This window comes from Leucopleurus acutus (assembly GCF_964270905.1).
Source record: "Leucopleurus acutus genome assembly, chromosome: 5".
Lineage (NCBI taxonomy): Eukaryota > Metazoa > Chordata > Mammalia > Artiodactyla > Delphinidae > Leucopleurus > Leucopleurus acutus.
The window spans coordinates 89,748,765-90,037,122 of NC_139147.1; the positions used below are offsets into that span (position 1 = coordinate 89,748,765).

The 288,358-nt window shown below is 38.6% G+C and overlaps 1 protein-coding gene and 1 pseudogene across 4 annotated transcripts; both read left to right on the forward strand.

The window, feature by feature from the left end:
- The first annotated feature begins 28,091 nt into the window (after positions 1-28,091).
- TBL1XR1 (TBL1X/Y related 1) lies at positions 28,092-214,867 on the forward strand. Of its 3 annotated transcripts, none has more exons than XM_082839045.1 (16): positions 28,092-28,230; positions 124,116-124,190; positions 172,930-173,032; positions 184,776-184,921; positions 187,022-187,244; positions 187,980-188,112; positions 188,479-188,620; positions 191,262-191,325; positions 191,424-191,521; positions 192,759-192,819; positions 201,281-201,402; positions 201,547-201,621; positions 205,138-205,265; positions 205,859-206,024; positions 209,022-209,123; positions 210,006-214,867. In XM_082839045.1, the coding sequence occupies exons 3-16, from the start codon at positions 172,975-172,977 to the stop codon at positions 210,030-210,032; spliced, it is 1,545 nt and encodes a 514-aa protein (XP_082695171.1). In that variant the 5' UTR covers positions 28,092-28,230; positions 124,116-124,190; positions 172,930-172,974; the 3' UTR covers positions 210,033-214,867. The 3 variants fall into 3 exon arrangements, with proteins under 3 accessions (XP_082695171.1, XP_082695173.1, XP_082695172.1); XM_082839046.1 differs by lacking the exon at positions 28,092-28,230 and adding an exon at positions 29,017-29,048; XM_082839047.1 differs by lacking the exon at positions 172,930-173,032.
- On the forward strand, positions 151,395-153,433 carry LOC309961870 (translationally-controlled tumor protein-like; annotated as a pseudogene). The gene has a single exon. The product of its transcript is annotated as a translationally-controlled tumor protein-like (transcript).
- Positions 214,868-288,358: the final 73,491 nt, after the last annotated feature.

The window sequence follows — 288,358 nt, forward strand, 5'->3', positions numbered from 1 at the left end:
TGCATACGTAATATATTACTACCTTTTCCGTGTTGACTGCAGCTCTAGTGGGTCAAAGGTGGTTACTTCCTCTACAAGACAGGGTTGTTATGGAAAGAGCATTCGCTGATTTCATGATTCTAATCTTGTCTCTGCTACTGACTAGTGTGATCTTGGGTAACAGATAAATGTTAAGTTCAGGGTTCAAAACAAATCTGACACACTCGATAGAATGTGCCCGACTTAAATGTGTGTCTATCTACACAATTGTAAGTATATGTTTATGTATGTGATATGTATCCATAAGCTATATATACAAAGTTCTTATACTATAGTCAAGCTAAGAATTTCAGAGTCCATAAACTAGACATATCACTCTTTTATAGGCCATCTAAAAATAGATATCTTTCGGGCTTCCCTGGTGGCGCAGTGGTTGAGAGTCCGCCTGCCGATGCAGGGAACACGGGTTCGTGCCCCGGTCCGGAAAGATCCCACATGCCGCGGAGCGTCTGGGCCCGTGAGCCATGGCCGCTGGGCCTGCGCGTCCGGAGCCTGGTGCTCCGCAGCGGGAGGGGCCACAGCAGTGAGAGGCCCATGTACCGCAAAAAAAAAAAAAAAAAAAATAGAGGGATGACAGCACAAGGTACTTTTCATAATCCCTGCTTCTTACTGCCTTAGGACTTTTCTGCTAGTTTTCTAGTGGTGAGTACGTCATGCTGAGGCACAAGGCAAATGGCTGGGCTGGGAATATGATTTGGTTATGTTGGCTCCGTGTTTTGAGAGTATATAGCTCTATATACCCTTAAGGTATCTGGTGTATTCCAGCCTCATGGTCCCAATAGTGGTAATAACTATTATTCATTCAGTGCTATTGTTTGTAAAAAATATTTTACATGCATTAACTCATTTACTCTTAATTTTATTGATGAGGAAATGAGGCACTGAAAGGTTAATTAACTTGCCTAAGTTACTCAGCTAGTGAGAGGCAGAGCCAGGACACAAACTTAAAACATTGATGCTAGAATCATACCCTTAACAATTCTCTGCACAGCCTCCTTGATAGGATGACTGCCAAGTTCCATGAGGAGAGAGGCTAGTACTCTTGTATTTTTATTGTATTCACAGAATCTGGTTCTGGGTATGTATTAAATAAATATACCTAAATAATGAATAAATGATATTGGTATTCTTCAAATCAGTTGCAAGGTATTTTGCAAATGATTTGTTTTGAATGATAAAGTGCCAAAACTTTGAAGTGTCAACTTAAAAAAAAAACATAGATTAGAATCAAGGTTGACTGGGAAGTGGTATTCTTTACTGATCTGCCTTTTTAAAAATTATTTATTTATTTATTTGGCTGCATTGGGTCTTTGTGGCATGTGAGATCTTTCGTTGTGGCAAGCAGGCTCTTTTTTGCGGTGCACAGGCTTCTCTCTAGTTTGTGATGTGCAGGCTCTAGAGCACGCAGGCTCACTAGTTGCAGCATACAGGCTTAGTTGCCCTGCAGCATGTGGGATCTTAGTTCCCCGGCCAGGGATCGAACCCACATCCCCTGCATTGGAAGGAAGATTCTTAACCACTGGACCATCAGGGAACTCCCTGATCTGACTTTTGATATTGTAATAAACAAGCTCAAATATCTCAGTGACCTAACACATTACAACATGTCCACTGTAGGCTGAGCAAGTTGGCAGGGCAGCTGTTCTCCACAGAATGCCTCAGTACACAGGCTGCTTCCATGTGCCCCACCATGCCAATGTAGGGCTCAGAAAAGAAGCTGCAAGGCCAAGCAGTATGCACCTCAGCCTGAAATGACATGTAAATGACCTGTCACTTCCACTCAGAACTTATTGACCAAAACTAGTTACACAGCCCCAACTAATCACATGGGATCTGATCAGTGTGTCTTCTGTGTTCCGAGCAGAAAACTGGATATAGGTAAGCCCTAGGGATGTCTTCCATAGAGAGAAAGGAGTGGGCATTTAGTAGGTGCTGGAATTTCTTATAACATTAGAAAGAGCTGTTAAAATGTACCTTACTGACCAGTTTTGCCTTAGGGGTAGGAGAGAAATAAGAAGTGTGATGGCATAATTAAAAAGGCACAGGGAGGGACTTCCCTGGTGGCACAGTGGTTAAGAGTCCGCCTGCCAATGCAGGGGACACGGGTTCAAGCCCTGGTCCGGGAAGATCCCATATGCCGCAGAGCAACTAAGCCCGTGAGCCACAACTACTGAGCCTGTGCTCTAGAGCCCCCAGCCTGCGCACCTAGAGCCGGTGCTCCACAGCAAGAGAAGCCACCGCAATGAGAAGCCCGCACACCGCAATAAAGAGTAGCCCCCGCTCGCTGCAACTAGAGAAAGCCCGCGCACAGCAACGAAGACCCGACACAGCCAAAAATTAATTAATTAATTAATTAATTAAAAAAGTTATTTTAAAAAGGCACAGGGAGAGGATGTTATCATGTCTCCTTTCTGCGCAGGAGTTGGAGAATTTGTACAGAGTTTGTCATATGCACATACAGAATGAAGAAAATTACCTAACCATATACAAACAAAACATTTTCAATGAGTTAAAGAGTTAAATGTTAAAAAAAAAAACTATAAACATATTTGCAAACATATAGGAGAGTGTCTTTATCTCCTTAGGCTAGAGAAGCCCATCTTAAGGAAGACAGTATAAAACCTATGGAGGAAAAAGACTGATTTTTAACTACAGGAAAACTAAAATTTCTCTTTGACAGAAGACGCTGCAAACCAAGTTGAAAGAAAGTCGACATACTAGGAGAATATATTTTCAACCAGTCCAACAGGAAAAAGAATGAACAATCAAAATATAAAAGGAATCCTAAACATAAACAAAAACAAAAAACAAAAAGAAAACAATGCATTGAAGAGGAAATACCACGTAACAATAATCTTTTGAAAAGATGCTTTCCTCACTAATAATCAAGAAAAAGAAAATTAAAACAGCAATGAGATACTTTTAACTCATGAGATTGGCAAAAATCAACATGATTAATAAGAGTCTCAGAAACATTGATAGAGTTATACCTTCCTTTATAATGTTAGTGGGAATATAGATGGTGATACCTTTCTGAAGGCTATTTGGCAGTAGTTATTACAATACACATTCCGTTCAACCCAGCAGTTCCACCTCTAGAATTTTATCCTGCAGAAATTTGTATGTACGCAAAAACGCATGGGCAAGACATTTGTTAAAACATTATGCAGAGTAGGTAAAAAAAGAAAACAACTTAGATGTTCAATAATATTGGAGGATGAAGTAAATTATAGTGTATCTATGTCATAGACTATTACACTTCACAGTAAAAAGAGTAAGACAAAAGTAATTAGAAATAGCAGGAAAAATAAAAGCAAAACTCCATAATAAAAGGTGTGATGTTAGTTTTTTGTAATACAGCATGATTTTGAGCAATTAGTAGACTGGAATAGGGAGAATTCATTGTAATATTGACTATCAACAGTGTGTGACGTTGGAATGGCAGAGCAGGAAATACATCACATTGTTTATCTCTGTAGTGCACAATATTTACAGTCATGATAATGTAAGTGCTGTTTATTACTTTTCATCTTTTAGAATCAACCTAGAAAGCAAAAGACCTAATTAAGGTTATTAAAGATTCAAAAATTTACCAAAAATTGTTACCAACCATAACAATGTTACAACAAAAGTTAACAGTGGCATAATATGGTTGGTGGAAGGGGCTGGGAAGCATGATGGCAAGGGTCAGTGTCTAACAACCTGTTTTTTTTTAATTTTTCTTGGAGTATAGTTGATTTACAATGTTGTGTTAGTTTCAGGTGTACAACAAAGTGAATCAGTTATATATATATAACTGATATATATACATCCATTCTTTTTCAGATTCTTTTCCTATATAGGTTATTAAGTTGGTAACATCCTTATCTCTCAGAGGAGGGAGTAACACTGTCAGGGCGAGTTTTGCTTGGCCTGAACAGTTTCAAATTTTTGTAGTGTGAATATACTCATATATTCTTTGTGCACTTAATAAATTTAAATTTTTTCATTCAATTTTTTAAGAAAAAGAAAACAAAGTGTGAGAATAATTTTTTGAAAGCCCTCAAAGATCTAATTTAAATATCTAGATATATCTGTGAGTGTATTTTTTATCCAATTAACTGGGAAAATCTTTCTATTTTTCACTTTAGTGTGCAGAGTAGAATCATTCTTACAATTCAATACAATTCAATTCTTACAATTCATTCTTACAATTCAATTCTTACAATTCAATTCAATTTTAAAAATGTTTCCTAGTATATTCATATAAGGAATTCAAAGTGTTCCTCTTTAATTTTCCCTTTTAGATCAATGTGTATTAAATAACATATTTGAAAGTTCTATTAATATTATAGTAATATAATACCAAATGAGAAAAATAGAGCAGAAACATCACCCTAAGGTGATTTTAAAAGCATTTAATTATCCAATGTAATTATTTCTTAAGCCCCAATTATAATACACTATTACGTTACTGAAATGCCAGCTGTCTTGGGTCACAGACAAAAGTGGTGGTATTAAGAAAAATGTACTCCTGGTCAACATCTGTTTACTGTTTAAAAACACCTTGCTTTCCTCCAAGTTCCTGAGCTATGTAGCTTCCAATCTCATGTTAAAATGAACGGGGAAGTTGAGGCATAAAAGTGTGTTAATAAGAGCTATTTCTACTCTGACTTATTATCTGTTCCCTCTGTATCTTCCCTAATCAGCAGGATGGTGCCTGCCGTATCCTTACACAAAGCATCGAAGAGCTTCTGCAGGGCCTTCCCTGGTGGCGCAGAGGTTGAGAGTCCGCCTGCCGATGCAGGGGAGACAGGTTCGTGTCCCGGTCCGGGAAGATCCCACATGCCGCGGAGCGGCTGGGTCCGTGAGCTATGGCCCCTGAGCCTGCGCGTCCAGAGCCTGTGCTCCGCAACGGGAGAGGCCACAACAGTGAGAGGCCCGCGTACCGCAAAGAAAAACAGCTTCTGCCTTCTAGAGTCTGGAGGCTGCTGGAACTCTGCTGACTTCAGAGTCTTGAGCCCCAGTGGGGTGAGATGACAAAGGCTGCCCATCACCATCAACAGAGGAAAAAGCCAATGATGGCTGCCTTCTCCCTTCTGCCTTCCAAATCTCTCACCAATGCATCTGATTGGCAGAGCCCAAACGGTATCTGAAACCCTCCTGGCAATGAAATATGCGAAATGTTGTTCTCGGGTTTCTAGACACTGCAAAACAGGAGAGATACGAGTGTAAAGGGGCCAGATACTCATGGACAATATCTGACCCATTTGTGTATTACCACATTAATATGAGTAGCCATGTTTGAGTAGAAGAAGCATTAAATGTGTATAGAGAAGACTGATACTGGTTGGAGAGAGTTGGACAGGAGGAAGGAAAAGGAGAGAAAGCTAGACCTAAAGATGGAATGGGGGGCTCCCCTGGTGGAGCAGTGGTTAAGAATCCGCCTGCCAATGCAGGTGACACAGGTTCGAGCCCTGGTCCGGGAAGATCCCACATGCCGCAGAGCAACTAAGCCCGCGAGCCACAACTACTGAGCCTGAGCTCTAGAGCCCACAAGCCACAACTACTGAGCCCACGTGCCACATCTACTGAAGACCGCGTGCTCTAGAGCCTGTGCTCCGCAACAAGAGAAGCCACGGCAATGAGAAGCCTGCGCACTGCAACGAAGAGTAGCCCCTTCTCGCCACAACTAGAGAAAGCCTGCATGCAACAACGAAGACCCAGCACAGCCAAAAATAATAAATAAATAAATTTATATTAAAAAAAAAAGATGGAATGGGTTAAAGTGATGTTTGCCAGAGATCTGCAGTGGTCCTTAACCAGGAAAGTTACATCATGAAAGCAGTCCTTTAGGGCAGTGATACTGCTGATATGCTAGAGAGGACTTGTGTGTGTGTGTGTGTGTGTGTGTGTGTGTGTGTGGTGTGGGAGTGGAGAGACTTGAAGTCAGGAAAACTTACTTGTCCTAAGGGGCACTTTGAAGAATCCACAAGTGAGAATACAGAGGCTACAGATTAGGATAAAAGTGGCAAGAATGGAGGCAAAAGGGCACATGTGAGAGACATGGTCTCTGTATCCAGAAAGAGAACCTTGTCCCCAAGAATATTCTAGTGTCCAGCAGCAGCAGCCCACCACGTCTGTGCCTCCAGCCCCTGTCTCCTGGGGAACTGCCAGCCCACAGCAACCTAACAGCCTCAGCAACCAGCGGATCAGCAGTCATCTTTTTCTAAGAAAGAATCCAGCTTTGCTCCTGCATTTTTATCTCCTTTTCGAATGCCTTTGGAGTAATTACACTAAATATAGAAATGAGGCAAGATGAGCCGAGGAGTTCCATCGTGTTCCTTCCCTCTCCCATCACCTAAGGGAGAACTTGCCTCAAATTCATCATTCTTACAACTCATGAACTGCACTTTCTACTCCAACTCCACTGGAACACTGCTTCTATCAGGCCAACCTGATCTGACCATTCCTTCATTCAGTCACGCACACACGCTTCAGTCAGCAACTATTCATCGAGTAGCTACTCTGTGTCGGCCCTGCTGAGGATTTAAAAGTTAAAATAACAACAACAATAAAAATTCCTGCATTATGGAGCATACATCCTAGTAGGGAGAGGCAAACAAGAAGTAAAGTATAGAGTATGTTAGAACCTAAGTGCAAAGAAGAGAAGTAGTGCAATGCCCACCATTATAGAATTCTTTTTTTTTTTTTTTTTTTTTTTGCTGCTGCCTTTCTAAACCGAGACTACTTTTCATGATTCAAAGTAAATTTTCTTTCTACTCTGTGCCTTGCCTAACCATTTCAGCCCACAACAGCCTCATCTTGTTCAATGCTTCTTATCATCTGCTCAAGTCTTTGGGTACTATTCATGCACACAACACTCCTCACTTTTGAAAAACATGTTCTAGGAAGAGATGTGGTTGTTCGTAAACATAGGAGCTTGAGAATTTTTCTTTTAAATGTTCAGTGTGATCGCATGACTTCTGTAGAAAGATGATACTGTTTTATAAGAGACTAATTGATGCATCTGAAATAATGAAGTAAAACTTGGAAGAAAAAGACATACTGACCTGTGTCGGAAATTGGAGGTTAGGCAATAAAAGGAAGGGGTGGGGTCCAGGCTGGACTGGAATAGATTTACAAGAAATGAAGAGGTCTTTGTAGTGAAGCCATGGGACAGCAGAAGAAAAAGGGTAGAAGGAATTTTTCTGGCGTAGAACATTTTAAGAGGAACACTGTAAGAGAAATATGTAAGAGAAAAAATATGAGGACATGGAAAAATAATAGGTAGGGACTTCCCTGGTGGTCCAGTGGTAGAGTATCCGCCTTACAATGCAAGTGATGCGGGTTCAATCCCTGGTGAGGGAACTAAGATCCCACATGCCGTGGGGCAACTAATCCAGCGTGCCACGACTACTGAGCTCTCGAGCCTCAACTAGAGCCCGCTTGCTGCAAACTACAGAGCCCACACACTCTGGAACCCATGCGCCACAACTAGAGAGAGAAAACCCTCATGCCACAGCTAGAAGCGCAAGCGTCACAATGAAAGAACCTGCATGCTGCAGCTAAGACCCGACGCAACCAAACATAAATAAAATAAATAAATAAATAAATAAATAATAAATAAATCTTAAAACAGAAAAAAAGAAAAAGAATAGGTGGAGCAGCATCTGAAGGAAAAATATGTGTTAATATAACTCTGTTCATGATAATGTCCTAAGAAGCTGAATATTTATAACCAGAGCAAGGCTAATCAGAGATATCCTCTGGACCAATAATCTTCAAGTTTGTCTGATAAGAAAAGTCCACTGCATGTTTTTCCAAATTATAAATTCCTAACTCTATCCCTAGATCAAATGAATTAGACTCTTCTAGGGAAATCACAAGGAATGTACATTTCTGTTTATTTTTATTTATTTATTTATGGCTGCACTGGGTCTTCGTTGCGCACGGGCTTTCTCTAGTTGCGGCGAGCGTGGGCTCCTCTTCGTTGTGGTGCATGGGCTTCTCACTGCAGTGACTTCTTTTGTTGCGGAGCACAGGCTCTAGGCGCTCAGGCTTCAGTAGTTGTGGCGCATGGGCTTAGTTGCTCCACGGCATGTGGGATCTTCCTGTACCAGGGCTCGAACCCATGTCCCCTGCAGTGGCAGGTGGATTCCTGATCACTGCACCACCAGAGAAATCACTATGTTTCTGTTTAATATGTATTCTAAGTGATTCATTTGATTTGGTAAGTTTGGAAAACACAGCTTGGCAAAGCCTGTGGCAGTGGGTATCAGATTTTACTATCTACAATACTTTTTGGTTGTCATTAGCTTTGAGAAGAACCGTAACTAACAATGGCCTAGATGTAGGATAATGCTGGCAAAGCTGGTATGCCAACTCTCTGCCAGTTTATACTGGAAAGCTATGGTAGGTGCTGTTGATTGGCCGACCAAGACTCGTTCTCAACTGCCCTGCCATTTTCACTATAAAGTCCGGAAGAGCAATGCACCTTCCCATGTACCCTTGCTACTAGGCAGGTCCATGTGACTCATATTGGCCAATTAGATATAAGTTGAGGTTTTCTGGGGGCTTCTGAAAATGCTTTTGTTTTCTTGGTATAACAGGCAGACATGAGGTACCACCCCACACTTTCTTCCTGGTCAAATTCAGGTATGATGCCTCTGTAGTCATAGCAGCCATTTTGGGATTGAAGGGAACGAGCAGGAAGGACAAGAGAGACAATGACCCTAACATTGTGGGTCCAGATTGCTTGTTGTGGTAAGGAAGGAGGAGGCGGAGAGAATTTCTATTTCTAAAAGCCATTTTTATTTATTTATTTATTTATTTATTTATTTATTTATTTTCCAGTACGCGGGCCTCTCACTGTTGTGGCCTTTCCCGTTGCGGAGCACAGGCTCCGGACGCGCAGGCTCAGAGGCCATGGCTCACAGGCCCAGCCGCTCCACGGCATGTGGGATCCTCCCGGACTGGGGCACGAACCCGTGTCCCCTGCATCGGCAGGCGGACTCTCAACCACTGCGCCACCAGGGAAGCCCATCTAAAAGCCATTTTAAAAGCTGGTTTTCTATTCCTTGCAACTGAAAACATTCCTAACTAAATCAAAGGAGAAGTGGGGTAAGCCCAGGCCTGAGGCAAGAAAAGACCCCCTCATCTTTAGAAACACACGTGCATGAAAGGGTGGGCTCACCTTCTCATTAGGGGATAGATGAGGACAAGAGTACAAGGATTGAAACCTAGAATCTGAGTCTGAGGGAGAGTTCTAGAAGGGAATAGAACAGAGAAAGTTGATAGTCATGCCTGGGCTATCCTAAATAATAGGATATTTGCCCAGGATTAGGCAAAACTAATTTGCCTTAAAAGGATATGTTGTAACTTCACATTCCCTCAACGAAATGCAAAATTGGCACAAGCAATGTATAGTGAGTAGTAAAGGGGGATGCAGCTATCAGGGCATCTGTCTCATTGTGCTAAAAGCAATGCATCTGATAAATTGGTAACTTGTTTTTCTGATAATTTCATCTGGTAAAGGGTAAAGGAAACAACCAGAAGAACTGCTACTTTGTATTTAATTCTAACCAAATTAAAAAAAAAAAGACAGAGAGAGAACTGTTTGTGGAATGGATGTGGAGTCTGAGGAGAAAGCACACAGGTCACCTTAGATGGTATGATACCCAACAATGTCAAAAGTGCTCTTAGACACCAGGAAATTAGATTTTAGGAAGTTGAAGGGAAAGATGAGTCAGATTCAATGCCTAAAACTCTAAAGGAAAGATTATTTTGAAAGTCTTTCAAAAATGAAATTTTCAAGTCAACAAATATTTAATGATCACCAGCAACATGGGACAGTCTGTACCAGTAGCTATAAAATTCTTACTCTCAAGGAATTAATTGTCCGTGGAGGGAGGAAAAGGAGACAAGCACTCAAATGCACAGCTACCATTTATTGAACATCTACTGTGAAAAACAATATGATTAAAAATTTATATATAATATGTAAAATATTTACAAATGTTTTGCAAGATAGATATTATCCTCAGTTAACAAAGAGACTAAATGTTTAGAAGGTTGAATAAATTGCTCAAAGCCTCACAGCTCATGAGGAAATGAGCCCAGCCCCCCTCCTCTTGCATTTATTGGATCAGCTTGATCCCAGGGGCCTCGTAAAGCAAAAGGAGCAAAAGGACACTCTGTTCCCTTCTACTTTCTCCCATGTATCTTCAAGAACACCAAGAGTTCATTGGCATGGATTTGGCCCCTAAAAGTAGACGCTTTTAGCAATTGACTGCAAAGGAGTAAAATTAGTTCCATCTTTGAAACTGGAATATCTGCTAAACTCCTTGTGGGAGAATTCATTCCTTGAGCGAAGACTTACCATTATCAATCCTTCTATATTGAAAAGCTTTCTCCTGAACTCTCAGGAGCGTAGGTAAATCAGCACTTAAAAAACAACTGCTTAGGGGCTTCCCTGGTGGCACAGTGGTTGAGAGTCCGCCTGCCAATGCGGGGGACACGGGTTTGTGCCCCGGTCTGGGAGGATCCCACATGCCGCGGAGCGGCTGGGCCCGTGAGCCATGGCCGCTGGGCCTGCGCGTCCGGAGCCTGTGCTCCGCAACGGGAGAGGCCACAACAGTGAGAGGCCCGCGTACCGCAAAAAAAACAAAAAAACAAAAAAACAGCTTAATGACAGAATATGTAAAAAAGATTTAGCATTCTAAGAGAAGTTATATATTTAAAAAAATAAATCGACTCTTTAATGTTGAAAATAACATATTGTGCAATGTGTTCAGAAGCCTAAAATGTTAAGATGTGGATAAAATTATAACATAAGAGTTCTACTCGAAACATTTAATGAATTATATAATAAATCATCGTTGACTAAATAAAACGGAAGACTTGACCAGTTGTATATTGATCAAGTTTGGCATATACATGTATCTTTTTTTTTTTAAATGTGAGTAAAACAAGCTAAACACTCACTTTCTTCACTTTAGCAGTTAATTCTTGACTGGATTATTGAAAAATTAAATTTACACTCCTATTATTTAGCTATGGAAGTTCAACTTACATGTTTTAATAAAAAAAAAATAAGAAAGCTAATGAGGCCACTAGAGGTGAGAAGTCTAGGAATTATGTCTGCAGAGGTTCACTGACTCTGCTTAAGAGGACAGCAACAAGAGGAAGGTTCAGCCAGAGAACTTCACTGAAGTGAAAGAGCCACACAACCAACCACACCCCCTATTTCCTGTATATTCCTGGAAGGGGAAAATATCCAATAAACTGAACATGGAGATTACATTACAACACTTTTAGTGTACACAACACCAGCTTTCCTGAAAGTTGGGGGAAAGTTGTCCACGTTTTTCTTTTAGTAGCCAAAAAGGACTATGTTTAGAAGTAAATGATGATGCAATTTGGTCCATTCACATCTCTCTATACGTAGAGAAATTAGAGAAAATCACAAAGCACATTTAATCAGTTATTTGCTTTGTACAGAGACATACATGTATAGAATTGTCAAAATCCCCTCATTGTTAGGTAAGGCCTGGAATGAAGTGGCAAAATTGGGGCTTAGCATCCAACCTGCTCCCTCTGGCCACACCCTGGGCCCTGGCCAGTGGGAGGTCCCAGTGGAGGAAGGTGTATCTAGTTCTAATTGGTCTACCCAGAAGAGATACAAAGACCTGGGTTTGCTGGCTGAGGCCCTCGATGGCCCTGGTCTCATGAGTAAGAAGGACAAAGGAAGTAACCCAGAAAGAGACTTTCTCATGCGGGCATAGGGATGATTGTATCAACTGGCCCTCCTGAGCTCTGTGCATCTGGACAGCGCGGATCTGAGGCTGCAGAGTATAGGGCCACATACTTGGTGCTTTGCTAGAGGGAGTGGGATGGACCTATTCCTGCACAAAACATGCACTTCTTTGCTAGAAGGTGTTTATATGACTGGCCTGGCTCTCAAAGAATATCACCTTATTTGTATGCTGAAAACGATAGACCCCTGGTCAATACTACTTTATGGCTCTAATGGGAAAAATACTCAATAACTTGCTCTCTTCCCACCTCCTTATAGTTGTTTTCTTCCCCCTTGACCCTAAGTACTCCTTGACCTAGAATCCCAGGGTGTTAGAAATTGAGAATCCTTTGAGACCAAACCCGGCCACCTCTTGCTTTCTGCATGATAGAACTGAAGCCACTTTGCCCTTTCTGCCCCCACTTAATTCTTCTGATATCCACTCATATTTTATATCATTTACAGCTTTTGGAAAATATGAGTTAGAAAAATTTGCTCACTGCAAATCTTGCTCTGCCTAGTCTCAACCCAAAACTAAGGAGTATGAGAAGAGAAAGAAAGAAAATGAGAAACCTACATGTTTTGAAATTTTAAAGCATTGATGACATTCATTATATTACTTGTATGCCATGCAAACCTTTTATTTCCTTAGTTTAAAACTTCTTTGAGAGTAGGGGCTGTGTCTTTTACATGATCTTTTAATATATATGGATTCTAGCACAGTATCATGAATGCCTAGGAGTATAATAAGTGTTATTTGTTGACGATGAGCCACTCTATCCCCTGGCCTCCTAGGAGGATCCCACATAATCATCCCAGACAGAAAAGAATCCATCCTGCTTTGAAAGACCTACAGGGAGTGAGAATCTAAACCTTCTTCCATAACTCATTTCAGTGTCTAATAAAGCTTAGTGTCTGCTGGAAGATTCTTCCCAAGAAGGTGGCATCTGGGAATGTTGCAGAGTAAATGCTGAACTTCTTCTAAGGCCTTGGAGGCAGTCATTTGAATGACTAGGAACTATCCTGGGGGAATGGGTGGGTGCTGGTGGGGAAGGTAGTCATATGAGGAAGAAAAAGGGCAGAGATTAGGTTTCTTTGCGGCTCAGAGGAAGTGGCATTGTTCACACTTGCTAGCAGAACTGCCCAGTGTTAAGGATTTGGGATGGGTAGAAGTCAGGAAGCTGTGGAGCTGGGGAGAGCTCTATGATGGAGGAAGGCAAGTCTGCCACTGGCTACCCAGCTGTTTACATCCCTCCCTGGAGCTGACTATGATGATAAAATTGCCATTAGTATTCCCCATTAATATTCCGTGGTCATCAGTGTTAGTTCCTGTTAACAGGAAAGGAATGTGCATACCCTAGCCATGCTACAAATGAGATGAATGCTTCCTTTGCAGTGTGTGTGTGTGCACACACACATGTGCAAATGAAAGGGTTTGTGGAGGTGCAAACCTGGAGTGACAGGAGGTGAATAAAAGAAGGATTAGAAGGACCCTAGCAACCTCTCAGGCCAAAGCAGACTCAAGCAAGTGATCCAAATCAGGGCTGAAAATCAAAGCAGATGCCCAAAGGAACTCAAATTCAGTGAAAGCCTAGGACAGGAAGTGGGAGGGCAGAGTTGGAGGCGGAATAAGGATTGAGGTGAGGAAGTGCAGGTCAGAGAAAGTAGGCCTGCTGAGATATCTGGCACTGGAAGGGATGAAACAGAACTGAGCCTCCAGGAAAATGGGTTGGCAAGATGGAGTTGAGAAGTAAGTTTCAGCCTAATGGTTGGGATACATGGCAGGGCTTCCATCCACCCTGTGCCCTGGGCTAGTGGAAGGGCTCAGGAGTGCTGTGAGTAGAGGACCTAGGCTGAAGGAAGGCATGTTGGTGGCCTGGCCTCCTCCCTGCCAGGGGCCTGGGATGAAATGCAACCGGATGAAGTAGGTGCCACTGGTTAGATCTGAGAAAGTATTTGGACTGGGAAAAACCAAGACAGTTTTCAAATTCTGTTGTGCCCTGATTGTCTGGAAGAGAGAACAAGGCCTGCATCTAGCTGGAAGCTTGTTTTGCGGTAGCTGAGACCGGGCAAGGTTGGGGCACACAAGGCCTGTGGAGGGAACTCGTACCTCAATGACAACCAAGTAATCAGTCACTTAGGAGAAGAATCTAAGTCAGTTTGGGTGAAAAGCGCCCTGGTCCACCGTGCCTTAGACAGTCCTTCTCAGGGTCCCCACAAACAGAGAAGGCAGCTGATTGGAGAACAGTAGGAAGCAGTGGAATTAAAACCCTAGGATAACACAAGAAGCCCTAAGTGGTATTAGGAGCTTGGAGAGGAAGTGTGGGTGGAAGGGTAAGTCATAACTAGTGGCTTGTAAGCCTTCTAAGGACTGTCAACCCCTTGGAACAGAACAAAAGCTCCATTCACTTGTTCCAGGCCCTGTTTCTTGTTAGCTCCCACAAGTCATTTTCTATAGCTCTGCAGGAACCTGATGTTAGTTTGCTCAAATTGTAAATGATTTATTTTATGAATGCTGAATAACAGAACCATGGTTAAAGGAAATAATCTTCACATATAAGAATCCTTGATCTGCTCCCTGAACACTTCTTTTCTTCCCTCCCTTGTGTGTGTGTGTGTGTGTGTGTGTGTGTGTGTGTGTGTGTGTGGTGTTGATTGGAACATCTGTTCTAGATATCAGCATCATCTTTAAAGCACACATTTTGAGGAGCTTTCAGGTCAAAAACTTGAATTCAAGTCCAAAACTGGCCAGAGCCCTAAATACCATTCCTACTTTTCTTGGCACTTTCCAATTTCTTTGGCAAATATCTGTGAAAAATAATGAAATACTGTTTAGTAAACATGTTGGTTATAGTGGGCCTTTTGTACACTTTTGCTTATGTGTTATTATGTACCTGTTTTACGTTAAATCAAGCTGGAGCATTTAACATATTTACCAAATGCAAACCTGATCTGAGACAATACTGGGGTTTCTATAACACTATATTAGCTCAAATATTTCCTCTATAAATCAGGGATACATTTATACCTATATATCTATAGATACAGATATATGAGATTATATGCTTTAGAAAACAATGTTTTACCACAAACTGATCGAGGCTTAAGAAATTGTGAGGGTGTGGGTATGGGTCTGACTTATTACTACTATCCTGATCTCATATTTTTAAAAGATTAGAGAGAAAGGAATCCTTTTTCTATATTTTGGGTGCATTTTGTAATCCTCTTATTTAAGCACTTCTCAAAGTTCTTGTCCTGCTACCCTAATGGTAGAATGTGTGCCCCTGTAGGCTGACTGGGGGAAGGATGGGGGCGGGGAGTCTGAGGGGGGGGCCCTACATTTGCTGCCTACAGATAAAAAGGTCTTTAGAATTTCTTTTATTTGAAAACTCCATAATTTCTCTTGGTTACGCTATAAAAATACCCCCCACACACAATACACCCATGAATAAACCAACCCTTCAGAACAGTATACTCTGTTGATCTAAAAGCATTGTTTCTCATGTTCCTACTAATTTATCAGATGGAAGAGTTTGGCATCATGCTTACGCATAGGTTTTGTTTTGTTTTGTTTTGTTCCTAGTCAATTCTGTAAGTGGTAAACTTGTACACAGCGTTCTAAAAGACTCCAAATGAAAAGCTGATCTACTGTTCCAGACGTATATAATAATAACACCTCACCTTGAGTGCTTCCTCTGTGCCTTGTACATTAATAAATAAAACAAGCATAATCTTTGCCATTAAGAAGTTCATGGTTTAGGGAACCCTCCTACACTGTTGGTGGGAATGTAAATTGGTACAGCCACTATGGAGAACAGTACAGAGTTTCCTTAAAAAAAACTAAAAATAGAGCTACCATATGACACAGCAACCCCACTCCTAGGCATATATCCAGAGAAAACCATAATTCAAAAAGATGCATGCAGCCTGATGTTCACTGCAGCACTATTTACAATAGCCAGGACATGGAAGCAACCTAAATGTCTATTGACAGAGGAATGGATAAAGAAGATGTGGTAGATATATACAATGAAATATTATTCAGCCATAAAAAACGAAATAGTGACATTTGCAGAGATGTGGATGGACCTAGGGACTGTCATACAGAGTGAAGTAAGAAAGAGAAAAACAAATATCGTATAATATTGCCTATATGTGAAATCTAGAAAAATGGTAGAGATGAACTTATTTGCAAAGCAGAAATAGAGGCACAGATATAGAGAACAAATTTATGGTTACCAAGGGGGGAAGGAGGGAGTGGGATGAATTGGGAGATTGGGACTGACATATATACACTACTATGTATAAAATAGATAACTAATGAGAACCTACTGTATAGCACAGGGAACTCTACTCAGTGCTCTGTGGTGACCTAAATGTGAAGGAAATCGAAAAAAGCATGGATATATGTACACATATGACTGATTCACTTTGCTGTACAGCAGGAAACTAACATAACGCTGTGAAGCAACTATACTCCAATAAAAATTAATTAAAAAAAAGTTCATGGTCCAGTGGACGAGACAGACTGTAAACCAAATAATTAGACAAATGCACATGAAATGGCCACTGTGATAAGCACTGTGAAGAAGCAGAGTCCTGTTAGAAAGAGATCATATGAATAATGGGGACATTTGATCTTGTCAGGGGTCAGGAAAGTCTTCCCAAGGAAGTGATGCTTGAATTGAGACCAGGGGGTAGGAGTGAAAGTGTGGGGTTAACTAGGAAGAGGGAGGGTGTGGAGGTTAGCACGGGGAGAGCAGGTGGCCCAGGCAGCTGTTACTGCAATGGCAAAGGCTTTGTGGTGGGAGGGAGCACAGTCCATGCACTGAACTGGAAAAACTCAGCGTGACCACAGCACAGCCCGGGGCAGAGGGGCACATGCAGGTGGGGCTTCAGAGAAGTTTGGGCATTAGAGGTTTTAAGCTGCTTCATGCAAACGTTTTGGAGGAAAGCCGGAAAGGAAGCAAAGACTAGGAGGTTATTGCAGATGAGAGCCACTGCTCCTTGGTCTAAGTACCAAATATATAGAGATATATAGAATTCATAGGATATAAAGGGATCTCTAAGATAAAATCTATTTCAAACCTTCCAAGTATTAATTTACCTAGACTACTCCAAGTAGATAATTATTTGTAATTTTAAACCTCCACAGAACATTTTCCTAAAATTTACTGTGGGGCAGTTCTCTTATTACTGTTTCTTGGTTAATTAGGCAGTCTAGTCGGCCTGCCTTGGTCAACACAGGAACCGTTGTCAGGGAGATTGCAATGGGCCACCCAGGCAAGGGGAAATGCAATGAATTCAGTAAGTGCTTCCTAGTGTTCCCTTTAAGCAGGTCCCAGGCAGGATTTGTGAACTAGGGGAAATTGTTTCTAAGACTTTTCTGCCCCAGCCAGTGGCCACTTTCAGACCTCTAAGCCACGGTGGACCAAAGCTTCTCAACTGGATGTTTCTCTTGACCCTTTCCCTCTCTCATTTTTTTCTTCCCAAACTTCATGTTCCTACTGAAAACTTTTCTGTCCTTTGCCCCATATCAATAACCTTTCCCTGTATTCCATTATACATAGTCTCTCTGACACTTTAAATTCATGTGAAGTGTATTGGAACGTTCTAATAATTATTTGGATGCCATGATCTCCTGTAAATTTTTAGGTTAAAAAAGAAAAGCGTTATAAGTTCCCTCCCCTTTTCCCACCTCCCTGCCTTAAAACTATGCCTTTGTGTTAAGAATAGCTCTAGTAAATAGCAGTTCAAGTTCAAGGTGGGAAGAGAAGAACTGTTTTGTGTCTAGCTATGAGACAGATAATTTGGGGCAGATGGTAGGACAATGAGCTGCTCCTCTAATAGCAAAATTTGTAAAGCTGCTTTTTTTACAGCTGAGCTTCCTTATTGCATATCTGGGCTCTTCAAAGGAGACATTATGACTGAAAGTCAAGTTTACTTAAAGGTACAGTTTCTTCCTGCTGAGGTCAGGCTCTTCTCAAAGACATTGGGACATTCCATTTTTGGGTACTGAGAGAAAAGTTTGCTGCTCCACTTTCTCTGAAACAGAGTAATACTGAGTATCATTGCTCTGCAATATTGTCTTGGGCATCAGTTCCCGAATGGAATGTGGCATGAAACATAAGTCTTGCAGAGTTGCTCATGTGTGCAGCTGTGCAGGGCATGATAATCCCCAGAGCAAACTTTGGGGTTGCCAAAAAGAGTTAGTCCTGTAGCACCCCAGTGGAACATACCTCACTCAGATTTCGAGATGCATCACCAGGGTCAGAACATTACGCCCTTTTCCTCATCACGGTGATCCTCCAGTTCCTTGGAGGGCCCTAGTTTGAGGTAAGTGGCCAGTTTTGGAGAGGGCAGGGTCAGACTCAGGTAAAATGGTGAGGTTTACCAATGATTTCTCTAGATCGGGAGTCTGCGAACTATAACCCGCAGACCAAATCCAGCAGCAGCCTGGAGCTAGGAATGGTTTATACTTTTTAAAATGTTGGAGGTAAAAACAAACAAACAAACAAAACAAAGAAGAACATGGCCCGCAAAGCCTAAAGTAGGTACTATCTAGCCCTTTACAGTAAAAGTTTGCCCCCCAGCTTCCGAGCCCGCCATGTCCCTTTCTCTGCCCTCACTCCTCTGTAGCTCCTTTCTGACTCCTCATTAGAAGGAAGCCTGGCCCAGCTCTCAGCTCCAGGTGTACTTACTCAAGAGAGCTAATCCGTCTGCCCAAAGGCAAACCCATTGACCTGGCTGCCTTTCTCCAGCTGGAGGGAGGACTGCAGTCTGCTTCTACTCCTTCTTTCCTCCTGCCCCCTTCCCCTGGCTTCCACCTCGTGCTATGGTCTGGAGCTACCCTTCCTCAGGCTGTGGTTGCCCCAGTTCTCAATGCCTGGGGGCAAGGGTTTCTGCCAGCCAGGAGCTTCTGGAGACCGAGGGTCTCATGCATCCCTCGCTAGAGTAGTGAAGAGGTCTGCTCCTTGAGACTTCCTCGGATTCTGACACCTGTGGTCCTAAGAGAGGCCTCCCAGGACCTCCGGGCTGGCTTGTGACCCAGAATGCTCTCTGGCTGCAGCAGTTCTCTCCCCACCCCCACCCCTGCCAGGCTCAGATCTGCTTGCTGTGTGGAGTAGTGGTTAAGGGTATGAACTCACCTGCCTAGATGAAAATCCAGCTCTGACATTTATAGCCAGGGAACCTCAGGCAAGTCACTTAACCAGCCTGTGATTTGGTTTCCTCATCTGTGGACAGGGGATAATAATAGTTCCTCATTCATCTGGCTGTGGCGAGGATTAATGTTAATCTGCATCAAATGGTTTTGAACAAAAGGCCTAACACATGGTAAGTACTCAATAACATGCTCGCTCTTACTACTATTTGATGTTCTGAGGTTAGCTGTGTCATGAGCTGGTCTTGGCCCAGGTCTCTACTTCCTCTGGCTGTAGCTCAAAGTGACTTCTGCTCTCAAAGTTAGTCAGGCCACCCCCGGGGGGTGGGGGGTGGGGGGAGGCAAGACTTCCAAACAGGTGAAATGTGTTTAAGAGGCTTCCCATAGCTCTTATTCTTTATACCTTTTATTATGCAGAATAATGACTAAAAATACCTTGCTTTTGAAAGGAGGTTGTGATCTACTTTCACAAACATTATTTCATTAGAGGCATGGGACAGCCCTGTGAAATAGCTGGCACGTGGTAGTCACCCACAGACGTTGACCGAGTGATGGAGATGGGCTGTGAGCCTGCCAGTTAGCAGGATGATGTGGTGTGGCCATGCAGAACTGGCCACTTCGGAGCAATCTTGTTAATGTGCTCCCTACTTTATTCATGAGGAAGCTGAGTTTCTGAGCTGCTTGTTGCTTTGTCTAAGATGACACACAACTCGGATAGAGCTGCATCTAGAACCCAGTTCCTCTGACCTCTACACTAGCCCCGTGGTTGTTATACCTATCACTAAATGTGTCTAAAATCAAGTTCATTTTATTTGATTCAATGATAACCTGGGTACTGGCATACACAGTCTTTCCTTTGTGTTGCTCAAGGAAGATCACATCAAAAGCTGTAGAAAGGGAGGGAGGTCCTGTGCCCCATGAGGAGTTCTCTGAGTCTCTGCAAAGGACAGTGACTTTCAAGAGTGTCGGAAGTAAGTGAGCACAGGTGCTCAGTGACTTCCCCTCTCTTATTGGAGGGGACTTGCCACGGGACACATAATTTCTCTCGCCCTTTGCCCCTGGGAGAGCACTTTCCCCTGTGGGGAAGGGCTGTGACTATTCAGTTCTGTCTGTGGCTGGGTGGGATAAGTTTAGGGGAAGGCAAGTATTAGGAAGCCCATTTAGTTGTATAGCTAAGCTTTGATCTCCAAAAAGTAGAAAAATAGAAGATCAAGAACTAAAATAAAGACATTTAACCAAATTTGAACACAATCTACCAAATGCGTTCCACAGAATGCTAGCTTTGCAAGATTTTGAAAGGTATGTCTTTAAAAAGGGGGTTCAAAGGGTTTATGAGATTTTCATACTGCAAGGTTTCTCAGTCTTTAACATGCTAACGAATATTGCAAATCTCTAGAAGGTGGATTTAACATGTGAGATTTCCCAGCCTTCTTTAATGTTGAACCTTTTACTCCCCAAAGTGCAGGCTATGTGCCCATGATGAGTGGAACACAATTTAAGAAATCTTAACATAAGGGCATTTGGCGTATTCTTATAAAGTGAAGTCTGCTCACTTTCCAGTGGCCATAATAAGGGCGTGTGTGTGTGTTCAGAACTGCAGAGCCAGCCACAGACATGAGAATGTGCACAGTTAATTTCTGTAAGAATTGTAGTCCCATCAGAGAAGAATAAAATACAAACAATTCAGAATAAAATGAAATAGTTTATAAATTGGTTGAATTCCGCTATGTGTGTCAGCAATCTAGCAGTAGGGGTACAAATACGAATCACTTGGAAGAAGTAGGTTCAGCCAGAATCTGTGAGCAGGAACGGTAGCAAGACCACTACCCACCTGAAGGCAAGAATTTGGGGTTCCCATTGGCGGCATTAAGGAGGGTTCAGTATGTCTTATCAGCTGTGAGAAATGCTACTCCGATGTCTGCATCTCCAGCCAGACCTCTCAGGACAATTAGCCACTTACCCTAACTCACCTGGGCCAGTAGAATTTTTTTATTTAAAGCATGTTTCTTTTAGCCTCAGTAAAGCATAAAGTTAAATAAAGAGATAAGTATATCAATACTTACTTAAAGCTTATGTACTTAAACTTTTTAAGTCTACTGAATTTTTTATTCTATGCTTAGAAATAACTTGTGCATATTTGTATTTGATGTTTTAAACATTTGTAATGTTTAAGACAATTTGACGTTTTAGGATGCCTGACAGGTTGTCCTTGTGATGCCAATTTAAACCATCTATGTGAGCTCTGTAATTGATTTCGATTTGTGATTTCCAGTGAAAAGATATGAGAATTTTATTAAATCTGTGTTTTTGTTATATTCAAAAGAACTTAAGATTCATCATATTTTATAATTAGTTTATCATATTTATGAGCATTACTTGTGATTCTTTTGTTTGTTGAGCAATGAAGTATTTTATCATTTATTTTATTTTATTTATTTGTATTTTTTGTCTGCATTGGGTCTTTGTTGCCGCGCGCCGGCTTTCTCTAGGTACCGCAAACGGGGGCTACTCTTTGTTGCAGTGCGCGGGCTTCTCATTGTGGTGGCTTCTCTTGTTGTGGCTCGCGGGCTCTAGAGCGCAGGCTCCATACTTGTGGTGCACGGGCTTAGTTGCTCCGCGGCATGTAGGATCTTCCCGGACCAGGGATCGAATCCATGTCCCCTGCATTGGCAGGTGGATTCTTAACCACTGCGCCACCAGGGCAGTCCAATGAAGTATTTTAAAAAGAAGATTGAGTACATTAAATGTATAAATGAAGTTTAATACTTCAAAGGAATTTAACCAGATTGTAAGCATTCACTTAAAAGAGAGACTTAGATATGGAGCTTGAAAGCTTAAAGGAAAACTAGGTTTTCAAATTTGTAATAAATAAAACTGAATTACAACATGTTGCCTTCTTTGCCCACAAAACCTGTCTTCGAGAACACGCCACACCCAAACTGCCACGTGGGAGCACTGGAGGTGGTGAGAGGTAGGGAGTGAGTGGGGCAAAGGTCTTCCTCGTGTAATCATTTCTTCCTTGTGTAGATGCACTAATAGCTCAGAGTGCAAGTGACTGAATACAGCTGGTTTATTATAACCACCGCATTCAATAAGCATTTTTTGAGATTCTGATCTAGCAGATGTGGGTCATATAAACGAGATTAAGATGTGGTTCCTCCCCTGAAGCAGTTTCTCCTTTTTTCCACTTTGCATTTCTCTCCTCTGTTCATGGAAGGACTTTGCAGCAACAAACACTTGCACTTTCTTGACTTGACCTGCTTAGTTGCACTCAGTGGAAAGGCAGACAAGGCTCTCAGACAGCCTTGAGTGCAAATTCTTGTTTTGCCATTTGCCACGTGAACATAGATAAGCTATTTGGTCTTGTTACTTTAGTTTCCTCATGAATCAAACTGAGATAACAGTATTATTTACCTCTACAGGTTTTCGAGAAAATTAGGGACAGCAAAGATAAAAGTGCTTGGTAACAAGCAATAAGCTTCAATAACTGGTAGCCATTAATATGACCTATGGTTTCTTTCCATCAATGTCCTTGCACAGACAGAATGTCACCTTATATCCACCCGTGATAAAATATGTTTAGGCTTCTGAGCCCATCAAGAGCAGGGGAGACATTTGGGGCAGGAGACAGCTGAAGGTAATAGAGAACTCTTCTTTACCTAGACTCACTCTCTAGCCACTTGTATCCAGAACTGTGATTTCAAATATCCTTACTTAACTGATGAGTCCCAACGTTATATTTTCAGCTCTGATACCTCCTCTGAACATCAGATAGGCATATCTGGCTCCGTATTTGACATCTTCACGGGGATGTCTGATTGTCACATCAAACTCTAAAACAAAACTCTTGATTTTTCCCTCATAAACTTTCTCCTCTCCCAGACTCTCCCATCTTGATAAATGGACAGTCCATTCTTCTACTTGCTTGGTCTAAAATCTCAGAATCATCTTTGAGTCTTGTGTTTCTCTCGCATGCCACAAATATATTTCCTGATCCTTGTACACAGAGTTTAGCTTCTTTTAACCAGCTCTTGCCACCATCCTCCATGCTGCCAACCTCTCACTGGGATTTCTGCACTAGCCCCTAACTGGTTGTCCCCTTTCCACTGTTGCACGATTGCACTTAACACTCTGCATAGTAAAACAGAAGTCGCGTCAAGTCACTTCTCCACTCGAAACCTTTCAATGGCTTTCCACCTCATGAAAAGAAAAAGGCCTTCACATGTGGTCCCTGGCTCCCTCTCCCGCCACGCCTTGGCTGACTTTGTGCCTGTCAACTGGCATCATTTTTATTCCTCGAATACAGCACGCTTGCTTTGGCCTCTGTTCTTGTGTATCTGACATTCCCTCTGCCTTCTTCTATTTGCCACTCATCCCCCAACTTCATTTTGTTTCCTGCTCACAGGTCACCTTAACTGAGCAGCCTCTTCTAAAAGCCCCATCTAAACTAACGCACGCTCCCAACCCTCTCCCCGCCCGCACGCTCCCAACCCTCTCCCCACCTTATTTTACTTAAGCCTGCTACCTGTCATTTACCTGACTTACTAGCAGCTAGGTATGGTCATATGCCCAAGTTCTGGCCAGTTAAGTACGAGTAGAAGTGATAAGAACAACTGCCAGGACGAGTCCTGAAAGAGAAGACATAAGTCCTCTATCTCTCCTTCTTTCTGGCCCAGTGGCTGGAATTTGAATGTGATTGCGGGAGCTAGAAAAGCCACCTTAGACCACTAGGTAGGAGATAACTTGTTGAGCTAGTAGAACAATCTGGGTCCTTGATACCTTCTCCGTTCTGGAATGCTTACATTTGAATGGCCATGTTAGAGAATAAGCTTTTATTTTGTTTAAGCCATTTTTTAATATTGCCTTTGTTACAGAAGTCAAATGATAGCCTAATGCAGACATATTTTTTGAAAGTCTGTCTGTCCTCCTAACCCCCACCTGACTGGACTAGACCATAAATTCCGTGCGAGTAGGGACTATGTTTGGTTTACTGTAAAAAGCTTCTTGAACAGTGCCTGGTATGCTAAGCATTCAGGAAAAGTTTGTTGAATGAATGAACAGCAAAACCATCAACATAATGTGAGGCCTTGAGCACTGCCTGAGGAAGACCATGGCTGGTCAGTATAAGTAAGTGATTGGTACAGCAGTATGCTCTGTGTGTGGCTGGTTTTCTATTCTGACTAATCACAAAGGCAGGATACAACCTGCTATTTCCATTATCTGAGAGGCATAAATACTTGCAAGATGGTTGTGTGTTGCTTTTGTAATTTAAATGAAGACTCCCAAGTAAAGTTCATTGTTGTAATGAAATCGGGTCACAGAGTCATGGAAAACTGTGACAAGGTTCACGCTGATGAGGAAAGGTCACACATCGCATGCTAAGCACAGATGGAGAAAAGGAGCTTGTGTGCTGAGATCTTGAGATGTGTGGCTGAGATGTGTATCAGTGTGGGTGGCAAAAGCTGATAGCTGGAAGAACCACAGACAAAGAATTGCACAAACGGAGTCAAAATGAAACAGAAACATGTCACAGGGTGCTAGCAAGACGCTTGGGGGTAAATGCTGCAGACATAAAGCCACTGATTTCATGGGTGAGTAACAATACGAAAAAGAGTTACAGTGCCAAGATAATATTTTTGGTATCAAATACCATTTTCATGCTATTAAGTTTGTTTTGAATATTTTAATTACATAGATCAGCTAATATATACAACTTAAAACATCACGGTGACTTTAAAAATATAGTAATGAGATCCTGAGGTCTGGGATTAAACCACCTTAATTTTAAAGTGTTCTATTTCCTGAGTGATAAAATTTGCAAAGGTATAGGCTATCTTGCCATACCACATAACCTGGGTGTAATATTACTGAAATAAAACAAGTCAAGATTTGTTTAGTCATTTTATAATACACATGTAACTTCTGGTAACAGTTACTGGTAAGAAGTTTCTCTTCCTTGAGAAGTTAGCTAGAAAGTTCAAGAGAACTTTCTTCATAATGTGCCTCTTTGCTTTAAAATTTCTTAGTAACAGTAATTTCTCCTTTCTAGAAACATATTAACATTTATATTCAAAACATAAGGACGGCTTTTAGATTAGGACAAAGTACTGGAAATTGGTTGTTACCTCGCTCTTGTGCCTAATTATTGCTTGCATTTTGGTGAGGCCTCTGATCTGGTATGCTGGATGTGTTGGAATGACTAGTGGGTGGAGTAACAATACATGTGACCTTTGTATGGTGGCTCTTTTATCTGAGTATTTCATGTTGAAGCCACAATGTCCTATCAGATAGGTTCTGGAGTATAGAAATCCAAGTGATCAAAATATGGCCTCCTTTAAAACCCCTTCGCTGAGAGAATCAAGGCTTTTCCACATTTGGTACTGTTTTTGTCCGAAGGGTGCTTCAAGTCTGTCTTCAGTGAACATAGCAGAGGAAGTTCACTTTACTGGAACAAGCTTATGGCACAGGTCCCCTTAGGTGACTTTTATTATGATATTCAAACGAAGTCAATTATGCACAGAAATACCTTGTAAACAAATGCATCGATTATTATTATCATTGTGATAATAACGATTTAGGAATTTCTGTTAGGAAAGGAGGGAGCTTGGTGTAGGGTATAAGAATTTCAGGCTAGAAGCCCGGGACCCCATGAAACTGAGGGAGGGAATGAGGTCATTTTGAAGGAAGATAAGTCTGGGGTCCCAGGTTTGGAGATGACCCTATTAAGAAACGGTGTAGTTGGGAAGTCGTCATTCACTGGATGAGTGGTTTGATTTTATAGTAGCTGCTGCCTGGACGGGACCCACGCACAGTGGTGGCACAATGAAACTTCATAACGCTAGGCCAGTAGATGTGTTTCATTGGGTGGCTCAGATAACGAACCCTAGCTGTACTGAGATAGCTTACTAATTGAAGAGAGGATTATGTTTAGTGACATTCATACGTATGTCACTAAAAATATTGAAAAATAAAAGAAGAAAGATATATTCTCAGTGCTTCTGGAAAGCATCTTTGCAAAGGTACTAGTTCTCCAGTAAATAAGCCTAAGCTTTAGAATCTTACTGAAATGCAAAACTAGCTCTCTTTGTGCTGTTTCCCTGTACACTCAACACAAGTGTTTTGGAAACCTGCAGTTATCTGAATTCCCATCAGGTGACATTGTTTAATCTAACATTCCCTCTTTCATATATGAAAATAGCTCTAAGGACAAACCACCGAGATGCTTTGAACTCTCTTTCTGGTGGTTCAGAGGGAGTTTCCAATCTCACTCCCTTTCCTCTGATGGTTTTCCTGCCCCTCCCCTCCCCCAAAGGTCTGGAAAGGCCTTCAGCTGCTCCTCCCCACCCCCCTCCAAGAGCTCATCAGGGGCAAGAGCCTTTGACCTTGGCCAAAAAAAGCACCTGTCTCATCACTGAGCTTATTAGGCCACCCGGAGTCCAGACGTGTAAAAGTTACTTCTAATGAACTTTTTTTTTGGTGTGAAAATTTAGGTCTCTGATATTGAGGGGAAAAGGCTATTGCTTCAAAATAATGACTACACCAATTTCCAAATATTGTTATGAAAGTACGAAAGTAAGAAAGCAGAACCCCTTACCTAAAATGGCTGCAAAAATTGTTATTTTACTTTGAGGACAGCAATAACTGAAAATAACAACAAAAAGGTTTCTCTGAGGCCAAATCTTAAAAGGGTAAGCTGCTTTCTTTACCCTAGGCTTATACAAAGGTCCGAGTAGGCTCCAAGACCTGCTTTTTGAGGACCTTGGATGAACACATTTGTTTCAAAAACTGTGAGGTACCTCCCTTTTTAAAAACAACCGGCTGCACTCATCATATTGTCACATTATCACTCATCTAAGTTGTACTCTATAAACCGCCTTGATGTGCTACACACATGCAAGAAGTATACAAAGTGGATATACTTCTACTGTCTTTGCTGCCGTTGAGGTATATATGTTTAGTAAACATTTAGTTACATTATTTTATTTTTGTGAAACGCGAACTGATCGACCAAACCTTTCAAACAGACCCACCAGACGATAAATACCACCATATGTTTAATTCACAGTACATTTGGGCATAAACACTTCAATTACAGCTTTGTGTTTAGTATCAAAACCCTTTTCTTGTGTTAGTGTGTTTTCTCCACAGATCCCGTGTTCTGGATTACACTTTGAATATCGCTTATTACAGATAAAGCACCTTTCCAGGTACGCTTCTGAGAAACATATGTATTTACGCACACAAAGGTGCGTGCAGATCTTTTCACAAACAAACGTCCATATGATGCCTGCACCGCGCTCCCCTCACATGCTCACCGCGTGCGTGTGGCCCACAGGCCGCGCCGCGCAGCCCGGGTGCCCGCGGAGCCAGGCCGTCCCCGAACACGCGGGAGCCCCGCCGGCCTACCCAGAAAAGCTAACCGGCGTTTCCCCACCCGAGGCAGCACAAGCCTTCCCGCCCCCACCGGGCCCGGGGCCGCGCAGCCAACACCCAGGATGCCCCGCACCCGGCCGCGCACGGCGGTGGGGGCGGGGCGGCCGGGCGACACCTCGGAGCGCCTGCGGGTCTGTCTTTCTTTTTAAAAGCCTGCGCCGCGCCCACCCAGCCCCCAGCGCCGCCGCGGCGGGCGGGCGGGAGGGAGAGGATCCGGGCCGGCAGTAACCCCCCCCCCCGCCGCGCCGCCGCCGCCGCCTCCTCCCCGCGTCCGCGGCGCCCCTCCCCCGCCGGCCCCTCCCCCGCGCACCCGCCCGCCCGCCCGGCGCAGGCCGCTTGGGTTTGTTTTGCTGCGCGGCCGCCGCCGCCGCCGCCGCCGCGGGCCTCGCGAGCTCATTTGTGCCTGGCTGGTCCCCATTCCTCTCTCCCCAGTGTTGAGTGTCTGAGCCGTTGGCTGCTCCGAACCGTTTGGCTCTTTCCCTTAGTAACAGCTTTTACCTTCTGCCTCAATTCCTCTCCCCGCTCGCGCCCTTCCCCCGCGCGCCGCCTCCCCCCGCCGCCGGCCGCGTGCGCCCCCGCCCCTCCCCCCGCGGCGGGAGCACCTCCGCTCGCCACCTGGGGACCCGCGCCGCGCTCCCCGCCCCCGCCCGCCCGGCGCCCATCCCCCGCGCCCTCCGCTCGCCGGGGTTATAATTGCCTCTCACCCCCCGGAGGGGTTATTTTGGGGGTGGTTGGAGGTGGCGGCGGCGGCGAGGAGGGGAATTTCCTTGTGTCTCCATTCCCGGGAGGGGGGAGCGGCGTCGGAGGCCACGGTTTCCAGGTAAGCGCCGGGGGCCGGACCCCGGGGTGGGGGCGGCCGCGGGCCCGGGCGGGGGGCGCGGGCGGAGGCGGCCGGGGGGCGCCGGGCCGCCGGGGGGGATGGGCGCAAGTGGAACATGCATTTTTCAACTTGGCCCTTCGGGGAGCTGGGGGTTTGGCGGGGGAGGGGAGGGGAGGGAAGGCATTTAGGGTGCCCCATCCCCCCTTTTTGCTCTCAGGCTTCTTTGAAATGCTCACGTGCCTGCCCACCCCCTACCCTTTCCTGGTCCCGGGGGATCCTCACCCTTATTATGTTGTCCCCGAAAATGTGCACCTCGGCCTTCTCCCCCCTTCCACCCTTCGTGCATTTACACCCCCATTTTGTGTGTGTGTGTGTGTGTGTGTGTGTGTGTGTGTGTGTATGTATGTATGTGCGGGAGGCTTTCAGGAAAGAATTTGCAGCAAATTGAATCAAGGAGCCATCATGAGGCCGACTCCTTTATAGCCTATTTTTAGCAGGGGAGAGGGATCTCTTCGGTGCACGTTATTTTGTTAAACCTCAGGCAGCAATGGAAATCCGCTCCCCTCCCGCGGCGCGGCCCCGGGCCCGGCGCGGCGACCCTGGCCGGCGTGCTGGGGGCTGCGGGCGGCTGTTGGGGCCGCGCGTCCCGGGCGGGGGCGGGGGCGCGGGCGCGGGCGGGGGAGGGGCGCGCGGCCGCGCTCCGGGACGTGTTTATTTGTAACTTAGTGCTTTTTATCGTCTTGAGGAGGTATTTGATAGAGCCTCTTTGAAGTTGGGTTCAGAAGTGTAGAATTGGCAAAGTTATTGCCAGCTTCCTGGTAAGTTTTGGGTGGCTCAGAGTCACATTATTTTCTGACAGTGTAAAGGCCACGTTGTGAGAGTGGTTTATCGGTAACTTCCTCTTTGCAACCGATGTCATTTTTTGAACTGAAGCAGACTTTTATAAGTGAAATATTAATCTGAAATGGCAGCTCGAGGGAAGACATGCGTGTGTTAGCGTGTTCAGTATTTTTGGAAGTTCCTAATTTGCTGGAACAGGCAGCACTTTGCAGTGGCAAGCGAAGATAAATTTAGGTTGTGAAAATGGTGTGTTTCATGTAAAATTTGGGTTGTAATGGCTCTTAAAAGACGCTCCCATTGTTAGGTTATCTAATAATATTCTCGGAAATAATTGGGTGATTACAAATGACAAAAGTGTTGGAACCTAGTTAAAAACTAGGTTTTTTCCTCAGTGTCTGGAGTTTACTTAAAACCGTGGACTCTGTGGGCACCAAGGTGAAGAGTTTTAGTACTTATGTGATTATAGTTGACAGAGGGAAGTTGACTTTTGGCTTTCTTGTTTTCTAAACAAGACCCTTATGCTGATCTCAATAAGCTTGTTAATAAAATTTGGTGGGTGAAATGTGGGTTATTTTTAGTCTGAATGGTTTGATTCTTCCTCCCCCATATAATTAAGTAATCGTTTCTCTTTCCCCCCCTTTTTTTCCCTAAAGACTCCTTTATCAGGTTGGATAATATAAGGCCCTGGTGGTGTTTTCATCTACTTACCTTAAAAAAAATTGTAATAAATATCCTGGTTACACGTTGAAGATAGAGTGAGTGACTTTTTGGTTTTCCCAGTGTGGTTTATTTTCATTTTTTGTTAAATAAGACCCATGCTGCATTGGTGTATTTTAGTAATCTTGACTTCCTGGAACTGTATGTTCTCACCATTTTAATAAGTTTGTAGTCTAGGGAAATAGGGCACCTTTGTCTCCATGAAAACAGCGTGTGTGCTGAGTTGTATCATGGGAATTCATGGCAAGCAAGCCTCGGGAATTATCCTTGAGCGCGTTCTAGAAATAGTTAGCGTTTACCTGTGGAGGAGGAACAGCAGAAAGAAAATATGCCTGAAAGTGGTTAGGCGAGTGATTCGTGTTTATACTTTTTGCTCTTAAATCGAGGTTTTCCTGCTTCTTTGGAATATGAATTTTTTCTCCCAGTCCTGTTATGCACCATGTGATATATGTAATCACAACCATTAAGTCCATAAGTAACTACTACTTTTTGTCACTTGAGTTGTTAGAATCAGACCTAGAGGGCAAAATACTAAACTGTATGGGGGATGAAAACAATATGTACGTGGAGAAAGTTTTTCTTACTGTTAAGGAACTTAATTAAGGTACTTGTTAATGGCATAAAAATTGTTGCAGAGCTCACCATCAGTTTATAAGATGTTTTTATTTCAACGTGTACCAGCTTTGGTTATTAATATGGGAGATACCCGTGGTAAATGGAATGGCCCTTTGTGAAGGTTGTAGTTTTTCACTGGTTGCTTCAAAGAGGCAAATATTTTAATACGTTTTTAGGCGTGTTTAGGAATCTTTGTTACCTGTGTTCACACCATAAGATTTATCATGATTACCATGATACATGCCTATCAAGAGAACGAGAAGTAACTGCTTCCTTTGTACTGGGAGAGTTTCAAGCTAATATGCAGAAAGGGCAGGAGCTTACTATAAACATAGGGGTTACTGATAAAAAGAGATGTGACTAATGGACTTTTTAAATGACAACCTGTTGAATGAATACATCTGTTCATATATAACAATGAAATATAAGTACGACCTTGTCAAATGAGTAGCTAATAAAGGAGTTCTTCTCCAATATACTACAGCAGTTATTACTACAAAGAATTTCTGATTTGACACATTTTGATGAAGAAATAATTTGTTGGGTTTGTTCATTTTCTGTGTTATTTGTATAAAAAGAATTGAGAAGAATGTGCATAGTAGTAAGTCGGGGAGAGAGAGTGGCAGAAATATTGGCACTGTTTGGGACTTTGTATTTTTCTAGTACATGGAATTTGACTCATTTCAAATGGTGTTTATAGTATAAGTCATTGACGTGCAAAAAGAGAAAGCAGCTAACATTGAGACATTATACATCCCCATAGTACAGAAGGGCTAGGACCCCAGGGCTGAGTAGTAAAGAATTGGTAAGAGTATAGTTTGGTTTGGAGACCCCATGGTGGGATCTCCTGCTCTATCACCAGTAGATACTTGAATTAAAAAAAAAGCCTGTGTGAGAGAGCTTATGCTGGAGAGGTTTGCTGTTTACCTCCTCTGGGATTGGACTCCCTAAGAGTACAGTTAACTGCCCTGTTTGCAAGAGTCCAAGGAAAGGGACTCAGCTTGGGCTATACTATAAGAAAGGTGTGAGGTGCTTTCTATGTCATTTATATCCCAGGCTAATACTGAGGTGGGTAGTGTTGGGCTCTTTTTGTGGATGATAAAACAGCAAGGTCAAGATAAGTTAATTCACTTGTTCAAGGCCACAAAAGGATCAAATGATGCACTAGGATTTAAACCTCGGTCTGTCTGAACTCTAGTCCATGTTCTTTCTAGATGACTGTAGCTGTGCCAGAGTTTCAGCTGTTTCATCAGTCTTTAGATACCCTTGCAAAAACTAGTGTTCCCAATCAAGTTTATAATTCTGTACTTGCGAACTGGGATCTCTACTAACTGGGTCAAGTGATTGCATGGATAAATGAAATTCATAGGGCTCAAATACCATTGGCTTAACTCTCTAGATCTGTTTAATAAGATGCCATCTTCTTGTCAACTGCTGTATTTCCTACCTTTAGATTCACAGCGGTGACGTAGCCTCTCCACACACTGCCAGCAGAAATAGGAAATGTGGTTCCATACCTACAATTAATTAAGAAGGAAAAGCAAATAAGAGTATCTCACGTATTTCTGAAAACTTGTGTAAGAAAAATCATAAAAGTCTGTTTGTGCAGCATACTGATTCTATCAGGGGCTCTCAAGATGAACTGCCCAGCTTCAAATTCAGGCACCATCCCTTACTAATTATGTCACCTTGGGGGAGTAACTCCGCTATGTCTCAGTTTTCTCCTCTGTGTAATGGGACGGTCAACTTCAAAGAGTTGAGAGGATTAAGAGAGTTGTATGTGTGATGCAGCTGGAGATTATCATACTAAGTGAAGTAAGTCAGAAAGAAAAAGACAAGTACCATATGATATCACTTATATGTGGAATCTGAAATGCAGTACAAGTGAACCTATCTACAAAACAGAAAGAGACTCACAGGCATAGAGAATAGACTTGTGGTTGCCAAGGTGGTGTGGGAGAGGGAGAGGGATGGACTGGGACTTTGGAGTTGGTAGATGCAAACTATTACATTTAGAATGGGTAAACAGCAAGGTCCTAATGTATAGCACAGGGAACTATAGATAATCCCCTGGGGGTAAACCATAATGGAAAAAGATACATATATTAAAAAAGAATGTATATATGTGTATAACTAAGTCACTTGCTCTACAGCAGAAATTATTAGCACAAGGCTGTAAATCAAACTATAATGAAAAAATTGTATGTGTAAGTTGCTGAGAACAGTAGCTGACAAACAAGCATCATGAAAATGTAAGTTGTTGAGGATGATAATGGGTTTGGATTTGAAGTTTGTTTCTTTGTATTACATTTTATTTGCTTGTTTTTTAAGTAGGGGCATAATGTCATAGAAAGTATTTGGCAGTTTTATTTCCTGAATTTTTGGGCAAAATAGTCGAAATAAGCTTGGCATAATTTATTTACTCCTGAAGTTGTGATTTAAGGCTTACTTGAAGAATTAGGTTGGGTTTTATTTCATTTTATTTTAAAAATTTTATTTATTTTTGGCTGCATTGGGTCTTCGTTGTTGTGCGTGGGCTTTCTCTAGTTGTGGAGAGGGGGGCTAACTCTTCGTTGCGCTGCGTGGGCTTCTCGTCGTAGTGGCTTGTCTTGTTGCGGAGCATGGGCTCTAGGCACGTGGGCTTCAGTAGTTGTGGCACGCTGGCTCAGTAGTTGTGGCTCACGGGCTTAGTTGCTCTGCGGCATGTGGGATCTTCCCGGACCAGGGCTCGAACCCGTGTCCCCAGCATTGGCAGGCAGATTCTTAACCACTGCGCCACCAGGAAAGCCCTAGGTTGGATTTTAACGCTAAGGGAAACAATACCAAGTTCCATAGTTGGTGTAGGTAGTGGTGGGTCTTTTGTGTGTCTTTGTTGCCGTTCTTCTGTCACTTGGGCTTGAAATTTTTAAATCTGCTCGCAGCATTTGAAAACATTTTTTAACTCTTTTTTTTTTTTTTTTTGTGGTACGCGGGCCTCTCACTGTTGTGGCCTCTCCCGCTGCGGAGCACAGGCTCCAAACGCGCAGGCTCAGCGGCCATGGCTCACGGGCCTAGTCACTCCGCAGCATGTGGGATCTTCCTGGACCGGGGCACGAACCGTGTCCCCTGCATCGGCAGGCTGACTCTCAACCACTGCACCACCAGGGAAGCCCTTTCGAACTCTTTTTAAGTAAAAAGTGATTTTATTGTTCGAGGCTGGATCTGGCAGTACCTAGGATCTGCTTTTTAAAATTGGAGTGGTTATTTTTTAAGTAGGTTATTGTTTTCTCCAGCCTCAACCTTTCATCTGTGTTCTTGTTCTACATTTTCAGCTGCTGTCAAGACAGTTCTGCTTGGAGGTGTGTTCCTCTGAAATATCTTTGAATCTTGTCTTATTTTCCCTTCCCATTTTTTATCGTTCTTAATTCACCAGTAATGTTAACGACTACTAGAGTTCTATGTGTCAGGATCACGAAGATGCTTTGATAGGTACTTGTGACAATCTAAGCGACTGGTATCCTTATTACTAACAGCGTGGAGACCAAGGCTCAGGTAGTAAGGTGTGTACAGAGGGGTTTAGGTCCAGTGTGTCTGACTTCTAGGCCAGTGTTCTTATTTATTTAAATATTTATTTGACTGCATTGGGTCTTAGTTGCGGCATGTGGGCTCTTCTGTTGCGGCGCACAGGCTTCTCTCTAGTTGTGGCACGCGCAGGCTCTAGAGCGCGCGCACGCACGCGTGAGGGCTTAGTTGTCCCTTGGCATGTGGGATCTTAGTTCCCCGACCGGGGATCGAACCCACGTCCCCTGCATTGGAAGGCAGGTTGTTAACCACTGGACCGCCAGGGAAGTCCCTAGGCCAGTGTTCTTAACTAGCAGTCCGTTTTCTCAGTGAGTGAAGGAGAGAGTGAATGAATGGTTTTAGGTTTCTGGGTTATTGCATTACTTTTCAAGTAGGTTGCTCGATATCTTCTTCTCCATTCTATCTTCTCTAATCACCAACAGTGTAATTTATTTAAATATTGGTTTCATGATGTCAGTTCGCCTGCAGAAGAACCCATAATGGCTTCCCTTTGCCAACTGGATGTAGTTCATATGCTTCAAGTCTGGCTTTTAAGGCTCCATTCTAACCCATTCAGCCATATTTCCTACTCTTCTCCAACTGGGATTCTTGCCTGTCTATCAAATACTGCAGTTTTGGCATACTCATTACTCCTCTGCCTTTGTGCATGCTGTTCCTTCCCTTTATCCTTTTAATAGCCTAGTTTCAGTCCCACTTTCATGAAGTTTTTTCGGGCCATCCTGACTCAGGATATTTCTTTGAGATTTCATCACATTTAATGAGTATCACAAACTCCATAATTATTTATTGTTTTGTGAGTATGTGTCACATTGCCTCAACCAAATGTTACATTTCTTGAAGGAAAGGGCCACTTTCCTTATAGTATGTAGCAAAACTCTTGAGTTTTGTATTATACTATCTTCGTAATAAAATGGATTGCTTCTACAAGGGCCCATGTTAAAATAAGAACAGTGACAGTCCTGTTTCATTCTTGTTGATGTGGCAAAAGCTCCTTTTTGAGTTAGACCTTCAAAGTTCAGTTGTACCGTAGTCACATTAATTTGAATTTTCATGTTGGCAGTGTTGACAAGGAAGGGGAAAAAAAAATCTAGTCAACATTTAGAGTGAAATGGAAATGGATAGTTTTATCCTCTTAATCCTGGAATAGTAGCCACAGTCCTGGTGAAAAACCTAGTCTAGTTGGGAATCATGTCTCACTAAATTGGCTTTATCTGGTTATATTTGTGTTAGTTGTTATGAAACTTAAGATTTCGGGTTTTATTTTTTTAATCCTCAGGCTTTTTTTGCTTGTTATTTTCTTAGTAGTATGTCTAAATAAGATAATGTTTTTAGCTCTCAGTATGTGTGACAGCATTCTGACCACATTGGAGTCCCATTTGAGCCGTTACTATGAATGTATTAACATGTATCTATCATGTAGTGTCAGTGGGTTTAGTCTACCACAAGAATGTTGTAACCATCTCTCTTCAATAGTTTGTTTTTTTGAGGGGGGGCACGTGGCACGGGGGATCTTAGTTCCCTGAGCAGGGATCGAACCTGTGCCACCTGCAGTGGAAGTGGGGAGTCTTAACCACTGGACCACCAGGGAAGTCCCTCTTTAATAGTTTTCTGTGGTAAAGATGTGCCAAACAACCTGGGTAATTTATTCTAAAGGCAGCTATTTCGGTATTATGTCCTTTTGAAATTTTTAATATTTAGAGTTTTAAAATATGAGGGTTTCAGTGTCAAACAATGAGTTGGATGTTACCCTGCTTTTTGAGAGCTTAGATTCATAACTCAGAAATAATACAATCAAACTATAAGGGTCATGCTGAAAGATCAAAAATTAAATTTCAGTATGCAGAAAGAGTGTCCAGATTAAGATATTTATGTGAAATGAACAGTTTGAGGAATGAATGAGGAAGAATATAAGTATTGAATGTTTAAACCTGGAAGTTTGCCACCTGTTTTCCTTTTATCGGAAGTTTCTTTCAGGAGGTAGAATTTAAAATACAGAAGAAAACGTGGGGGCCAAGGATCAGAGATGGTCATTAAGTGTCTTTTTTATATTCTTCTTTATGTGAAATTGTACTCTGGACTCTCAAACTTTTTTTTTAAACAAAGGAGATGTTTTAAATTTTTAACTACTTAAACAGAGTGAAGAATTTTTACTTTCTAAGAACTAGATATCAACCTACATCTTGGTATCTTTATTTGTCTGAGATCAAAGATGGTACCAGTGCTTTCCTCTCTTCCCTCCCTCCCTCCCTCCCGCATTGTGTCTTTTTTATCATACTGAATGATAGGCATCATAACTAGGTGATCAGCGACTTGATTGTTTTTTTTTTAAATTTTATTTTTTTATATAGTGGGTTCTTATTAGTTATCCATTTTATATACATCAGTGTGTACACGTCAATCCCAATCTCCCAATTCATCACACCACCACCACCACCCCCCGCCACTTTCCCCCCTTGGTGTCCATACATTTGTTCTCTGCATCTGTGTCTCAATTTCTGCCCTGCAAACCGGTTCATCTGTACCATTTTTCTAGGCTCCACATATATGCATTAATATACGATATTTGTTTTTCTGACTTACTTTACTCTGTATGACAGTCTCTAGATGCATCCACGTCTCAAAAAATGACCCAATTTCGTTCCTTTTTATGGCTGAGTAATAATCCATTGTACATATGTACCACATCTTTATCCATTTGTTTGTCGATGGGCATTTAGGTTGCTTCCATGACCTGGCTATTGTAAATAGTGCTGCAATGAACATTGGGGTGCATGTGTCTTTTTGAATTGTGGTTTTCTCTGGATATATGCTCAGTAGTGGGATTGCTGGGTCATATGGTAATTCTATTTTTAGTTTTTTAAGGAACCTCTATACTGTTTTCCATAGTGGCAGTATCAGTTTACATTCCCACCAACAGTGCAAGAGGATTCCCTTTTCTCCATACCCTCTCCAGCATTTGGTGTTTGTAGATTTTCTGATGATGCCCATTATAACTGGTGTGAGGTGATACCTCATTGTAGTTTTGATTTGTATTTCTCTAATAATTAGTGAGGTTGAGCAGCTTTTCATGCCCTCTTGGCCATCTGTGTGTCTTTTTTGGAGAAATGTCTATTTAGGTCTTCTGCCCAGTTTTGGACTGGGTTGTTTGGTTTTTTAATATTGAGCTGCATGAGCTGTTTATATATTTTGGAGATTAATCCTTTGTCCGTTGATTCGTTTGCAAATATTTTCTCCCATTCTGAGGATTGTCTTTTTGTCTTGTTTGTAGTTTCCTTTGCTGTGCAGAAACTTTTAAGTTTCATTAGGTCCCATGTGTTTATTTTTATTTCCATTACTCTAGGAGGTGGATCAAAAGAGATCTTGCTGTGATTTACGTCCAAGAGTGTTCTTCCTGTGTTTTTCTCTAAGAGTTTTAAAGAGTCCGGTCTTATATTTAGGTCTGTAATCCATTTTGAGTTTATTTTTGTGTATGGTGTTAGGGAGTGTTCTCATTTCATCCTTTTGCATGTAGCTGTCCAGTTCTCCCAGCACCACTTATTGAAGAGACTGTCTTTTCTCCATTGTATGTCCTTGCTTCTTTTGTCATAGATTAGTTGACCATAGGTGAGTGGGCAACGACTTGGTTGTTAAGTGGATGTTTGTTCTTACTGCTTATCTACTTGAATGGTGGCTAGCATTTTAATGTGAATTCAGTATTAAGAAAATGAATTTTTGCCATGATTTGCAAAGCCATAGTTACATGGGTAAGTCGTTTAGCTTCTAGAAATGTGTAAGAGGATCAGATGAAATGCTACCTAAAGTTTGCTCTTTCATTCTACCAGTACTTATACAGTCAGTTCCTGTATTAAAATTCTGAGATTTTTGTCATTTAATTTTGTGATTTGTTTTTTTTTTTTTTTGAGAGAGAGAGTTCTAAATTTTCTTAGCGTATTTAAGGCCTGAAAATCGACACCTTATAGAATAATAGTCAGGAACTACTTGACATTAGCGTAAGCAAACACCTCGTCAGAAAAGTTTTAGTTAATAGCATATTTTGGTGGTTACCTTCAACTGTTAATAGAACACAGCTTATGGGTTAGGAAGAAGTGTTTTATGCTTTCCCCTTAATTTAAAAGGGCTAATTGGGTAGACTGCATACTAATTTTGTTCTATTTCTATTTTGTGGCTATCAGATGTCATTAACTGACAGTGTAAGGCAATTGGGTCATCTGCTTTGGGTTTCTGAAGTAAGGTAATGGGAATAGATAATGAATGAATTTCCTTAATATTTTTTTCTTTTTCCATATAATTGTTCTTTTATGGGATAAAATTTATCATGTGTGAATTTTTAGATGCTGTTTGTAGTTATAGCGATTTTTTTGGGGCATCTTTTTATTTTAAAATGTAATACCCTATGTACTTAAAATTTTTTCACCCACTAAAGTGATGGATTTTCCCTAAATCACCTTTCTGTGTTTTCCTTAGTAAGCAATATACATTTGTGAGATCCTAGACTGGGGTTAGGAGTGAAGTCTGTTTCTGTATCAGGGAAATAGTTTTTTATTCTTGTGCAAAATCTCATAGACCCTCAAGGGGATTACTTCTTAGCCCTTGGACTTCCATATGTCCTGCCAGCAGAGGTCACCAGTTTTAACATCTGGTGAAAGATGTTTTGTGTGAATTGTTTCTTTACAGGTTTTGTTTAGATTTGATGTTTATGACTTTCTTGTTAGCATTTATGGGATCTTCTCAAAGGTACATTTAAATGAAAAAAAATGGAGGCAGAAGATCTTATATAGTCTTCTGCCATTTTAGCGCAAAAAGAGGGGGAGGAATGGAAAGGAGGACACACGGGATGGAGTGTGTGTGTGTTTGTGTATGTATGTTTATATGCTCAAGGTGACTCCAGGAAGATACACAGGAGACTAGTAACAGTGGTTTGGGGGGTGGGGTTGAGGTGGGGAGATCCTGTGGCCCGATGTGGGAAAAATTTATTTTCACATATAATCTTTTGAACTGTTTGAATCTTACTTTGTTAGTATTACCATTTCAAAAAAAGTAATGATTGTGAAAGAACAATCATTAAGAATTCTTAATCTTTCTAGTTCTTTCGCTTTGGATAGTCAAAAGAAGAGAGAAAACTATGTAAATTTCTCCCATGCTTTCCAGCCAGTTCTTAAAGAGCTGGCACTGTGTATATCTTTGCAAACACTTATTTTTATTTCTCAGATTTGTTGGCAGAATTAGAGCCACTGAATATGATTAAAACGTGTTGTTTCTGTGTCATGAGTGGCTCATCAGACCAGTGGAATTATTTAGTGATAGTGAACTGATGATTTTCGAGTTCTATGCAAGGTTGATAATTAGAAATGAACTCAATGCAAACTTTAAAAAGTGATGTTGGTTGTTCAGAAGTAAACAGGTGTTGCCTGATTTCAAAAGTGTTGTTTTGCCAAGGGTTTGGAAATTGGGTGAAAATGGGGGTTCTCGTAGTTTAGTAGTTAATTTTAATAATTATGGTAGTCTTTGGTGTAATGGGATTCGTGGAAATGTAGATTCTGATATTGCATGCATCCTAACATGACTTGTGAATTTGGATGTATGTGTTACTGACTTCAAGGAGACAGATATATTAGATTTTGATTCCATTTTGGGTTGCAATTGGTGTCACTTGTAATTGTGCACTTGTAACTTAAGTTTTCAGCTTAAGCTAGAACAACCTCCGGGAGAGAGAGCGCCTGTTTCTGTGCATCTAATTCTGCTGCACAGACCTGACGCTAGCCTTTCCTGAGGGCAGTGCCTCTCCAGTGATTAGAGGGCTAAGTAGGGTCTGTGTCTGACCTTTGGCAGTAAAGTCTTCCTGTAGGGTGTTACTGTGGCAAAGAGCTCAGCCTCTGGAGCCAGGCATACCTAATGTGAATCCTGTCACCTTATCAGTTGTATGGCTTTGGGAAATTGTGTAACCACTCCAGTTGGTTTCCACTCTGACAAATGGGAATTTTTCTCTGTAGAGCAGTTGTGAGGATTGAAATGTGAATGCATGTAAGGCAGTTGTCATAGGGCCAGCACATAGGAAGTACTCAATAAATGCTAGTACTTGGTGCTTTTGTTAGCTGCAGCAGCAACAGCTGAGGAGAGAGGCAGAAAAGTGACACTGCTCCTGCAAACTATCATGGCTTTCTGTGGCAACTGCAGAGAATGGGATGGTTAACATTCCCAATTCAGAGGGCTGCAACTGCATTTGACGACTGAGCTTTTGTTGCTCACTCTAAAATGAGGATGTGTGCTGTGGAGCTTTGCTGTGTCTCTGATACATATGTTGTTTTACAGTGATGTTTTGTGTTGAATTTGGTCACATCTTGATAAGACGTTTCAAGAAAAAAAAAGTTATTACCTTTAAAAAAAAACAGTCTTTTTGCTTTTCGGAATGGAATCGTACTTCCTTTTCTGCAGTTTCTGGGAGATCCAGCACTGTTCTGGCTCTCAGTGGACACTGCTTGGATGATCATTTCAAATACACATTCTGAAAATTTTGAATTGGACTTTCACTAAGAAATACATATGACATAACATAGGGTATGTATATGTGTAAAAATACTGAAGTAAGTTTTCAGGAAATTATGCTTATTTTAATATGTAGTACACACTCATTTTCTATACTCTTATTTATAAACATGCTTCTATAAACTTGTAAACTGATTCTGTTATTTTAGAGGTAATAATGATTTCATTATTCACTGGATTTAGAAAAGACTGGTTCAGAGGAGTGTGGTCTTTATGGATTTAGAATTAGTACTCAAAATTAAAAACAAAGTATTATTCTGAATGATAGCGCATAGGTAAGTTACATTTATTGGTGCTAATGTCTTTAGGTAGTATTCTGAGGCTCTGTTAGGATTCTGAAGTTCTTATGCCCCAAATTTTGTAAAGTATATGTACAAAGGATAAGGAATTTGGTTGCTAATAAATTTGAATATAAATGACTTTTTTGGAGGGGTAATCTGCAAACAGCTCTGGATTAAGAACCTTGGTTGTCTCTCATAAAGAGCAGTAATTATTAACAAAGGAATAACCATCATACTAAGTTTCTTATATCTCATTAGGAAAGAAATTTGGATAGTTGTTTTGTACTACTTAAGAACTGACATACATAACATATTGGCTGCCTGAAGTTACACGATTTGATTGAATATTAAGCATCTTTCTATGACATCTTTAAATTAACATCCTGGCCTATGTCCACTAGTCATCTGTTTCCAGCACAGACCTCTACTTGATTGTTATTTGTTGACTCTGTCTCAATAGGCAGGGCCTTCCTTGAGGACAGTTGCATTTCACCCATCTTTATCCTCAGCATCTGGTCCAATTCCTGGCATGCTGTAGACTTTGCATTCATATTGAGTTGAATCCTTGAGGCTCTCTGAATGAGGTACAGGTTTCCTAGTATAGACCCTTACTTCTTTGAGGTGATTCAAATATACAAAAGTAGAAAAGGGATCCCTCCATTTTCACAAATTCATTGACCCTTGGATTCATCATCTTACTGTAAGACTTGTGAGGGTCTGCTTGATAACCTAGCATCCTGTTTTTGGTGTCTGTAGAGACAATGAATATGTTCAAAACCTGGGTTAAAAGAAACAAAGACCTTGTCCTGACGTTAGCAATTAAACTTGATTTTGGGCTGTTGTGTGGACTTGTCCGTGTGTTCCTGATACTCATGCACTTCTTCTAGTGTATTCCCCCTTGGTCTTTTTTTTTCTCCTAATTACCTGATACTGATAATGCCTTTCTTGGTTGGCTCCTGGTTCTTGATCTTAGCATGTGTGTTCAGTCTGTGCATCTACTGGTGCTCTCTCCTTTGACCGTGGCCTTCCCTTAGGGCTTAGAGGAGATGCGCACTCCTTGCCCTTTGTCTCTTTAAACCAACCGTTGCTGTACAAGTGATTCTGTGGCCCAGATTGGGTCTTAATTCTGACCTCCTCTTCTCCTGATCTGTAGCTACCCACATGTTAGCATAGGGATATCCTATACTTTCTGGGTTTCTGCTATTGAGTGTAGGCTGGCAGTGGCGTTACATTTTCATTTAATGATATTAAATCATGATGAGACAGAGGTGGAAGATAGAGGAGGGTCAGAGCTGAGGCAACATCCTCTACTTCTAGCTACTGTTGAAAATATCCAGGATAATCTGAGATATTGGGTGTTTGGAGTGGAGGTTGGAGATAAGTGGTCTTAGTAGCTGTGATTCTGTTATCATTTGGCGCCTTCCAAAGTGGCACCCCCTTCCTCCTCCACCCCCAGCTTTATTGAGGTATAAAAGATGATCCTTTTGTCAGAAGGAGATAGTTGAGTTGCTTTCTGGAAACCAGGGAAGATAAGATTTTCAGTTTTTTTTTTTTTTTTTTTTTTGGTACGCGGGCCTCTCACTGTTGTGGCCTCTCCCGTTGGCGGAGCACAGGCTCCGGACATGCAGGCTCAGTGGCCATGGCTCACGGGCCCAGGCGCTCCCTGGCATGTGGGATCCTCCTGGACCGGGGCACGAACCCGCGTCCCCTGAATCAGCAGGCGGACTCCCAACCACTGCGCCACCAGGGAAGCCCGAGATTTTCAGTTTTAAACTTTGAACTACAGTGGTGTTTCAAGAAATATTTGTAGTCAATACATAAAAGTTTAAAATTCATCAGCAGATTTAAAAAATTACTAAGGATAGTACATTTAAAAGATTAACATTTTCACTTTCCTCTGAACGTTGTTGAAACTGGCAAGGTACTATTAAATGGAATGAACAGAGAATTTATCTTAGAATAAGCTTTTGCGTTTTTTTACCCTTTGCTTACTTGTCTGCCTGAGAGTACTTTTGTTTAAGTAGATAACTAATCTTTCATATCCCTACGCTCTTTGCTTGTTGTATTAGGTATGTTTTCTAATTTCTTCTCTACTTGGTTTGTTCCTTTTTTGGGATCATATACTCTTGTGAATAGCTGGCTGCCTTTTATCTAGTCTCATTTGCCTTTCTTGCATTTTCTTCATGTATGTTTTGCTAGTAGATAACATTGGTTGGTTGGTTCATTTGGTCTGACAAATAAATGTAGAAGTGACTTCCTATAAGTGAGAACTGGTAGTAACAGGAAAAGTTTTTGTTTTTTGTTTTTTGAGATTGTGCATAACAGCATACTAATGATCTTTGATAAATATTGTGATAAATACACATGGTATAATTTACAGGAATGCATATATGGTATTACAGAATGCATGGCAGAAACATTTGTACATACTATTTTGTAGGCATATGTAATAAGTGTTAGTTTCCTTCCCTTTTCTCTGTGGGTTTTCTATCACACTCAGTATAAAATACTAATGTTTTTCCTTAGCCTGTGAGGGTCCCAACCACCACTCTGCCCTTTGGCCACCTCACAAATCGTATCCTATTTCATGGCACCCTTCCCCTTGTTCACTGTGCCCAGCCATACAAGCTCCACACCCACAGAACAAGCTTGTTCCTGTCTCAGCGCCTTAATTGCTTTGCTCTTTGCCTCAGGCTTTGCCCTGAGATTGTCATATGGCTAATTCTTTTATGTCATTCAGATTTCAGTTCCAATGCCACCACCTCAGAGAGGTCACATAGAGGGGTCACAGTGAAGTAGCTGCCCAGTCTCTAGCCATTTTCTGTCACATAGCACTTATCTCTCTCTCTGATAGCCTTAATTGTTGATTTATTTTTTTTTAAAGTCACCTCTGTAATTTAACCTCCCTGAGAACAGGGATGGGCTCTGTCTTGTCACTCGGGACCTAAAACAGGACCTGGTAGGTGTTCAGTAAATATTTGAGTGAATTGTTTTCTCGGGGATGTTTTCATGACCAGCTGATAGGCTTAAATTAGTTTGTCCTTAGTAGAATACTGGAAATAATTCATTAAAAGGTCAGCATTTAGAGGAGTGTTGGAAGAGGCTTTACTATTGATACCTTGGTATCTACGTTTGGAAGCCCAGGGACATATGTGAGTGCTGTCCACTTTTCTTGGAGGAACATACTTACAGATGGTGTTTGAATCAGGAAAAAAAAATATAGATGGATAATTGATGAACCAATTTGAGTATGTGCATGTGTTAATAATAAATGTTAGATTTTAGTAGGTTAGTACTTCACTTTAACATACATATTTCATTCAAGAAAAATGATGAGGGCTAGATACCACCGTTTAAGATTTGTGCAGGTTCAGGAGATTTTGTAATTTACCTTTAGTTACATTTACCTGTGATTTTCTGTCTTGAGTAATCATGGTCAGCTTCCCAAGGTTGGTAGATGATTCAGAGCTCTTTTAGTTGTACGATAGATCCCCAGTTCAGATTAGCTTAAGCCAAAAACGGGAGATTTATTAGTATATGGAATCCAAAATGGATTGAATAACTCAATTATAAGGAAAAACATTTAGCCAGCTGGGCTTTAGGGGACAGCTAGAACCAGACCCATTTGAAAGCTACCAGAAATCTTTGCTAACAACCTTGCTTTTTTTGTTTGTTTGTAGATTCGTTTCATTTTCTTACAGTAGATTTGCTTTCTTTACCAGGAGGAAAATATAACTTGCCATTGCCAGTTTTTATCCTGTTTTCTCCTGCTGGAGAGTAAGGACTACCTCTTTCTCTTTTTCATTTGGAAAATTCTTGAAGCACTGGCAAGTTTGATTTGGGAAGGGGCCCACCACGGCCATAGGCCATATAAAAACTATGGCTGTCCCAAGTACTCGGTGGGAGTGGGGGGAATGAGAATTGAGTGAAGACGGGAGTTCTGGGCAGACAGCCTCTTCCCCTCCTGCCTCCCCCGCCTGTTTCACCCCTCACAAAATGTGTGTCCATTTATAGTTGGGGAGGTTGTGTCTTTAATCCACCATGGATTGTCAGATGAAATTTTCCTTTAACCAGAACTGGCACTTTTTTGGTTTTTTTGCTCTGTGGTTTCCAGCCTTTTCAAATACAGATCCATTTTTTTTAACGAAAAATTGAGGTCCCTCCTGTGGTAGCAATTGTAATTTTATGAACTCTGTCTCTGGCTAATATCGGTATTCAAATGAATTTGTTTTCTCAAAATGAGTTACATAGTAAACAACTTGATGCAGTTTATGTTGGCTTTGTTTTTAACATTACTTCTGCTAATTTAACAGCTAATAGAAGCCAGTATTTGAGGGCAGCTGTTAGAAAATTATCAACAGGTTAATTATACGTATTTAGGGGATATTTTAATCTCTGAGGAAGATAACCACCTTTATCCTAATCAGGTAGTTAAATAATTTTAACGTGTAACAACATTAACAAATTACATGTTCCCAACAGTTATTTTGAGCAATATTTCAGCAGTTCACTAAAATAAGAAAATGGTTAGCCATGTAGGAAAAGCCTTTTGTGACCCCAAAGATAGTCGTCTTTCTGGACTTCAGTTGCTTCATCTTTAAAACATTGAACCAGGTCTCTGAGGTCTCTTCTGGAGTTAATGCTCTTTGACCCTGTGATTGCACATATAATTTAAAAATTAGGTCTGTGTTCAGCCAACTTAAATGGAAAATGATCTCTTCAGGTCAATCATTACCTGAACAGCTTTTGCTAAAGAAAATACTTGCATTTCTCTGACACCCTCTCAATTTTGGAAAAGTTAGCTATAAAGAAAATATTTTTTAGATGTCTGAAGAAGAAACTTCTGTTGTTTAATCCAGTAGTCTTTGAGTTCAGGTGCATTTGTTACATCCGATTTCACTGTAGAGTAAATTAAAAGAAATAGCACCAAACACATTTTTGAGAATGATTTTTCTTTAATGCCCTTAATTGTGTGATTGCTGACTGTCAAAGCCAATAATTTTTCAGCAGTTCAGGTTTTACTTTGCTCTGTGTACTACACATTTTAGAAGTTGTACCAAAAGTATATGTCTTAAGTACTATGAGAAAATGCTGCTCACGTTCATAATTTTTTAAATACTAAAATAAGTTTCAAGTGTTGCCCATGTTAACTACTAACTGAGAATCTATGTATATTAAAATAATTTACAATGAAAATAGATATGTGAGTGGTATAACAAAAGGGGAGGACATATGTTAGGGCATAAAGATGCCAAACATGTTGATCTTTTCTGGCAAACAGTTTTGTTTATGTGTAGCACATGATTTGAAAGCTGGAGAGTGATGAGAATGCACAGGGTAGGTAAGTAGGGATCATATCATGAAATGACTTCTTTGCTGTGATAAGAATTTTGGACATTCTTCTGTGACAGGAAACTAGTGAAGGACTTTAAGCAGAACTGCAGGATTATATTTTATCCCTGGATATAGTGCACGAGGATAACATGACGGTTTCGGTGGGAAAGGGGCCTAGCTGTGGACTGAAGGGAGAAAGTTGAGCTGGTAGTGTTATTGGTGAGAGTGACACCACATATTTCTGAGAGTCTTGCAAACTGGTCCACATTTCTGAATTCTGGGGAAAAAAAAGGCAATTGGAAATTCAGGAGAGAATGGAGCATCCAGGTTTTCTTCTCTCTGGCTTGTTACTGCTCTTCTTTTTGTGGGGAGCAGGGGTATGAAGACTAGGGGCTTGTGGGGATGGGGGATTAATTTGATATCCAAACAGTTAATGGACAAAATAGGGACAATGCAAGGAGGAGGAAATTGCCCTTGTCATCATATCATAACTGAGGGATAACTAAATTAGGTACTTATTTGAGAATAATCACAAAAAAATAGGTTGGTATAGTACTACTAGTTCATGAAGAGTCTAGTGGGTGTAATTTTTATTGAATTCTAGGTTAGTGACATTTTCATATATTTTCAAAGCTTTTAAAAAGTTTATATTAGTATAAAAGTCATTAGACTCTCAACTTGATAACTAGAAAGTTAATCTGAATTAAATACTGTTTAACATTACATAAATGTTGTTTTTTAAAAAACTTATTATTTTGAAATAGTTTTAGGTGCACAGAAGAGTATGGGGCTGAGGTTATGGATACTTAGGGAAGAATACCACAGAGGTGATGTACCTGTCTTGTATCAGGGGTACATGTCAGTGTTTACATACAATAATGCTATCAATTGTTACTGGTGATGTTAACCTTGATCACTTGGTTAAGGTAATTATTACTGGTGATGTTAACCTTGGTCAAGACCGTTAACCTTTTATCTAGAATTGTTTAGACTGGCACTATCCAATTACATATACTGTGTACCACACATAATTTAAAGTTTTTAGTAACCACGTTGAAAAAAGTGATAAGAAACAAGTGAAATTAATTTTTAACAAATGTTTTATTAAACCTAATATAACTACATTATTATCATTTCAGCAGGTTTATTCATTATGAAATTACTGTTGTTCTGCTTTCCATACTCCATTCATTAGAAGTAAGTCACTGAGTTCAGTCCTCATTTGAAGTGTGAAGGACATTAAGTTCCACCTGCTAGAGGGGACGGTATCAAAGAATTTGTGGACATGTGTTGAAGTTACTACAGTTATTAAGAAATATTTTGGGGAGGTACTCCGAGGATGTGTAGCCTTTTTTTTCCTTAAAGTTTTGCCCAATAATTTTAGCATTCATCAGCGGGACATTGTTTGCAGCAGTGATTACTGTGGTGTTCTAATGGTGACTTTCTAATTCTCTCATACCTTCTACATGTGTTAATTGGATTTTTCTGTACAAATGTGTTCCTTTTCCCTCATTTATTTTTTCAATCGAGTATGTGCCTGTGGATCCGTAGATATTTATTTTGTTATTTGGGTTATAAATTAATATCATTTCTCTTTAATTTGTTGCTCAGCTTGTTCCAGCTTTGGCTACTGGGAACTCGTCCAGGCTGCCTCCTGCACCCTTTCAACATGACCCATCCTTTGTTTTTTTAATCACTTGCTTCCTGACATACAAGATGCTCCAGGTTCATCTTGTATTTTCCCTTTCCTAGCCCTGGGATCAGCCATTTCTCCAAGAAACCCTGGCTACCTTTTATTGGAATCACAACAAAATTTTATTCTAATTCTGGAAGTAATGTCTTTATACGGATCTTACAGAGTGTCAGTATTGGCTTGTGATTCTACAACAGATTTTTCTTATGGTTTCTGAACCACGTTTATTCATTCAGCAAACGTTTAAAAAGTGTTTATGTGCCAGCATTCTTACTGGGGATCCAGGGTCAAATAAGACATGGACATTGATCCCAAGGAGTCTAGATACGAGAAAGCAGATCTTTTTTTTTTCTCCTAACACATTTTATTGAGTGCCTCTTATGTGCCAGGTACTGTGCTACAAGTGAAAAGGAAATACTAAGAACTGGAGCAGGATAGTGTAGGTTTCTTTTAGGAACACATGGGAGGGATTTTTAACACAGTGTTGGGCCAGGTGGAATGTGGAACAAGTCTTGAAAAATGACTAGATATTAGCCAAATGTGGAATTGAGTGGAGAAGTAGGACAAGGGAAGCTATTCCAAGAGGAGGAAGAGCAGTGCCAAGACCACTGGGGTTGATGGTACGTGAGGTAGGGCCAGAGATCCCTGTGTGGGATGGTGGTGTTGGAGAAGATGAGAGCAAGTGGTGGCAGGATCCTGGTCATGAAGGTCTTGTGGGTGAGCCAAGCTTTGGAAAGTTGAGGGACCTTTTCAAGGAGTTTGAGTTGGAGGGTAATGTAATCAGATCATCCTGCTGGCACCTTGGAGGGTATGTTGGCTTTCTTGAGGGTCTTGCCATGATAGAGGTGTGAGGTGAAAGTCTTAACTAGGAACTGTGTTGGTAGTTCTAAGACTTCAGTGTGGGTCACCTGGAGAACTTGTTAAAACATGTTTTAATATCTCTCAGCCCCACCCGCAGTTTCTGATTCAGTAGGTCTGGGATGGGGCTGAGAATTCGCATTTCCTTGGACAAAGTAGTACTGATTATTTTCTATTCAACTGTAATAAGTTCAGTTCAGACTCTTGATACTTCTTAAGGATTAAAAATAACACAAAACTTTAAACCAGACTTATTTAGGGGGAATCTGTGACCATTATTTATTTTATGTGTTTATACAAGTATATCTCTGTGTGTATAGGAAGTGAAGCTGATAACTGCTTTGAAAGTGATTTGACTAGGTAATTTATTCACATTGTTCAAAATTCAAAAGTGTTCTTTTTCCTGTGCTTCTCCAGTCCTCCAAGCCACCAGTTACTCTCCTGGAACCAAGCAGTGTTATCAGTTTCCTCTGTATCCTTCCAGAGAAATACCATATATGTAAAAGCCAATAAGCGCATAATTTACACTCTCTTTGGTATTGTTTTAAACACAAATGGTAGGATACTAGTCACTTTGCTGTATTTTACTTTTTTCACTAATGTATTTTAGATCTCTCATCAACACCTGAAGAGCTCCCCTCCTTTTTTTTTTTTTTTTACATCTTGATTGGAGTATAATTGCTTTACAATGGTGTGCTAGTTTCTGCTTTATAACAAAGTGAATCAATTATACATACACATATGTTCCCATATCTCCTCCCTCTTGCATCGCCCTCCCTCCGACCCTCCCTATCCCACCCCTCTAGGTGGTCACAAAGCACCGAGCTGATCTCCCTGTGCTATGAGGCTGCTTCCCGCTAGCTAGCTATTTTACGTTTGGTATATATGTCAATGCCACACTCTCACTTTGTCACAGCTTACCCTTCCCCCCCCCATATCCTCAAATCCATTCTCTAGTAGGTCTGTGTCTTTATTCCCGTCTTACCCCTAGGTCTTCATGACTTTTTTTTTTTTTTTTTTTTTTTGCGGCACGCGGGCCTCTCACTGCTGTGGCCTCTCCCGCCGCGGAGCACAGGCTCCGGACGCGCAGGCCCAGCGGCCAAGGCTCACGGGCCCAGCCGCTCCGCGGCATGTGGGATCCTCCCGGACCTGGGCACGAACCCATGTCCCCTGCATCAGCAGGCGGACTCAACCACTGCGCCACCAGGGAAGCCCCGTGACATTTTTTTTCCCTTAGATTCCATATATATGTGTTAGCATACGGTATTTGTCTTTCTCTTTCTGACTTACTTCACTCTGTATGACAGACTCTGGGTGCATCCACCTCACTACAAATAACTCAATTTCGTTTCTTTTTATGGCTGAGTAATATTCCATTGTATATATGTGCCACATCTTCTTTATCCATTCGTCCGATGATGGACACTTAGGTTGTTTCCATCTCCTGGCTATTGTAAATAGACCTGCAATGAACATTTTGGTACATGACTCTTTTTGAATTATGGTTTTCTCAGGGTATATGCCCAGTAGTGGGATTGCTGGGTCATATCGTAGTTCTATTTGTAGTTTTTTAAGGAACCTCCATACTGTTCTCCATAGTGGCTGTACCAATTTACATTCCCATCAGCAGTGCAAGAGTGTTCCCTTTTCTCCACACCCTCTCCAGCATTTATTATTTCTAGATTTTTTGATGATGGCCATTCTGACTGGTGTGAGATGATATCTCATTGTAGTTTTGATTTGCATTTCTCTAATGATTAACGATGTTGAGCATTCTTTCATGTGTTTGTTGGCAATCTGTATATCTCCTTTGGAGAAATGTCTGTTTAGGTCTTCTGCCCATTTTTGGGTTGTGTTGTTTGTTACTGAGCTGTATGAGCTGCTTGTAAATTAATCCTTTGTCAGTTGCTTCATTTGCAAATATTTTCTCCCATTCTGAGGGTTGTCTTTTGCTCTTGTTTATGGTTTCCTTTTCTGTGCAAAAGCTTTGAAGTTTCATTAGGTCCCATTTGTTTATTTTTGTTTTTATTTCCATTTCTCTAGGAGGTGGGTCAGAAAGGATCTTGCTGTGATTTATGTCATAGAGTTCTGCCTATGTTTTCTCTAAGAGTTTGATAGTTTCTGGCCTTACATTTAGGTCTGTAATCCATTTTGAGTTTATTTTTGTGTATGGTGTTAAGGAGTGATCAAATCTCATACTTTTACATGTACCTGTCCAGTTTTCCCAGCACCACTTATTGAAGAGGCTGTCCTTTCTCCACTGTACATTCCTGCCTCCTTTATCAAAGATAAGGTGACCATATGTGCGTGGGTTTACCTCTGGGCTTTCTATCCTGTTCCATTGATCTATATTTCTGTTTTTGTGCCAGTACCATAGTGTCTTGATTACTGTAGCTTTGTACTGTAGCCTGAAGTCAGGGAGCCTGATTCCTCCAGCTCCATTTTTCGTTCTCAAGATTGCTTTGGCTATTTGGGGTCTTTTGTGTTTCCATACAAATTGTGAAATTTTTTGTTCTAGTTCTGTGAAAAATGCCCTTGGTGCTTTCATAGGGATTGCATTGAATCTGTAGATTGCTTTGGGTAGTAGAGTCATTTTCACAGTGTTGATTCTTCCAATCCAAGAACAAGGTATATCTCTCCATCTATTTGTATCATCTTTAATTTCTTTCATCAGTGTCTTATAATTTTCTGCATACAGGTCTTTTGTCTCCTTAGGTAGGTTTATTCCTAGATATTTTATTCTTTTTGTTGCAGTGGTAAATGGGAGTGTTTTCTTGATTTCACTTGCAGATTTTTCATCCTTAGTGTATAGAAATGCCAGAGATTTCTGTGCATTAATTTTGTATCCTGCTACTTTCTCAGATTCATTGATTAGCTCTAGTAGTTTTCTGGTAGCATCTTTAGGATTCTCTATGTATAGTATCATGTCATCTGCAAACAGTGACAGCTTTACTTCTTTTCCAATTTGGATTCCTTTTATTTCTTTTTCTTCTCTGATTGCTGTGGATAAAACTTGCAAAACAATGCTGAATAATAGTGGTGAGAGTAGGCAACCTTGTCTTGTTCCTGATCTTAGTGGAAATGGTTTCAGTTTTTCACCATTGAGGATGATGTTGGCTGTGGGTTTGTCATATATGGCCTTTATTATGTTGAGGAAAGTTCCCTGTATGCCTACTTTCTGCAGGGTTTTTACCATAAATGGGTGTTGAATTTTGTCAAAGCTTTCTTTGCATCTATTGAGATGATCATATGGTTTTTCTCCTTCAATTTGTTAATATGGTGTATCACGTTGATTGATTTGCGTATATTGAAGAATCCTTGCATTCCTGGAATAAACCCCACTTGATCATGGTGTATGATCCTTTTAATGTGCTGTTGGATTCTGGTTGCTAGTATTTTGTTGAGGATTTTTGCATCTATGTTCCTCAGTGATATTGGCCTGTAGTTTTCTTTCTTTGTGACATCCTTGTCTGGTTTTGGTATCAGGGTGATGGTGGCCTCGTAGAATGAGTTTGGGAGTGTTCCTCCCTCTGCTATATTTTGGAAGAGTTTGAGAAGGATGGGTGTTAGCTCTTCTCTAAATGTTTGATAGAATTCGCCTCTGAAGCCATCTGGTCCTGGGCTTTTGTTTGTTGGAAGATTTTTAATCACAGTTTCAATTTCAGTGCTTGTGATTGGTCTGTTCATATTTTCTATTTCTTCCTGATTCAGTCTTGGCAGGTTGTGCATTTCTAAGAATTTGTGCATTTCTTCCAGGTTGTCTTATTTTATTGGCATAGAGTTGCTTGTAGTAATCTCTCATGATCTTCTGTATTTCTGCAGTGTCAGTTGTTACTTCTCCTTTTTCATTTCTAATTCTATTGATTTGAGTCTTCTCCCTTTTTTTCTTGATGAGTCTGGCTAATGGTTTATCAATTTTGTTTATCTTCTCAAAGAAACAGCTTTTAGTTTTACTGATCTTTGCTATCGTTTCCTTCATTTGTTTTTCATTTATTTCTGATCTGATCTTTATGATTTCTTTCCTTCTGCTAACTTTGGGGATTTTTTGTTCTTCTTTCTCTAATTGCTTTACGTGCAAGATTAGGTTGTTTATTCGAGATGTTTCCTGTTTCTTAAGGTGTGATTGTATTGCTATAAACTTCCCTCTTAGAACTGCTTTTGCTGCATCCCATATGTTTTGGGTCGTCGTGTCTCCATTGTCATTTGTTTCTAGGTATTGTTTGATTTCCTCTTTGATTTCTTGAGTGATCACTTCGTTATTAAGTAGTGTATTGTTTAGCCTCCATGTGTTTGTATTTTTTACAGATCTTTTCCTGTAATTGATGTCTAGTCTCATAGCGTTGTGGTCAGAAAAGATACTTGATACAGTTTCAATTTTCTTAAATTTACCAAGGCTTGATTTGTGACCCAAGATATGATCTATTCTGGAGAATGTTCCATGAGCACTTGAGAAAAATGTGTATCCTGTTGTTTTTGGATGGAATGTCCTATAAATATCAATTAAGTCCATCTTGTTTAATGTATCATTTAAAGCTTGTGTTTCCTTATTTTCATTTTGGATGATCTGTCCATTGGTGAAAGTGGGGTGTTAAAGTCCCGTACTATGAATGTGTTACTGTCGATTTTCCCTTTTATGGCTGTTAGTATTTGCCTTATGTATTGAGGTGCTCCTATGTTGGGTGCATAAATATTTACAGTTGTTATATCTTCTTCTTGGATTGATCTTTTGTTCATTATGTAGTGTCCTTCTGTGTGTCTTCTAATATTCTTTATTTTAAAGTCTATTTTGTCTGATATGAGAATTGCTACTCCAGCTTTCTTTTGGTTTCCATTTGCATGAAATATCTTTTCCATCCCCTTACTTTCAGTCTGTATGTGTCTCTAGGTCTGAAGTGGGTCTCTTGTAGACAGCATATATATATGGGTCTTGTTTCTGTATCCATTCAGCCAGTCGGTGTCTTTTGGTGGGAGCATTTAATCCATTTACGTTTAAGGTAATTATCGATATATATGTTCCTATTCCCATTTTCTTAATTGTTTTGGGTTTGTTATTCTAGGTCTTTTCCTTCTCTTGTGTTTCTTGCTTAGAGAAATTCCTTTAGCATTTGTTGTAAAGCTGGTTTGGTGGTACTGAACTCTTTCAGCTTTTGCTTGTTTGTAAAGGTTTTAATTTCTCCATCAAATCTGAATGAGATCCTTGCTGGGTAGAGTAATCTTGGTTGTAGGTTTTTCTCCTTCATCACTTTAAATATGTCCTGCCAGTCCCTTCTGGCTTGCAGAGTTTGTGCTGAAAGATCAGCTGTTAACCTTATGGGGATTCCCTTGTGTGTTATTTGTTGCTTTTCTCTTGCTGCTTTTAGTATGTTTTCTTTGTATTTAATTTTTGACAGTTTGATTAATATGTGTCTTGGCGTGTTTCTCCTTGGATTTATCCTGTATGGGACTCTCTGTGCTTCCTAGACTTGATTAACTATTTCCTTTCCCATATTAGGGAAGTTTTCAACTATAATCTCTTCAGATATTTTCTCAGTCCGTGTCTCTTTCTCTTCTTCTGGAACCCCTATAATTCAAATGTTGGTGTGTTTAATGTTGTCCCAGGGGTCTCTGAGAGTGTCCTCAGTTCTTTTCATTCTTTTCTCTTTATTCTGCTCTGCAGTAGTTATTTCCACTATTTTATTTTCCAGGTCACTTATCCGTTCTTCTGCCTCCGTTATTCTGCTATTGATCCCATCTAGAGTATTTTTAATTTCATTTATTGTGTTGTTCATCGTTGCTTGTTTCATCTTTAGTTCTTCTAGGTCCTTGTTAAATGTTTCTTGCATTTTCTCTATTGTATTCCCAAGATTTTGGATCATCTTTACTATCATTGTTCTGAATTCTTTTTCAGGTAGACTTCCTATTTCCTCTTCATTTGTTAGGTCTGGTGCGTTTTTATTTTGCTCCTTCATCTGCTGTGTGTTTTCTGTCTTCTCATTTTGCTTATCTTACTGTGTTTGGGGTCTCCTTTTTGCAGGCTGCAGGTTCGTAGTTCCCGTTGTTTTTGGTGTCTGTTGCCAGTGGCTAAAGTTGGTTCAGTGGGTTGTGTAGGCTTCCTGGTGCACAGGACTAGTGCCTGTGTTCTGGTGGATGAGGCTGGATCTTGTCTTTCTGGTGGGCAGGTCCACGTCTGGTGGTGTGTTTTGGGGTGTCTGTGGCCTTATGATTTTAGGCAGCCTCTCTGCTAATGGGTTGTGTTGTGTTCCTGTCTCGCTAGTTGTTTGGCATAGGGTGTCCAGCACTGTAGCTTGCTGGTCATTGAGTGAAGCTGGGTGCTGGTGTTGAGATGGATATCTCTGGGAGATTTTTGCTGTTTGATATTATGTGGAGCTGGGAGGTCTCTTGTGGACCAGTGTCCTGAGTTTGGCTCTCCCACCTCAGAGGCACAGCACTGACTCCTGGCTGCGGCACCAAGAGCGTTTCATCCACATGGCTCAGAACAAAAGGGAGAAAAAGAAGAAAGAAAGAAGGAAATAGAGAGGGAAAGAGAGAGAGAAAGGAAGGAAGGAAGGGAGAAAGAAAAATAAAGTAAGCTAAAATAAAGTTATTAAAATAAAAAATAATTATTAAGAAAAAAAGTTTTTTTAAAAAGTAAAAACAAAACAAAAGAAAAAACGGATGGATAGAACCCTAGGACAAATGGTGAAAATAAAGCTATACAGACAAAATCTCACACAGAAGCATACACATACAGACTCGCAAGAGGAAAAGTGGAAAAAATAATAAATCTTGCTCTCAAAGTCCACCTCCTCAGTTTGGGATGATTAGCTGTCTGTTCATGTATTCCACAGGTGCAGGGGACATCAAGTTGTTTGTGGAGCTTTAATCTGCTGCTCCTGAGGCTGCTGGGAGAGATTTCCCTTTCTCTTCTTTGTTCGCACAGCTCCCGGGGCTCAGCTTTGGATTTGGCCCCGCCTCTGCATGTAGGTCGCTGTAGGGTGTCTGTTCTTCGCTCAGACAAGACGGGGTTAAAGGAGCAGTGGACTCGGGGGCTCTGGCTCACTCAGGCTGGGGGGAGGGAGGGGTTCGGATGCGGGGCGAGCGTGCGGCGGCAGAGGCCCGCGGGATATTGCACCAGCCTGAGGCACACCGTGCGTTCTCCCGGAGAAGTTGTCCCTGGATCCCGGGACCCTGGCAGTGGCGGGCTGCACAGGCTCCCCGGAAGGGGGGTGTGGATAGTGCCCTGTGCTTGCACACAGGCTTCTTGGTGGCGGCAGCAGCAGCCTTAGTGTCTCATGCCCGTCTCTGGGGTCCGAGCTGTTAGCCGTGGCTCGCACCCGTCTCTGGAGCTCCTTTAAGCAGCGCTCTTAATCCCCTCTCCTCGCGCACCAGGAAACAAAGAGGGAAGAAAAAGTCTCTTGCCTTTTCGGCAGGTACAGACTTTTCCTGGACTCCCTCCCAGCTAGCCGTGGTGCACTAGCCCCCTTCAGGCTGTGTTCACCCCGCCAGTCCTCTCCCTGCGATAGGACCGAAGCCCGAGCCTCGGCTCCCAGCCTCGCCCGCCCCGGCGGGTGAGCAGACAAGCCTCTCGGACTGGTGAGTGCCGGTCAGCACCGATCCTCTGTGCGGGAATATCTCCTCTTTGCCCTCCGCACCCCTGTTGCTGTGCTCTCCTCCGTGGCTCCGAAGCTTCCCCCCCACTGCCACCCGCAGTCTCCGCCCGCGAAGGGGCTTCTAGTGTGTGGGACCCTTTCCTCCTTCACAGTTCCCTCCCACTAGTGCGGGTCCCGTCCCTATCCTTTTGTCTCTGTTTATTCTTTTTTCTTTTGCCCTACCCAGGTACGTGGGGAGTTTCTTGCCTTTTGAGAGGTCTGAGGTCTTCGGCCAGCGTTCAGTAGGTGTTCTGTAGGAGTTGTTCCACGTGTAGATGTATTTCTGGTGTATCTGTGGGGAGGAAGGTGATCTCCGTGTTTTAGTCTTCCACCATCTTCCTCCGACCCCGACTTCTAGTGTTGGAGGGTCTCCTGCAGAGGCGGGAGTTGGCTCTGTCTCACCATGAGGACAAAGACACTGGCCTCCCCTCCTCTTTTTTAATGGTGGTAAGGTGTTTTATTGTATTAATATACCTTAATTTATTTAACTTGTTCCCACAGTTAATGGATATTTAGGTTGCTTCAGTCTGCTGCTATTACAAACAATGTTGCAGTAAATAACCTTGCTTTATCTGTCTTATGTATGTGAAGATATCTGTGTAATGCATTACTTGAACTGGAACTGCTGGGTCAAAGGATATGCGTGTCTGCAAGTGCTGTAGCTACTGCCAGACTTACTCCAGAGGCTGCCCCAGTTCACTCTGGTGCTCCCAATGTGAGTCTCTTTGCCCACACTCTTGTCAACATAGTGTTAACCAAATAAAACAGTTTTGCTTTTTCTAATATGATAGTAAAGATCGTATTTAATATACTTCTAATTTGTTTTTTACTTTGAGTGAAGTTGAGCATCTTTTTATATATCTGGGTAATTTTTTTGATGAACTGTTGTATTTTGGACTCCTCCACCATTTTTTTTTATTGTGGTATAAATTGCATAAGGTAGAGTACACACATTTTAAACTCAGTAAACTTTGTTTCAGTTGAGGTATAATTTCCTGTAAAATGAACAGATCTTAAGTGTACAGTTTTGATGGGTTCTGACAGCTTCATATGACCATATAACCAACTCATCCTAGATTTAGGGCATTTCCATCACCCAGGAAAAAGTTCCTTCAGGCTTCCTTTCCATTCAGTTTTCCTTTCTCCCTACCTCAGGCAGTCACTTTCTAATTTCTCTTACCATCAAATTAGTTGTGTCCATTAATTTTTAACATGTTATAAACCCATGTAACTACTAAGATCAAGATAGAGAACATTTCCTGCCATCCAGCAGGTTTCTTGTACTCCCCCTGTAGTCAGTTATCTCTCCCACCAAAGGGAAGTACTACACTGACCTGTGTCCATTATAGATTCATTTAGTAAATCTATGAGTCACCACTATGTTGTGTCAGTGTTTTTGGTTTTTCCTCATTGCTATGTATGGGAATATAACACTATTATTAATTTTATTTTGGATGGACAGATATTTGGTTTTTTCAACTTTGGGCTATTTGAATAAAACTGCGGTGAATATTCACATATATGTATTTTGGCAGATCTAAGTACTTAACGTTTTCTTGGTATATTAGAAATGTAATAGGTGGGCTATAAGTTAGTTTTAGATATATGTCTATTTAACTTTAGTAGATACTGTCAAACAGCTCCTCAAAGTGGTTGTACATTTACATTTCCAGTAACAATGTCTGAGAGTTCTGGTTGCCTGTATCTTTGCTAAAACTTAATATTTGTCCTTTTAGTTTCAGTCATTCCAGTGGTATCTTATTGTGATTATAATCTGAATTTCCATGGTGACAAATGATGTTGAGTGTCTTTTCATGTGCTTATTGTTGACACATGTTTTTTAACTGGGTGATGGGTCTTGGAGTGACTGGTAGGAGTTTTTTTTTTAATTTACTTATTTTATTTATTTTTGGCTGCGTTGGGTCTTCTTTGCTGCGCGCAGGCTTTCTCTAGTTGTGGCGAGCAGGGGCTACCCTTTGTTGCAGTGCGTGGGCTTCTCTTGTTGCAGAGCACGGGCTCTAGGTGCTCAGGCTCAGTAGTTGTGGTTCGCGGGCTCTAGAGCGCAGGCTGAGTAGTTGTGGCACACCCACTTAGCTGCTCTGCAGCATGTGGGATCTTCCTGGACCAGGGCTCGAACCTGTGTCCCCTGCATTGGCAGGTGGATTCTTAACCACTGTGCCACCAGGGAAGCCGAGGAGTTTTGTATATAGTGTGATAAGCCCATTGTGTTGAGTTTGCAAATACTTTTTATTGTTGGTTTGTAATGTGTCTTTTACTTTTGCTTGCCTGGCAGAAATCACAGGGGGCAGACTTTAAATAAAGCAGACTTTATTTTGATCAAAATTTTCATTGTTTCAAAATTGCCTCTCAGTTTTGTGGTATACTTTTGAAAAGCTTTCTTCATTATGAAGTTACCATATTTTTATGATTTTTTTTTTTTTCTGGTACGTGGGCCTCTCACTGTTGTGGCCTCTCCCGTTGAGGAGCACAGGCTCTGGACGCACAGGCTCAGCGGCCATGGCTCACGGGCCCAGCCGCTCCGTGGCATGTGAGATCTTCCCGGACTGGGGCACAAACCCGTATCCCCTGCATCGGCAGGCGGACTCACGACCACTGTGCCACGAAGGAAGCTCCTATTTTAATGATTTTAATGTGTCATCGGCTGTATGATATTTTGTTATTTTGTGTATCCCCATAAAATAGGAAAAATGCTGTTAAACTAAAATTTTTTTCTTTACCTCAGAATCTGTATCTTATAGTGTTTTTTTTGTGTTATATACTACTCTTCCAGTTAAATGAGAGGAAAATATACATGAAATAAATTGGTTAGAGTATTTCCCCTAATTTTTCACTTTTACAGTAGGACTTCCAAGTCACTTTTTGACTTACTAATGTTTCTCCATTGTCTTCAGTGCCACGAAGAGTGTTGGGGGGGGAGTGGTAGGAGTACTTCTTAAAAGAATCCAGAAAAGAACTAAAAACCATTGGTGCTTTGCTCTTAAGCTGATTTTGCAATTAGGTAGACCTAGTTTATTTTTTTATTTTAGCTTTAGGAACTGTTGTAAACATTTCTTATTCTCCAGCTCCTGCACCTCTTCACCTTAACTCTGATATGTAGGGCTTAAAAGAGTTGTCAACTATTGTTTCAGCTTCCCAAGTTGCTGACCTTCATTCTGCAAATGTTGATGCTGGTTGCGTAATTACAAGCAAGGACAGATATGACGTGATGCTAGCTGGCCAGCACTAGTTGTAAGCAAATCCTTATTTTAGACTCCATGTCTTACATTTAATGAGTACAGCATGAAATCAAAGAAATACATTTTTTCTAGATTGATCAGTTTGAATTATTATTTCCCTAAGTTAAAGAAATCAGAATGTTACTGAACCAATCGAAATTAGTTCAGTAACTAATTTTTTATGTATATACGTGAATATATAAAATTTAGTTCATGGAAGGCCAAGAAACCCACCAAACACCCTACTATATATGCTGCTGAACCATTTACTGCCTTCTGAATATTCACAGCCTTGGCCAGTGCTGCTTGGGGGAATCAGTCTGGTGCTCTGATGGTCATTTTACAATGATTACCTTTTATGTAGGATTATACATGTTTAGTGCTGAGGTCAGAGTCTCTGACTTGCATTTTACTAATTGAAAATGGAATTAACCGAAGTGGTTCATAAGGTACATAAAAATGTGAGGTAGATGCAGGAAATCATCTGTTTACCTACTGCTTATAGAAATCTTTCTTTAATAAGGGTTTTGGGAAAAAGAAAACTTAAAGGGCACATAGACCAGCTAAAATAACCACATGAAAAGTGAGAAAGACCAAGAACTGGCTTGGGTATCTGAGATAGTAGGTGGCAGAACTATCAGAAAAGTAGCAAAGCATAACTTAGTAACAGAAATGGAAAATTATGGTGTTAAACATTTATTGAATTTTAAAACCCAATGTGTTTGTGCACATTTATGTATATGATTGTTGTTTAACTGGGTTTGATTGTTTAGTACTTAATTATACATTTATAATTTTTTAAGCTTCTAGAGTATTATAGACTAGGTTTGTTTTATGATTTAGGACTGAGTTTAAAATTACAAAACCCAATAATTGAGAGCTTGATGAGAAAGGAGGATTTATTGGAAAGTATCTCATGAAATTTGGTGTGGGGATATGTTGTAGAATTGGGAACAGAGTGAGAAGGACTCAGTGGAAACTATTCTGGACATAATGTGATTCTTTCTCTCTGCAAACTAGATACTTCTACTTATCTGGTCCATAAATCAGCAAAACAAAGCTTCCAATAGCTCTTTAATTTATATTATTTGGCTAAGCTAGAGAAAAGCACTCCTACTTTTGTTCCTTCCCAATCCTTTTTTCTTTCTTAGATTAAGTAATGTTCTTGGATCACATGGAAATCTGACTCTAGCCATGCTCTTTACCACTACTTGATGTTATTAAGTTAAATTAGATAAAAATTCTGAGGTTAGATACATGAACATGGTGGTATCAGTGACCGGGACCCATTGATTACACTTCTGAAAAAAATAATTTAAATTGAAGTATAGTTGATTTACAATATTGTGTTAATATCTGCTGTACAGCAAAGTGACTCTGTTGAAAACTTTAAACATGGTAAATTTAGCATGTTAAAATTAAAACATGTGAAATTTTACTGAAATAAAATGTTGAGTCCTTGTGAAGATGTATATAACTAGTGTCTTTGAAACTCAGCAGCATAGCCACCTGGGTTTGGGGCTAGCATAGCTTGTCTTAAAAACATGAATGGTCATCATCAGTCTTTACCAAGCCCCATGTACCAGGTGGCTGCAGTAATGTTATTTGCTTAGAGAGGGCTTTCTTGGTGTCATAGAAATACTTCTCTTAGTATTTACTGCTGATTGTAATTATACATTTATTTGGGTTTCTTTTTCCCTTCCATCTGTTTCCCACTAGAATGTTAAGGGGTGACACCCCTTTAGTGCTTGGAAGGGGTATTATAAATGCTTATATTAAGAAAGAAGAGAGACTGGATATAAACTCATGGTATTAAAAATGTGATGAGGATTTTTTGTCTTCGTGTTTTCAAGTAATTTTGATTAGACTTGTCGTTTATGTTTGGGTAAATTATATACATTGACTTTTACGTAGTTTTTCTTTTTAATAACACATGCAATTCTCATAACAGTGTCAAATGTGCTCTATTTTCAAGTATAGGGTTTTTGTTTTCAAAAGTGATGCTTTAAATTGTGCTGTAAGTGGTAATTTACTTACCATTTTTGAAGGAATCTTTTTAACATTAGAGAATTGATATAATTTCAGGAAGCTTGTTCATGCAGTTCCTCAGCAGCAGGAATCAGGCCCAATGTTTTAAATCCATGATGGAAATGGATTTCTTCTTTTTTCCCATTGAGAAAATTCATCTGGTGCCACATAAGTAAAAAATACCCTTGTCACTACAGGAATTTAAAAAGAATTCTTCCTGTTCTTTTTACATTTTAGAACTGGAAGTCTTAAAATTCTAACAGGATATCTCTACATTGAGGCTTTTTTTTTTTTTTTTTTTTTTTGCTATCAGACAGTTTTATCGGAAACGTACTTTCCAAAAAGTCAACATTAGATTTAATGTTTTTAAGCAAACTTTTCATTTAACTACAACGTACATATGGAAAAGTACACAAGATTCATATTTGTTCTGAAAGAATTACATCCTTGCAGTTATAACCTAAATTTTAGTAAATATTGGATAAATGTTTTTTTCCACAATATTTTGTTTCATTTGTCACCATACAGTGCCAATAACACCTTTTTACTTTTTGCATGAAATTTTGCCTTCCCCTAAGTGGATTCACTTCAAAGTGTTCTTTCCTTTTTCCCTTGTACACTTGTTCTTTTTTTTTTTAATGAATATCTAATTTATTTATTCTTAACATCTTTATTGGAGTATAATTGCTTTACAATGGTGTGTTAGTTTCTGCTTTATAACAAAGTGAATTAGCTATACATATACATATATATACCCATATCCCCTCTCTAGTATCTCCCTCCCACCTGCCCTATCCCACCCCTCTATACACTGAGGCTTTTTGAAAGCTAATGATTTAAAAAATTTTTTTATACCTTTAGTTTTGCAGGTGAGGAGAGGTGTCCTCTTAGTGGCCTCAGTAGTTTAAATGTGGCCTATAGGATGGACATTCCTGTTTCTTGACTTATTGTATGTGTGTAGAAGAATATTTGTTTAGTATTACTGCAGCGAAGTGAGGTTAATTTTCTGGGTTTATATAACCTTAATGTTGTTAGTGGTTGCCCAGTGGTGCCACAGATGATTTCCCAGTCACAGCCACACCCAGGTCTGTTGGGTTCTTAGCTCCTCTTAGTTACTGCTTCTGAACTGTCTCCTAGAAGCAACACCACAGCAACATGCAGGATTTTCATTTCTTAATATACAATATGGAATTTAGGAATGTACCACTGCCACAGTTGTAACTTATTCTAAATTCCTATACTTGAACTGGAATTTGCAACAGGTTTTTCTTTAGAAATAATGTTATAAAAAGTATTTATAGTTCTCCAATGGTAAATATTATTTACTCCCTAGCCATATAAATCGTTTTACTGAAAACTGCCATAGTGGGAACTTAAAGTATATGAGAAAGATAGGTTGGAGTATTGAGGTTATGAACCAACTAGAACAAAATACCGAGTAAAGATAGTATTTATGACTTTTACAATAAATTCTTGAGGCATACTTTAGATATAATAAAAGGTATCCATTTGAAGTATTTATATAGTTCACTGAATTTTGACAAATAAGTATACCTGTAACCACCACAATTCAGGCCAAGGCTCATGTTCATTACAGAGAAAGTTCCCTGTTCCCAACTGCAGTCAGTCCCACTCTGCACCCTGATCTGCTTTCTAACACTACAGATTACTTTTGCTTCTTTTAAAATTTTATATAAATGGAATTCCATTCTGTTTCCTGGTAGGCATAATAAAAGATGTCCATACTTTAATCCACAGAACCTATGTATTTTTTTACCTTACATAGCAAAAGGGATTTTGCAGATGTAATTAAGGGCCCTGAGAAGTGGGGATTATCCTGGATTATATAGGTGAGTATAATCTAATTACTTGAGTCCTTAAAAACTAGTCTGAGAGATGACTACTGAAGAATGGTCACAGAGATACAATTTAGCAAAGTAGGCTTTGAAGATTGAGAAAGGGGGCCCTTGAACCAAGGAATGTGGGCTGCCTCTAGAAGCTGGAAAGGTCAAAGAAATCAATCTCCCCCTATAAGCCTCCATGGAGGAATGTGGCCCTACTCTTACATCTTAATTTGAGCCCAGTGAGACCTGTGTCAGATTTCTAACCTACAGAACTATAAGGTAATACTTTTGTGCTCTTTTAAGCTATTAAATTTGGGGTAATTTGTTACAGCAGCAGTAGAAAGTGGTACATACACTTTTCTTTTGTGCCTGCTTTTTTTGTTTTTTCTTTCTTCTCCTGTTTTAAGATTCATCATGTTGGGACTTCCCTGGCGGTCCAGTGGTTAGGAATCTGCTTCCACTGCAGGGGACACGGGTTCAATCCCTGGTCAGGGAACTAAGATCCCGCATGCCGCGTGGCGTGGCCAGGAAAGAAAACAAAGATTCATAGTGCTAATTGTCTCTACCAGTAATTAGTTCCTTTTTATTTCTTAGTACCATTCCATTCTATGGATGAACCACAATTTTTTATCCATTCACCTGTTGATTAACGTTTATATTGTTTCCAGTTTTGAACTATTAAAAGTAAAGCTACTGTGAATGAATATTTGTGGACAGGTCTTTGGACATAATGTTTTCACTTCTTTCCACCTAGGAGTGGGATTGCTAGGTCAAGTGGTAGTTTAATTTTACAAAGAACTGCCAAATTGTTTTCTAAAGTAGTCGTTCCAGTTCATATTCCTGCCAGTAGTTTCTCCACCTTGGAAGTTTTAGCCTTTTTTTTTTTTAATCTTAGCCATTCTAGTGGATGTTTTGTAGTATCTCCTTGTGTTTTAGTTTTCATTTCATTGATGACATTCATATATCTTTTATGAACTGTTTAAATATTTTGCTCATTATTTATTTGGGCTGTATGTCTTAACATAATTGTTAAAGTTTTTTTTTATGTGTTCTGGATATAAGTCCTTTGTCAGAATTACATAGAATACTTTTTCCAGTATATGGCTTGCTTTTTCATTCCTTTCATGTTCTTTTTTTTAAGAGTCAAAAGTTTTAAATTTTGGTTGTTTAGATTATAAATTTTTTGTTTTATGATTTGTGCTTTTTGTGTCCTAAAAAAATTTATCTTATGTCTTTTAGAAGTTTTAGAGTTTTTAGCTTTTACATGTAGATCTGTGATCAAACATTAAATCACTTTGATTTAATTTTTGTTTATGTTATGAGGTAAGCTCATTTTTTTCCCCCTACCATGTGAATACCCAGTTTTTTCAGTACCATTTGTTGAAAAAGACTATCCTTTGTCAAAAACCACCTTTTGGGAGGGTTGATTTCTTGTGATTTTCTATGTACCTGATCATACTGTCTGTGAATAAAGATAATTCATTCTTTCTGATTTGTATGCCTTTCATTTCTTACTTTATTTCAACTGGTTAGGGCCTCCAGTACATACAGTGTTACAGTTGGTGATACATGACATTCTTGCCTTGTTCCTAATTTTAACGTCAAACCATTTTGTCTTTCATCGTTGGGTATGATGTTAGCTACAGGCTTTCATAGATACTCTTTATCATTTTGAGGATGTTTTCTTCTATTCATAGTTTGCGGAGAATATTTATTGTGAATGGGTGTTGAATTTTATCAGAGGTTTTTGCTGTATCTACTGAGATGCTCATATGTGTTTTCTCCTTTATTATTTAATACTTACAAATGTTAAGATATCCTTGCTTGAATCCAGAGTCATGATGTACTATCCCTTTTTTATATTGTTGATTTGATTTCTTGATATTTTGTTAAGGATGTTTTCATCTGTGTTCACAAGGGACATTGACCTACAGTTTTTGTTTCTTTGCTACTCTCTTTGTCTGGTTCTGGTATTGGTGTAAAGCTAATTCCAGAAAATAAGTTGAGAAATGTTTGCCTTCTCTTTTTTTTCAAAGAGTTTGTGTAGGTTTGGTATTTTCTCTAAATGTTTGATACAGTTCACCAGAAAAGTCATCTGGGCCTTGTTTTCTTTGTGGGAAGGGTTTAAATTAACACATCAAATTTCTTTTATAGACATGGGGCAGTGTAAATTTTCTATCTCTTCTCCAGTTTTGGTAATTAGTGTTTTTCAAAATAATTTTTTCTTCTAATTGTAGAATTTATTACCTTAATATTTTTATTATCTTAATGAGTGTGGAATCTGTGGTTATATTACCCTTTTTATTTCTCATAATTAGCAATATGTCTTTCTTGATGAGGTTAGAGATGGCTATAAGTTTCATTGATTTATTCAAAAATAGACTTCTGTTTTCACTGTGTTTTCTCTCTTGTGTGTCTATTTCCTATTGCATTGATTTTGACTTTCTTTTTTTTCCCACTTACTAAATTTAACTTGCTCTTTTTCTAGCTTCTTAAGCTTATGTAAGTGACATCTAAGCTCAGTTCTTTTGTATCCAGTAATACAGAGCGATTTAGAGCTACAAATTTCCCTTTAAGTCCTGTTTTAGTTGCATCCCACAAATTATGATAAACTCCTTTCATTTTCATTTAATTCAAAATAACCTCTAATTTTCCTTGTGATTTTTTTTGACCCTTTGTAAGGTGTGTGTTCTGTTTTCAAATATTTGAGAACTTTGTACATGCCTCTCTTTTGTGATCAGAAAAACTGTGTGATTTAAATATTTTAGATTTATATCTGTTTTATAACTCTGATGTGGACTACCTTGGTGACGTTGTATTTGCGCTTAATGTGTTCTATTTTTGTCAGGGGGTGTTTCCTATAAATATCAGTTTGAGTTAGGTTGGTGAAGTGTTCAGATATTCTATATCTTACGATTTTTATGTTTAAAAATAAAACATTTGCAGAGAGGAGTGTTAACCTCCAGCTCTAAATGTGATCTATTCTCCTTTACGTTCTATCAGTTTGCATATATGTGTATATACAAATATATATATTTACAAGTTATGTTGCTAGGTGCACACATTTAAGTTTTTTATGTCTTTTTTGATGGGTTAACCATTTTCTCATTATGAAATGTTTGTCTTAGTCCTTGTCATGAAAGTACCATGTTTGATTTTAATGTAACCACTACAGTTTCTTTGTGGTTAATTTTTGCATGGTGTGTTTTCCATTCTTTTACTTTTGATCTGTCTATATTTTTATAAAGTGGGGTTTTTTTAAACAGCATATAGTTGTGTCTTTTAAAAAAATATTTGGGCTGACAATTTGTTTTTGAATCGGATTTAGATCATTTACATTTAGTGTAATTATTAATGTGGTTGAATTTAAGTATACTACCTTGGTATACGTTGCTTCTTTTTAAAAATTTGCTGCCTTGTTGATTTAGTCATTTTTAGCATTCCATTTTATTTCCATGTTGGCTTTTAGCTGCATCTTCGTTTACTTTTTTTTTTCACAGACTATGTTCAAGTAAAATTGTATCACTTTACATATAATGTTACTTACAATAGTCTGTTTCTCTCCGTTTTTGTACTATTTTTGCTCTATATTTTCTTCCCGTAGGTGTTATAAACTTGAGGATATATTATTATTTTTGCTTTAAACAGTTAATTACCTTTTAGAGGAATTTAAAAAATGAAACTTTTTTATATTAGCATGCATGTTTACCAATTCTGTCACTCTTCATTCTTTTGAGTGGATCACAGTTTTTATCTGTGTTGTTTTCTTTCTGCTTAAGAACTTTCTCTAATGTTTTTATCAGTCAGGACTGCTGGTGAGGAATTCTGTTAACTTTCGTTTGTCTAATAAAGTATCCTTTTTTTTTTTTTTTTTGCGGTACACGGGCCTCTCACTGTTGCGGCCTCTCCCGTTGCGGAGCACAGGCTCCAGACGTGCAGGCTCAGCGGCCACGGCTCATGGGTCCAGCCGCTCCGCGGCATGTGGGATCCTCCCGGACCGGGGCATGAACCCGTGTCCCCTGCATTGGCAGGTGGACTCCCAACCACTGCGCCACCAGGGAAGCCCCTATCCTTCATTTTTGAAGGGCATTTTCACTGGATATAGAATTATGTGTCATCACTGTTGTAGCTGAGTACCTAAAAAAAAAAGTCCATCCATTATCTTCTTTCTTGCATTATTTCTGATTTCTGATGGACAATCTACAGTTCTTTGTTCCTATGTATTTAATTTGTTATTTTTTTCTGGCTGCTTTTATGATTTTTCTTTTTAGCACTGATTTTTTAGTAGTTTGATTATAATATGTTCAATTTTCTGTTTATTATTTTGTAGTTTTAAAATTTTGCTTGGATTCTGCTAAGCTTCTTAGATTTCTAGATTTATACTTTAATAGAATTCAGAAAAACTTAAGATTTTTTTCTTTCCCACCTTACTTCTGCAACTTCAGTTATACCTTTGTTTGACTGCTTGCTATTGTCACACAGATTACTATGGCTTTTCTTTTTTTTAATGAAAAAAACCCCCTTAAATTCTTTTAAAAACTGAATTTAAATCTTACAGGATAATTGTGGCTTCTGATAGATGCTGGGTATTACTGCTTTCTCCTCAAATTTAAAAACTTTTATATTGCCCCTGTGAATTCATTCTGGCACTCTAGGGTGCCTCAGTGGCCTGTTTGGGAACTGTAGGCCTGTGGCTATATTCACAAGTTCTCTGAAGGTCTTGAGATACACTACTCATGTATATTAAGGGCCTGTTACTCTAGAATGTTTTATTATTGAAGACGCTCTTCCTTATATACCAATGTCCTTTTCATGAGGACTTATGATAGAAATATCTTTGTGGTGTCAGTAACAGGGACTGATACACAGTCTTTTTTTTAAAATTTAAATTACAGTCGTGAATTTTTTAGCAGTTTTAGCTTCTTTTTTTTCTTTTTCATTTGCTTCTAGAAACCTGGATTTTCCGTGGTAAAATGCACTGAATATAAAATTTACCATTTTAACCAATCTTAAGTGTAGAATTCAGTGGCATGAAGTACATTCACAGTGTTGTGAATCATCGCCATTATCCATTTCTAGAGCTTTTTCATTATCCCAGACAGAAACTCTGTACCCATTAAACAATACCTCCTCATTCCCCTCTTCTCCCAGCACCTGGTAACCTTTATTCTACTGTCTGTCTCTAAGAATTTGCCTATTCTAGGTATCTCATGTAAATTCAATCACAAAATATTTCTTCTTTTGTGTCTGGCTTATTTCACTTAGTATAATGTTAAGCGTTACAGCATATATCAGAATTTCACTTCTTTAAAAAAAAAATTGTCCCGCAGTTTTATTAAAATATAATTGACAGAGAACATTTTATAAATTTAAGGTATCTAACATAATGATTTGGTATATGTATCTATTGTGAAATGATTACTACGATAAGTTTAGTTAACATTTGTCTCCTCATACAATGTTACTTTTCCTCGTGATGAGAACTTTTTAAGATTTACCCTCTTAGCAGCTTTTAAATATGGAATATAGTGTTGTTGACTGTAGTCATCATGTTCTATGTTATATCCCCAGAACTTAATTTATCTTATGACTGGAAGCTTGTACCTTAGACTATCAGTAAAAAAGAATTTTATTTCTTTTTATGGCTGAATAATATTCTGTTGTTTATGTGTATACCATAATTTGTTTATCCACTCATTTGTTGATGAACACTTGGGTTGCTTTCTTTTGTTGGTTATTGTGAATATTGTATACAATTCTGTGAACATTGGTATACAAATATCTTGAGTCACTGATTTCAATTCCTTTTGAGTAGATACCCAGAATTGCTGGATCAAGTGGTAATTCTATGTTTAATATTTTGAGGAACTCTGTATTGTTTTCTCAGTGGCTGTACCATTTTACATTCTCAATGTACAAGTGTTCTAATTCATCCAAATCCTTTCCAACACTTGTTAGTTTCTGTCTTTTGAAACTTTTAACAGTATTTTTAATTGTGGCAAGGCATAACAAAAAATTTACTGTCTTAACCATCTTATGTATACTTTTCGGTCATGGTAAGTACATTCATGTGGTTGTGCAGTCAGTCTCCAGAACTCTTTTCATCCTGTGAAACTTAAAGTCTGTACTCATTGAACAACTCACTAATCCCCCCCTCCTCCTCCAGTCCCTCACATCCACTTGTTGTTTTTATGAACTTGACTACTCTAGATACCTCATAAATGGCATCATATGGTATTTGTCTTTTTGAGACTGGCTTCTTTCTTAATGTTCCTCAAGGTTAATGTGTTTAATAGTATGTATCAGAATTTCCTTCCTTTCTAAGGTTGATTATTACTCCATTGTATGTATAGACCACAGTTGGTTTATCCATTCATCCATCGATGGACACTTGGGTTGCTTCCACCTTTTGGCTGTGGTGAATTATGCTGTTAGGAACATGGATGTGCAGCTGTCTCTTCCAGACCCTGCTTTCAGGTTTTTTGGGTATATACCCAGAAGTGGAATTGCAGGGTCATATAGTAATTCAATTTTAATTTTTTGAGGAACTGCCATACTGTTTTCCATAGAAGCTGCACCATTTTACATACTCTCCAACAGTGCACAAAGGTTCCAATTTTTCCATCTCCTTGCCAGCACATATTTTCTGTGGGTGTGGGCTTTTTAATAATATCCATACTAATGGATGTGAGATGATATCATTGTTTTGATTTGCAGTTCCCTAGTGATCAGTGATGTTGAACATCTTTTCATATGCTTTGGTCTTTTGTACATCTTGTTTGGAGTAATGTCTATTCAAATCCTTTGCTTATTTTAAAATCAGTTTTTTGTTTTTTGTTTTTTTTTTACTGTTGAACTGTAGGAGTTTTTATATAGTATAGATATTAATCTCTTAATAGATATATAACTTGCAGATGTTTTCTTCTGTTCCCTAGGTTGCATTTTTTTTTTTTTTGAGGAACAATTTCTCTATTTTATTTTTTTATTATTTCTTTCTCTAGGTTACCTTTTAACTGTTGATTGTGTGCTTTGATGCACAGATTTGTTTTCTGTTTATTTGGTAATAGCTATCCCTAATGGGCATGTGGTGGTATCTTACCGTGGTTTTGATTTGGAATTGCCTAATACCTAATGATGTTGAGCATTTTTTCATGTGCTTATTGGTCATTTGTATATCGTCTTTGGGAAAGCTTAAGAATTTAACAAGTGTTTTTGTACTATAGCTTCATTACTACTTCCATTTATTTTTCTGTTCTTATTTGTGTTATACATTAGTGTTAAATTAAAAAATTTTTTTTTACATTGTTCTCTTCATTCTTCTGTGGCCCTCTTTTTTTTTTTGTGGCCACACCACACGTCATGTAGGATCTTAGTTCTCCGACCAGGGATAGAACCCATGTCTCCTGCATTGGAGGTGCAAGTCTTAACCACTGCACTGCCAGGGAAGGCCCCTGAATTATTTTTGAAACAATGTTTGATAAAATTCTGGGTAAGGTGTATGCTTGGTTGGTGAAGAATTTCTCTGTTGTATTAAATCTTGACCTTGTCATTATTCAGATATGAGGTACTGGGCGGATCAGTTTACCTTCTCTGGGTCCATAGCAGGTAGTAGTGTTACATGTGTTGGTTGTAAACCAGTCTTCAAGCGGGGTAGCATCAGCTGAATAGGAATGTGAGAGCAGGAATTGTGAAGAGCAAGAGCTAAATAGACCTTGAGGAGAGCTGTGTGGAAAACGGAAAAAGAGCAGGGGGAAATGGAAGCAGTATTAGTTCATTTTAGGGAGCAAAGTAAATGGGATATCAAACTCTGAGGAGGTTCTGTGAATGAGGACTAGAGAGATCTACATAGAAAAAAAGTAGAAATATATAGAACTTGGGGCCAGCTTTGCCTGAGTAGGTGAGGGAAATAAATATGGAGTAGAGTGGGGCTCAAATTAGTCAATCCTTTGGCTCTGGAGAAGCCTGAAAGAGAAGGATAGTGGTCTGGGAGTGAAAAGTAAGATGCCTAATCCAGAGTAAGATGCCTAATCCAGAGTGAGTATAGAAATTTAAAAGTCTGACTGCTGGGAGTATTTTTGGAAGAAGTTTTGCAATGCAGCCAGGCCAATTTGAGTAATGTAACAAAATTTTTAATTTGCTATAATTGTATTTAATTTATTTCTGAAATTCCCTCACAGTTATCCATTTGAATCAACTTGGAACAAATTGTACTTAGTGGTATTTAGGACGAAAGAGTATTTAGGACTACATATAGTGGGAAAACTCCCTTTACTCTTGGGTGGTGAAAAATTAATCTGAGATTTCACCATAGGTGAGGCAGGGAGTATACCACAGGTGTTCTGGAGTGCAGCTGGTTTCTCACTCAGCCTATTTACTACTTTACTATGTGAAACAACACCAACTAATACAATCTAATGCAAATGTTTTTAAAATATTGCTTCTGATACATACTGATAAAGTTATGCCATATTGGGATGTATATACATTAAAAAAATACTTGATGTGTAGAGATGGTGAAATCTGAAAACATGGCTTTACTGAGTCATAGATCTGGCTCTCTTACCAGTTTTGATTTTATTTGTACCATGGTGACACTGGGCAAGTGACCCAACTTTCTCTTCACCAGAGCTGCAATATCTATAAAATAAAGGAGTTGAACAACATCTTTAGTCAGCATTATATCTGATTCTGTGATCCTTTTTTGGGGGGGATTGGTTAATAGTTTTCCTGAGCTATCTTAGAAACAAGTATAATACATTATATATAACCTCATTCACCGGAGAGAATAGTTCTGAACAACCAGCTTACGTTCCAAACCTTTTATCAATGGTAGATTTGTATTTTATTTTAGATGGTGAGGTCAAATCTCATAGATTCTCAAAAGTTGTTCCAATTTGTGTCCTAATTTTTAAATGAAGGTAAAGTATAAAACTTTGTGACTGTTTCTCCTTATTTAGAAGTAATTCCCTCTACTTTATTCTGAGCCTATTTGGATTATGTCACAGAATCCTTAGATAACTGATTTCTGTTAGTTGCCTTCCGAATGGCATATGAATAAAGGCTTATACATGACTTATTCCACACAGTAACATCATTTTGGGGCCTGGAGATAGTCAGATAGAGCTAGAAATACTACCAACAGATGGGAAATATTTTTTTTTTCTAAAACGTTATTAAACTACATGACGGGAAAAGTGTTTGAGTACTTCAAAGGGACAAATGATTTTTTTTTGCTAGGTAACTCAGTTCATAGATGCTGAAAGAGCAGAAGAGAATCAGGGATGGGTACTGATCTGGTGACTTTTGGGCTCTGGATTTTGGCATGCACACAAGGCACCCTGTTATGAGCATTTCTTAGTAGCTGCATGTTCCAGTCATGGAGTCCTGTTTGGGCTCATTTTGCTTAGTTTTAAGGAATTGAGGACTTTCTAATCCCCTGCAAAGCGTCAACCCTTTGGACACTACACTTATTTGTTCCTTTTCTGTAATCTTGTAAACCTATTCTTCCCCCTCCCCCCCATAAAAAACCTTAATGCCAGTTATTTTTTTTTTAAAAAAATCTCCCTTACTGCTGGCTTTCTCAGTTTCTACAGAAAATGAATAGTCAGGTACATTTGGCTCTTGGTGACTTGGTATTGTCCTGGAAATAACGATTTTGACACTATCTTTTAATTTGATGTGTTTGCCCTTGCTGTAGAAGCAGGTAAGTGACAGAAAAAAAATTGGACTTCGTGGTTCAGCTTTAACTGTGAGTTAAATTGTGCAGTGTTCCATGTCTTATATTCTCAAAGTAGGTAATCAACTATGATAGAAATACACATATATCTACTTTAACATTAGTTTACATTGGCATTTCCTCAGTTATTTTAGAAGAATTTTAGAGCAGAGGTCGGCATACTGTTTCTGTAAAGAGCCAGGGAGTAAATATTTTAGGTAGCTACTCAAGTCTGCTTGTTGTAGTGGGAAGGCAGCCATAGACAATATGTAAATGAATGGGCATGGCCTGTGTTCCAGTACAATTTTATTTATGATAGACACTGAGATTTGAAGTTCATGTAATTTTTAATATTGTCCCCCACCCCCATTTAAAAATGTAAAAACTATTCTTAGCTTGTGGCTTGTACTAAAGCAGGTTGGATTTGGCCCATTAGCCATAGCTTGCCAACTCCTGCTTTAGAAGAATGATGATAAATTTGTTTCAGTCACTGTCTTGAATTTGTATAATATAAAAGAGCAAAGTCTAAGCTTTCAAATCTGAGAAACCAGATATCAGCAGATGACCTAACAATCTAATCTTTCAGTTTTCTTATGTGTAAAATAGGAATAATACAAGTATTGTAAATCATAGTTCTTTATAATAAACACAACTCACCCTGGCTATTGTAAGCAGAACAGGGAATTATTAAAGAATATTGGGTAGCTCACAGAATAAGGAATTATTAAAGAATATTGGGGAGTGCTAGAGATATGGACTTTAGTCCAAGCCTCTGGGAACATTTCCCAAAACCATAGTGCAGGACTAGGTTTGAGAAAGCTACTGTTGCTGACCACTAAATGCCAGGTACTTAACTTGATTGCAGATGGTACTACTGTTGGCTGTGGTGCTTTTTCAGTGACAGGAACTCTATATTGTAACCACTGGAAAATGGCTGCCACCACCATCAAAAGTCAAATGTATCTGTTGCCTTGGGCTTGAGCAAAAATGGAAGTTCTACTCGTTGCTTACTTCCAAATCAAAGTCTCTTGGAGATTTATGTAATACAGAATAATGTGCTATGTCCTTAGCTGTAAAGGAGGCTGGAAATTTTAACTTCTATTTTCTACATTAGAGATTATATGAGCAAATTAGAAATTACATTAATATATTAGGCAGTAGGTCATAAAATTTGTAGAAATACCCACAAATTAAAGTGTGTTGAAATTTTTAGTAGTGATGAATATGATGGATGTCCACACTAGTAGATACATAACTGTCCCTATTAGTATGTATACCTCCTTTTTGTATTTAGACATCAAACAACTATAATAAGCTCTCACCTAAAAACTATAATTTATGAAAGGTTTGTGTTCTAAGTTGGTATGTGAATTGGTTTTCTAGAACCTAAAACGGATTCTCCCTTCAAAATAAGAAGGTTATAAATAATGGACTTGTTTCCAGGGTAGTCAGCATAAGGTTGTTTACAAAAGCCAAGTGTCTATTTCACAGAGATAAGTTCCTTCATGATGGAAAGATCCTGAGTGTTATCAGCTTGCTACCAGGTGGCTCTTTGTCCACAGTGAAATATGGTACTGTTTGGTGTGGAGGTGAGAGGGACTCAGTTGCTGCTCATGGTAGATTGTATTATTCTAAACAATTTGATTCCCTTCTTTACTGGGCTTCTCTCTGTGGGGTCCCTACCTATGGGAGGAGTACTTCCTTCTTTCCATTGACATCAAGCTTGGCCATGGGACTTGACCAAAGTCAATGGAAGATGAGACGTGATATAGGTCATGTCTAAGAAGAAGCTTTGGAAGCCATTGCATGAATTTATTTTGCTCATTTTCCTCTGCCACAAGAAAAACAGGTGCCAGATAAAGGCTTTTTCTTTTGCCAGGATTCCAGAATGAAGAAGATACCTGTAACCAACCCAAAGTCAACATAACAAAAATGAGAAATATATTTTTGTTCTAGTAAAACAGTAGTGCTCAAAGTGCTATATGTTGAGCCCAAGACCCTTTAAGGGTTACAACTATTCTAATAATAATACTGAGTTCCTTTTTCATTGTGTTGACAATTGCACTATGGTTCATAAGCTATGGTGGGAAAAACTGCTGGTGCCTTAGGAAAAATCAGTGCAGTTGCTTCAAACGGTGCTCTTTGTCACCATATATTTATAGTAAACAAAAAATATTATACCTGAGAATGTACTTGATGAAGCAATGAAACTTACTAATTTTAAAAAATCTTGATCTTGAGTACACATCTTTTTACAGGTCTTTTTACATGAAGCAGGAAGTGTTGATGAAGCACTTCTGCATGCTGAAATATGGTGGTTGTCACACGGAAGAGCACTTGTGATTATTTGAGTTATGAGCTGAACTAGCCTCTTTATGGAATATAATTTTCACTTGAAACAGTGATTCACTAGGGTTATTTTGACATGAGCATTTGACAGACATTTTGTCAGCTGAAGTGAGCCTTTACTTCAAGGAAAGCAACTGGCAGTATTTGTTGCCAGGGATAAAATCTGAGGTTTCAAGTGTAAATTAAAATTTTAGAAAATTATCAGGCAGTGTGTGCTTGACAGCTTCCCAGTACTTAGGCTTTTTCTGCTGAGCTTGGTAGTGATAGTAGTGAATGCAATTTTTTTTTTTAATTTGATGTTGTATAATGAAATGCCAACATTTGGGAGCTATACCAAACTCAGTGGACCAGTATTTATGATTGACTGATGAATGATGTTGCAAAATTATACATGGACAAAAGATTGATTCATGTTGCCAGACTGATGGATTTTAATGCAACAGTACAAAAGTTAATTGATAAGATTCTGTATTTCAGTGAACCTTTTAAAAATATATTTTTTAATTGACATATCGTTGATTTATAATGTTGTGTTAGTTTCTTCAGTGAACCTTAAGACACTGTTGCTTGTTGAGTTTTGATATAGAATCAAAGAATAATATTCATAGATATTCAAACAAGCCATCAAATATTCCTCCCTTTTCCAACTACACATCTGTGAATTTGTATTTTTTTTTTTTCATGTATTTCAACCAAAACAACATATTGCAGCTGACTGGATGCAGAGGCAGATATGGTAATCTGATGTCTTCTGTTAAGGCAGACCTTAAAGAGATTTTTAAAAATACAACACTTCTTAAAACTTTATTGTTTTGTTTTTTTTGAAAATGTAGCTTATTTTAAAATAAAAATTTTATTTGTGTTTACATGTAGTTGGTTTATTATTTTAAAATTAATAAATACACATTTTAAATATTGTTTAATTTCTAATGTAGTAAATATTGTTAAAGCTCATGTAAACAGAAGTTCGAGAGCCTCGTTGTTTTTTTTTTAAATTAATTTTTATTGGAGTATGGTTGCTTTACAATGTTGTTAGTCTCCACTGTACGACAAAATGAATCAGGCATACACATACAGTCCCTGAGCTATACAGTATGTTCCCATCAGTTGTCTATTTTATACATAGTTATCAATAATGTATATGTGTCAATCCCAGTCTCCCAGTTCCTCCCACTCTACCCCTTTCCCCCTTGGTATCCATACATTTATTCTCTGCGTCTATGCCTCCATTTCTGCTTTGCATATAAGATCACCTATACCATTTTTCTAGATTCCACATATATGCATTATTATATGATATTTGCTTTAGTCTTTCTGACTTATTTCACTCTGTATGACAGATAGCCTCAATTTTTAAGAGTATAAAGAGCTTATCAGCCCCAAATATTTAAGAACCACTGTTGTGAACTATTAAGGGTTTTAGGATTGTTTGTTACTATATCATAACCTAGTGAAAGGTGGTACATTGGCAGGGTAGCTAAGTCAACCTTTTTGTGAAGTGCAAGTTGGTACAATTTCTTGAGCCTCTTTTGTGATGGTGGCTGTTTTTTGTGAGGCCATTGATTAGGCATTGAAGTTGCTGGTGAAAGTTGTTGACTGACTTCCAAGGAATGGATTATCTTGCCTCATGATTCCACATGTTTATGGAAGTCTCCGCCACAGCTAGGACTTTTGGCGAGCCTTTGCATAGGACAGAAATATTTTCACACTTCGTTAATTCTAACAGGTCCATCTATGTATATCTTCCTTAAATTATTGTCCATACCTGTGTCTTTTGAGGACCTGAGCTTGGTAGTGATAGTAGTGAATGCAATTCACTACTAGCAACATGATTGCACCCCCCCCTTTTTTTTTTTTTTGCGGTACGCGGGCCTCTCACTGTTGTGGCCTCTCCGTTGCGGAACACAGGCTCCGGACGTGCAGGCTCAGCGGCCATGGCTCACGGACCCAGCCGCTCCGCGGCATGTGGGATCTTCCCGGACCGGGGCACGAACCCGTCCCCTGCCTCGGCAGGCGGACTCTCAACCACTGCGCCACCAGGGAAGCCCAGTTGCTCCCCTTTTAAGAATGGATATGAACCTCACTCTGTTTCCCTTTATTGACAGTGTGGATCATGAGATGTACTGCCCAGTGGGAGGATTTCTCTTTCTAACTTTCCTTAACAGTTACTCCAGATGGAGCAGTAGGATAGACAGAATCAATTTCTGGGTGATACCAGCATGTCGTGCAGAGTCATGTAATCCAGGGTCATATATTTTCTTTCTCAGCTAGCTAGTCTTGGAGGATCCTCCATATCGTGATAGGCCTTGTGTGAGGAGGAAGTTGCAGTGCATCAGGAATGGACACACCGAAAATGTGAGCTATCTGCTCGTGCTTCACAACCCAGCCTGAATCCTGCTCTGCATGTGTCATAACCGCTTGATGATGGAGTGTTTCTGTCACATCAGCTTTGACTTGGTAGATCAGATGATGACAGTTCCCGACGGGCAACTCAGGTTTTATAGTTACCTGTGGCCATGTGTTCATTCTCTACCAGTACAAAAGGTACAAGAATTATTTTCAAAAGAGCGTCTTAGTTTGATAAAGAAAGTATGACTTTGCCCTAAGAACTCTTAGGGGGTCTTTCCTGTGATTTTCCTAGAGGCATTTGCCAATAGTTCCTTATGGCATTGATACGCTGACCCTTGGAACACCATTGCAGTCAGAGGGTCATTATGGTCAAGTGACAGAGCTACTTGAACTGCAACCTGGATTGGCTAGGACATTTTCTCTTCCTCTGGGATAAACTTAAAACTGCTGGATTTCAGGTCATTCAGTAAATAGAGCAGCACACACAAATTGGTATATGTTGTTTTCAGTATCCAAAGCGGGCCCAGCAAGCTTTCTGCTGCTTTCTTTGTTATAGGAGGTACAAGGTAATGACCTGCTTTTTATTTTGAGGGAATATCCAGAGTTGCCACTCTCCACTGGCTCCTAGAACTTCAGAGTGGTGGCCGGACACTGTATTTTCTTGGGACTTATTTTCTGCCTTCTGGCATACCTGTCTTTTTAAGGCATGTAGAGTATTGCTGTTTCTTCCTCACAAGGTCCTTTTGGCTTCAGTTTATCAGTGTAGTGGACCAGTGTGATGCCGAATGGTGTCATTAGATAACTAAGGTCCTATGAAAGTAGAAACTTGACTTAACCTGAGGCAATATAGTGAATATGTACTGCTGTCCAAGTGAAGTGAAAGCAAATTGTAGAGACAGAGACACCATTTGCTAGAACTCTAGCTTTATACCAGGTACTGCACTAAAGAGATCAAATTTGGATTACCAACTTTGCTTGTAGTCATTAAGTTTAAAATACTGTTCTTCTCTAAGGACATTTGTGTGTTCTGCACTAGACAAACAGTTTTACTAAGTGAATATCTGCTAGGGATTCCAACCCTTGTTGCTTTTGATTCTTGTATAATTCCCCCAGGAATGCAGTTTTTGATTGGCGGGAGAGCTCCAGGGGTTGCTCTGTGATTTTTCCTGATATGATACTACCCCACTACTCCACCTGTCCTGGCATAAGTGTGGACTTTTGTAAGTTGGTAGCTGAGATCACCCTTTTCAGCTGTATGTTCAATACCTGGAGAAATAAGCCTAAGATGGGAGGATTGATCCACTCTCTGATAAATGGACTTGCGCCAAAACTTCATGTATTATTTGGCTACTGTAATCTTTCATTCTGACACGTATGTCACGATGGTGCTATCTGGGTACTCAGGATTAGTTTAAGAGTTAGATTTTATAGTCCCGTAAAGGTTGGGGTATTTCTCTTTCCCAAGTGTATGGCTACTCTGATAAGTGGCTGTTGATCTTTTGTGGAAAGCCAAGAGAAAAATCACAGTGCTAGTGATGCAGTCACAGAGCCTGTTTTGAAGGGTACTTTGCCTTACCCTTATTTGAGAGGCTCTGGGACTGGGAACTTGGAGTGGCTGTGGCTTATGCTCCCTTGGTCAAGCCTAGCTGTATGCTGTATCTAGAGTTGTTTGTATAGATTAGGGATCAGCAAACCTTTTCTGTAGGGGGCCACGTACTAAGTATCTTAGGCTTTGTATGCTGGACAGCCTGTGACAAAACTACCTAACACAGCTATTGTAGTGCTAAAGTAGCCATAGATACTACATAAGTAAATGGATGTGTCTATGTTCCCAGAAAACTTTACTTACAAAAGCATTGTGGGTCAAATTTGGACTGTAGCTTTTAGTTTCTGTACCTCTGGTACAAATGATATAGGATTATGGTGCGATTTCCTAATATCATGATCTTAGGGACTTTGCAAGATTCTTGCAGATAAATCAGTTTGATAACCACTACGTTTCTGTTTCTTTAACGTTGCTTGATGTTATAATTAGGCAGTTAACAAAATCAGACTATGCATTTTGATCTTGCAAGATCTAGGAGCAGGGGTTGGCAGACTATGGTCTGCAGGTCGAATGTGGCCTACACTTGTTTTTGTATGACCCACAGCTAAAAATGTTTTTCACATTTTAAAGTAATTGGGAAAAAAATCAAAAGAGTGATACTATTTCATGACAAGTGAAAATTATATGAAATTCAAAATTTCATATATAAGGATTTATTGGAACACAGCCACATTAATTTATGTATAGTTTCTGGCTGCTCTCACTTCACAACAGCAGTTTGGTAGTTGTGACAGAGACCTTCCATGACCTTAAAAAAATGACTCTTTGGCCCTTTACTGAAAACGTTTGCTGATTGCTGCTCTAGAGTTTGGAGAAGAATTCTTTTATGTTGTACTTAGTAACTGCCTTGTTTTTTGTCAGTGCTTTGAGTCAAGAATTTACACTGTGAATGTCACTTTCTTTTTTTTTTTTGAACTCTCCAACGCTATTAGAAGCAATAGTCCTACTTTGTTTTCCTTGTATGTCTGCGTCATTCCCTTCGTAGTTTTGTACTACTGCTTTCACTTAGTCCCCAAAGCCTTCTTCATTACAGACGAACACAGTTGATAATTTAATTTTGTCATAGCCTGAATGAACTATCAGAGACAGTCTTATATAGTTGTGTGTACACTGCATTCAGACCCAACCAGATTAGATAACATTCTCAGATTCCCATTACCTTGAAGGTTTGCTCATATACCTACCTCACAGAGTGATTGTAGGAATTTAATGCTATAAATAATATTAGGCAATATTTTATTGAATTTTTACCATGTGCAAGGTTATCCATGAGTAGTAAAGTGCTTAATTAACTGTGTGCTATGTAAGCATTCAATAAAGGTTGGCTGATACATATATTTTTAAAATATTTATTTATTTTTGCTGTGCCGGGCCTTAGTTGCGGCACATGGGATCTTCGTTGCTGCATGCGAGCTCTTAGTTTTGGCATGCATGCGCATGCGGGATCTAGTTCCCCGACCAGGGATTGAACCCGGGTTCCCTGCATTGGGAGCGCAGAGTCTTACGGACCACCAGGGAAGTCCCGAGCTGATATTTATTTTTAATTCGAAATAAATTACCCCCCCTCCATACTTCATGTATTATAAGAAACTTCATTAACCATTAAAATATTTTTAAAAATCACGTTAAGTTTAAGTTGGAGTGATTGACGTAACTTAATTTTTTGGCTTATAATATTGCTCCTTAAAAAAAAAAACTTGTAGATAAATACAGTCAGTTCTCATTATTCACAGTAGTTAAGTTTATAAAGTTGTTGTGAACACTGAATTAGCAAATATTGAACTGTTGCTTCCTAAGGGAAATACAGAGTTAGGTTCCTGTGAGCCTCTGGTCACAACAGTTTTGTCAGTGGATCAATAATAACTTTGTTTTGTGTGTTTGTTTAAAAGACACCTTATTGAATATATATTGTTGATTCATTAGCATTCACTCATGGGCAACAGCCCTCTAACTCCTGCATGAATGAAGCCCGTCTACCACATGATTTCTCCATAAGGCACATCAGGCTGCCTTGTGCTTAGGAACACTAGACAGCTTTTCAGCACTATGCTGGGGATATTTTAAATAGCAAAATCACCAACAAAAAGCACCAAAATACAAAAACGTGGCACTAAATGGACCACACAGAGAACATTTGTTTACTGAATGAGAGCTGAAACAATAAGGCAGAGTGCTGGGCACGTGCACTATAGGCAACTCAAATTTTTTGCTCTTCTGTACATGTCTGAAGCTTGCAGAAGTGTCACAAGTATTAATTTGGGGGTTGTATATAACTTTTAGCAAGTAGGCAGATCTCACAAATATGAAATCAGTGAATAATGAGGATTGACTGTATCTCCCCAGATGCTACAATTTATCTTTTTTTTTTTTTTTTCCTGGTATGTGGGCCTCTCACTGCTGCGGCCTCTCCCGTTGCGGAGCACAGGCTCCAGACGCGCAGGCCATGGCTCAAGGGCCCAGCCGCTCCGCGGCATGTGGGATCTTCCCGGACCGGGGCACGAACCCGTGTCCCCTGCATTGGCAGGTGGACTCCCAACCACTGCGCCACCAGGGAAGCCCTATAATTTATCTTTTATTTGTTTTAATTTTGGGTTTTTATCATTTGCTTTCAAACCTTATTTATTTATCTATTTAAAATTTATTTTTTGCTGTGTTGGGTCTTCCTTTCTGTGCTAGGGCTTTCTCTAGTTGCGGCAAGCGGGGGCCACTCTTCATCACGGTGCGCGGGCCTCTCACTGTTGCGGCCTCTCTTGTTGCAGAGTACAGGCTCCAGACGCGCAGGCTCAGTTGTTGTGGCTCACGGGCCTAGTTGCTCCATGGCATGTGGGATCTTCCCAGACCAGGGCTCGAACCCGTGTCCCCTGCATTGGCAGGCAGATTCTCAACCACTGTGCCACCAGGGAAGCCCATGAACCTTATTTATTTTTTAATTGTGGTAAAATACACATAACGTAATAGTTTGATTGCACTTGAAGGTACTTAACTAATCTCCAGCACGCTTTTCATTTTTATACCCAGTAAACAACAGCTCTCTATTTCCCCTTCTCTCTAGCCTCTGGCAACCACCCTTCTACTTTCTGTTTCTATGTGTTTGATTACACTAGATACCTCTCCTAAGTGGCACTATATGATATTTGTCTTTTTGTGACTGGCTTCTTTCACTTAGCATAATGTCTTCGAGGTTCATCCATGTTGTAGTATGTGTCAGAATTTTCTTCCTTTTTAAGGCTGAATAATATTCCATTGTATGTATGTAGAACACATTTTGATTATCCATTCATTCGTCAGCACTCACTTTGATTGCTTCCATCTTTTGGCTGTTGTGAATAATGCTGCTATGAACATGGGTGTGCATATATCTCTTTAAGACCCTGCTTTTTAAAACGAGTTTATCTTTGATATGTCATGCATACGTATGAAAATGAGTGAACCAACTAAACAGAACAGATGTATATTATAAAGTGACAGGTGAAAGTTCTCAGTTTGACCTCATTCTATTCACTAGAGACAGCTGAAGAGTTTGGTGTGTATTCTTTCAAATGTGTTTTTGTGCACAGTTAAGGACTATTTTTTATATATATATATATATATATATATAAAATATATATTTGGGATGACAATGCATGATAACCTAATATTTTTAGAGTAAAAATTGCAGTTTGGAACTACTTAGTTCTGTGCCTCCTTTTTTCTTATGATTTTAGAAATCGAAAGAGTTGCTAATTGTTTAACTGTTTTTTACTATGTAATATTTATGAGGAGGAAGATACAATACTGTCTTATTAAACGTTTGCTGTTAAAGGAGAATCTCCCACTGTCAGTGATAGGCACATCCTCTTTTATTTTCTTATTCATTTGTTATTTCTAGATCATACTCACCTGCCACTGTTTCTTCCATCTCATGTTGTGTTTTATTGGATTCCTTTTTTGCTTTGGTGCTGTATCTTTTGATTTTTTTCATAAGTTAAATTTAAGTTCTTGAATGTCTGAAAATGTCTTTATTTTGACTCTTGATGGAGAATCTGACTTGTGAGAGCAGTGCTCTCCAACTTTTTTCATACCATAATATGTATATAGAAAATGATAATATTTGTATGGTGAGTGAAATTGTTTGCAGCAGAGGCCTCTGGCTGTGCAGGTTACCTGGTAACCCATTTATTTGTAACACACATGTTGGTAAAGGTCTATAGGAATCTGGTTTCAAAATATCTTTCCCTTAGAATTTGGAGGATACTGCTCTGTTATCTTATAGCATCCTGTATTTTTGATGAGAAGATGAATGTTAGAGTGATTCTAGTTTCTGGATGCTTTCTTAGCATTCTGAAATTTTTCCAGCATGATCCTGGATATGGGTCTTTTTTTCTTTTTCTTTCTTTCTTTTTTTTTTTTTTTACACTTATTTTTGTTGCGTTGTATGTCTTTCCAGTTTGATGACCAAATCTTGCTTTAGCTCTTGGAAAGTTTAATATGTCCCCCTTTTTGGATTAATTTCCCTCCACTTTTAGATGTCTTATGTAAGTGGATGTTGGGCCCCTTAGATCTCTTTTTTTTAAAATAAATTTATTTATTTATTGGCTGCGTTGGGTCTTTGTTGCTGCGTGTGGGCTTTCTCTAGTTGCAGTGAGCAAGGGCTACTCTTCATTGTGATGCGCGGGCTTCTCATTGTGGTGGCTTCTCTTGTTGCAGAGCATGGAGGGCTCTAGGCACACGGGCTTCAGTAGTTGTGGCACGCGGGCTCAGGAGTTGTGGCTCGCGGGCTTTAGAGCGCAGGCTCAGTAGTTGTGGCTCATGGGCTTAGTTGCTCTGAGGCACGTGGGATCTTGCTGGACCAGGGCTCGAACCCATATTCCCTGCATTAGCAGGCAGATTCTTAACCACTGCACCACCAGGAAGTCCCGCCGGGCCCCTTACATCTTAATTCACATTTTCTTTTTTCTTACAGTTTGCAACTTTGTGTGTGTGTGTGTCTGTCTGTCTGTCTGTGTGTGTCTGTATCTGTGTTTTCATTTACCTTGAAAATAAGGTAAATTTCCCTTCCCTTTAAGGGAAAATCACTTCAACCTTATAGTATAGGTAAATAATTTGGTGTTTAGTCATGCCTGTCCGTGTGTACCCTGACCCCCGCATTTTTGTTCTCTCTGTTCATCTTGTTCCTCTTTTATGCTGTTAGGTTTCCCCAAGTGTTTGATGGATCATGGTTAATATTGGCAATTGAATTGTGTCTGCCTCAGTGTGTAGTTCTTTCTCTACCAGGCCTCTGTCTTGAATGGTAGTTTTGGTATGATGGATTCTTAGGTATGGACCAGCAGACAAGACCTCCTAGGGAGGGTGGTGGGTGAGGAGTGGGTGAGGCAGCACCCTTCTCACCTGGATGACTGTGGTGTCCTTAAGTACTGTAGGGGTAGTACTTGGATAGATGTCACTCAAATGGTATTGAGATTGCTCCCTCTCTCCCTCTTCTTTTCCTTGCTTTTCCCCTCCTCCCTCTTTATTTCTCTCTTTGTGTTTGATGTTCCCACCATCTTGCTGCTCTCCTTTTCTCTCAGGTCTCGCTGCGTTCACAGGAAGCCTAATCTAGGCAGAAATTCCTGCTTTATAGAGATCAGCTCCCTGGCTTTATCTTAAAGGCAGAAGCTGCCACCACCTGTATCTCTGTTCATAAAGTGAAGGGGGGGAAGGGGGATTGTGTGTCTAGAGTAAGGTAATGCAGCACCCTGCTGAAGTACCCTAATTGTTTCCTCCTCTTGGTCGTTGTGATTAATTTGATTATAACTTGAACTTCTCTATTCTCTAGCATGTCCTTGGAAAGACTTTGGTGTCTTACATGTGGTTTCATCCTTTTTTCCTCTTTTAATCCACTCTTTCTACTTTCTGTCCCCCCAGAATTCTTTAAAATTTGTGATTATCGAGTGACGTCTTTTCTTGTTCTACAACAGTGCTATCATTTCATTTTAATTTGTATCTTTTTCCTGCCATTTCAATGGGACCTTGGGATGGAGGAAAGAGAGGTGGATACGTTTATTCAGTCCACTGCCTTGTACTGTAATTGACTAATTTATGACTGATTTTTAAAAGGTAGATAAGTTCTTAAACACATCTCTCTCTTAATGTGCATGACTTTTGTGCCTTAGAAGATTTACTAAATCATCTTTTTCCCCCAGTAATAAAGGACATTTTAATTTTCAGTCTAAGTCATAATGTTCATTGCTGTTCTTTGGGCATATGGCCTCTTGTAGAAGAAAACATGCATAACCACAGTGACATTGCTGGCCATCACCTTCTGAATGCTTGTGTGTGTGTGTGTGTGTGTGTGTGTGTATAAGGTTATAAATGTGAGTGAAGTCATCATCTTTTTTAAAGAAACAATATAAATTGGAGAATATCCAGTTACTCATGAAAATGGTCAGAAAACTGATAAAATTATGTTGTTACCTCTAGTGAAGCATAGCAAAGCAGGGAAACATTTTTGAAAATGATTTAGTAAAAGTCTACGGGAAGAGAGTAAAAGAATAACTAAAACATTTTTGTTCTTTGCCATCTTGTATGGATGTGCAGTGTAGTTTAGCGTACACTTTGCGGGAGGGGAAAAATATGGTACTTGTGTCCCAAATACTACCTTTTCACTTAACACCGTGTAACCCTCCCCCACCCTCCCCTTTTTTTGGTAGTGTCTAGGATATTGGGTGACGGATTTTACTGCCCAAATGTTTTTAAACATCAGGCTTTTGATGAAAAATTGAGAAGATGTGTCAGTGCATACAACTGTAATAAAGACAATGCTCATGTCCATGGCTTTCAGAATTTTTTGGTCTGTGGTCCACAGTAAGACATACATTTACATTGCTGCCTTGTATGTGTGTGTAACATTGGAATTAGCGTTTCATTAAACACTATTTACCCTTGATGTGATGTACTCATATTGTCTATTTCATTAACAAAAAGAGTATGACCCATTAACCTTATTTCATGATCTACTAATGGTTGTGACCTGCAGTTTGATAAACCCCTGATTTAGATCCTGGTCTGTAGGAATAGTGAGAAAATGGAGGGATTTGGATTCAGGTAAACCTAGGGGGTTCTAGCTTAATGGTTTTGGGTAATTTCCTTCTTTGAATCCGTCTTTGAAACTGTAAAGGGGAATAATAGTATCTTGTTACGTTGATTGTGAGAATTAGAAATAAATGCAAAGTGCCTAGCAGTGCTAGGAATGATGTAGATAGTTAATAATTGGAAGGTTTATTATTCTTTATTTTTATTGCATGCCATCTATCTTATTAAGTAGGCACTGAGATTCAAACGTTCTTGCTCTTAGGGAGTTAGGTAACATTTTATTGATATAGAGACCTAACCGTCCTACAGAGTGAGAAGGATGTTACTAGGGCTTCCCTGGTGGCGCACTGGTTAAGAATCCGCCTGCCAATGCAGAGGACACGGGTTTGAGCCCTGGTCTGGGAGGATCCCATGTACCGTGGAATAACTAAGCCCGTGCACCACAACTACTGAGCCTGCGCTCTAGAGCCCGCGAACCACAACTACTGAACCCACGTGCCACAACTACTGAAGCCCGCGTGCCTAGAGCCCATGCTCTGCCATAAGAGAAGCCACTGCAGTGAGAAGCCTGTGCACTGCAACAAAGAGTAGCCCCCGCTCGCCACAACTAGAGAAAGCCTGCACGCAGCAATGAGGACCCAATGCAGCCAAAAATAAATGAATAAATAAATAAATAAAAGTTTTTTAAAAAAAAGAGGTATAGTAAACTAAAGGAGGAAGTCAATGTTGGGAAATTACAGGCATGCCTCCCTACCCACCACCCCCACTTTTCCCCCAAGGAACAGGGTCTCTCAAATTAGTTCCAGGTAAATGGGGTTTTTTACTTCAAGGATACATAAGGGAGGTAAGGAAAACAGTTGTATTAAAGCTGCAAAGCCAGGCGTTTCAGAGACTTGCAGTGCTGTTTTGACCATAATGGATTGTTTTCATTTTCTGACTTCATGGATTATTGGCACATCTTCTAGAATATAATAGTCTTAGGGACTGAATTCTCATGTTTCCCTACAGTAGCAGCAACCCTGGGCCTCCAAGTCCAGTATTCTACCATTATGACTCAGTTTTGTCTCCCACTAGATCAGCTTCTCCTCTACTGTTCTTTATGATTTCTGCTGTGGTGTGACTTTGGACCTTCGTCACACTCTTGGTTTCTTGACTCCTGTTTTTTTTTTTTTTTTTTTTGGTTGTAAGCAACATAAATAGATTTTAGGTAATTGAAGCAAAAAAGAGGAAAGATATGTGGTAGTTGAATGAAGCAACGAAAAACTGAAGAGCAAGAGATCTAGGTCATAGGAATCAATGAGCTGGCTTGGCAGTAATTAGTGATCTGCAGTTATTTTCTATGTAGTTTTTCTCTCTTCACATTCAGAGATCTAGGAGAGAATCTGATTTACCTAGCCTGAGTGATTTCCATTCTTTGGCCAGGGGAGAAGAAGACACGCTGAATGAAAATCCAACCAAGACTCCGTGTAGTAGAAGCTGTATTGTGTTTTAAAAGCAAAATTGGAGTGTTGTTCCAGAAGGAGACTGGACGTTGGCAGTCAAAAACAACAGATGTCCAATACAGTGTTACTGTGTGTGTGTGTTTGTGGAGGGGTATATATATATATATATATATATATATTATTCAGCCTCCAGAGAGAAGATGTGTCCGGTTCTTAATCATTATCATGTATAGAGTATGTTTACTGGGCATGCTGTGTGGTTTGAAAAAATGAACAGAACTTTGGGAAGGTAGGTGACTCGGCCTTAGGGCATATATTTTGAAGCTGAGAGGAGAGAGAGAATAAGCAAGATAATGTCATCCCTGGGATTGCAGATTCATTTATCTTAAGCTGTCAAATTATATGATCATATTTACCTTTCAGAAAGTTTACTCAGGAGGCCTTGTAAAGGTTGGAGTGAGGGCTAAGGGCTGTTTAAACAGATAGAGGTAGCAAGACCAGTGAGAAAGCTGTCTGGTTAGTTGAAATGCACATTTATAAGGCCCTCTGTGATCTGATTTAATTTTCCACCATTTATCCTTTGCTTACTACTGTCTAGCCATACTTTTGCTCAAATCAAACTTGTTCTTACCTCAGAGCCTGTACACTTTATTGGAATTCTCCCACCTTTGGTTAGCACTTGCTTGGATTCAGCTTATATTCCCTTCCTCCTCTCCTGGCTATCGTTTCTAATCTCGACACCTCTTATGGCATTTCGCTATCAGATTATTCTGTTTTATTTTTTTCATCACAGTTATTACATTCTGTTTCTTTCTTTCTTTCTTTCTTTCTTTTTTTTAACCTGTTCGGCTAATAGTGGCAGTTAGTCAAGGTTTGATTGCTAAAGAAGACTCAAGGGACCTGAAATGATGGTGCTAATCTGTGGTTTATTGCTGAAAAAGGATGTAGTACAGCAACTGCATTGGAGTAAGGTTATACATCACAACCACAGCTTGCCTCACAGTAATGGACCTGAAGAAGCTGAGTGTGAACTGCAAGTGTCCTGCCTCTGTAGGATCATACCGGACATGCTTTCTCTCTCAGCTCAGGATCACTGAGGTGTGCATGAAATACCCTGCAACCAGGGAGCCCACAGTGGAGTCTTAGCTGGGACTTCTTATGTCCTGCTGGCAACAAAGGCGTGTCTGTGCTCTGTAACCCCAATGGCAGAGCTCTCTGGAGTCTCACCAAAACCAGGTGTAAACCATCAGTCTCACTGTTAACAATAAACATTGCTGACCAGCTGGTACAAACAGTCCAAAGCTCATTGGACCCATAGTTTCAAATCAGCACTATTAATCAGTATGTTTTATGCTTTGACCAGGCATGGGTGCCATGTAAGAGACTTATCTGAGGAATATACTCAGGCCGGTTCCAGGCCTGCTGGAATTAACCCTCAGAATGCTTTTTGTTTATATGTTTACTTATCTTTCTCTTCCACTAGAATATAAAGGCCAGTAGAGCAGGAATCTGTGTTGGAAAATGTCAATGATTTCCTTCAAGTGTTTAAGATTTGACAGTGGATTTTCAGAATGACCAAAAGTATCTTTTCCATTTAGTTTTTTTTTTTTCCCCTTAAACTTTTAAATTTGGGACCTTAGTGTTTTGGCAAGGACCAGGCACTTTATGCAGGGTTGAGGTCAGGAAGCAATGAGTGATAAGAAGGAATGGGTATAGAAGTGAGTGTGATTGTCTTCCCCTTCTGTTATTCCTTCATCTTTCCCTAACCACGCCCTTAAGGGTCTTCATGTCTAGGCAAATAAGGTAGTTTCCCTTTTTTGTTTGTTGCTATGTGTCTTAGAGAGTTAGATACAAAAAATTTGAACTGTCTCCTATGAAAAGAATTACAGCATATTTACGGGCAGGGGAGGCAATAATAAATAGGTGCCTTTTTTTTTTTTGGAATGCCTTTTATTCACCAGACATTGTACCAAGGTTTGTTGTTGTTTGATTTTTTTTAAAACATTCATTATCTCTAATCTTTATGAGAATACTACAACGTGGGTAGTAATATCCCTATTTTATAAGGCTCAAAAGTTAAGTACTATGCTCAAGGCTGTTCTTAGTAATTACTTGGCAGAGATAGATTTGGACCTAGATCATTGGGGCTCCAAAACCAGAGTTCTCCTCATTGTATGATGTAGTAGGAAGTAGAAGGTAGCAAGAACCTTATAGTGAATGCTTACTACCATAACCTTTCAACATATGCTGGGAATATAGATTTTAAAAAATTCAAAGTTCTGCCCCTTACAGCTTGCTGATTCCATATTAAACATAATTTCTGGGGGGCTCTACCATCTGTTTCTGTTTCCTTTTATAGTTACATATTTAGAACTGTCTCATCTATCTTATTTGGATTCATGTCAGATATGTTGAGGTTGGACATTCCTGATTTGCTAAGTTCTCTTTATCATATTCTCTGAAACTTAGTTTCACATTGCTATTGTATCACTGACCTCGCAATAAGCTACAGTAATTTGATTTCCCAGTACATCTAAATCCAAAATACTGTGGCCTTTTCTTTTTAAAACATTTCTAGATAGTCTTTCTCTGAGAAGTGATGAATAATTGTTTTAATCTAGACTCTGATAATCTCTTTGTGGGTTCCTAATTTTGCTTCCCTTTCAGGTAATTATTTTTTAGCTTCATCGTTCTGAACATGTAAACATTTTATACATGGCTCAAAGTTTAAAATTTACAAAAGTATATACATGGAAAGATCTTCCCTCAACCACTTGGTTCTCCTCCCTGGAGCAGCCAGTGTTATTTTCTTATACGTCTTTCCAGAGATGATGTTATATACAAACAAATAATATGCTTTCTCTCAACTTTCTTTCCCCTGAAATACTGTGTATTATACACACAGTTTTGCCTTTTTTTCCCCCTTCCTCTTTTTTGCCTAACAGTATATCCTGGTGATCAGGACCTTATCAGTACCTGAGGCGTTTCTTCATTCTCTTTTTTTGACTGAATAATATTTCAGTATTACCAAGCCCCTGTTGATGGACAGTAGGTTGTTTCATTTCTTTTGCTAATTCTGCAGTGAGTAACTTTGTACATAGGTTATTTTGCATATATGCAAGCATATTTTGAATAAATTCTCCACAGTGGGATTTTAGTGTCAAAGGATATGTGCATTTTTTTTTTTTTCCCCCGGTACGCGGGCCTCTCGCTGTTGCGGCCTCTCCCGTTGCGGAGCGCAGGCTCAGCGACCATGGCCCACGGGCCCAGCCACTCCGCGGCACGTGGGATCTTCCCAGACCGGGGCACGAACCCCCGTGTCCCCTGCATCGGCAGGCGGACTCTCAACCACTGCGCCACCAGGGAAGCCCGGATATGTGCATTTTTAAGTTTCACTGCCACATTGTCTTCATGGAGGTTGTAGTAGTGGACACTCCTACCAGCATTGTTTACGTGTAAAGCTACAGAAGTGTTATAGCCCTTTTTATCTTTACCAAACTGGTAACTGAATAGTACTGTCTTGTATTTTTTTTAAAGATATGCTTCTTATTATAAAATACATAATAAAAGGACACAAAATATAGCTTGCTGAATTTCACAAATTGGGCACACTCATGTAATCACTAACCCCAGTCATTGCTCCATCCCCAGCCTCTGGAAAGGTAAACATTATCCTGACTTATATTATTAACTCATTATTTTCATACTTCATTTAAATCATACAGTATGTGTACTTATTTATGGTTTGCTCAGCATTGTATCTGAGGTTTAACCAGGTTGTATCAGAAGTTCTTGGTGAACTCTTAATTACATTTCTCTTACAAGAAGAGAATCTTTTCATGTTTCAAGCTTTAAATTTTTACGAGCATCTTTTCATGTTTCAGGCTTTAAAGTTTTTATTTTCTGTAAGCTATTTATTTCCTGTATCCTGAATGGAGGATCATTTTCTTATGGATGACTTTATATGTAAAGGAAGTTAATTCTTTATCTGGGATATGAGTTGTAACTGTTTCCTTCAGTTAGTCATGCCTTTTGATTTTGCATATGATGGTTTCTACGTGAAGATTTTTAAAAATTATGTAACTGAATTAATTTTTGTTGCCATTAAACTTTTCCCTCCATAATATTCCTTACTTGTTTTCTTCAGTAAGCCTACTCACTGTCATTTGAACATCACAGAACTTTTATTAAACCACACCTTAATATTAATAAAAATGAAAGTGCAATAAGGAAATGAAAAGTGATAACTCTGAAAGTGATATTTGAATCAGATATAAATGGAGTTACTGAAGAATAGAATGTTGGCACTGTTCAGGAGACTCTAGATTTGCAGTCAGAGGAACTTAATGAAAGCAAACTTACGTATAAATGAGGAAAGTGGTTGTGCTGAAATGGGTGATGTCCAGAGGAAGGGATGCTGGCAAAAACTTCACACTGATGGGACTCTTTTGACATTGAAAGTGCAAGGGATAAAATGTTAGAAGCTGGTCACAATTTAGAAAGGAATATGACAATTACCCAAGATTTATAGAAGGTGCTCCCTCTGTACTGTAAGTTATACCATTAGATGAGACAAGTGCTGTTCAAACTACTGGATAAGTTTATTTATAAGCAAATAAAGCACTTTAGTTCACAGTGGTTCTCATTTCTTAAATTACAGTGTACAAAATGAATATTAGTTTTACTATATTTTTATCTTCTTATATATTTATAACTGACAGTTTTTACTCTTTTGACAGTTTTTAAGGTCATGGAACAATTTCCCCCATTAAGTTTACTTGGCTTTGTTTCATCTAACATGGTCATTTTTATGGTCCCACACCACTGTACAAAATGAGGACTGCCTGTGTGTGGGTTTTTTTAAAAATTAATTATGCATTTATTTATTTTTGGCTGCGTTGGGTCTTCGTTGCTGCGCGTGGCCATTCTCTAGTTGCGGAGAGTGGGGGCTACTTCTCGTTGCGGTGAGCGGGCTTCTCATTGCGGTGGCTTCTCTTTTTTTAAAAATTATTTATTTATTTTTGGCTGCATCAGGTTTTCGTTGCTGCGCGTGGGCTTTCTTTAGTTGCGGCGAGCGGGGGCTGCTCTTCATTGCGGTGCACGGGGCTTCTCATTGCAGTGGCTTCTCTTGTTGTGGCGCATGGGCTCTAGGTGGGCAGGCTTCAGTAGTTGTGGCACATGGGCTCAGTAGTTGTGGCTCACAGGCTCTAGAGCGCAGGCTCAGTAGTCGTGGCGCACGGGTTTAGTTGCTCCGCGGCATGTGGGATCTTCCCGGACCAGGGCTCAAACCCATGTACCCTGCATCGGCAGGCGGATTCTTAACCACTGTGCCACCAGGGAATCCTCTTCTGTGTGTGTTTAAACAATACTTCTTCCTCTCCCTCTAAAACTCCTTAAATTGACCTGATATTTTTCAGAAAGTGATCCCTTCATTGTCTGTTCTGACCTGGGAGTCCATCATAGATTAAATAGGATTCCAAATATGGTATGTTTGTTTTTCTTGCACTTAGGACTTGAGTTGTTGAAGCTGCTCTGGATTGCATTTCTTCCCTAAATTGCCAAATGTAGATACTAACAGCCTTATGTACTTATATGAAGAAGAGTATGTGAGATCATGAAAGATACAGTGGTTTTGTGTATTTCTTGAGCACCTGTCATTTACTAGGTTCTGTGTTAGTTATTGGGGTATGAATAAAATTCGGTTCTCTTTTTTTCTTGAAGGAACTCATAGTCTACTAAAGTTGGGCAAACAGATGGAGGATAATATAATGGAGTTATGTAGAAAAGTGGGAGAATTATAGTTCATGATACTGAAAATTCAGATAACAGAACATTATAAAAGTGTTGCTGAATTCTTTGCTGTTTTCTGTGTTGTTCTCTGATGTTGGAGATACCACAAGAACGATTCTTGTTTGCAAGGAAATTGGTGGGAACTGTGTATACAAGTTGAGCCTCTTTATATAGGTCAGGTGGCAGCATATCTAATATATGCCGTAACTGATGTATTTTTGATATAAATAATATAGAAATACTTGTACTTGGGCAGCAGGTACATACTGATTGTAATCTGTCTTTGGCATATTAATCTTGAAAGCAAATATCCTGATTTTGGATTGTGCATGCATTTTATGAGCCGAGTAGGTTAATTGACCAACTCGAGGGTTATACTGTAAGTTTCTGTTGGAGCTAGGTTTTGAGCCTCCGGTCCAATGTTCTTATTCCTACTCTTGTGCCTAAATTATTAAGTATTATAATTTAGCATTATGTATGGTCATTTGAAAAGTGTTTGGTTTTCAATTCCTTACTCTGTAAAAGCTTGACCTACTATGCCTTCCTTTTTTTTCCAGAGATGAAATCAAAGATATTGATTCTGATTATTTTCTGAACACATTTTTATTCAGTATTTTTGGAGAGCCTGTGCTAAGAACTGAGGGATATGAAAATGTCTAGCTGTTGGCTACCATGAATTTTAGTTTAATAGATGACATAAGTCTTGAATACAAATAGCTAACCAAATAATACAATATAGGCTGGCAGTCATTATCTTATGGGTGGTACAAGTGAGGACTTGGGTTCAAAGGAGTAAGCAGTTATTTACAGCCAGGGGAATCAAAGACTTCATGGATGCAGAATAGCTGATCAAAGACTTGAAAGATACTTCATGGGCATGTTAATAGAAGCATGTACCAATTGTTTGGTAAATGATGTTTGACAAATGTTCATCAGATCATAAATATTACCAATTTTTGTTCTCAGTAGAATATTGTTAATATGATTCAGGATCATATAGTATAGTAGGTCTCAAAGTATGGTCCCTGGCAGCATCAACATCTTTTGATAACTTGTTAGAAATGTAAATCCTTGGTCCCATCCTAGACCTAGAAGAAAGTTGGGGGTGAGGAAGGAGGAACCAGCAGTCTGTGCTTTAACAGTATTTTCTTGTTTTGAGAGAACCAGGCATTTATAGTCCATTTTTATCTTTGGAAAAAATGCAGTATCTGTATCAGCTTTATTTGATAGAACTTACTTTTTTGTACATGATCTTCCTCTAGAAGCTACTAATGATGATTAATCACCCATTCTGTAACTTTGATTAAAAGTCATTGCTCTCCACGGACTTCCCTGGTGGCTCAGTGGAAGAATCCACCTGCCAGTGCAGGGGATACGGGTGCAAGCCCTGGTCCGGGAAGATCCCACATGCTGCGGAGCAACTAAGCCTGTGTACCACAACTACTGAGCCTGTGGTCTAGAGCCCGTGAGCCACAACTACTGAGCCTGTGTCCCACAACTACTGAAGCCTGCACACTGCACGCTTAGAGCCTGTGCTCTGCAGCAAGAGAAGCCACCGCCATGAGAAGTCCGTGCACCGCAAGGAAGAGTAGCCCCCGCTCGCGACAACTAGAGAAAGCCTGTGCACAGCAACGAAGACCCAACGCAGCCAAAATTAAATAAATAAATAGATTAAAAAAAAGAGTCATTGCTCTCCAACTTAACTATTTGATTATAAAATCTCTGTCACTTTGAAGGGTAATTTTTTTTCTTAAAAATTTGAAAATCTAGAAATTGAAGAAGTTAGCTGTTTTAATTGTCTGTCAGTGGTAAGTATAAAGAAAATTGCTAGCACATCTCGGCACATCAAGATATACTGGCTGCTTTATTCCCATCTAGAATTTAAAAATGAGTTATTGTAGTCATTGGTAAAACATATAGAAACATGTCCTGATAAAAGTTTTTCATTTTTATGAAATCTTTTAATGACACCTGTCAATTTTACACTAAATAATTTTTTGAAATTTTCTAATAATTATTTCAAATGAAATGGTAATAATTGAGGAACTGCCAGAATTTTCTGAAGTGGCTGCATTTTACATTCCCACCAGCAGTGTATGAGGGTTACTGTTTCTCCACATCCTCAGTAACCATTATTGTTTTTTTGTTGATGTTGATACGCATCCTAGTGGGTGTAAAGTGGTATCTCATTGTGATTTTGATTTGCATTTCCGTGATGGCTAATGATGTTGAACATATTTTCATTAGCCATTTGTATACCTTCTTTGGTGGAATATCTATTCAGATACTTTGCCTGTTTTTAATTTAAATTGGGTTGCTTGCCTTTTTATTTTTGAGTTGTAGTATTTCTTTACATATTCTAGACACAAGTCCCTAATCATTTGCTTTGCAAAAGTTACCTTCCATTCTGTGGGCTGTCTTTTCACTTTTCTTAATTGTGTCCTTTGGAGCAAAAAAGTTTTAAATTTTCTTGATAGCAGTTAATCTTTTTTTTTTTTTCCTTTTGTTGCTTGTGCTTTAGGTGTCATCCATAAGAAACCATTGCTTAAATCCAGAGTCACCTAGGTTCTGATCCATTTTTAACTAATCTTTTATATGGTATGAAGTAGGGTTTCAGCTTCATTCTTTTGCATGTAGATGTTCAGTTGTCCCAGCACCCATTTGTTACAATGACAGATTTTTATGAATTTAAAAAAAATTTTTATTTTATATTGGAGTATAGTTGATTAACAATGTTGTGTTAGTTTCAGGTGTGTACAGCAGAGTGATTCAGTTATACATATACATGTATCTATTCTTACTCAAATTCTTTTCCCATTTAGGTTATTACAGAATATTGAGCAGATTTTTGTGAATTTTTATCTATACTTCCTAGATCTTATTAGCAGTTGAAGAGATTTTTACTATTCCCACCCTGTTGTCTAAAATAAGAATAATTTTACTAAGTATTAAAGAAAAAATGCTGTGAGTAAAAGCACTGTGTTCCATCTTAGGAGTCATATTTTTAGAAGGACACAAACTGGGAGCAGCTTTTGTAATTGTTATGTCACAGTTTTTCAAAATGGGAATTAACAACGTTTGGCAATGAGACTGAGAGAAAGTCCTTCCATTCAGTACCTAAAGATTTTCATTTGGAGCAGAGTTAAGATTGTTTTATGCAGCGCTACAGGCCCTAAATAGAAGTTACAGGTAGATACATTTGAATGCTAGAGAGGAAAGAACTTTGAAACAATGAGATCTGTCTAATAACTTAGTAAAATGGACACCCAGGAGCTCAAGCAGAGGTTGAGTCATTTTGTCATTAAATTGACAGAATGGATTTCTGCACAGAACAAAGGTTGTTGAAGGGTTTCCATTTTTCTATTCTACTTTGCTTTCATATTTGTGAAGGGTTTTTCTCTTCAGGGTTCATCCTCTTCCAGACTTCTGTCAAATAGCAAAATGAGGGTGAGTTAAAATAGGAGGTTAATGTTTTGAAGGATTAAATGACAGAAGCACTGTACTCCAGTTTTTGATCGGCTGATATTATGCATTATCCTGAAAATTGGTCTCCTTCTTGAGCTAATTCTTTTCATTTTTGGCTTCTCTAATCCTGTTGGAAAACGCAGTGAACAGTGAGGATGAGGCACTGTAGCAAGAGGGAAAAATTGGTGAGAACTAAAAATTAAAGCATTAGTCTAACATCACATCTGTGAATGGTTGTGATTTGTCAACTGTTGATTGAAGAAAGTTTGCACGGATTTCAGGAAACTGTAGATTGTGATAGTGTAAATGGAATTTCATTGTTATCCTTTGGGGAAAGTCTAAAAGCTACCTTTCCTGATTCAGGAATTTATGCTATTATTTTGTAAATGATCCATTAGAAGAGAGTATAGTTAAAAGGAGAACATGTACTAGTACCTATTGTACTTTTGTGATAGGTGTATTTGAATCCTATGTTTTAAGGTGTGGAAGAAACCTGATTGTTATATAAGCTGATTGACGCAAATGAATTTAAATACCTGGCTTTTAGGCAGAATGATTTAAGGACCTTTTAGTGATAAAACTCTCAAACTGTGTTACTCAAAATAGAATTAGGAACTTGAAAAAATTAGGTGTCTTTATTTCTTTGAAGTGAGATTTTTGGAAGGGTTTTTAAAATAGGGGAAAACTTTTGAGCTCAGCCTGTTCCATGTTTTAAACATTTATCTTGTTTGCTCATTTTATAGGCTTTTCCTTATTTGAAAGACTATGCCAAAATCTCATTTTGAGCACAGCGTGGATCTTGGTTGGTAACAATTGGCTTAAAATAAAAGCTTTCTTTCTGTGATGTTGGTACATGCATGCCTCAATGCAAAGTAAAGATTTTATATGACTATTTAAGACTTAAATTTAAAATTTTTGTTAATTGTGTATTCTTTTATGCTTAAGAAAGTAAGAATACTGTTTTTAATGTATATGAGTTTTCTCCTGAACTACTTACACATTAAAAAAAAAAACCTGTTAAAGTATACTGTCAAGATTTTCATTTCCTTTGCCTGCTTTTGAATGGACCACCTAAAGGTTCCTACTGTTCACAGGTCTCTCTCTGTGACCCCACCAGAAGTTAGTAAAAGCCTTCACTTTTTCTCAGTTAATAGATATAAAACATATGTGTGCAATACAGGGTAGAATGTGGAGGAAGTATTACACAACGTGATGTTTTCCTGTGGTTGCCTTTTGCTTAGCCCTATTAGCTAAATTTATTAGAGAGGGATTCATTGTATTAAAGAGTACCCTGCATTCAAGTAGAAGTATTGTATTGCAATTTGAGAAACACTGTTGGAATTGGAAGATGAAGACATTGTGGATGCTAATTATTTGGTATTTGCAAAAGAGCTTGAAAAGACTGATACCTGACCACCAGTTTTTTCTGCATGTATGTGATGTGTGCTTTGATTCAAGCTACCACCACTTATTTAAAGAGCCTGTTGCTCTTTGCAACAGCCTATTTAGCTCTGTTAGACAGGAGCCATTGATCCAAAAGCTCTGCTTTTCCTCAAACTTGACTGTAATAGCGATATGAAAGCTAGCCCAGCAAAATTGAATTTCCAACAATGCGGCTTCACTGTTGGTGGACTTGCAGTATTTTAGGTTCTAACATTTCAGGTCAGAGGTCATGTCTTCTTCAAGTGCACAAGAGTTCAAATTAGAATGTATAGAGCCAAATTTGACATCAGTGTTAGAGGCTGATCTCATGATAATATTAAGGGATTTGGATTAGTACTTAGAAGTTTTCAAGGGATATGCTGAACTTTTTGAAGTTCTTCTCTCCATTCTGTCATCTCACCTCTTCTTTTACCCCAACTTGGAGTGATACTCTTATCTGCAGTTGTAGGTGCTTTGACACAAGCTTACAGTGTTCACCACATGTCTTGTATAGCAGTTATGTCTTCACATGTCTTACTTTAGAGGAGGAAATTTTTGAATTGTTGTATACCCTGTAACACCTAATAGAGTCTACTTTACTTAATAGACACAATATTGTGGAATAAGTAAATTTGACAGTAGTGCTCAGAAGCAGAATTTTGGTGAATATGTCAACATTGTATAGATATATTGTAATTTACGTATATCTTCTCTTAATAGAATAAAAGTTCGCTTATTAACACTACTGTAGTTTTTCAACACGCTTCGTGGTTTTGACTTCACATTGATTAATTAGGGTGCTGGAATTAGCCTCATTTCTTCATCTGTGGGATAGGGGATGAGGGTGGTTCTTGTAATTACTTCAAACCCTATCTTATTCTAGGTTTCTAGTAATCTGTGCTTCTTAATTAGTTGCAACTTCCATTGATTTTACTTCTTTAGCTAAGAAAAATCTTGCAAAATCTAAAAGTAGTCCCATATGAAGGCCTCTGCCAAAACCAGGCTTGCCTTCCTTACACCTCACAGAAACAGGTTCAGTGAGGTTGTGGTTTCCTCTCCCATGTGCCAAAGAGAGACTTGAGTTCAGAGCCAATGATGAAATGGCTACATCATCCTGTTAGGCCATGAAATGTATGTGAATCACCAGATAAGACCCTTTTTATCAAGGAGTTTAGAATTTAAAGAGAAAATGCATCAGATTGTGACGTTTTTCTGGAGGAGGTAGGCTGTAGAAGGGAAGGAAGAGATTGACATATGGGAAGATTTCTCAGTGAAGGGTTTTGTTTTTAAACTTTTATTATGAAAAATGTCAAAATACATAAGAGAATAATGGCCAATCTTTTGCATCTGTATCAGGGATCAGCAAACGAAGGCCTGCTTTTTGTAAATAAAGTTTTGTTGGAACATAACCAAGTCCATTTGTTTTTATTATTGTTTGTAGGCTGTCTTTGTGTTACAATGGCAGCATTGAGTAGTTGCGACAGACTATGGCCTCCAAAGCCTAAAATATGTGTTATTTGGTCCTTCACAGAGAATGTTTGAATATGCCTACCCATTCCTCTCTCAATAATATCTTTTTTCAACATTTCTGTAAATTTGAACTGTCACATACCTTCCAAATAGATTTACCAGTTTTGGACATTTTTGCACATTTGCTTTATATTATTATTCATCATCTCTTTTATCATTTTTATTTATCTCATTATTCTTATTTTAGCTGAGCCATTTGAGAGTAAGTCCTAAATATCATGATTTTTTACCTTTCAATACCTGTGTGTATCTCTTTTTTAAAAAAATAAACAAATTTATTTATTTATTTATTTATTTATTTATTTATTTATTTATTTATTTATTTATGGCTGCGTTGGGTCTTCGTTGCTGCACCCGCTTTCTCTAGTTGCGGGGACTGGGAGCTACTCTTGGTTGTAGTGTGCAGCCTTCTCATCGCAGTGGTTTCTTTTGTTGTAGAGCACGTGCTCTAGGCACACGGGCTTCAGTAGTTGTGGCACGCGGGCCCAGTAGTTGTGGCACACAGGCTCACTAGTTATGGCGCATGGGCCTAGTTGCTCCATGGCATGTGGGATCCTCCTGGACCAGGGCTGAAACCCGTGTCCCCTGCATTGGCAGTCGGATTCTTAACCACTGCGCCAGCAGGGAAACTCTTGTGTGTATCTCTTAAGAACAAGGACATTCTCTTGTTATAAGTAACCTCAATGCGGTGATCTAATTTAGGGATATTGATGCAGTATTCATACAATACTATTATTTAATGTATTTCATATTCAAATTTTGCTAATTTTCCCAATGGTCTTGCTAACCATCGTTTTGCCCTGATGTAGGATCCAATCCAAGAGCACACATTGACTAATCTTTAATCTGGCCGCAGGCTTTCTTTGTGTCTTACTACATTGACATGACAGTTTTGAAGAATGTTCCTCAGTTTGAATTTGCTTCCTCAGGAACAGGATCAGATTATGTTTACTGTGGTTTTAAAGAAAAGGATGGAATCCTATAACAAGAAAAAGCTATAGATTATAATTGCAAGAATTCTGGCCCAAGAATCAAGAATGAGCCTGAGGTCTAGTTACAAAGAAAATTGCTTATCCGTTGTGTGTGTGTCTGTGTCTGTGTCTGTGTGTGTGGTGAGAAGGAAGAAAAAAAGAAGTATACTATATTTGAAGAGCATATACTTCGGAGGTGGTGACATAGTTCTTAATAGCAGCTGTTTGTGGAGTAACTATTATGAATAATTGTTTGAACATAAGCAAATTACTTAACATCTTAGGGCCATTTGTAAAATGTGGCAAATATATTCCTGCCTTTTCAAGTTGTTTTGGGGAGTAAATGAGATAACACATGCAAAGTAAAAAGGTGCTACATTGTGTGATACTGATTTAAATGTAGTAGGTTTGGAAAAGAGGGAAATTAATATGAGTTAGAGCTGTCAAAAAGAAACTTGAATAGAGAAGATTGCACTTGAACTGTGATCTGAAGGATGGGTTGACTTTGGATAAAATATCGTGGAGAATCCACTGGAAATTTTTAAGGGTAAAGCAATATCGTCAGATTAGTGTGGGAAATAAGATTAGAGTGATCAGATTGCAAGAACAGATAAACCTTGATTTTTAAAAAAAAATTATTTATTTTTGGCTTCGTTGGGTCTTCGTTGCCACGTGTGGGTTTTCTCTGGTTGCGTTGAGCGGGGGCTACTCTGTTGCGGTGCGCAGGCTTCTCATTGCGGTGGCTTCTCTTTTTGCGGAGCACAGGCTCTAGGCCCATGGGCTTCAGTAGTTGGAGCATGTAGGCTCAGTAGTTGTGACTCGCCGTCTCTACAGTGCAGGCTCAGTAGTCGTGGCGCACGGGCTTAGTTGCTCCGCGGCATGTGGGATCTTCCCGGACCAGGGCTTGAACCCGTGTCCCCTGCATTGGCAGGCAGATTCTTAACCCCTGCGCCACCAGGTGAGTCCAGACCTTGAATTTTGAGTATGAAGATCTGGATTATATTCCAGCCTTCGTCATTGGCTAGTTGTTTGAATTGGGGTAAATTACTTAAGCTCTCTGGACTGTATTTTCCAGCCCTATAACATGACTTGTAATTGCCAGAGTTCTGCAGAGAGGAGAAACATCACTGGTAGTTTGGAGTATTAAGGAAAGATTTTTAGCAGGAAGGAATTGAGCTTAGTCTCAAAAAATGGTTAGGCTCTGGATAGAATGAGAAGGAAAGGGAAAGCCATTAGAATAAGCATACTAAATTAAAGAAGGCACCATTGAAATTAAACCTACTCTATCACAGGTTAAGAAGGGATGCATGTTGGACAGTAATGAGAAACTAAGTTTCAATTCTAGGCTCTATAAGTGGGATCTTTATGATTAGGTATAGCATTTAGAGTTGTGGAGTAGGAAAATGGCCCTCTCAGTTATTTGAATAAAGTTTGGTGAGACACGTATTGCAATATAACTAGATTCACTTTATGCAGCATTTTGGAATGATGGTTTGTGGATAGTTTGATGAGGGAGCCTAAGGGCTTTTTGTTGGAGAGGAGGATACCTCAACTCTCTTCTTCCAGAAATTAGGTGTTAGAGATACCAAGATTTAGTGGAAGGAAAGGGCAACGACAGCACTGCAAATAAAATGACCTTGAAGAAAATGCGTGACATTGAAATATAGGCCTAAGGAGTTTTTGGAGTGTTTCTGTGTATCAGTTGATTTTGGAGCTTCTGTTGATCTTGCAGGAACAATGAATGGTTTTGGAAGTATAGCCGATTAACAACGTTGTGATAGTTTCAGGTGCACAGCAAAAGTTTTCATCCATACGTATACATGTATCCATTCTCCCGCAAACTCCCCTCCCATCCAGGCTGCCACATAACATTGAGCAGCGCTCCCTGTGTTATACAGTAGGTCCTTGTTGGTTATCTGTTTTAAATACAGCAGTGTGGACGTGTGGATCCCAGTCCTCGTATATTATAGTGTACTCATTTTGTGTGTATGTTCTCTTCTGCTAGAATATAAACTGCAGGGAGTTTTCTTTACTGCTCTGTACTTATCATTTGAAATGATGCCTGGCATATAGTAGGCACTCAATACATAGTAATCAAATGAATGAAGAAATATGGTATTTCACAGCATAATGTGTAATTAATCCTAATAATAATTATGAATTAAGCCCAAAAAATGAGAATTCACAAAAGGATTCTTTTAAAGTTTCCCTAAAGTCTTTCTACTTACTCCCTTTCTTGTTCCCCCTTTGTTTATGGGCTTTGCTTTGGTCAGTGAAAGGGGAATATGACAGGTCACATTTTAATTTCGTCTAGGAATCCCGTTATGCCTTTGGATAAAAATATGTTGACCAGGTTTTTAGCCTTAATTGGAAAGGACACTTAACATCCTTTAATAGAATAAAGCCAGCAATTTAAAAGTTTATATTATACTAATGATCATCTAAAATTTAAAACATATTTGGTAAAACTCCATACTAAAGATTTTCTACCTAAAAATTATATTAAATCTCGTTAAATTACCAAGTTACCAGTGATCGGGGTGTGCAAAAGGCAAGAGTAGTTAATGTTTGTTATTTGCATAAAGGAAGTTTTATTTCCTGTCTTTGGATGACCTAGAAAATCAGAAATTTCAGTGCTTTTTAAAAAAAAAAAATACCGTGGAAGTAATGAATGCATGTAATAAAATAAAAAATAAAAGGGGGAGAGGACTTCTTTACTAGCGCTATCCTCAGGAGACAACGATGTTAAGAACTTTTGTTTTGGTTCTTTCGGTGGTTGCCATTATTCATTCATTCATATTTTTTGCGGTACGCGGGCCTCTCACTGTTGTGGCCTCTCCCGTTGCAGAGCACAGGCTCCGGACGTGCAGGCTCAGCGGCCATGGCTCACGGGACCAGCCGCTCCACGGCATGTGGGATCTTCCTGGACCGGGGCAGAACCCGCGTCCCCTGCGTCGGCAGGCGGACTCTCAACCACTGCGCCACCAGGGAAACCCCTATACATTTATTTTTGTCTTTCTTGATCTGTGAGCTTTATATGCAATTTATTGTCTTCAACTTTTAAATGAAATGTCCTTGATAACGTCGTAGTGAAATGTGTTCTTTGAATAATGCCTTGGGGAGAGAAAGTTGTTGTAGATTGACAGAAAGAGAACATGAGAATGTACAATAATAAGAGGTTTATCAGGCAGGAGAAATATTGGGAACTGTCGAGGAAAAACATTACTGAGGTTTTCTTTCCTCACACACACAATACTTCTGACACTGCTGATCACCAAACGTGTGGTAGTTTTTTCCACACCAGTTCTCTGCAACACCAGCTGAGTGTCCTACAATTCATTTCAGTTCTGACACTGTACCTGGAGTTAGCATCATCTCACAAGTTAAGGGGTCAGTCCCACAGACTGCCCCCATTTCAGACGCCAGACACAAGTCCTAGGTTGTTGCTTCTGACCAACTGGCTATAAATTGGGGTTCCCATGACCCCCTTCCTGGGTTTGATAATTTGCTAGAATGGCTCATAGAACTTAGGAAACCACTCATTGACGTTTACCGGTGTATTATAAAAGGATTTGACAGAGGATACAGATGAACATCCAGATGGAAGAGATGCATAGGGCAAGGTATCGGGGAAGAGGTGAAGAGCTTCCATGCCCTCTACAGGTGCACCACGTTCCTAGTACCTTCATGCATTCAGCAGTCCAGTAGCTCTCTGAATCCCATCCTTTTGAGGATTTTATGGAGGCTTCATCATGCAGGCATGGTCAGTCCTTAACTCAGTCACCAGTCTCTCTCCCCTTGCTGGAGGATAACAGGGTGGAGTGGAAAGTTCCAAGCTTCTAATCATGGCTTGGCCTTTTTCGTGACCAGCCCCATCCTGAAGTTATCTGGGAGCTCACTTTCTCCTCATTAGGACAAAAGACATTCCTATCACCCAGCAAATTCCCAGGAATTTAGGACCTCTGTCAGAAATCAAGATCTAACATCAAATATTAGAACGAAAGATATTCCCAGTGCTCTTATCATTAGGAAATTACAAGGATTTTAGGAGTTCTGTGCCAGGAACTGAGAGCAGATATATGTATGCATTTTTTTCTATTATTTCACAGTATCAAATGGATCAAATGAGCTGTAAGGTCATTCTAGATATACTTTGAATGAAAGTCTGGTGTTTCTCTGTGTTCTCCTTGTATACTTAACGTCAGTCTAGGAATACATATCTGGATGTAATTGGACTTCAGGGAGATGCAGTGTCTGCCAAGTCATTCTTTGTGCACAGAATTCCTTGGGGACTTGGGAGTTTGAAGCAGTTCTAGAAGTTTACTTTTGCATGTGTAGTATGGTTATAACTAGGCTGTTCTTTAACCCTTTACAATGTAAAGTCCATGGTGCTTAAATAGGCTCTGAATAAATGTTGAAGGACATTGAGAGTTTGAAGAGATAAGTGATTTTGAAAGAATAGATGTTTTATATTGGCTTGGAATGGAAAAAGTTTCTTAGAATGTGGCTGAACGGTATTCATGGCCTGAGTATTCATCATGTCCTGAATTTCTGACCAAGAACAATGGATAAAGGAAGTGAGGAAATGAAAAAAAAAAAGTCAAAATTTATATACCTTTAAGAGATGTATAAAAGGCCATTGGTCCTAGATGACTTATTATTTTAAAATTTATTTTATTGAAGTATAGTTGATTACAATGTTTTGTTTATTTCTGCTATATAGCAAAGTAGACTTTGTTTCCTACCTTGCATGGTCTAAAAAAGCAAATTGATGGGGTCATAAAGTTCAGTGGTTCTTGGTTGACATTCATCTTATACTAGCGAACCCATTCTGCTCTTCAGTACTGCTTTTCTGTCCTTTGAACGAAATAGCCAGTTTTGCTCTATATTTCTCCCAGTCATTGACACGGAAATCAAGCAGAATTTATTAAAGCTCCAAGTGGGATTTGCTGACTTCTTTCAATTCAGAAAATTAGTCTCTTACTAGTGGCATTCGAAGTTAGAGTGAATCATACTGTTAAAATCATTATTACTATACTAGATAAGATGCATATTAATGGAATTTATAGAGCGCATTAAATTGGCCAGGGTAGCAGACATCAGAAAAACTGAGAGCTTACACTGCCTGTAGGGAACTTCCTGGAATGGGAAACTACAAGTTATTTCCTATTCATGTTTGTAAATTATTATTGATGTTATATCTAGAAAGAAAATAATTTTAGACTTCACAGATATTCAGTAATCTGTATGACATTCAAAAACAAAATAAAGGTACTATTTTTTTTTGTGCGGTACGCGGGCCTCTCACTGTCGCGGCCTCTCCCGTTGCGGAGCACAGGCTCCGGACGTACAGGCTCAGCGGCCATGGCTCACGGGCCCAGCCGCTCCGTGGCATGTGGGATCTTCCCGGACCGGGCCACGAACCCGTGTCCCCTGCCTCGGCAGGCGGACTCCCAACCACTGCGCCACCAGGGAAGCCCAAAGGTACTATTTTAAAATACTGTTTAATTATGGAGAAGGCTTAATGGAAGCCTTATTAAACTTACCCATTATTTGCTATCACTTTCTGAAAGTTGCAATTCCCTGGAATTAAGTGTTGCTGTTTTAGGTAGTAGCCTCATTGCTTCTTAGCTACTGTTTGGAAGCCAGGGAGCAGGAATAAAAATGTTAGACTGATACTTCTTTAAAATGTGGACATTTGATTAATCCAATACCCACTGTAGATAATTGATAGTGATGTTAATTAAAAATGGGTATTATTTCTTAGGGGCCAAAATCTTGACCACCCCTGCTTCCTTGTTTGATAATCCTCTTTTTTTTCCTCTCATTTTATATCCAATATTTAATCCAGAAGTGATACCCCATTTTCAGAATGCCAATAGCAGTCTGTTTAAAAAAAAAAAAAGAGTTCCATTTTTGTTTTTATAAAATAAACTGTGCATAGCATTCATGAAAGCACGAAGTTTTCTGCATATTTAGATTGAGTGTATTGACTGATAGTTTATTCCAGCAAATATCTTCCATTAAAGGACAACTCAGTGTGTTTCATCACACACAAAATCTAGTAAAATAACAGTACTGTCATTAATTAAGTGCTTTTTATATCTCAGGTGCTGTTACATGCCGGATACGCATTCTCTTTTTTAGTTCTCATAACAACACCCCTATGTAGTTTTACAGATGAGAAGACAGATTTAGAGAGGTTGAATAACCAGCCTCATGTATCGTACTTAGTAAGTGGTAGAGTCACAGTATTTTTGCAGTTCTATTCTAGTTCTGTGGGTAGTTTCTTTTGCCTTAAATCCAAGAATTTGGTGAAGAATGGGTGAAGCTGGGAAATAGAAGACAGTGTGAATATTTATTGAATGAATGCACTAATGTAGTTGAATAATGGTAAAGAACTAGACATTTGTTTTTTATAATCGTGTATTGTAAAGAAATGGCTTGGCATGGGGTTATTAAATACATCTGGGAAGGAGTAGGGAATTTGGTGTGGTTAGAAGAGAGCAAGGACATAAAATATTCAAATCACTCTGAGAGGGGAAAGCAAGAAGTAAAAATGATAGGTATGAGATAGGGATATAATTTCATAGTGGCCACGGATAAACCTAGAAGTTTTGAAAATGCCTAGACAGCTTCATTATAGTAAACACGTAAAGAACATCCATATTCTTTCAGATTTTATTTCCTCCAATGTTAGAATGCCAGTAGAGCAAATTTGTCTACCTTCCTTGTCTTTCTTTCCAGGATCTTGGGGTTAGAAACTGATGATGAAAGGAGTCCCTGCCTATTCTGTGCAGTTTTTGTCTGTAGAACAACGAAGGGAAAAATAGCAAACCTTAGACCTTTGTCAGCGATTCATTCACTTTAAGCTGTTGGTAATTCTTTTTATGCAGTTGTCCTTTGCCTTCCCAGTTCCTCTAATCTGGCCTAAAGTGATCAACGGGCTCAAAATCAAACCGTGAACCCTAAAAAGAACAAAACTAGGAAATGCCTTTTAAGACTAGCCATTATATTTTAAAATTTGCATCTGCATTTGTAACAGAGTGGCACTGCATTGAGATGGTTTTAAAATGGTTTGCTAAGATGTGATAGTTATGATCATGTGTTTGGGTAATACAGTATTTTAGAGCGAAGTGTGGTTGTTAAATAATTGGTCATAGTTCTTATTTTTTAGCCTTGGAACAAAAATTATATTTCCAGGATTCTGAATTTCACATATGGTGTTCATTAGACTAACATTTGTCTTCGTTCTTCCTGAAATTGATTTTGTGAGGGAGTGAAAAACAATACAGTGATGTTATTGTCATAGATTATGGTACCTGTGCAGATAAGGTCTTCATTTTAATCACCAACTCCCTTTTGTGAGAGGGGTACATTTTACCATATTTGCCATGCTTTGTTCTAAGCATTTTTCAAGATAACATATTGTGTATTGAAAGGAGACAGGCATATAAAATAAGTATCCACAGTGGTGGTAGAGCTTAGGTGGGATGTAGGTGATCTAAAATTTAGCTAGAGGTTACAGCATATCCAAAGTCATGAGGGTGTGGGAGGTTTAAGGAACTGAAAACATATTTGTGAAGTAACACCCTAGAGATAGAAAGTAATGGTGTTTGCTGATTGGTTAAGCTGTAGGAGATGAAGGAGGAGGAGGAGCCATATTTCTAGCTTGAGTGACTGGAGGATGGAGCCATACACAGAGGGAGAGAATATAAGAAGAGGAACAAGTTTGGGGTGGGAGGTGAATTAAGTTTATATATAATAAGTTTGAAACGCTTTGGGGACATCTAGGGAGAGAGTGATGTCCAGTTGGCTTCAGGTAACTGAAAGTACTATTTTAAACAAATTTTAAAAAAATAGAGAGGCAAGAAGTTGCTATTTTTTTTATCCCATTGTCCTTAGTGGAAGGAATTTCATCAGGCTCATTGCCTCCATTGAAAAATGGCTGCTGCTTCAGGAGGCATTCTGTTAAATAATAAAGCAGAAGGAAGTGCTGCATCTGTTGTTTATTTTCAGGAAAGCAAACGCCTCCCTAGCCTCTTCCCTTGCCTTGATGGCTGCCCTCCCCAACCCCTGTTTTTTAACTTCTGAATACACATAGCATTTCAAGAACTAGTTAGTTGTATGAAATATTCTAGGTCAAAAGTATTTGGAAGCTGGGTAGGTGTGGGTGGCAAAAAAGTTGTATTTATTGGTGGGTGGACTTACACTGTCCCATGGTGGGGGTACCTGAGGTCCATACTGTACTTGACTCCATCCTATCTGCAGCAATAAGAATTTGGATATAGATCTCTTCCTCCTAAGTAAAGTGATACTTTCATTACAAATTATTTGTCGTGTTGGAGTAAGAAAACTCTTTTTGGAAACAAAGGTTTTGAAAATGGACTCGGGACATCTAGAGGAGGAGAGTGATAAGAGTTTAACCCCTCATCTGATGTCCCTTATTCTTCTGCTTATTAGTGTCGATCTTGGTCTAATAACTTCTTTGAGCCCCAGTTAGCTTGTTTCTGAAACAGAGATAGTGATACCTACTGTACAAGTTGGTTATGAGATTTAAATGATACTGAGTGCATAAGCAGTGCAGAGTTCAGTATTCATTTTGTTACTTCTGGTAAGAAATATTGAACCTCTGGGCCTCAATTTCTTTATAAACTAGACTGCTTTACTTTCTTTAACCTTCATATCATCAAAAATAAATGCTCTATGTTATTTAGAAGATACTTTTAATTTTTATTTTTATTTTTTTTTTGGCTGCACCATGAAGCTTATGGGATCTTAGTTTCCTGTCCTGGCCTGTGGTAGTGAAAGCACCGAGTCCTAACTACTTGTTCTCCAGGGAATTCCCTATAAGGTATTTTTTAGTCAGTTTGGTTTTATGTCTGTGTTGCCTTTATTTTTGAGAAATCAGAGAGCCTGTTTTTTTTTTGTGAGCCTAGTTCTTACTTTTTAAAAGACATCAAAGGATTTTACAGTTCAACCCAGTCATTGCTTATATAGGAGCTGAATTAGTCCCATAGAAGCTTTAAGTTACAGGCCCAAGACCACTGACATCCTAGAGGCAGAGTAGGGATAAGGACCCAGGTGTGTTGTGAGGAAAGGATTCACCGAACCTTCGTCTTTCTGTGGATAAATGACCTTGGTTTAATTTTTAGCTGTGTTTCATGTGACACATAAAGGTGGAATGTCAGCAATATTACCAGCCAATGTGGAGCATGGCAGAATGGTCCCTGACTTGTGAGTTGCATCTGGAGTGGGAGTGAATACCTGGTAGGAGGATGTGGTACATTCTTCTAACTGAGCATGTCCCTTGATGGGTTGGGTCCCCTGGAAGCTATACCCATGAGACTCTTAAAAGATGGTATTGGTTCCTCTGTGGAGCTTAAGGTTTCCAAGCCAGGGTGGCTTCCACACCCCTCTATGAATTCTTGCACCCTTTTACCTGAGCAGTCACGTGGTGGTGGTAGGAGGGAGAAGTGCAAAGACAGCAGCTCCTGGATTGCATGTTCTGCTGTCTGATACCCTGATAGGCTTTCCTGTCCTACAGCCTGCTGAGTGAACAGGTTACAGCTGTGGCCGGCTCCTCAGGGTAGTTCTTTTCATCTGATTGGTTAGCCTTGACTTGAGATCAAGAGGCCGTGAACAATCACAACAGATTTTCATCCTCTTTGATTTTCCTCAAAATATTCTTTAAACAATTTCTGGCTTATTTCCCTTCTTACGAGGAAGAGGTAAGATCTTGTTGCCACTCCACAAATCTTACCAGCACTACCATCCCTGTCGCTGGAATCTAGAATTACATTTTAGGTATGGTAGTGGGTACAAGCTATAGAGATACTCTTATTTTTTCCAGGATTTTACAGTTGAAGTTATTGTTGTTCTACTAAAGAATATGGAACACAGTGGGAGGAGGGTGAACAAGACCAGAGACCCTTAAGCATTTGAGGACACCTTGGTTTACATCCACAGTTGTGTTTAGTTCTTTTTCCCTAGTTAAGTATTTTAAGGTGATGATGGGTAGGTAAGTGTATAAAGTACTAGGCACAGTATAGCATTTGGTGGATATTAAAAAATTGAGTCTTCTTTCTAAACTGTAGTAGGACTTAAGTGACCAGGCATTCCGTTTCAGTGACATTTTTCTGTTTTCAGTATCCTGTGCCTTGAATAAATTTGAAGCTCTTTGATGTTAACTTTGTAAGAATGCCTGTATGAAAGATAATTTGCCTGAACAGACTCTGGGCAGCAGTTACGAAGGTTCTCTCATTTAGCGTATCTTTTCTTTTGCATTTGATAACTTTTATGATGGCCACCATAATATTATAATGCTAAATATTTAAATAAACCTGTCACTTATGATGCCTAATATCTATCCTAGGAATTATAGCTTCATAATACATAGTAGATGTAGGTAAGAACAAACATTTCAGAGAAAAAATTAGAGTAATTGAAATATAAATGACCTATTTTGTGAATATGGAGGTTCTGTTTCCAGCACTAAGCTGACAGCATCAAGATAAGGCACATCTTCATACATGATTGCCTGAATACAAAACATAGAACGTACAGTAGCTTCCTGAGGATCTCGCCACCTCTCGATTGAAATACAAACCAGTTCTGACCATCCTACTGCTACTGCAGTGTGGGCACCAGCTCCTCCTTCCCCCAGAAAACTCCTAATTCTCTCCACCCTATTTGGACTTTTTCATCTTTTAAAAAATGTGTTTTGTGTTTTTTTGTTGTTTGCTTTTTGTTTTTTATTTATTTTATATATTTTTAAATTTGTTTTTTGCTGCACCATGGCATGCGGGATCTTAGTTCCCCTACCAGGGATGGAACCTGTGCCCCCTGCAGTGGGAGCGTAGATTCATAACCTCTGGACCACCAGGGAATTCCCTTTTTCATTTTCCATAGCATTTATCACCTTTTACATAACAATTTTAAATTCTGCTGGAATTTGAACTTTGTGAGGGCAAGGATCTTTATTTACTGATGTACTATAGTAATTTTGTTCCATTGTTAATATTATGGATATCTAGTATAGATGTTAATATTAATGTCAACAATATATGGTAGAGATGTTAATAAAACTTTTCTTCCCTTTCTTTCTCCCCTCCCCCTCTCTTCCATTCTCTCCACAGTTCTGTTGTCTATTGCAGGATACATCTTAGAGTCAGCTTAAAAAAAAACAACAAAAAAACCCAAAACCTACTGTTTAACTTGGTTTAGAGATAACCATGGGTTTTAAATTACATTGCATCCTGGTCTTCTGAAGGAGAATCTGGCTTTCTTCTCAGTTTGCCTTTTCTTGAGTAACTGATGCATCTCTAATGGAGAGAGTTCATTTATAGCATGTGGATCCTTTGCTGTTGACGGAATTTTTAGTTGCTTTGGTATTAGAGAAGTGGGAGAAGATAAGAAAATTGACATTTTGTTTTAAATATAATTCTGTCTATAGATAATTTTATGAACTTGTTTTTAAAAAAATAATTACAAATACACAATTTACTTGTTTCTTTCCCAGATTTATCTGTGAATTATATTATGATTTAGGAGTGTTAGAAAATGTGAAAACATCTTTTGCAGTAACAGTTTAGTTCACATTATAGAAGTGATTTTTGGTGTCCAGTTATCACTAACCGTGTCAAAAAAGTAAAATAGAAGATCATTTTCTCTTAATTAAAAATATGCAAAATAATTCTTCTTACTCACTACTTGGTGAACATTAGCTACTTTGGCAAAACTTATGGCCAACATTTTTTCTTGCTTCCATGTGCTCTGGCCAAGAGAGTTCATTTCCAGGACCACTTTGATATTTCTGTGCCTTCATTGTTCTCTTTCTTTGTTGTTGTTTTTTTTTAAATATTTCCCATTGCTATTTTTATCTCATGGTAAGTCATAAAAGTCATAAAGGTTTTTTATTTAGAACCGAAATTTTTAATCTTTCAGTACTATTCTTAACCCTTTTTTTTTACACTCTACAAGCAGTTATAAGTAGCTGATATTTATTAGTATTATTTCTGTGTGAAAACATCTTTAGAGATTTAATAGGATTGGTGCTCTCTTGTTTTTAAATCATAGTTGTTGTTTTTTTCTTACAGTAACCCAAACTATGTTCATACTTGCTGTGAAGCTCTCTAGTGCTCACACAGTCTCAGCAGAGTGTAGTCTTGTAGAATAGCCTCATTCTGCAGATGAGGACGCTGAGGACTTGCTCATGGTTGTAAGGGTGTGACGTGAAGGACTTGTGTTTTTAAGCAGCAAGAGTAGAAATCTTTCGTTCTTTCCATTCTGCCTCCACTGCCCTTTAAGTCTGAAGATGGCAGAGAAATCACTGGAGTTTTAATACTCTTCCTTTCTGATTGAACTTCATTATTATGTATAGTGCCATATAAGATAATATGTTTGAATGCATTGGAAAATTACCTTCCCATAGAATGGTTACACAGTTTTAGTGGAGAATGCTTGAGTAATTTATTTTTGCTAGGTCTGTTTACTTTATTTGATTAAAAAAATTTTTTTTTTTAATTTTGTTTAACCTAAAAGTGTTATGCTCTGTCCTCGATCAGTAGAATTTTGGATGGTCTTGGGCATTACTTCAGGGGCAAAAAGTGTTGCCTGTAGCCCTTTTTTTTGTATGGGTGTTTTCAATAGTTTTTGTGTAAACAGAAATACCCATTCATTTCTATATTGCCCGTGACTGCTTTGCACTATAATAGCAGAGTTGAGTGGTTGTGAGAGACTTGTGTGGTCCGCAAAACCAAAAATATTTACTTTCTGGCCATAGTGTCAACCTCTGTACCATTGCATGACAGTGAGTGGAAAGTCAGGTGGAACCTTTGTAGTATTCATATAGTCTCCGTTGGTGCTTTATTGTAATTTGGGTGGTGGGAGGGAGAGGAGTAGTGTTTTGTATTGAAGTAAATAAATTGAATTACCTAAGAAAGGTGGTCTTCTGTCTTTTCATGACCCCCTTGGAGAGAGTGAGTGTGAAAAGTGTGTATGTGTGTCCCTATTCCTGTGTTTGTGTGTCCTGAGTGGATCAGGCAGACAACACAGTGTATTTGCTGGTTTAAATGTTTCATTTTAAATTTGGTGAAATTGAAAGCAGTTTGGCAGACCAGCATCAGATGGGAATTAGGCATATTTTAGAATTATGTAATTTATTTTATAATATACTCAGAATGAATTATGTTAAAAGACAGCCCTGATTTCTTAAAGGAGTGTATTTCTGACTGCCATTCTGATAGAAACATGGTAGTTAAATGAGCAATTTGTTTTAACTTACTGAAGGCAAAACATTTGTTGGTACTGTCTAGATTATACCTTAAGCTATATGTAAGGAAATACTCTTAAGACACAGAAGAGTGACTCTTCTGAATCTGAGTAGAGATAGAAATGTAATATTTTAAAATTCTGAACCTAACATCTAATTTAATGTAAATATATTTTTTCTTTTTGTGTCTAGAGTACTTCAGAATGACAGTTTCATTTCAGTAATTATCTGCTGGCATGTTCTTAATTTTTTAAAGAAGTTAAGAAGCATATTCCTTTCTATTAAAAACTGAAAGTTGAAGACTTCGTTTTGAAGAGGCTCTGCTTCAGTGTGTGTTCTTTGTCACTCCGTGTGGTCACACTGATTAGATAACTGTCATGTTCATGCACACTGCAAATCTGTTGTAATTTAAGACTATTATCCATCATTACACTTTTTTGTGTGTGCATATAGTAATGCTCTTATATCAGCTCACAGAAGACAAAGCTGGACTCTACAGTCATATAGCACACAGCATAGCAGAATATGAATGGGCAGTTGGTGTACTGCACAGAAGTTCGAGCCAAGGGGACAAGTGGGTGCTGACATTCAGGCCACACTGTCAGCCAAGCCATTTCCCTGTTATTGGGACTGTGTCTTCTCAGAGGAAAGGCCTCTTTACTTATATGTATTATTTTTAAATGATTTGAATTCTGTGCCAGGCACTGTTTAGCATCTTATAAATATTAAGTTTTTCTATTCTCATAACAGTTTATTTTACAGATGAGGAAACTGAGGCACTGAGAGGTTGAGTACCTTGGCTTAGATCATCTAGCTGTAATTTCAGAGCTGTGTGATGCCACAGTTCAGGCTCTAAACTCTCTGTACTGTAATATGCCTTCTCTTTTTTTCTAATTTGTCCTGCTGGTGTCTAATTTGCACAAAGGTGCTGCAGAGGTTATTGGTGGCCCTGATAGCATACTTGAATGCGTTGGAAGGAATTGGACAGGGCACACATACAACCCTGTATCATATCGCACTGTAATAACTTCCTTGCTGAGTGATAATTCAGGTTTTGCTTAAAAATTTCCATTGATTTGTAGAACAGTTTTTCATTAGAGTGAGCAGAAAAAATATCTTTCTATAATGTCTATCTACTACTTAGCATTGTGTGACACAAAGCTGAGTCTCATTTGGTCTTTCTGTGTCTCTTTATCTAAATGTAGGTATCAGCAATGTTCCTTTTGTGCCTTGTTAAAGGATGATTCCTGTTTTGTGGTCTGTCTGGCTCTCTTTCTGTTTGAGATGTCCTCATTATTATTGTCCTTCCTTTCCTAATTCATTTTTGGGGAGAAGGATTGAGTTTATCATTTATCTTTTGTTTCTTTTGTTAATCTTAAAATCAAATTAATAAAACTTTTACTCAATGTAGTATGTTTCCCACTCCAGTTCTGAGAATGAGAGGACTCACTCTGCAGTGCTAGTGTTATTGAAAGAAGTGATCCCTCTGTGCTTTCCCCCTCCCACCCACAGCCCCATAGATTAATAATTAGACTCTGACTAGTAAAACTCCCCATCCTGCCCTTTCCTGCCACGTAGTCCAGTGGTTCTCAACCCCACTGGAATCATCTGTGGGAGCTTTTAAATTCAACGGATGTGCAGATTCTACCTTAGACCAACTAAATCCAAGTGAAGGACCCACTATGTCACAGGTTAGAATCTGGAAAGGTATTTCTGTAGGACAGAGTTAATCAAAGACCCAACATCCCTGACAAAACTGTTCTCGTTTCTTCTGGGAATGGATTGTTCAGCAGAATTTTTGTGTTGTCTTAGCCTAATTAACTATTCAAATGTTTTGGTATCTTGAATCAATTATTCAACCCTTGGGAAGAGTAAATAATCTAATAAGATTTGGAATTATGTCAATTTTTTCTTCTAACTTGTTAAGCGCCAGGGTACCTACCTGTGTGGTCTTAGGCAAATTTGGAATACGGAAAGTTTAGGTTTTTTTTTCAGTCCCCTTATTTCTTAGATCCTTATGCTATTTCTGTTGCCTCCTTTTACCTTTTACTTGTTTCTTCCTCCCAAACTACTTAAAAAAAAAAAAAAGATTTAGTTCCTATCAGCTTTGCCTTAAGAAAAAAGCAATGTCAGATCTGTCATATTTCTAAGGCATCTTAAGTTATAAGTTGCACCATTAATTTAGTAACAATTTTTTTTGGGGGGGGAGGAAAAAAGAAATTAGTTACAGTTACACAGTGTTGATGTTCTCACCTTTTAAAAAAGTAAATGATAATATTATATTTATTCATACATCTAAAAATTCTTTTTAATTGGAGTATAGTTGCTTTACAATGTTGTGTTAGTTTCTGCTGTACAACAAAGTGAATCAACTATATGTATACGTATACCCCCCCCTCTTGAACCTCCCCCCCGCCCCACCATCCTCACCTATCTAGGTCATCACAGAGTACCTAGCTGAGCTCCCTGTGCTGTACAGCACGTTCCCACTAGCTATCTGTTTTACACATGGTAGTGTATATATGTCAATCCTAATCTCCCAATTTGTCCCACCTTCCCCTTCCCCCACTGTGTCAACATGTCTGTTCTCTACATCTGTGTGTCTATTCTTGCCCTGCTAATAGGTTCATCTATACCATTTTTCTAGATTCCACATGTATGTGTTAATATACGATATTTGTTTTTCTCTTTCTGACTTCACTCTGTATGACAGACTCTAGGTCCATCCACATCTCTACAAATGATCCAATTTCATTCCTTTTTATGGCTGAGTAATATTCCATTTCATACATTTTTATATCACCTTTCTAGCATCACAACTTAAGTTTGAGTCTGAGCCTTTTCTCATATTCAAGTTCTCTACCATTGAAAGTTAGTGAACTGGAAGCCTTTGATGGGTGGATGTTAGTACCTAAAAATAAATTTTACTTTTAATAACACTTGAAACTGCCCAAACCAACCTTTAATTTAAAAATCTCTGTGGCTTTGTATGAGAGAGTTTATTGTTTTTAATTGCATTGCTTACTTCCTGACAGGCAAATTTTGGGGTCCTTGATAGTTTTTTGTCTTTTTCTGCACAATAGTGTTTTTTTGGTATAAAGTTAATATAAAATTCAACCACATGTGATACTACCAGTGAAACTAACTCAACTGAAGTAATAATTGGATGACTAGACACCAGTGCATGTTTAAATTTTTCTTTGTGTGGGTTTGTGGTCTTGTGTATTTTTTAGTTTTAGAAAATTTGGGATCATAATATACAACTTTTAAATTCGTTTTCTCTAAACCACTTAAATAACAAAGCGAAGTGAAAATCAGAGTCAGTGATGGCAGAGTTGTGTTTGACCTGACTGTTCTGCCTCTGAGCCTGATCTCAGGGTCAGTTTTCTTAAGATAACCCTCTGTCCTAGCTCCTTCCCCCTTTTCACTCACCTCATCTTTTGGCTGCCCGGAATATTATCTGTGTATATGATTCCGTGGGAAATGAGAATAGGGTGAGGAGAGTGCGGGATATAATGCTTTAGAGCTTTGATGAATGTGTAGTATGTTACTTGAGATTGCCATGTTGTAGAAGGCAACTAACAAAGTCATTCTGGGTGAAATGGATCAGTGGAATTGAGAAGATTCATTTGAAACTTTGATTTACAAATATATTCCTTATAAAAAAGTTCCAGTTGGAGGTAATCACCATTTATTTATTGCGCTTTGAATCTTGTGCTAAGCAATTTAATTTGAACTTTATCAGTGACTTTTCTTTTGCCCAGAAGTTCACTTAACAAAAACCTTTCTAAGCAGGTTAATTATGATAGCATTGTTATGTTTTTCTCTTAATTCTTGAGATGATTTCCGCCAATTCTCCAAATTTAAAAAATTCATTTGTAACTTGTGTTCCTTAGGGATACCAGGTACACATTCTTGACTTTGTTACTGACCACTAGGTTCTAGATTAGATTCTATCTCTACTATAAATTATAAGCAAATATTTTTTTGTTTGAACTTTTTTCTAGGGAAGGGGCTCATAATCCATTAGCTTTTTTTTTCTCTTGCATTTTTTTTTTATACAGCAGGTTCTTATTAGGTATCTATTTTATACATATTAATGTATACCCGTCAATCCCAATCTCCCAATTCATCCCACCAACACCAGCCACCACCCGCTTTCCCCCCTTGGTGTCCATACATTTGTTCTCTACATCTGTGTGTCTATTTCTGCCTTGCAAACTGGTTTGTCTATACCATTTTTCTAGATTCCACATACATGTGTTAATATACAATATTTGTTTTTCTCTTTGTGGCTTAATTCACTCTGTATGACAGTCTCTAGGTCCATCCACGTCTCTACAGATGACCCAATTTAGTTCCTTTTTACGGTTGAGTAATATTCCACTGTATATATGTATCACATCTTCTTTATCCATTCGTCTGTCGATGGACTTTTAGGTTGCTTCCATGACCTGGCTATTGTGAATAGTGCTGCATTGAACATTGGGGTGCATGTGTCTTTTTGAATTATGGTTTTCTCTGGGTATATGCCCAGTAGTAGGATTGATGGGTCCAAGGGTGATTCTATTTTTAATTTTTTAAGGAACCTCCGTACTGTTCTCCATAGTGGCTGTATCAATTTACATTCCCACCAACAGTGCAAGAGAGTTCCCTTTCTTCCACACCCTCTCCAGCATTTGTTGTTTGTAGATTTTCTGATGACACCCATTCTAACTGGTGTGAAGTGATAACCTCATTGTAGTTTTGATTTGCGTTCCTCTAATAATTAAGTGATGTTGAGTATCTTTTCATGTGCCTCTTGGCTATCTGTATGTCTTCTTTGGAGAAATGTCTGTTTAGGTCTTCTGCCCATTTTTTTTTTTTGCGGTACGCAGGCCTCTCAGTGCTGTGGCCTCTCCCGTTGCGGAGCACAGGCTCTGGACGCGCAGGCCCAGCAGCCACGGCCCACGGGCCCAGCCGCTCCGCGGCATGTGGGATCCTCCCGGACCGGGGCACGAACCCGCATCCCCTGCATCGGCAGGCAGACTCTCAACCACTGCGCCACCAGGGAAGCCCCCTTCTGCCCATTTTTTGATTGGGTTGTTTGTTTTTTTAATATTGAGCTGCATGAGCTGTTTATATATTTTGGAGATTAATTCTTTGTCTATTGATTTGTTTGCAAACATTTTCTCCCATTCTGAGGGTTGTCTTTTCATCTTGTTTATAGTTTCCTTTGCTGTGCAAAAGCTTTGAAATTTCATTAGGTCCCATTTGTTTATTTTTGTTTTTATTTCCATTACTCTAGGAGGTGGGTCAAGAAAGATCTTGCTGTGATTTACGTCAAAGAGTGTTCTTCCTGTGTTTTCCTCTAAGAGTTTTATAGTGTCAGGTCTTACGTTTAGATCTTTAATCCATTTTGAGTTTATTTTTGTGCATCGTGTGAGGGAGTGTTCTAATTTCATTCTTTTACATGTAGCTGTCCCGTTTTCCCAGCATCACTTATTGAAGAGACTGTCTTTTCTCCATTGTATATCATTGCCTCCTTTGTCATAGATTAGTTGACCATAGGTGCATGGGATTATCTCTGGGCTTTCTGTCTTTTCCATTGATCTATATTTCTGTTTTTGTGTGAGTACCATATTGTCTTGATTACTGTAGCTCTGTAGTGTAGTCTGAAGTCAGGGCATCTGATTCCTCCAGCTCTGCTTTTTTCCCCCTTAGGATTGTTTTGGCTATTTGGGGTCTTTTGTGTCTCCATACAAATTTTAAGATTTTTTGTTCTAAGTCTGTAAAAAAATGCAATTGGTACTTTGATAGGGATTGCATTGAATCTGTAGATTGCTTTGGGTAGTATAGTCATTTTCACAATATTGATTCTTCCAGTCCAATCCATTAGCTTTTAAAAGAGATCTGTAAATCAAGTAAATTTGCCTTTGGAGACTGCAGGGTAGTATGTTTGAAGATCAGTCAAAATATACTGTTGTGCTGTTTTATAGGATTTTTGTATCTTAAAAAAATCCTAATTATGTATAGGTGGTAGATTTAGGATGATGTCTGCTGAGATAGCAGTGTCAGTTTCTTTACTGAAAGATTAATACTTCATTTATTTTAGATAAAATGTTCTGAAATACAGATTCTAAAAGCAAAGCGTTTTGTTTGGAGACAGAACCAAAGTCTACAAACATTTATTTCATCACAAGAAGTAAAGCACATAGGTTTAGTTTATGTAGTACACCAAGTAGTTGTTCGCTGTACACATTTTATAATGTGACTTATCATAGAGTTTTTTTTTTTTAATGGCAAAAGATCAACCTTTATTGGCCACTTTCTGGAAGTGATATTAAAATTATTGGTATAGCCAGGCTCTCCTAAGTATTTTAAAAAAACAAAACAAGATTCACTGTTGAGTTCCTCCTTATCATTTTGATTTATTTGTGTTGTAATTCAGTATCTACTGTGTTTTATTCTCGAATATGTATGTACCTATTCCCACACATTTAGATACTATATCATTTTATCAATAAATGTATCTCAAGAACTGTGTATGCTCAGGGCACTGTTCTTCTGTGGTGGGACAGCAAGATGAGCAGATTAGCCCCTGGCCTGGGGAGGTCTGATAGGGGAGGCATGGTGAGAGAATAAGGCATGTCAGAGCTGTGGTTAAGAGAGACTGGTCTTTCTCTCTCAGTGGGTAAGTAATCAAGGGAGGAAGCTGATTTGGGCTGAACCTTGGAAGAGCAGGTAGACTGGATTTGTGGGCAGAGCCACAGTAGAAGGACATTTCTGGCAGAGGAATGAGCAGTGTCATGGCAGCCTAAGAGTGCAGAGAACAGAGAGGGTGATATGCTGCAGTGAGAGTACAGGAGGTTGAGCAAGTGAGATTATAAAGGCAGTTGTTAAGGATACACATGGTTTTGGTTTTTGGACAATTTGAATCACTTTAGTACAAATAGCTTTAATATATATTCTATTGAATTATCTTAAATCACCTTAGATTTTTATAATTCCTTTGTAGAATATATAATTTTATCTTTTAAAATTCAGACACTCATTTTATAAAGCTGAAGAATTGTGATGTATGCTTTAGAAATGTACTGCACAATGGCCAGGGCATAGGTAAATGGGTCGACTAGGAAAACATTAATACAGAAACCAAAATACAGCCCTGCATACGTTTTTTAAAGTTTCCTGGGAATTCCTTGGCGGTCCAGTGGTTAGGACTCCGCATTTCCACTGCAGGGGGCATGGCTTCTATCCTTGGTTGGGGAACTAAGATCTGCAAGCCACATGGTGTGGCTGGGGGGAAAAAAAATGCTCAGTTTTTCAGATTTTATTGTATGTGCAAATGGGCAGACCTGTTGATACACCATTTTCCACAGATTTATTCACCCTTCAGATCCTAGAATCAGATATTTAACCCCTTCAATATTTATTAAACCACCTTTGTGGCCTTTTCCCATAAGGAGCTGTAGTCTAATAGGAAACGCTGAATGAGTGAATGAATGAATGAGGAAAAGAAGGGAAGAGAAAATACGTTTAGAGAAAACTGAGATTAGAGACCTCTGTGAGAGTGATGAGAGAAGAACTCACCACAAAAAAGTAAGAGGAGAGAACCAGGGAGAGGAGGTTAAAGAAAGACTAGCAACTGGAGTGATCTGATTTAATATTTCCCTAAGGTACATGTGTGTAAGTTTGTGTATGTTGTGTGTGTACACACAACAATAGTAGTGAAAACAAATATCCATTGAGGTACAGTGTGCAGTTCATTTGAGATTTTAAAAATTAAATATAATTAGTATTTAATATTGCGGTTAATTTGTACTCTCATTTGGCTGTGATGTCAGAGAGTCATGTATAACATGTGGTACATAACGGTATTCAAAAGAGTTGGGGGTTCCGTAGGGCAACAGTGGCACTCCCATTCATTCATTCTATTTCTGGGAATTGCCATGCATTTGAGCTTATTAATGTATGTTTGCTTGTGTTTGATGATACAGATTTGTGGATTATATTATCCAGTTTTAACCAAACCCCACAAAACAGACTAATAATATAAACATTCCTGCAAAGAAACTGAATATAAGAAACATGAATAAGAATAGGAAACAAGAAAATGGTAGAGCTGTTACTTAAACTATTAGAATAAGCTTTTCATCTGCCATGATATAATTATTTTAGAAGATGGCTGAAAAAATTGGAGATTCTCAAGAAAGATATTTGACAGACAGGCATACGTTCACTATTAGTACTGATGAGACTTACTCTGAGACTAAATTGTGGCTTGAGATAGTAGTTAATAAGGATATAAAATCATCATGATTAAGAAGACATTTAAAAGTTTAGGACATAGAATGTTATAAACAAGATTGTATCATCGTAAATATGTAAATAATTTATCTTTATTTTTTACTTCGGTTTTGTGTGTTTTAAAATGTATAAAATTCAGTAGCATATGTTAATTATTTATAAATAATTAGAATGAATGTATGCCAAACTACATAGCTTAGAGCTCAAAAATTCATGAAGAGTTTATAGTAAAATAATGGGTGTTCATAATAAATGACCCTGAGTTAGACAGAGCCTGGCAGTAATCTAGTTTTTATTTGAGCTCAATCATGATGTCTATAGGACATTTCCTCAATAGGTGCTAGAAAATACCAACTAGCTCATAAATGGTTTGTGCCAGAAAGCCTTGGTGCTCACTTACCTGTCTTGAACCCCAAAAGGCTGGTGGAATATCGTATGTTGATATAGCTGTCTATAATTCCAGTTATAAGTGTGTGGTGTGTTTAATAAGTATTATTTTAATTCCTAGGAATTAAAATAGGAATTATTTTAATTCCTATTATTTAATTCCTACAGCTCAACTGTCTGAAAGTTACATAGCAGCACTGAAGTTATTTAGTGTGGCCTTGGAGTTGGTAATGAGCACAAATGAGGGTTCTAGTCAATTAAAGATAAAATCAGAGAGGAGCAAATTTCAAGGGATTAAATTCTTTCTGTATTTATTCAGTGTATTTGCTTAGTTATCTTTTTAGTGTTACTGACTTAATTCACCTTTTTGGTGTACGAAGAAAAGCTCTTGCATTTCTTTGTTTGGCATCAGCTTGTACTCCTGCAGAAAAATGCACTCTACGCTTGCACACGGTGGGAGTTGCCCTGGTCAGTGTTCCGAGTCGCTACTCTGACAGCGTTGTGAAAAACCACTTGTATATTTGCAAAAAAGATTCTTGGAAAATAATGTGCTGTGACTCAGCAATTGAGAAGACTGGGTAAACTCCGTAGAATATAAATTCTGAAGAGATAAGGTTTAATAAGTTTTGATTGAAATTGTTTCAAAACCAATTAGGTATTTCTCTTTATTGTATTAAACAATATATAGCATATAAGTTTATACCATTCTTTACAGCTCCTGATGATAGATTATGAACCTGCTATACTGGGCCCTATTGCAGTAGTATTTGTATGAGTTGAGTTGAATGGGGGTGAGTGCCTCCTTTATGCAAATTCATCTCTTTTGAGTCTCATTCTGTTCATTGTGTCAACCTTTTAGGAATGTTGTAAAGATTCAGTGCCTCACATACTACACGCTCAAAACTTGCTGCTGTTTATGACAGCAGTTGCTTAGGAGGAGAAAGATACTCACTGGTTGGGACCTTAAAGACATAAATAGTATTTCATACATGTAAAATTTGGTATGGGAAATCTTTTAAACTGGATTTGTTTTAAGACACACTGAATATTTTACTTTCCTTTTTCTTAGCATCAGCAACAGCAATTTGTGATTGGCAGTACCAGACATTCAGTTGTACATCCCCACATCAATGCACTGCCAATGGTAAGAATTCCAACTACTCTTTTTGTCAGAGCTTGTTTTTAATTTCTGTTTTTATTATTCTCTTATTTTTAAGAATCTGTTAAGAATTTTGAAAGTTTTTCACAGTTTGACAAAATACATGTGTTCTCAAACTGAAGAAATGTTTTTAAAAAAACGTAATTTTTAAGGTACTTAAAATAATGTTTGATTATTTGGTGTTTTTTTTAAAAAGGCAAAACCTCTAATTTGAAGATTTCTATTATCTTGGCTATGGTTATCAGAATGAAAAGTGTTACTATACAGTTAAGATCTTATATTTTAACATGTGGACTGTATTTTGTGAATAAAATTTTCTCATTAAACTTAAGTTAGAGTGGCAGTAATGGCTCTTGTGTTTTTGTCCATCATCTTACTAAAATAATCATATTGGATTTCTCCTAATATTTATAGTTAATGGGCAGTTAAATGGCTAAAATACTACCTGTCTTTAGTTAGTGGGTAATTTTCAGGAGAACCATTCTTATTTACTTAACAAGGTCATTTAGAATCCTTTCTCTGTGGAATGAAAATGTCCACTATGTTATATAGCAGCAAGACCACTGGACTCTGTGGGAATTGGGGGTTGCTCTCTGCTGCATATGTCTTGGATGACTTTTGGCAAGTACTCTTGTAAAATTTGGTGATAGAATTGGACTAAATTTCTAATGTTTATTCTAGCTATAGGCTAAGTGATCTCATCACTGTTTATTAGAATTCAGAATGGTTTTTTACCTTACAAAAAGTAATTCCTTATATAAATGGTATGGCCCTGTATTTGGGGCATCAATAAATAGCAGGAGAATGAGTTTTTATTTTTTTTTGTTTTGTTAAAGAATTAATTGCTTAACAACAGTGTTTCCTATAGTGCATTATCAAAAATTTTAATTATTTTTACTTAAATTTTTATTTTAAATATTAAATCAGGGAGCTATAGAAGCTAAGGTTTATAGAATTTGGTGGGAAATTATAGATGCATCAGTCTAAAATAAAAAGTAGTAAAAATTAACTAGAACCAGGATGAGTGAGTGAGATGGGAAAGTTATCTGTGAAAATATTCCTAGGAAATGATTCATTTTAAAGATGAACTTGTCAGTATGTCAGTAAGATTTCCTCTGCCTAAACTATCTTCTGAATTCTTACTGCTGAAAAGAAAACGACCTCTCCCCCTCTCCAGCCTCCTTTTCTTCTCCCTTCCTCCTTCCCCCCAGTAGTTAATGGGGAATGTTGGGGAAAATAAGGATTTTTGTTCTGGCTTTACCTAGCATGAAGGATGACACCGTTCTTCATTATTATATGAAAATACTTTCTGGGTTCTTTATGGTACCTGGGTGACTCATTAACCATCATTAAATCTTTTGTTTCTTCTGGAGCACTACACTTCCTCACGTAAGCAGCTCATCTTAGGCATTTTGAGTATCTGGCTTTTTTGAAGTTCACGTTTGAAACCTGTGCATTTTTCTTGGTTGTTGGAGTCTTAGCTATTTGTGGCACGTTTCCCCTGAGAAGTGAGTTGCACAGGCCTGTTGGGTGTCTGAGAGCCACATGCCATGCCACTGGCTCTCTCTTCTAAGTGCCTGTCCTCAGGTGACTTTGTAATGTGCCACTCACATAGCCTGCGTGTCGTTTTGTTTTGTTTGAGGAGCAGCTTGTAGACTGTATTTTAAATCAGATTATCTCAAACACATTTGCCATCACAAATGTTTATGTTAGTGTTAATTCTGTATACGTGTTAGCGTGAAAGATGAAGAAGGTCAAGATTACACAAATTTGCTTATAGTCTAGCTGTGGACATCAAAGCCATTTCTACACATTTGTAAGATGTGCTAGTAAGTTTATAGATACTGGGTTCAAAATGGTGGTTTTCCCATGAGCCTGAGCAATGTAGTAGTGTTCGGGGTTAAATCTATGCTGTGTACTATCTCACGTGTTTTTCTCTGGAAATGCCATAAAGGAGTGCTTTGTGAAAAGTCACTTCTGCCACCCCCCACACCCACTTCAACTTTGGTTTTCATATAAGAACCATGAATATTCTTTTTTTTGCCTCACTCTTCATTTGCCTAAGTGCAAGTTATTTTAACTCCCATAGCACCTTAAGTCACCATGATTTACAGCTACTTTTCAGTATAAATGTTTCATGCTACTTTCTGTAATTATCTTATTGCATTAATAGAACCCAGTGACCAGTAGGTGTATATTATTATTCAGTGTGAAAAATTTTAGATGTACGCTAGAGAGAATGGCATGATGAACTCTCACCCAGCTGCAGCATCACCAGCTTTGCTTCCTGTAACCGCTTTGCTCCCATGTTGTTATGCCTCTTTCTTCCCCACCCCCACCCCCATTTATTTTGGAGCCAATACATATGTCACATGATTACATTAATAAATATTTCAGTAGGTATCGATGGAAGATGTGAAATTTTTTTTTTTTTTTGGCGGTACGCGGGCCTCTCACTGTTGTGGCCTCTCCCGTTGCGGAGCACAGGCTCCGGATGCGCAGGCTCAGCGGCCATGGCCCACGGGCCCAGCCGCTCCGCGGCACGTGGGATCTTCCCAGACCGGGGCACGAACCCGCGTCCCCCGCATCAGCAGGCGGACTCTCAACCACTGTGCCACCAGGGAAGCCCGATGTGGGCTTTTTAAAAGTATATACTACAGTACCATTATCTTAAAAATTGACAGTAATTTTTTTATTTGAAAAGGCATTTAAATATACTTTAAAAAATTATAGTAGAAAACACATAATGTAAAATTTACCATGTTAACCATTTTTAAGTGTACAGTTAGTACACTTAAGTGTAGTGTTAACTGTATTCACATTGTTGTACAACAGATCTCTAAACATTTTTTATCTTGCAAAACTCTTTACTCTTTGAACAAAATCTCCTATTTCTTCCTCTCCTCAGCCGCTGTCAACAATCACTTTACATTTTGTTTTCATGAGTTTGACGTCTTTAAGTATCTTATATAAGTGGAATTATACTGTATTTGTCTTTTGTGACTGGCTTATTTAACTTAGAGTAATGTTCTCTAGGTTTGTCGGTGTTGTATCTTATGACAGGATTTTCTGCTCTTTAAAAGGTGGAATTTTTGTACATATATATCATTTTCTTTATTCATCTATCAGTGAACATTTGGGTTACTTCCAACTTTGGCTATGGTGACGAATGCTGCAGTGAACATGAAAGTGCAAATATCTCTTTAAGATCCTGCTTTCAATTCTTTTGGATAAATATCTAGAAGGGAGATTGCTGGGTCATATGATAATTCTAGTTTTAATTTTTTGAGGAAGCTCCATACGCTTTTCCAAAGTGGCTGCACCATTTTACATTCCCAACACTAATGCACAGGGTTCTGATTTCTCTACATTCTTGCCAGTACCTGTTATTTTCTGTGAGAGTTTTTGGCTGTTGTGAGGGTTGGTTTGTTTCATTTTGGGGTAGTGAGCACTCTAATAATGGGTGTGAGGTGATGACAGTAATTTCTTAATATCACCATATATCCTTTTAGTTTGAGCTTTTACAGATTGACAGCAAAGTCCATACATGACATTTGGTTGCTACGTACAGCTTATGCTTTACCTCTTTATTATATTTTCCTTTTTATTTGTCTTGCAGGGTTTCCTCGTTCTGTATTTTGTTAATTGCATCCCTGTAGTAAAATGCCTCTCTTTCCCTTGAACTTTTTAATTTAAAAGATTAATCTAATTCAGGTTTTTTTTTTTTTTGCATTATTTTGGGGTGGGGGTAGGATGGCAGAATATTTTTTAGGTGGTACTAAGTAATTCCATGAAGAGGCATATAATATTTGCTTGTCTCTATTTGTGATATTAGGTGACCATTGATGATCATTGCCTAGATCATCTCTCATTATTTATTATCTGTAATATTTCTGTAAAGAGAAACTTCCTTCATCAGATATTTGGTTACCGGAAAGGCATACCAAATTCTTGGTTTGCACCAATACCAAATTCTTGATTCTTCCCTTTATTTACCAATTTTCTACATCTGTAACTCTATTTCTGTTTCAAAGATAAGTTTATTTTCCAATTTTCAGAGTGCTAAGTTGTTTCCTAGAATGCTGGGAAAAGTAGACCAACAAAGACTTTTTAAAAAGTGTCTCTGTGAGCTTGGGGATTTAAATATTTGATATGTTATTGCATTGTAGTTTTTATTCTTATTCTTAGGATACTCAGATTGTCTTGGCCAAAGGAGCCTTTTTAAATTGACTTCTGAATGTTTTTGACACAACTCTAGTAGTCTCTGCTAGCGTCCTTGCTTTTTGACATAACAAGATGTTCCTGAGCTCATCTTGCACATGTTCTTCCTTAGTCCCCAAATCAGCTGTGTCTCCAGAAAGTCCAGTTCCTTTTAGTGAAAGCAGTATGTAGAGCCACAGTCTAGTGCTAAGGGTATTCGTTGTTTCTGGATGTCTGGTATGTCTGTGATATATCTGATAAAAATGTTGGATTTTAATTTTTCAAACTTAAATTCTTTGATTTCAATATTTCTGTCCTTTCTCATGCTGAAAAATCTTTTTCTAATGGTATTTATATAAACTTGTTTCTTTTGTATATTTATATTATGTATAATGTTATATATATTTAACATATAAATGTATAAAACAATATATTATTTAAAGGTATAAAATACAGAATATGTAAGATGTAAATATATAAAATAAATATGAAATTATTGTACATAATATAATTTGTATCTTTATAAATATATTTTTATATATTTAAACCAGTACCACCAATATGATTACTGAAAACTGCTTTTTCTTTGGCGCATGACCCACTTGGGGTTTACATTCACAGTATTTTGAAGTACTCAAAGTAAATCCACTTGTATGATTTTTCTACCAACTTAGTACAGAATCAGGTCCATTTGTTTCATTGTATTTTTAATTTTTAGGATTTTAAAATATTGATTTAATCTTATAATTTTATAGAAAACATTGATATTACTTCAAAGTGAAGTATGTACTTAGTTTCTTCTTCCCCTTATAGGTAACCAAGTTTAACTAGGTTGCTACTTTTAAAAATAAGCAAACCTATGTGTATATATATACACTGAACATTTTGGAGATCACCTTATAGTAGTGTATAGAGTTAGTCCTCATTCTTTTTAATAGCTGTGGAGTAGTCCATTACATAGATGTAGCTTAGCTGTTTCACGAATGGCACTTTTAGGTATGAGCATAAATGTTCATGTAATTTTGAGGCAGTTTGCCAAATTCTTTTCTGTAGGTTTTATGCCATCTTATATTTTTTCCAGTAATGTATGAGGGTGTCTGTTTTCCCACTTGTAAACAGTGTATAGTCAGAACTTTTTGGATATATACATATTTAATCTGATAGTTGAGAAATGGTGTCTCAATGTAGCTCTAATTTGCATCTTATGTGTTTTAGAACAATTTGTATGTTTTTTTTCTTTGAACTGTTCCAAAGATAGATTCTCATTTTCAAGAAATGTCTATCAACTTTGTTGACCAATCCCTTTAGGCCTCCTCTTTTCTCTTGTTCTAATTCTACAGTTATACCACAGCTTCTAAAACTTAATTTGGTTTAACAACAAGATTTTCCTGCTAAGAATAGAACCTCGCTGACCAGTTGTTTTAGGTTTGATTTCCGTGGAATCAGACCCTCGATTATAACCATTTTATTTGAAAGCTGAACCCAGGAAGTTCCTGTGGGGAAATGAGAAAAGGAAGATAAGGAGGCCAGTACAAGATGCCTTTGAGTAAGTTAATATGTTAGGCAGTTGGGACTCACATCTTGTGGGGACCTCTGGGAGCCAGTATGTAGAACATGCCTCTCAGCTCTTCCACTCATGGGTCAAGAAAGTTGGGGTACTTTGTCCACCAACTCTATTCCTTATTGGTTGAGTTATGCTTTGGGAAGGGCAGGGCATCAGCTCCTTAGAACTTCCCCTCTGACCTAACTGTGGCCAGAGATGACCTTCAGGTGTTTGCAGTAAGAAGCTGCCTAGTTCCTAAGGAAAACTGAGTGATCAGGGGTTATGGGCTGGACACTGCCAGCCTCTGTTGCATCGATGAATATTCTAGTCTACTGGCAACTATATTTCTCAGTGTAAATTAGTAAATCATTCTTCTCATTCATAAATTGCTCTAGTGTATTTTGTTAACATCTGTTCTCCTAGAACTTGATTATCCCAAGAGAACAGATAAAAGTAAATTATGGCTTGCCAGACTGAGGATAAGACCCCAGAGTTGTAACCCTACCAAGGGGTAACTCCCAGGAAGCAGTGTGGTGCGTACTGAGGAGCTAGTGATCTGTTCCCTTTTACTCTCCACTTCTCAAGCGTGTCATCTGTAAAATAATTTGTTTTGTTCACTGTAGAGAAGTTCATTGTCATTATTTATCATCTGTCTTTCACTGTCCTGTACTTTTGAAGTGGTATTACTAAATGTGAAGCATGAATGGCACTGCCATATAGACAAGATTGTGTGAAGTATTTTATTTTGGTTGAGAATTTATGCCTCTGGAGAACTAATTTTCAAGTCAATAGTAAGAGGGTTACATTGAAAAGCTCTCTTAGTTTTGGGGATTTCTTTTTTTTTTTTTCCTTTTAATGGATGGAGCTGAAAATAGCTACAGGCTGAATTTCTTTCAGAGGGGTCTATGCCTTTGCTTATGTCTGAGCAAGTATACCTTTGAAAATGTATGGTTTATTTTCTATTAAAAACAAAACAAATGATAAGCTGAAAAGAGCAGAGCACGTGCACATTGGAGTTGTAGTTAACTGAATGCCTTCATCTTTACCATTGGATGTTTGTTGTGTGATGTGAGGCTGATACAACTGTCTAAAATGGAACCTGAGTGACTGTGGTTTCATTTGGAAGGCAAAGAAGGTGTGGATTCTTTCATGGATTTAATCCTTAAATTAAATGTGATAGTAGAACTTGTTATGGTGAGTTGATGTTGCTATTTAAAAATTGATCTTCATGCTTCAGATAACTTGGTGTCTGTTCTACAAGTTCTTAATATAGGCACCATGCAACCAGAAATAAAATGTACCTCTCTTTTTGTCTCAGGGAACCCAAAATAAAGTGAGCAAGGACTTCCACCTACATAGAGGGATGAATATTTAATGGAACAATGTTAAAACAAGAGGTGTCCTGTCATTGATTATTTTCTGGCTTTATTTTTTTAAGTTTTTGCAACTTCTCACACTGACCTCACTTTGTTAAATTCAGTCTTAATAGGGTCTGACACATTTAAGATTGAGCTGCCTTGTCTCATATTAGCAGTGTAGCCAAATTTGAAACTACAGGCCATATTTCATAGGTGTATTGAAGCCATTTGGGGTTGTCTTCTCCTTGCTTTCTTTCATCAATCCATCCATCTTCCCAGGGGATAGTATTGCTTTTTAAAAAAATTTGAGTTTTAAGTTTTTGCTCCAAAGAAAAACTAACATACTGAAGTTTGGTGTGTAAAAGACAGGAGTTTCCAAATTTAACTGTTTGTTTGCTTCTTCATGTTCTGTCCTTTTCTGTAAGCCAGTTAATTTCAGTCATATCTTTTGATTTTTCTCTTGGTTCTTTTTAACAGAGTTCCTTCATAATGCCTATTTTTTTCTCCTACACTATGATTACTATTTCTTCCTGTAAGGAGGATCTTTTTTTTAAAAAATGCTAACGTTCTTATTTATATATATATATATATGTTAAGGACCATCTTGATTTGACATTCATTTCCAGTCAGAGTTTAATGGAATCATTTTGAGTTCATTGTAATATGATATTTTAAAAAAATGATTTAGAGCATAAGGGTTTATGAGTTTAGAACAGAGTACATAGAAACATATTAAATGTGTAGGAGACACCAAGAGACATTTTCATTAGTTTAAAGTTTTTTGATATATGAAAAAGTAAATTAAAATCAGACAAAAAATGGAAAGATGAGTGAGTGTTCTGAGAGAGAGAGAGTAGATATCTTATTTAAATGTCTCTGTAACTCTGTGAGGCTGTTAATATTTCTGTTTTATAGATGAGGAGACCATCATTCTTGTTTATAATCACCTAGATAATAAATTGTAGAGTCTGAAGTCTGAATCAAGTCTGTTTCCACAGTTCTGTCCTCTCTTCTGAGAATGCGTATGTATTTCTGTTCTCATATGGAAATGATAGGAACTGTGACATGATGGAACTGGGGTGGGACTCTGGGTTCTTACAGAGATTGGTTATTGCCCTTTGTTTTACCTGAGGAACAATTAAGGAATGAAACTGTTGTAGAGTCCATTTTAAAAAAATTATATCCATGAAAAATAAACAGGGGTTTCAGTATTTGCAGATTTACTTAAGCTTTTTGTTATTTTCATTCAGAGGAGGGATTCAATATTTTGGCTGAAATTTCAGAAGCTAAATAAGTCACAGCAAAGCATCTGAATTGAATATTGTGTACTTTTAAAACATTTTGTGTATCCTTCACCAGTCTTTTTTTTCTTTGTGGTACTACGTGGGCCTCTCACTGTTGTGGCCTCTCCCGTTGCGGAGCACAGGCTCTGGACGCGCAGGCTCAGCGGCCATGGCTCACGGGCCCAGCCCTCCGCGGCATGTGGGATCTTCCCGGACCGGGGCACGAACCCGCGTCCCCTGCATCGGCAAGCGGACTCTCAACCACTGCGCCACCAGGGAGGCCCCTTTCACCAGTCTTTTAATTCATTTAATTGAGAAATGTATTTGTTTTATAAAGTCTTTTAATGTATTTCTTACATACTTTGCCCTCAGTTGTGGATAGGATAGAATAAACATTGTCTTTCATAAAAGTAAATATTCAATACTTGTTAATTCATTTATTTTGAAATATACGTAAGCCATTTTTTTTTCTTTTACTGCAGTTCTACCCATGGTAGAGATGGAACTTTATTTCAAAACCAGGCTTTCTCTCATTTGTCCTCCTGCCTGTACCATGGCAGATCTCATAACCATCAGTGGCATACATTTTTGTGTGTGTATATATAAGGCAGATAAGTCATCAAGACACCTTGGGCCTTGTTTGCCTTTGCCTCACTTTCCCCTCCCCTCCCACCCCACAGCTGCACCTGCACTGGGTAGTGTTGTGGCCACTCTAGGTGTAGCTGTTGAGCACTTGAAATAACGACTGGTTATAACTCAGATGTACTGTAAATATAAAATGCATGCTGGATTTTGAGGACAGTTTTTTAAAAAAGTGAAATCTCAATCTTGTACGGATTTCAAGAAATTATAATATTTGGATATATTGGATTAAATAAAAATACATTATTAGAATCAGTTGCCACCTATTTCTTTTTAAGTTTTACATGTGGCTACTAGAAACTTAAAATTAAATATGTGGTCTGCATTGTATGTCTATTGACAGTGTTGTTCTATACCTTGCTGGTCATAGCTACCAGACCTAAAGATTCTCCTTGTCTGCCAGAAACAAGTAATTAGAGCGATAAAGAACTTAAGATCTGGGGAAACTGGACTGACCCTCAGAGTTCCTAAAATAGATCATGGGACTACATTACAAAGCTAAGTAGGTTGTCATTATTTATAAAATGAGAACCCAAGGCTTAGAGAAGTGATGCCAGATCACATACTTTGTTACAGTAGAGCACCAGGACTTGAACCAGACCCCCTAATTTGTAGTCCAGCTTTCTTTTAAATTCTGTGTTAATACAAACTGTATAGAATTTGAATATTCTTCAAAGGTGAATCATGAGTGCTTTCACAGGACCTCAAGAGGAGACAGAATAATAAAGATTAAGGCATCTTGGCTAGAGATCTCTAGGGTTTTTTTCCCACTATAGTTAAGAGTTAAAGGTACAAACTGTGAGGAAATTTTTCTTTTATTAAAATTAGATTTTTATTCTCATCTGTTTGTGTTAATCTCTTATTCAGGAAGATCAATATTTGCTCTCCTTTGTCTACACTTATTTTCTTGTCAAATCACTTTTCCCCTAGATTTTTCAGTTATACAGTTTCCGTTTGGTTCTTTTTATACTTTCTACTTCTGAGAAGTTCTGTCTTTACCATCATTTCAAGTGCCTACCTTTAGCCCATGGAGGATGGATAAAACAGCTGCCTTAACATCTTTGTTTGATATTTCTCACATCTAGATCATCTCAAGATTGGCATCTGTTACTGTCTTTTTCTTTGGGAATTAGATTTTCTTGATTCTTTGTATGTTGAGTAGTTTTTTATTGTATCCTCTCAGGAGATGATGATGATGATGATGATTTTTTTGTCTGTTTGAAAACAGACATGTTCACTGGAAGTTCTGTTTGTGTCATGGACAGTGGTTCCACTGTGAGTTCAGTGTTCAAAGCCTTTGCTCCGCTGCTTTGGGTGTACTCCTCACGTGCATCCCTCAGTGTTAGTGTGGGATGCTGGCGGTGGCTCAGATCTTCAGTTCTCAAAGCCTTTGCCTTTTTGAGTGTGTTCTGTATCCACATCCTGGGATGAACTTGGGACCTGGGTTGATGCGTATACAGAATTACAGGATCCAGCTCCCAGAGGCCTCTTTTTCCTGGTTTAGTTTGTCTCTTTTGAATCAGGGGGACTGGCTCAATCAGGGTCTCGAGGGGAAAAAACATGAGAAAGGAGGTATGTCAATTACAGTCTTGAATAAGTGTGTTCTTAAGCATAGTAGGGGGTTATAATTCCAAAAAATGGGGTAGTGACTCCTATAGGACAAATCCTCCCACAAATAGTGACTGCAATCTCTGGACAATATATGAAAAAAAAAAAAAAGTGAGAGGACACTGTAGAGCAAACAGAAACAAGAAGAAACTGGTCTGGAGTGGTATCTTAAAAGAAGGGAATGGCCTTGGGTGAGCTTCCCATTGCGGTGGTGTTTTGTCAGAGGGCAGGCTCCTGTTGGCTGGTTTGCAGTCTTACTGGCTTGAGGAGCCACACAGTTCAGAACTACCACAGCGGCTGCAGAGCAGTGGAGCCCAACAGGAGGAAGAGGGGGAAGCCTAAGGAAGGAAAGAACCACAGAGGTCGAGTACCGAATTCTGTGTTTAAACTGTCAAATACGGGGGCTGACCCCTAAACTGGAAACAGTCCAGGTATCTATCAACAAGAGAATAGATACACAAGCTGTGCTGTATTTGTATCACAGAGTACTATTGATCAGTAGAAAGGAGCAAACTATTGGTACCTGAAGCAATTTTGACTAATCTCTGAAACATTATGCTGAATGAATGTAGCCTTAACATAAAACAGGACATAATGTATGGTTCCGTTTATAAGATGTACTAAAAACAGGCAAATATCTATTGTGTATTGGGGTGGAGGGTGCAGAGCTAGTCAGTGTTGGGGCGAAAAGTCATTGGCAGGGTTTAGAAATGGATGAATGGGTGCTGGGGACAGGGATTATGTAGGGAAAGATATGTGGGAACTTTCTAGGGTGATGGTAGTATCCTATGTCCTGTTAGGGATTAGAGTTACTTGAGTTTACGCATTTGTCAAAACTCATTGAATGGTACACCTTGTAAGTATCCATTGTATTTTGTTTGCATGAAATTTTTACTTTAAGAGAAAAACCATACTAAATACTTTATTATAGTTAATGATAGGCAATAATGAAGTTATATATGGGGGAAGTTTACTGATATCTGTAACTTTTTTTGGAATGCTTAAAAAATTAAGATTAATTAATAATTGTGGTAAAACAAGTAGAAGGAAGTGTTAATTTTAAAGTCTTGGTGATAGCCATGTGAATATTCTTTGTACAGTGCTTTCAGTTTTTCTGAATGTGTGAAATTTGCAAAATGAAACATTATATTGAATAAAAGATACTACTAGGCAGTATAAACTAGTTTCCTGCTGTTAGTATGTTGTTTTTAGTGGCTTTCATAAAAATTGATATTTCTCTGAATTTCAAAAATAGGTTAAAGAGTTTATCATTGACAATTTTCTGCCTATGCACTAAGCTCTGAACTGTTTAGGATGTAGAAAGATATAGAAGTAGAAATAAGCAACTAAAGTGGGAAAGCAAACATCCACACAATAATTTGATTACTTCAGAGTGATATAGCAAAATCTTACTAAGATCTTTTATAATACATAAATTCTGAGGGAATGGATACATAATTAGAGTGTGATCAGAGTTAAATGTAATTAGTGGGAGATGCAATCCCTGGGGTTGCTTATTTTGAACAAGTTTTGAAAATGCTATTAGAGGAAATTATTAGATTCCCTTTCCATTCTTTTAATTGGCCAATTGTGGTTTATAAAGTATGGTTTAGGACACATTTTTTACTGTGTTGTATTCATCCTTCAGAAGAGGAATGCTACATGATTTTTATGCTAAAATTGTTAGATTGAATGATGAGAATTTATTTTAAAAAATAATCTGTATTTTAGGAATATGGTAATTGTATGTTAATAAGCTGTTCTATTAAAAAGCAAATGATCATTGTTCCAGCATTTTGTAATTTTATAAAGTTTTGAGAGATAAGTATAGTGTTATTAAAAACAAATGACATAATATCCAGTATTAAGGATAACCATTCTAAAATACTGTTTTGTTTTTGTTTTTGTTTTTTTTTTGCGGTACGCGGGCCTCTCACTGTTGTGGTCTCTCCAGTTGCGGAGCACAGGCTCCGGACGCGCAGGCTCAGCGGCCATGGTTCACGGGCCCAGCCGCTCCGCGGCATGTGGGATCTTCCCGGACCGGGGCCTGAACCCGTGTCCCCTGCATCGGCAGGCGGACTCTCAACCACTGCGCCACCAGGGAAGCCCAATACTATTTCATTTTTTATCCTAATTTACTCTTCAGAAATCTATTATGATAGACTGAATTTTTTAGATGTATATATCGGAATAAATTATAAGTGGATAAAGATGAGAGAAAACTGAAACATTAAACTATAAATTGTAATTATGAAATGTGAGATTTTTTAGCCATTAATTTGATTATCTCAATTTCTTTTTATTGGCAGTTTTTTTCTTCCCCAAGCCTGATATGAGAACTTTGAACAAAACTAGGCAGTTATTAAATACATTTTAGAAAATAAAAAGTTATATGTAATTAATTGATGTTTAAATGGCTTGATAATTTCTAGTGAGCAGAAATTAGACAGGTTTGGACTTATTTTTGGTCTTTTGTGTTTTTATTTTTCCAATTATATTGCAATAATAAAAAGAACGACCATTTCTATTAAAACTTTCTCAAAGCAAATGTGCTGCAAAAAAACCCCAAACAAACAAAAAGCAACTGTGCTGCTGTTTTGTGTGCAGCATCTAGCCATTTATAACTGTTTCTAGAATTTTGTATTATTGATCTCTAAATGAGGCGTTTTGGTCTTTGGGAAAATTGTACTGTATGCTGACTTATGTAAGTGGTAGGAAGAGTAACAAATGTGCTTATGTTCTACAAATTGAAATTTAGTGAGGAACAATCCAGTGGGCTTCTTGCCACATACCAACTAGTTATTTAAACATCAAATTCTCCTTTAACTGCTAATCTTGGTACCAACACCTTTCCAAAGGAGAATAATACTTTACCCAGTACAGTCAACCAGTCCTGAATTTTTGAGGAGCTGGTTTACATCTGTTTGATTTTGGCTAAAAACAATACTGCTTATAGTAATCATTAGTAATTGTATTTTTATAAGTAAATAAGCATAATGTTTAAGTGTCTCTGAAAAAGTCATGGGGGGAAGGGGAAGTGAGGTAGTTGGAGTAATTGCTGAAAACAGCTTAGGCTCAAAATAGCACCCTAAAGTATGCTTCATATATCATACTGATTTCTACTGTGTGCAGCTAAGTGTAAGGTTATTTTAGTCAACTCATTAGGGCTGTAAATCAAAATACCCAGATTAAAATCGAAAATATATTTCATGTGAGGGAAAATTTTGTTTCCCAGATTTTTTTGTCTCAGAGATACATGGATATCACAACTATTTTAAGACTAGCCAAGAACAAATTTCATTACCATCAAGACAGCTTTATTTTTGTCTTTGTTTCTGCCAGCCAGAGAGAAATTTTATTAGTGATTCTGAATAACGTATTAGGTATTATATTGCCAGGGTGAAATGTTCAAGTGAATAATTAATGGAATTGTGTGTATGCCAATTTATTTTATAATCACTATGTAATTTGCATAAAGTAAGCTGTAAAAACAAGTTTTTTTCATTAACTGTTTCATTTTATCTTTAAATCCTTTAAAAGATATAGATTACATCCTTTAAAAGAGATTTTTGATAGATTTTTTTTTTTTTTTTGCGGTACGCGGGCCTCTCACTGTTGTGGCCTCTCCCGTTGCGGAGCACAGGTGCCGGACGCGCAGGCTCAGCAGCCATGGCTCACGGGCCCAGCCGCTCCGCAGCATGTGGGATCTTCCCGGGGCACGAACCCGTGTCCCCTGCATTGGCAGGGGGACTCTCAACCACTGCGCCACCAGGGAAGCCCTTGATAGATTCTTGATAGTAGAGATATGTTTTTGTAGAGATAAGTTTATTGGTTCTCATATACCTAGAGTTTTAAAAGTCTGCCAGGTGAAAATCATAGCATTCACATAAATAAAAAAATAAAGTATAACATCAGCTGATCTATGAACTTAAAACTGAATTTATTAGACCCTGGATGATTAGCTAGGACCAATCAGTTAATTACCTATATTTAGGAAATTGCAGTTAGGAAACCACAAGTTTTTGAGGCACCAGAGCCTTTCTATTATTTGTTACTTATAGAAGCTTGATTTCTTTCAGTATAGAAAACTTAAACAAAAAATACTCTTCTCTTTTTATATTTCTTTGTGTCACCAGTGGAAAAAAATGTCAGTTATTTCAAATTACCTTGTTGTCAGAAGAAGCCAGGTTCTATTTTGAGAGCTAACCAGGAAAGAAATTATTATGCTTAGGGAAAATACTCTCATTAACAAAGAAGGATATCATAGCATAATTATTGTTTTATTGCAACTAAAAGTAATTGTTTAATTTACTCTAATCATTTTTTGTGTCATTTTACTCTTTGTTCAGTTACTTAATTGTGGAAAGTTATGAGGCATTTTATCACCTAAAGTAATTACTAGCCCAAAGGTGTTCCTGTACTGTTTCCAAGATTTACTTGGGCAGTCTGGCTGCTGAATAGGTTTTTTGAGGTGATAATTTGGTCACTCACTGCTAATCTAGTTTAGATGATAATGTTACTTACTAAGGCTGGTATATTGTAAAAACCTTTCTGGTAGTTAAAAGTTATGAAATAATTGCTTTTTGCAGTTCAATATTTGTGAAAATTGTTTTCATCCCTGTTCCACCTGCTGTTTGCAATGTTAACTTTACTGTTAACAAAAATCCTGCATTTTATTGCTTCTTCCTAAATTCATCTGTAGAATCCCTCAATGTTAAAGCTAGAGGAGCCCTTTCAGATTATCTAATTCAGCACCCTCATTTTACAGATGAGGAAACTGAGGGCTTGGACTAGAACAGAGGTCTCCTGACTCAGTCCAGGACTCTTTCTATTACATCATGCTGCCTGATGTTTGTTTATGGAACTCGGCAACATCACGTACAGGGTGAGCTTTTTTTTCCCCCCCCCCCAAATGAACACACAAAGTAATAGCTACTCATCAGCTGCTCTTCATCATTCTTAACTTTCATTTTCCTTTTTTACCCATACCTATTTTAATCCATAATATATAGCCCAATTACTCATGACTTTATTTTGCTGCTACTTCTTCTTGGCATTTGACCATTATTATTTTTTTTTATTTTTTTTTATTTTTTGCGGTACGTGGGCCTCTCACTGTTGTGGCCTCTCCTGTTGCGGAGCACAGGCTCCGGATGCGCAGGCTCAGCGGCCATGGCTCACGGGCCCAGCCGCTCCACAGCATGTGGGATCTTCCCGGACCGGGGCACGAACCCGCGTTCCCTGCATCGGCAGGCGGACTCTCAACCACTGCGCCACCAGGGAAGCCCTTGACCATTATTTTTAAGAGCTAAACTCTTAGTAACAAGGTTTCTTACCAGTAACCACGGTAGCCTTACCAGGCACTATAGCAACAGTAGATTAAAATTCATAACAGGAACAATTTATGGAATCTTAGGTTTAGATTTAAGAAGTGAAATATAAGTAGGTAAGTACAAGAGTGTGTATATGAGATCTAAGAGCAGATGTGGTACCAAATATGAAAGCAATTTTTTGGTGAAATAACAAAATGCCAAGAAATATTAGCCAACAGTGTGGCATGATTGCAGTAAAATGCCTTGTCCTGTGAACTCATGGCTTTAAACACAATTGTGTTTTAGATTATTGAATTATTTTCTGTATTGATGCGCATATTGTCCCATTTTTGGCTAGTGAGAGCCTCTTCAGGTTGGTTCCTATGTCCTTTAGATAAGACCTTAGTTTTAGGTAGCTGTCTTGCTTTTTGGTTTGACAAGGTATTACAGGTTTGTATGGTTTTCAAAGGTAACTCAAGGTCTTTTAAGTTCTTGTAATTAAGTTCAAGATTTATAAGTTTCTTTAGGACCAAAGTATCATCTCCACTCTTCCATTTTTATAAAAGTTTTTTATAAACACTGTCCATCATTAATTTTGCTTTTTATGGAATTAGGAAAAGACAAAATGTTTCAGCTTAGACAAAATTAACATGCTTCTCTTGTATATATTTTTAAAAATCTCTTGTTTCATGTCACTGAAATAACCATAACGTTAACCTCTAGAATTTTAGGGTAAACTAAAGCACTAATGCTGAACTATGAATGCTGGATAAGTTTGTTGGATTGGTAGAATACTGCCATCATAGTCACACCTTAATCACTTACATATGTATTATATATATGTGTTACTGCAATTCTTTGACTGTTTAGCTATTTATCAGCCATTTTAAAGGGTCCCTACCCACCTGCCAGTTAACTAATTGTGTTTTGTGTTTCAGGTGAACTAAATCAGAGGTCCAGAAATATTACGTGACAGTAGTTTTTCTGAAAATATATCTGTGGGGAGAACGATTGTAGGATGTTTTACATGAATTGTGCTTTGATTATATTTCTTATGCATGAGAGCTATATTTTATGACTTATGAAGATGTATATATATATATATATTTTATAGCTATTATGTGTTGAGTGCTAGAATATAAAGTACAGGCTGCCTTTTTTTTTCTTTTTTTTTTTTTTTACGGTACGCGGGCCTCTCACTGTTGTGGCCTCTCCCTTTGCAGAGCACAGGCTCCGGACGCGCAGGCTCAGTGGCCATGGCTCACGGGCCTAGCCGCTGCGCAGCATGTGGGATCTTCCTGGACTGGGGCTCGAACCCGCGTCCCCTGCATCGGCAGGCGGACTCCCAACCACTGCGCCACCAGGGAAGCCCCAGGCTGCCTTTTAAATGCTTTAATTTGGTAGTGACTAAAAAATCAAATATGCACAATAAAAGGTGATATAATAACCATGTTAACATGTAAATTATAAATTGGCTTTCCATGCACTCCTACCTACCTGTGAGGTTCGTAGATTAGATTTTATTTCTATTTTTCAGAATGAGAAACTGGGGCTCAGGGAGGTTAAATGTCTTGATGTCAAAAACAGTAGCATTTGAAAGAAAATAGCAACATTCTGATTTCTAACCTAACAGTTGTTTTTTAACTACTGACCAGTTTTGAAAAGGGTTTTTTTTTTTTTTAAAGAAACAAAAAAACAAAAAACTATGCTTTAGGGTACAGGTGGAAAGGAGGAAGCATCTTTTTCAAGGTTGGCGTTTGAATAGGCTTCATAAGGAGATGACATTTGAAGAATAGAAAAATTTCACCACTTAGTTGGAACAAAGAGCTTAAAAAGCAGAAATGTGGGAATTGGGGGGATGTTAGAATGATACAAATATATTCACCTGAAGGTAGAGTACATTCAAGGAAGGTGCTGTACAGGTAGATGGATACTTTGAGACCATATGGAGAAGGAGAACTTAAATGCTTCAATAACAATTTAGAGTAAATGTGGAAGCTAATAGATACCGATGAATACATATGACATAATCAGGGTTATGTTTTATGCATAGATTTTAGAAGACAGTATGAAAAAACCTAGGAGACATTGAAGTTATTGTAGTAATACAGGTGGTAGGTACTGCAGAAAGGAAGGCATGGTTGAAAGTGGCGTTGTATAGGTAAGAGAAGATGGAATCCAAAGGATTGCAGGTAAAAGCTGAGGTAGAAAATTGAATCCAATATAATACTAAAATTTAAAGTGTTGGTGAATGATGGAATTAGTGATAGTTACAGGCAAGAGGAGAAACACGTTTGGGAGTATAGGGCATAAATTGCCGCTAATAATGCCGAGTGATGATATCTGAAAGGATGTAGATATTTGCACATCAGTCAGCTGGAACTGGAATGTTTGGAATGGGAAAGATGAGGGGACGTGTGTTAGAGAGTGGCACGCAATGGGAGAGTTGGTGGTTTTGTAATTCTTCAGAGTGGATGAGATCCTTAGTTGGGGTAGTAGAGTGAAGATCAGAGGACTAAAAAAGAAGTCAGCTGTACACATGTAGGGCAGGAAGAAAAATCAGTAAAAGAGATAGAAGAGGACAGAATCAGAAAGTCAAATGCTGGAAGTTTAAAGATTTTTTATTTCAGTCTTCTCAAATGCTGGAAATGGCAAGGAGTATTAAGTAATGAAAGAGTATGAAGACCTGTTGAATTTCGAGTTGATTAGTAAAGTTATTTAGAGTCCATAAAATTTTAACAGTAACAAATGTTTTTCTTCTTTATATGTGTACATGTATTCTTTTACTTAAATGTGTGGATATGCTTATACTTCTTGTTGTGTACTTTTTTCTTTTGCTCCCTCCTCCATCAGTTTATTGTTTTTTGATGACTTTATAATCCATGAATATTATGAATGTACCATGATCTTGTTTTGATACTCTCCTTTAATGGGCATTCACTGTATTTCCTCCCCCCGCCAACCTTTGCCACTAAAAAAGTGTTCTTAAACATCCTTAAGAACTTGTGCTTTTATTTCTCTGTGTTGTAGAGTATATGTATTAGTTGAACTACGTGACATTGCAGCTGTGTGACCATTGTAACAAACAAACAAAAAAAGGGAAATTCTTATGTTCCAGTCTAGTGTTTTTACTTTTACTAAAAAGTTGCCAGATTGTTTTCCAAAGGGTTTTTTTTTCACATTTCCTCTTGCACTATGTGACCTATCCCCACATTCCTGCCAGAAATAAACATTCTAGATCTTTTAAATTTTTACCGATTTTAATGAGTATAATTTTACTCCATGTTACTTTGATATGTATTTTCTTGATATCTAGTGGATCTTTATGTACTCAGATATAGCTGTCTTTTCTTGTATAGTATTTGAGTTTCCAGTCTTGGTTAAAAAGATTTTTTTCCTGCTCTCTAGATTGGACATGTAGCTTCGATGTTTCTTTAAGATGTGTTGATATAGGTGAAGTATCTGTGTATATGTACACACATACACATATATACACAAACATACACATTTATGTGCTTTAAATATTTTGGAATTAAGTTTTGTCTAGAGTAAAACATGTGGGCTCACTTTTATTTCCTTTCAGATGGATAGTTACTTGTGACAGCTCAAGTCTGCACAATAATGCAGCCTCTTCCTTTGTTCAGATCTTTGTATTTTTCAATTGACTATTATGTTTGGTCACATAAATCTGTGCCTTTCTTGTTAGTTTCTTTTGTAAATATTTAATAGTTTTTTGCTCTTGTAAGTGGAATATTTATTTTCTCATCTGTATAGGTGCTTACTACTGGAGCAGAAAAAAGCTATTGTTTTTGTTAGCCACTGTATTAAATTCCTTTACAAAGGGCTAGTGATTTTACTAGTTAAATAGTATATGTAGGAGACCCAACAAATTACAGATTCAATGTTAGAGACTATTTTTTCTCTTTCGTATCTTTTTCTACTACTTCCTCAGAGAGGCAGCACAAGATAATAGGATGAATAAAAATAAAGATTTTTGACTTGAGCAAAAAATCAAGGAAGTTCTAATAACTTTTACCAAAGAATTAAAGCCATCTGAGATTGAGGGGCTTTTAGTGAGATAGGGCCCCTAAGAGAAGTTAAAATGTTTGAAAATCCATGATGGCAAATCTGATAAGGAAGTGAAAAACCTAATAAAATGATTGTCAAATAGCTCAGAGGTTGCAGAATGGTTTTAGACACAACATGGTTCGGGATTTACATAAGTTACAGTGCTTGAGTTGGAATTGGTAAGACTACCTGAGTTAAATGTCACAGTTCTTGAAATGTCTGATCAGTAGGTTTGCATGAAAATGGAGGGAATGCAGATACAGTTAAGGAGGATGATGTGGGATTGGAGGACACTGAGAAGCATGAGTAACGTGACGTTATCTTGAAAATCTGTTCAATTAGAAACTGAGTAGAGAGGGCAGACAGCAGAAGCAAGAAGAACTACAGTTCTTCGGCCTGTGGAAGGAAAACCACATTCACAGAAAGATAGAAAAAATGAAAAGGCAGAGGACTTTGTACCAGTTGAAAGAACAAGGTAAAACCCCAGAAAAACAACTAAATGAAGTGGACATAGGCAACCTTCCAGGAAAGAATTCAGAATAATGATAGTGAAGATGATCCATGACCTTGGAAAAAGAATGGAGGCAAAGATCGAGAAGATGCAAGAAATGTTTTACAAAGGCCTAGAAGAATTAAGGAACAAACACCTAGAAGAATTAAAGAACAAACAAACAGAGATGAACAATACAATAATTGAAATGAAAACTACACTAGAAGGAATCAATAGCAGAATAACTGACGCAGAAGAATGGATAAGTGACCTGGAAGACACAGTGGTGGAATTCACTGCCGTGGAACAAAGTAAAGAAAAAAGAATGAAAAGAAATTAAGACAGCCTACGAGACCTCTGGGCCAACATTAAATGCAGCAACATTCGCATTATAGGGGTCCCAGAAGGAGAATAGAGAGAGAAAGGACCCGAGAAAATATTTGAAGAGATTAGAGTTGAAAACTTCCCTAAAATGGGAAAGCAAATAGCCACCCAAGTCCAGGAAGCACAGAGAGTCCCAGGCAGGATAAACCCAAGGAGAAACACATAATAATCAAATTGACAAAAATTAAAGACAAATTATTGAAAGCAACAAGGGAAAAATGACAGATAACAGACAAGGGGACTTCCATAAGGTTAACAGCTGATTTCTCAGCAGAAACTCTACAAGCCAGAAGGGTTATATTTAAAGTGATGAAAGGGAGGAACCTAACACCAAGATTACTCTACCCAGCAAGGATCTCATTCAGATTCGACAGAGAAATCAAAAGCTTTACAGACAAGCAAAAGATAAAAGAATTCAGCACCACCAAACCAGCTCTACAACAAATGCTAAAGGAACTTCTCTAAGTGGGAAACACAAGAGAAAAAAAGGATCTACAAAAATAAACCCAAAACAATTAGGAAAATGGTAATAAGAACATACATATCAATCATTGCCTTAAACGTGAATGGATTAAATGCTCCAACCAAAAGACACAGGCTCATAGAATGGATACAAAATGGATATATGCTGTCTGCAAGAGACCCATTTCAGACCTAGGGACACATACAGACTGAAAGGGGATGGAAAAAGATATTCCATGCAAATGGAAATCAAAAGAAAGCTGGAGTGGCAGTACTCGTATCAGGTAAGATAGACTTTGAAATAAAGAATGTTACAAGAGACAAGGAAGGACACTACATAATGATCAAGGGACCAATCTGAGAAGAAGATATAACAATTATATATGCACCTGACTTAGTAGCACCTCAATGCATAAGGCAACTGCTAACAGCTATAAAAGAGGAAATCAACAGTAACACAGTAATAGTGAGGGACTTAAACACCTCACTTACACCAATGGACAGATCATCCAGACAGAAAATTAATAAGGAAACACAAGCTTTAAATGACACAACAGACCAGATAGATTTAATTGATACTTATAGGATATTCCATACGAAAACAGCGGATTACACTTTCTTCTCAAATGCACATGGAACATTATCCAGGATTGATCCCGTCTTGGGTCACAAATCAAGCCTTGGTAAATTTAGGAAAATTAAAAGCAAATGAAGCATCTTTTCTGACCAAAACGCCATGAGGTTAGAAATCAATTACAGGGGAAAAAAACATCACAAACACATGGAGGCTAAACAACATGTTACTAAATAACCAAGAGATCACTGAAGAAATCAAAGAGGAAATCAAAAAATACCTAGAGACAAATGACAATGAAAACACGATGATCCAAAACCTATGGGATGCAGCAAAAACAGTTCTAAGAGGGAAGTTTATAGCAATACAAGCCATCTCAAGAAACAAGAAAAATCTCAAACAATCTAACCCTACACCTAAAGGAACTAGAGAAAGAAGAACAAACAAAACCCAAAGTTAGTAGAAGGAAAGAAATCTTAAAAATCAGAGCAGAAATAAATGGAATAGAAACAAAGAAAACAATAGCAAAGATCAATGAAAATAAAACCTGGTTCTTTGAGAAGATAAACAAAATTGATGAACCATTAGCCAGACTCATCAAGAAAAAGAGGGAGAGGACTCAAATCAATAAAATTAGAAATGAAAAAGGAGAAGTTACAAAGGACATAGCAGAAATACAAAGCATCCTGAGAGATTACTACAAGCAACTCTATGCCAATAAAATGGACAACGTGGAAGAAATGCACAAATTGTTAGAAAGGTATAACCTTCCGAGACTGAACCAGGAAGAAATAGAAAATATGAACAGACCAATTACAAGTAATGAAATTGAAACGGTGATTAAAAATCTTCCAGCAAACAGAAGTCCAGGACCAGATGGCTTCACAGGTAAATTCTGTCAAACATTTAGAGAAGAGCTAACATGAATCCTTCTCAATCTCTTCCAAAAAATTGCAGAGGAAGGAACACTCCCAAACTCTATTCTATGAAGCCACCATCACCCTGATACCAAAATAAGACACACATACTACAAAAAAAAATTACAGACCACTATCACTGATGAATATAGACGCAAAAATCCTCAACAGAATACTAGCAAACAGAATCCAACAACACATTAAAAGGATCATACCAAAAAGAAAAAAAAAAGGATCATACACCATGATTAAGTGGGGTTTATCCCAGGGATGCAAGGATTCTTCGATGTATGCAAATCAATCAATGTGATACACCATATTAACAAATAGAAGAATAAAAACCATATGTTCATCTCAATAGATGCAGGAAAAGCTTTTGACAAAATTCATCACCCATTTATGATAAAAACTCTCCAGAAGTGGCCATAGAGGGGACCTACCTCAACATAATAAAGGTCATATACAACAGACCCACAACAAATGTGATTCTCAGTGGTGAAAAACTGAAAGCATTTCCTCTAAGATCAGGAGCAAGACAAGGATGTCCACTCTTGCCACTATTATTCAATATAGTTTTGGAAGTCCTAGCTACGGCAATCAGAGAAGAAAAAGAAAAGGAATACAAATTGGAAAAGAAGAAGTAAAACTCACTGTTTGCAGATGACATGATATTATACATAGAGAATCCTAAAGATGTTATCAGAAAACTATTAGAGCTAATCAGTGAATTTGGTAAAGTTGCAGGATACAAAATTAATGCACAGAAATCTCTTGCATTCCTATACACTAACAGCGAAAGATCAGAAAGAGAATTTAAGGAAACAATCCCATTCACCACTGCAACAAAAAGAATAAAATACCTAGAAATAAACCTACCTAAGAAGGTAAAAGATCTGTACTCAGAAAACTATAAGACACTGATGAAAGAAATCAAAGATGACACAAACAGATGGAGAGGTATACCATGTTCTTGGATTGGAAGAATCAATATTGTGAAAATGACTATACTATCCAAAGCAATCTACAGATTCAGTGCAATCCCTATCAAATTACCAGTGGCATTTTTTATAGAACTGGAACAAAAAAATCTTAAAATTTGTATGGAGCCACAAAAGACCCGGAATAGCCAAAGCAGTCTTCAGGGAAAAAAACAGAGCTGGAGGAATCAGACTCCCTGACTTCAGACTATACTACAAAGCTATAGTAATCAAGACAATATGGTACTGGCACAAAAACAGAAATACAGATCAATGGAACAGGATAGAAAGCCCTGAGATAAACCCACGCACCTGTGGTCTACTAATCTATGACAAAGGAGGCAAGGCTATACAATGGAGAAAAGACAGTCTCTTCAGTAAGTGGTTCTGGGAAAACTGGACAGCTACATGTAAAAGGATGAAATGAGAACACTCCCTAACACCATACACAAAAATAAACTCAAAATGGATTAAAGACCTAAATGTAAGACTGGACACTATAAAACTCTTAGAGGAAACATAGGAAGAACACTCTTTGACATAAATCACAGTAAGATTTTTTTTGATCCACCTCCTTGATTAATGGAACTTAAAACAAAATAAACAATTGGGACCTAATGAAACTTAAAAACTTTTGCAAAGCAAAGGAAACTACAAACAAGACAAAAAGGCAACCGTCAGAATGGGAGTAAATATTTGTAAATGAATTAATGGACAGAGTATTAATCTGCAAAATATATAAATAGCTCACGCAGCTGAACATTAAATAACAAACAACCCAATCCAAAAATGGGCAGAAGACCTAAATAGACATTTCTCCAAAGAAGGCATACAGATGGCCAAGAAGCACATGAAAAGCTGCTCAGCATCCCTAATTATTAGAGAAATGCAAATGAAAACTACAATGAGGTATCACCTCACACCAGTTAGAATGGGCATCATCAGAAAATCTACAAACAACAAATGCTGGAGAGGGTGTAGAGAATAGGGAACCCTCTTGCACTGTTTGTGGGAATGCAAATTGATACAGAGCCACTATGAAGAACAGTATGGAGGTTCCTTAAAAAAGTAAAAATAGAATTACCGTATGATCCAGCAATCCCACTACTCGGCATATATCCAGAGAAAACCATAATTCAAAAAGACACATGCACCCCAATGTTCATCGCAGCACTGTCTACAATAGCCAGGTCATGGAAGCAACCTAAATGTCCGTTGACATTTGAATGGGTAAAGATGTGGTACATATATACAATGGAATATTACTCAGCCATAAAAAGGAATGAAATTGTAGAGATGTGGATGGATCTAGAGACTGTTGTACAGAGTGAAGTACGTCAGAAAGAGAGAAACAGATATTGTATATTAACGCATATATGTGGAACCTGGAAAAATGGTACAAATGAACCGGTTTGCAGGACAGAAATAGAGACACAGATGTAGAGAAGAAACGTATGGACACCAAGGGGGGAAAGTGGCAGGGGGGTGGTGGTGGGATGAATTGGGAGATTGGGATTGACATGTACACACTGATATGTGTAAAAGAGATAACTAATAAGAATTTTAAAAATTCAGAAAAATAAGTGTAAAAAAAAGAAACTGAGTAGATCAAAGATATAAGGAGTTTACAATGAAAAAGAGGATGTGTGTGTCTTTTTTGTTTACAGTTACAGGATTTAAAGATAAAGAAGTTTTTGAAGTGTGTAGTGTGATGTCGGCATGGTTTGTATGACCCGAGGAACTTGTTAAGATCGACATGCCTGGGCTGTACTTCTGACTTGCTGACCCTGAATTAAGAGTTTTCCAAGCTGTCACAAAGTTTATGACATTACTTTGAAGAAGCTGCCACAGGTGATTTTGATATACCACACTAAGCAAGAGTCACTAGTAGGCTAGAAACTGGAATGTGGCCTTTTTCTTTCTTCCACCCCTTTCTCCAAAAAAAAAAAAAAAAAAAATGGAGATACAAGTTATTGAAGTTGAGAGGGTAATAGAGATCAATATAGGGGTGGATGAGAAGGAACATTGAGTTGTAGTCCTCACTGAAGATTATCTTTTGGTCTTTTTAAATACTACTGACTAGTGGAAAAAAAAAACATTATTCATTTATTTTCAACAAATAATAATTGGGTGCCTGTTATGAATCGGGCTATATTTCAGGCATAATCAGTGACTATTAAGGATTAAGTGTGTCCTTTCCCATAGCTTGCATTTTTTTTTAGCTTGCATTTTTTAATAGACATAAATAAGCTGTCATTCCTAGAGTATTTAATTGCGTCACCACAGTGTTTGAAATATCTAACCTATCCCACACATTGTATGATCCAGTATGGTTTCTTTAGCATAGTGGTCTATGTAAATAAAAAATTAATTTTGTAATGAATGTTTTCATTTGCTGCTATTACCTCTAACTGCTTTTTTATTGTTGCAAGTATTGACCTGAAAGTTTCCTTTACCACTAATATAAGGAGGGACAGAAAAAAGAGGTGAACCCATTTCCATTACATAATGGAAAGGAGGAGCATTCTTTCAGTTCTGGCAGTCTTGAGTTTCAGCACAATATGCTTCTTAAATACAGAACAATTGAAAGGAAAATAATTCCAGACTCTTACCTACTGGCTGTGAATAGGTTGAAAACCTTTCCTATATTAGATAACCCTGTGATAACTGATCGAGTACCCAGAAACTGAGAAAAGTGATGGAGATTCTTCTTTGTTTCATCTTCTCACTCTTCCTCTCCAAACCCAAATCTCTGTATAAGTTTTGATAATAGCAGATGCTCTGTGCTCATGTCTGTTTTGCAGTCACTATTTTCATGGGTTCAGTTTTGTATACTGCTCATATCTAGTACTGTAGCCATCCATTTTAGGTTTTTTTAAACCAGTTTTTTAAGGAGAAAATGAGTGTATATTTACATGTAAATGTTTTGAGGTTTTAATTAGTAGGGGCAACCTAAACCAGGAGGAGAAAAAAATCTCTTGTTCCCTTCAGCTCTAAAGCCTATGATTCTTAATATTTTATATATTATAGGTTGTATCAGTTAACAGTTATTTTATACCAGCAGGCCCAAAGAAAATAGTACTTTTTTCCTGATTTGTGTTATATTTATTATAATTTATGTTTTGGGCTTTTAGGTCAGTAGAGTACTTATAAAATGCTGAGAAACCTTTCAGGAGAGTGAAAATAGGTATGATTTGTGGGAACAATTCTTAAAAATTTATATGACAGTTCAAATGCTCATTGTTTCTAACTTATATATTCATTTTCATTATAACATATTTTATATGTAACATTTTTATCATAACAATTACTTTTTATAACTATATAGGTATTTTAATTGAGGTTGAGTGTTTTTGAGATCAGTGGCCTAAACAGAACGTCGTATTTTTTTGAAAGAATGTTTCTTTTTCCTTTTGTTCAGAGAATTGTATAAGAAAATTCTGCTCCAAAAAGCAGTTTTTAGTTACATAATTGAGATTAAAAACAAAGATTAACTTTTCCTCTGCCCCTGAAGCACACCGTGCTCACTCTGAGCTCCAGGCTCCTACTAAGCTAGTGCCGCCATCATCTCCACCAGTCCCCATTATGATTATCTACCGGGACCTCATGAGCCGTGATGAGATGTTCTCCGACATCTACAAGATCCGGGAGGTTGCTGACAGGCTCTGTCTGGAGGTGGAGGGAGATGATGGTCAGTAGGACAGAGGGTGACATTGATGACTCGCTTATTGGTGGAAATGCCTCTGCTGAAGGACCCAAGGGTGAAGGTACTGAACACAGTAATCACTGGTGTCGATATTGTCATGAACCATCACTTGCGGAAAACCAGCTTCAAAAAAGAAGCCTACAAGGAGTACATCAAAGATTACATGAAGTCAGCCAAAGGGAAACTTGGAGGACAGGGACCAGAAAGAGTAAAAAACCTTTTATGACAGGGGCTGCAGAACAAATCAAACACATCCTTGCTAATTTCAAAAACTGTCAGTTCTTTATTGGTGAAAACGTGAATCTAGATGGCATGGTAGCTCTGCTGGACTATTGTGAGGATGTGTGACCCCACATATGATTTTCTTTAAGGATGATCTAGAAATGAGAAAATATTAACAAATTTGGCAGTTACTTTGGATCTGTCACCTGTCATCATAACTGGCTGGCTGCTCCTTTTCATCCACACGACACCAGGACTTAGAGAAATGGGACTGATGTCATCTTGAGCTCTTCGTTAGTTTTGACGGTGATTTATTTGGAGCTGAGGCATTGCTTTCGAGAAAAAATACGTCATGTAGTTTGTCTAAAAATAAAATGCATTTAAACTAAAAAAAAAAGATTAAATATCTGATTGTAATCAAGGGGTTTTACTATACTAGTAAGAAAACTTACTACTAATTCCTTGATGTTTTTGAAGTAAACTGATTCTGAAGTTGTCTCTGGGTGTAGACAGTATTCTCTTTTCCCTAAATGTGTTTCCTTCTCCAAAAAAGAGGTGAGGTTGAGAGCAATGAGAAGAAAAGCACTTTCACTCGCTCAGTTGTTTTGTGTGTGTGTGCAGTTTTTTTTTTTTTAAACTATTGAGCACCTAGCATGCCTTTGCATCATATTGAAGGAAAAAGGCTATTCTAATACCTGTACTTGAGAAGCAGAAAATTGATCAGCAATTTGATCGTCTGGTGAAAACCCTTGGAATATGTCTAGATGAATTTATACCAAGTCATCTTATCTGGAGTTGTTTACTATCCAGAGAAAGAGTCAAGCCCAGGATTTCATATTCAAATCAGGATCAGAAAACTAGGATACATGTTGAGTATGAAATAAGCCATTGTATTGTCTCTGCACTCACTACCCTCATCCTTATAGATTTCCTTATCCTTCCCATTCATTACTGTGGAGAAAAGGCTAGGCTTCATATGTTGCAGTGGTCTAGAAAAGATGAAAGGCTTATGAGAAACTGGAAGAGGTAAATAAAGAGAATTAAAATTTTTCTTTTGCCTTCCAAATGACATTTTCAGATGGTTACTTTTAAACAGAATCCAAACAAGGTCTGCACACTGCTTTTGGTTGCTAAATTTCAGTCTCTTCCACCTGTTGGTAGAAAAAAATTTGTCCTGTCAAATTCCCCACATTCTGGATTTGGCTAATCACATCATTGTGGTATTACTAATACATTCTACTGTCCTCCTGTAACTTTTGTAAAGTGCTAGTTGAGGTATGATTAAATTCACTTTTAATTCTTTGATCACGAAGTCTTTTCTTCCTTCTGCCTCACACCATGGGGCATACACCATCTGGTTGTATCACTTTCGGTGGTGTTGATGTTGATTGGTGGATTTAGTTGTTGTTAGTCTGATCTATCCGTTATAAAGTTCCACATCAGATATTCCCCTGGTGGTCTTAGTGTCCATTAATGATTGTTGCCTAGATTCTTTATTTTCTTAGGGATAGAAAATTGTTGTTTTAATTATATCATTGTTTTTTCATTGATTAGCTGGAATTCTGTGAAGAAGGACTCTTCCTTGTCAAGTATTGGGATACTGAAATAGAACTTGCACAGCAAAAGCAGGGTATGTGCTTGGGTTGTTTTAGTTGTCAGTTTTTAGACTGATGAGTTGGTGGTGCCCTCTCAAGGTGACCAGTGCTGTGAAGTTTATTTTTAATTTTTGTAATCTCATGGATTAAGAACTATTTTTGAGGTGTTTTAATCCATTGCGGTTCCTGTCTCCTTTTGACGTGACACATGTGGCCTTCGGTTGTTTCCTTGCTTTCTTGCATGGCAAGATGTTCCGGGTTTTCTGCTTCAGCCCTGAAATTGGTCTTTCCTCCAAAGCATTCCTATTTTTATGAGAAGTGTTTATTTAGAGACTACAATGAAAGCATGGAGTGCTTTTTACTACTAGGTTGTTATTAATTGCTGCTAGGCCTTTTTGGAACAAGGAAATGCATATTTAGTAAGAGAAATAAATCACAAATTCCTGCTTATATTTCAATTCAAATTTAAGATTACTATAGGATTTTAAAGCTTGATTTGTGTTGTGTGAATTTTATTGAAAATACATCTGTATTATAAACATGAAAATAATTTTAATTTTTTGTATGCAGTTCCATCAGATAAGTGATTTTTATAAAAGTAAAACGACCAAACTTACTTATTATCAAGAGAAATTGTTCCTTGAGATAATGTGACACATTCATCCTCTGCCTTCTCATCCTCCCTAGCATATTGCTATATATCTTTCAGGTGTAGCCAGCTTGAGGAGTACAGACAGTACTATACCATGAAGAGAAAATGAAAAGATTTTTACTGCTTCTCTATTCGTATATATTTTTTTCCTTTCTGAAAATTTTGATTTGTAATGGATTTAACATAATTTCTTATTTGTTTTATATATATTTATAAAAATATTCAAATTAGTAATGCTAAAGAATTACTATAATAAGACTATAGAAAGAAGTTTAAACTTTCTTTGTGATTCTTTTTTGTCCCTAGGTTATATCCTCTAGGGATATATGCAGTCAAAATACTACTTTAAAGTATGTTAGTTTTCTTTATGATTATAAATAATTTCACTGGTTTACAAAAATAAAGATTTATTTTCCAAATATTTTGCATGTAGATAATGTGGCTTGGATGTGCCTCTGTTCTGTGTCTTCTCATTTGGGGATCCAGGCTTTCAGAGCAGGCGCCATGTAGAACATGCTCATTCATGTGGCAGAAGAAAAGAGTAAGAGCACTGGCAGATACTTTTTTTTTTTTTTTAAGATTTTTTTGATGTGGACCACTTTTAAAGTCTTTATTGAATTTGTTACAATATTGTTTCTGTTTTGGTGTTTTGGCCATGAGGCATGTGGGATCTTAGCTCCCCAGCCAGGGATCGAACCCGCACCTCCTGCATTGGAAGGCAGAGTCTTAACCACTGAACTGCCAGGGAAGTCCCTGGCAGATACTTTTAATACCTCTTAAAACTGTGATTGGACAGCTCATCTACTCAGTTTCCGTTGGCCAAATTATGTCACATAGCCAGGGTCCAAGGGTTATGGTGGGGATGAATAACTATTGCAGGAAAAGAGAAGAGTGATTAAATTCTGAACAGTAATACATTTGACGACATAAAGTTACTTAAATTATTCCATGCATGTTGATGCCATCATAGTTAACATAATTAGTGTTGGTCTGAATTTTGTTTTAAAGGGATTTTATCTGATAGCCAAGCTAGAGAGATAACTGAAGGTCAGGGGAAAAGGCTTTTTTGTTAGCCTTCGTTTATAGCTGCCATCTACACTTTTGGAGGGGTAAAATGATGGCATCTTTGTTTACTAATCCTGGGCTTTCTCTGCTTAATGACTGTTATAGGTTGAATTGTGTCTTCTGAAATTCATTAGTTGAAGTGCAAACCCCCAGTACCTCAGACTATAACCTTATTTGGAAATGGGGTCTTTACAGAGATAATTATGTTAAAATTATTAGAGCAGGCTCTAATCCAATATGACTGTTGTCCTTATAAAAATAGGAAATTTGGACACAGACACACAGGAAAAACAGTGTGAAGAGCCACAGGGAGATATGGCAAGGTGGCTAGAGTAATACATCCAAGGAGCCAAGGAAGCTAGGAGAGACCCTTCCTCAGCACCTTCAGAAGGAGCCCTGCCAACACCTTGATGTTTGGACTTCTGACTTCCAAAACTGTAAGGCAGTAAATTTCTGCTGTACGCCACCTTATCTGTGGTACTTTGTTATGGCAGCACTAGGAAACTAGTACAGTGATGTAGTTTGACAATGCTGTCCAGTTTGGCTTGATTGTAAGGGTATTGAAGAAATATAAGCTATACCTTTAGATTACTATATCAGAAGGGACTTTATTGTCAGGCTAAAGAATTTTGGACTTTGCTAAAGGTGTGCCTTAAAATAGAAGTTTGGCAGTCAAGGCTAGAAGAAACTAGCTTGAGAGTAGTTTATTCTTTTAACCTTTATAGTTTAATAATGGAGTAGTTTGCTGCTGAGGAGATGAAAGAGGAAGGATGCTCTGTTTAAAGTACCTTCAAATCTGTTGTCCTTTCAAGCTCTGAAAAGGTGCAACATAGTTGAGTTAGTTCTCTCTAAGCTGGAGTTCTTTGTTTAACTGCATACCACTAAATTTTATAGTTGATTTGTTAGGGGAGTTTTGAAACTTAAGTGTATGAGTTGAATTATGTCCCCTCAAAGATATGTTGAAGTTGTAACCCCTGGTACTTGTGAATGTGACCTTATCTGGAAATAAGATTTTTGCAGATGTAATTAAGATGAGGTCATTAGGGTGGGTCCTTTTTCCACTGTGACTGATGTTCTTATAAAAAGAGGGAAATTTGAACACGCACCTGGGAAAAGGGCATGTGGTATGTGAAGACACAGACACAGTGGGAAGATGGCCATGCGAAGATGGAGACAGGGATTGGGTTGCCACAGGTCAAGGAATGGCTGGGGCTACTACCCAAAACTGGAAGAGGCAAGGGAAGATATCAGAGTGCTTTCAGTTGGGTAAACAGGACTTCCCAAACTTTGCTCTGCCCTGTATTCACCTGGAAATCTTTTAAAAATATTGCTATCTGGCTCCCACCTCCAGAGATTGTGGTTTAATAAGTATGGGATGCTACATGGACAGCAGGCTTTTTAAAAGTTCCCCAGATGATTTAATGTGCAGCAAAGTTTGAAGAACCATGGGGCTAAACCTTCTAGCTTAGTCAGATATTCTCCCAGGTCCCTCTGCGCATGCAGTTTTGTGTTCATTTAGTTTTGATTAGCCTCTAAGTAATACACTTCCCCCTCCCCCCACCAAATTTGATTGTGCCTTGGCCTGTCATGATTTTTTTTTTAATGTTGTATTCTATTCTGTTCTTGCCAGCTGGTTAGGCATGTGATTATATTCATCTTCATATATGATGAATTATTTATAAAGTTGTTCTAAGATGTCTATTTGTATTAAAACATCAAATACATTTAAAATTTTTCTAAGTCATATATGTATATCTGCTTCTGAAGGTTGAATTATATTAGTGTTACATAAGTTGCAAGTAAATGAAAAAATAACTTAAATTTGTGTTGAAATAGACTTGTATTTCATGAATTATACAAGTAGTATAATTATTCAAATCATTATTAACCATTTCCTACAAGATTATATTAGGAATGATAAATTGAAGGACCTGAAAACATCCACCTCCTCGAATATTTCTTTCTGTCTTCAGGTCTCCCACTTCATATCATTTTTTTTCACGTTGTTAGATCACAAAGTGAGTAACATCCAACATCTATAGATATATTCTGGGTTAGTAATTTCTCCATGAGAAATTAAAAAAATTTTGTCCATGTGGTAGTCTAAAAATAAAATAATATACATAAGACATTTTAGATCATCTGGGTGGCCACTTTGTAACAAAGTAAGACCATTTGTGTTTATTTTAATCCTGTAGTAGACATTGTACATAAAGTACCTTGGTATTTTATTTTTTTTAATTTTCTTTTTTAATTTTGGCTGAGTTGGGTCTTTGTTGCTGCGCGTGGGCTTTCTCTAGTTGCGGCGAGCAGGGACTACTCTTTCATTGCAGTGCACAGGCCTCTCATTGCAGTGGCTTCTCTAGTTGCAGAGCATGGGCTCTAGGTGCGCGGGCTTCAGTAGTTGTGGCTCACGGGCTCTAGAGCGCAGGCGCTCAGTAGTTGTGGTGCACGGGCTTAGTTGCTCTGCAGCATGTGGGATCTTCCCGAACCCCAGGGCTTGAATGTGTGTCCCCTGTATTGGCAGGCAGATTCTTAACCACTGCGCCACCAAGGAAGCCCAGTACCTTGGTATTGATAGGTAGTTTTTTTTTTTCATTTTATAGTTGGAAGTGCTTTCAGATGAGGACCATGCCTAGTGTTTTTATTTATATTTATATGTTAGTAACAATAAAATATACAAACCAACTCTTGGGACTAATGTGTTATTTTGTTTTCTTATAGAAGGTACTTGGTACTACTCAAATTTGAGAAACACTGAGTTAAGGTAATGTAATTTATGCATTTGTTATAAGTTCCTTGGAAAGCAGGACATCAAGCCATTATTATTCATTGACATTTTGTTACATCAGATTGTTAAGGTTGTCATCTACCTAACTTTAAGGGATGAAATGTATTTGTTGGCTGTGTTGGTTGGAGACCTAGTGTAAAAAACCTAGAGTACAACTACCGATTGAGGAGGGCAGGGGCTCAGCTGGTTTTAGATTGTAGGGGGTCAGAGGTGGGGCTCAGGGGGAAGCTGGAGGGAGTTGTCAAGGCAGAGAGTTTCATTGGTAGAGTAGTGCTGAGTACTGGAGTGCTAAGTATTAGAGTGCTCGGAAAGGAGACTAGTCTGGGGAAAGGATGATGGGAGATCCTGGGGACAGCTGTGTTTACCCAGCAATTCTGCCTGGGCCTAGGTTTCTCTACCTGGCAAAAGGGTGGTAATAGCTTATATACAATATCAAAAAGAAGGGAAACCCGATTAACTTAGGCTTGAATTTCTTCTGATATATCCACGGCAGTTATTGATATGGTTAGGAGTAGCAAAATGAGTGTGGATTAGTTACTTGCCATTATTAAACACAGATGTGCCTCTGTTTCCTGGATCTCCACTCCCCACATCTCCTCTGCGTCTTTCTTTTGTGTCCTCACAGTGCAGAGAGGCAGGTATGGAATTTGTACCATGTATAGCCTGGAAATCTGACTATAAATAATTGCAGATTTGTTGCTCAGCTAGCTGTCTCCTTTTATTTCTCATGTAGCTAACAGATGGAGTATATGATTTAATTGATTCTGTAGTGCCAAGGCCCTGCATTATTTGTTTCCATGTATATGGTGAAGAAGGCTGCCATTGTTTGCAGTGTTGAATGTATTCTCTTTAGGAAACAAAGGCTGCAAGACAGAGACCAGCTTCATGTTTCAGTTGTTGGGGAAAGGATTGAAGCCCTTTGGAACCTACCACTTAACACAGATGTGAGGCTGGGCAGACATGCAGGATAGTGGGAATCCACACCATTGGAGGAGAAACTGTCACGGGGGCAGTGCTCCTTTACCACAGCCTCCACACCGTTTCACTGCTTTTTGTGAAGGAATTTGATAAAAATATGGGATGCAGCCTGGAATTTGGCTGTGAAGACTATTCTGTACAATATCATTCTTTGTATTAATAGATTTCTGTATTGCAGCATTCAGGGCCTAGAACAGTGCCAGGCTTATATTAGCACTCAGTAAATGTTTGTTGAATGAAGGACAGAGAAACTGAATTTCAGTCAGATTATTGAAATTTACACACAAGCGGGTGTATCTGGAAAGAAGTTCACTTATAGGTGTAGTCTCAGAAAATGTATAATTTTCACTCCTCCATATTTTAGTTAATAGATTCCATATGTTTTATCAAAACTAGAACTTTTACATGAAGATGTTTATGGATTTTAAGTACCTTTTTTGTTTATTAGGTATAAATTTACAGGATACCTAATGTAATTCCAATATGAACATAACAGAAATCATACCACTCATGATTTAGGTCATATTATAGTATGAACAATATTGTGGCATAAGAGGTCTATTTCCCCAGGGAAACTCTTGAATTTTTCCAGAAAACATTAGCACCAATATTGCCAAGAGGGAATCAGTTTTTATACTAGCAGGTCTAAAACATTTTAGACATAGTACCTCATTACATTCTTAATTTATTAATGACTCTAGAAAAATTTTCTTTAAATGGGTTATAGCTATCAATATATGCTGCATCAGAAATTAACACTGTGAAGTTTTATAGTACTAATGCATTTTAACATAACAGTAACAAACCTATCTATAACATGTTAACACACATAATATGTTTTACGGAAAATGATTTCCAAGACAAAAAATTTCCATGAGAAGAGTGGCGTTGTTTTAAATATTTGGAAGTCCCTGTTTAATCTCTGGTTTAATAGAAGACATCTGGGTTCTCACATTCACATGTTGAGATACATTGTTACAGTGGAAATTTAATGGCCTTTCGAGGATAGATGTAATTTTTTTTAATCAAAATAAAAATTCATTTTTCAAATAAATTTGGATGTTCTTTGCTACTACACCAAATCTCAACAAGTGGATAGTTTCTTAAGGGTTAGGTGCAGTGCAAGTTCTGAAGGTGTATCAATGAACATTTTGTATTCTGTTATATTAAAATCCATTAGTCTCTCTTGAACTTTGAATGGATTGTTTTCCTCATGCATAACCTTATGCTAGTCATTGGGAAAATATTTGTTCACTGAGTTATACAGATCTTCCAAATGTTCATTACACAATAGAAAAAACCAGAGTCATTAACATCCCCACTGATCTCATCACAGAAATTTTGGAGTAGTATCAGGAAGCTCTCAAGCTCATGGTGGCTGATAAATTTTCCAAATCCTAATTATCTCTTAAAAGCTTAAGTTTTATTCTTGCCAACAAATATTGTTAGTTGTTTTCTTAAAAGTGACAGATTCACTTTGTTTATTTGCAAGAAAATGTCTGCCAAATTCTCAATCTGAAAAACCATACTTTGTGAGTTGTTTGAAGTAAAAATGGTGTTCCATGAAAAAAGTAGCTAGTTCAGCTTGCAATTCAGACATTTTCACAGTGCTTTTCTTTGAGACAACCATCATTTTAGTATGCAACAGAAATACTGTATGTGTACTTTTTGTTACAGAGGATATTGAAAAGGTGTATTTCAGGGTTAAGATTTTAATAAAGTGTTTTTCCTCCTTCATCAAGGAACCTCTCAGTGAAGAATTTTTGTGAGTTTTTTTTTAAGTGCCTGGTGGTGAATAGTATAATGACTACTAATACTGTAAGGTGTTAGTGCCTTGATTCCTACTAAGGTGTAAGCAGTTTACCAACTATTGGTTTGTAATATCAGTGTAAACATAAATTCAATGAAAAAAGCATATTTTATAACAGTATTTTATATTACTGTGAAAATAATTTTGATCTTTAGGACCCCTTAAAAAGTCTTGGGACCCCAGGGGTCTACAGACCTCATTTCTGTACTAAATAAAATAATCAAACTTTGTCATGGGCATGACAAAGATAATGAATCTGGGTTTTAGTTTTGAGCACTTTGAATAGTGTTAGCCGTTGAAGTACATGTACTATGAAACAGAAAGAAGCATCTTTTAATGAGATACTATTAAAAGTCTGTCCTTGCAGCTATAAAGTCTATATAACCTGACTAGGTAGAGTACTTACAAAGGATGGACACGGGAGACCCTTCTCCCCGTGTGGTTATGGAGTGATGTACTTGATTTGTTTCTCTGTTGTGTTTTTTGTCTGTCTGTTTTTTAAACAGAAAATCTTACAGGATAGTTCTACTATTTTCTCTTACCCTGTGAAATTGACCTATGAGGTTTTCATGGTGGAATCCCTTCTCACTCCACCTTTTTCAATAAAACTTTGGAAGCCTACCTCAATTCATATGTATCAGCAATTTCTACTCCATTTTCTTTTGCCTTTTGTCTTCAAGATTTACTCATAGCTGGGTTGTGTGTGTGTTGTGGGGGGTGTGTGTGTATCAGTCTGCTGATTTTAACCTTGGTTTTACATCATCTTCTCTTGATTTGAACAAGCATGTATTGCCCATTGGGATGAATGTGATCTCTTTACATCTTTTTCCCATACTTGGACACCTGATCTATATTAATCATACATCTCTGCTACCAGAACAATCTTCTGCACATTTTTACTACTGCTCTCCCAAAGAATTTACCACGTATCGGTATAACCAGTCCGTGGACACTTGTTTTGATTCACTTAGGGCTTAGTAGTCTTAGTTTTTATCTACTTAGTCTTTTTTTCTTTTGAGGAACCAAAGAATATCTATTCCTTATTCAATAAATTGTTTCATAAATACTGTTATAGGTAGTATTTGTTTACATCTCTATGAGTTTGTTACACCTGGTACCTTATTCTGTTTACTTTGCCGGCGATATCTCAGATTTAAGCCAAGTATCCATTCATTCAGGTGACTGTCGTCTTAAAGTTTTAGCTGCATTCCAGTCTTACAGGTCCTTGTAACATTTCTGTTCCAAAGCCAGAATAGTAAGTTTTTAAACTGAGCAAATCCTGTTACCATTCTTATATTGGTTCCCATTCCCACAAACTCAGAGCTTTTCTTGCTACTGGGAGGGGACTAGGGTCTTGATTTTTATTTTCTTACCTGACTTTTCATTTCCAGACTTTTCCTTCCCAGACTGACTGGGAATGACTAATTACTGCTCAATAGTTGAAAAAGATAGACCAGAACTATGGCCTATCTTCTGTTTCCTTAGTGTTTTAATTTCTTGTCCTTCTTTATTCCCCTGTCAGCATACCTTGACTATAATTTATTCAGTCATTTAACACGTTAATTGAGTCCATCCTTGAATCATATAGTTTATGAATCATATAGTTTTATATTTTAAAGGGATTTTAGAAGACATCTGTGTGAACGACCACTTTTTTATATGTTTGGGAAGTTGAAATCCACACTTGTGGACTGTGAAGCAGCTCATCAGAGGCTTTTTGGGTATAAAAAGAAAGAGAGCTGTAGCGAGTGTCAGTTGAACTTTAAAGTTGACTCATCACATAATGCATGCTAGTTTACTCTTCTCAGTCTAGAGAGCTTTGCTGAGACTCTTAAAATTGCTTAATTGGGATTCAAAGTTAGTGTTCCCTGTCATCAAATCAACGACACATGTTCTGTAAAAACAGTTCATTGTTTTGTGAAAACCACAAGGTATTATGGGCTAAACAAAAATGGGTGATGGTTTGGAATTTACACACAGGCCAGAGTTTGTAAACCCCTGATATAGATCACAGTTGAATCAAATGATTGACATTAGAAGTCTCAGTTGCTAATGAAAAATTGGTTTGATATACCATTTGCCTATGCTTTTATATAAGTCAGTATTTATAAAGGATAGCTGGTCCTAATAAGCATTATGCATAATAAGTTCTTAAATATTTCTTAATGAGGTGGACTCATTTATTTTCCCTTTTCCTAATTCCTGGAGATGTCCATCTGAGGTCTGACAGTTTTAAAAATCCTCTCATGCACTTGTAAGCCTATTAAAAAATTCTTTATTAAAAATCACTATGTGATCTGGTACTCTCTTAGCCGGCAAGATTTACATGTAATACTCTGTGTACTTGTACTGACTCAAATCATTGAAGTTTAAAAGTGAAAGAGACTACTGTCTGCTTCACTTTCCTCATTTTCTAGATGAGGAAACAGGCCCAGAAGATTTGTCTAAAATCATACAGGATACCTGAGATCTTATTTGTCTCTCATGTTATCTTTAATTTACACGAGAGCTCTGGATTCCAATGGAAAAGGAAAGGAAAAGCAATTTAGAAGTTTATCCCTTCTCAGTTATGCTTTAAATTCTTAAGATTCACCAACTTTGTTGACCATTAATCTGATAATAAAACGAATAAAGCAACAACAACCAAAAGAAAAAATTCTAACAGCACAAAAATTGCCTACAACTACAGCCATACTTCAGAGATACTGCAGGTTCGGTCAGACCACTATAATAAAACGAGTCACGTGAATTTTTTGGTTTCCCGGTGCATATAAAATTTACCTTTATACAATACCTTAGCCTCCATTAAGTGTGTGATAATAGCATTATGTCTTAACAGATACATACCTTAATTTAAAAAATACTTTATTGCTAATAAATACCATCATTTTGACAATGCAGGGTTGCCACAGACCTTCAGTTTGTTAAAAAAAAAAAAAAAAACCCAAAACACTTCAGGACAATAAAACGAGGTATGCCTGTGTTAAAAAAAATAAGAAATCAACTTTTATGTAAAATATACATATTGCCAGGTACACTCTTAGTAAAATTATCTGAAAGATGCTCATGTGCCCAAATTGGAAGGTAAGAGTCAGTGCTAGTGCTTGCTAGTTTCCCTTCCCAAACTATCTTGTCTACCTATTTTTTTAAAATTGTATTTGTTTCTCTTGGGTGGGGGTGGGTACTATAGACTTTTTCACTAGGACATTATATTCTCATTATTAAAGATACCCTTAAAAAACTTACATAAAAAATGAGATACAGAACTAATTAGTTTAAAAGGATATTTTCTCCTTTTTAATAGTATGAGTAAAAATTATCTCATAAGATTGGGTCTTTAAAAATAATAGTTTAAATTCAGCATTTATCCTAATGTCAAGAGTGGTAGAATTTTTGTTTGTTTTAAGGAAATGCACTACTGTGCTTCTCTTTGGACTTAATGTTACAGGCATCCATGAAAAGACATCCTTAAAATGTCTGACACATAAACCATGGTTGTAGTCCAGGGCTAATGCTCTATGAAATGTATGTCTGCTGTTGTCATTAATGCTTTAAGAAATCAGTCAAATGATTTGGTTTTATTGTACTGGGTTTTATATTTTGTTTTAAATTTGGTTAGTATTAAAATACGCTGAAATACATATTTCAGTTAGAGCTTAATGTTTTTTTCTTGAGATTATGTGTTTCTAAATCCTGATTTGTTGCATTTTATGATTTACAGAAGTAAGTTTTGTAAACATGATTTCATTTAGTCTAATACAATTTTGTGAAATCTTAATTTAACATTGCAAAAGTTCAGAATGTACCTTATACACATTTTAAGCTATATTGTGAAAGACTTCAGAACTAAGTCTCAGAATACACCTTCCTTCGTTGTACCATAGTTTTTGTACACAAAAGTGTTATTACCTAACATTAGTAGGATTTTAATTACTGTTTTTAAGGTAGTGGGGAATTAAGCATAATGCAGTTTTTTTGTGCTGTTCATGAGAGTGTTGCATGGGGAGTGGGTGGAGGAGACAAGCGGGTACTGTGGGGAAGAGGATTATGAAGTGTTAATGCATCCTGTTAATGTCGTCATCTTTGACAATTACAGGACAGGATAGGTTCCTAAAGACAGGGGCAAATTCTCAGAAAGGCAGAGCCTAGCAATCGTGAACTTAACATTGGTAATTTTAAAGTTCTCCAGTGAATGATCAGAGTTTTACAGAATTTGTGATGATAGGTATGTATCAGTTTACTAGGGCTACCATAACACAGTACCCCAGACTGGGTGGCTTATAAAACAACAGAATTTTACTTCCTCGCAGTTCTGGAAGCTGGGCATCCAAGATCAAGGTGCCGGCAGGTTTGGTGTCTCCTGAAGCCTCTCCTTGACTTGCAGGCGGCCGCCTTCTCCTTGCCTCCTCACAGGGCCTTTCCTCGGTGCACATGCATTCCTCGTGTCTCTTCCTCCTCTTAAAAGGACAACAGTCACGTTGAGTTATATTCACATTATTAAAGGTTTACCCTAATGGCTTCATTTTAACATAATCACCTCTTAAAAGACCCCATCTCCAAATAAAGTCATATTCTAAGATACTGGAGGTTGGCCTTCAACGTATGAATTCTAGAGGGGTACAGTTCAGCCGTGAGATGGTAATAACCACCAGTAACTTAGCTAATGGATAAATTGATTTAATTTGTTTCCTCACTCTATTTCATTTCCCTTCCATACACTTTGTTTTGTTGTTGTTAGTTGTCCTAGTTTGGTATTTTTGCAGTGTGTCATGGTTTTAACAAGACAATTTGACAATTTCCTATGATGACCCATGGAGATAGCATGGCAGTGGATGAACTGTTACTTTACTTCACAGGCAGATTGAGAATTTATATACAACAAATTTTGATACATGATTCTTTGTGAGTTTAGAAGCTGTTATTTAGCAGGGTATTATAAGCAGTTTGTTTGTGACTGTAGTGGTGGCTGACCATTTAGGACTGCCAGTCATATCAAGGTCCATGTAAGCTGTGTAGTGATAACCTGTGCCGTACATATATCCTTGGCAACATATGTCATGGCTTGGAATTAGCAACTTCCTAGGACCTCCTAGTGCTAAGAATTTTGATTCTTTTTATAGTTATTACATTCTTTTACATTATACATTCCATACTTTTTTTTTTCTTCTCTGAGGAGAGTCAGTATAGTATTTGAGTAACATTTCTGAATGCCCAGATCTGTATATAGACGTGTAATTCTCATGTGTCGGTGCTATTGCGTTAAAATGAGGAATATAACACTGAAGAGGAAATTATATAATGTGTATGTGACCTAGCCCCATACATAGCATGAAGCAGCTACTCAATAAATGCAAATAGTCTCCTGTTTCATTTTCCTTATCAAATTAATGAGAAGCAGTGTACACACAGATGGGAGCAAAGGCAACTTGGTGTGCTGCAGACATTTTGAATTAAAAGGAAAATTAGTTCTTCCAACACTGTGCCTATTACAGAAACCTGTAAGCCACCCACATTTTACATCCTTCACCTGTCTGCACCCCCAGCCTCAGGGTGTATGCTTTCATAATTTTCTGTATTTTTTCTTATCTAAGTTGGAGTTAATTGTTCTCTATCTTCCCAGCAAGATCTGGTCCTGGCATTGGGTAGCCATGTCTCTAGCACCTGTCATAGTGCCTTACACATTGGAAGTGCTCATCCAGTTTTAAACGAGTGAATAAAATAAATCTGTCAGAAAAGTAGTGCTTTAGTGCATTTTCCCCCCATAGGCTTTGTTAATTCATCACCATTGTAGTGTTTACTTTTCACTTGTCATTGCCCCATCCTCACAAATGTGTCTAGTCAGCATTTGTTTGGGTTGGTTTGTCACCCCAAAGTAATACAAGTAACTGGAAGTTTGACCTTCCTGTATGAAGGGAACAGAACCAGAGGTACCCCTTTCCATGAGCAGTGAATCGTAATATTATACTCTGGAGCATTTCTGCTGGGACCTCTAGTTTAACACATATAAAGTGTGACTCCCCAGAGGCCTGTGCTCTCTAGGCAGTCCGTTTCTATAGTAAGTCTTTTCACTTTCTAGTCTGGAAGCAACTGGGAATTTTTGGATTCCCACCCCCCTCTCCACTCCTTATCTCTCCAAATATAGTCTGTCACTGACTTTAGTCACTTTCTTGTTTTAAAACATTTCTTGGGTTGTCTGCTCTCTTTAGGTTGCAACTGACAAATCTTCACTGGATTATACAGTAAAATTCATTTTTGACTTCTTCAAAATACTGTGGTAGATTAACTTCAGATAGTATTTGATCCAGTTGCACAATAGATATTCAATGTCATCAAGGACACAGTTTCTCTTGTCTCTGCTCTGCCCTCCTTCTCTTTCTCTCTGATAGCTCTGTTCTAACCTCAGTGATGCACATTCATCCCAGGCTTCACAGAGTGCCCTTGTTGCCTGCCCACTCCTGTGAAAGGAGGAGGTTGACTTTCATAGAAACCAGCACACGTCTTCTAATGTTTCACTTACTGGGAGTGATTGAGTTGGGACACGTGGGGTATGGTGTGAGTCTGTGGAGGAGGAATGTCAGCCCTAAACCAAAGATATGATTTGCTGGTTGGCTTAAGCAAATAAATGCCTTCCTTTGGACCAGGAGGTCCATCCCATTTAAACCACAGGGCTGAGAATGGAATAGGTCTCCAAATGGAAGGCAGTAGTAGTAAAGTAGTACTGTCTTTCGCAGATAGTGTCAGTGAATGCTACAAGAGGCAAGCCACAGTTTTCTTCATCTTGCGAATTATGGTCACCCCATGTCTCAGCTGCTGAGTTCCAGAGAAGCCTGAGTCATTCTTTCTGCTAGATGGACTCCCAACATATCAATCACCTTGGGCCCCTGTGGGTCATTAATGTTTATTTGGAAGGGTATCCCAACATGTCCAGGGTTACATTGTTTGATAATTATTTGTCAATATTAAAACAACTGTTATTTTAACATCAGAGTTCTTTTAGCAGCTTTTAACATTGTTGCTCTTTTTTTCAACTATTAGACAGCTATGGCCAGTAGTTGTAGATACTGTATTTAAAGATACAGTTTCTCTTTTGTCACCAATCTTGATAATATTGAGTATTATTTTTAACTGTTTGCTAATGTTATGGCCAACATGTTTTTGTTGTTGCTGTTGTTGTTTATTATTGGTTAAGTTGAACATTTTCCTTATGTTTCAGCTTGAGGGGTCCTGAATTGGTTGTCTTTTGAGTGGATCTAATTTGTTGGTATTCATTAAGAATCACAATAGCTATTTAGCTATTCCCTTTGTCCGGTAATTTACTTGTAGGGACTTTTCCTGATCTAGAGGACTATTCATAAATGTACACCTACCAAAAAGAAATGGAAGAAAAGCAACTTTAAGCATAAATAGTCTTATAGGAGTCTTAGAATAGTGAAAATTTAGAATCATCTAAATGTTGAACAAAGCAAAAGTGAAACTAATGTGTCTGTTATGGGATACTATGCCACCACTGTACATTTTGGACTAAATTATTTTTGTAAGATAAAGAAATTTTGATCGTGCATTTGATTTTGGATAATGCAAAGGTTTTCAGACCTCTAAATAGTGTGTTGTAAGCAGGAGATTTAAGAATATCTTTATTGGGTTTTTTCTTCTCTGTCCATAAGTTTTACTGTTTTTTCAATCTTGTAAATTTAAAATAATGTGATTTAGGATAATAGTTGGGCTCTGGTATGCTCCAGAAATGGTATCAGAAAAGAATATAGTATCTGTCCTATTTGAGGCCAAAGGCAGAAATGTGCTAGATGTGTAGAAGAACAAACGAGGAGATGGTTAATACTTGGAGCAGTTATTATCCAGTTTGTGAATGCTGAACTCAGTTTTGTGGTGCTGAAAATGCCGTACATATTCAGTTGAAGGAATCGTAGCTGAATTGCATCAGCAGTCCTGTTTTTATAATATTTGCTAGATTGTTGTCTATAAAGTCTTGAAGTAAAATATTTCATACTAAACATTTAAAATATTAAGTGTGCTTTTAAATATAAACACTTGGCTAAATATTGGTTAAGATTGTAATTTTTGGTTTTACTTCTGGCTACTTTAATATAGCTGTGGGTCTTGAATTAAGTAATTGATTGCCTGTAACTGATAGAAGTTTTGAATAAAAGCTTTTATGATTTTACAAGCTGTTTCTGAGACTTAGGAAAGTACAAAGGTATTTAATTTTTTTTTTTTTTTAGAACTCAGTCATTTACTATTTAAGGATGAATAGGTATGATCCAGCAGAATATACAAATAAAATGCTTTGTGATTTTAGGACGTTTTGGTTTATTTTGGATATCTTGTTTAAGAGTCCATCAGCTCCTTGAGGGCAGGACTTATTTTACACATAGTAACCTCTACCAGGCGTGACATTGAGGGCTGGACCTCTTTGGTATAGGGTAAAGATTGGTTGAGTGTCTCACTGTTGTTTTGTGACCTTGTTTAAGGGTAGTTGTTCTGAAAGCTACCACGATGGAGGAAGTACAGTGGTAAGGTTTTTATGTGCACCCTGAAAATCGGTGATAGCTGGTATGAGTATCTGGTCTTCACCTGGGGCAGATGAAGACTACATCATATTATAGATGTATAAACAAATCAAAATGGACCAGTTCTGCAAAGCTATGGTGAGTCCATTAATGAAAGTGGTGGCATTTTCTTTAATTTTGCTCTCTGGCATACAGGTTTTTTAAGGTGTTTTGAAAGTGAATACGGGAGTTTTCAAGCAGGGAATGTCTTAATGTTTGTTTGTTCAGTGGAGTATAATTGCTTTACAGGGTTGTGTTAGTTTCTGAAATGTTGTCTAATTTCCTGTTCTTTTCAGGTGACCTTTTGATGTTAGAATTTAAACAGACCAGTTTCATAGGAAAGCATATTCTAGAATTAAATGTCTTTGAAAGTGGATAAACTCAGGTCTTTACAAAGTCTATGTAATTTTATTGCTACTGTGACTGAAACTTTTAATGCAGGATTGCATTGACTTTGCTGGGGTTTTTTTTTTTCTCTTTTCAAGGACACATTTGTTTGTATGTTTCTCTTCACTGAAAAACTGTCAATTCTGCAAGGCTTGGGACAACTTTATTTCGTCTATCTATTCCTAGCACTTAGCACAGTGCTTTTGTCCATCCTAGGGATATACTTGGTATAAGGGAAAACAATAATGTTCTTTCTCTCCAGGAATATAAGAGCTAGCTGAAGCAGGACTAGAGCTAGAATAACTCTTTTGAAATTTGAACAGTTTACCCTTTTCCCTTTAAAAAAAAATTTGGTTCTGTAACTTTTGGTTACAGAAACTAATCTGGTACCATGATCAATGTAATAAACCCATTCGTAGCAATTTTAACAGATAAGAACTTTCCTGTTCTTCTTGTTTAGTGTTTCTTGTTGACTTTAAAAAATATACCACCAATAATATGTATTTCTTATGGGAATTTTTATAGATAATAATCTATATCATTTTGACTTGTGTTTTTCTTTGCCCTGGAATATATTAGGTGATGCAGAAGCACCCATGATCACTGCTTTAAGTTGGGACATTTTGGTGACCTTTGCTTACTGGAACCAGGCCTTGTTGAAAATTTTTACATAGGTACTTCAGTGCCATTATTCATTATTTGAATATTGGACTGAATGATATATTAGAGAAAAAGAATACTTACTCTGTTTTCTTTACCAGTCTTTTACTAGAATTCCACTTAACCAATCTCATTTTGGGAAATCCTCTTCATCAAGCAGTGACTCATTGTTCCCCTGACAAACAGATACCTATGATTGGTCAAGTTGTGATTTAATTTCTTATAATGATAAAATGGGTGGTGTGGTTTTATTTTTTAAATCATTCAGTCAACAGGCTTTCAAAATTGACTATTGAGTACCTACTACGTGTGCCGAGCACATTATTACACATTACTGTGGGTCAGGATAGAATTGAGCAAGATGTCCTCCAGAGCACAGATCATCTGCTGTGCCACAGGGACATCTAGACAAGGAGTCTTGAGCCACAATTATAGGAGTATTTACCTTTATCATTCTGTTAAGTGTGATGCATATGTGTATCACATTCAGGTGATTAATTATAGTATTTGAGTTAAATCGGGGCGGGGGTGAGGTGCATTTTTCTTCACATGAAGGTGGTCATTACTTTTCCTCCATGGTTTCTCATCTCAGTAAATGAAGTACTACTCATCCAGATGTCCTAAAAGATTCTTCCCTTTTCCTGAACTCTGTGTCCAGTCAATCACCCTTGAGTCTGCTTCCTAAATATCTTTGGAATCCTAGTATTTCTCTTCAGCTCTAATGCCACAGTCCAGGTTTTTAGGTTACTCCAGCACCCTCCTAACTTGGCTACCTTTCCTTCTAGTCTGTTCTTCGTATTAGAATTCTGGATGATCTTTTTAAAATGTAAATGTGGTCATTCCCCCTCCCTGCTTAAAACCTTTTAGGGCATTAATTTTCTCTTAAGTGATGGTTTCAAGGCCCCTCTCAAGCCTTGCTTCATGTTTTCTTCCTTTTTCTTCCCCCAGCCCTTCCACCGACTGTTGCTGCTCACTGGATTGCTTCTGTTCCTTGCCTTCCTCCCCAAATATTCATGTTCTCATTCTCCTCCCATCTATCCTTCAGGTCTGCTGTTGGGCTCTGAACAGGAAAAGTTTGCTGACCTTTTCTTTAAATCCCTTCTGTGACATGAGAACGGATAAATATAATTAGGACATATTTAAGTTATGTTTCAGTTTCCTTCTTTCCCTCCTTCTGAGAATATCATTTGAGTTTTCAGAACTGTACGCTAGTACTGGAGATGTATTTCCAGACTACTAAGATTGGTTAGGGCTTCCTCTGTGTATTTCCAAGGGGGAATTGTTATTACCTCCTTGTTTGTCTTTCTTTTTTTCTGAGATAAGCTCGATAAGTGTTTAGTCACCAGGTTTTCCATAATTTACAGCAGTAGCAGTTCCTGTCACATAGTAGCCTGCTCAAGTGCTTATTAATTTGTGATTTTTAAATATACTCTTAACCCTGCATCGTAAGAGGTTCATGATGCGGCAGAACAATCAGCATAGGCCAATGATTAGTTACCCTTTTATACTGAATAGATGTCAGTATATCCTTTTTTTAAACAAGGGACCAAGAAGCTATAGTCTGTGGGCCAAATCTGGCCCACTAACCTTTTATAAGGACCACAAGCTAAAAAAGGTTTTTAAATAAGTGCTGAAAAAGAAATCAAAAGAAAAATATTTTATGACACAACAGTGTCACATGAAATTCAGATTTTAGTGTTGCTAAATGAAGTTTTATTGGAACATGGTTTCTGGTTTTGCACTACAACTGCAGATTGAGTAGTTGTAACAGTGACTATATGACTGCCAAAGCCTAACGTATTTACTGTTGGGCTCTGTACAGGAAAAGTTTGCTGACCTTTTCTTTAAATCCCTTCTGTGACATGAGAATGGATAAATATAATTAGGACATATTTAAGTTATGTCTCAGTTTCCTTCTTTCCCTCCTTCTGAGAATATCATTTGAGTTTTCAGAACTGTACTCTAACCTCTCTGCCGTATGCATTCCTAGAGCTTTTTGAAACTTGAACATTGCAGATTAGATGTTGAGAAGTTAGAGACTTCACATTCTACTGAATTACGTAGACAAAACCAGCATGGATGGCTCATCCCTCTTCCAGTAGTCTAAAATCAGTCTTTTCCTAAATAATATTCTGATTCTTAAAATATACTGTTTTTTTTACAGTTAAGGAGAAAAAAGGAATGACTTTTTATGCTATTTGATATAATCATTAAAATATGATGCCAAAGGCCCTTTTGTAAATTTTGAATCATTTTTGCCAATATGTTGCAGAAAAAGAGACCCAGCCGTGTTTTGGTTGTATAATCTATTACTAATTATTGGAAGTAACTATATTTGTTAGGGTTTATTAATAGGCAATATCTAACCTTCATTTTACATTATTTAATAAAATCATGTGGTTTTTACAACATTGTTTACATTTTGTTTAAAATATTTTATTGAGAAAATACTTAATTAACTTTGTTTTATTTTTAGGGTTATATCCTGTGTTGTGACCTCATGGTTTAAGTGGGAATAAAGATGAGTATAAGCAGTGATGAGGTCAACTTCTTGGTATATAGATACTTGCAAGAGTCAGGTGAGTACTTTCATAAAGTAAATAGGCCTCAAATTATTTTAATATTCTCAAAATAACTTTTTATGCATTTGAAATTTGTACCAGTCCAAACTGTTGAACTTTGTATGTTTCCTTAATGTCTGGACTGCCATTTTAAAGCTATGTGTTACTGCATGGTTTAACTCTCTGACTCTTTCAAATATGTTGGAATCATCTCAGGCAAATATTTGTAACAAGTGGTTTGGCTTTCACTGTTCAAAGACCATTTTTGTAATTTGTAATGAAGTGAGATTATTGCACACGGTTGGTAGGAACATACAAATTCTCAGATACCATCAATTTGATAATGTATATTCAGAATCCTCAGCTTAATGTTACTGGTCCTGATTGCAGTTAGCATTTCAAAAGGTAAATTAGCCATATTTTTTCGTAATACTTTCATAAGTGTCATCCCAATTGATTAAATGTGTCTTTGACCTGAATTTTACTAATGTATTTCATTGGGGGGTGATTAGTAAATATAAATCATTGAAAGTCATTTGTAGTCAGTATTAAGTCAGTGATCTCCCAGTTTTCTAGATAGATTAAGAGGTGTTGTCATAAAACAGAAGGAAAACTATGAGGGAAGATGTGGGATGGATTAAGGGGAAAAAATGTAAAAGTAGAAGAGGGAAAAACTTGGGTTGGATGGGACATAGGATGGTGGAAAAGATGGACTGCAGTGGTAAGTTAGGTTGTTAACATGAGATTGAATCATTTGGTGGTTGAAAAAATGCTGGAGAGGTTGAATTTTAGAAATTATAGTTTAAAGTTATTGAGATGTTTAGTAAGGTACGGTTTGGTATAAAAAGATAATTTTGGTAGTCACTTTTGAGAGGGGATGGAAGGAATAGAGTAGAATGTTGAGCCTTCAATTTTGGTTTGAAACTCTAGTTATTTTTCTTATAGGGCTTAGTTAGTTGTTCTTTCTTAGGCAGAGAATGTAAACAAGGCCTTAGATCTTAGATTCTGCTTGTTGAGATATTCCCAGCTTCGCTCCAGTTCTGAGCTTTTCTCTTGGGCATGGGATTTTCTATTCCCAAGCACCATCACTTCTCCTCTCTGGCTTGGAACAGCTGAGAAAATTATGTCCAACAATGGTAGGGAGGGAAAAAGGGAGAAGAAAGTAAAGTAACCAAGAATGCAGAATAACTTGTTATGAAGCTTTGAAATTAATAGATCTTGTTTTGCTTTGTTTTATTTTCAATTGGTATACTGGTATTGAAGGCATATCCAAGGAGGACATCCATAGAATATTTTGCATAAGATATAATGATTAATAAAGTGGAAAAGGTAGTGATTTAATGACTGTTACATATGTAACATGTATGCTCATGTTTGGATATTGTTATATAGTACTTTGGACCATTTGGAAAGAATTTGTTGAGTCAAAATGAACTCTGGTTTTTCTGCCTTTGAATCTGACCACCAGTTAAGCTAGAGCTTTGAAGCCTTAGACACTAAAGCAAAAAACAGTGTGAAACATTAGTACATGGGAAGTATATTGTAATGGCTTGTAGATACGTTGCAAAGGCAGCTATTTAGGTTCAACCATATGAAACTACTGTTTCTGGAGGTGAGAAGCAGTTGTAATGCTCAGCAGCATCCTGTGGTTCAGCCTACGCTGAGGTGAAGTAGGGGAAGGTGAAGTTAGAGAGATGAATGAACGCTCAAAGCTTATTTCCAAACAGAAACCCACAGGTTGATGTTTTATGTCGCTATAAGAAAATACAGCAAGTGAAAGGGACAGTAAAATAATACTCTGGATTAATTTCTGAAAGAGTGTCCAGTGATTAAATATTATGAAAAGTCTTAAAGTTGCTTATGTTCTCAGAGGAAATGCTTCTAAATTTCATGTTTTAAGGTATTTTATATTGCAGTAAACATAAAGCAAGAATAATATTTTTTCACAAAAAGCTTTGTATGGTAGACTGATATTTATCGTATTAAGTCTGTATAAATGTTAACTGTGTTCCTAGTTGTGCTTTGTGTATTCTTTAGAAAACTTTATACTTTACAGTCGTACTGGTGATGAAGTATGATGTTAAGCCACATCTCTAAAAATGTGAACACCAGTCCCTTTATAAAATTGGTAACTTCCTGTTTACATTATGTTTTATAGGGGAAAATCAGGCTACACTGATGACATTTTTTTTTAAATACAGAAGTGACTTTATTATGGGTTTACATTGTAAAATAAAATTGTCTTCCAGAAAATTAAAATATAAAACAACTTGATAATAGTACATGGTTGCTAATTATTTACAAACTCACTTTAAAAACTCAAAATCGAAGATTGTGCCATTTTTCCCTAAATCTAATTCTAGATCTTGAAATCTTTGATTATGTTGAAACTGTTTTCTCCTGCATGAACTATTAATACAGAGTTTTCTCATTCAAATGTAATTTGTTCAGGAAAGGTCACAACATAAATTTGCTTTATAAGCTTGAATGTATAGTACACACATTGGAAAAGCACATGTTTGTTATTCTCAACACTCAGAACTCTGTGTTAGGCAGTGGTTTCCATCAGATTTGCTCTGGCAGTTGTTTCTTAAAAGTCTTTAATTTTTTTGTTTTCTCCACACAGAGGGAGAAATGACACCCCCCTACCCCCTCATATCTCTGCTTCAGAAAGACTCTGAAACTGCAACAACCAAAATGACAAACTACTGAGGAAAAAAGCCCACTCAAATTGATAGGTCCCAAATTCCTTAACTCAGCTATTGCAGACTAATTTTAGGTGTGAATAGCTCATAAGTGTATTCTTTCATGCCAAATAATGTCCGATTTATGATTGTTAAAAACATAATTGCTGTAAACGTGGGCAGTACGCAGCCTTCGTATAGGTTCTGATAGGAATAATTGAGTAAATTTCCCATTTTGCCTTATTAAATTACACATTATCTTATATTGCGTAATGTGGTGAATCTGGTGCTCATTTGAAAAGGAAGGAGGTACTTTTCAGACGAGCTTGTGTTTTGAAGACTGCTGGGGAACGGAATGAGAAGTCAGCATAGTGGTACTTCCAGTTTCCTTTTCTGGCCCCGCCACAGAAAGGATGGACGCAGTAAGAAGGTCAGAGATAGAGGGTGTGTTCCAGGGAGAGGGAAGGGGACCTGGTAACACTGATGACATTTTGACTTTGCTCTGCTGGTGGGTTGACATGCTCCAGGTGGTTCTTAGGCACTAATAAGTTTGAAAGCCACTGGTCTGTGTTAGTTGTAGGACAGTTAGAACTTGACAAGAAAGTGTTGCATGTCCACAATATCTTGAAAGAAAAATTATATTTAGTAAGTATTTGAGCTAAAGTAGAAAGCCTGAAATGTACATACTGAGGTTTGGAGTGTGAGAGTATCTCCTAAAGAGGGAGCTGCCCCTAAAGTGGTGTATTTTTATTTGTAGGCAAGGTTTAGCAAGAACGATGAGGCATGTTTATGACATAAAGGATACCGTGAGACATTCATTTGAAATTAATTCCAGAGATAAGAGATAGGAAAGAGTTTAAGAAACATCCGTCAACTCAGGACAGGTTTCAGATAGAGCTCGGAATCTAACCCATCTTAACACTTGCCACTTGTGATTCTGATCTCTAATTATACATTAAAATGGCCACTTTCGTAGTGGATTGTAGTTTTTGGAATCACCTAGTCCAGTAATTCCTTCTCTGGGTTGCTTTGGGGATTCAGTATTTATTTATCACCGTAACTTACAAGAATTTCATACTCTTACGGAGAATTAGTTGTTAAATAGCTAAGAAAAAATGTCAATTACTTTCAGGCCATAGTTATTTCACTTGAAAGATTTAAAACAATGCAGAAGAAAGAATCTTAATATTGCTACCTTCCCTCTAAAAGAGTACTGAATCGGATTAGGAGATAGGAAGAAAAGAAGTATTTACAGCAAAGAAAGTATCTGTGCCAAGACATTCAAAGGGCTGGTTTGTAAAGACCTGCCACAAAGGAAAGTAAAATTTCCTTCCTGCTTGTCTCATTATCTGAAAAGTTCTCAGAAAGTCTAAAAACACCTTATGAAAGTCTTGTTCTTTTTTGATAAATGTGTGATTTAGAAATAATGTTTTCAGTAAGAGCTTCTCATATTCTCTGCAGTGTTTAATGTTGACTGGACTGTGGTATCCATCTCCAGAGGAAATAAAATCACTTAAATTGTTTTAATCTTAAATACTTTATACTGTGTGCTAAATCTTCTATTACGAATATTATCAGCACTAGAAAATATTACCTGTTAAAAGTACTCCCCCGCCCCCAGATACATAACTTCTCAGAGCTCCCCATTTTCTCATTCATAAAATTTGTTACTTGTTGGAAAGGGACTATAGTGTGATAGCCTCAAATGTTTTATAAACTTCTGTTTGAAATAAACCATCCTTCTCTATTCATTAAAATTAATTAAGAGGAAAGTTTATTTATTGTGGGATGGTTTTACTGTGTTGGAACTTTTGTCTTTCTTATTTTTATCTCTAGAAAGTTCACCCTAAACATATTACTTCGGTCATCATCATTTTGCACTATTATGAACTAGACTTTTCATATTTAACACATTTCCTGGGGAATAAAATTTGTTATTCTTTTTTTCTTTTGAGATGACTTGGAAATTGAGTGTATTAGACATGTAGTACTGTAAGTAATGATGGATTTGATTCAGTATGCTCCCTTTAATTAGCATTCACCCAAGGCCATTAATAATTTGACTGCCCTAACAACTCCTATCTAGCAACCATATGCAGAATGAGTACTAAGTGATACATACTATAGTTAGTTGTATATAACAGAACCTGATGCAGTGTTAATTTTAGAAGAGCTAAGCTGGTTTGCATCTGTTAAATTTTCCTTCCCCCCATCTGCTCCCCCTTTGTATCACTTGACTCTCCTGTAGTTATTCACAGGTTTTTTTTTTTCCTAAAGAAATTGTTCCTGGCAATTATTTGTGAACTTTGTGGCACCCGTCTTTCTTGTTGCTTTGTTTAAGATGAAATTTTATTTTGCTTAAATTATGTATTTGGTTTAGGGGAGAATTCTGGATTCTAGATTTAACTGTCATCTGTTACATGTTTAGGAACTCAGTAACATATTTATGGTGAACTTGAATGTTGAATGCTATGAAACGGTTGCATCTTATGATTGAAAACTAACTGGAAAATGCAAAAACAACATGTGCTTGTTACTGAGTAATTTTCTAGATTGTGATTCTGAGTACTGTTATTTTTAAAAATCCTCATGTTTTTAGAACTAAGATTCATCTTGCCATGTAGTCTCCATTTATAAGAAGGTGATGATGTATGTAGGCTTAAAGCATTTGCTTCATGAAAGATCGTCTTGTCTCTACTGCACCCCGCTTCTCTCCACTGTTTCCTAATCGTTTCAAAGGGATATTGTGTCTCCTAGGAAATAGGCCATGTACCACACCACTTCTTCTGACATGATGCTTACTTAAAATGTTATATTTGCTTCTTTTAAGATCACACATCAAACACACACTTAATTTGGAAATCTAAACATGATCATAGTGGGCACAAACTAATCTGAATGTTTATATATAACATTAAGGTTCTGACTTACAACACCAAAGAGCCCATTCATTTGTCTTTTTCATTTAGTGACTTTGTATTAACCCGGACAACGGGCAGTAAAATATCAGCAATAAAATGACAGTGTGGTTTCTCTTGACTCAGAACTGGGCTAGATAAACATTCCTTCCTACATATGCCCTGCTGGTGCCATTTATAAACAGATTTTTACAGCAGCGGGATGGAGTTAGGTTAAACTGGCTATCAGTAATGTGCCTCTAGCCGTGAAGAATGGGAGTGAGGGGAGCTCAGCATCTGGTATATCCACCGTGAGTCTTTCTTTCAGTTTTTATGAGTAGATGGTCAGTTACAAGAGTGTAAGTAGGTATATAGTTTTGCTTTATAATACAATAAAATATGCGGTAACATTGATTTGACACACGGAGTTGTTTTACACATGACTCCTTAGCAACAAACAGCAAGCAGTTGTCATAAATGCTGGTAATTACTCTACTTTTATACTTCCAAATCAGTTTTTCTCCTCTTTTTTGTAAGCTATTTTTCTGCTGATAAAGGAAATTCCTATTACACATTCCTACTGACATACTTGTTAAAAGACAAAGGTCCTTTAATAGTTGCCAAACAGAGAACTTGTTCAATCTTGATAGTAATCTTTTTGTTTTTTTTAGGAATAGCCAGCGTAGCAAGGGTATAAGGAAACATATAAATTGCTGATGGCATTATAAATTTGTACAATTTTTTGGAAAAGCAATTTGGCAATCATGAACTTCCTTTAAAATGTTGATGTCCCCTTCTACTTTTGAGGGACTCCATCCTAAGGAGAAAAACATATATATATATATATATATATATATATATATATATATAGCAAAAGCCTATACACATAGATATTTGAGGTAAGAGTCTTTTTAAATAGTGAATATTGGGAAACTCCAAATGACCAGCCATAGGATGAATAATTTACTAGCTACATTTATTGGCTGAATATTATGATAATAAAATTATTTCGGAAAATATAATTCATATCAAATGTTCATAGTTATATATATACTTTAAGGGCACAAAACTGTATAGCCAGTGTATTGTGCTGGAAAGAAGGAAATAAAACTTTTTTTTTTTTTTTTTTGCGGTACGCGGGCCTCTCACTATTGCGGCCTCTCCCATTGTGGAGCACAGGCTCCGGACGCGCAGGCTTAGCCGCCATGGGTCACGGGCCCAGCCGCTCCGCGGCATGTGGGATCTTCCCGGACCGGGGCACGAACCCGTATCCCCTGAATCGGTAGGCGGACTCCCAACCACTGCGCCACCAGGGAAGCCTGGAAATAAAAACTTTTAACAGTTGTATTTGAGTTTTGGTATTGTAATTTTTTCTTCTTCTTCTTCCCTTTTTTTTAAGTGCTAGGTCTAACTCTTCAACATACAAGGTCCCCTATAGCATTTTTTCCTCTACTTCTTTTTACCTTTTCTAAAACCTTTAAGCATTTAAGTAGGGAATTTTTTATAGTAAACAAAGCTCTGGGTCTGTAGGAAAGAATTGGAAACAGATTTGGGGGCAAGGGAGTGTTATGGTGATGGAAGCAGGGATATAACTTTCTGGGCTTTTCTGACCAGAAGCTTAAAAAGGACCTTGGATAAATCAGATTTTGCTTCCAGACCAGGGCACTGTGCTGTGATAGTAATTAAGCTTTGCATTTCCCCGCCCCCCCCCGACACCCCCTTGTTCAGACACCCTACACCATAACCGTGTTCAAGGCCCCGTTTCATGGTCCTGTATTCTCAATTTGCGAAGGAGACAGGCTCTAGAGGACTTGACTTCCCTTTGAGAATATAATCCCTGTCATGCCAAGGGAAAGCACTCCTGAAACAAGCAATATGTAGAAAATGGTTGTCTTGTGACCTCATTTCTTACATGGGAACAGTGCATGGTCTCAAGGGTAACTCCACATAGACCCCCTACCACTGCTGGTCTTTATCACTGAATGTAACTGAATTACTGTATACTGAACTTTGTGGTTTTCAGCCTTACTCCTCTCTGGAATTCCTTTTCTACCTTCCAAATCTTAATCACGCTAGTGAATGTGTAGAATATTTGATTACAATATCTTTATACAGAGTATTATTTATATCATTTGCTTCTACCCCTGGAAACAGGGGATGCTGTATTAGGCAAGCAGGCTAGACTTCAGCATTTCACAGATTTAAGTTGATCCTTTTTGCCTTTTACCATGTAGATCAAAAGTTGTCCCTGAAAAAGTATTGCCTGCATATATATTTACAGATAAGTGCAAATAAATACATTTTGGCATAACCCTGGTTCAGGTTTTAGTTTCTCAAGGGAGATTTAAGTTGTATGTTTTTCCTAGATGCATAGATTTCCTGATGTGCTAAGATAAATTACAGTAGAATTGCATTCTGACTTAACAAATGTTTTTTGAGCACTGGTATAATTAGGTGACATCTAGTTTCCCAGAACTGAAAGATTACTAGACATAAACCCCATCCTCAGGCAGCCCAGTCTGTTAGTCATATACATACACACAACCCGTATAGATGCTATACCTATACAAGTTATAGGGTTAGCATAGAAGAGAATGATCAGCCCTGGAGCAGCAGAAGGAAGGACTTCACCTCTATTCACGTAGGTGAAAAGAGCACAGGAACGCATAAGGCCCAAAGGCATGCGATAGCACAGTATATTCTAGGTGTTACCTTGTAGTTGGCAGTCACTTGAATTTAATGTGCATTGGGAAGAGTGGGAGGGTGGAATTGGGGAGATGAGCCTGGAGAGATGGGTAGGGTCAAGATTACAAAAGTAACTGTGTGCCACACTTAGGAGTTTGGCCTTGATTATGAAGACCAAAAGGATCATTGAAAGTATTCAGGAAAGGAGTGGTATGATCAGTTTTTTTGGTTTGTTTTTAAACATACTTTGTTTTTTTAAAATTTATTTATTTATTTTTGGCTGTGTTGGGTCTTCGTTGCTGCACGTGGGCTTTCTCTAGTTGCGGCAAGCAGGGGCTACTCTTCTTTGCGGTGCGTGGGCTTCTCATTGCGGTGGCTTCTCTTGTTGCAGAGCACGGGCTCTAGGCACGCGGGCTTCAGTAGTTGTGGCTCACAGGCTCTAGAGCGCAGGCTCAGTAGTTGTGGCGCACGGGCTTAGTTGCTCCGCGGCATGTGGGATCTTCCCGGACCAGGGATCGAACCCGTGTCTCCTTCATTGGCAGGTGGATTCTTAACCACTGCTCCACCAGGGAAGCCCAGCATGATCAGTTTTTGTTTTACAAGTAGTAGTCTGGCTATGGTGTAGCAAGCGTACTGGACTGGGGAACAGAGGAAAGGAACTTATGACAGCAGTAGTCCAGGCAGAGGATGATGGGGGAATAAATTCCACATTCTGGCACAAAAGGAAAGCTGATGACAGGGACCAGAGAGGGAGGATTGATAGGATTTGGCAAAATGGTGGAATGCCAGGGGCTGAGGTGGAAGTTAGGATGACCTTCAGGTATAGCAAAGTAAGGTGAGAAATTTCTAAGGAAAAAGAAGTTTTAGGGAGGGGAAGAAGAAGAGTAGTTTTTTTTGTTTGTTTTTTTTTTTGTTTTGCGGTACGTGGGCCTCTCACTGCTGTGGCCTCTCCCGCTGCGGAGCGCAGGCTCAGCGGCCATGGCTCAAGGGCCCAGCCGCTCCGCGGCATGTGGGATCTTCCCGGACCGGGGTACGAACCCATGTCCCCTGCATCGGCAGGCGGACTCTCAACCACTGCGCCACCAGGGAAGCCCAGAAGAGTAGTTTTGAACATAATGATTTTAAGGTGTCGTGTAATGCTGTAACTAGAAATAAAAAGTTATAGCTGAGTTCAGCACGTATTTACAGCAGAGCATTTAAGTATGGACCTTCTTTAGAGTAAACATTAGCAATAAGGGCCAAAACTGTGCTAATGGCCGCTTTAGGGTTGTTTTCTTGCTATTTGAGAACATTCTAAGCACATACGTAATAACTTGAGATGGCAGTGAGCACCTGACCTCACAAAAAAAATTGGGGATATAGGCAACATTCCAGCCAAAAATTGACATCGTTCTACCTGCAACTCTTAGGATATTCTTTGACATAAGTTTGGACTCTACCATCTAATTAAACAGGGTTAAGTGTAATTCATGATTATTTAAATTGTCCTTAGGAGTTGGAGTACAGAAATCATAGACTCTGCTACAATTTAGAAGGCTTATGAAGATCAAAATAACTTGCTAACAAAGTGTCTTAATGTTTCATGCACTACTGATGCCACTTTCTAATACCCTGAGATGAAACAAGAACAGTGATGCAGTCTTTTATTTTCTGTCAATAAACAGGAGCTCGCTCTGCCTTAACTTTATCCTTGACCGTATTCTAACTGTTCAGTAGGACTGGGAGAACGCCGTGGTGACGGCCATGGTCCCTGAATGAATCCTTATTGTCTATGTAACTGTTTTCACACCTGCTAATTCAGATAATAAAGTAATAAAAGTATATGTGTGTGCATGGTATAGGCCCTCTGTAAGTGATATCATCTATCTTGAAGTCTTTTTAAATCCCTAAGCCACTAGGCTGTTTAGCTTTATTTTTCTATTTATGATCTACTGCAGAATTTATTTGGGGAGGGATATGAAATTGAGAACAGGAGTCTCCAACCTCACTGCTCATGGATTTCACTGCTGTATCTCTCACCCTTTCTCCCCATCCTTCCCAGTCTTTTTTCTCAGCTTCCTATCCTGGTGATCTGGAGTCTACTCACGCTCAAGTAGTTGTGGGTTTCCTGACAGGGACAATGCAAAATGGTGCATTTTTTATTTGTATGTTTCTTAGCCTTCCTTGTGAGCTCAGGTTAAGTTGCAGACTGTACATGCGTTTAATAATGATCTTGTCTGTGGGCGAAATCAAGAAGTCAAAATTCAAGTCTTAAAGGTAACATCTTTTTACTTCTCACTATGGGTATTTACAGGAATGGTTAGGTGTCCCAAAGAGGTAAGGAAGGAGCACCCCTAAGGAAAATCAACCTTGGTGTACTTTGGCTCTCTATTAACCAATTAAAGTTTCTCCTAGCCACATGCTATTTGTGAGCCCACAGTATTTTATTATAGACTGTTCGTAAGTGCCAGAAGGAGCCTGAGAGTGGGAGCACAAAATGGAAAAAGACGTGGACTAATTAAGCACTAAACAGCTAGGATAGACAGGCTAGATAACACATTATATGGATTAAATTAGTTTAACCAAGACCGAATAAGCCCATGTTCGTTTACTTTATTTAGTATGAAACTTTCTTAACATTCTGTACAGATGTAGAATTGAATTATTTAAAATACATTAATGACAGTTACTATTTAATGATAAGCTCTGCAGAGGATGATAATGTTGGTAAAGAAAATAACCACCCTTGGGCCTATCAGTTTACTAGAATTTTACTTTTGAATTAGGACTTGACTTTAGTTAAAAAAAAAATCAAGGCCAGCGTAAAGAGATTTTTGTTATGTGAATGTTTTGGTTTATGTATTTCAAATTAAAATTAAAGAATTGTTGGACAATCAAATTGGATTTTCACTTGCCAACTCTTCATTTTCTAAAGCTTTCATTTAGATGGGTTATTACTAAGTAGCAAAGCATTAGTAACATTTTTTTTAACACTTAATCATACATACAATGAAATTTAAGCATACAAATTATTCTTTATTAAATTTCAGTTTTCATTCCTTATATTAGTTTGCTTTTAATTTCCTAGGTAGTTTTTAAAAATAACCTGCAAAGTATTGAATTTATAAGGTGTGTGATGATTTATATGTAGAAATTTAAATATACTACAGAAATATTAAATGTCAGTATACCTTGGGCTGAATTATCTTGAGTGAAACAGTTGAGTCACATGGTCTACAAAGGCCTTTTTCCAGTTTTAAAGTTTGATACTATATTTGTTGAGGAAAATTATGTGCCACCATTATGTAATTAAGGTGAAAAGGAAAATACCTAAAGGTTAACTTGTTTGGATTTTGATACTTATTTTGTTTAAAAACATATTTAACCTTAGCTAACAGTCTGGGATTTCAGATGGGTGGAATGTGATTTTGAAAGACTGTAGATGTCTTTCATTTGTGTCACATAGCATGTTGCCACTTGGAGAATAAATTGTTATACCTTTTCTTTTGCTTTCAGGATTTTCTCATTCAGCGTTCACCTTTGGTATAGAAAGCCATATCAGTCAGTCTAACATAAATGGTGCCCTCGTCCCGCCTGCTGCATTGATTTCTATCATCCAGAAAGGTCTCCAGTATGTAGAGGCAGAAGTTAGTATTAATGAGGTAAGGAAGACTTAGCTCAAATACCGATTCTTACTCCTAAATGTTTCCTTCAGTATCCGGTATCTTGCTTACTCATTCATTATCTGACTTCAGCTTCACCAGGTAAACAAGATTGAAGGGCATTATTCCTAATGTGGTGGTCAGGTCATACAGCCAAGGCCTGTTGGCTCCCAACTGTAAGAGCCATTATCTTACTTCTCTTTACATGGTTTTTATAAGTATACAGTAAGAAATAATTTTCTTTAAAATAAGAAAATTGTGCTGTGGCATACTGAGAGCATAATTGATTGAGAAATTAGAAATTCTCAGGTTATTTGGTTATAACTGATTTTGGAAGGAAGTTTATAATTAAAGACAACTCTTGCTACTGTTACCTAGGTCTGTATGGTATAGGCAGTTTAACTCATGTGTCAGCCAGCTATGACCCATGAGCCAAATCCTGTCTTGCTCGTTTCTGTAAAGTTTGCCTGGGACGCAGCCATGCTCCTTCATTTTCATAGGACCTGGCTGCTTTTGTGCCACAGTGGCAGCATTGAGCGGCTGTGACAGAGACCTTATGGTCTGCAAAGCCCAGGACATTTACTCTCTAGTCTTATACAGAAAGAGTTTGCAAGCCCTGGTGTAGGTGAAAATCCTCACATGTGGTCAGGATTTATGACAAGTGGAGCTTTTTTGCCTTATTTTCATTTCAGAGATTAACATATCCCCCTTTCCTTTTGCAGATATTTTAAAAACTGAAGCATCCATGGTTTCTACGTCACTATTTATTACTATAATTATATAGTCTGTTAAATTGATTATTTTTTCGTTTCCTCATGTCTATAACTGAAAAATCCACTAATACTAAATCAAAAGTGTCCTCATTGTCTTTTAGCACTTTCTCTCCCAACAGTATCCTTTACTGCAGAGGATGATAAACAATTTGTACCAGTGGCCAGAGATGAAGTCTCATTTTTTCTGAAAATTTTTAATGTAGCTGTATTGGTTTTAATATTTTTAAGTTACTTATAAGTTTAAATACTTTCTCCTACTCCTCAAGTACTCCATTACAATTGGCAGTTCAGAAAGATGTGCTGTGTTTTGTAACTCGGAGCACCCCATCACACTGCTGTAGATTATCAATAGTGCATGTTCACTAGCTTAAGTGAGCCAGGCTTCACATGTGCATATTCCTATCTAATATGCACTGTTTCTATTTCTGACTTGCTCTGTATCTGTGTCTCTTCTTGTGCTTGCTGAAGAACTCATTTTGAACTTCCGAATATCAGTGAGAGGAGCTTTGGAAAATTATAGCAACTTGATAAAATTAAAGAGCATTAGCCTGTGAGTTATGGCGGTACTTCTCAAATGTTAGTGTGCATAAGACTCCCCCAGAGAGCTTGTTAAAACAGGGATTCCCAAGCCCTTCAGAGATTTTGATTCTGTAGGTTTGAATCTACATTTATAACAAGTTACCAGGCGATGGTGGGAGTGTTGGTCTTTTGATTGTGCTTTCAATAGCACCAGTTAACAGATTCCAGCTGCCATTGACTAGCTGTGGAACTGCAAGTCTTTAACCTTGTGGTGCTCATATTTCAACATTAGTAAAATGAGATGCTTGTATAACATAATATCTGATGTATATTTCTGTTTTAATATTTTAATCAAATCACAAGAAACTTTTGAGTTCAACAAAACTATTTTAAAAGTTTTTAGTTGTAAAGAAGTATTGAATATTTACCAAAATGTGGCACCAAGTCTCTTATCATTGTATGAACTATTCCATATTGCTTTTGACTAACAGAACTTTGGAATACAATTAATAAGCCTTTTTTATCATACAGACCTACTTTTTTTATTCCTTTGAAAATTTCAGCTTTAGTCTGTGCAGCATTTAACAATATGAACTCTGTGAGGAGGATTTAAGCAGCTGTTTGCGGTGCATCTTGTAGATTCCTTCTTCCCTCCTGATTCCTTTCCTTCTTACATGCATTCAGAAAATTATCTGAAAGTATTTTTTCTTGGAATGAAGATTTCCATTTCTGCTGTTGACTTCTATGAATACAAATTACTCTAAATGTGTTACCTTTGATTTTTCTTCTCACAATTTTTCAAATCCAGGATGGTACCTTGTTTGATGGTCGACCAATAGAGTCTCTGTCACTGATAGATGCCGTAATGCCTGATGTAGTACAAACAAGACAACAAGCTTACAGAGATAAACTTGCACAGCAACAAGCAGCAGCTGCTGCAGCTGCCGCAGCTGCAACAAACCAACAAGGATCTGCAAAAAATGGAGAAAACACGGCAAATGGGGAGGAGAATGGAGCACATACTATAGCAAGTGAGCTGAGAGAAGAATTTTTTTAAGTTCCTTTGCAGAAAAGATACTTGCTTTATGGGGGTGCCTCATTTTAGCTGAAATAACATTATCTATTTCATTTTTGCAACTTGTTCCCCTAACTTGTATCACACAATTCAGATTTTTAAATGCCTAAAGCTCCATAAAGCTAGATTTACTTTCATGGATTTTATTTTCTTTTTTAAATATTTAGAAACAACTTTTCTATTGTTAAGTGAATTTCATATCTGCATTTCATTTCTAAATATAATCTGTAACACTAGTCATTAACAAAAACAATGAAGCTTTGACATGGAGATATAAAGGCAACCGTGATGTTATATGAATGATACCAGCAGCCCCTACTGGCAGAAACTCAGAGCAGTGTTGGCATGGATTATACTTAATTCAAAACATTTTCTCATTTTAGCTATGTTTGGGTCTAACCTCCTTTCACAGTCTTCCTCTGTTCCTGCTCCCTGCGAACCCCATCTCTGAACACAAACTTAGATGCACATCTCTTTTTGAAAAAAGTATGTTCATACTTAACTAAAGATAGGAATTTGTTTTTCAAGTGATAAATACTGTGTAGTCATTTTCGCCATTACCTTACATAGTGGAAGAAAAAAATTACACTATATTATGAAGGAAGTATTTGCTAGTTAAGAATTCTTTTTTTTCTCCAGGATGTTGTAATATTACCTAACTGGAATTTTCCATTTATTTCTCATGATGCAGATAATCATACTGATATGATGGAAGTGGATGGGGATGTTGAAATCCCTCCTAATAAAGCAGTTGTGTTACGGGGCCATGAATCTGAAGTTTTCATCTGTGCCTGGAACCCCGTTAGTGATCTCTTGGCATCAGGGTACGTTTCTCAGAGTGAAACTAAAATGGATTTCTAAAAGTATCGGACTGAAATATTACATATTTTATAAATACATTACGTACATTTTCAGGTTTTTTTGTTGCTTATTTGTGGTCATTTTGCCTCTGTAAACCTTTATTTCTTCATAAAGTAATCTTACAAGTTTTAATCTTAAAAGTTACTACCTCAGGAGTGTTTGCCACCCCGCCCCCCAAATGGAGACTGAGAAAAACACTGGAAATGGAAATCCATCCCTGATAATCTAGTTTTTATTTGCCTTATTAATATAGAATGTAAATTTGTTGCCTTGATTCTGGAATACTTGAGAATATCATGAGGATTTAAAATATGTTGCATACTTTATAGGTCTGGAGACTCAACAGCAAGAATATGGAATCTTAGTGAAAATAGCACTAGTGGCTCCACACAGTTAGTACTTAGACATTGTATACGAGAAGGAGGGCAAGATGTCCCAAGCAACAAGGATGTGACGTCTCTAGATTGGAATGTGAGTATCACTGTACTGTCCATGATGGATGTAGTTACTAATATACTTAACCTCTCTGAGCCTCAGACTAATCACAGGGTATGTCAGTTTGTTCAGATATTTTTGGATTTCACCAATAAGAACAACAGACTAGAAGTCCCCACCCCCAAATGTGTTAAAAACAAAGACTGGCCTTGAGCACTCAGACCAAGGTTCATCTTCCAGCTCTTCAGTTTATTTAGCTGTAGAACCTTTGTATAACTGGTGGCCGGTCACTCTGTACTGCATTTTCATCACATGTAAAGTAGAAGTGTAATGGTCCTATGTAAATGGTGTAATAGATGAAAACCAATAACAGGCACATATACTGAGTTCTTAACTATTGAGTCCTTTGTTGGGGGTATAAGAGAAATCTATATAATAAAAACATTCTTGTTTTCTCATTTTGCTGTGAACTGATGAAAACTTCATCACCAGCTGCCTTTTAGGAACCATTTGTCTAGATTACAAGCTTTATCCTAGCTGTAGGAATCTTATAATTCTCTGATTCAACATCTTTGACTACTCTGACTTACCAGGAAGTTTGATTTCATTATTGATAAAGCTACACCCTTTCAGTTTCAAATACATGATTAACAGCTTTGTTTGTTTCCATTCCCATGATTACTTTGTGGAAATTAGCATTTTTAAAGTTTCTATACCTTTTCCTTTATTCCATGTTGCCTTTTTTCTTCCTTCTAACTTTGCATCCATTTTTTAACAACCCCCCACTGCACCACCTACACCCCCCCCCCCTCCGGCCCCGCCGCCAATTCTAAGAAGGCTCTTAGACTACATCAGTGTTACCAAGAATTTTAGGGGTCAGCTGTCCTTTCCTTAGCAAGTGGACACCCTTCTCTGGCCTCTGTTTAACAACTTTTTGTGGGGCTTTCCAAAGAATCTTCCAAATCTCATTCCAGGAAATGAGATCTGTCTTTAAAAATGATTACACTAGCTAAAGTTCTCAGTTTCTATGAAGTTTTTCCAGATTTCATAGGTAAGGTTTTTTAGTGTTCTTAGTTCTAAATTTCCAGCAGTGTATTTATCCTTCCCCTCCTATAAAGTTGAGAATTCTAAAAATGAAAAGAGGTTTAGCACATTTCAGTATTATTTGATTGTAGGGTCAGAACTAAGAATTATCTTCTTAATATGGGACCTTACTGTATCGTAGGTCAAAGGCGTTACAGCCTTCTTAAGCTGTTTGGCTCAGAGACCGCGTTAACTTAATAAAATTTATACTTTTACACTGAAAAGGATGGTTAACAAATGGTTTGTTGAGCTTGGTGGTTCTGAACTGCAAGTTAAAGTTTTTAAAAGTGTGAACTTTTCAAAGATTTATTATTCACTATGAACTTAAATCTTCTGCTAAAAGGGGAAAATGTTACTATTGATTAATGGCTCATTTCCATGATTAAAGCAAAAGCCTGTGAGATATCTGATCTTCAAAGTATTCTTTTCCTACCTTAGCGGTCCGTGATGTAAAACATTTGGGGACCATTAGTTTAAAGGAAACTTTCCATTGTGCAGAGTCTGGAAATAAGCTTTTGCTGTTGGCTTCGACATTGCTCCCTCTTCCTGAGATAGAACTAGAGGGGATTTCCAAATCCTAGCAAAACTGAGTCTACAACCCCTAGAACCAGCATTTGTTTGTCACTTACTTGTACAGCTAGATGGCTTGAGAGGTCTGGAAAAGGTGATCTTGTTTTCAGTGCCCTGCCAAAAAGCATCAAAAAGTACTGAGTAAGGCAGGATTTCATTCTGTCTCTCCAGTAGTGTTTAATCATCCCAGCAGTAGTCTGTGTAACCTACTCTGTAACTTGCATTTCCATAGAATAAGTTAGGTCTTATCAAATCCTTCTGTTGTACCATTATTCAAGGCACAGTAGAGGAATATAAGGTTAGAGAAAATGGTATGGATTTCTTCTCATAGTAGAGTAGTTCCTGACAGTTGGTACTCACTTCATTAACTGTAAAGTCAGCATACACTCTTCTGGCTGTTTTTCTTGTGTTGCTATTTTTATTGGTAAGGATTTCATATTGGGAAAAAATTAACAAAGGAAAGAAACATTTAGTGATACTTAAGAATCTGATCATCTGAAACAACAGTATTGTTTGGAACACACACACACACACACACACACACACAGAGTTTAGACAGTAAACGATTTAGAGGGAGGATCATATAAAAACTTCTAATCGTAATGAAATATTGTGGAAGATTTTGCTTTTTACTTTTATAAAATCATCATAAGATTATGATTTTGATGTCCTTCCCAATCCACCTCCCCACCCCCATCTTTAGTCATGGTGCACTTATGAGAATGCAGTAGACCTTAGCATACATAAGAGTGATGTTGATTCTGCTCCAGAGCAGTTCCTGCCATTCTTGAGATTTGGGTATGAGGCTTGCACACTGACTGAATGCTGCCAAAATACTGGCTTCACAGCAATGAAGGGTGTTTTGTAGGCCTTTTATGGCACTTCCAAATAGACAAAGCTGAAGATTTTGAAGCAGAGAATGTCACAGATCTGCTGTACTTAGGATTTAAACATAATATATTTTAATAAAAATTAAACACCCTTTCTGGATTATATAATTGAAAGAAATGTGTTTCTCTGACAGAGTGAAGGTACACTTCTAGCAACTGGTTCCTACGATGGGTTTGCCAGAATATGGACTAAAGATGGTAAATGAAGCTTTTTTTTTTATCTTTCTTTTGTTGTTATTGTTGATCTAAGTTATAAAGCTTAAAGTAATTTTAATGTTTTTCCTTTTGAATATTAGGTAACCTTGCTAGCACCTTGGGGCAGCATAAAGGCCCTATATTTGCATTAAAATGGAATAAGAAAGGGAATTTCATCCTAAGTGCTGGAGTAGACAAGGTAAAAAGAACATTTAACTTCTGTAAAGGTTAATTTGTTAAAGAGTATAATTGAAAGTAATGTTTTTCTCTATTAATCACATAAACAAGAAAACATTCATATTTGGTAAATTCATATATAAATTCATGATGGAATAGTAATGCTTTCTTAGATTTTCTGTCAACTCATTCCTGAATCTGCTCATTCAGATGCCTTTTATTCTTTATCTGTGTGACCACTCCTCATTTTTTGGGAATTTGAGCCATAATGAATGTCATACATCCTATACTTTTTGCCTCCCTTCTACAGTTTCTAGTTAATCTCATCAGTGAGTATGGCTCTGGAGAGATTTCATGGGAAATCGTAGAGCCAGTCTGTTAGCTGAACTCCTAATGTTTAATTGAAAATGTAAGAAATGCCGGATCTTTCCAGCTCTTTTCACCTAACAAGAGTGGTAAATATGGATAGGTTGAAATCATGGCCTTCTTTCCCTTCATTTTCTTAAGTTACTGCCTTTACCACACCTCCCAAAATGAATACAGATTTAAGATTATTCTAATACAGGAAAGTACACACTCAAAGTTAACTGTATATTGTCAAAAAGGGAAGTAGAAAAAAAAGGAAGAAAAATGAAGGAGGCCAAGAATGGGAGGGAAGCACCCTATTAATAGTTATTGCCAGTCTACAATATTTTATGACCCCAAAGTTATGAAATTAGTGATGGGAGGGTATTAAAGGAATTGTGAATATATCTATTCAGATTTATATGTCATACTTTGATGTAATGTAAAAGACATTGTTTTACTTATTGTCAGAATCCAAGCTGCCGTTATAGGTAAATGTGGGTGTTAAAAATCTTAATATTGGGAATTAACTGATTAACTTTATTAACCAAAAATTTGCCTCCTTATAGCTAAGCAGCTATAAAAATCTTACATTAAATACACTATTGCAGTGGAGTTTCTTAAGCAATCTAATATAATGTCTGGTACTTTCTAGACAACAGTAATTGTTATTTGAAGTAAGTTGACTGATAAAAAGTCACCAGGGAAAAATTAAACAGCTTAATAGTCATCCCTCTCCTCCCCTTCCCCCGAAGTGGAATATAGCCTCGTTGTACTAAAGGTAAATGTTAAAAAATTAAATTAAATGCACTGTGACATTTCATATTGCTTTAATATAATTAGGCATCTAATTTATGCATCTATGATAAACTCTTTCTAGCTTCTTAGCAGTATATTTTTCTTTTCTATCTCAGACTACAATTATTTGGGATGCACATACTGGTGAAGCCAAACAACAATTTCCTTTTCATTCAGGTAAATCTTCACAATTTACATGAGAATTAGAACTTTCTTCTATTTTTCTAATTAAACTTTTAATAGTGTATAATTCATCTAAAATCTTGAAATATCCAGTATCAGTCTTGTTACTAGTCCTTTGAGGAGTTGATGTTCTTTGACTTTCAGATAGTTAATTGTCAGAGGATCTTCAAACGTTTTCTGTGAAATGTACCATAAAAAAAGCATTTGCAGCCTGGTGCAATTAGAGTTGGTAATATTTAATGGTAAGAACATAGATTTTTGAGTCAGGAGGTCAAGGTGTGAATGTCGATTCCACCCCACTTGACAAGCTTTAAGATTGAGCAAGTCATTGAACCTTTCTGAGCCTTACTTTCTCTATCTGAAAATGAGGGATAAAAACAATACCATTTGTTAAGAGCATAAGACATATATATGAAAATACTGCATAAACTCCTACAAGTTTAGATATTGTCATTTTTCATTTTGGATTTATGTACCTAAATCAGTCCACCTGCTTACCTAAAATAAAAATTATTAGGCTTTCCTGGTAGTGTTGGAACTTTGGTGCTTTAGATGTTTTTCTCTTTTAAGAAATTGATACTTAAACCAGATAAATATGATCCCCAGAATAGTGTGCTTCTTTCTCCATGATATACGGCCATGCAACAGGGCATACATCCTGATGTGTAGAGACACCTGGATTTTAGTACCTACACTCTTGTGCAGCCTAGAACTTTTATGCCTACTTTCAGGGAGGTTCCTGAGGACAGGAACTGATGTTGAACTGGACCAAGATGCCTAATAACTATTAGAACAGTAGTTTTAGTACTACCTGATTTAATTGCATTTTGCAAGATTTTGTTGTGGTTGGATAGAGTTTTGCATCGGCGCCTGACTTAAGTAACTCTGGTTATTGTCAAATCTTTGGTAACATACTTTTTACAAACAGCCAATGACACAGTGTTACCATTAAAATTGAAATATACAGCTTCTGGCGTTTTGCTTTTTTGTATTTCTCTATTTAGTGTGATTAAGCAAGCCAAATAAGGTACAAAAATGATTTTTCAGTAGTATCTGAGTAACAATTTTGCAAGTATTATGTTAAACATTTCAGCTTGATTAACACTTACCACATTAATAAGCATTTACACGTCAGTTTTTGTTTACCTGTTTTAATCCAGTTTTGCCTTTGCTTCTAGTCCTCACCCAGACAGAGTTCTCTTAGCCCTCTGACTGTTCTGCCTAAAGTTTCTCCTACATCCTAGGAGTGATGGAAAATTGAAATCAGTGTGTGTGTGTGGCACTGTTACTAGCTGCTATATAATGTGTACCACCTTTGTGTTGGAGATGATGCTCTTTATATACACGATCCCGTTTAGTCTTGGCTACAGCCCAATGAGGTAGATGGTGTTGAAGTCATTTTACAAACAAATAACCTTTTTACCCATGGTATTCTTTCCTGTCATGCTTTTTTGGTTTTTTAAACGGCTTTATTGAGGTATAATTGGTGTAAAATCATCTATACATATTTACATTGCACAGTGTAATATATTTTGACATGTATACACACACACACACACACCACTGAAACCATCACCACACTCAAGACAGTACATCTGTTAGCTTCAGAAGTTTCCTCCTACCCCCCTGAAATCATTCCCTTCCCCTTCCCCTTCCCCAGGTAGCCACTGATGGTCTTTCTGTCACCAGAAACTAGTTTACATTATATAAATAGAATCGCACAGTATGTATTCTTTTTGTGTCTGGTTTCTTTCACTCTGCATAATTATTTTGCATTTCTTTTGATTTATGAGTAGTATTCTGTTATGTTGATATACCAGTTTGTTTATCCATTTACCTGTTGAAGCAAATTTGAGTTGTTTCCAGGTTTTAGCTATTACAAATAAAACTGCTGTCAACATTCCTGTGCTTATCTTTTTATGAACTTGTGTTTTCATTTCTCTGTGTAAAGACCTAGGAAAGTTATGGCTAGATATATGGTAGGTCTGTGTTTAACTTGTTAATGCCCAACTGTTTTCCAAAGTTTATGTTTTCCAAACTGGTTTACATTCTCAACAGCAGAGGGTATTCCAGTCCCTCCATTTCCTTGCCAGCACTTGGTATGTGGTCAGTCTTTTTCATTGTAGCCACCCTAATGAGCGTGTAGTCGTATCTCACTGTGGTTTTCATTTTCATTTCCTAATGACTAATGATGTTGAGCATCTTGTCATGGTTTAATTTACCATCTGTATGTCTCCTTTGGTGAAGTATCTGTTCAAATCTTTGGATTTTTAATTTAACTTTGTTGTTTTCTTATTGAGTCTTGTGAACTCTTTATATATTCTGGATACAAGTCTGATCGAGTATTTACAAATATTGTCTCATAGTCTGTGGATTGTCTCTGCATTGTTTTGGCAGTGTGCCTCAAAGATCAGATATTATTAACGTTGATGAAGTCCTTAATTTATTAATTTGTTCTTTTATGTATCGTGCTTTCAGTATCAATCTAACATGCTCTTTTTCTTTTTGCTTAATGTAGAAGTTGGGGTCACTGATTTGAGACCTTTCTGCTTTTCTAATGGGGATATTCAGTGCTATAAATTACTTCTAACTACTACTTAGTGACATCTCACAATTTTTCAAGTGTGTTTTCATTCAGTTCAAAATACTTTCTGGAGTAATTTTGATTCCTTCTTTGACCCATGGGTTATTTAGAAGTGTGTTAATTTCTGAGTATTTGGAAAAATTTTAAAGATCTTTGTAATATTGCTTTCTAATTTAATTCCATTGTTCTCATAAATGTCATTTAGGTCAAGTTGTTTGATAATGTTCAAATCTTTTATGGCCTTTAGTGATTATTCTGTGTACTAAGACCATCTGTTACTGAGAGAGGGGTATAGAAATCATCAACAATAATTGGAAAATATAGTAATTTCTGTTTTCTTTGAAGCTCTGTCAATTTCTGCTGTATGTGTTTTTTTTTTTTTTTTTTTTTTTTTTGCGTTACGCGGGCCTCTCCCTGTTGTGGCCTCCCGCTATTGTGGCCTCTCGCATTGCGGAGCACAGGCTCCGGACGCGCAGTCTCAGCGGCCATGGCCCACGGGCCCAGCCGCTCCGCGGCATGTGGGATCTTCCCAGACCGGGGCACGAACCCGTGTCCCCTGCATCGGCAGGCGAACTCTCAATCACTGCGCCACCAGGGAAGCCCGCTTTATGTGTTTTGAAACAATGTTATTAGGGGCATGAACGTTTAGGAATGTTGCAACCTTATGTTGAATTGACCCTTTTATCGTTTTGTTAGTGGCCCTCTTTTTTTTTTCCATTTTATTTTTTGTGCTCTGAAATCTACTTTGTCTCATATTAATGTAGCCCTTCCAGTTTTCTTTTGGTTAGTGTTGGCATGGTATATATTTCTCCATGCTTTTACTTTTAATCTATTAATTTTGTTATATTTGGTGTATGTTTTATGTAGGCATCATATATTGCTTGTTCATTCAGTATCAGCATCTGCCTTTTAATGGCAATATTTAGGCTATTTACATTTAATGTGATTATTGATAATGATTGCATTTAAATTAATCATATTTCTATTTATCTCATCTTCTTTTGCTATTTTTCCGCTTCCATTTGGATTAATTGAATATTTGTGTGATTACAGTTTTCCTCCTTTGGTGGGTTATTAACTGTAAATCTTTTATTATAATGGTTGCCTTGGGATTTATAGTACACATCTTTAACTTACCACCATCTATCTTCAAGTGATATTTTAAAGGGGTTAAATAATAAAATTTTTTACCCATAGTTACCATTTCCAGCTCTTCATTCCTTTGCACAGATACATAGTTTCATCTGGTGTCATTTATTTCCTGCTTGAACTGCTTTAACATTCCTTATAGTGTAAATCTTATGTTGATGAATTCTTTTGTAGGTATTAAGAAGTCTTCATTACTGAAAGATATTTTTGTTGGGTATAGAATTCTGGGGTTGACAGGGTTTTTTTCTTTCAGTACTTTAAAGAAAAGGTTGCTCTGTCCCCTTCTTATTTACACTGTTTCAATTTGAACTTGCTACCATTTTTATCCTTATTATTCTTGTCTTGTTTTCTCTGGCTGCTTTTAAGATTTTTCTCCTTATAACTGATTTTGTGCAATTTGCATATGTTGTGCCTTGGTTTAGTTTTCCTTATGTTTTTTGTCCTTGGAGCTTCTTGGATTTCTTCGTTCATAGTTTTCATCAAATTAGAAATTTTTTTGACCATTATTCTTTAAAAAATATTCTACCTCCTCCCCACATTTATTTTTAACTTGAAATTCTGATTATGTTTATTAGTCTGCTTGATGTCCCGTAATACACTGATGCGCCGTTCATTTTTTTATCCAGTCTTTTTTTTTTCATAATCTCTGCTGTTTTCAAGCTCACACATCTTTTCTTCTGCAGCATCTAATCTAGAGTTTATTCCATCCAGTACGTTTTTTATCTCACATGTTTCAGTTTTAATCTCTAGAAGTTTGATTTAGGTCTTTTTTACATCTTCCATGTTGCTACTTAACTATTTGAACAAACCATATATAGTTGCAAGTGCTTTAATGTCTAGGTCAGTTTTTATGATTTGATTTTTCTCTTCATTTTGGTCATATTTTCCTGCATCTTTGCATGCCTTGTTACTTTTGATTGGAAATGAGGCATTTTGAATTTTATGTCGTTAGTTGCTGGATATTTCTGTATTCTTATAAGTATTTGTGAATTTATTCTGGGACGTAGTTAAATTACTTGGAAATGGTTTGATCCTTTTGGGTCATGCTTGTAAGATTTGTTAAATGGCAGTGAAACAGTGCTCGGCGTACGGCTATTTATTTCCTGGTAATGAGGCAAGAACCTAGATGTACTCTGACCAGTGTTCCATGAATCAAAAGGTTTTCTAGTCTGGTGGATTTAGACAGTGTTCCCAATCTTGAGTATCAGGCATTGTTTCTTCTAATTCTTTTGAGTGGTTCTTTCCCAGGTCTCAGCTAGTATCTTCAGATACTTGTGCTGATTAGTACTCAGCTAACTGTGTGAATAGGGCCCACTTCAGGTCTTCAGAATTCTTTCTCTGTCTGCATAGCTCTGTCCCTTCTAGTTTTGGGAATTCTAGCTGCCTTCAGTTTTCCACATTTTGAGCTTTATCTCTTCCGCTCAGGAATTTCATTAATCTCTTCCTAGGGAGATTCCTCTTCCCTGTGCCAAGATCTGGACATTTTTCCAGATCATATGTTTGAGCAGTTATAGAGGCACACTGTTGGTTGATTTCCCTTCTCTCAGGAACCACGGTCCTTTATTGCCTGGTGCCCAGAGTTCTGAACTATTATTTCATATATTCTGTAATTTTTTTGGTTGTTTTGGGCAGGAGGTAAATTTGGTCCGTTACTCCATCTTGATCAGGAATGAAAGTCTACCATGCTTTTTAAATTACCATATTTTAATTCCTGTACTGTATTTTTGTCCATATACACTCTTACATAAAGCATAAATCATGATTATAGATGAGTTAACCACTTCATATTCATTAGGATGGCTATAAAACGTAACAGTGTTCACGATGATGCGGAGAAATTAGAATCCTTGTACTTTGCTAGTAGGTATGTAAAATAGTACAGTCGTTGTGGAAAACAGTATTGACAGTTCCTCAAAAAGTTAAATAGGGTTACCATATGACCCAGCAATTCTACTCCTAGGTAATTGAATTGAACGCAGGGACTTGAACGAATTCATGTCCGTCAATGTTCATAGCAGCATTTTTCACAGTAGCCAAAGGGTAGGAACAACCCACTGTCCATTAGCAGATGAGTGGAAAAACAGAATGGGTCTCTATATACAATAGATTATTATTCAGCCATAAAAAGGAATGAAGTTCTGATACATGCTACAACACCAGAGAATTTGTACATGTTATGCTAAGTGAAATAAACCAGACATAAAAGGACAAAGAGACATAAAAGGACATAAAAGGACAAAGAGTATGATTCTACATGAGTAGAATCTAGAATCATTCTAGAGTATGATTCTAGATATTTCAAGAGTATGAAATGTCTAGAATAGGCAAATTCATAGAGACGAATGTAAAGATTCAAGGTTACAGAGGCTGGGAGGAGGGGGAAATGGAGAGTTACTGCTTAATGGTTACAGAGTTTCTGTTTGGGGTGATGAAGAACTTTTTTTTTTTTTTTTTGCGGTGTGTGGGCCTCTCACTGTTGTGGCCTCTCCCGTTGCGGAGCACAGGCTCCGGACGCGCAGGCTCAGTGGCCATGGCTCACGGACCCAGCCGCTCCGCGGCATGTGGGATCCTTCTGGACTGGGGCACGAACCCGTGTCCCCTGCATCGGCAGGCGGACTCCCAACCACTGCGCCACCAGGGAAGCCCCCGCATGTGTCTTTTTGAATTATGGTTTTCTCTGGGTATCTGCCCAGTAGAGGGATTGCTGGGTCATATGGTAGTTCTATTTTTAGTTTTTTAAGGAACCTCCATACTGTTTTCCATAGTGGCTGTATCAGTTTACATTCCCACCAACAGTGCAAGAGGGTTCCCTTTTCTCCACACCCTCTCCAGCATTTGTTGTTTGTAGATTTTTTGATGATGCCCATTCTGAATGGTGTGAGGTGATACCTCATTTTTAAATTTTAGGAATAAATATAAAGTAATGAGGTACGGGTTCTTAGATTATACCAGTCTGTTATCATTGTATCTTATGAGCCAGGCATATCACAGAAGTATTAATCACATAACTCATATGGCACCACTCCCCAGCTTCCTCCACTTATCTTTACCTGGTTATACAGTTTGTTTTTGTTTTGTTCTGAACCTGTTGGTATATTTGTTTGAATGCTGTTTCAAATTTTCTCAGCCTCCTATTTAACATTTTGCAGATGACTCTACCAAATTAACACCCTGGTGGAGCATGACAGATACTTGGCTTTCTTCATAGCATTTTGTTATACTTTTTTCTAAAGCTTATTTTTTGTTGTTGTTTTTTGCGGTACGCGGGCCTCTCACTGTTGTGGCCTCTCCCGTTGCGGAGCACAGGCTCCGGACGCGCAGGCTCAGCAGCCACGGCTCACGGGAAGGAGCCGAGAAAGGGAGCAGTTGCTGGTGAAGAAGGTCCAGGCTCAACCTGATCCAGGCAGGGCTCTGGAGTGTTTGTTGCACCTCAGGGTTTTCCTCATCTTGAGCCAAGGGTGCTTGGTTTTTGAATCTCACCTTCCCCCCCCAGCTACCTACTGCCTACTCTAAATCCAGTGTTTTTGATATGCTTCTATTGCTTAACCCAGTTACTTGCTACATTACCTTAATCTGCATTGCTAATTATAGAGAGGCTTTGCACTTTGCACCAGGGGAAAATGAAAGGAAAGAATCTTTAATCATATCAGATCTAAAATAAGTATTAAATGCCAGCCAGCTTTTGGGCCTCTGAGGTTTTAAATTCAATGATGTAGATTTTAAGAGGTATTTGACAAGAATCACTTAGAAGAAAAATGTATTTGCAAATCATGCAATATTCCATTTATCAGTTGAGTAGACAGTGGAAATGATACTTATTCAGTGTAACGTTTGTCTAACTTGTAATTTACATAGTATTTTCCATGCACATAATCTAACTTGATTTTCACAATATTCTTGGGTACTAAGCTTAAAGGTTTTATCCCCATTTTTAAATTATTTTTTATTTTTTTAATTTTTATAAATTTATTTATTTATTATTTATGGCTGTGTTGGGTCTTCGTTGCTGCCCACGGCCTTTTTTTTTTCCTAGTTGTGGCGAGCGGTGGCTACTCTTTGATGTGGTGCACGGGCTTCTCATTGCGGTGGCTTCTCTTGCGGAGCACAGGCTCTAGGCGCACGGGCTCAGTAGTTGTGGCGCACGGGCTTAGTTGCTCCGTGGCATGTGGGATCTCCCCGGACGGGATCGAACCAGTGTCCCCTGCATTGGCAGGCAGATTCTTAACCACTGTGCCACCAGGAAAGTCCCCCCATTTTTTTCAGAAGAGAAAAATAGCATGAGAGGTGACTTGCATAGGGCCCACTAGTTAGGGAGTAGCAAAACAAGGCTTCTTATCCATTGAACATTCACAGAATTTCAGAAACAAGAGGAAGTGTAGCATCACATTTAATTTTATCATTTTGCAAATGAGGAGCCAAGAATCCAGTGCTAGTAATTTACAGGGCAAGCTCTCAGGAACCCTCATCTCCTGGTGACCAGACCAGTGTACTTTCTATTAGGCTGTGTCTCACATGGAGACAACCAAACTGAAATGTATTAATATTTGTAATATTTAAGTACCATAATTTTAAAAATTCTATTAATACCATAAAAAGTATAAAGTAAAATATTTTAAGTTCCTATTAATAGCATACTTAATGTCTAACCATGGTTTAAAACTAAAGCTCCTAGGTTTCAGTACATGTGGAATGAATGCAAACCTTGCCTGTTTTTCTTTTCAGCGCCAGCATTGGATGTTGATTGGCAGAGCAACAACACCTTTGCTTCTTGTAGTACAGATATGTGCATTCATGTCTGTAAGTTAGGACAAGACAGACCTATTAAAACATTCCAGGGACACACGGTGAGAAACCTTTTTTTTCCCTCCTTTAAAGTGATTATGATGAATAAGTAATGTTTCAGAGTGGTTTTGAAGTATGCATGTTTAATACCCAAAAAACAACCAAGTCTATGAAATGAAAATGTGAATGTTCACTGTTATTTTTAGAATGAAGTAAATGCTATCAAATGGGACCCAACTGGCAATCTCCTGGCATCCTGTTCTGATGACATGACTTTAAAGGTAATTCAGATAGTGGGGAGAAGTGGGGTTGAGGAGTTACACACTGTGGCTGCTCTGGCTGTTTTAAGATTGTTTAGAATGTCTCTCTTATAGTTGGGAATTATGATACTGAGGTTTGTGCTATTACAAATTGTCTTCACTATTAGGGAGTCATATATTGGTACAATTAAAGGTTATTTGCACATGTAAGGATCTGATTCATAGGTAGCAAAGATCTTTGTAGGATTCATGGATTTGACTGAAATTCTGAGAATTGTGTTAATTGGATTTTGCTGTGGTGTGAGTATATATCACCCTTTCTGGGAAACTGATATATAGTAGATATATAGCTTAGTTGGTGAGTGAGTATAGCTGACATGTCAGTACTCACATCTCAATATGAATTTATGTTTTTCTTGTTGCATAACTAAAAGCAAAAACTAACACCTAGCACCTATGCATATGACATACCAAAATTAAAGAAGAAAGGCAGTTTGAGATGAAGAACAACATAATACTAATCTTAAAAATTAACGAAGCTTGCACCCTGTGCTTCACCATGTTAACTATATGAAAAGAATTTATCTTTGACTTTACAGTGCCAGTGACTGCAGACGTGATGACCCTTATAGATAGGATAATCATGAAGGAAAACTGCTTTTCCTCTTCCCATGAACAGACTAAATGTAACCTTGGTAACCTGGTGGTTTTTTCCCTTAAATACCTGCTGTGTTTTTAGTTAGATAGTTTTTTCAAGCCTGGACTCCTTTGTAAACATTGCTGGTAAAACTGCTTTTCTTCACGCTCTTGTTTGTGGGATTACTTTGCGTGCACATGCATTATGCTTATAAAATGAAAAACTTCTGGAACAGAGTATGGCACATACGAGGAAATGAAAGAAGGCCGGTGGCTATAGAGAGCCTACTGTCAGGGACTGAGTTGCAGCTAGAGAGAGAAGTTTAAATTAGAAAGTATTAGAGAGCTTTTTTTAGTTCTAAGAATAATAAAAGGTCATAGAATTTTAAAGCAGAAGCTAGAAGGATGGATAATGTCTAGTGAAGCCATATTTTGAGAACAAGGAACAGCAGATGAGTGAGAAGATTATCTCCAGCTTGGACAGTGCCTTTGAGTCATGCAAGTGGAGGTGCCAGGTTGGTCTGATGCTCAGAGAACAATTCTAAGCCTGACATAAAAAATTTGGGAATTCTCAGTAGGTGGGTGGTCATTCAAAGGCATGGGCATGGACAAAATTGTGTAGGTAGAAATGTACAGAGTAAAAGAAGAGGAAAGCTTAAAAAAGTCTTAAGAAACTCTAGCATTTAGCAGCTCAAGAGGAATGAGACTCCAAAAGGAAATTGGAATGACCTCTGGAAACTGTGTAAAGAGAAGAGTACTTCAAGGGAGGTGATGGATGGGAGTGGTCAGTGTTATCAGTGCTGTCGAAAGCTCACATGAAGTATCAATATGTTTTGGAAACGTACCTTTTGGATTTATTTACATGGAGTTATATATACCTAGGATACAAAACATGATGTTATTGCTTCATTATCTCATTAGTTTCATTGCAGAAGTGTGAAGCACAGCTAATTTTTGTTTCTTTGTCGGTACTTGGGTTTGGTGTGTGTGTGTTTGTATTTGGCAAGGTTTCCCCCCATGTCTTTACTGAATGATTTTGTTAGAAATACTGTTGGTGTAGGTTTCTCTTAATTTTTGCTCAAAAATAATATGAATTATTTTTTAACCTCTATACACAGGCATGTTTTCAACTCTAGAAAGGCGTATTCTCTACTCACCATTTTAACTTTACTGCTTTGTTACTTTTCACGGTTTCTTGTATGTGAATCATTTACAATTTCTGAATTTTATATGGGAAGAATACTTGACATGAGATCTACCCTTAACAGATTTTTAAGTGCACAAAACAAGTGTTACCGTCCTAAGCACAACGCAGTGAGGCAGATCTCCAGAGCTGAGAGTTTATGCTTGTTTACTAGCAGCCCCTCCCTGTGACCCCACCACCTCTGCCAACCACCATTCTTTTTTTTTTTCTTTTCCATTAATGTTTTTTTTTTCCTTTTTACACCCATAATTTATTTTTTATTTTTGTAACATCTTTATTGGAGTATAATTGCTTTACAGTGAATGGTGTGTTAGTTTCTGTCCTTTATGGTTTACTATAGGATACTGAATACAGTTTCCTGTGCTATACTATAGGACCTTGCTGTTTATCCCCACCATTCTTTTCTTTGCTTTTATGAGTTGGACTCTTAGATACATCATGTAAATGGAATCATACAACATTCGTCCTTACAATTTATCCATGTTGTCACATATTGCAGGATTTCCCCATATGTTAAGGCTGAATAATACTCCATTGTATATATATGCATTTTCTTCATCCATTCATCCATTGATGGGCACTTAGGATGTTTCCATATCTTGGCTTTTATGAATAATGCTGCAGTGAACAAGGGCATACAGATGCCTCCTCAAGATCCTGATTTCGAATTTTTTTTTTTTAATAAATACCCAGAAGTGGAATTGCTGATCATATATAGTGGTAGTTGATAAAATTTGGGGGAGCACCTCCATACTATTATTCATAGTGGCTACACCATTTTGCAATCATTTATCAATAGTTTACAAGGTTTCCAATTTCTCCACAACCTTGACAACATTTTTAAAAATTTTAATAGCCATCCTAACAGTTGTGAAGTGGTATCTCATAGTTTTGATTTTCATTTCACTGATGATCAGTGACATTGGGCATCTCTTCATACACCACCCATTGGCCATTTGTGTATCTTCTCTGGAGAAATGTCTATTTAAGTCCTTTGTCCATTTCTAAATTGGGTTATTGGGGTTTTTGCTGTTGAGTTGTAGGGTTTCTTTACATATTTTGGAAATTAACTCCTTATTGGATATATGGTTTGCAGTATTTTCTCTCATTCCATGGTTTGCCTTTTTACTTTATTGTTCCTTTGCTGCGCAGAAACTTTTAAATTGTATGTAGTACCGCTTGCTTTTTTTTTTTTTTTTTTTTGCTTTCATTGCCTATGCTTTGGTGTCAACATGAATCATATTATATTTATCTGTATGTTGCTTATCTATTTTCTCTTCCTGATTGCAAAATAGTTCCTGATTCTAAATTCTAAGAGGAATTTGTAATGTAGATCTTTTATTTTAAAGGACAGCATAAAAACTAATGCCTTAAACATTGTAGGATCATTAACTGAGGAACTTACTGAATGTTGGAGTTTGTACCATCTGAAGCTATCAAAAGTAATCTTAGAACTACAGTTAATTGAATCCTGAAGCCTCACAATAGTGAATATTTAGAAAGGACTTGAAGCTAATTTGTCATTTTTAAAAGATAAATATTAAATATATTCTACATTTTAATTTATTTGTATGTATTCTCTTGATCTCTATAATTATTGTTCTGGTGTACCGCTATATTTTGGACTGGCAAGATAACATTATAAAAGTACCCTTTGTATGGAAAAATAATTACATACCTTTTTCCTTTTTGCTTAGATATGGAGTATGAAACAAGACAACTGTGTCCATGATTTGCAAGCACATAATAAAGAAATTTATACTATCAAGTGGAGTCCAACAGGGCCAGGGACAAATAATCCAAATGCCAACCTCATGTTAGCAAGGTAACATTTCTGTTTTGCTTTTCCTTTATGAGTCTTTTACAAAGAAAACCTCTTATAAATATGACAGAAAATTAGGAAAAATTCCATGAAATGGGAATGTATCCTATAAGGAATATTTTTTTTTAATGGGAACCTTTAGACACAGAGTTTTATTATTATTTCAGGTCATAATGGATGTTTGTATCTGGAGATAGCAAATAATTTACTGATAATATCAAATATTGATTAAAACCCAAGTAATTGAGGCATAATGCAATAAAGTTTTTTCAGCATTTAAATAAAATAAGTTAAAAACATATTTAATGTAGCATTTCAAAACCGTGGGTCAATATAAAGGAGTTATTTAAAGAGAAAAGGAATACAGTGAATTAGCTCATTTATGTTTTCCAGTTTACAGACTTGGAGATGCCCTTAATGAAGCTGTCACGTCTCCGATTAGCTTTGTTTCCAGAACACTTTCTTCCTAACAGCACCGTCTGCTTCTCATGAGGAATTCATGGCTAGCTATTAGGAGTGGCTGAATATTGTAGATTGGGGGTGGGGCTGAGAGTATTTCATTACTTATAAAATCTTTTTTTTTTCTCCCTTGTCAGTGCATCCTTTGATTCTACTGTTAGATTATGGGATGTAGACCGAGGAATTTGCATCCATACTCTGACAAAACACCAAGAGCCTGTGTACAGTGTAGCTTTCAGTCCTGATGGCAGGTATCTGGCGAGTGGTTCTTTTGACAAATGTGTGCACATCTGGAACACACAGGTATGTCCAAGTTATTTAAATAATCAAGTATTCTTATATAAGAATATAAGAAGCATTTGTCTAAACAAAATTTTTTTTTTTTTTAGTTTTGGTTGTCATCCCTTTTGTGTCATTAATTCAGTTCGTTTTTATATGAGCACTTTTTGGGGGGAATTTACAGCTAAGTAAAGATCGAAACCAGCTGAAGTGAGATTTTCATAATATGGACCAAAATTTAGAGTCTCTGTTTTATTTTTTCCAACAGTTTTGCAGACATGAAATGTGAGAGTTTAAGATGCATTTATTTAGATAAATGATACCATTTCTTTTTGTTCTAAAAGAATTGTCTTCAGAGAAGGTATATATGAGCAGTTTAAAAAATGTGTTAAAGGACAAGGTTTTATGATTGAGCACATAATTTATCAGAAACGAACTTAAAACTATGTACCATCTTTTTAGGGACAATGCTACAGAGATCCTTTCTTGAAAATGGAGAAAACAGTTTTGTTGCTTTCATTATTTTAATCTTTTCAGTGTCTTAGTTTTTACATGCCAAATACTTTTTCTTTAATATCAGTCATGTGACTCTCCCTGCCCCACCCCCTGTTCAAAAATCAGATCTTTACTGCTTGTATTATATGCACAGTAAGTTATTGTGGGTTATTTCTCTTTGTGTTGCTGATCACCATAGTTGGTCAGCCTATTTTGCATAAATCATCATTTTCCTATATTATTTTTGATTAAGTTATACATTCAAATGGTCTCCAACACCCTCCCCCCATTATAAAAAGGTATACACTGAGAAGTTTTGCTCCCATTTTTTTCTTGATCCTCTACAGATAACTTTTTTTATCGGTTTCTCTTTCATTCTTCTTGAGGTTTTTTTGTAAATAAAAGCATTATGATTCTTTCATTTTATACTCCCACTGTTTTATTTTTTCATTTATATTATACTACCTTAGAATTGGTTTTTATATATGGTGTGAGGTATAGTTCTAATTCTGTCTTTCTTTATGGATCACCAGTTTTCTTGGCACTATTTACTGTCCCTTCACTGTTTCAGAATGTCACTTCTTTCATATACTACGTTCTTATATGTTTTGTTCATAGATTCTCTTGTATTCCATTGATTGATACATTTGTATGTACCTGCATTATTAGTTTAATTTTAGTGACTGTAACTTTGTTATTCCCCCTCATTAAGTCTTTTTCTTTTTCCTTCAGTAAAGTTTTATAATTTCTTCATAAAGATCTTTTTTACAAAATGTATTCTGAGATGCCTTATGGATTTTATTGTTACTGTGTTTAGCATGTTTTAAAAAATAATATTCCTTTTACTTGTGGTTGTCATGTTTGGAACATTATGTATTTTGGCATGTTGATGTTGACTCCATCAAACCTGCTGAGCCCTCTCATTGCTTCTAATTACTTACCGGCTTGCAGGATCTTAGTTCCCCGACCAGGGATTGAACCCATGCCCCCTGCAGTGGAAGCACAGAGTCCTAACCACTGGGCCATCAGGGGATTCCCAATCTTTCTGTTTTGATTGAAAAGCAGAGGCTTTATAGATAATCTGCCGGTTGTATACATTTTCCATCACTCATTCACTCCATTTTGAGTAAATTAATTTAAAATAAAATTTGGGTATAGAACTGTAGAGTTCTAAGGGAAGATACTGCTAGACTTCTAAGGGCATTTGAGTAACCATACTGTTTTGTTGTATCACTATTGTGTATCAAAATGTCATTTTACTTTTTTTCTTTTAAGTTTGAAAATAGCTTTCAGTGCAGGAGAAAGTAATTGTCTTTTTGTCAATATGTACATCTATTTTTTTCTTTCATTACTTGGATGATATGTTATCTAAGCATTTGACAGTTAAATTGTTACAGTCTGGTCAGAACACAGGTTTGAGTAGATGCTGAGGATCCTTTGGCTTTTGTTAATGTGATAGCTCTGGCTTGTTGACCATGCTGTTTCGGTTCAATTATAGCCTGATTCAAGCTTAGAGGTTGGTAAGTACTATTGAAAGACTGTCAGTTTTTAACCCCAAAACTGACAATCCTGTAGATTTTACTCTCTGTACAACAGCCTATCTTAGATCTCGTTGGTGCCACTCCATTCTCTTCTAATTAACTGTAGATACTTAAGGCCTCCTGTACTCGTGCTTTTTCATTAATCTCTTAAATTGTGAGAAATTTTAGGTAGGAGGAAAAGAACAGTTGAGACTTCCCATTGTGATCTTCTAGCTTAGTGATTAGCTTAGGGCTGGCTGTCTCAGGTTATGTCTTGGTTCCATGTTGTGTTTAGGTAGTTCTGCTCCTTCCAGTTTGAGTTTTTTAGTTCACCATGAAGCTGTGAGATACTTTTCTGGTTTGTCAGGACAGAACACCGGAAGCATATTTTTCATTATTTTTCATTTCTCACAGCAGAACCTCTGACCTTTGCCCTGTTTAATAACTGGTTTCCTAGGAGAATACATTTTTGTACTAAGTTTCAGTTATTGAATGGCAGCTGAATGATTTTGGTTTCCATTGCCGAAGGAATAAAATAATTGAGTTATATTTATGAGTCAGCTAAATTGATGATGAAATTGGTAGTGTTCCTGGTTGTACTTTGTTTTCTTTTAACTTAAAAAATCTTTCAATAATAATGTACATATGCTCTTTTAGCTTCTTTTATAATTCTCCTAGCTTAGGGGCACTTCTAGGGTCAAAATTCTCCTAGCTTAGGGGCACTTCTAGGGTCAAAGCACTTCTTAGCTAAGAATGGTTATCAGTACTGGAGAAGCCGCGCGCGCTTGTGTGTGTGTGTGTGATCTGTTGAGAGCAGGCTAGTGCTGTCTGTTTGTAAAAGGATCATCATTTTACATTTCTGGTATTTCAGAACTTGTTTATTTGGAAGTTGAAGCTAAATCCTACATTGGATTGCTAGAAATAAAGCCATATAATATTTTTACCTCAGTATTTGAACATATATAATAATATATTATTTTTAAGATTCCACTTCTCATTATTTTAGACAGGTGCTCTAGTTCACAGCTATAGGGGAACAGGTGGAATTTTTGAAGTTTGTTGGAATGCAGCAGGAGACAAGGTTGGAGCCAGTGCATCAGATGGTTCAGTAAGTATATAATGAAGTGTTTCCAAAGGGTGTGTGTGTGTGTGTGTGTGTGTGTGTGTGTGTGTAAGAAAGAGAGAAAGCATAGTGAATAAATGTGGCTTGTTGTGGTAGTGACTACAAAAGTGTTCTTTTTAAAAAATAAATTTTATGATATGGGTATTGACCTTTTTTACTGAAGGCTCTATACTTTTTATGTTCATTTCATTCAGATAATGTAAACAGAATTTAGGCTATCTTTGCCAGAAGAGTGCCTTGATAATCAAGAAATGGACAGTTATTTTTAGTGTAAAACTTCATCACTGAAATTAAGTGTAGCACTGTGAGAGAGATTTGAATTTTTAATGCCTATTTTTGCCTTCTCTTCCTTGCAGAAGAGTGTTGGTGGCCCAGGGAAGGGGAAATAGAGGCAGTTGGGTCTGCATTGAGGAATGTGTGATACCAAGAGAGTTTCAGGATGAGGTTGGCCATGTATTCACAGAAATACTAGTTATGGCTTCTAAAGTTCTGAAAGCCAAGGGAAGATGGAAAGGGGATAGCTATTAGCTGTTTACTGAAGCAATAGCTTAATGTAATCTGTAGTATCTTTCATTAAGATCCAAGAGATAGAAAATGGTCTATTTTGAGTATATTTTTCTACTTTTTAATTAACAGAGAGTAAATCTTCAGCATGTTAGCCATGGTTCTTCCTCTGTAGTATTAACCCATGGTTGTTAACTCCATCTGCTTTCAGCCAATTTATCTGATTTCTGTTGGTGCCCATTGCTATGATTACTTTTGTTTTACCAGTTTCGTAAACTTGGAACTAAGAAATAGATTTCAAACTGTATAAAAATGTACAATGAAATTCTTTACACACTGGTTGATTATTTTAATTTCTTACAGGTTTGTGTATTAGACCTTCGGAAATAGCGCTACTAGTTGGAAGCCATGGACCGACTATGAATGTGTATATAGCCAAAATGACTGTCCCCGACCCAAGTACTGCTATAGTCCCACTTGAACCATGGCCAGTCCACTACAGCCAAATCTAAGAGAAATATATACATACAGTGTATATAAACAAAATTGCACCCTGAAGATGACAGAATTTTGTCACAGCTTGTGAATTCTGTTCACCAAGTGCTGGAATCTAATCTGCTGTGCCCCTAAAATAGCATTTAGAAGTTTTGGATATGAAAAACAGAAGAGAGAAAAAAATAAGCGTTATAAAAGCAGCCCATACATGTACGAGTTTTTGGATACTAATGACAGCCTTGTTTCTCCCCTTTGAATCAGCAGACACCATGGATTATATTCTTTTTTCCCTTCAGTAGTTTAGCAGTTTGTATGTACAGAGAAAATGGACTTACAAAAACTTGCAGCAGTAGTTTGTTCTTGCTTTTAAACTTTGTTTTTGGTTTAGTTTATGGATGCATGAAGTAAGGGAGTGAATCAGTTTCTTGTTTATATTTTTTTCACCTTTTAAACAAAAAATTCTTAAAAATATTTTAATGCATTCTTTTGAAGAGATAGATGTTTGGTACATTTATGGCTCCCAGAGCATATATTCGATTGGTGCATGTTGTAGAAGGGGGAATTGGAAATTAAATGGAACTATATGACTTTGGTCATGTCAATCTGTAAGACACATCAGTAAAAGGGTATTATGCTCTGTTTTTTGTTTTTGCTTTTGCTTTGTGTTTTTGTTGTGAGGTTTTTTTTTTTTTCTCTTTGGTTTTTTTGTTTTGTTTTTTGGTGATGTGGCTTAAATGCAATAGTTTCTTTTTTGGGACATATTTCTGCCAATTAAAGACTAGAAGGGCACAAAAAATTTTTTAATACCATAGAGAAGATGCATAAAAAAAATCTTCTGATGTCTTGTAGCCATAACTAAATTATGGTTAAAATGTGCACTATTGTGAAAAGGAGCAAAGTAGGTTTGAGGTTTTTTTGTTGTTTGTTTATTTGTTTCTTTTGCTTTGTTTTTTAAGAGATTAAAATGTTTCTGGATAAGGATTAGCTTCTCAAAGTGTCCATCATTCTGTGTAGAAGCTTAAATATGTAATGTAACCAAACTCCAGTATTAAAAATCTCTCATGTTATTTTTCTTTTTACAAAGCAAGATAACAACATATAACACTGCCATTACATGGCAAAATGTTTGCTACCTTAGTTTAAAAACAATCTTTAAAACAAAAGACTTGCTTCAAGGTGTTTTCACATAGCGGTGATTCAAAATTTTTTAAAAAGGTATAATTGCACTAACCTCCCTGCTGCTCTAATTCTGCATTTGTGGTACTTGTGACTACATTTTTTCAAATAATAGATAGATTTAAGCTGCTATATTTTGTTTTTTCAGTAATCACTACTATATCATGTCTTTTACTCTGTTTATAATATCATGTATTTTCTTAAAGGTATAGGTATCAGATCAAAAACCTCCTGTGCTCATGCAACTAAAAGCTAAAATATACAGAATCTACAAATGATAGCATGGGGCTATGTTTATATGTGTGATTAACAGGGTTTGTCATGATTAATGTAATAATCCAGAAGTGTCGATTTTGAAGAGAATAGTTGTCAAATTTATGTCTCAAAGATTTTAATTAAGGAATATCATTTATTATCAAGCTTGGCAAATTTATAACACTGTCACTAATTATTTTGAAGCTTCTACTGCTAAAATTTTAACCTATGTTTTAAGTTTAAGTAGAAACTGATTTAACCCAAGTAATGCAGCTTTGATTTTCAGCATTTGTTGTTTTGCTATTTTTACAAAACAGCATTGATTGAAGCAAGTCTTGGTTTTACTAAGGTAGGATAGCATTTGCTATTGGTAAAGAGAATAAATACACTTAATTTCACAATACATTGTTTTATGTGTACCCCAGTTGTTCTTAGTGGGGACTATGATACTGTAATAATATTTTTTAAAATTTACATCCAGAGAGGCAGTCATTCATGATGGTTTTGTGCCAGCTGTTTTTAGGGTTTTCGATCACATTATAGATATTTAGAACTATTACCCTGTGACTTACGTAGGAAACCTAATACGCTGAGTATCTGGCACTTGAAATCCTGCTTTTATTGCTGGAGGTCCACATCTGCGGTTGACCTCTGTTGTTGTTTTAAAAAAGTAAATAAAATTTTAAAAATCTGTGCAATAATTTTTAAATGTGCTCCCAGGAATAGACACAAATGTTTTGAGTATGTTTAAGCTGCATTTTCCTTTAGCGATGCATTTGTCAATTGCACTGAATTTAAATCTGAAAGTCAGAGGTGATTATTGATAGTACTTTTTGTATTTTGATATGGACAGTTTATTCATTTGCATACAGTTATTGACTTTTTTTCCCCAGCTGATTAAAAGATAGTCATGAAGTTCTGCAGTATAGCTGCCAAAATAGACAGCTACATGTTTATGGTGTTGTCATCTTCTCTGTTTTTTGGGGGGGGTTTTTGTTTTTTTTTTTTTTATCTTTAGCTATTTTACTTAAGCATAATAGCCACAATAGGACATATAAAAGATTATAAATACAGAGCTTTATTATCCTGAAGTCTTGGGTCTTTTAAGTATAAACTATCAGAAAGGTATCCATTTTGTAGGCTTGGGTTCTTTGTGAGCATACAGTTATTTCTTTTTGCTGCTGTTCTCACCATCATCATTGCCTGCTGATGTGCCACGATGCTGCTCCAGTAGACATAAATAAGATTGCCTCTAATTTGAGCAGTAACATGATTATAAGAGACCAAGTTTCACAGCCTGTAAAGTTCTATTTTTGAGGTTCTTGCTTATTTTTCCTTCCTTTTTTTTTTTCTCTCTAAGAACTTATCTGAAGATCTACTGATTCCAGTAGATTTTCTGTGGTATTCATTATATATCATTGTTGTATAGGCTACTGTAAGAAACTTATAAGGAAAAATAGAAAGGAAAACTTGAATGAATAGAATACTCATTGATTAAAATAGAATAAGGAAAGAGCAGCTGTCACTCTTAAACATCGTAAAGGAATATCTTTTTTCTTCTCCATGTAGGAAATCCCCTAAGTTCTTAATATTTGTTCCATTCCCAATTTCCTGTCATTGATCAGGTACCATCATTGACTTTCAAGTGACTTTTAGAAGTGGTTAACTTTTAATTTCCTAATAGGTCTTAGAGTGTATTGAATTCTGTTTTAATTAGTTATTCTCTAGGTAAGTATGTTTTAGGATTAAACACCTTTTACAGATACTGAAAGTGCCTCCTTTTGTGGTGTAAAAAACAAATTATGGTGCAAAAAGTAATCATTAGATTGAATTACATGAAGGTTTTTTGCTTTTTGACATATAAAAATGTCAAGAGAAAGGCCAAAGATTTGTACTTTTTCACTTAACTTATAAAGCACTCCTTTTTTCCTTAAACTTATTTCTGTCAAATTAGATTTAATGAGAGAGTACTATTTTTAAGGAGCTATCTGTTTATGTAGAATGATTTTGTTAAGAGTAATGTAAACTATTATTGAGTAGAGGCCTGAAGAGGAGTATGCATTTTTGCTGTTTAAAGGACTCACAAGTGACCATTCTTATGTCAGCAAAAATGTTAAGTTTTACTAGATAAGTAGAAAAAATAAATCTCAAATGCAGTGCTATTTACTCTTTTCAAACAGTTTTCATTTTCTTAAGCACATTGTACATTTCTATAGAACCCGCATTTATTCTCACATGCTAAGGACGGTACTTGCATTTGGTGAATTACTGTTGACAGTTTCCACAGAAATCCTATTTCAGTGGACCAACATTGTGGCATGGCAGCAAATGCCAACATTTTGGGGAATAGCAGCAAATCTACAAGAGACCCTGGTTGGTTTTTTGTTTGTTTGTTTGTTTGTTTTCTTCTGAATCAGCAGGGACGGAAGGGGAGTTAGGGAAGTTATGAATTACTCCTTCCTGTAATAGCTCTGACGTGTCACGTTCAATATCAGTTTTTTTTTTAAAAAAAAACGTGATTCTAACTAAATGTAGAAGAGAGAGCAAAAAAAAAAAAAAAGGAGAAAGTGTTCACTTTTTTAATACACTGATTTAGAAATTTGATGTCTTATATCAGTAGTTCTGAAGTATTAATAGCATTCTTTATTTCCGCCTTTACGTTGACAGTGTTGAAGCAGGGTGAATAACTAGGGCATATTTTTTTTTCTAGTAAGCTGTTTCATGATGTTTTCTTTGGAGTTTCTGGATAAGTTGAAGAAAACATTCTGCATGTTGTATCTAGTCTAATGTACTTTTCCATCTCATTAAAAACAAAAACAGACAGACTGCATTCTGTAGCTCTGTAATCCCTAAATACAGAAGTAATTTTCTTCTTTCCTGACTTTGACATTGTAGCTATAATGTTCTAATTTTGATTTTTACAAATCCTTTGGGTCTAATTCTGTGAGCCTACTTATAGCACTGGATTAAAATGTCTGCATCATTTCTTTAGTTATCCAGTTAACTTTAAAACTGTTGTACAAGTGTAAACCAGCCCATGACAGTTTTTTGTACATGTTAAAGAACTTTATTGTTCAGTTTTCATGATTATTGTGTAAGGAAGACTGATTTAGATGTTCTATGCTGTCCTGGACCATGTTAATTACACTTATGATGTATTTTGGTTCCACATCACAATGATTTGTCCCCAATGACCCTTTTCTCCTTTCTAGGCACATTTTTTGTTGTTGTTGTTGTTGCAGTTTCCCTTTGCATTGTATTGCTTTGACAACTGTAATTTGAATCAGATCTGAAAGAGGTCCAGAATAAAATATATTTTGATATTATGTTGGCTGTGTACATATATAAAACCTTTGATATCTATGTAGTTTGTATAGACTATTTACTAGTCAAGTAAAGGGAGAGGGATGCTATTTCTTGTTTACAATTCCTTGTTTACATTTTATTGCAATTACTCCTCCAGTGTTCTTTTGTAGAATAAACTTTTTTGCTCTGACTTAGCCTTCATAACATATAGCATGTCTATTCTCCCATACTGGTGTTACCAGTTGTAACAACTGCCATCAGAACCCAAACCACTGTATTTCATAAATGTATTGTTTTACAAGATAGACACTTTAAGGTAAGCCCATAGATAAAATTACAAATTTTACTATTTTATTACTTCTCGTAGGAGATAAGATTTTTTAAATGAAGGGATTACTTACTATTTTTATTAAAGACTAATAGAGCATTTAATCAGCTAAGGAATAACAATTAACTTTTGAATTATTTTAAAAAAATCAATGTTGTACTTAGAAGACATTGTTTCACATAAACAGAGACAGATTCATTTGCTTAGAGTCCATTTGAGCACAAAACAATGTGTACATGTTGTTGAAGATTTTTAGGACAGGGTGTGCTCAACATCCTTAATGCCCTTTTTTCTTCATAGAAACCTATTATAATTTAATAATTTTTTTCCTTAGCTAGTGGCTTATGTTGCTAACAAACCTTATAAGCTGTGAGGAAAGATACTAGGCACCTTCCAGTTTTAGTTAATCCCAACTCCTGTAGAGTTACCTAGAGACTTTTTTAAAGAATCATTGAGCATATTTTTTAATTTTTTGTTTTCTTAAAAACTTGTATTCTCCAGGTCTTCTACATTTCCCTTCCATTACCTTAAGTATAAACTACTTATGGGCATATAGCCTTGTCACGTTTTATTAAATGATAAGCTACTGCAGTTACTAGAACTTTCTGACAGCCTTTCATTTTCAAAGGGTTAACTTTTACTGCATGGCATAGATTGTTAATACCGTTCTGCATTTTACACTTTTTCCGAAAGTGTTGGACAACTAAGGATTATAATCTGTCTAAGTTTGAGGTAAAACAAGTGCAGAAGGGGTTATTTGAAATTTCCTAGTTCTTACACTTTACAGTAGATCAGATTTCTTACCTATTATAATACATAGCAGGTCAAATTAAAGTTTACTGTTTCCCTAGTATATACGCTTGCAAATGCAGTGGAGGAAAAGACACTATGGACAGTAGTTTTACGGTGCTTTTCTCTGCTGTACCAAAGCTCTGTCAACAATGAAATGTTAACCCTATGCTACTTTTTCTGCATGTTTCTTCTCTTCAAATGTCATATATCTCAATGCTTACTTGTCCTAACTTGTAATATTTTTGTATTAAATTTTTTTAGGAGTTCCTTGTAATTTCTTTATAATTTAAAATATATTAAACACAAAGTGTTTAGTAAAGTAAGAAGACAATTATTAACGTTTCTTGGTTGTTGGGTTTGTATGATCAATTGTGCAAACAATTCACACTTCAAGAACTAGGGCCAGTGGGGTGTAATCTGCACAGAAAAATATACCACAGTTCTATTAAAAAACAAGCCATCTTAATAAGTTATACAATCGAGTGTCAGAATGGGCTGCTTTAAGAGTTACTGCACTACCAGAAATACCAAAATCATAGGTCGGAGGGCTCCTGGACTGCTGTGGAGGGTTTTAAACACTGCATGGACACCTCTAAAGTAGTCAACTCTTCTTACATTAAAAATCCAGTCACACTGAACTCGGTCTGAGATCAGACATTTGAAAACATCAGCTTCCAGAATCTCACACATTCAAATTTAGGGGATTTTGAAAACTCTGCATATTGTCAGGTCCTTCTCCACATAAGGTTTTACTGACTTACTTTATATACACTACTTGACCAGGTGAAGTATCTGATTTTCCAACTCGGGTACCTGAGGAACAGAATACCTCAGGACAAGGAATGGCGACCTACACGTCTGGCGTGGGTAGTATCATACTGAAGGCCCAGAGTCATCAGATAACTCAAGTTGAGTTTAATATGACATAAAACTATAGCTGTGTGGCATGTTTTTAAATGTCTCCCGTGAAATGGTTGAAATAAACAAGTTTGAAGTTGGACAAGTGTGTTGAAATAAATGAAGTCTTACTATAATCGAGACTAAATTAGAGGTAAGTAAATTTTACTTTTTTAAAAACAATGTTGACTTAGAGTCCCTTAAAACCCTTTTTAAAGTCATATGCCTGGCCCTACCTTAACCTACTCGCTAATGTGATGGCGCTAGGTATGTGTGCCTTTTCTTAATGTTTGTGTGCCATAGATGATATTCATAAGTACCCGCTCATAAAGAAATTGAAAAATGCCCATTTGCAAATATCCAACCAGTTCTTCTGTGGTTACACGGTTACCACTTTGCTGTGTGTCCTTCCAGACATTTTTAATACATACGTAAAGAACAAAACAGGGTTGTAATCACGATTTGAGAAACTAGCTTTTTCGCTGAACCGGTCAGGGCCTTTTGTGCCATCAGTGTATATACGCCCCTCTACTGTAGATGTGGAGTCTACCATAGAGATTTAGGGCATGAATTCTACCTGACTGTCTGCGTTGAATCCCAGCTCCACTCTTAAGTTGTTGGGCCTAAGGAGTTACTGTCCTGGCTTTCCCATGTGTAAAATGGGGCTAGCAATAGTACCTACCTCATAGATTGGTTAACGTATATAAAGCCCTTAGGGAATCATGCCTGCTTGTATAAAGCATGCTATATGCTACCTTTATTTTGATTTTTAATGGTTGTATTGTATACCGTAATTAGCCCCCTATAATGTATATTTACTTTTTCACTGTTTCCTATTATAAACAGTGATGCAGTAAACAAATCAGTAGGGCAAACTCAACAGTTGATTCTGATGTACACTCCTGGTTAATAGGCATTTTCAAAGAATCTATAAAACTTGCTACCCACCCATTTGCTGGCATTAACTGAATATGTTATTTTGAAAAGAGTCACCTGGGAATCTGTGGAAGGGAGATTTCTTGGGGAAAATGCTCTGGATGTTTACTCAATGTACATACAGGAACAAGAGAGAAAATAATTTAGACCAATAAAGGACAATCATGTGGCAGGAGTTAGCAGAAAACCACTAATGTTTTAAGCCTATGTTACTAGTCATTAAATGTTCAAGATATGACTAAGATTTTGTTTAAACATGGAAGAGTATTTCTGCCACGGAGCAAGATACATAGGTTATAAAGTTACAGAACTACCAGAATATTTAGTGACATATACTAATAATGCTGGGAGCCAAGTTCCTAGTCCACGTGCTAGAATGGCAGATATGTCTTTATTATAGGACTTAAAAAAAGTTCTGTCGTTATACATTCTACCTTCTCGAGTCTTGGGTCTTCTTGTGTTACTTTTTCAGCACATATTTATTTGTTGAAAATCTAGTATGTCCCAGGAAGTGCCTTTCCCACTACAATGGTAGTACCATGGTGAGCAGGAAAAGATAGGCTCTGCCTTTGTGAAGTATTGTAATTGAATGCTGTAATAGGGAATTAGGTTGAAGCTGTTTCTCTAAGTCAAAAACTACTAAACACTGGAAATTTTAAAAGGTTCAGCTTAATTTGAGGTACTGTTTCTAAATGGCAAGGGGTTTCTAACAGTTTGGGTTGTTGGCCCCTTAGACTAGGTGAGCTCATCCGGCTATGTATGTCCCAGTACGGCCCTCTCTGTGACCCACGTTGCATGTGGAATTACTTGTTTTATGTCGGTCTTCTAATGCTGCTATTAAAATTTTAAATAGTATGTATTTATCTCCATTTATTACTTAAAACAGTGTCCATTGATTCCTTACCTGGAAAGCCAGAGAAATTAAGCACTTCATCTCTTCTCACCTCAAGAGCTCTGTTATGATTTTCACTCGTTAAAGGTGATAGGCGTATTTTTGCTGTTACTGCTGTTACAGTCAGGAACTCATAAATGTTGGAAATGTGTGCCACTCTGTGTCTCAAACCTCACCCCTACCAGGTTTCCAAAGGCAGTTACACACAAACAGTATATGAGTCAAAGTACCTCTTTTTTAATAGCTACAGGAGCTATACTTGTATCAACCCATTCAGCTCTAGAGGGAGGCTGCTTTGAGGTTTGTGGTTTAGGGTTTTGCTACTCAAAACTGTAGCCCATAGGCCTCACCTGGAAACTTGTTAGAAGTCGTCCCAAGCCCCACCCCAGGACCTAATGAATCTGAAGCTGCAGTGTAACAGGGCTCCCCCCACCACACACACCCAAGTAAATTGCGTGCACATGAAGGTTTGAGAATTACTGTAGGGTCCGAAGTCAAACTAGAGGACCTTGTACCACTTTCCCCCTCCCCATGCCTATCCTGAAGTCCTTGAGACTAGCAGCGTATGTTGGGACACCATAACAGTTGCTGTTCATGATAGGGGTAAAGGTCCCCAAAGGGACTCTAAAACACAGCTTACTGATAAGACATGGAGTGGTAAAATTTTAGGGTATTGTATTAAAGGGTTCTCAATAAACACAGTAATCCTGCTAAACTTAATAATATCCCAATATCTCAGGCTCTGACCAATCAACTGGGAGACCATGGGCAAGAACACCCTCTCTCTGCCTATGTCCTTACCCATAAACTGGAAAATGACAGTCACCTGTCTTGGGTTGTAAGGATTAAACGAGATGATGCATGTAGTTTTGAGCACCATGCCCAGCTCATAGTTAGGCATGAGGAAAAGTATAACCATTACTGTCCTCTGGTGGTGGTGCTGATGGAGGGTGCTAGGATGATGCGAGGAGCGGAAGCTCCTATACCTTTATGTTGAGATGTATGTGATTTGTATTGTCTTCTGTATACACATCTGTTTATATTCAGTTTTATATCTCGGTAAGTTCAGTACTCACTTTGAGACCGTGGCTTCTTTGTTCCTGAGCTTATTTGGACCCAGTTTTTAGTTGTTGGATTTAGTTGGATTTCATCTTCGTTTAGTCCTAGTGAGTTCTGTCTTCCTTGAATCCTTGTGCTTTTGAGGCTCTTGCTGTACTGTCCTACACAAAAATGAATACTTGATAGAGTATATGATTCTTGCATCACATTTTCTTAAATCTCAGTTGATCAGCATTAAAGTGGAAGTCAAGAACTCCCAACGTGAGAATAAGTGGTATTTCACCCAGGACCTGCTACATCAGATTGCATGCAGAGTGAGGATCCTCAATCTGTGTTTCCAGAAGTTTCTAATGCACAGGAAGCCTAGAGAACCACACTGTGCTACTCGCCTGTCTTCTGGCAATCACCGCTGCTGTGCTGAAGTGCGAGACCACCGTGGCTTTTGTCTCAGGTAATTTTTTCCCCCTGGATTCCTGAGGATTCCTTGTCCTTGAAATTCTGTAACTTCTCAGGCTATGCCTAGGTATTGCTCCCTTCTGAATCTGTTCTGGAACCCAGCAAAACCTAGTAAACACAGTAAGCCCACAGTCACGTTTTTCTTCACTTCCAAAAACCTTATTAAAATGTTGAGTCTGTTTTTCCTTTTCATGATATATTGCTGAGCCTTGCGGCAGACCCAGCTGAAGTTAGCAATCATGACTATCCAGTGACACCAGTCTACGCGCCCTTGTGTGCTTTTTCTCCACGGTGCTCAACAGGCCTGGGGAAGAGGATGTCTTAGGTGGTGATTGAGACTAGCAGGGTCAAGGAGCTTTCAACAGTTCACACCTTGCCAGAGGGTTAGCACTCCAAGAACTTCCAGGACATGGGGTCCTCTAGTCAGGATATGCCTGGGACAGAGTGAGTAGCACTTGTGAGAAACCTCAGGTTTCTGGAGACTGGAAAGGTTTCCATGTGTCTGGAAGGAACCGTCATTACCCAGGTTAAAGGCAAGGGTGATAACTGGCTTACGTATGCCTGGCGTTCATGCTTCCTGGGAGATAGTGGAAGTTCTGCCGCCGTGAAAGAGCTTGTCAGATGGGTTAGAAGATTATGGTTGCTCAGAGCTGTCAATGAGAATACGCGGCAATGCCTGGGAAGGGGACTGTGGAATAGAGGCTAAGTGTGGGGCGGGGCAGGGGAGCAGGGTCGGTTTAGCAACGTGAAGTTAGGCGGCTGAGGCAGCTGTGTCTCTTGGATTCAGTCACATTCTTATCTAGCCATACTGAAATAGATGCACCTCCTGTAAGGTTTCTTCTCCCCTATATAGTCATGTAATTCCTGTACCTGGAATGCCTTCTCCCTTGCCTAATTCCTAACTATCAGGTTCAGTCAAGCCAAGTGCTTCTCGGAAGACTGGCTGTCGCCTACTGCCTTCCTTCTGCCTCTACTTCTGCCCTGGGGTAGGTGCCCCTGCCACTCTCAGTGCCCTCTCCACAGCTCTGGTGATAGAATGGCTTCCTAGGCTGCCTCTACTAAACTGAGTTCCCGAAGGGCAAAGCCTATCTATGGTATTTCTCTCTGGATTCCCAGAACCTAGGATAGTGCCTGGGGGAAATAGCTGTTTGATTAATTCGAGAGATAAGGGATGGAAGGCACTCATGGAGAGTAAATTGTGAACATGAGAAGGTCACATACTGTAGTGAAAAAAAGCATTACCTTTTTCTTATGGATGTGAGCTGGAACAAGTTTCTTTATATCTGAGCATCAATTTCTTATGTCTGAGAAATATCTATGTACGATATCTTGCTTTCAAGGTAGTTTTAAGGATTAGCAGTCTTGTAACTTGTTTAGCACAGTGGCTGGCATAAATTAGGCTTTTACATACATGGCATGATTATTATTGTTGCTATTTTTACCGGTATAAACATGCCAGAGAAAACATTTGTTTGACAGGATCATTTGTTGAAAATAATTAGTGGTAATTAGATTTACAAAAGCACTACTGTTATGGACATGAATGTGGAAGTAGTTATTGAACAAGCTGTTATTTACAGTTGCATTTTGTTATGATGGTACATTTTTAAATATGTAATTGTTTTTTGTATGCAACCTAGTTGCGTAATGATGATGATGATGGCTGTGTGTCTGTGTAATCAGTTCCCTTGTGTTACTTCACCTCTGTTTTTTTCTGTCTTGCCCTTAGTCTCCACTAAATTTTTTTTGGCGGGGGGGTGGGGGGGCATTGTCAAAAATTGGAGAATGCACTTTTAAATGCAACTCTGTGCCAAACATCCGTTTTGTGATCTATTATTTATAGAAAAACATCGGAAATGGCATCAATATTAAGAACCAAGGTTCTAAAGGAGTAGCATTTCACATTTCGCTTTCTTTTGCCTTGATTTCAATTATCTCAGTTAGACTTCAATTTTGAAACATGAATCAAGGTCAAAATAGCACTCTACTTCTGTGTGTTTGGTCACCTTCATTTTTCAGACATAGACCTTTTGATCTACTTAATTGTTTTTTTCCTTATGGTAGTAATGTGTGCTCATTTTAGAAAATCTTTAAGAAAAAGTGTTGAGGTATATGTGTAAATAAGGAGAAAAATCACAAGTGTAAATTTTATCTAACTTTAAGCAGGATGCTTAGCTACTGCAAAATATAGGCCTTTCTGCCATTTCAGTGACGAATAGGGCGTCCTGCTGACCTCCATGGGACGCATAACATGAGTAAGAAAGATTAATTGTTATTTCAGTTACTGAGATTTTGGAGTTGTTTGTTATTGTAGCATACTCACTCTTTTACCCCTACCTCTGACCCACCTGGGCATTCTCTCCTATAGTAGCCTCTGTTAGCTACATAATATTCTAGACACTTTCCTACGTGTTTATAAACATAAACCAATGGTTTGTTTTAACATAAAGGGGATTATGCTGTACTTGTTTTTCTGTGGTTTGGTTTTATTTCATTTAGTATATTAAAACGTCTTTCCATGTCCTTTTTCAAAACAGCTTTATCGAGCGCTAATCGACACAAAGTACATATTTATTTGTTTATTTTTAAAGGTTTAATTTTATTTTTGGCTGCGTTGGGTCTTCGTTGCTGTGTGCGGGCTTTCTTTAGTTGCAGCGAGCAGGGGCTACTCTTCATGGCTGTGCGTGGGCTTCTCCTTGTGGTGGCTTCTCTTGTTGCGGAACATGGGCTCTAGGCACGTGGGCTTCAGTAGTTGTGGCTCATGGGCTTAGCTGCTTCGCGGCATGTGGGACCTTTCCGGACCAGGGATTGAATCCGTGTCCCCTGCGTTGGCAGGAGGATTCTTATCCACTGCGCCACCAGGGAAGTCCCAAAGTACATATTTAAATTGTACAGGTTTACGTGTTTCTACCTATGTATATACCTGTGACATAATCACACTTAAAAAATGGACGTATCTGTCCCCTTCAAAGTTTGCTTTTGCCCCTTGGGAATCCCTCTCAGCCATCCCTGTCCTGACCCCAACCATTCTCAGGTTATCTTCTCCCAGCAAAGATGTGTGGCAACATGCATGGAGTATCGCCAACCAGGAAAACTTGTCCAAGCCCTGGTGTTAATGCCGAAAACTCGGCCTCTGTGCACTGGTGCCGAATTGAATCTTGGAGACAAGAGTTTGGGGTGAAGTAGAAGAGAATAGTTTTATTGCTTTGCTGGACAAAGCGGGACACAGCAGGCTTGTGCCCTCAAAAACTGTGTCCCAACCCGGGAGGATTTGGTGAGGAGTTTTATAGCCATGGTTCAAGGGCGGGGTTGCTGATAAGGATCAGGGTGCGTGCAGGGCCTGCACCCCTTTAATCTGGCCTCGGGTGGTCTCCTGGTGATCAGCTTCTCTGCAATGAAGAATGCTGACATCTTCCATTTGTTGGGGGGTTTCCTGCTGCAGAAGAGCTCAAAGATATTATCATGTGTATCCCTTGAGGCAGAACCAGGATCCTGCCCCAAGCCTGGCTTGACTGCTCCTTCCTTGCCTCCGCATCCCCTCCCTTCCCCGATTAACAGCCCTTTGAACCTGCCTTTTAGAACTCAGGGAAGGTCATGGAGGCTGAAGCCTGTTACCTACAAACCAGAGACGGGGAACAGAAAGGCTTCCATGCCCAGGAGTCCCACAGGGTCCTGCTGGGTTTCAGTGGTCCAGATCTTACTGGGGGCTGGGTCACAAACACGTAGTTGACCACCCATGTGGTTGACCTTAGTTTCCAGCCCCTCTGAAGGCTGAGCTGATAACTGTCTGGCCCAAGCCCCTCCTCCCCCACCCTAACCATAAATCACATTGTTAGCATAGATTATCTGGCATGGCCCAATGCCTCCAGGTAAACAAAGACACTCTTATCAGGCAGGACGCTGAAGAGCTTATAAATTACCTCCCAGGAGCTAGAGGCAAAGGCCAAATCTCTTTAGGCAAGGTTAATCCTTTACTGCTCAACTGGTATTGACTTGCAGATATTTATTTTATTCTTCAGGTTAGAATCCAATGCTGTCATTATCTATTTTGATGATCACATCAGTCCTTATTTGGCCATTGAGAGGTCTTTCAGGTTGCCTTCTGTGCTCTTTCAACATGGCCCAGCACTTTTTTTTTTTTTTATAAGCACATTATTACTTTTTGACACTTCAAGTTTGCCCAGATTCATCTAGTATTTTCCCTGCCCCCACCATAGAAAAAGCCATTTCTTCAAAGAGCTCAGTTTTCTTTTACTGGAGAATGGTATTTAGGCTGTAGGTGTTTTCATTGTTACTGTCGCTGCTTCTAAGTCCCCCTCAGAGCTAGTACACAAATACATGGATGTATGTTAACCCATGTATACTTATATATCTTGATTTATTTCTCTAGCTTTACATGTATTAAAATAAATGTGAGTTTATACTGACATCTGACTTTCTTCTGGTACCACTTGGGTTCCTTCTAGTTTTCCCCCTTGTCTACGTGTCACTTCACTCTTGTAACCTGCCTCTCATTATCTATAATTTATTTGCATATTGATTTAACCCTAGTCTACATATAGTTTCAGAATTACTAAACTGTGCCCCTGTGTAAAAAAAATTTTATGAGCCATAATACAATGTTGTTTTGTACAATTCTTTACATTTACAGTGTCTAGTCAAAGCAGTGTTATCCAAAGTTAGGTAAGCTCCTTTTTTTCCCACCCCTTCAGTGAAGTTATGCATTTGTAATATAATTGAATTTATTTTTCAGCCTGGATTTCATACTGACATCCTACTTGAACTATTTCTTAATTTGCATGCAGTAAAATTCACTTTTTACGGTATAAAATATGGGTTTTGTTAAATGCATAGTCATTTATATACCAACCACCAAAGTACCACAGAGAAACAGTTCCATTACCCTGAAACTTCCCTGGACAGCTACTTTGTAGTCAACTGCCCTCCCCTCCCTCAGCCTTCAAGCAATCACTGATCTGTTTTCCATACCTGTAGTTTTGGCCTTTTTCAGAATGTGATGTAAATGCAGTAATACACGTAGCCTTTTAAGGCTGCCCTCTTTCAAATTTTTAAATGCATATGTGATTCATCCATTTTGTTAGATCAATCAATAGTTTATTCCTTTCAACTGCTGACTAATGTTCCATTGTATGGATGTACCACAGTTTTTTTAATTCATTCACCCATTGGACATTTTGGTTGTTTTCAGTTTTTGGTGATTATGGCTAAAGATGCTATAAACACTTACATACAGATTTTAGTGTAAACAGAAGTTTTCAAATCACTTGGGTAAATGCATAGAAGTGGGAAGAAACAGTCAACTTTTTGCCAAGTGGCTGTACCATTTTTTTATTCCCACCACAATTGAATGAGGTCTTGTTGCTCCACATCCATGTCAGCATTTGTAACCATTAAGCTGTTTTGAAAAGCCATTCTAATAATTGTGCAATGGTATCTCAGTGTGGTTTTAACTTGCATTTCCCTAGTGACTATCTTTTCATGTGCTTATTTGCCAGCCATATATTTTCTATGGCAGTGTCTGTTCAAAGCTGGCCCATTTTTTAATTGGGATGCTTGTTTCCTTTCTTTTTTTGAGCTTTGCTAGTTTTTTATATCCTGGTTATGAGTCTTTTATCAGATACTTATTTTTTCTTTTAACAGTGTCTTTCTAAAAGCACATATTCTTAATTTTGATGGTGTCTACTGTATCACTTTTTAAGCAGTTATTATTTGGTGGTGTATCTAAGAATGTCATATAGTTGGAATCATATGGTATGTAGTAGCCTTTTCACATAGTCTTCTTTTACTTAGTAATATGTATTTAAGTTTCCTCCATATCTTTTCATGGCTTTATAGCTCATTTCTTTTTAGTGCTAAAATTGCATTGTATTGATATACCACAGATTTTTTTTAATTAATTAATTTATTTTTATGTTTGGCTGCGTTGGGTCTTTGTTGCGGTGTGCGGGCTTTCTCTAGTTGCGGTGAGCAGGGGCTACTCTTTATTGCAGTGCACAGGTTTCTCGTTGCGGTGGCTTCTCTTGTTGCGGAGCATGGGCTCTAGGCGTGCGGAGCATGGGCTCTAGGCGTGCGGACTTCAGTAGTTGCAGCACGTGGACTCAGTAGTTGTGGCTCGTGGGCTCTAGAGCGTAGGCTCAGTAGTTGTGACACACAGACTTAGTTGCTCCGCAGCATGTGGGCTCTTCCTGGAGCAGGGCTCAAACCCGTGTCCCCTGCATTGGCACGAGGGTTCTTAACCACTGTGCTACCAGGGAAGCCCCTGTACCACAGATTAACCATTCATCTGCTGAAAGCCATCTTGGTTGCTTTCAAGTTTGGCAATTATTAATAAGGCTGCTATAAACACTCATATGCAGATTTTTGTATAGACATATGTTTTCAAATCCTTTAGGTAAATACCAAAGAGTGTGATTACTGAATCATATGGTAACGGTACATTTAGTTTAGTAATACACCACCAAACTGTCTTCCAAAGTGGCTGTACCATGTGAGCTTGAGAAGAATGTGTATTCTGCTGTTGGATGAAGTTTTCTACAGATGTTGTTTATACATCCAGTTGATTGATGGTGTTGTTGAGTCTGTTTCTGAAAGAGGAGGTGTGGACTTGCCCAACTACGGTAATAGATTCATCTGTTTCTCCTTGTAGTTCTATCAGTTTTTGCTTCACATAGTTTGATTCTCTCTTGTTAGACATATGCATGTTAAGGATTGTTATGTATTCTTGAAGGATTGACCCCTTTATTATTATGTAATGCCCTTCTTTATCCCTGGTAACTTTCCTTGCTTTGAAGTCTGCTTTGTCTGAAGTTAATATAGTTACCTCTGCTATCTTTTTTTTTTTTTTTTTTTTTTTTTTTGCGGTACGCGGGCCTCTCACTGCTGTGGCCTCTCCCGTTGTGGAACACAGGTTCTGGATGCGCAGGCTCAGCAGCCATGGCTCACGGGCCCAGCCGCTTAACGGCATGTGGGATCCTCCCGGACCGGGGCATGAACCCATGTCCCCTGCATCGGCAGACGGACTCCCAACAACTGCGCCACCAGGGCGGCCCACTCCTGCTATCTTTTGATTAGTGCGAGCACGGTATATTTTTCTCCATCCACTTACTTTTAATCTATATGTCTTTATAATTAAAATGGTTTTCTTGTAGACAACATATAGTTGGGTCTTGTTTTTTGATCCACTCTGACAATCTCTCATTTTCCCCCAGTTTTATGGAAGTATTGCTGACAAATAAAAATTGTGTATATTTAAGGTATATGTGATGTTTTGATATGTGTGTACATTGTGAAATATTTACCACGATCAAGCTAATTAATATATCCATCACTTGACAGTTACCTTTTTCCGAATATGTAGTGAGAACACTTTAAATCTACTCTTAGCAAATTTCAAATATAATACATTATTATTAACTATAATCACCGTGTACATTAAATCTCCAGAACTTATTCATTTTATAACTGAAAGTTTGTACCCTTTGACCAACTTTTCCCCTTCCCCCCAGCCCCCAGCCCCTGGTAAATATCATTCTACTGTCTGTTACTATGAGTTTGACTTCATTATTTTTTAATTCCATATATAAGTGAGATCACATAAATGTAATATATATCACATATTCTTGTCAGTCTATTAACAGACACTCGTTTCCATATCTTGGCTACTGTGAATAATGCAGCAATGAACATGGGAGTGCAAATATCTTTTTGAGGTAGTGGTTTTATTTCCCTTGGATATATATCCAGAAGTGGAATTGCTGGATCATATGGTACTTCTATTTTCAATTTTTTTGACTTTTTGATAATAGCCATCCTAACAGGTGTGAAGTGATAGCTCATGATTTTGATATGCACTTCCTTGATGGTTAGTGATGCTGCGCATCTTTTCATATACCCATTAGCCATTTGTACATCTTTGGAGAAATGTCTATTCAAGTCCTTTGCCCATTTTTAAATTACTTTCTTTGCTTTTTTGCTATTGATGTATGAATTCCTTACATATTTGGGATTTAATCCCTTACTGGATATTATGGTTTACAAATATGTTCTCCCATTCCATAGGTTGCCTTTCATTTTGCTGATTGTTTCATTTACTGTGCAGAACTTTTTAGTTTGATGTAGTACCACTTGTTTATTTTTGCTTTTGTTGCTTATATAAAATCTGTCTTTTAATTGGTGCATTTAGACCATTAACATTCAAAGTGATTATTGATATAGTTGGATGATTATCTACCATATTCATTACTGTTTTCTGGTTGTTGCCCTTGGTCTTTGTTCCTACTCTTGTCTTCCACTCCTATTTTGCCTTTTGTGGTTTTAATTAGCATATCAGTTATACAGTCACCCTTCCTCATCCAGGGTTTTCACATTCAAGGATTCAACCAACTTCGGGTCAAAATTATTCAAAAAGAGATTCCAGAAAGTTCCAAAAAGCAAAATTTGAATTTGCTGTGTGCTGGCAAACATTTACATAGCATTTCCATGGTATTTGGTATGATAAGTAATTTAGAAATAATTTAAAGTATATAGGAGGATATGCATAGGTTATATGCAAATACAATACCATTTTATAAGAGAAACTTGAGCATCCTTGGATTTTTGGTATCTTCAGCGGGTCCTGGAACAAATCTCTCGCAGATACTGGGAGATAACTGTACTGTTTTTCTTAAAAAAAATTTTTTTTTAGTGGTTGCCCTGGAGTTTGCAATATACATGTACAACAAATTCAAGTCCACCCTCAAATAACAGTATACTACTCAGTTTACAGGCATGAACAAAATAATCCTAATTCCTCCCTCCCGTCCCTTGTATCATTCCTGTAATTCATTTTACTTATATATAAGCATATATACATTAGACATACATACACACACTGTTGACCCTTGAACAACAAAGGGGATAGGGGTGCTGACCTTCTGTACAGTTAAAAATCCACGTATAACTTTATAGTTGGCCCTCCGTTACTGAGGTTCTGCGTCTGCAGATTCAACCAACTTCAGATCATGTAGTACCATATTATCTATTTAGTGAAAAAAAAAATCCATGTATAAGTGGACCTGTGCAGTTCAAAACCATGTTAAGGGTCAACTGTGTGTGTGTGTGTGTGTGTGCGCGCACACGTGTGTGTGTGTGCGCATGTGCATGTATGATATATGTAAGTGTATATAGTTGAATACACTGTTGCTATTATTTTGAATTAACATCTGTTACACCAGTTAAAAATAAGAAAAATAAAAGTTTTTATTTGACCTTCACTTTTCTGAGACTCTTCCTTTCTTTATGTAAATCTGAATTTCTGACCTATATCATTTTCCTTGTCTCCAAATAACTTTTTTAAACATTTCTTGCAAGTCAAGTCTATTGGCAACAAAATCCCTCAAATTTGGTTTGTCTGACAAAGTCTTTATTTCTACTTCACGTTTGAAAGATTATTTTGCAGGGTACAGAATTCTCGGGTCTTTTTTTTCCTCTCAGCACTAACTATTTCATTCCACTTTCTTCTTGTTTGCATGGTTTCTGAGAAGTTGCATTTAATTCTTGCCTTTCTTCCTGTGTAGGTAAGTGTGGTTTTCCTCTGGCTTCTCCCAGGATTTTTTCTTTATCTTTGATTTTCTCTTGTTTGAAAATTATATACCTAGATGTAGGATTTTTTCAGTTTTGATTTTGGTTTTCTTTTGTTTTATTTGTATTTATTATGCTTCATGTTTTCTGAATTTCCTGAATCTGTGATTTGGTGTCTGATATTAGTTTGAGGAGCTCTCAGTCATTATTGGTTCAAATATTTCTTCTATTTCTTTCTACCTTTCTTCCTCGGATGCTCCCATTACATGTATGTTACACTTTTTGTGGTTGTCCTACAGTCCTTGGGTGTTCTGTTTTTTTTCAGTCTTTGTTCTCTTTGCTTTTCAGTTTTGTAGGTTTTTACTTTTACTGAGATACCTTCAAGCTCAGAGACTCTTTCCTCGGGCATGTCCAGTCTACTAAGTCTATCAAAGACATTCTTTATTTCTGTTACAGTGTTTTAGATCTCCAGCGTGTCTTTTTGTTTCTTTTTGAGAATCTCTGTCATCTCTCCTTACATTACCTATCTGTTCTTGCATATTGTCTACTTTATCTATTAGACTCCTTACCATTTTAATCAGAGTTACTTTAAATTCTCAAGTCTGACAGTTCCAAAATCCCTCCATGTCTGAATGTGATGCTTGCTCTATCTCTTCAGATTGTGTTTTTTTGCCTTTTAGTATACCTTGAATTTTTTTCTTCATAGCCAGACATGATGTGCTGGGTGAAAGGAACTGCTGTAAACAGGCCTTCAGTAACGTGGGTGAAGTGTGGGAGGAGAGGAAGTGTTCTATAACCCTGTGATTAGGTCTCAGACTTCTAATGAGCATGTCTCTCTGGACTGTGAACTTCACAAGCGTTTTTCAGTTTTTTCCTCCCCACTTAGGTGGGACAGGTTGGCTAGAGCTGACTTGAGTTGGGTATTTTCCCCCCGCAGAAGGTTAGGCTCCGGTTAACTAGTTTCTCCTGAGGGCAGACCTCGTTAAGAAGCACAGAGTGCTCTGGCGTATTTCAAAACGGTTCCTTTTCCCCTCCCACTGCCAGCAGAGCAGCACAAGGGAGTTTTTCTCAGATTTTTACTGTGAGAACCTAGTTGAGCTCCTTCAGATGAAACACAGAAGTGCCGGGGGGGGGGGGGGGGGGGTGGGGGGGGTCCCCTATGACTGGGTCCCCCTGGAGTTTTTAAACCTCAAACTCATCCTCACTGAGTCTCCAGCAATTCATCAATTACAGTTCAGGTTTTCCTACCATGGCACTGGGTCCCCTGGCTGTTTCTGTTCCTTTGTGTCTGCTTCCGTAAGCTGTGATGATCTTATTCATCCTGTCTCTCCGTCTTGGAGGGAAACATTTTACCTGTCTCCTCTTCTCTCTTATGGGCCCAAGAAGAGCTGTTCTTTCAGTCTGTTCAGCTTTTTACTTGTTAGGACAGAGCAGTAACTTCCAAACTCCTTACGCATGGGACTGGAAACCAGAAGTTTCATCTACCACTTTTAAAGGACCCTTTATTTACATTGGGTCTACTTGAAAAATCCAGGGTAATCTCCCTATTCTAAAGTCAGCTGATAAGCAGCTTTGGTTCTGACTGCAACCTTAATTCCTCTTTGCCCGGTGGCAGACTGTCATCACTGGTTCTGGGGATTTGCATGTGGACATGTTTGGGGTGTCATTACTCTGCCTACCACAGCCCACTGTATCTCTTTTAAAAAAAATATTTTAACGAAGATGAAATGTTGAATAGAGGGTTAGAAATCACTCTTACTACTGCTAAGCAGCTATTGTTATTTTTGGATAATATTTAGACGTACTAAGCTATGTCCACCTCCTTCTTTGATTCCAGCAGGCAGCTAGCTCTGTGTTCATTGCCTCAGGGAAAGTATACGGCAGTGCAGAAAACAAATTTTCTCCAAGTCTTTCTGAGTTCTCTTAGGAGAACTTAGTGGATTTGGAGTCATAGTAAGAGTATGGGGGGTGGGGAGGGAGAGAGAGAGAGAGAGAGAGAGAGAGAGAGAGAGGAAAAGAATGAAAGGTCTGTGTGTTCCAAGAGCAGAGAGGACCATTTCCTGCTTCCAGACAACACTACTGTGTGGTCCACGTTATCCTGAGAGGAACGGCACTAAGCTATGTCTAGGCACATGGGATCTGTGTGGCCAGCCAGATTTCCATCTTCTGTCCAAGAAGAGCCTAGAAGGAGCAGAGAATCTCTAGGTCTAAAGAGACTATAAACTTAAGGAAAAGTGCTCATCTTTTGCCCCAACAAAGGATTATCTGAAAATCACATCTCTCCCCATGCTTCGGCATATCCGAGGGGCCTGGAACTGTAGTACCACCCAGAGGAGGGTGGTGAGAACTTCATAAAGTACTAGGGTACTTTTTTCTTTGACCCTGTGGAGTGGGGTAGACTGGAGGGTGGCTCAGAGTCAGAAATTAAGTTTTGTTTTTAAAAATTCTACTTTCTTATAATTTTGTTGAATGGCATTCCTGCCTGGTGCTTTGTAGTTAATTTCTGAAAGTCATTTATTCTGCCTGAGTTCACAAAGTAAACGGTTTCCGCATTCAGCTGTGTTGATGAAGAGTAAAAATGAGTTGTCTTTTTTTTTAATGTGTATCTCTCTTAGCAATCCTAAGACAAATGAAGCTTACTTAAAAATCTTCAACTGCAGAATATCATAAAAGTCCAAATGTAAATTATACTGTGGCAATCAGTTGGTTTTGACACATTTTAGGTAAACAGTTGTAGTCAGAAAGATCCAGGAAGGTTTTAATCTCACCTAGCTTAAAAATTTCTGCTCTAAAGTCTCTTGAAATTTGATAACATTTTTACAAATTCCTTACTTTCCCTTAAAATAAATTCTTTACAATTGCTTCTTGACAGGTTATGACAGCATTTTAGACAAGTAGCCTGAAACGATGTTGCTTCACTTTCAATACTGTGTTCCCAAATGAAATTAAGAGTTCTTTAGCATGAAGATTACTTTTTGAATACTCAGATTTAACTGAGGGAAAATAGAAAACATCTCAGTAAATCTGAATGGAATGATTTGAGCATCCTTGCATCATCATCACTCTGTACTAAGGAAGTAAGTTCGTGAAGAAGGTGCTCCCTGGAGACAGGTGCTTCTTAGTGAAACATTTGAATGCTGGCCCATTACATACAGTAGTCTGACGACTGTGGAAGCAGCCATTATAAAAACCACAAGCTCCTCCCTACCAAGGACCATTCTTTTTCATTTTATATTTCCAGAACCTACCACATGTTTTGAATGAATGACAGCCCGAATAATTGAAAGAATCAGTCATTTGGACTAAGTTTGTATCACTCACAGGAGAGGACGTGGCACGTGGTTGGTACTCAAAACTCTTTTTAGTTGCATGAAGGAAAGAATAAATAAAGGAAATAAACGTGGCAACTCATGATTAGTCATTCGTAAGATCTAATGTTTGCTATTTTCACGCGGTAGAGATTTCCTGTCTGATCAATCAGCTGTTCACACTTGCACCAACTGAGGGCCTTGGCTCAGCCAACTCTCCACCAGTTTACAGGGCTGTGGTCTTTGAACGGAGCAGACAGGAAGGAGAGTCTGGGTGTGAGTGAGTGGAGCCTTGTGCATTTCACCTAGCCTCTCAGAAACCGCTCCCTCATTTGCAACATGAGAACCACAGTGCGGATTTAACAGGGTTGCTCTGAGGATTAACCAAAAATCATACAAAGTTTTGGCACACTCTGCAGATGTTAAATATTGTTATTTCTCGGGGGAAGACAAAGGTTCTGGGATTACAGCAGTGCTTACCTTTTTAAAAAAATGTATGCGCGTAACTAGTGGTTTTGTTTCTGAAACTAATGTTTAATTAATTTGGATCAGTCGATGTATTCACTAGGTTATACTTTCTAGGGGTTACCGTTATGCAAATTCAGTAGAATTTTGTGTTCCTATCAAACTTTGTTATTGTCAGTCTCCCTTTATTACCCCTAGCTTTCACTTATTCAAAGTCATTTAGCCAACTTCTTAAAAACTTTGATAATGGGAAAAAAATGAAGCATGGTTATCAAGATAGGTTAACCTAATTACTTCTGGGACTTCAAACCAGTCTCCATTAGTAGCTTCTCTGCGCATTTACTAAGACATTGAGAACGGTAAATTACAAAATAATTACAATACATTAAGGATGAAATTAAAAATACATTTTGCATAAATATTTGAACTTACATGGAACATCAAGATTGAGTTTAAAGACCTAAGAAGAGTTAGTGTTAAAAAATTAGAAGTGTTGGGGCTTCCCTGGTGGCGCAGTGGTTGAGAGTCCGCCTGCCGATGCAGGGGACGTGGATTCGTGCCCCGGTCTGGGGAGATCCCACATGCCGCGGAGTGGCTGGGCCCGTGAGCCATGGCCGCTGAGCCTGCGCGTCTGGAGCCTGTGCTCTGCAACGAGAGAGGCCACAACAGTGAGAGGCCCACGTTCCGGAAAAAAAAAAAAAAAAATTAGAAGTGTTTTGTTAAGAAGATTAAGATGACAGGTTACACTCTATCTTGACACAGGAATTTCAGAATTCGGAAGGAATATAGAGATAACCTTTAAATGTAACTGCTGTTTTTTTTTTGTTTTTGTTTTTTGTTTTTTTTAATAGATGGAAAGACTGAGGCCAGGAGAGGGTGAGTGACCTATCCAAAGTTTAACAGGGGAAAGTAAATAAATATATAACAGCTGTTAATAAACATCGAGGTAATGATACAAGACAGAACATGAATTCTAGAGAGCAGGGGCTAGACCTGTGGTATACGTAGTAATGTTTTGCTGCTTCATAAGTTGAGTCAGTGAGAAAGAGCCACATAGTAATATTTGGTCCTGGTTAATATTTCCTCCAATTAATTATTCCCTGAGACTGTGGTGGTATAGTAGAAATCTGGTTCTGAAAGTAATGATTTGAATAACCTCAGGCAAATCGTGTGGTCTTTAAAATTCTGTGTTGTTGCTTTTTTTTCTTTTAATCTATATAGTGGAAATAATCTGCATCATCTATCTGGTTATGTACAGAACCACTTAGGAAAGAACTGACTCATGTCCAAATGAAATTTTTCCATTAACAACACCCTGCTTATAAGGGTGCTCACGTGTTGGGCCAAGTGACCATGACCTTAATGGACTGACATATGTTAGGAGGCATCTTAACATTTGGCCTTATGATGAGTTAATGTGGTGGTGGTAGTCGTAGTGACACGGGGACAGCTGTCTGAGGCCCTTCCCCCTGTACCCTATAGCTCCCCGTTGTTGGGACACTGTTAGCATTTCCTTTTCCTGGGGTCACCCCAAAAAGCCTGCACAACAATGGTGAATTTACAGTGACAGTTCAGTATCCACAAAGATGGAGGTTAGCGCCAGTTGAATGAGTATAAGGAAGATCTATTTAAAAACATACTGATTCTGATACTTGAGCAGCAATCAACTCAGAATCTTTTCCTCTGTCTCCTTTTCGTTTTTACTGGAGTGAGTTTCAAGAGGAGGAGCTGTTGTACCGTCCCCTGGAGATGCTGGGGAAAAGATAGGGTGTTGTCACAGTGACTGGGTGACACTATGTGTGTTAGTGCTGACATCCTATAGCGTGCCAGAAAGCCTTACACAGGAAGGAATGGCCCCTCCCACAGAGAGGAGCAGCTGCACCTTTCTCTGAAGAAGAACCGTCATAGAGGCCCTGAATCTAAGACCAGGGCTCTTCTGAGTTCCGCTCTACGGAGACAATGTCCTTCAGTGCGAGGGTCTGCATTTTGCTTTTACGTTACCTCTGGTTTTGCAGCGCAGATAACCTCTTCCCAGCTGTGTAACTTCAGCAAGTTCCTTCATTTGTTGAATGCTCCCTTTTCTCCCACGTATAATGTTGGGATAATAATACTGACCTTTTAGGGCTGCTGTAAGGATTCAACGGCATGACGTATATATGAAGTGCTTAATGCCCACAGGAGCAGATAAATGTTTGTTTCCTTCTTTCCATAAAAGAGATGCCTGCTTTAGAAGAGGATGGAAAACTGAATCAGCTGTTTCTTCAAAACTGCAGAGATGCAATTAAAGTTCCTACTGGGCCTCCTTGGTCTTCCATGGCAGACTGGCTGAAACCCCACTGGCTGTTTTTGGGAAAGGAGGGCAGGATCAAGCCTTCCTAAAGTGAAGTGGTCCCCCTGGGTGTGTATGACGGCGATTTGAAAGGGTCCCTCTCCCCAGCCTGTGGACAGGGAGTGCTGTAACCTGTGTGGAGTTCCTGGGCTTCCCTTTTATCAGGGTGCCAGTGTCTTCCCAAGAGTAGTGAGGTTAGAGACCAGAGCTGAGTGGAAGTCGCCCTCAGCTGGGGCTGGGCTGGGGTTCAGGGGCAGGAGTGGGGTGGGATGGGGAGGTGAGGGGAGGGTGGGCCCGGGGCTGCGAGCTCAGGCCAAGCTGGGGGCCACGAGGTCAGAGCCAGGCTATAGGTCACCCTCACGTCCCAGCCAAGGTGAGGGTGGGGCCCATGTTCTGAAATGTCCCTGAAATCTGGGCCAGCAGAGGTTTAGCACAGGCGCAGAGCTCATCGCTGGCCTCAGGATAATATCCATATTCTTTCCAATGGCTTTTCATTGCCTTAAGAGGATCTGGCCAGAGTTCACAACTCCAGGGTCACCCCCTTTCCCATATAGATTATGCTTCAGCCACAGTGAAAGGAGTTCCATCTTTTTATCTCAAGGCTTGTTCTTCGGTCCTTTGTTGTTTTTTCTCCTTTGGATGTCATCTTCACCCCCACTTCTGCCTTCAGTAGCTTTCAGACTACCTCTTGACATCAATTTCTAGGAAAGCCACACTCCTCTCTGGTTGTCTCTCCCATGCGCTTTCACTGTAGTAATTAAATTATTGATCAATCTAATCATTGTTTAGGTCTCATTATGTAGTAAGTATGAATATTGTCCCCCAACTAAGGTACACTAAGACTTTATTTTCTAATACTCAACTTCATGTCTGGCTTCACGCTCCATATCCACCAAACTAGAGGAAAAATTTAACCTCAGATCTTTTCAGAACTTGCCTCCAGAATCTGTCCCCCGCCCAGGGTTGAGCTACAGTTCCAGGATCCAAAGCATGAGGAGGGCCATGCAGTCCTTGGCACTTGGTACTCACAGGCTGTTCTTGAGTTGCTCACTGTGCCTGCCTCTCTGGTCCCTTCGGGTCCAGCTTCTCCCTGCTCCTCACATGCTCCCCAGGGACATGGGAGCCTTGCAAGACTGACGTGGTCCTCCTTGCCTTGACATTCCACACTGCTGACTCCGCCTGCATCACCGAGGAACAGGGCAAGGGTGTCTGCTCCCATCACCAAGGAACTTCCCTCTATCTCTTCACCTCCAGCCCAGGATGGGCTGCTGCAGATCTGGACGGACGTCCTATCCTCCTCCCTCACCCTTTCTCCAACACCAGCGATTTAAGCTTGGACATTCTGTTTTACTTTTTATCCTTAGCAAACTCTGGAAATTCTCTGACAGGTTTAAGTCTTTTGGAAAACAAAGGATCCTCCTCTGAGGCAATGAGTACACACCTGACTACCTATCTGAAGGTTGAATGCAGAGAAAAAAAACAGAGGGGAGAAAAAGCCCTTAATATCCCCAAACATTACCCAGCCACAGCTGTATGCTGTTCACTGCTGAGCATAGAGACATAGGCTAAGTCAATGTACAATTAAAACATACCCTATACTTACCCAAATCCTAGAATTTATCACACACTATCAGAATTATTTCACTACTTCTACTCCAGCATTTATTTGGGGGCTGCTCATGTCCCTTGTTACCTTCTCCAAGATCCTTTAAATATCCCCACACCAGACTAATCTATTTGGACAAAGCATATGTCCAAATTGGGGTATTAAAAATAATGGAGAGAAGGAAAGCAAGCCAAAACTCTCTTCCTAAAGACTACGCATATGTTGATTTACCTTTTCTGTAAAAAAATTAAAAATGTCCCCGTTACAAATCAAGACATGGAATAATTTCAATTTGTATTAGGGGAAAAGGATATTTTTTTCCACACATTCTTTTTTTAGTATCATTATTTTACTGTTTTCCAGAAAGGAGAAAATAAACAGCAATAAATACATGAATTTAAAAGTTTTGATTTCTTCTGAAATTATATGTTTTGTTGTTTTTAATTATCAAGTTCAATATTACAGCATACAAAGTTCCTTTTTTTTTTTTTAGAAAATGTTATTATCACTTAACGTAGCGCATTTGTCTGTTCATATATGCGGTCTCGCTCTGGCAGCTGTCTGAGGCATGGTACTTCCTGGGGAGGCATTTGTATCGTGTTTATGTGCATATTAATGAAACTCTACAACTTTCCTATTTTAACTTAAACACTTCGCTGCCACTTCAGCTGATTATGGCTTTGGATAATTGCCACAGTGAATCTTGTATTTAGTGGAAACAAGATACATTGATGACAAACATGTTTCCTATCAAAAGCCAGAAAGATGGATATGAATTCAGATTGTGCAGTAAAAAGAAGTATGTAAACTCATTAGACAAGATTCAAATTTACAAAGCCTGAGAAAAATGTTGAGGACATGGGAAGAGGTAGCATCAGGCCTCATAATTGTGAAAGCTGGGCTAGAAGATAGAGTTTTCAGGGCATGCTTGTGTGGAGGTGAATATTAAATTATCGAGTCCCCTGGGTGGTAAGAAAGTGAGAGCCCAGTGACTGTGGTGGAGCAGCTTAAGGGGCTGGAACCACTGTGATCATGATTGTCACTCCTTGTTGTGTTTGCTTTGTGGTCCTGCCTAAGCAGAGGATTGAACCAATAATTTAAGCCCAAGGGTTTCCTTTTTATACTGGCTAGGTGGCTATCTTAGTCTGTTCCAGCTGCTATAACAAAAATACCATAGACAGGGTGACTTAAACAACATTTATTTCTCACAGTTTTGGAGGCTGGGATATCCAAAGTCAGGATGCTGGCAGACCCAGTGTCTTGTGAGGGCCTGCTTCCTGGTTCACAGATGGCCATCTTCTTGCTGTGTCCACCCATGGTGGAAGCTGCAAGACAGTTGTACATTGTCTGGGGTCTCCTTTATAAGGGCACTAATCCCATTCATGAGGATTCTACCTTCATGACTTAATCACCTCCCAAAGGTCCCACCGCCAAATACCATCTCATTGGGGATTAGGTTTCAACATATGCATTTTGGGGAGACACAAACATTTAGTTTAAAGCAGTGGATTTACAAGTTTTCACATACTATGCACCTAACCTCAGTTAAGTGTTCTGTAAATATAGGTGTCTTAACTCAAACCAAGCCTCTAGGACTACTATGAGAGAGGGAAAGAGAGAGAGAGAGAGGCTAAATTTTAATTATCTTTGAAGCCCTACCAGAAAAGCACCTTATGTGGTAGGCCAAAAAGTGACTCCCCAAAAGACATCCATGTCCTAACCCTTGGTACCTGTGGACATTACCTTATATGACAAGAACACAGAACTTTGCAGATATGATTAAGGATGTTGAGATGGGAAGACGATCCTGGATCCTCCAGGTGAGTACAAAATGCCAATACATGTATCCTTATAAGTGGCAGGCAGAAGGAGATTGGATACAGAAGAGGGGAAGGCAGTGTGACTATGGAGGGGGAGGATGGAGTGATGTGACCACAGGCCAAGGACTGCTGGCATCCACCACAGGCTGGAAGAAGCAGGGAAGGGGTTTTCCTTTAGAGGCTCTAGAGGGAATGCAGTGATGCTGACACCTTGATTTCAGCCCAGTGAGACTGATTTCGGACTTCTGGCCTCTGGAACTGTGAGAGAATACATTTTTGTGTTTTCCGCCACCCAGTTTGTAGTGATTTGTTTTAATGGTGATGTAAACACATCCAGCTTCCTTCAGACAACTTCTCTGACCTGTCCGTTGGGGTTGGATGCCCTTGTATACGTTTGGCAGCACACAGTACTTGGTGTGTCATGGCACTAATGGCCCTGCTAATGATTTCTTCTGTCAGGGTCGTTTGCCTGCTGGATGGAAGCTCTCTCAGTGTAGGGGCCCCATTAGTCTTGTTTTCACTGCCCCAGAGCCCGACACTGTGCTGGGCACCTGATAGGTACTTACGTTTTAACTGAGAAATTTTAATTTGCTGACATTGTATTACTTAAACTTCCAATATTTATTGGAAAAAAAAAGTGTGTATATATATATATATATATATATATATATATATATACACACACTCTTTTTTTTACAGTCTTTTTCCTAACTTCCAATATTTAAAAATGGGCATGTTAGTTTTCTAGAAGGTGTCTGTGTGTCTCATATTAATTGTAAAGGATCAAATCCCAGAGTTCCCCCAGAAAGTTGCAGCATAAAAACAAAAACCCTACTGTTGGAAATTTGCCTATGTTTACAGAAGAACTGACATTTGGGAAATAATTTTATACTATAAAATCCTGAGCAACCTTCAAGATGGCAGAGGAGTAAGATGTGGAGATCACCTTCCCACAAATACATCTACATGTGGAACAACTCCTACAGAACACCTACTGAACGCTGGCAGAAGACCTCAGACCTCCCAAAAGGCAAGAAACTCCCCACGTACCTGGGTAGGGCAAAAGAAAAAAGAATAAACAGAGACAAAAGAATAGGGATGGGACCTGCACCAGTGGGAGGGAGCTGTGAAGGAGGAAAGGTTTCCACACACTAGAAGCCCCTTCACGGGCGGAGACTGCGGGTGGCAGAGGGGTAAAGCTTCGGAGCCCCGGAGGAGAGCACAGCAACAGGCGGTGCGGTGGTCAAAGCAGAGAGATTCCCGCACAGAGGATCAGGGCCGACTGGCACTCACCGGCCTGAGAGGCTTGTCTGCTCACCCGCCGGGGCGGGTGGGGGCTGGGATCTGAGGCTTGGGCTTCGGAGGTCAGATCCCACGGAGAGGACTGGGGTTGGCTGCATGAACACAGCCTGAAGGGGGCTAGTGAGCCACAGCTAACCTGGAGGGAGTCCGGGAAAAAGTCTAGAACTGCCTAAGAGTCAAGCCACCATTGTTTCGCGGTGCGTGAGGAGAGGAGATTCAGAGCACCGCCTAAACGAGCTTCAGAGAACGGCACGAGCCGTGGCTGTCAGCGTGAACACCAGAGACAGGCATGAAACGCTAAGGCTGCTGGTGCAGCCACCAAGAAGCCTGTGTACAAGCACAGGTCACTATCCACACCTCCCCTCCTGGGAGCCTGTGCAGCCTGCCACTGCCAGGGTCCCATGATCAGGGAGAACTTTCCCAGAACACACGGCATGCCTCAAGCTGGTGCAATGTCATGACACCCTCTGCCGCCGCAGGCTCACCCGCACTCCGTACCCCTCCCTCCCCCCCAGCCTGAGTGAGCCGGAGCCCCCTAATCAGCTGCTCCTTTAACCCCATCCTGTCTGAGCAGGAACAGACGCCCTCAGGCAACCTACATGCAGAGCCGGGTCCAAATCCAAAGCTGAACCTTGGGAGCTGTGCGAACAAAGAAGAGAAAGGGAAATCTCTCCCAGCAGCCTCAGGAGCAATGGATTAAATCTCCACAATCAACTTGATGTACCCTGCATCCAGGGAACAACTGAATAGATAATGAATCATCCCGAAATTGAGGCAGTGGACTTTGGGGGCAACTGTAGACTTGGGGTTTGCTTTCTGCACCTAATTTGTTTCTGGCTTAATGTTTATCTTAGTTTAGTATTCAGAGCTTACTATCATTGGTAGATGTGTTTATTGGTTTGGTTGCTCTCTTCTTTTTTTTCATATATAGATATATATTTTTTCCTTTTTCTCTTTTTCTGAGTGTGTATGTGTATGCTGCTTTGTGTGATTTTTGTCTGTATAGCTTTGCTTTTACCATTTCTCCAGGGTTCTGTCTGTCCATTTTTTTGTTTTTTGTGTTTTTTTAGTATAGTTTTTAGTGCTTGTTATCCTTGGTGGATTTGTTTTTTGATTTGGTTGCTCTCTTCTTTCTTTCTTTTTTTTATTACTTTAAAATGTTTTTAATAATATTTTTAATTTTAATAATTTTATTTTACTTATTAACTTTATTTTATTTTTTTAATTTTCTTTCTTTCTTTGTTTCTCTCCCTTTTCTTCTAAGCCATGTGGCTGACAGGGTCTTGGTGCTCCGACTGGGTGTCAGGCCTGAGCCTCTGAGGTGGGAGAGCCGAGTTCAGGACATTGGTCCACCAGAGACCTCCAGGCTCCATATAATACCAAACGGTGAAAGCTCTCCCAGAGATCTCCATCTCAACACTAAGACCCAGCTGCATGCAACAACCAGCAAGCTACAGTGCTGGAAACCCTATGCCAAACAACTAGCAGGACAGGAACACAACCCCACCCATTAGCAGAGAGGCTGCCTAAAATTAGAGTAAGTTCACAGACACCTCAAAACACACCACTGGATGTGGTCCTTGCCACCAGAAAGACAAGATCCAGCCTCAAACATCAGAACACAGGCACCCGTCCCCTCCACCAGGAAGCCAACACAACCCACTGAACCAATGTTACCCACTGGGGGCAGACACCAAAAACAATGGGAACTACAAACCTGCAGCCTGCAAAAAGGAGACCCCAAACACAGTAAGTTAAAAAAAATGAGAAGACAGAGAAATACACAACAGATGAAGGAGCAAGGCAAAAATCCACCAGTCCAAAAAATGAAGAGAAAATAGGTAGTTTACCTGAAAAAGAATTCAGAATAATGATAGTAAAGATGATCCAAAATCTTGAGAATAGAATGGAGAAAATACAAGGAACGTTTAACACGGACCTAGAAGAACTAAAGAGCAAACAAACAATGATGAACAACACAATAAGTGAAATTAAAAATTTGCTAGAAGGAATCAATTGCAGAATAACTGAGGCAGAAGAACGGATAAGTGGCCTGGAAGATAAAATAGTGGAAATAACTACCACAGAGCAGAATAAAGAAAAAAGAATGAAAAGACTTGAGGACAGTCTCAGAGACCTCTGGGACAACATTAATACACCAACATTCTAATTATATGGATCCTGGAAGATGAAGAGGGATAAAAAAGGACTGAGAAAATATTTGAAGAGATTACAGTTGAAAACTTCCCTAATATGGGAAAGAAAATAGTCAATCAAGTCCAGGAAGTTCAGAGAGTCCCATACAGGATAAATCCAAGGAGAAACACACCAAGACACATTAATCAAACTATCAAAAATTAAATACAAAGAAAAAATATTAAAAACAGCAAGGGAAAAGCAACAAATAACATACAAGGGAATCCCCATAAGGTTAACAGCTGATCTTTCAGCAGAAACTCTGCAGGCCAGAAGGGAGTGACAGGACATATTTAAAGTGATGAAAGGGAAAAACCTACAACCAAGATTACTCTACCCAGCAAGGATCTCATTCAGATTTGACAGAGAAATGAAAAGCTTTACAGACAAGCAAAAGCTAAGAGAATTCAGAACCACCAAACCAGCTTTACAACGAATGCTAAAGGAACTTCTCTAGGCAGGAAACACAAGAGAAGGAAAAGACCTGCAAAAACAAACCCAAAACAATTAAGAAAATGGCAGTAGGAACCTACATACTGATAATACCTTAAATGTAAATGGCTTAAATGCTCCAACCAAAAGACATAGACTGGCTGAATGGACACAAAAACAGGATCCGTATATATACTGTCTACAAGAGACCCGCTTCTGACCTAGGGACACATACAGACTGAAAGTGAGGGAATGGAAAAAGATATTCACGCAAATGGAAATCAAAAGAAAGCTGGAGTAGCAATTCTCATATCAGAGAAAATAGACTTTAAAACAAAGACTATTACAAGGGACAAAGAAGGACACTACATAATGATCAAGGGATCAATCCAAGAAGAAGATATAACAATTGCAAATATTTATGCATCCAAAATAGGAGCACCTCAATACATAAGACAAATGCTAACAGCCATAAAAGGGGAAATCAACAGTAACACAATATAGCAGGGGACTCTAACACCCCAGTTTCACCAATGGACAGATCATCCAAAATGAAAATAAATAAGGAAACACAACCTTTAAATAATACATTAAACTAGATGGACTTAATTGATATTTATAGGACACTCCATCCAAAAACAACAGAATACACTTTCCTCTGAAGTGCTCATGGAATATTCTCCAGGATAGATCATATCTTGGGTCACAAATCAAGCCATGGTAAATTTAAGAAAGTTGAATCATATCAAGTATCTTTTCTGACCACAATGCTATGAGACTAGATATCAATTACAGGAAAAAATCTGTAGAAAATAGAAACACATGGAGACTAAACAATACACTACTAAATAACCAAGAGATCATTGACGAAATCAAAGAAGAAATTAAAAAATACATAGAAATAAACGACAACGAAAACATGACAACACAAAACCTATGGGATGCCGCAAATGCAGTTCTAAGAGGGAAGTTTATAGCAATACAGTCCTACCTTAAGAAACAAGAAACATCTCAAATAAACAACCTAACCTTACACCTAAAGCGATTAGAGAAAGAAGAACAAAAAAACCCCGAAAGTTAGCAGAAGGAAAGAAATCATAAAGATCAGATCAGAAATAAATGAGAAAGAAATGAAGGAAACTATAGCAAAGATCAATAAAACTAAAAGCTGGTTCTTTGAGAAGGTGAACAAAATTGATAAACCATTAGCCAGACTCATCAAGAGAAAAAGGGAGAAGACTCAAACCAACAGAATTAGAAGTGAAAAAGGAGAAGTAACAACTGACACTGCAGAAATACAAAGGATCATGAGAGATTACTACAAACAACTATATGTCAATAAAATGGACAACCTGGAAGAAATGGACAAAGTCTTAGGAAAGCACAACCTTCTGAGACTGAACCCAGAAAAAAGAGAAAATATAAATACACCAATCAAGCACTGAAATTGAAACTGTGATTAAAAATCTTCCAACAAATAAAAGCCCACGACCAGATGGCTTCACAGGCGAATTCTATCAAACATTTAGAAAAGACCTAACACCTATCCTCAAACTCTTCCAAAATATAGCAGAGGGAGGACACTCCCAAACTCATTCTACAAGGCCACCATCACCCTGATACCAAAACCAGATAAAGATGGCACAAAAAGAGAAAACTACAGGCCAATATCCCTGATGAACATAGATGCAAAATCCTCACAAAAATACTAGCAAACAGAATCCAAAGCACATTAAAAGGATCAAACACCATGATCAAATGCGGTTTATCCCAGGAATGCAAGGATTCTTCAATATACGCAAATCAATCAATGTGATAAACCATATTAACAAACTGAAGGATAAAAACTATGTGATCATCTCAATCGATGCAGAAAAGGCTTTTGACAAAATTCAACACCAATTTATAATAAAAACCCTCCAGAAAGTAGGCATAGAGGGAACTTACTTCAACGTAATAAAGCTCATATATAAGAAACCCACAGCCAACATCATTTTCAATGGTGAGAAACTGAAACCATTTCCTCTAAGATCAGGAACAAGACAAGGTTGCCCACTCTCACCACTATTATTCAACATAGTTCTGGAAGTTTTAGGCACAGCAATCAGAGAAGAAAAAGAAATAAAATGAATCCAAATCGGAAAAGGAGTACCACTGTCACTGTTTGCAGATGACATGATACCATACATAGAAATTCCCAAAGATGCTCCCAGAAAACTACTAGAGCTAATCAACGAATTTGGTAAAGTAGCAGAATACAAAATTAATGCATAGAAATCTCTTGCATTCCTATACACTAACAATGAAGAATCTGAATAAGAATTTAAGGAAACAATCCCTTTTACCATTGTAACAAAAAACTAAAATACCAAGGAATAAACCTACCTAAGGAGACAAAAGACCTGTATGCAGCACACTATAAGACACTGATGAAAGAAATTAAAGATGATGTAAATAGATGGAGAGATATACCATGTTCTTGGATTGGAAGAATCAACTATGTGAAAGTGACTATACTACCCAAAGCAATCTATGGATCCAATGCAATCCCTATCAAACTACCAATGGCATTTTTCACATAACTAGAACAAAAAATTGCACAATTTGTATGGAAATACAAAAGACCCCGAATACTTAAAGCAATCTTGAGAAAGAAAAATAGAGCTGGAGGAATCAGGCTCCCTGACTTTAGAGTATACTACAAAGCTATAGTAATCAAGACAATATGGTACTGGCATAAAAACAGAAATATAGATCAGTGGAACAGGATAGGAAGCCCAGAGATAAACTCACGCACATATGGTCACCTTATCTTTGATAAAGGAGGCAAGAATATACAATGGAGAGAAGACAACCTCTTTAATAAGTGGTGCTGGATATACTGGACAGCTACATGTAAAAGAATGAAATTAGAACACTCCTTAACACTATACACAAAAATAAACTCAAAATGGATTAAAGAACTAAATGTTAAGTCACACACTATAAAACTCTTAGAGGAAAAGATAGAACACTCTATGACATAAATCACAGCAAGATCCTTTTTGACCCACCTCCTAGAGAAATGGAAATAAAAACAAAAATAAACAAATGAGGCCTAATAAAACTTAAAAGTTTTTGAACAGGGGCTTCCCTGGTGGCGCAGTGGTTGAGAGTCCACCTGCCGATGCAGGGGACACTGGTTCGTGCCCCGGTCTGGGAGGATCCCACATGCCTCGGAGTGGCTGGGCCCGTGAGCCATGGCCGCTGAGCCTGTGCGTCCGGAGCCTGTGCTCCGCAACGGAAGAGGCCACAACAGTGAGAGGCCCGCGTACTGAAAAAAAAAAAAAAAAAAAAAAAAAAGGTTTTGAACAGCAATGGAAACCATAAACAAGCTGAAAAGACAACTCTCAGAATGGGAGAAAATATTTGCAAATGAAACAACTGACAAAGGATTAATCTCCAAAATATACAAGCAGCTCATGCAGCTCAATATCAAAAAAACAAACAACCCAATCCAAAAATCGTCAGAAGGTCTAAACAGACATTTCTCTAAAGAAGATATACAGAGTTAACAAACACACGAAAGGTTGCTCAACATCACTAATCATTAGAGAGATGCAAATCAAAACTACAATGAGGTATCACCTCACACCAGTCAGAGTGGCCATCATCAAAATATCTACAAACAATAAATGCTGGAAAGCACGTGGAGAAAAGGGAACCCTTTTGCACTGTTGGTGGGAATGTAAATTGATACAGCCACTACGGAGAACAGTATGGAGTTTCCTTAAAAAACTAAAAATAGAACTACCATATGACCTAACAATCCCACTCCTGGGCATATACCCTGAGAAAACCATAATTCAAAGAGTCATGTACCACAATGTTCATTGCAGATCTATTTACAACAGCCAGGACATGGAAGCAACCTAAGTGTCCACCGACAGATAAATGGATAAAGAACATGTGGCACATGTATACAATGGAACATTACTCAGCCATAAGAAGAAACGAAACTGAGTTGTTTGTAGTGAGGTGGGTGGACCTAGAGTCTGTCATACAGAGTGAAGTAAGTCAGAAAGAGAAAAACAAATACCGTATGCTAACACGTATATATGGAATCTAAGAAAAAAAAAATGGTTCTGAAGAACCTAGAGGCAGGACAGGAATAAAGACACAGAGGTAGAGAATGGACTTGAGGATATGGGGAGGGGGAAGCGTAAGCTGGGATGAAGTGAGAGAGATGCATGTACATATATACACTACCAAACGTAATGTAGATAGCTAGTGGGAAGCAGCCGCATAGCACAGGGAGATCAGCTCGGTGCTTCGTGACCGCCTGGAGGGGTGGGATAGGGAGGGTGGGATAGGGAGGGTGGGAGGGAGGGAGACGCAAGAGGGAAGAGATATGGGAACATATATATATGTATAACTGATTCACTTTGTTATACAGCAGAAACTAAGACACCATTGTAAAGCAATTATACTCCAATAAAGATACTAAAAAAAAAAAAAAATCCTGATGGTATTGACATGGTTCCGAATGTGCTACACCAAATTTTGGCACCTTGGCATTTGAAGTTTCAAGCTGAAGGAATTTGAGAAATGGGAGGTGCTGGAAGGACTCTCTGACCTCTCTTGTCTCCCCTGAAACAGGTCAGAAGACCCTCACTGGAGAGGCACACTCACTGTACCTGCAGGAAAGAAGCGTTCTATCTCCAAGATGAGGGATGCCCAGAGGAACCTGAATGAACAGGCCTTGCTATTTCCACCAGTTTATCATCCTTAGCTCATAGCCTTTTGTCCCAACACGTTTTCCCACAGATTTCCACTCTTCATTAAACCACAGAACAACACAGGTGTAGCTGCTTCTTCAGGTCTTCATTTCCTTATGAAGATTCTCGTGTCACCTAACACTTACATTAAACACATCTGTGTGCTTTTCTCTTGTTAATCTGTCTTTGGTTAGACTGCTCAGCCCAGAACCCTCCTCAAAAGGTTAGAAGGAAAAAGAACAGTTTTTCTCCCCTACAATGTAAGGAAGTACCTCTAAGTTTGAGTAGGACAACTGTACATCTACTCGTATTATTTAAAGTGTCTTATGTTTGGTTTTCTAACTGGTCTCTGCCTCGCTCTGCCTTTCCTGTCCCATCACCATCGGGGTAGTGTTCAAACTTGATAGAGGTGCGATCATTCCAGAGCCTGGCCCCATCTGCTTTCATAGCCTCATTTCCCACTGCTCACCGATATGTAACTTCTCCGCTGCAAACCAAAATTGTGTCCATCCCCGGGTGCAACACGGTGTCTTGTTCTGTTTTACTCCTCCTGATATTCTTCACAAGTTAATTTCTCTACACTTGAGGCTGTTTTCTCTCATCTCTGCTTCCCCAAACCCCTATCCTTCTAGAACCTGATCAAATGTCACTTTTCTGAAGCTTCCCCACCACAGTGTTGAATGACTCATTAGAAATCTGATTGCACTTAGCTTTATCTCATATTTTCATTTCACTAAATGGCAGGAATCTTTCCCTGTGTGGATTCTGGCCTAGAAATGGAAGTCGAAGGTGTTCTATTATGCTGCTTACAATAGACATTCAACAGATATTGTATAATAGGTGAATAACATCCAGCCACTACTTGAACAGCCTCGCATTATCTAATGAGGGCTCAACAGATAGCTAAAGAAGCATGTTGTACAGTAGCATCATTTGACTGACATGTGGAGCAGTGGATCTCATGGGATGCAGCATCCACCTCACAAGTCAATGAACTTGCCTTTACTTAATGCTTTCCCCCTCCCCTCAGTCTGGCGCTGAGCGTACTTAGGAAAATGCTTTTGTGACAAAATGACCATGTACACGATAAAATATCTCAGAGTTTGAGAAATGTACCAAATGTCAGGCTGTGGTTTTGTCTTTATCATGTTGTGGCTCTGGGGTCCAGACTGCACCCTGTGGTGACAACTGAATGGATGTTGTCACTATTGGTTATTGTGGGAAGAGGTAAATCCTACGACAGTGAGAGGTAGACAGTGGTGAGGGAGGACTTCTTACTCCCTGGGACTGGGAGGGAGCTGGACCCAACCTCCCAGGCCTGAAGAAGCCTAAATGGTTTTAGGAGGGGACTGAGCTGCTGCTGGCCATCTGGAGGCGAGCGGAGGACAACAGCCAGAGCGAGCCCTTGCTTTTCGGCGGCACTAACACTGTGGACAGAGCAGATGCTTGTCAGCTTCTGAGAGTGAGGTTAGTCATCAGTTAGATCCATTTCACCTTTTTTTTTTTTTTTTTTTTTTTTTTTTTGCGGTACGCGGGCCTCTCACTGTTGTGGCCTCTCCCGTCGCGGAGCACAGGCTCCGGACGCGCAGGCTCAGCGGCCATGGCTCACGGGCCCAGCCGCTCCGCGGCATGTGGGATCTTCCCGGACCGGGGCACGAACCCATGTCCCCTGCATCGGCAGGCGGACTCTCAACCACTGCGCCACCAGGGAAGCCCCCCCCATTTCACCTTTAACCTGCCCTCACTGATCAAGCTGGCTTCCACTGTTTTTACAAAAACGTGCATGTCCTCCAAGCCTTATGTAGCCTAGATAATAAGATGTTTGCCTAAGTTGTTTTCTAGGAACTTGGAGTCAGCTGTGTCCAGTTTGAGCTCCAGCTGGTTAAGACTTGTTAAGACCACCGACCATCCAACTGAGCATGTGCGAGTGGCCGCTGGGTGACCTTTTGACGTCAGAGGGCCCAAACTCCACCCTCGGTTCGTGCTAACTGCTCTTTTCTGAGCACGTGTCCCAAGGAGGGGCCTGGAGCTTAATTGCATCTGCACAGGATGGTGATGACCTCACCTTTTTCCTCTCTCCAATTACCTTTCCCCATGCTCCCTACACCTGGGCTTTATCGCAGAAGCGTCCAGAGCCCTGCGCTACAGGCAGTCGGAGCTCTGCGCTGGGCTGAGAACCTTGGCGTCTTGGCGTTTGGCCTCTGTGGATCCGGCCACTGAACCTCGTTTGTTAGTACTTCTAACAAAGCCAGGACCTGGGGAAAATGCTGGGGAAGTCTTCCGGTCGCAGGAAGGTATGTTTGATTTTCGGCTTCATCAGAATAAGTTGGGATGTGCATGAAGAATTGTGGGGATATTTGGACATGGGAGAAGGGAGCTTGGGAATGACCAAACTTTCTGCTTGTCTGGTATACGAGGTCTTAAAGTTGGCACACTTCGAGAACAGATTTTTTTATCCTAAGTCAGTAAAGGTGGCTTTTTGGACCAATACAATCGGTTGAGTCGTTCAGGTTTCCTACTAGGTTTAGTCAAATTTCCAAACTCTTTCCCCTGGTACCGGTAGCCGGATGATACCTCCTGGTATTTTCTCTTCCTCTCCCATCACTCATACAATGGTCATTTAGTGGCCATATGGTGAAATTTGTGCCCTTGGGCCTTAAGTAGGATTGATATTTATATCTTCTAAGTACTCTTTCTAAAAAAGAAGCTGCTATCCTTGGACTTCGTCCCCTCTCTATAGGCTGGTATATTGATGTAGTGTCGACTCAGCTTCAGCCATGAAGGGCAGTGCCCTAGGGTAATGCAGGACAACAAGACGGAAAGAATGTGAGCTCCTGCAGAAGAGCTCTAGCATAGACCTCCCAGGCTGTTTCATGAGAGAGAAATAGAAGTCAGTCGCTTGCTTTTGGAGTCTCGTTTTTGCAGTGTCATTCTTACTCTAATTAATACAGATATTGGTGCTTATCATTATAAAAACCTTAAACATGTGGTGTTGCCCTAGATGTCAGACAGTGGGCAGTGAAAAAACAGGAATTTCAGATACTGGGAAGACGATGAACTTTGTACTGTCAAGGCAACATTTGGTAAGATTGTCTTAAGTTTTTAGAAGAAAAACCTCATGTCTGTATAATCGTTAGTCCTAGAGAAAGCAGTTGGAAGTAATCAGGTTATTTGTACGTTGGCTGCCCTTTGCTGCTTTCCACAGGTGGTTATTAGCAAGAAATGAGCCCAGGCAAGAAATGGCTAATTGGCAAGAAGAGTGGGAAGACAATAGAACCCCATGGGGTTGGAAAAATCAGCTGTTATTAATCCCACAAAGGCAGAAAACTGTTAGAAGGGTGCTCTTCCAAGTTCTCCCATTAAAAGATTCTCAATTGAACAAAGGTAGTCCTAGCAACAAAGGTCAGATTAAGTCTACTATGTCAAATGGCCTCAAGGGAGTAGCCTTTTAAGGGAGGAAAGAGTGATGGCTAAACTCAGATGCCAGAAAATAAGGCAGGCTTAAGAAACAATGCCCAGTAAAAATTCTGGTTGGGTACTGACATGTTAAATCAGAACAGAATCAAATAGACCAGAAATCTACCACTGATTGAAGCAAACTTTGTTGCCAAATGAACCACTGGCTTGTGAATGTTCAATCCTAATGTAATCCTCAGGCTGACTGCACTGGTAGGAAGCAGTGTAAAAAGAACGGAGCATCCTGGAAGCAGGGCTCATGAAAGAAATGTCTCCAAACTCTGGTGTGGCCATGAGGAACAGTGGGCAAGGAAGAACCACCGAGGCAAAGCCACAGGCTCAGGGGACAATGGACAAGGGAATGCCCCCAGAAACAAAAACCCAGATCTAACCGTGAAAATACTCCACTGCCAGGGCAGGTCCCTTTATAATTACTGCCCAGCGCGACGCCATCATTGCTAAGGACCAGTGGCTGCTGTGTGTTTTGCTGCTTCTCTTTTCTGAGAAGAAGTGTCTATTGTGCATGTCTTGTCTTACCTACCGTTGTTTACTGAGTTTGTCGTGGGTACAGGGATGGGTAGGTGGGACGTGGGGGAGGGAATGAGCTCGTAACTTCTTGGCTAGGAGACACATCCAGATGTGGTAGAAGAGACTGCATGTTGCCCACGTATCTTGGACTTTAAGCTGTGTGCCATGGTAGGATGGGAGCTGTCTCTTTTAGGGTAGGGGTAGTGTGTTCTGTGTGAGGGAGGAAAAGGGCATGCGCGGATATTTGGGTGATCAGAGAGGTGGGCTTTGGGAAATTGCTATGTATCCCCATGTTCTCTTTCCAGCTGGGTGCGGACATGCGAATAGTTTCTGGCAAATGGAAAGTGAGCTGAAGTGGTATGTGTAATTGGGATATAATTTGCCACTTAAAGACAATCATGTTTCTCTGGATTTCGGCTTTCTCCCCCTTCTTATAGGCTGTAATATGGAGGTTGGGGCAACCTAGCTGTGACAGTATGGATGAGCATGTTGGGGAGGAAAACATTTTCCTCTGTCCATCTAGGTTCTTATGGCTGGTCTAAGAATTAAATTGACATGAGACAGGTGAACAGAGAAAATCGAACAAAAGTTTAATAACATGTATACGTGAGAGACACCCAGGAAAACTGAGTAACTCGCCAAAATGGTCAAAACCCTCACCTTCAATAACATCTTCAGCTAAAGTTAACAAAAGAGGATGTTAGGGGTAGTGGTTTGGGACTTCAAAGGGGAGGAAAACAATTCACATGAAAATGGAAAAGCATATTTTTGGTAAAACAAATGTTTGCTGGGCCATGCAGAGAGGATGGGACACAGAGGACTCTGATCTCTAGGTCTTGTTGAGTCTCCCCTGACACACCTGGTCCATATTCTCTGCAGATACCTCAGGTGGTAGCTGTATTATGGGAACAAGCCCATTATGTGAATTCTTTTAGGCAGTTAAGGGAGAGGTAACGAGAAAAACTGAGTCTTCAGTTTCTGAAAAATAATGAGCCTATTCTTTTCTATCATGGCTTATCACAGAATATTGAATATAGTTCCCTGTGCTATACAGTAGACTATAAAATACATATGTGTGATTGAATCATTTTGCTGTACTGCGTAAATTAACACAGCTTTGTAAGTCAACTGTATTTCAATAAAGAAAGAATAATTTAAAAAAATCAGCCTAAATTGATCGCCACGCCACAGAGACATTTTGGGGTGGCAAATGTTCCTCCACAGCTTCCTGTGTAACCGTCTACTGAATGAACACAGGAAAACTGTTCTAGATTATACATGGCTGGTTTCTAAAGTTAGAGGTCTAGGGACTTCCCTGGTGGCTCAGTGGTTGGGAATCTACCTGCCAGTGCAGGGGACATGGGTTCAATCCCTGGTCTGGGAAGATCCCACATGCTGTGCAGCAACTAAGCCCGTGTGCCACAACTACTGAGCCTGTGCTCTAGAGCTCGTGAGCCACAACTACTGAGCCCACACGTCACAACTGCTGAGGTTCGCGTGCCTAGAGTCCGTGCTCCACAACGGGAGAGGCCACTGCAGTGAGAAGCCTGTGCACTGCAGCGAGGAGTGGCCCCCGCTCGCTGCAACTAGAGAAAGCCCGCGCACAGCAACAAAGACCCAACGCAGCCAAAAATAAATAAATAAATAAAAAAAATAATAAACTTAGAGGTCTAGATTTCTTAAGGCCTGGGACTTTCCTCACAGTGTTACCAGAGTGGCCATTGCCACAGACGAGAGGAAATAAGTGTCAGTCTGTTCAGGCTGCTGTAACAGAATACAACAGAATGAGTAGCTTATAAACAACAGAAATTTATTCCTCATAGTTCTGGAAGCTGCAAATCGGAGATGAAGGGTGCCAGCCAACAAGGTCGAACCTCTTCCAGGTTGCAGAGGCTGGTTGTGTCCTCCCATGGCAGAAGGGCCTAGGGAGCTGTGTTGTCCTTTTGTATGAGGGCACTAGTCCCAGTCGTGAAGGCAAGAGGCGTCACCTTGAAGTTAGTTTTCCGGTGTGAATTTTGGGGGGACACAAACATGAAGACCAGAGCAGTAGGTGATTGTTCTCAGACATGATTCTGAAAGCCCATTTCGGGGGAATGTTAGGACAAAACAGAATGTTGAGGAAAAGCCTTCTGTAGTTCTCCTTGCCATGGTTCTCATGCATTGCCATTTCTGCAGCGTTTACAACCTTGACTTTTTCCTTTCAGAGATCTTAATTTAGTCCCTAGGGATTCCTCTAAGTAATTTGCAAGCACAATGGAACAAATCGGTGTGAGATCCCCTGTAGGTCCCAAACCCTCCAAAATGTATCAGACGTTAGTGAGAAGACATCACTCAAAGTCCTGCTTATACTGGCTCCCTCTGCTTAAAATCCTCTCATAAACGTCTTCCCGTGGAAGCTGCATAATTCATGGTATGGTGATATCCATAAACTGAATCACTAACAGAGAAGTCAGTAGGTTACAGTCTAAAAAGACTTACTTAAAATTTTGTACCCACTCTACTACTCTTCTTTGCAAGGAGGTTTCCTGATGATGGAAATCATGGGGAAGTAGGTGGGCTTCCTGTGTGGGATCTACCAGAACGCCTCCCCAGTTCACTTCTTTCCCTAGAGTGCCTCTGGCTCTTTCTTGCCTTTGCTCTTAAGTGTGAGAGGGTGACCTTAACTAGTCTCTGTTGGATGACTCTCCTTGGATGTGTGGTGATACTAGACGCAATCACCCTTTTGTTGGTGACTAGCCCTTAATCCTTGCCCTGAGTGTGAAAGAAAATCATTAACTTATCTAAAAGTGTCTCATTGTGCTTCTAAGTTCTAATTTTATAACAACCCTTTGTGATCTTAAAACCTTCAAAAGTAAACTCTACTGATCAGATTCTAAAAGCATTGGAATTTGGAGAATTCCTGTCACCTTGGATTTTTTTTTAGGATGGGGCTGTCTCTTTCAATTACACCAGGCTCCCCTTCTTTTCCATGCACTGGGTTTACTCATGGTCTCCCAACATCCCTGCTTTTGTTTTCATCACTCCTGTTTTGGAGACGAGGATTTGTAGTGGTCTCAACTCCTCATGTGATCAAGTGAACATCCCCCTCTGACTTTGCTTTTTTCCTTTGCAAATAAATATATAACCTGTATGATCATTTGGTATTGTGTTCCATATCTTTGCGTGACATAATTTTTTATGCTCACATGCAAATAAGCATCATCCAATAATAAAAAGTGGTAGATGTACTTGAATTGAAAGCTTTGATAATTATACAATCTTTAAATTAATTAATGAGCCAAAGGCAGCTAAACATTAGCATTTAGAAAGCTCTCTACAGCATCAGCTACTAATGAGTTCATTTAGACCCATCCTGCAACCCGTTTTGGAACGCACAGACCATATTTAATCATATTCAATCAGATCTAATATTGAAATTATGAACACAAGGCATTGTGGAGTGTGAAATTACCATAGAATTTTACTTGTTAAACACAGTTCTTGTTGGTGCTCCTAGATGAATGGTAATTTGATGATGAAGTAGGTAATTTGTATACAATGGACCATTTGTGGAACAATAAGGAATTCTAAGGTGTCTGATTTGTGCTGCTCATTCACATACAAATTCTAAATTCATTTGCCTCAGCTGCTTCAGAGGTTCTGCTGCCCTCAGGCAAGAAGGATGCACTTTTGGACATCTTTTCCCCTTGAGTTTGTAATTTCTTTTTTTTGAGAGGACATAGAAAATTTTAGAAACGTATTATAGCAATTGACTAAGATCATTAAAAATTTTTTTAAAAGGTAATAATAATACAAAAACAGCCCCCCCCCCTCGCTCCACTTGGCTTCTTTTTAGTCATTACCCACCCTCTTATCCTGACTTCTAACATAATTGAAGTGTTTTGCCTGTCTTTGTACTTTATATAAATAGACTCATATATAGTATATATCTTTTTCGTCTGGCTTCTTCTGCTTAACATTATGTTTGTAAGATTTATTCATATTGTTTCATGTCACAGGTCATGCATTTCTCATTGCTGTGTAATATTGCAGTGGGTGAACAGCCCACAATTTATTCATTTTACTGTTGGAGGACATTTGGTTAGTTTCCAGTTTCCAGCTATTATAATTTGTGCTACTCTGAACATTCTGATACATGTTTTTGTTTTTATGCTTAATTATGGTAAAATACATATAACGTAAAAATTACTATTGTAACCATGTTGAAGTAACAATTCAGTGGCGTTAAGTACATTTACATGGTTGTGAAACCTCTCTAGAACTCTTCATCTTGCAAAACCAAAACTATCTCCACTAAACAACACCCCCCTATTCCTCATGCCCTTGGCAACCACCATTCCTACTTTCTGTTTTTATGAGTTAGACTACTCTGGTTACCTAACCTAGAGTGGAATTACACAGTATTTGTCTTTTGGGACTGCCTTATTTCATTTAGCATAATGTCCTCACGGTTCACCCATGTTGTAGCATGTGTCAGAATTTCCTTCCTTTTGTAAGACAATATTTCATTGCATGTATAGGCCGCATTCTAGTACATGTTTCTGATGAGCATATGCACATATTTCTGATGGGATTATATGTAGTTGGGGTCATAGAATATTTAAAGATTCAGCTTCTGTAGATTTTGCCAGTGTTTCACAGTAATTGTACCAATTTACATTCTTGCCAAACACGTGCGAGTTAAGTACCTTTTAATGGAATTAAATTGTTTCTTTCACCTATGTACGCTACAACAGTGGCCAGATGCCAGTTATAGGATCGTATTGTTTATTTTCCTTTTTAAAACTCATGGTATTAGTTATGATAACATCAGCTTCTGCAGTAGATTCAGTTTCTTTCTCACTCACTAAATAGTTCAGTGTGGGGAACACCCAGTAAGGCAGTCTCCTCTCCTCTGAGAAGTGATTCAGGGACTGAGAATTATTCCATTTGGTGGCTCCACCGTATTTGACATGTGCCTTCCGATGTCACCCTGAGCTTCGACATCCAGAGGAATGTGGAGAAGGCACACTGTCTTTTAACTATCTTAGCCAGGAAGTGACACATCCTTTCTGTTCACATCCCCTTCGTAGGAAAATGTCACATGCTACATCTAGATGCAAAGATTGGGGTGGGGGTGTGTGTGGAGGAGAGGAAAAATGTTCCCTGGCTGGGCAGCTGCTTCCATTAGCAACTCTACACTTAGGGAAAGGAGCACAGATACCTGCTGGGCAGCTGTGTTTGCCACACATGCCTTGGCATTTTTGTGTTTCATCCTCTCAGAGACTCTTGTCCTTAGGATCCCTGGCTGAAAGCAGTGATGACAGAACAATTGAAGAATCTTAGAAAACTTGCTGGAAAAATTTGTCACGGACAAACGTAATCCGTTGAGACCCAGTTCATAGAAGTATTTTATAAATGCTTGTATACTGTGAGCCTGTTTGCATGGTAACATCTTTTTTATTTATTCATTTATTTATTTTTGCGGTACGCGGCCTCTCGCTGCTGCGGCCTCTCCTGCCGTGGAGCACAGGCTCCGGACGCGCAGGCTCAGCGGCCATGGCTCATGGGCCCAGCCGCTCCACGGCATGTGGGATCTTCCCGGACCGGGGCACGAACCCGCGTCCCCTGCATCGGCAGGCGGACTCCCAACCACTGCGCCACCAGGGAAGCCCTGCATGGTAACATCTTAAATACTCCTCTCACTGTTTGACATCTTCCTCATAACTGAACCAGAAGTAAGCAAGGAGGAGGACAGTGACTTGCAGGGAAATTGAGAAGTGAGGCTGCAGAAGGGCGCATTTGTCCTCTATGATCTCACCCAATGTCTTGGTAGATCCTTGATGAACACCAGGTGTTCAATATTTGAAAGTCCTGATCAGAATCAAGGCCTTGGATTTGGGCCCCCTGGAGAAAGCTTCGGGTAAGGCAGGCCTCAGTCATGTCCAATATCTATGTCTCAAGCATAAGACAAAAGTGCAGATCACATACATCCAAGGTAACAAATAGGAAGAAGGTGGAGGGCCCAGGATTCCTCATCCCTTCTGAGGTCATGATGATTTTGTTTTACAAGATAAAAGGGTATGCAGTTTTTTACTGAAAGCATTAGCATAAGAAAGGAAAGTAGCAATCTCCGCCCAGGGTGACAGAGAGAGCTATTTGGCTAAGACCTGTTTGGAGAACATACGAATCTCCCATCTCTCTGATCCGTAACCAGAGTGACCTGTGTACATTGTTAGTGTAGCTTCCTTTTCATCTGCTTCCTAAGATGTCTCTCAGTTATGTTATGAGGCTGTTTTGGGTTGAACGAGTTTTGAGGTTTTAAGAATGAGTAAATTGCCATGTGGTGCTGAAATCTGTATGCATAAGGGGTGGTGTTGGGGAGGGGGAGGATGGAGAAGTCTCCAGAAATAACAGCTCCATGGGTGGAATACTACACAATGTGCAGTTACTATGTGCTACACACTTTATCTGCGCTAGTCCCTTTAATCCTCACATGGAGAAGGAAAATGAGGTTCAGAGAGGGGACTGCTCATGGCCACTCAGCTAATAAGAGGAGGAGCCACAATGTGAGCTGGCTCTGACTCCTAGTCACAGGCTCCACAGGGAGGAAAGAGGTCCTCTAAAGGAGGCGCTGAGAAACCTGAGAGTGGATACAGCCCCATGGATTATCCTCGGAGTCACAGACTTGCCTTCTTTTTTTTTTTTTTTTTTTTTTTTTTTTGCGGTATGCGGGCCTCTCACCATTGTGGCCTCTCCCGTTGCAGAGCACAGGCTCCGGACGCGCAGGCTCAGCGGCCATGGCTGACAGGCCCAGCCGCTCCGTGGCACGTGGGATCTTCCCGGACCGGGGCACGAACCTGTGTCCCCTGCATCGGCAGACGGACTCTCAACCACTGCGCCACCAGGGAAGCCCACGGACTTGCCTTTTATCAGCCTCCCCACCACTCCAAAATTGGCATCCCCCCAGTAGTGAGGGCTCACTGCCATTCACATTCATCACCGTGACCTTTTCTGGTGGTATGGAAAATAAGCAGAAGCTAAAAAGCAATCACACTTCTCAGGTGCTAATGTCTAAATAGTCTTTTCAATTGTAATTGATTTCTACATGTGCAAGTATACAAGTGAGCAGTGGGTTCAAATCCTCCCCAGCTTTCACGATTAAAATGTTAACAGCCATTCCTATACACTAACAACAAAAGATCAGAAAGAGAAATTAAGAAAACAATCCCATTCATCATTGCAACAAAAAAAATAAAATGCCTAGAAATAAACCTACCTAGGAGGTAAAAGACCTGTACTCAGAAAACTATAAGACATTGATGAAAGAAATCAAAGATGACACAAACAGATGGAGAGATATACCATGTTCTTGGATTGGAAGAATCAATATTGTGAAAATATACTACCCAAAGCAATCTACAGATTCAGTGCAATCCCTATAAAATTACCTGTGGCATTTTTTACAGAACTAGAACTAAAAGTCTTAAAATTTGTATTGAGACACATAAGACCCCAAATAGCCAAAGCAATCTTGAGAGAAAAAAATGGAGCTGGAGGAATCAGACTCCCTGACTTCAGACTATACTACAAAGCTGCAGTAATCAAGACAATATGGTACTGGCACAAAAACAGAAATATAGATCAATGGAACAGGATAGAAAGCCCAGAGAGAAACGCACGCACCTATGGTCAACTAATCTATGACAAAGGAGGCAAGGGTATACAATGGAGAAAAGACAGCCTTTTCAATAAGTGGTGCTGGGAAAACTGGACAGCTACATGTAAAAGAATGAAATTAGAACACTCCCTAACACCATACACAAAAATAAACTCAAAGTGGATTAGAGACTTAAATGTAAGACTGGACCCTATATAAAACTCTTAGAGCAAAATATAGAGCACTCTTTGACATAAATCACAGCAAGATTTTTTTTGATCCACCTCCTAGAGTAATGGAAATAAAAACAAAAATAAATGGGACGTAATGGAACTTAAAAGCTTTTGCAAAGCAAAGGAAACTACAAACAAGATGAAAAGACAACCGTCAGAATGGGAGAAAATATTTGCAAATGAATCAACAGACAAAGGATTAATCTTCAAAATATATAAACAGCTCATGCAGCTCAATATTAAAAAAACAAACAACCTAATCCAAAAAAATGGGCAGAAAACCTAAATAGAGATTTCTCCAAAGACATACAGATGGCCAAGAAGCACATGAAAAGCTGTTCAACATCACTAATTATTAGAGAAATGCAAATCAAGACTACAATGAGGGGCTTCCCTGGTGGCGCAGTGGTTGCGAGTCTGCCTGCCGATGCAGGGGACACGGGTACGTGCCACGGTCTGGGAAGATCCCACATGCCGCGGAGCGGCTGGGCCCGTGAGCCATGGTCGCTGAGCCTGCGTGTCCGGAGCCTGTGCTCCGCAACGGGAGAGGCCACAACAGTGAGAGGCCTGTGTACAGAAGAAAAAAAAAACTACAATGAGGTATCACCTCACACCAGTTAGAATGGGCATCATCAGAAAATCTACAAACAAATGCTGTAGAGGGTGTGGAGAAAAGGGAACCTTCTTGCACTGTTGGTGGGAATGTAAATTGATACAGCCATTATGGAGAACAGTATGGAGGTTCCTTAGAAAACTAAAAATAGAATTACCATATGATCCAGCAATCCCACTACTGGGCATATACCCACGGAAAACCATATTTCAAAAGGACATATGCACCCCAATGTTCATTGCAGCACTATTTACAATAGCCAGCTCATGGAAGCAACCTAAATGCCCATTGACAGATGAATGGGTAAAGAATATGTGGTACATATATACAATGGCCTATTACTCAGCCATAAAAAGGAACGAAATTGGGTCATTTGCAGAGATGTGGATGGATCTGGAGACTGTGATACAGAGTGAAGTAAGTCAAAGAAAAAACAAATATCGTATATTAATGCATATATGTGGAACCTAGAGAAATGGTACAGATGAACCAGTTTGCAGGACAGAAATAGAGACACAGATGTAGAGAACAAATGTATGGACACCAAGTGGGGAAAGCGGTGGGGGGTGGTGGTGTGATGAATTGGGTGATTGGGATTGGCATGTATACACTGATGTGTATAAAATAGATAGCTGATAAGAACCTGCTGTATAAAAAATAAAATTCAAAAAAAATGTTAATAGCCAATCGAGGGTGTATGCTCCAGGTTTTTTCACCACATCACTGGAAAGGTAAAAGCTTGTTTTCTAGAACTGTAGCATAAACCCATCCCTAAAGCAGGGTGCTGGTCACGGTGACTGTCTTGCAAGTGATGGATGGCTAGTGGTGTTTGGGAGCTACGCTGGTGTTATTTGTTTTTAAAGTGCTCAGACAAGCCGAATTTCACAACCATTAGGAGTATTGGGTTGTTACAATAAATATTAATAAGAGATACAACTGCTCCAGGGAACCCGTGGATTTTAGAAAAAGTGGCTTTATGACTGCGTATAGTATGTCAGGTTGCCTCAAAATGATAAATTATTTACCAGTGAGAGAGGTGAATTAATTCTGTAGTAAAAGGGAGCTTGATTTGTTACCCAATCAGAAGGAAACTGGAAATATCAAACTGTAACTATATCAAGAGTTTGTTTCTCTTAGATAACCTTATTTTTCTTCCCAAAGTATTGGCCACTATTTGACCTCTGCCAGACAGTTCTACCAAGTTAGGGAACATTTACATTTTCCAACTCCTTTCCATCTGTTTTCAATCTCAATCCTCAATTTACTGAATTCCATAACAAACTTAATTAGAATTACTTTACTTAGAGGCATTAGAGCCAGTTAAATTAAAGATTCAAGTCCTCAGTTGTACTAACCATACATCAAGTGTTCACTTGGGGCTAGGGGATACCATATGAGATAGTGCAGATGTGGAATACATCCATTATTTCAGAAAGCTCATTGGACAGCCTTGTCTTCACCCACCTGGCCAAAGGAGAAAAGCAAGTGAGCAAGTCTTGACCTGGACGTGGTGCACATCACTTCTGCTCACTTTGGTCGGTTTGGACTCCCACACACTGGGGCCTGGTGTCTTACTCCATTCGGGCTGCTGTAACGAAAATGCCAGAGACTGGGTGGCTTATACAACAAACATTTGTTTCTCACAATTGTGGAGTCTGAGAAGTTCAAGATTAAGGGGCCAGCAGATCCCATATCTGGTGAAGGGCTCGCTTCTGGCTTCAAAGATAGCTGTTTGCTCACTGTATCCTCACATGGTGGAAGGGGTGAGAGAGCTGTCTGGGGTCTCTTTTATAAGGGCAGTAATGCCATTCATGAGAACTCTGTCCCCATCACCTGATCACCTCCCAAAGGCTCCACCTCCAAGTACCATTACTTTGGGGATTAGGTTTCAACATATGAGTTTTGGGGGGACACCAATATTCAGTCTATAGCACCTGAGTAGCTACAGTCCTATACTATGGACAAGAAGGACTGAATTTTACCAGGCCGTAGCCATTGCCACCTCACTAGACAAATTTAATAATGCAAATACTGCCCAGAGGAAAAGCCTTTGGAAATAGGCTTGATTCAGTCCTTCTTCTGCCACTTCCAGACTGTTTGACATTGGGCAAGGAGGAAGCCCTGACTCAGCTTCATCATTCTTAAACGGCAACAATGATAATACCTAATTCCTAGAACCTTCATCAGGATTAAATATTAAAATTATAACATGTAGATGTGCTCACTTCAGCGGCACATATACTAAAATTGGAACAATACAGAGAAGATTAGCATTGCCCCTGCACAAGGATGACATGCAAATCCGTGAAGCGTTCCATATTTTAAAAAAAATTATATCATGTAGAAATGCAAATGTACTTTAAAGTTCAAATGTGTACTCACGTGTGATAGATTGTCTCATGGACCACAGTTCTTCATCTGTCTCTGCAGCCTTGCCTTTTGCTATGTGACTTTGCAGTATAGTTTCCTGCCCCTTGAATCTGGGTTGACCTTGTGAATTGTTTTGGCCAATGGGATGTGGTGAGAGTGTCACTGTGCCAGTCCTGAGTCTAGGTTTTGAGAAACCTTGTAGGTTTCTGCCATCATGAGAAAATCCTACCTAGGGTAGCCTCCTGGTCCCAGGAAGAGGTTTGATAGGAGAGTGGTACTCTCCTATCAGCTAGTACCATGTGGAAGAGTGGTATGAGTTGGCCCGGCTTAGACCCTCAGCAGAGGCATGATCTAAATAAATGCCTATTATTGTATGGCAATGAGGTATTGTTGCTTGTTAACTATTGCTATAGTAACGGTAAACAACCACAATTAGTTTGTTCATCTATATCTCTTCACTTGAGCAACTTTTGACATTTAATTAATATAATCTAAAACAGTAAACGTCAGTAAAGGAAAAGTTTGGGTTAAATTTTAAAAATATTAAAAACTTTTTTGTTTACATTGTCTGGTACTTTTCATATGGTGACTCAGAAAAGAATTAAAAAGCAATAACAAATGAGATGAGATAAAAACAATGAAAAGAGAAATAATTATGTGATCACTACTTTTTTCCCCCTTCAAATTAGAGGTTTTTTTCCCCAGATTATATTCCATTATAGGTTATTAAAAGATATTGGTTATAATTCCTTGTGCTATACAGTAAATCTTTGTTGCTTGTCTGTTGTACGTATAGTAGTTTGTATCTGTTAATCCCATGGTCCTAATTTGTCCCTCCCCTACTTCTTCTCCCCTCTGGTGACCATAAGTTTGTTCTCTATGTCTGTGAGCCTGTTTCTGTTTTGCATGTAGATTCACTGGTATTATTTTTTAGATTCCACATATAAGTGATATCATAAAATATTTGTCTTTGTCTGACTTACTTCACTAAGCATAATATTCCCTAGGTCCATTCATGTTGCTGTAAATGGCAATATTTCATTCTTTTTTACGGCTGTGTAATATTCCATTGTATATATGTACCATGTCTTAAGCCAGTCATCTGTTGATGGGTACTTGTGTTGCTTCCTCATCTTGGCTGTTGTAAATAGTGCTGCTATGAACATTGGGGCGCATGTATCATTTTGAGTTATTTTTTTTCCCAGACACATACCCAGGAGTAGAATTGCTAGATCATGTGATAGTTCTGTTTTTTTAGGGAAACTCCATACTATTTTCTATAGTGGCTGCACCAATTTATATTTTCAACAGCAGTGTAGGAGAATTCCCTTTTCTCCACACCCTCTCCAGCATTTAATATTTGTAGACTTTTTGATGATAGCCATTCTGACAGGTGTAAGGTGATACCTCTTTGTGGCTTTGATTTGTATTTCTCTAATAATTAGCAATGTTGAGCTTTTTTTCATGTGCCTGTTGGCCATCTGTATGTCTTCTTTGGAAAAACGTCTATTTAGGTCTTCTGCCCATTTTTTGATTGGGTTGTTTGTTTTCTTGATATTGAGTTGTATGAACTGTTTGTATATTTTGGATATTAACCCCTTGTCAGTCACATCATTTGCAAATATCTTCTTCCAGTCTGTAAGTTGTCTTTTTGTTGATGGTTTCTTCTGCTGTGCTTTCAAGTTTGATTAGGTCCCATTTGTTTATTTTTGCTTTGATTTCTTTTGCCTTGGGAGACCGTGTGATCAGTGTTTTTAGGTAAAGGGCTAGAGAGTAAATATTTTCGGCTTTGCAAATTCTCACCTCTGCCTTTGTGGTGTGAAAGCAGCTGTAGAAAATATGTAAACAAATGAGTGTAACTCTGTTTCAATAAAACTTTGTTTACAAAAACAGGCAGCAGGCCAGATTTGGCCCACAAGCCATTGTTTGTGGACTCCTGCTCTTAGACATACTAATTATTGGTATGGAGATAAATATACTTAGACCCATGCCTCATTTCACACACTGTAAAAAAAAAAAAAATGAAATTACAGAAAGAATACAAAATTATAAGACATGAGAAAGGATTATTCTGGTTATAAAGGGCAATAAGTTTAGAGCTATTCGGTTGAATTTAAGTCTAATGTCTACTACATTAGACAAATTAGACTTCTAATTTAAGTCTTCAACTTAGTATTTGGCACACAGGGCATGCTCTGAGACTGTGAACTATATTAATGTGAGAGCAATATAAAAGTAGTATAAACAAGCTGATGGGCTTAATTATATAAATATAAAATCCCTCAAATATGTGCTCAATAAAAATCAGTTAAGGTAAAATGGAAAATCATATAAAAGTGTGCATATAAGCTCTGTAAATACAGCATACTATTGCTTCACCAGCCTTGGGTACTAATAAGGCCATATCTCACTATCAAGAAATTCTTTCTTTTATCCTTTGGAGTCCAGATAGTTTCATCCATAGTTTTTACTATGGATGTTTTTACTCAGCCCAGATATTAGTCTACAATAGTTTTTACTCAGTCCAGATATTAGTCTACAATATGTTGACTTCTTTGAAAAAAAAACTGAAAAATCTAACCAGTCTCCAATAAGCCCTGATGCTATTACGGGGAGTTATGTGAGGCACTGGGGATTCTGCTATTGGTTTTATAACATGTAGTGTCTGATATGTCAAGTTGCTCCAGCGTTGATGGCGCCAGAGCTGGGATGAGCTCCCTTTGTACTGGCTACCACCTGTGCTGCCACAGAGCTGCTGCCAACACTGTTATGGGGAGGGGGGAACACAGGGTGGGAGGTCTGGGAGTACTGCCCTCTTCCAGCTGCCTCCTAAGACTATATTCTTTCCTTCACCTTCTTATCATTCCCAAAGTCTGTTTGAAGTGTGCCCCACCTCCATTCCTACTCTTAACATCTTTCTGGTCCTATAGTTTTGCTACTCAGGGCTCCTTATTGGCATTTTTGAACAGTCTGACATAAGTGGTTTCCCTAAGCTCTGGGCTGTTCAGAGTTCTCCAAGGTCACTGTGATGGTTAATTTTAAATTTTATATGTCAGCTTGGCTAAAAGATGCCCAGATAGCTGGAATAAACATTATTTCTGGGTGTGTCTATGAGGATGCTTCTGGAAGAGATGGGTTTGATTCAGTAGACTGAGTAAAGAAGATTGGTTAATGCCCACCCACACTGGTAATGGCAATCTGTTGAGGGTCTGAACGGTGAAGGGTGAATTCTCTTTCATTGTGAGTTGGGTCATCCATCTTCTCCTGCCCTTGGACATTGGTGCTCTTGGTTCTTGGGCCTTCAGACTCTGGGGTTTATTTACCCTCTACTCCTCCCCTGGACTGGGAGCTACACCATTGACTCCCCTTGCTTCTCAGGCCTACTGACTTGGACTGAATGGCAACATCAGCCTTTCTGGTTCTGCAGCTTGTAGACCACAGATTGTACAGATTGCGGGATTCTTGGCTTCCATGACTGTATGAGCCAATTCCTTTTTTTTTTTTTTTGCGGTACGTGGGCCTCTCACTGTTGTGGCCTCTCCTGCTCTCCCGCTGCGGAGCACAGGCTCTGGACGCGCAGGCTCAGCGGCCATGGCTCACGGGCCCAGCTGCTCCACGGCATGTGGGATCTTCCCGGACCGGGGCACGAACCCGTGTCCCCAACATTGGCAGGCGGACTCTCAACCACTGTGCCACCAGGGAAGCCCTGCGCCAATTCTTATAATAAGTTTCCTCTTATACATATCTATATATATCCTACTGGTTCTGTTTCTCTGGAGAACTTTAATACAGTCACATTACTACATAAATATTATGAATAAAGTATTAATATTAATAACAAAGTGAATGGAAGCCTATACAGATAATACTTAAAATCCACTGAACAAATGAGTAAATACAAATTCTAAATCTCTCCTGTCCCCTGTGGGATAGAATGCAGTTTCTGGTCCTTCCTCTTTCGTTCAGCTCTTTTTTTGTGGCCCTCAATGTTGAGGCACTTAGGAGAGAGAGGTGAATTCGTATTCTTGCCAAAAGAGGGACTTTGAAAACAACAAATGCCACAGGCTTCTAGCCGGAGATATTGGCTAGTGGTTAAAAACCTGTGACTAAAATGTCACTTTTTGGCTTCCCTGCCGATGCAGGGGACACGGGTTCGTGCCCCGGACCGGGAAGATCCCACATGCCGCGGAGCAGCTGGGCCCGTGAGCCATGGCCGCTGAGCCTGCGCATCCGGAGCCTGTGCTCCGCAACGGGAGAGGCCGCGGCGTTGAGAGGCCCACGTACCGCAAAAAAAAAAAAAAAAAAAAAAAAAAAAAAAGTTCACTTTTTAAAAGAAATTTAAGTGCCTGTTCTAATAAAACCCCAGAGAAATAAGCTTTGATAGGTGATACTTATCAAATGGACCATAAACAGATTAGGGAGTATGACTTTGAAAAGCTGTCCAAGGTGATAGTTGTACTCAGTGGTTTTAAAAAATAACCGCCTTTCCCCCTTTATGTAATAATTTTTTTTTAATATATGAAAGAAGCAAATACAAAAAAGTGCAAGGTTAAGAGCCTGGGCTCTGAAGTCAGTTAGCCAAGTTAAATCCCAGCCCTGCCACTTACCAGCGTGACCGTGGGTAAGTGTGTTGACCTTTCTAAACCTCAGGTTCTTCATTTGAAAAGAGAGAAATTATGGTCTCTCTCAGGGGGTTTCTGTGAATACTAGATGAGGTCATGCTTGCAGAGTGCTTTGCATGCAATGCGCAGTGAGCATTCAGTGTGAGTTATTTTTATTACCCATAATACCACTGCTTAGGGATCACTGCTGCTAACATTTTGATGTTTAGGGGTTTCTGATTATCTGAATATATTTTTTTTGACTCACAGCAGTTACAAAGTTGTTAGAATATAGCAGCATAAAAATATTCACTAATTTAACTGACCAGTTATAAGATGTCTGCTGTTAGAGATTCCCTGCTTAATCCTTGCGTCCAGCCACCCAGGGTATCAACGCTCAGTGTTCCAGGGCAAAAACAAAGCAAACTGAAATGTGAAACTGCAAATTTTACAGAAGATGGGGGATTTCAAGTAAGTGATGTTGGGGGACTTACACTGAGAAATGAGTATCTGGCAGAGTTAGACCAGTTAACAACTGAAGAATGGAAAATCAGCTGCAATAGTGGCCTCAGAGGCCCTTTGAAAGGGAATAATTTGGATATCAAAGGGCTCAGAGAGGCCCTCAGGATAATTGAAGCCCTCAAATACTTCTGTAAAAGAGACTCTTCAGTCTTGCTTTTTAGACAGGAACTAATTTTGCTAGATAGTTTTTCTAGATGGACTCCATTTCTTCCCTGTAGTTGTATCTTGCTGTGCCCATGGCCATCAAAGTGTGACTGTTAAAGTGGGTTCTCCAACACAAACCCTGTAAATATTGATGTAGAGGAGCTTGAGGTCTACGGTGACGCTTGTTTGCCCTCCCCTTATCCCAGACAGGGACCTTACATAACAAAAAGGACTGTGACTCTGGAAAAACATGACCTGTTTTATTTTAAAAGATCTGATCTCTTTGCTTCTGGGGGGCAATCTTTAGAGTTTTTGGTAGTAGAACTCTATGTTTTTAGTAGTAGATCCCATTGAGAAACTGATAACAGTTAATTATGCTCATCCCAGAAAAATGAACATTTATATCCACTGTGAAAATTTTCATACAATTTGAAGGGAGGCCCCATGGAATCCATTTACACATCACAGGTTCAGAAACTACGTACTGTTGTATTTCAACATCTGAAAGTATTTATGCTTTTTAAAATTTTCAGACTTGCATGAGCTTTAATTCAATACATATGTTATTGAATATTTGCTCTTTTATCTGTAGGAGAGAAAGGAGAAATGTTGGACATAACTCGAGTTTCAGCTAGACCAAGGGAACACACGGAGGTGCAGACACAGGATATGGTGAAGTAGAGAGAGACTGTCAGTCTACGTAGGCAGAGTTACTCCAAAATATCATCTGCAGAAGGTATTAGGAACGAGCCTATAGTGAGGGCAGGTAAGGGTAGGGGCCCAGCTAAAACTTCTATCCAGATCAGGATACGGAAAAGTGTGCAGCTAAGAAACAGGAAAAGGAAGGCACTTGAGTCAAGAAGTTCTTACATGTTCTCATTCAGGGCCGGACTGATTTCAAGTCTATAAAGAACTGGCTTTATCAGGCAGCCTACTCTTCTGCCTCCTCAGCCTAGGCACCCCTATGGTGACGACAGCCAGCATGGGCTTCTACCTTGTTAAATGTACTTGAAAAAGATTTTATAGTGAAAATAAAAACCAAAAGTGAATGAATATATATGATCAAAAAAACCAAAGTGTTTACTTAAACATCACACCCATGTCTGTATACATACGTACAGGATTTAAAACTAATTTACAGGTGTAGCTGCTGGCTGGTGCTGGTGTTCCTCATGAATTCCTCCTCTCTAGGATATTGTGGAAGCCATCAGCCAGGCGGCATGACTTATTTCTGCACAAGTTCTAGGAGGTGCAGCTCTCCTTACTACAAATTCACTGTGCAAAATGCAGTAAAATGAATTCTCCCTCCTACTGTGGCTGGGGGGGGCGGGGTGTCTCACAGGCTTCTAGCTTCTAGCAGGGAAAGGATTGACTGTTACTTAGAAGAATCCTTCTCTGTGGCTTTGTGTCTCCTTCCCCTCTTTTCCTATCTACTTTTTCTGCTTGTAGTAGCAAGTGTTAAAATGATTCGGCTTTTGCTGCCTTGCCAAAATTTTGCTGTTGAGTTATTTAAGCTTCAGTATAAATGGATCCCACCTGGAGATTAACAGACATACCTGGCTTGGTTGAAAGAAGGAAGAGTGAAAGGAACTGAAGACAAGACCAACATACAATAGAAGCCAGTATAAGATGGTGCATGACCAAATGCTCCATTATGTGATTATGAAGTCTGAGCAGAATCAAGCGGGGAGGCTTTGAAACAAAGCGAGGTGTGAGTGTGGCATTGAAGTCCAGGTAATAATCACCTAAATCTGATGTCTAGGCTGGATGTGGGAAGGAGAATGGAGGATGGAGGAGTCATATATTTCCTAGGAAGGCAATGTGATGCAGAGCAAAGAGCATGACGCTACAATCCTTTCATTGCACAAATATTTAGTGAGAGCCTACTATGTGCAGGCACTGTTCTGGGTCTAGTATGGAGTAGTGAACCCAAGTCCGCAGGGCACTCGCGCTAGGATGAGACTTGTATTCAAACCTGACTCTACGAATTATCTTGTTCACTTGGAGAAAACTTCTTAACCCCTTCGAGCCTCAGTCTCCTTATCTATACAACTGAATTATACTAATTCCTTCAGTTCGGTTTGGAGTAGAATAAACCAGATTAGATAACTGAATTACTTAATAAGCCGTAAAATTCAATGCCAAATTTTAGTTACTATTCCAACTAGCAAGTGACAGGATGTATGATTTTTTGAATTCTGAATTTTCAAATATGAATTCTTGGAAGAAGAGAACGTCGTCCTCTGGCTGGAGAAGGGTCCAGTAAAATGCTGGAACTGAGCTCACCTGGCCCTCCTCTACCTGAAAGCGGGTCTGGGATGACAGCCTTGGCTCTGGACAGAATGAAAGGGGAGTGAGCAAAGTGAGAGGAGAAGAGGAGCTCAGTGTAGAACGAATTACTGAAGATGGTGTATGAAACAATGCGGGGGAGACAACTGTTCCCACCAGGTTATGTGGGAGATATAGAGTTCACAGGAAAGGTGCCACTCAACTGCGGACTGAAGGATCTGGTGTGCTCTAGCTCTTGGATGAGGTTGAAACAGTGTATTTTTAGAAAGTTCATCATTAATAGTGCTGTTTCCTGAAGCCCACAGTGTTTAGGATCAACTGCAAATACTGTATTTCTTCCTAAGAGCTTAGGCTTGAAAGCTATGGCTTTCTTTCCTTTATGTCTTTAGAATTTTCTATATGGTTTATTGGTTGTAGTGACCTAAGTACCTTCATCAAGCTGTAATTAAGTCCTTGGGGCTGAGCCATGTGCGTCTGTGGGAGATAATTATAAAAGCTGGATTAATTTGCCATTGAATTATTTATGTAAACGTAAATATTGCAGAGGCAATTAAACCTCAGGTATTTCTTAAGGCATAGATAAATTAATTTACATCGTGTTCCTCCAGTTCATTTCAGAGGAAATGTTTGACAGGAAATAGAAATCTTTGTCAAAAGGAAAAATACCCTCAGAATCCGTCCCTCCATTAATTTTCTTTGCTCTCTAAACATACCCTGGAAAGTAATTTTGTGTTTTGTTGTAATTCTTTCCAACTGCCAGAGATAATAAGTCAAAAGACATTGAGAATTTTCTCTCCTCAGTACCAGGAAGTCAATCTTCTGTCTATTTCGGTATAATTTAGTACAGTGAGAATCAACTGATTTCACAGATATTAACTTTATCGAGTATACAAACGGAAGTGTTATAGGGAAAATAATTTCTTAGTGAACAGCAGAGGTAACTTAGCAATCAGGAAATGCAATCTCCTTTTAGTCTCAAAACTTAACTCAAAGTCTGGAGCACGCCTGGAATCCATCCCCCTTCTCCCCCCACAAAGCAGTGATTTAACAGAAATGAAACCTGCAGGATACCTATTATGCAAATGCTCTGGGGAAGTGAATCATAGCACAACCAAACTAAAATTGATGGAGCCGCAGCGAAAATAAAGTTATTAAATTTGTGGTGAAGGGGAAAATGCAAAAGGTAACACTCTAACGGTATCTCATATATAAAACCAATCAGCTACTTCTTCAGAAGTTGTTACTTGCAGTCATCACATCCTCTGCCCTTCTTATCCCATCATATACTTCCAGCTCTGTCTTAATTTTTGGCCTTCTCTCATCGAGTCGGTCAAGATTTCAGATGCTTTATTTTCACCCCAGCTCCAGTTTAAGCACTGCGTATCATATAATTTTTTCCTTATATACAAGGCCACCGAAGCCAGCTTACAGCCCTCATTCAAAGCCACCCTGATTCAACTTAGGTGATATCTTCCAGAGCAACTGAATTTTTCACAGATCTAAGCCATCTTTATCTAGATCTTTCCTATGGTGGACACATGGAGGTATCCTAAGCAGAGAAGTGAAAGGCTTAAAAGATGTTAATTGAAACGAACAAATTTATAGTACATTGAAATAGAAGCTACAGGAGGGCAGGGGCTTCTCTTATTACTGATTCAACAGTGAAAATCACTTGTGATTCAGATTGGTGCTCTGCACATTATTGGGAATAAATGACACATGACGAATTTCAAGAGCCTGGGTTGCGTTATGTGAGGGATGCAAAAGAAGGTGTTAGATGTGGAAGAGACAAGCTCAAAGAGTTTACCCTAATCTCAGGTTCTGTGGGAAGCTGGAATGCAAGGTCTTAACCCCATTCTGGTCCATCCTCTGTCACATAGAGAGTGGCTTTGTTGGAATGCAAATCTCATCATGGCATTTATGGCTAAGGACACATTTTTGGCTTCCTACTGCTCTTGGTCTAAGGGACCAAATCTTTAATATGGACTGACAAGGCCCGGCATGGCCTGGTCCCTGTCTACCTGTCCAGATTCACTTAGCTCTGTGTGCTACAGCCGTGCAGCCACTTCCTTGAAAACACTGTACTTTTTCCCTGTGCTGGGCCTTGCACGTGCAACTTGATCTGCCTGGATGTGGCTTCTCTCCCTGCTCCAATCCACTAACTCTTACCCATTTCTCAGGTCTCAGTACAAACTTCATATCTTCAGGGAGAACTCAGATCTTTGCAATGTGGGGAGACAGTTCTCCATGAATTTCTTTCATGCCTCATTTGTCCAAGCCTTCTGAGCAACGGACATGTTGGAATAGCAAACAGCCTAGGAAGCTAGAGTTAGTGTTTCCCTAGAGAGAGATTTGGAGACATACTGCCTGGAGACACCCTGGGAATAAGCTGTCTCCTTCCCCTCCCTGGAGACATTTGCTTACATTCCAGAGTAATGATTTGTCCCCTTCTCCTCTGAAGGAGATTTAATTTACATTAATCTCACTTTCTCTCCCGAGGCATGGATGGGTTGGATAGACAGCCTTCTAAGAGCCAGTGTCCTAGAATTCGAGGCTCCTTTCCTGTGGTGTACCTTACTACAGGAGCAGGTAACGTCTGGTCAAATCCTGTTGCTCTGTGGAGACTGGGGAAGTGATACAAGATACCGCCCTGGATGCTGTTTTGTTATGAGTAACCAACAATTAATATCACTGTTTCTTACCCAGGAGTCTTATCTTGGGTCTTCTGTCATTATATGTACGTAAAACTGGCAGGCTATCTTGTTAGCTTGCGGGTTGGATAACATTTCAGACCCTTTACAGTTTCTGACTTAACACATGGCTGGTCAAATTCCCTCTGTCCTAGCATCATGTGCCACTCATTTATGGCATATGACATAATCAATTTTACATTTATCCATTGATGATTTGAGAAATGTTTCTCTCTCCAAGTATGTTGTATTTTTTTCCGCTGTTGTATATCTTGCCCCTAAAACAGTGCCCAGTGAATGCTTTATTTGTTAAATGTGGAGAGAGAGCTTAATTCTAACTTAGAGGATGAGAAAAGGCTTCATAGAGAAGGAGACACATGAAGTGGGCAGAAAATAGACAGTTGGAAGCAGAGGATGCGTGTGTCTGGCAATGGGAACAGAGCAGTCAGGGCTGGATAGAGCATTGTGGGCTGTAGGACCAGTTCCTTGTGGCTTGGGTGTGGACTAGTATGTGTGGGGGGTAATAATGAAAAAGGAGCCATTTTCTTGGCAAATGTCACTCTATTTCTGAATGTAATAAAACATAGAAAATTCCGAAGGTGAGTGGAAATAAGAGACTGATGTGTTTATAGGGATTTAATTTCAGGAGGCCAAATAGAATCAAGAAGGGAAGGACTTAAAGGTGCTTAAGGATTTGGGTCTCATTTCTTTTTTCTTTTTAACATTGCTAGGGAGGAAGATGATTTATATCTTAAGTTTTTTTTTTTTTTTCCCTTTCTGGTTGACGGGAGAAGGAGGAAGATGTTAGCTGAAGTATACTTTGTTCTTGAATTTAGTGTTGGTTAATCCCAAGGCATTTTAGGACTAGGAGAAGTAAGAAAAATATTAGGACACAAAACAAAATAACTAACTCTGGAAGACGACAATAACTGTAGTTCGTAAATGAGAAGGTGAAGGCTGGGGGTGATGCCGGAGGCTGTTGATGTCCGTAATGACAGCCCCTGTTACATGGTTTCTCTGAGTTTTAGGGCTCTTCACAGAGACGGGATGTTGGTGTGTTCCTTAGGATGTGGTGAGGCAGCTGTGCAGTAACTCCTCCAGGTACAAAATTAATGAATGTATTGAGCTTAATTTCAACATTTCTGAAAGAATTAAAAATATTTTCGGGGACTTCCCTGGTGGCGCAGTGGTTGAGAATCTGCCTGCCGATGCAGGGGATATGGGTTCGAGCCCTGGTCTGGGAAGATCCGACATGCCGCGGAGCAACTAAGCCCGTGGGCCACGACTACTGAGCCTGCGCTCTAGAGCCCGCGAGCCACAACTACTGAAGCCTGTGCGCCTAGAGCCCGTGCTCCGCAACAAGAGAAGCCACCGCAATGAGAAGCCCGCGCACCACAACGAAGAGTAGCTCCCGCTCACCGCAACTAGAGAAAAACCCACATGCAGCAATGACGACCCAATGCAGCCAAAAATAAATAAATACATTTATTAAAAAAAAACCTTTTGTGTTTTCTTTAGTTGTTCCTTTATTTAATTCAAAAATAGAATTGGGAATTAAGTGATCTCTCTGGGATTCTCTTAAGGAAAAAGTATAAGAATATGAAATCATGTCTCAAAAACCTAAAAGAAAAACTTTTCCCAGAGATTGTCTTCAGCAATTATAAGTACAAAAAATTATATTTAATGGGACTGTCATGAATAAGCCTCTATCCTTTATTAATATTTTAGGGGCCTCGTTAATTCTTGAGTTCTGAATTTGGTAAAAAATCTCTGGGGTTTTTGATTCATACGATGCTGCTTGTCTTTTTACTGAATGGCCACAGATAGCTGTGCCTCTTGAAAGTAACAGGGTTGACTTTTTATGACTTTTCAGTTTCTTACCTCAATTTCTGTTGCCATGGTATACCTGGTTTGATTCTAGCCACATTTTTTCCCTTTCTATGCTGTGGTCATTAATCTTCTTTGGAAGGAGAGTCCCGATGAAACAAGCTGGTTAGAGGTATGTGGGAAGCAAATGCAGATCGGCTATGAGTGATGGCCTAGGGAGCTGGATCAGTTAGGATTGGGTTGGACTGCACAGAATAGAAAAATCCATAATACCTTTGGCTTAAACAAGATATGTTTGTTTGTCACATAATATAAATCAGAAAGTAGGTAATTCAGGGCTAGTATGGCATAATGGCAGATTTTATTTTATTTTTTTTTGCGGTACGCGGGCCTCTCACTGCTGTGGCCTCTCCCGTTGCGGAGCACAGGCTCCAGACGCGCAGGCTCAGCGGCCATGGCTCACGGGCCCAGCTGCTCCACGGCACGTGGGATCCTCCCGGACCGGGGCTCGAACCAACGTCCCCTGCATCGGCAGGCGGACTCTCAACCACTGCGCCACCAGGGAAGCCCCAGATTTTATTTGTTGAAGATGGCCGTAATGATATCTGCTGCTGTTCTTAAATTATGATCTTGCTGTTCTCTGTCCTCATCCCCCAGAGGTGAATCTGAGACCCCTCTCCTTGAACCTGGGCAGAACTTGGGTTTGCCTCAGCCAGTAGAGTGAGTGCAGCAGAAGCAACACCGTGTATTTGCTGAGGCCAGGTCATAAAGGGCTGTATGATGACTGCTCGTTTCTGCTGCTGTGCTGTGAGGAAGCCCAGGACACGTTGGGAAGCCATGGGTAGGAAACCCGGGCAAGAGTAAACATGAACCTTCATATGTGAGTGAAGAAGTCTACATGATGACTTCAGCCCCACACGAGCAACCCTGAGCAAGAACTGCCTCACTGAGCCTAGTCAACCCTTAGAACTATGAGAGAAAATGATAGTAAATAATTGCTGCTGTTTTATGTCACTAAATTTTTGGTGTTTTTGTTACTCAGAAATATAAGACTGGAAGGGGGACTCAAGAAAGTTATTAGTGACCTGGGCTCCTTCCAGCTCTCTGCTCTGTTATCTCTAGCACAGAACTATCATCCTCATGTCTCAAGATGCTGCTGGAGTTCCAGCCATCACATCTGTATTCCCAGCAGCAGGAGGGAGGCATAGAAGAAGAAGAGTGTACTTCTTTTCGAGGAGACTTCCTGGAATCCCGTACAATATTTCTAGGTTTTAGTGGTCAGAGTTTAGTCACATGGTCACTCTTAGCAGTAGGGAAGGCTGAATAATGAATCTTTTATTTTGGGTTGTAATGTACCCAACTAAAAATTGGGCTGTCTGAGGAGGAAGACCCAAATGGCTGTTGGATTAGACAATTGGTAGTTTTCAGGCCTTTTCGTGAGCCAAGTGTATGAGTTTTAATTCAAAGAAGCTGGTACTTTTTTACTGCATTCTCATTATCTTTGGTTGATGGTTAGGTGACTTCTTTGTACAACTTTCACTGGAACTGGGATGTCACTATGCTTATTCTGTTATTTCTGTGTTGCTATGGTAGCTGATAAGCAATGCCTGATAAGGCTCCTTCAAATTTCCTCTTAAAATACCCACAAATAACGACAAATAAAATTGGCACCAAAGCCATAAACTGAGGAAAAAACAAAAATAGTTGAGTCCAGATAGACCGTACTTTTACTGCAACATGCTTGGGTTTCGATTTTGAAAAACATTGTATGGCTTCACATATCCATCCACTGAGCCAAAACAGTGGAGAGAGGAGAAAACTTGGATGAAGGCCAATGACCTCCCTTAACTCTGGGACTCTGAGTCCTCCACAGTCAGTGAATCCGGGAACTGGCTTTCATTTGCGTATGAATCATCTTCTGAACCAGCAACATCTGTTCCGTGTTCCCCAAATCTTTGCCTCTCCATGACTCTTCCCCTCTGACTTTCATTATGAGGTCGATTTGAGGATTATGACTTCCAGGATTCAACATAGCTGGTAGGGAATCTTAGAGGATGGGCCATGAGGAGCTGCATCATTGGAGATCCCATCACGTTAGAAAGGCCCATGAAAAGGCAGAACCAGGAATAGGAAGAGAGGCCAGAGCAGACCACAGTGGGGTGAGCCAGCATGGGCTGGCTCGGCTCCTTAAGAGAAACTCTGCTGAAGGACTCAGAACACGGGTAGGAGAAGAGTTCCCTTGACGAATGCCTATAGGCTGGGCACACTAACCTTCTCCCTAGGTCTAGATCATATAGAGGAATGTATCTAGTTCTCAAGTGGTCAGGGAGGGGATGAAGGAGCCTCTCCCTTCTGTGTGGAAAGAGAGAGTGCATTTATCTCACTCAGAGAACAGTAAACGAAGTTCCCTGAGACTCAATCAGGTGGAGAAAATTCACAAACAAAAATCATACCAAACTGATATCAAATATTTATTATTTTTTAAAGGGCATAGACAAAAAATCCTTATGGGAGTATCTCAAGGCCATGAAAGATTCTGTCTAATCTGTTTGCTATGATGAGAACTGATGTTCAGCGTGAGAACCCACAGACACTGCAAGAGTTTCAGTCATCAAATATTCAATTACGTTCTCTATGTTCTATTTACTAAGGCAGGGAAGCAGACATTAAAAAAAAGGATTTCCATAATAAGAATTGGTTTTAGTTTCAGACACTGTACTCTCCTGGTTGTGTTTGTTCACTAGAGTAATTTAGAGTCCCGCCAGCAAGGAATCCAGACAATGCCATGGACAAGTAGAAAATGTTGAACATTTGCATTTGGGTGACCTAGAAACAGAATAACACACACACACAAAAAAGTTTAACCACTCTACAATCTCCAGTCATAGGCTTACAGTCCTCCATTTGTCTATCCATTTATTGTTATGTGCACCATCTTTTAACATGGGTCAGTGGACATGAATGGTTATAGAATTTGCTGTATTACTGCTCATTTTATTTATGCCATTCAAACATTTTGTTACGAACTGAATGTTTGGGTCCTTCGAAATTCGTATGTTGAGGTCCTAATCGCCAATGTAATCGTATTTGGAGGTGGGGCCTTTAGGAGGTCATTAGGGTTAAAATAGGTCATGATGGTGAGGACTCAGGATAGGATTTGTGGCCTTGTAACAAGAGGAAGAGAAATCTTTCTTTCTCCTTTTCCCTGCCATGTGAGGATCCAGTGAGAAGGCAGCCATCGGCAAGAAAGGAAGACAGCTCTCCCCAGAAATTGAATTGGCTGGCACCTTGGTCTTGGACTTTCCAGGCTCCAGAACTGTGAGAATATAGATTTCTGTTGTGAGGCCACCCAATTTATGATAGTTATGGCAGCCCAAGCTAACAGATTTCTATGCAATAATGATGATAATGATGGTAGTAGTTTGGATTCTGGCCATTTGCTAGACATTGTCTTAGATGGTTTATGTGCATGAGTGCTTTTAATCTCCACACCAGCACTGTGGATCGGTTATTATTCATTAGTCCCATTTGATAGGGAAGCAGAGGTTAAGTTACTGTACCAAGGCCCTGTGGTCAGTAAGTGATAGAGCTGGGACTTGAACCCAAGCCTGAGACTGGAAAGACTCTGTCCTTTTCCAGTACTAGGTACAGTACTTCAGTTCTGAAAGCCGTCAGTTAATAACTGTGGTTGGTGTGCGTATTACGCTTTGTTCTGTAAAGTGTGTGTCTATTTGCTTCTGCTTCTCACAGCATCTCCAGGAATAGGTGTTACTGATCTTGCCTCAAACATAGACATCCTTGGGTCACATCTAGTGCTGTTTCCCCTGTGCCTCACCTGCCACTTCCTTACCTTACAGATGCTGCCAGTACCCACCCTATCCTTTCAGACCTTACCATGTCATTGTATTGTAGGTCAGCTGCATTCAACGCCGGCACACATCTCCCTCATTGAGGGCTTTTCTGGCTGCTAGAGTAAGTCTGCCCATGTGCCCGGCAGGTCTGAACTGCCAATGTTGATGCCCTTCTGCTTCTCTCAACCAATGGTAAATTCCTTTGCTCCCCCGCCTGGGTGGCGTGCTTCTGAGGCGTGTGTCCCTCACAGGCTCCCAGGTTTTCCTGCTGTGTGATGTGACGCTGCGACTGCTTGTAGGGATAATTTGCTTGAGGACACATCCTTTAGTGCCTGCCTTCTCTTCCCTGTCCCCGAATAAAATACCTGCACTTGAATTCCTTGTCTCACGTTCTGCTTAGGGAGGGACACAAACCAAAACAGCTCCGCGGTTTTTTTGTTTAAATAAAATTCTTTTTTAAAAATGAATTTATTTCATTTTTGCCTGCATTGGGTCTTCGTTGCTGTGCGCAGGCCTTCTCTAGTTGTGCCGAGGGGGGGCTACTCTTCTTTGCGGTGCGCGGGCTTCTCATTGCAGTGGCTTGTCTTGTTGCGGAGCACGGGCTCTAGACACGTGGGCTTCAGTAGTTGTGGCTCGTGGGCTCTAGAGCGCAGGCTCAGTAGTTGTGGCGCACAGGCTTAGTTTCTCCGCGGTATGTGGGATCTTCCCAGACCAGGGATCGAACTCGGGTGCCCTGTATTGACAGGCAGATTCTTAACCACTGCGCCACCAGGGAATCCCAGCTCCGTGTTTTTGGATGACAACCATTATGTACTTTATCTGGCACTTTACCTCACCACTATTTTATCTCCTCTCCCCAGTCATACTGTGAATATATAGTTTTCCTTTCATGACACCTAGACTCTCGTGTGTTTTGAATTCAAGAGGGATGTTAAGTAGATGGACCAGCCATTCCTTGGAATCTCTGGGGATAGGGCTGGGCTCATGCCAACTCACTGTGGGCTCTTACGTTGACTCATGTAGCCCTTACTGTGTATCACTCATTCTCTCTCTCAATCACATGCTCTCTTGAGATGCTTGATGATTTCTTGAGTGTAGGTTTGGTCACCCATTCAAAGCAGTGGTTATCTTGAAAGCAGCAGCTGTCTCACCCTGATTTTGAACTTCCCCTGCTATGAGTGCTTCGTAGACACTTCTCATATGCTTGAGTTTGGAAGTGTATATTTTTGACTTATAAGTTATTCCATGTATGCTGTGTGTGCTTTCCCTCGAATATCTGTGTCATAGCTGAGATGGTTGTTTATTAAAAGTTCATTTGAACTTTTTTTTTTTTTTTTTTGCGGTACATGGGCCTCTCACTGTTGTGGCCTCTCTCATTGCGGAGCACAGGCTCCGGACGCGCAGGTTCGGCGGCCATGGCTCACGGGCCCAGCCACTCCGTGGCATGTGGAATCCTCCCAGACCGTGGCACGAACCCGCATCCCCTGCATCGGCAGGCGGGCGCTCAACCACTGCACCACCAGGGAAGCCCTCATTTGAACTTCTTTAATTCCAAGTTTGTGTTAGGGCTAAATGCAGACTAGAGTCATCTTTGCACTACCTATTAGGTAAAGAGAGCCTATTAAGTTTGGCATAAACAGTCTTGTCTGGGAAATACTTTCTAAGTAAGAGAAGCTTTTCTTTCATTGTTTAAGCTACTATTTCACATACACTTATAAGGAGAGCAGAAGCAAATGGAGACTTGGCTTTGTTCCAGTTTTTACAAACCATGCTTATTTACTAATGCAGAATGTTTACCAGGTGACATTGGTGTTTGAATGAATAAATACAGGAGGGTTCATTCATGGCCAGGGTGCATGACACATCTCTGCACTCACGTTGGTGTCATCCTGGGCTGCCCCGCTGGAATCTGGATTCTGTGGTGCTGTTTTATCTGTGCGTGTGCTTAGCGAGGAAAGGAGTTAAGCATGAAACTTCCCATTGCACTCACGGGTGGTGTAATGGACGTGTTTCTGGGTGGCTGCCTAGCTCTCAGAACTCCAACCTGCTCTGATCCATACGCAAGGACTCCCAGCTGCCATCTGCCGTGTCTGGTCCAATATGACCTTGCTTTCTCTGCAATGGCTAATGTTTTTTTCAGTGAATATAAGCTGAGCCACTTAAATTCTCTGTCCTGGGGATTTTATTTTATTTATTTATTTATTAATATTTATTTATTTGGCTGCACCGGGTCTTAGTTGCAGCACATGGGATCTTCGTTGCTGCTTGCGGGATTTAGTTCCCTGACCAGGGATCGAACATGGGCCCCCTGCATTGGGAGTGCGGAGTATCAACCACTGGACTACCATGGAAGTCCCTGTCCTGGGAATTTTAGAATTTGACCTAAAAGCAGTGGACCTGGGAGTCATCAATGTGATATTAATTCAACATTCCAGAGGTTCTCAACCCTGGCTATACATTAAGATCAGCTGGGGAACTTTTGAAATATACTTATTCATGGGCCCCACCCCCAGAGATTTTAATGGAATTTGTCCTAGTAAAGCCAGTACATTGCTTGTTTTTCACATTTACCCATGTGATTCTATTATGTGATCAATGTTACACAATAAGAAATAAGAAATTGCCGATGAAGCCCCTGGAGCGTCAGAAAATCCTACTGGTGTCCTTCTAATAAATTCTTTCTCTCTCTCTCTCCTTCCATGACTCTGAATCTAGCCAGAGTCAGTATTTATTTCTTGCTACTAGAAGAACCTTACTTAATATAGATGGTATCAGTGTCAGAATTACCATCTTTGGAATTTTGTTTATGGAAGCCACATGACTTCCTATTTTGCTATTATGCATCTGGGTTTTTAAAAACTGCTATTTTAAAATTTTCCAATATTTTCTTAAAGAGTCATGCATATTCCCCTAGGATCTGACTATTTTGTTTCCTTTGGGTTTTCAGGCACTACTTCTATTCCATTATTTTAGTTTCCTATTTTTGTGTCTGCATAATTCTTGTCATAGTGGCCAGACTATAACTTTTGAGCGTGAACAATAAGTATAGACAGCTAGTATATGTGTGTGTATTTTAGTAAAACTGCAGGACCAGTCCTCAGACCTTAACATACTGTAAAATACCTCATTTACCTTCTTTTTCTGGCTGTTTTTTTAATTTTTCTTATTGCTCCACATTCTTTCAAAGGGATGAGAAACTTCATTTATTTGAGCCTTTTCTTGCTTACTATCAGTCTGAAAAACAATTGCCGATAGACTCTATTGGTTTGTATCATCAAACGTACATAGATTCACACACACACATAGTCAAATTTTAGTGTAATCAAATGGCCAAATATGTCTTTGGCACGGCTGCCTTGCCAGTGACCAGCTGAGACTTCTGATCCCAGACTCAGTGTGTGTGTGCTCCCCAGCTGTACTGACCAGCTGGCATATGACACCATGCTGGCACAGGGGTCCTGTCAGCCCACAAGCATGCCGTTCCACCCAGAATAGAACCAGAGGGCCCGTTTCTGCCTCTGCACTGTCAGCAGAAATGTTCTTTCACAATGGCTTACGATAATTTTGTAAGCATGAAGGAGATCCGTTTAGTAGTATAACTTACTTCATAGCCTTACTTAAGGTTCAGAGAACCCAATGATTTTTTAAAAATTGAAATATAGCTGTACAATTGATGTACAATATTATGTCAGTTTTAGGTGTAGATAGTGGTTTAACCTTTGCATACATTATAAACTGATCACCATAAGTCTAATAGCCATCTGTCTCCATACAAAACTACTACAATATTACTGACCATATTTCTTAGGCTGTGTATTGCATCTCCGTGGCTTATTTATTTTCTTTTGTACCTCTTAGTCCCCTTCAGCTATTTCACTCAACCCTCTACCCCTCTCCCCTCTGGCAACCATCTGTTTGTTTTCTATATCTATGAGTCTGTTTTTGTTCTGTTTTTTAGGTTTCACATATGAGTGAGATTACATGGTATTTGTCTTTCTCTGCCTGACTGAGTTCCCCTAGCATAATACCCTCTGTGTCCATCCACGTTGTCACAAATGGCAAGGTTTTTTTTATGGCTGAGTAATACTCCATTGTGTGTGTGTGTGTGTGTGTGTGTGTGTGTGTGTGTGTGTGTATATATATATATATACCACATCATCTTTATCTGTTCATCTATTGATGGGCACAAGTTGCTTCCATATCTTGGCTATAGTAAATAATGCTGCAGTGAACTTTGGAGTGCATGTATATCTTTTTGCATTAGTGTTTTTGTTTTATTTGGGTAAATACCCAGGATTGGAATTGCTGGATCATATGGCTGTGCTATTTTTAGCTTTTTGAGGAGCTTCCATACTGTTTTCCATAATGTCTGTTTACATTCACACCAGCAGTATATGAGGGGTGGGAGAACCTAATGATTTCTTTTTTTCTTCTTTAACATCTTTATTGGAGTATAATTGCTTTACAATGGTGTGTCAGTTTCTGCTTTATAACAAAGTGAATCAGTTATACATATACATATGTCCCTATATCTCTTCCCTCTTGCATCTCCCTCCCTCCCACCCTCCCTATCCCACCCCTCTAGGTGGTCACAAAGCACCGAGCTGATCTCCCTGTGCTATGTGGCTGCTTCCCACTAGCTATCTATTTCACACTTGGTAGTGTATATATGTCCATGCCACTCTCTCACTTTGTCCCAGCTTACCCTTCCCTATCCCTGTATCCTCAAGTCCATTCTCTAGTAGGTCTGCATCTTTATTCCCACCTTGCCCCTTGGTTCTGCATGACCATTTTTTTTTATATTCCATATATATATGTTAGCGTATGATTTTTTTTTCTCTTTCTGACTTACTTCACTCTGTATGACAGACTCTAGGTCCATCCACCTCACTACAAATAACTCAATTTCGTTTCTTTTTATGGCTGAGTAATATTCCATTGTATATATGTGCCACATCTTCTTTATCCATTCATCTGTTGATGGACACTTAGATTGCTTCCATGTCATGGCTATTGTAAATAGAGCTGCACTGAACATTGTGGTACATGACTCTTTTTGAATTATGGTTTTCTCAGGGTATATGCCCAGTAGTGGGATTGCTGGGTCGTATGGTACTTCTACTTTTACTTTTGTAAGGAACCTCCATACTATTCTCCACAGTGGCTGTATCAATTTACATTCCCACCAGCAGTGCAAGAGTGTTCCCTTTTCTCCACACCCTCTCCAGAATTCATTGTTTGTAGATTTTTTGATGATGGCCATTCTGACCGGTGTGAGATGGTATTTCATTGTACTTTTGATCTGCATTTCTCTAATGATTAATGATGTTGAGCATTCTTTCATGTGTTTGTTGGCAATCTGTATATCTTCTTTGGAGAAATGTCTATTTAGTTCTTCTGCCCATTTTTGGATTGGGTTTTTGTTTTTTTGATATTGAGCTGCATGAGCTGCTTATATATTTTGGAGATTAATCCTTTGTCAGTTGCTTTGTTTGCAAATATTTTCTCCCATTCGGAGGGTTGTCTTTTCATCTTGTTTCCTTTGCTATGCAAAAGCTTTGAAGTTTCATTAGGTCCCATTTGTTTATTTTTGTTTTTATTTCCATTTCTCTAGGAGGTGGGTCAAAAAGAATCTTGCTTTGTTTTATGTCATAGAGCGTTTTGCCTGTCTTTTCCTCTAAGAGTTTGATGGTGTCTGGCCTTACATTTAGGTCTTTAATCCATTTTGAGTTTATTTTTGTGTATGGTGTTAGGGAGTGTTCTAATTTCATTCTTTTACATGTAGCTGTCCAGTTTCCCCAGCACCACTTATTGAAGAGGCTGTCTGTTCTCCACTGTATATTCTTGCCCCCTTTATCAAAGATAAGGTGACCATATGTGCGTGGGTTTATCTCTGGGCTTTCTGTCCTGTTCCATTGATCTATCTTTCTGTTTTGGTGCCAGTACCATACTGTCTTGATTACTGTAGCTTTGTAGTATAGTCTGCAGTCAGGGAGCCTGATTCCTCCAGCTCTGTTTTTCGTTCTCAAGATTGCTTTGGCTATTCGGGGTCTTTTGTGTTTCCATACAAATTGTGAAATTTTTTGTTCTAGTTCTGTGAAGAATGCCCTTGGTAGCTTGATAGGGATTGCATTGGATCTGTAGATTGCTTTGGGTAGTAGAGTCACTTTCACAATGTTGATTCTTGCAATCCAAGAACATGGTATATCTCTCCATCTGTTTGTATCATCTTTAATTTCTTTCATCAGTGTCTTATAATTTTCTGCATACAGGTCTTTTGTCTCTTTAGGTAGGTTTATTCCTAGATATTTTATTCTTTTTGTTGCAATGGTAAATGGGAGTGTTTTCTTAATTTCACTTTCAGATTTTTCATCATTCGTGTATAGGAATGCAAGAGATTTCTGTTCATTAATATTGTATCCTGCTACTTTCTCAAATTCATTGATTAGCTCTAGTAGTTTTCTGGTAGCACCTTTAGGATTCTCTATGTATAGTATCATGTCATCTGCAAACAGTGACAGCTTTACTTCTTCTTTTCCAATTTGGATTCCTTTTATTTCTTTTTCTTCTCTGATTGCTATGGCTAAAACTTCCAAAACTATTGTTGAATAATAGTGGAGAGAGTGGGCAACCTTGCCTTGTTCCTGATCTTAGTGGAAATGGTTTCAGTTTTTTACCATTGAGGACGAAGTTGTCTGTGGGTTTGTCATATATGGTGTTTATTATGTTGAAGTAAGTTCCCTGTATGCCTACTTTCTGGAGGGATTATATCATAAACGGGTGTTGAATTTTGTTGAAAGTTTCCTCTGCATCTATTGAGATGATCATATGGTTTTTCTCCTTCAGTTTGTTAATATGGTGTATCACATTGATTGATTTGTGTATATTGAAGAATGCTTGCATTCTGGGGATAAACCCCACTTGATCATGGTGTATGATCCTTTTAATGTGCTATTGGATTCTGTTTGCTAGTATTTTATTGAGGATTTTTGCATCTATGTTTATCAGTGATATTGGCCTGTAGTTTTCTTTCTTTGTGACATCTGTGTCTGGTTTTGGTATCAGGGTGATGGTGGCCTCATAGAATGAGTTTGGGAGTCTTCCTCCCTCTGCTGTATTTTGGAAGAGTTTGAGAAGGATAGGTGTTAGCTCTTCTCTAAATGTTTGATAGAATTCGCCTGTGAAGCCATCTGGTCTTGGGCTTTTGTTTGTTGGAAGATTTTTTTTTTTTTTTGCAGAACGCCGGCCTCTCACTGCTGTGGCCTCTCCCACTGCAGAGCACAGGCTCTGGACGCGCAGGCCCAGTGGCCATGGCCCACGGGCCTAGCCGCTCCATGGCATGTGGGATCCTCCCGAACCGGGGCACGAACCCGCGTCCTCCGCATCGGCAGGCGGACTCCCAACCACTGCACCCCCAGGGAAGCCTCCTGTTGGAAGATTTTTACTCATAGTTTCAATTTCAGTGCTTGTGATTGGTCTGTTCATATTTTCTATTTTTTCCTGTTTCAGTCTCAGAAGGTTGTGCATTTCTAAGAATTTGTCCATTTCTTCCAGGTTGTCTATTTTATTGGCATAGAGTTGTTTGTAGTAGTCTCTCATGATCTTCTGTATTTCTGCAGTGTCAGTTGTTACTTCTCCTTTTTCACTTCTAATTCTGTTGGTTTGAGTCTTCTCCCTTTTTTTCTTGATGAGTCAGGCTAATGGTTTATCCATTTTCTTTATCTTCTCAAAGAACCAGCTTTTAGTTTTATTTATGCTTGCTATTGTTTCCTTTATTTCTTTTTCTTTTATTTCTGATCTGAGCTTTATGATTTCTTTCCTTCTGCTAACTTTGGGGTTGTTTTGTTCTTCGTTCTCTAATTGCTTTAGCTGTAAGGTTAGGTTGTTTGTTTGAGATGTTTCTTATTTCTTAAGGTAGGGTTGTATTGCTATATATTCCCTCTTAGAACTGGTTTTGCTGCATCCCATAGGTTTTGCCTCGTGGTGTTTTCATCGTCATTTGTTTCTAGGTATTTTTTCATTTCCTCTTTGATTTCTTCAGTGATCTCTTGCTTTTTAAGTACTGTATTGTTTAGCCTCCATGTGTTTGTATTTTTTTACAGATTGTTTCCTGTAATTGATATCTAGTCTCATAGCATTGTGGCCGGAAAAGATAGTTGATATGATTTCAGTTTTCTTAAATTTACAAAGGCTTGATTTGTGACCCAAGGTATGATCTATCCTGGAGAATGTTCCATGGGCACTTGAGAAGAAAGTGTATTCTGTTGTTTTTGGATGGAATGTCCTATAAATATCAATTAAGTCTATCTTGTTTAATGTATCATTTTAAGCTTGTGCTTCCTTATTTAGTTTCATTTTGGATGATCTGTCCATTGGTGAAAGTGGGGTGTTAAAGTCCCCTACTATGAATGTGTTACTGTCGATTTCCCCTTTTATGGCTGTTAGTGTTTGCCTTATGAATTGAGGTGCTCCTCTGTTGGGTGCATAAATATTTGCAATTGTTATATCTTCTTCTTGGATTGACCCCTTGATCATTATGTAGTGTCCTTCTTTCTCTCTTGTAATGGTCTTTGTTTTAAAGTCTATTTTGTCTGATATGAGAATTGCTATTCCTGCTTTCTTTTGATTTCCATTTGCATGGAATATCTTTTTCCATTCCCTCACTTTCAGTCTGTATGTGTCCCTAGGTCTGAAGTGGGTCTCCTGTAGACAGCATATATACGGGTCTTGTTTTTGTATCCATTCAGCTATTCTATGTCTTTTGGTTGGAGCATTTAATCTGTTTACATTTAAGGTAGTTATTGATATGTATGTTCCTATTATCATTTTCTTAATTGTTTTGTGTTTGTTATTGTAGGTTTTTTCCTTCTCTTGTGTTTCCTGCCTAGAGAAGTTCCTTTAGCATTTGTTGTAAAGCTGGTTTGGTGGTGCTGAATTCTCTTAGCTTTTGATTGTCTGTAAAGGTTTTAATTTCTCTGTCAAATATGGAGGAGATCCTTGCTGGGTAGAGTAATCTTGGTTGTCGGTTTTTCTCCTTCATCACTTTAAATATGCCCTGCCACTCCCTTCTGTCTTGCAGAGTTTCTGCTGAAAGATCATCTGTTAACCTTATGGGGACTCCCTCGTGTGTTACGTGTTATTTCTCCCTTGCTGCTTTTAATATTTTTTCTCTGTATTTAATTTTTGATAGTTTGATTAACATGTGTCTTGGCATGTTTCTCCATACAGGATTTATCCTGTATGGGACTCTCTGTGCTTTCTGGAGTTGATTAACTCTTTCCTTTCCCATATTAGGGAAGTTTTCAACTATAATCTCTTCAAATATTTTCTCAGTCCCTTTCTTTTTCTCTTCTTCTGCGACCCCTGTAATTCCAATGTTGGTGCGTTTAATGTTGCCCCAGAGGTCTCTGAGACTGTCCTCAATTCTTTTCATTCTTTTTTCTTTATTCTGCTCTGCAGTAGTTATTTCCACTATTTTATCTTGCAGGTCACTTATCCATTCTTCTGCCTCAGTTATTCTGCTATTGATCCCATCTAGAGTATTTTTAATTTCCTTTATTGTGTTGT

What these genes read in the sequence shown, in the direction of transcription:
- TBL1XR1 (XM_082839045.1), top strand. Translation starts at nt 172,975, where the DNA reads ATGAGTATAAGCAGTGATGAGGTCAACTTCTTGGTATATAGATACTTG. An exon ending in AGTGATCTCTTGGCATCAGG is followed by an intron (nt 188,113 to 188,478) that starts GTACGTTTCTCA and finishes CATACTTTATAG; the next exon opens with GTCTGGAGACTCAACAGCAA. An exon ending in CTGATGACATGACTTTAAAG is followed by an intron (nt 201,622 to 205,137) that starts GTAATTCAGATA and finishes CTTTTTGCTTAG; the next exon opens with ATATGGAGTATGAAACAAGA.